Here is a 288,358-nt window from a genome sequence, read left to right as displayed (position 1 = left end):
AGTCTATCAAATATTTAACAATTTTCGTTTCATGTATCTTTTTGTTTTATTTATTTATTTTTAGCCATTTAAGTTCTTTTAATAGTTCTTTTTTTTTAACATCTTTATCGTGGTATGGTGCCTGTAGAGTAAACTACATATATTTCAGATATACAATTTGATGAATTTTGGCAGATGTATACACCAGTGAAACCACCACTACAATCAAGGTAGCTAACATTTCCATCTCTCACAAACGAACTTATCTACAAAACAGAAACAGACTCACGGACAGAGAGCAAACATGATTACCAGCAGTTCAAGGGGGTGGGAAGAGATAAATTGGGAATTCAAAAATTGCGCCTTATTTATCCTTTTAAAACATACTTGTTGAAAGTATCCACTCTCCAGTAAGGCACAATCTGAATCTATTTATGTAATTTTTATTAAGTGTATCACAGTTTATTAAGTGTTTTCAAGGAAAATACAGAGCCTGACAAATCAGATACTTGATTTTCAGTTTCATAAGGGAAAACAGATTTTATTCAGCAAATCACCATTAAAGGCACCTCAAATGACTGCAAATTTTAAATTAAAAAAGCTTGACTGTTGTCATAGATTATCAGCTTATGGGACTGCAAGTATCCTGCCAAGGGTTAGGAGGGGTGACATAATTTATGATGAAAACATAAGGGAAAATTATAAAGGCGAGGGGAATTTTACAAAGATGGAGAGATGACAGAGATGAAGGCTGCTGAATAGAGATCTTAAATACATCAATCAGCTAAGCCAAAAAGCCTTCTACAACCAGTACTGCTGGTGTGAGTTACCACTGCTAATGACAGCCGATATTCTGGTGCCAGTATTACCCAATATTAATCACCAACTGTTTGTCACTAAAGAACCAGTGAAAATCCTTAACCAACTGCATTCTGGGTAATTGGACAGAGGATGTAAACGGGTAACATGATTGAAACTTGGTGGGATTAGATAGAGATACACACAGAACACTTAGAAAAGAGCACACAGAAAAGGAGTTATTCTTTTTAAAAAAACTTTAGCAGTTTTATTGAGATATAATTGACATAGAATGAACTGTACGTATTTGAAGTGTACAAGTTGATGATTTTAGGCATTTCAGTACTTCTGAAACCATCAACAAAATCAATATAATACACATTATCACCCCAAAAAGCTTTTCTGTGCTTCTTGGTAACCTCTCCCTCTTTCTTCTCCTTAGCCACTTCTTCTGCCTTTCCACTGTTCCCAGGAAGCCGTGCTCTGCGTTCTGTCACTGTAAATTAGTTTGAACTTTCTAGAATTTCATATAGATGGAGTCATACAGCATATTCATTTCCAGCTTTGTTGTCGTTGTTGTTTTCACTCAGTGTAATTATTTTGAGATTCATATATGTTGGGTGTATCAGTAAGGCAAGGCACTATCCTAAGTTAGAGTTAAGGTAAAGAGATCAAAGGTAAAGCTTGAGTCTCAGGATAAGTGATATTTAGCCAGGTGAAAGAAAAAGATGGAAAGAGTATTTTAACCAGAAGGAACAACAAGAGCAAAGGCACAGAAGCGTGTGTGTGTGTGTGTGATGGGGGTGGGGGCATAAAGTGGTACCCAAGAGTGGCTGCAGCACTCAGTGAAGGGAGAACAGAGTAGAAGAGATCGAGAGGGCAGGATACCAGGGCAAACTGATGTCACTGATGCTGAAAACAGATGCTGTAATACAATAAAGAGGAAGAAAGTATACATTGGATTGTATGATGCTAATTAAAGTCATTCAAGTGACCTACTTTCTATTTCTGCTTAATTTTTGTCTACCCAACAAGATATGTGTATATATAATATATAATGATATAAATGATATATCATCAAATTTATATATAATCACTAAATTGGTTGATTATATATAATTATAGCTTATATAATTATACATAGGATCATTAAATTTGACAATATATAATACATGTCATTGTATATTACATACATACTATACAAAATCACTAAGTTAGTCATGTTAACTTTACTTTAAATTTGATTGGGATGCAGCATTGGCCAGTATTATTTTCTTAATTGTTCAGGTAGCACTGTTGCCTCCTCAGGCTTCGTGATGATGATTTTCTTACAGTTTAAATCCTCATGTGGACAACTGCAAGTAAGAAATGCCTTTGGTTTTGCACAATTAATCCTTTCTCAGAACCATTTAGTTTTTATGTAATTTACTCCCTTTTGGCACGCAGAGACAGTCTTCTGGCTGGGCAGTCACAGACCTGGCTCCTCAGCCATTCTCATTTTGAAAAATGTGAGCTTTGGAATGAATGTTTTCCAGGTGCCTTTCAGGAGCAGTGTAATCTGGTGGCAAGGTGATATAGGACCAGGACCCAGGACTCCTGGCTGGTGGCTCTGACTCTCCCCAGTGTGCCCTCTGACAAGTGGGTGGGATGCAGTCTTTTCATCTGTTCAATGGGAGTAACAACCCCTGCCCTGCTGGTTGTATCAGGATGTCACCTGCATGATATGAGGTGGAGCTGGAGAGTTAAGTCCTTTGCCAATGTCAGCTGGCAATGGTGCTGCCCAGCTCTAAAATTCTGCCACCAAGGACCATGGAGCTCAAGTGACTTTCTCAGAGAGTCTTTCCTTCTTCTAGTTCCTTCCTGTTCTTTTAGGTGAATGTTGTAATGTTAATATGACGTAGTCATCTGTATATATAACATACATAACAATGATGTTTAATATAGTATCATTTATCCTACAAACTCATCAGTGTGTCATGATGTTCAGTATTATCTCCAAGAAACAGAAATATCCTTTACTCACTCAGTTGTTGTGTGGTTTATGAAAAGGATAAAGCAAAACATATTTCTTTTAGTTAGCAAAATGGAAGTGCTTAGGTATGGTCTTTTGTAGTAGGAGCTACCTAAATTCAACAAATAAATAAATAGATAAATAGATAGATGAATGAAACAATGAAAGAGTGAATAGACAGATAAATAAACACATATGTAAATCAATCAATCAATCACCACTTTCAGACTAGGCATCACCATTTACCCCTGGACTGTGTGAGGAGGTGAGACTGACTCAGGAAATTAAATTAAAAAATAAATGGCAGACCCTGATCCTGTCATCATTTCTCACCAGACCCAATAAGGCTTTGAAAGGAGGACTCTGTGGAATTCATTTTAAGTTTTTGGGAAACAACACGCCATCTGCATATCTGCACATAAAAATGTTGGGGGTATGTGGGTGGGTCAGGAGATGTCAGACAGCTCTGGGATCACAACCTCGCTCCCCAGACCTTTCCCCATTAAATACGGTTTTATGTAATCAACCCTGAGGGTGACAATGCTATGATTGGAAGTTCCTGGAACTACCTATCCGGGGCGATTTTTCTTATGGAAGTGGCAAACCAAGCTTGTCAGTATTTTTCCAAATTTATTCATCTAGCAGAAGAATTATATTGCATTTGAGTTAGACTATTAGTTTAGAGACCTTCAAGTTAAAAGCTCTTCTTTTTTCAAGTACTAAGACAAGACCCAGAGAGGTGAAAGGACCTACTGGACCACCCCCCAGCCCCCACCACCACCCAATTAATAGCAGAGTAGAGACGTGAAATATCAGATGCAGCTGCTTATTTTACTCTTTCTTTTTGACTTTGCACAAATACTTATTCAGCTGCCTTATTATGGAGGGCACTTTACAAACCCTGTAGGAATACAAAGCTGAAAATAAAGTTCCTTAGGAAGCTTCCAATATAAATAAGTGTAGAAGTAAACTCCAAAGCAGAGGGAGATGAGGTAATTCTTGGTGCCTGAAGGGAAGAAAGATCACTGGCTTCATGGAAGAGACGGCATTTGAGAAGAGCCTAGAAAGATGGCAGAAGTTTGAAAGACAAATAGGGGTGGGTGGGAATTGATCAGTAAGTGTAGAAGTGCGAAAACAGTGTGGTTTTTTGTTTGTTTGTTTGTTTCTGTTTGGCCAAAAGAATGGTGGACTAGCGAGGGGAGGCTGGAAAAGCAGGTTGTGGCTTTGTTGTGGGTGGGTCTGTGCTGGGCTATGGGATATGTATTTCAGTTGGTAGCCAACAGGGGCCACTGGAGGCTTCTTCGCAGGAAGGAACTGATGGCAGGACTGCACAACTGGAAAGGGGAGGCTGGGAGTTGGGTGAGCAGGATGGAGTCTGTGGAAACTACCAAGCGGAGATCATGGGGGAATGACCGGGGGTGTTGGTAATAGGAACTGAAACTGAAAGGAAGAAAATCATTTAAAAATTATTGTGGAGATAAAGTCAGCAGGACATGGCACCTTGTTATATGACTGGGTTAAGAAAGAAGATGTGGGTTTAGGCATCAAAGATGATTGTAAGGGAACTGTGATTCACAGAAAGAAAATAATGATGAGTTTTGAATATGCTTGAAAATAGTGCAAGAAGAGGGTTCCTGGGCACAAGAGAGAGACACCATGGGAGTGAAATAGTTGGCATTTGTATTAAATTGCCTTTCCCAGTGAGATTCAGCAGCTTTTAGATGGAAATGGAGGATGGAGAGACAGGGGATTCCCTAGATAAGACAAGTCTGGACCAAGCACTATTGCAATAAGTGATTTGAAGTTTGGGCTGGATAGGGATGGAAATGAAACCAGAGGGGCTAAAGGATGAGAAGAGAAGAAAGGGGCTTACGCCGGGGGAGGCTGGGCTCGGTAGGAATAAGTAAGAAAGATGGCAGACAAAGAGACTGTGGTGTGTGAGGGGAACTCCAGAGTTGAAGATCTTGGTGATGGAGACATTTTGAGTAATGAAAAGAACGAGTGTGGAATTGGGCCATGTTGGCTGATGCAAAGACTAGGATTGTGGGTGTCAAAGAACTGGGAGGCTGTCAGCGGCGGCGAGTGAAAAGAAAGTCCCAAGATAAATATTCAAATAAAGTTTGTGGAAGGCACGTATGGAGTTTGTGGGAGGTGGGGGTTGCAGAATAAGGGAAGGCTATGGCTGTATTTATAGTCTCACATTTTTATTGCTGCCTCCTTAATTCTTTATGAATTGAGCCAACTTGGAGCTAACTCTCATTTTATACAATCCATGTGTTTTCTCATGTCTTTGAAATATGCCGGATGTAACGTCTTTTTCTTTTATTTTTCTTTGTTAATCCTGTTCCTGGGGAAACATCTACCGCAGAGTCTTCTGCCAACTTATATTTTTCTTAAATTAATCTTTGCTATCTCTGCCAAGGTTCATCTAAATACCTCACACCTGGCCTGAAAATTCCAATACACGTTTCCGTCCTCTGGCTGAAACAGCAGAGAAGGGCCGGGGAAACAAGTAGGAGAGACTTCAGGTGGGGGCAGGCTGGGGGGATTGGGCGAAGGCAGGGAAACAGATGTGAGACCATAGCGGGGGGTGCCATTATTTATGACTTTAGCATTTGAAAATTATATTAAACCCAGGATGGGTTGGGTTTTGTTTGTTTGGGTGGGTGGGTTTTTTGTTTTGTTTTGTTTTTCTCTTCCTTGTATAGTCTCAGGAGACAAAGACATAGAGTAAAGACAGAATTGTGCCTGGAAAAGGATGTGAATTGAAAGGAAAACAGATAACCCAGACTCCCTGTTTTGCTTTAATTCTGCAGTGCTGAAGGTGTACACTCACCGCGGTTGCACTAGAACCTTTCCTGATATCCACGTGTGCTGTGTCTATGGATACAAAAGACCCTTTTAGTCTCAAAATCCCTTCTGAGATGGTATCACCGCTCTGTGGGGATCTTTCCTCCCGCTTCTTGGTTTTCCCGCTGGCGGTGGAAGGAGGGAGGCGAGGAAAGCCCAAGATGGTTAGTGAGGCTAACAGACCCACTTACAGCAGCAAGCTTGCCTCACTTTGTTCCGCATCTGAGCCCTGTACCGTTTGAAACCTTTCAGGATTTCATTGCAGAAGAGGAATTAGAATGACATTTTGGTCCTGCACTCTTTCTTCCATGCTTTGTCCCAGTAGTACCAGAAAGGTGCAGCTGATTTTTTTTTTTTTTTTTTTGCAACGGACACAAAAGGAGTTTCTCCAGGGGCGGTAAAAGAATTATTGCTGGAGGAGCTGGCTGGGTGCAGCTCTCTCCCCTCCCTATGTCTGAGTCACTGGACTGAAAGCAGGAGGCAAGCAAAGGAATGAGGGACTGAAGTGGTTTCTAATGAAGAGAACTTGGCAGGAGGAAAAAGGCAGAATCTGGACCTTGGAACTTCCAGCTTTAAGCTTATACGCTGGCTTTAATTACTAAACTCTCACCTTTGAATGCATCTATTTTGTTTTTCCTCTGTAACAGTCTCCTGCAACTTTTTTTTCCTTTTTGGAGGGAAAAGGAGCATGGAAGGAGGAACAAATAACTTCTAAAACATGCAGTGGTGCATGTCTTAAGCTTCATTGTTTAAATTCTTTAAGACAATTTTCCCCTTACTGAATCGAGGGTTGGGTGAGAGATTGTTATATTTTTGTTTTCTTTTTGCTTCGTGTTAATGAAATATCTTTTTCTATTTCTCTTCCATAAGACCATGTTTCATCACTTGTAAATGGGATTTGCTTTGGTCAGATGAATTTGTGTAATTTAGCTAACCTTTGAAAGGTGGGGAGAAAGAAACTGTTTAAAAAAAAGAAAACCTGTGCTGGACTGAACTTACACATGCATGCGCGTGCGCATGCACACACGCGCGCGCACACACACACACACACACACAGGCAGGCACTACTTTTCTTTCACCTGGAGACCACCAAGATCGTGTGGATGGTGGAGAGCTGGTCTGGTTTTTGTTTGGATTGGATATTTTTATTTTTAATATTTGTCTTCTGAGTCAGAGGTGGTTATCTCTTAAAAGAAAAATTTGATGGCTTGAAAGCTGGGTGTTTGTGCTTTCCCCTCCGAAATGTTAACATTTAAGTAGCCTTCAATGTGCTTCAAAGTTAGCATCCCACCAAGATAAATTAGTGACCTTCTCTCAACCCCACCCCTGCCCCCACGCACTGGTGCAATTGCCTCCCCATTGCTGGCTGGGAGCCCCCTCTGGCCTGAAATGGGCGATTCTGTAGGAGATTCGGTCAGTCTGGGTGGCACGAATATCTTGCCAGGACAATGGTGGCTTTTCATGACAATTTAGTAATCTGAAGAATGTAGCAGCCTGTCCTTGAGAGGAACCTGCTTCTGTTGATGCGTTTATGTGGTTTCTGGAGGTGGGGAATGGGGGTGGGGGGTGGGGAGAGTCGGGGTGGGGAATGGCATGTGGATTGCCTGGAAATTTACAAGTCAGTCTCAACCTGATTTATTGAGACTTTATGAAAAGTTAAAAAAAACAGTCACCTATCCAGTTTCCTGACATGTTAGTTTAAAGATTGATGAAAACAAGGTTTTTCTGTTTCAAACTCTGACCCTGATTATTGAAAGACCCTACTCCTATCACAGCTTACGTTTCATGGTAGTTTTAAACAGCGTCTTTTTGTAAAATTCTAAACTTTATCTTTTCTATCTAGTTTGTCTGCTAATTTAGACACCTTGCTTTATCAATCTATCATCTATCTGTCTGTCTGTATCTACTGGCTATATTTGTGGCTTATACAGTCTGCACAGACACCAGCATGGTGTCAGTGGAAACAAGACTGGTACCTATTAACTATCGGAGGCAAGAGAAGTGGCTCAGTGCCACCGTGGCAGGATGAGTTATGCAGAAGTGTGTGAGTGGTCGCAGCATCCATCCCCCGCTGCTTCCTGAAAAGCAGTTCAAATCAGATGACCTCCTAAGAGAGTCTGGGTTGCTGTCTCTCTATCTGGATGGCAACCCCTGTCCTGCAGTTCTAGTATAGAGCAAATCGTCACCATTCCCACTGCCCCAAGCCTGCAGCAGAGAAATCTTTCTGTTGGAGGCTGAAGACCTCCCACCACCCCCGGGCACCTGGCGTTTGCAGTGCAGACAGCACAACTGGGTTCAAATTTCAGTTCAGCCAATCAGTTACCCTCTTTGAGCCTCAGTTGTCTTGTCTGTAAAGATGGGGCCGGTTCTGCCTCCTTCTAAAGGAAAACTAGTGATTCTCCGAGCGTAGCGTCGGTGCTGGATAAATGGCAGTGAGAGCAGTAAACTGAACAAGCGCAACTTGTGATATGTTCAAGACACAGCTTTATTTATTGCTTCCCTTGGTGCCTTTAAACTTTATTGGGGATGGTGGTGGTAATGTTCCCTTAACCCAGATGAAAAATCAGGCAGGCCTATGACTTTTACGCTCATTTCCAGGTAGGTACCAGTCTTGAGTCCCCTGAAGTCACATAGTCTTGAATCAGAAGTCAAAAAGCCTACATTCATGATAATGGATATTCTACATTTGACCTGGCAGCAGATCTCCCCTCCACCCTCGATGCCCCTCAGTGGTCCTGCGGTCATTCTAGACTCAACTGTCTTCCTTCCTCCCCTCATCAAAGACTGTTCCCCCACGCCCCCTCACTGGAGGGGCAGCATGGAGCGGGGAGGGGGATGAGATAGGGCAGAGCAGTTCCTAATCAGACTCTTGGGACTTGGTGAATGGCTGAGGCTTTCCCTCCTGGGAGACTCTGCCGGATGCTTGAGGTATCCCGGTGGGGTTCCTCTCTCTCCTTCCCCTCCCTGGACCCAGATGGCCCCAGTTCTGTTCTGACTTGGCCTTGTTGCCTTGATCAGTCCAGAGCAGCTGGCCATCCACCTCCAGCCTCCTTCATCTGAGGCCACCTGCCTCCCCTGATGAAGTCCTTCTCCCAGCAGCCCCCAGCCCAAGGCTGCTAAAGGCATCGGGAAAGACCCTCATGAGGTCCTTCCCAATCCCACTGGGAAGGTGAGGGAGAGTTCAGAACACAGGCTTCCCCAGAGGTTTCCTTCTAATATTCTCTTCTCTGTGGTCTCTGATCCCTGTTTTGTGCTCCAGGTTCTCAGAGCCATCCCTTTAAAAGTGTGTGTGTGCGTGTGTGTGTGAGATGGTGGAAGAATCTGTCTCATATCCATCTTGTTACCTTGATATTTATCATATTGACACCTCAGTCTAAATTGAAGCAGGAAATTTCCCCCTTCCCGCATAAACACATTGGACGTAATTTACCACAAGGAAACGTTGATGGATGGCAAAGATGTGGCAGAATGGGACCTTAGCAATGATTGAAAGCCAGTGCCCCAGTGCAGACAAAGCTCACATTTAGGGCAGTTGAAAATAAATTGGTATTTGATATTTCAAAATAACCCAAAGTCATGATGATGAGAAAAAAAATAGAGCTTTGTTGAGTTTAATGTATTGTTTTGTTTTGTTTTTATTTTAAATTTCATGAGGGTTGGGGGAACGGGGCATCTTAAAGCATCTGATATTCTCTTTAGGCTCTGAGGGTCTGCGAAGTTTCCAGATTTCAGGTTCTGTTGTAATGGGGGCTTGGCCCAGGCTGGGCACACCCTCTGCACATGAGCCTTCACGTGGAGTTTGCAGCCTGCCTCTGTGGGTCATTGGCCCTGCCTTGGCTGTGTTCTCTGTCCTCTAGAGCCCACCGCCGGCCCCCCAGCCTGGAGAAGCCTCTAAGTGCTGTGAGGTGCCTCTAACACCACAGAACCTGCCCTGTTTACCTGAGGCCGGGGAATGCCCTTTGGTGCAGCCAACAAGAGGCACTTTCTCCCCGAGCCCTGCCCTTGTGCAGAATGCCTGGGGCAAGAGGTCAAGGTTTGAAGGCTCGGGTAGTGCTGAAGTGACTGCCTGTGGGCTGTGACCTTGGGCACACTACCTAACCTCTCTGAAGCCTCCGTTTCCTCATCCTTAAAATGGAAAGAGGATAAAGAATATCAACCATGTGGAGTCTGCGTGAGGATGAATGCGATCAGGATTGGAAGGCAGGTAGCGCAGCACTTGGCACCGCACCCATAGTGTGTACCCGGGGAGGTTTAGCACCTCCCGGTGCCTCTGTTTCCTCATCTGTAAAATGGGGATAATAATAGTCAGGATTCAGTGGTTAATAGATGCAAGGAGCTTAAAGCAATGCCAGACACATGGTGAGTACTCAGTAAATGGTAACCATCATTAGGTCTACTTATTTTGGTCGCATTCCCTGAAGAAGTCTTATAAACTATTAACAAAAATGTGAGCCTTTTTCAAGTTTATCTTCATTAACTAGTTAATTCTTTTTTTTAAATTAAAGTATAGTTGATTTATAATGTGTTAGTTTCAGGTGTACAGCAAAGTAACTCAGATGTATATGATATATTTTCTTATATATATAAAATCTGTCTTATCTATATATTCCTTTTCATATTCTTTCCCAGTATAGGTTATTATAAAATACTGAATATAGTTCCTTGTGCTATACAGTAGGTCCTTGTTGTTTATCTATTTTAAAAATAGTAGTGTAGATAAACAAGATTACACTGTATAGCACAGGGAAATATACACAAAATGTTATGATAAATCACAGAGAAAAAAATGTGACAATGAGTGTGTATATGTCCATGAATGACTGAAAAATTGTGCTGAACACTGGAATTTGACACAACACTGTAAAATGATTATGAATCAATAAAAAATGTAAAAAAAATTAAATAAATAAATAAAATGGGAGAAAATTTATAATCAAGTTAAACTTCACTAAAAGCCCAGAGTATAGAATAAATACTTTATGATATACCAAAAAAAAAAAGTAGTAGTGTGTATTTGTTGATCCAGACTTCTAAGTTATCCGTCCCTCCCCATCTTTCCCCTTGGTAACCAAAAGTTTGTTTTCTATGTTTGTGAGTCTTTTTCTGTTGTGTAAATAAATCCACTTGTATCATTTTTTCAGATTCCACATGTAAGTGAATGCTGCAAATGGCATTATTTCATTCTTTTTATATAGTTAATTCTTAAGTAACATACAAACCACAATTCTAAATATGAACAATCTAAAATTTCTGAATTTTAATAATAATTAAACATTAAAAAGTAATAATTATAAAACAATTTAAAAAATCTAAAACAAAACAGAAAGTCCTGCTACAGGTAGCTGTCTGTTCCTAAGCTTGCTTTTCCCCTCATTTAAACTCTTTCCTGGCTTTAGTTGAAAAGTCTCTGTTTTTCTCTTTAATTTTGTAGCACCTGTAGGTTCATCTTTAGAAAAATTTTAATGTCACTTTTTAAGATTGATTTTCATGAGATGATCCAATTTAAAACATCATGTCTAAAACAGGTAATTTTTTCTTAAATTTTTTTGGCTTTTCTTTCCCACAAAAGGATCATAGAGATTATCAAAGAGACATTCACTTTAAAGAAAAACTAAACAACTTAAATACCTTGCTTTTTAAGAAGTCTTTCTGTTGTACAATCGATAAAATTCTAATAAACTCCAGAAGCAAGTTCGCCTCAATTTACAGTTAAGTTTTGTGGGTGTACTTGGGATTCACAGTGCCATTATACGTAACCATGGTGAGTATATTGATTCAGAAGGTCTTTGCACATAGCCTTGATTATTTCTTTAGGATAAATGATCAGAGGAGAATGGCTGGATTAAAAGGTGTACCCCTTATTAAGGTTTTGTTGAATGCCATCAACTTGCATTCCCCCACGTCTGAATCTGTTCTTACTCTCACCAGCAGTATATGAGAATGCTCGCGCTCTACACGCTCATACCAACCCTTGTTAATATCATTTGTCAGTCTAATAAGTTACAATGATATATTGCTCTAAACGTACAACTTTGTTTTCTTTACTAGTGTGGTTGAACACTTTAAATCTATTTATTGACCACTTATATTTCTTATTTTATGACATATATGTTCATGTCCTTTGACCATTTTTTTAGGTTGTCCTCCTTACTGGTTTATAAACCTTTGTATATATTAAATAATAATAACCTCTCAAACATACTACAATAATTTTTCTTAGTTTGTTCTTTATCTTTTAACATATTATTTTTTGGATGTATTGGAATTTTAAAACTTTTTTGCAACTTAAAATTTATGACTTTTTTCCTTTCCTTTATGATAGGTCTTACTAATCTCGAGTTTTCCATAAATATTGGTTTAAAAATATCTAATTCTTTAAGACATTAAGCATTTATTTACTTTGCTCTTCCAAATAATTGAACATTTATCCCAGTACCATGTATAAATCACACCAAGAAGAGTTCCTAATACACAGTAGGAACAACAACAACAAAATGTTGGGAATCAGTTAGTAGATAATTTAGCCATGTCCTTATTTAAGAATTAATGTGGGGGAAGGCATAGCTCAGTGGTAGAGCGTGTGCTTAACATGCTTGAGGTCCTGGGTTCAATCCCCAGTACCTCCATTAAATAAATAAACAAACCTAATTAACCCCCTCCAAAAATGTAATAGAGAATTAATGTGAGTTTAATCCAGGATTTCCTTATATTTAGACAATGAAGAATAGACTGAAATAGTCACTTATATTGCAAAAGTTCACAAACCTTGAAAGAATTAGCCTGTGTACAGGGGAACTGGCCCCTGGGTATCACGGAGTCATATCTTTTTGTGACAGGAGCCACTAGTTTTCCCATGACAAATGCTGGGAAGAACAGGAGTATTTGACAAGATGGCAGACCCTGTTGGCTGCCTGCCCAATGGCTACTCCCCACTTTTTCCTTTGTAATGGAAACTCAGATTTTATTTAGGCATGGGGTCGGCAATATGCTCAGGGAAGCTGATCCAAGGGTAAAAATTGTGAATCCTCTAACCATAGAACGGTAATCCTCATCCTTTTTTGGTCAATAATTGGTTTAAAGGTGAGCATATAACAACTCAGTTCTGGTTAGTGGACCCTGAAGGAAAGTCTAATGGGGGCCTCTAGGAAATATTTATATTCTCATAACAAAAGAAAAATGTGCAAAGGCGGTTCCCTCCCCCTACCTTCCCCAGCATACACACATGCACATGCACATGCACACAGACACAGACACATACACGTACACACAACCTTCTTCTCTCTGGATATTGTCATTTGAGCCTGAGATGTTTGGGGCTGTGGCAACCATCTTGTCAACATGAGGAGGGCAGCCTGAGCCTTAACAATGTTGACTTTCTAAAATAGCCTGTTGTTGACACTTCTTGTTATGTGAGATGATGATTTATTTATTTTATTCTTTAATTTGCTCTTTACAATGAGTATTTGTTATGGTCGTTACATTATGGTTTTTACCTTATGAGCTATAAAAGATTTGGTGAAGCAATGATACCCCATTTGAAAAACTGTTTTCAGTTTTTTTGATGGCATCCAGTATTGTTCTCTTGGGTGAGTCACTCACCTAACCTTTCTGGGCGTTAGTTACTGTGAAATAGCATGGGTGAGCTGGATGGTCATCATGTTCTTATCCAAAGGTAAAACTCACTCAATAAGAAGAAAATAAACAACCCAATCCAAAAATGGGCGGAAGACCTAAACAAGCAATTCTCCAAGGAAGACATACAAATGATCAATAGACACATGAAAAAATGCTCAGTATCAGTAATTATCAGAGAAATGCAAATCAAAACTACAATGAGGTATCACCTCACACCAGTCAGAATGGCCATCATTCAAAAGTCCACAAATGACAAATGCTGGAGAGTCTGTGGAAAAAAGGGAACCCTCCTACACTGCTGGTGGGAATGCAGTTTGGTGCAGCCACTGTGGGAAACAGTATGGAGATTCCTCAAAAGACTAGGAATAGACTTACCGTATGACCCAGGAATCCCTCTCCTGGGCTTATATCCAGAAGGAATCCTACTTCAGGATGAAACCTGCACCCCAATGTTCATAGCAGCATTATTTACAATAGCTGACTGGATAAAGAAGAGGTGGTATATTTATACAATGGAATACTACTCAGCCATAAAAACCGACAACATAACGCCATTTGCAGCAACATGGATGCTCCTGGAGAATGTCATTCTAAGTGAAGTAAGCCAGAAAGAGAAAGAAAAATACCATATGAGATTGCTCATATGTGGAATCTAAAAAAAAAAACAAAAAAACAAAGCATAAATACAGAACAGAAATAGACTCATAGACATAGAATACAGACTTGTGGTTGCCAAGGGGGTAGGGAGTGGGAAGAGAGAGACTGGGATTTCAAAATTGTAGAATAGATAAACAAGATTATACTGTATAGCACAGGGAAATATATATAAGATCTTATGGTAGCTCACAGAGAAAGAAATATGACAATGAATATATGTATGTTCATGTATAACTGAAAAATTGTGCTGTACACTGGAATTTGACACAACATTGTAAAATGATTATAAATCAATCAAAAAAGTTAAAAAAAAGTTAAAACTCTGTGATTCCAACTGATGACTGGTTGCCTCGAAGCCTCTTTTTCATCTTTATTCTAAGAGAAAGTACTTTAAATCCTGAAATACAGAGAATGGTCATTAACACCTGTAGTGTGTATTTCACATGATCTCTTGAAATCTTTATAACAACTCCAAGAAGTAGACATACCCATTTGTAGATTTTTAAAAATCGTGGCTCAGAGACATTAGTGACATGCCCAAGGTCTCTCTGCTAAGTTTGCTGAGCTGAGATTGAAACAAACCTAGCTTCTCTGGCTCCAATTCCATTCCTCCTTCCCCTGTGCCTCACAGCCGCAGGCACCATTATCTTTGGTTGGTTTATAGCAGCAAACTTCCAATGTGATTAATTTCTCCTTGCTGTCCGGATGATCACTGATCGCTCTGAAAACAACTCCATGAACAGCCGGAGAGTCCAAAAGGAATGTTACCACCCACCAATGGATTCTTTTTTTAAATGAACTTACTGGGTCAGGCTCTGATGTTTATATGAAAGAAGATAAAGTACACCTGTTCTTCTGGTAATATACTTTAAGGAAAGGAGAATATATGACTTATTTTGGATAGGATATTTATAACCTACTAATCTATAAACTAAATGATGAATTACCTAAAGCCAAAGTTCTGCGGGCCCTTGGCAGAATGCAGCTTACACCCTGATCCTGCAGTCCCAGCATGAGAGGAAGAGGAGAGAGATGGTCATGACAGGTGGGGATGGTCTCTGTACTCATCACAACTTGTTGCTGATGAGTAACTGCTGCAGAACCTGGGGACAGATACCTGCTGTCTCCATTTCCAAAGCATCTGGTCTTTATAGCAAGAGGGGGTTGACGTTATCTAGGCTTCCCATTCACATCGTAGGTGAGGAAATTGCCTTTATGGTCACATCCTGAACATCCAGCACGGAATCTGGCCCGTAACAGACACCCAATAAATATTTTCTGCATTCTGTTGTTGATGAATGAAGTTGAAGCCTAAAGAGGTGAAGTGACTAGTTCAGAGTAAAATAACTAATAAATGACAGAGCCCAGACTTCTGGTCTCCTCAGTCTCATCTGATAGATTTAACTCCAGTAAAACTGGAATTATGGACTTTGTTGGAGGTCAGAAATATCACTCTGCATGGGAAAATCATTATTTTAATTCTGTCTCAAAATGTCTGGGATCCAATGTAAATACATCACTCAGGTAAAAAGAGGCCAGATACGTCTTCCTGGATGAGTCGCAACATGGGTAGAATGACTGGGATAGCCCTGAGAGGATTTAGGTATGGGAATCTCCCTGTCTCCCAGGGCTGCTGAACTGAGGGTCCAAGGTGGTCTCTGGTCAGCCTGAGCCATCCCTTCTCTGTGGCTGGTATGACTGGTCACCCTTACAAAGACGCCCACTGGGCCACAGGCATAAATTCCTTGCCACACCTCAACCTCTAAATACGTCAATGGCTTAAATGTGGTCCCATGAACCACTTAAAGGTGAAACAAAGGTGCATACTAGAAACAGATTTTGAAGAGATTATGTCAAGGATAAAAGAAGAATTCTTCAACTTCAACTTGGTAATGAATGGAGGAGGAAAGGAGAAATGACTACCAGCTCCTTGAGGTCAGAGAATGATTTTGTTCATTGTATCAGGCACATAGCAGGCAACTATTTGTTGAGTGACTGAAAATCACAGTCTTACATGTATGCATATATTAAATATATACACATATTTATAGGTATATCATTGGTTCGATGGAGTAAACTCTATCTTCCCTGGTCTCTTACTAACTAAATCTCTGGTCATCTTCCTTATTTTGATAGTAACTCAGGATTTCCCAAACTTGGAGCCTGACGTGATCAATCCAAATGGTCCCACTTTAGGACTCTGACTGCCAGAGAGGATGGGATCTTGTTATAAAAGTAACAGGATGTTTTCTGAAGGCTACCAATGAAGAAGTTTCTTCTCTCTTCTATGGAAGCCACCTGGAGAGATTACGTCTTCCAGAGTCATTGCATTGTACAAATCCAGAGGACACTGTTGGCATTACATTTAATTCAGTTCCATGAGTGGTGCACCCTGACTTGTGCAACATGGTGGACCTGCCAGTAGACATACGTGAGGAAGCATCTATTCCCCAGAAATTGCCGGAAGCCATCTTGGGGCCAAATGGGCAGCCAGCCTTAGGGTTCAACACCACATAAAGAGGGCAGATTGGAGACAGAGGATGGAATTGGACCTTTGGTGACACTGTTGAGCTACTGGAATAACCCTCGATGAACCTTTCTTTTTCATTATCAGGTGACACCAAATTTCCTCCATTGTTTAAATCTGAACCAGGTTTTAGTATTACTTGCAACACCAAAAGGTCCAAACAGACACACGCAGAGCAATGAATATTTTAGATTTGTAGCATTAGTCTCATCAGTGTAGGCACCCAGGTTAGATCACTTGGATCTCAGATGATTTTGTCCGGAGTGTCCAATTTCATACCCTATTTATAGTCACCAGATAATTACCAAGTGTCTGTTTCAGCTTGGAATGGACATGAGAGCATCTATACACATTCAACAATTCTCTGCAACAAACTTTAGCAAAACTTCCTTAAGACCAGGCGCTGTGCTGAGTGCAAGGTCATAAAATAGAAATTTAAAATATTAAATGTGTTTAAAACAGGAAAAGACAAGAACCCAGCCTTTAGGAGCTTACATTTTCCTAAACATTAGAGGGTTGTAGGGGAGGTAGGAGAAAGAAGGAGGTCACAAATGCCTCCTGTCATGTAAGGCACAGTCGTTAAATGTGAAAAGTGAAGGGCAAATACATGCCCTGGAGGCAGAAACTGATTCCAAGTTGGGGCATCAGTAAAGGGGTCAAGAAGAAGTTTGCTGTGAGCTGGACTTGAAGAATTCACAGAATTTCCATAGCCAGCAGTAAGGAGAAGGGCATCCCAGGCAACAAAGGGTAAGGAAAGGCCAGGAGGCAGGAAATGACGATGAATAATCCAGTGTGGCCAAGGCTGGTGTGTGGGAGTTCGGAAGTGAAGGATCAGCGAGAAGATAGGCAGGGCTCAGAGTGTAGGGGGTCCTGGAAGGCTCTCGAAGGAGCTGGACTTCATTTAGTAATAGAGTAGTACTCATACAGATGATAGTAACAAATACATATGTATACAGTGCTGTTTTTGTGTCAGGAGTTGGCCTAAGAAGTTTAGAGAAACTAACTTAATCCTTATGACAACTTGAGAAAGTCAGTTCCAGAATTATTATTCTTATTTCACAGGTGAGGAAACTAAAGCACAGAGAAGTTAAGTAACTTGTCCGGGGTCACACTGTTAGAAAGTGGTGGAGGTGGGAGTGAAACTCCAGCAGATCGGCTCCAAGGTCTGAGGACTCCAGGGTCCTGAGAAGGGTAGAGAGGTGGCTCTGACTCAGGCACTGGTGTGGGGGACAAATGACAGTCAGGCTGTGCCTGTAGCTCAGGGAAGAAACAACACGGGTCTCACTAGAGAGGGTCTGGCAGAGCGAAGGAGGGAGAGGAGATGGAGTGGGAAAATACATGCAAAGGAAGGAGACTCCATACTGGGGCATCGGCCTCACAGTCTGGCCTGCAGTGTTTTACAGATTGAGCTTTGAAAGCTTTTTAACGGGGGTTGATTGTTTGTAACCCCATAGTCACCCCCAGACTCTTCCCATCTTTCTCTCTCCAGCCTGACACTTACGAACCCTATTCCATAGAATCTGATGTTAGGGATAAATGAATGAGTCAGAGATGCATCAGAGGTGTCTAGCTTGGGAGCAGCATGGGTGTCACATCATTGATGTGACATTGCACAGGGAGAAGCCAGAAGGAGAGAACTGACTGGCCTGTCTAGAATATGTGGAGGTAAGAGATCTATGGGGCAGACTTGTGGATGGCCAGTAGGTATGGAAATGTAGCCTGGAGCTGGGGACCTGGAGATGGTTTCTCTTTAAGCAGAGAAACTAAAGTCATGGAGGAAGTGTAGGATGACGCGTGAGGTGTAGGTTTGTATACGTGAAATGGACAGATAACTCATTTCATCGGTTTCCATCATTCAGTTAGATCCCATCACACACAACAGGCTTTAACCATACAGATTTAACCCAAATGAACCAGTGGTCCTGGATGCTGGCTTTACATTAAAGTCACCTGGGGAGTTTTAAATATGCTGACTCCCGGCTTCCTCTCTCCCCACCCATGAGTTAAATTAGAATCATCTAGGCATGGGTATAATTTTTAAGCCCCCCATGTCCTAATGGGAAATCTGACAGGTAAGCAACACCTGGAAAGCTTACCGATGAGTCATAAACTTTGTGGTAAAAAGGAAGTGGAAGAGGCATGCCAAGCCCCAGTCCTAGAAAGGCTGTGGTACTGTGTCCATCGCCTTGCTGGGGGCAAAAGAGAGAGTCAGCTGTTTGGTTAGTCAGGGCAAAGCAAATTACTGGACCCCTGTAATGTCTGTAATGGATGATAGCAAGGCTTAATGCTTAGACCCTAAATGTCATATGGAGCCTTGTTCAACCCTTTCTTCTAAAGCCAGGATTGGCCCCCATGACAGAAGTGGGACTAAGCCTACTGGTGGCAGACAGGTGGCCCAACTTGAAAGGAGATGAGATCAAGATGCCAGGATCCTGATGGAATATTAATGCTTTTTAATGAGCACATGGAGAACGTGGCTCATCTTTGACTGTAGAAAAGTAAATACAATAAAATAATAAGCAGACTGACAAATAGATAAAATGCTCTAGGTGACTTTAATGTGAAGCTAGGTGGATGCCAGTGCCCCGAACCGCATTTCATTCACTGCAGATGAATGCAGGTAAAACAGGGTTCACCTGATTCTAATTATTTAAAACAAGATATATTTTTTCAACTAGAAAAGTAATAGATAGTCATTGTTGAAAGTTTGGAAATTGAAAAAGAATGAAAGAACACTAAACCCACTCAAAATATTACTACTGTGGATAACTGTTTTGTTGTATTTCTGTTTATTTTAAAGTGCATGCACATACAACATGTGGTTGGCATCATGCTCTATTTATAATTTTATTTTTCTTCTGACATTATGCCATAAGCATTTCTCCATGTCATTAAAATGTCTTTGGGAGCATAGTTCTACATGGCTTCATAATTTTTAATTTCTGTGATTGAAATACAATTTACCAATCATTTCCCAACCTTTGAGCAATTAGATATTTTTACTTTTTCATATTAGAAATGATCCTAGTATTCTTCATGTCCAAGTTTCAGGTTAAATTTTTAGGCCAGATTCCTAAAAGTAGAAACACCAGGTCAGAGAGAATGAATATTTTTAAGGTATAGCAACTCTGGCTAGTCGTGCGAAAGTAGGATTATTGGAAGGAGGTAAGAGGAGCCCTGGAATTTGAAGAACATGACAGATAACCTGGAATGAGAAAGGTGGGACCTAGAGGGTTCTTCAGGCTTGGTCTCCCTGCTCCCCACTGCCAGAGACTCACTGGCTCAAGTCGAATGTTGGATCAATCAGCATTTAAGTCACACACACACACACACACACGCCTGCCACCAGAGGAGGCATTGTGAGCACAGCATCCACCTCAACTTGTGTCTACTACATGAAGATCCTAGAAATGAAATTCCTGGGTCAAAAACTATGCATATATTAAAAGTTCTTAACAGAAATGGCCAACTTTCTTACCAGGAATGTACCAATTTATACCCTCATGAGGTCTGTGTTTGTGTCACAATCCTGTATCTGGCATCTGTCTGTCTGTCTATCTATCATCAGTCATCTATCTATATATTTATTTCCTCCAAAATTTGATAGATGTAAACCTGTATCTCATTTTGTCATTTTCTTTTTCTTTTTCTAACTTGCAAGGATTCTGAACATATTGGGGATCAGAAATCTGTATTTCCTCTTCTGTGAATTGAACCTTTGTTTCTATAAGTCATTTATTGATTGGGATCTTGGCTATGTGAATGATTCAAAAGCACCGCTCTACAGACTGTCACACCACAACTCCTCACGTGGTTCTGAAATAGCTATGTTGTTAAGTAAAAGCATTTGTTTCCTTGAATAATGCAAATGGCTTCAGTTTATACTTCATGTGCCTCTTAGTGTGTCAAAGATTTGACTCTTAATCCAAAAGAATGCTAAAAAAACCACCACAAAAGCTCCATGTAAAAGTTTAAAATTCCCTTCATTAAACGTGATTTAAAAGCCTTTGATTTGTAAACTATTTAAAAAATCCCTTTGGCTTGTGTGGGAGTTGGGGACACTGTCTTTCATTAGCTGCTGGTTGATTAGTACTTGGAGAAGAAAAAAACTTACCTTGTGTAGACAGAGGAATAAACCTATCAAAGATTAGTTATCAGAGTGCACAGTCTGGGTCATTTATGGGTAAGTCACGGAAGACATCAAAATTATGGGGTTTTTAATTATCATTAAATAATTCTTGATGTGCCAAGTCAGGAGGTCCTTGGTTTTATGTTTCTAAAGAAAAATTACTTGAGGCTAAAGCAGTTCTTGGCCCCTCAAAACTCTAGATCATCACCTTAATCAAAAGAAGAAATCTTTTGGTTTTTTTTTTTTAAAGAACCTTACTATTAATGATTATTTCGTTATGTAAGCAAAAGAATGCATTAAGGATCAAATGAAAACAAGATCAAAATCTCTTTCTGGATACCCTGTCCACGTTCTCCTCCACCCTTGCCATTCTGTAAGTTTATACAGCCAGATGGTTCCAATTCGTAGTGCTTATCACAAATGTCCCTTTTGCAATGGGTTCGATAAGTCCAAAAAAAGACTCAATTTGTTAAGTCTGAGGTCCCAAAACATTCCCAGTGATTTCATTAGTGCTTAGAATCATGATGAGCTTGTAAAACAGCTGACTTCGTTGGGAACATCATAGAGATAGTCTCTGCTTTAATTCATGTCTGTCCTGTCCTAAGGTTCTATCTTCCAGCTTTACAGGGTGAAGGAGGGAAGGGAGCAGAAAGAGAGAAGAGCTTACCTTCATCAGCCTGGCCCACCTGGGCCGCCCTTTAAAGGTGTAGAGCAGGGTGACAGCAACATTATGGATATTTGCATTTAATTGACATATGTATTTTTCTTGCATCAAAAAGTTCAAAAAAAAAAAGTGCTCCAAGGTAAGTTTCCACATTCCAAATGGCTCTCTACCATCCTCTGTGAACTACACTTCCCTCAAGGCCACAAGATGGCTGCAGGGCCTCCAAAATCACATTCTTCACATGACAGCTATCCAAAGAGAAAGGGAGGGAAGAGATCAAAAAGCTTTCCTTCTAACAAAAAAGAGAACTGTCATATGACTCAGCAATTCAGCTCCTGGGTATTTATCCAAAAAATAAAGGAAAACAATAATTTGAAAAGATACATGCACCCCAATGTTCATAGCAGCATTATTATAATTGCCAAGGCATGGAAGCAACCTAAATATCCCTCAACAGGTGAGTGCATAAAAAAATATGTGGTATACATATACAATGGAATTCTTTTCAGCCACAAAAATGAATGAAATCTTGCCATTTGCAACAATGTGGATGGACTTGGAGGGTATTATGCTAAGTGAAATAAATCAGACAGAGAAAGACAAATACTGTATGACATCACCTATATGGAGAATCTAAAAAATACAACAAACTAGTGAATATAACAAAATAGAAACAGACTCACAGACATGAAGAACAAACCAGGGGTGCCAGTGGGGAGAGGGAAGCCAGGAGGGGCAAAACACAGGCAGAGGATTAAGAGGTACAGACTATTATGCATAATAGAAATAAGCTACAGGGATATATTTTACAACACAGGGAATATAGCCAATATCTCATTTCTTTTAATTTTAATTTTATTTATTTTTTACCCAATATTTTATAATAACTATAAATGGAATATAACCTTTAAAATTATGAATCACTATATTGTACCCCTGAAATTTGTATAATATTATAATCAGCTATACCTCAATTTAAAAAAACGGGAGGGGGGAGCTTTCCTTTTGTGCCTGGTTGCTTTCTGTCAGGAAAAATAATCTTTTCCAGAAACCTCTAGCCAACTTCTTTTTGTAGCTCATTGGATCACCTGACTCAGAACTGGGTCATCTGACTGACACTGGCTTCACAGGGAAAGTTGAAGAGGCCTTTTGTGGTTGGTTTAGACCAGAAGGGTTCATCTCTGAGGGCTGAGCACATTGCTCCCTGGACAAAACTGGGGCTCTGCCGCCGAGGATGGTGAAGCGCTGGCTGCTGAGTGGCAACCTCCAGGGACTGTCCCCGTGGAGTTCATAGCACCTTCCACTGGCAAATCACTTTACAAAAAGTACCCTTCGGTCTGCAGCATGGCTTCAGACTGCATAATTAAAAAGGAGGAACCAGGAAAGAAAAAACGTGTGTGTGGTGGTGGTGAGGGTGGGGTGATGGTAAGAGAAGGGAAAATCATGTGGACCAGCTCAAAGCAAAGAAACATCTTTCCTAGTACCTCTGGAGTGCCTGACAGTGCTAGGTTATTGTTAGAGTCAAAAGCCCCACAGATGTGTGCATTATCTGCAAGGGAATTACAAGCTATTTTGGCCCCAATGAGAGAACAGTAGGAATCAGAACATTACTAAAGGCCAAACTGTAAGATTGAGAAAATAATGGCTAGAGGAAATCAGGAGGAGGCGACATCATTGCAGTTTGGAGTCTGGAGAGGACTTCAAGGAAGAGGTGTGTTTCAGGGCTGGGTGGGATCGAGATGAGCAGAGAGGACACTGGAGGTAGGAGAACACTGCAGATCTGGGGGAAGAGCACATTCAAGACTGAAGCAAGAGTGCACATGTGTTTGTGGGTGGCGGTGTTGTCAGGACATGTGAGCTTGGAGCACACTTGGAAAGCCACTGCTTGAGTTCTTGGAATGGTAACATTCAAAAGTGCGCCTCTGAGAGTAAAATGGTGACTTTTTGCTTCACAGATTTTCCTGGAGGAACATTGTTGTCGTTGGAAGCACAGTCTTGCCCCTAAGGCTTACAGATATGAAACTCTCAGTCCATTGGTTGAAAACATTACTGACGGGGGTGGGGCTGGGGCGCCGCCTTCTAGAGACAAATAACCATTTGTTGTGTACGGAGATTGATCGCACGAAATCAGACATTTCACGTTGCCCTGTCTTTACTTACACAGCGTTGCCTTCAAAGAAACAACTCCTTTTCCTCTCCTTGAGGACTGTCATCCAATTTATCATAGATTTTTTAGGGGTGCCTGATAACCTCTGTAGACATCCTGCCCTTATCCCAAAGATTTCCCCTCACTGCAGCTGCTGAAACCTCTTCCTCTGGCTCCCCCAAAACAACGTGCTCCTCCGACTGACTCCTTTTTCATCCACATCACAGCTTCCTCAAAGCCTGCATCCTCTCTCTGTGTGCACAGAGCCTCAATTACTGACTTGACTCAAGAAACCTACCCAGGAAAGAGGAGTCCGGAGCTGATCTGATGGGACTGACTGCAGGGGTTAGGGGGATGGGTGACTTATACATAAATCCACTTTATCTCTATCCATATTGATCCATCAATCTACAGACTTAGAAGTTGTTTTATTGTGGTAAACCATAATAACATTTGCCATTTTGACTGTTTTTAAATGTACAAGTCAGTGGCATTAATTATATTCACAGTGCCATGCAACCGTCACCACTGCCTATTTCTAAAACTTTGGATCATCCTAAACAGAAACTTTATACCTACTAAGCAATAACCCCCCACCCCCATTCCTCCCTCCCTCCAGCCTCTGGTACCCCCTGATCTACATTCTGTCTCTCTGAAGTTTCTTATTCTAGATATTTCGTGTAAGTAGAATTATACATTATTTGTCCTTTTATATCTTCTTTCACTTAGCACAATGTTTTTAAGGTTCATCCATGCTGTAGCATATCAGAACTTTGTTTCTTTTGATGGCTGCACAATATTCCACTGTATGTATATACCACATTTTGTTTATCCATTCGTCTGTTGATGGAGATGGGTTATTTCCACCTTTTGGCTATTGTGAATAATGCTGCTATGAACATTGACATACAAGGATCTGAGTCTCCTTTTTAATTTTCTTTGGGTGTGTACCCAGGAGAAGATTTGCTGCATCATATGGTAATTCTATGTTTAATTTTTTGAAGAAACATCAAACTGTTTTCCACAGTGATTGCACCATTTTACATTCCCACCAGCAATGTACAAGGGTTCCAGTTTCTCCACATTCTCACAAACACTTATTTCTTTTTTTTAAATTATAGTCATCCAAGTACATGTGAAGTGGTGTCTCACTGTGGGTTTGACTTGCATTTCCTTAAGGACTAATGATGTTAAAGATTCTTTTCATGTGCTTATTGGCCATTTGTGTATCTTGTTTAGGAAAATGCCTATTCAAGTTCTTGTCTATTTTTAAATTGGACTTTTTGTTGAATTGTAGGAGTTCTCCATATGTTATAGATATTAATCCCTTACCATATATATGATTTGCCAATATTTTCTTCCATTATTTGAGTTGTATTTTCACTCTTTTAACAGCATCCTTTAATGTACGAAAGTTTATAATTTTAACAAAAGCAATTTATCTGTTCTTTCTTTTGTTGCCTGTGCTTTGATGTCATATTAAAGAAACCACTGTGAAATCCAAAGTAATGAAGATTTTTCTATGTTTCTTCTAAAAGTTTTATAGTTTTAGCTTTTCAGTTCAGGTCTTGGACTCAGTGTGAGTTAATTCTTGCATATAATATGAGGTAAGAGTCTAGCTTCATTGGTTTGCATGCCGATATCCAGTTTTTGTAGCAGCATTTGTCGAAAAGAGTGTCTTTTCCTCATTGAATATTCTTAGCACCCTTGTTGAAAATCACTTGACCATAAACATAAGGATTTATTTCTGGGCTGCCAGTCCTATTCCATTGATCTGTGTGTCTGTCCTTATGTCAGTATCACACAATTTTGATTATTGTAGCTTTGTAGTAAGTTGAAATCAGGAACCTACAGAGTTGATGATGCAAAGAAGTCCTCCTCCATTTTGAGGTCATACCTTCTCTACTTCCTAGGAGTTATTCCTGTTTTGAATACACATATCCCTGCCAGCCGTGAGTCTCTCTTCTTGTTTCAAGATTGGCTCTAGTTTGGGTCACAGTAGGGCGGGGGGAAGCCCATTATTTTTAGCAGGGGCAGGACTAAGTAAAAGCCTGGAATAAATGCTCTGAGGTCTTTCCACAGGGCCTACGTTATTATTTTTTTTGCACCCCACCCCCCAAGTACAGGTGAGGAATGGAGGATTCATAGCAAGGCCAAATAAGGCAGCAAATGTTAATGAGAGGCTATGAGTATCTGTCAGGTTTTAACCAGGAATATGGAGACCACTTCAGATATTACCATGGAGAGAACTGAATTCAGGGAACAGTTACAAAGGGATGGAGAAATGGTGAAATTAAACAAAGAGTAGAGGTAACTCAAAAGACGAGGAAGAGCCAGAACCACTGCCACTTTCTAAGCATTACGTGCGAAGGGAAGAAGCAGTGTTCTCTCAACATAGGAATCAGTATTGCCCTGTGGAAGCTGTGGGTTGTCAGGCAGGAGGTGGGGCTACAGGGGAGATGCCGCCTCTGGGAAAAACCAAGGCCAAACAGGAAGGGGAGAGATACCTTGGCTCCTCCCACCTAGCACTACGCCACCACTAGCTGAACCTAGTCAGAAGTCACCTGTCCTGGGAGCCTGAGGAATGCAGTCTGCAGGGGCCCTGCCTGTTCCCTCTGACTGTCCCCTCCCCCAGCCCCCACCAGTGATGGAGAGCAGAGCAGAGAAGGATGCTGCAGACTGCATCTGAGGAAATATATATATATATATTATATCCCTCTGAGGTGCACACAAGGCAAACGTCCCATTATTCGAGTGCAGGGATCTGATATGAGATGTGCTGTTAAAAATAATAAATTCAGTAATGATAACAGTTATACAATTACTGAATATGAGATATGAGGGAAGGAGACTACTAGGCTCTTTGCATGTTATGTAGTTTAAATACATGCAAAGGCCCAGTGATGTCACTATGATTGGGTAGTTTTAAAGACAGGGAGAATGAAGCTCAGTCAAGTGGCTTGTCCAAGCTTGTAACTGGCAGAGCCTGAACTGGCCTCTGGGTTCGTCTCCCCTCTCCAAGTCTGGGCTTCTGACTGTGAGGTTTGAGGCTTCTCAGTGAAGAAAAGCGAGGCTACCAGTTCTGGGATACTGAAAAGCGTTCCCGCGCTGCTGCTACTGTTTCTCATCGGGCTGACTGAGACCCCAGAAAGCCATAGAAATGTGAGTTACCCCCAACCAATGTGTCACAGAGAAGATGGGAGGAAAGGGTTGGTACCTGGAAAAGGAAATATGAAAAATATTCTGCCCTCTGGGTCCACTTGCTATTCCTTCCAGAAGTAATTTTGCCTCCTCTCCAAAATGAAGAATGAATGAGTAATCCTGTTGAAATTTCCTGCCATTCCTCAGAAGCAAGGGGCAAGAGGCTCAGCTGGGTGGCATGGAGGCCAAAAACAGTCCTGGGGAGGCCCACAGACAGTCTGGCTTGGCACTAGGCTGCAAAAAAAAAAAAAGGTTGAAGATTTGGGGGGGTTCTGTGCTGCCTCATATGGTGTTTGACCCATATGTGTGGCTTCTCCATGCCCCCATCTTTTTGTAATTAGTTCCCTAGATAATATTCTCCTTGTGGCAGGTGACTTCAGGAGTCCTTAAACAATAAGATCAGCTGATCCACCAACGTGCATCCAGGGGGAGGGGAAATGGTCTCATCTAGTGAGTTCATCAGGTATGGGTCCAACAGGATCTGCCCCCACACCCATCCCTCTTCACCTTTCTGATTTTCTAACTTCATTTTCTAATACCCTCTCCCTGGCTCCTTTGCTCCAGCTACACTGACCTCTTTGCTCTTTCTTGGATATGTCAAGCATGATCTTGCCACAGGACCTTTGCACTTGCCATTCCATCTGCCTAGAGTACTTTTTACTTGTATAGCTGCTTTATTCTTTTCCTTATCTCCTTTTGGTGTTCTGGTCAAAAGTCATCCGTATCAGTGAGGCCTTCCCTAATTATTCTGTTTAAATCAACAAGTCCTTCTCCACTGCATTCGACTCCCCTGCTTTTTCTCCATAGCACTTATCACCTATACCAAAAGTTCTCAAAATCTAGCAGGTATGAGAATCACCCAGGTTGAGGTGGGGAAGCATATTAAAATCCAGATTCCTGGCCCCACTCCCAGGCTCTGATTCAGTAGGTTTGGGGAAGGCCCTGAGAATTTGCCTTTTTCAGATGTTCCCAGGTAGGGACACTGATACTGATCCTGGGACCACATTTTGAGAAACACTGCCATATAACTATTCACCCATCTATCTTTCTGTATAGCTATCCACTAATACAAATACTTTATGTTGATTGCCTTTGCATTGCTTATTATATTTAATAATTTTAAAAATGGATATTTCTGTAGTTATGAACTTTTTTCTCTTTATAATATTTGCAATTCCCCCATTTAATCAGTCATATGAGTTTCGCACAAAACCAGCTTTAATTTTCATATTCCTTATTCTCTCTCTGTCTCTCTCACTGTTTACACTTTTCTTATTTTCTTCTTGTTTCTTTTTGTATGCTCTGCTACTCTTTACCTTCCTGAGTTGACTCCCCGGCTCATTTTCCATCTTTCTTGTTTTTTTTTTACATGTATTTAAAGCTCTCCCTAGCTCTCAAAGCACTGCTTTAGCTGCATCTCACTGATGTTGAAATGTAATGCTTTCCTTGCTGCCAAGCTCCATATTTTTAATAACTTTTCTATCTGATTTGCTCTTACATCCGAATATTCTTTAGTGGTATCTTTTCTTTGGTTTGCAGATATACGGAATTTTTAAAAAGACTATCATTTTATGGATTTTTAATTTTCTTGCACTGGATCAGAGAAGTTAAGTCTGCGTGACACTGATGCTTTGAAACGTCTTTTTTTTTGTTGTTGTTGTTACAACTAAGAACATGTTCAATTTTGGGGAAGTTTCAATGTGAGCTTGAAACAATGTTTTTTTGGGAAACGAAGGTATACATGTATGTATGTTAGTGCTATGTTATTGGATAGATACACAATAGTAGTTATATTAGGATATATTAGCGCTTCTTAATCATGTTGTTAAAATCTCCTGAACACATGCTTATTTGTGGTCTGCTAGGCCCACTATTCCCCTCCCTCTGTTTACTCTCCTTTTTCCTTCTGAGATTCCGATTAGAAAGATGTTGACATCTCTGTTTACCTTTCATATCTCTTAACTCTCCTCTCATTCTTCTCACCTCTTCTGGCTTTCTTGATGCCACTGGGGTAATTCTTCAATCTGCACATCCAGCTTGCAGATTCTGACTTTGTATCTGCTGTTTCCTGACCCACAGTGAAAATGGGGATAGGAATCATGCCAGGGAATGTGGACGAGAGAAAATGACACAAATGAAAGCTCTCTCCTGAAGGCTGGCTGGTCCTTCAGCTGTGCCCCAGGCCTAGCTAGCATAAGGCCATCATCATTACCATCCCCATCCCCGACCTCTAGCTAACTGGGTCCCAGTCAAAATTCTCTCTGAGTGTTTCTCAAGATGTGTGTGCTCTTTGGTGAGCACAGTTGAGATCCATCAGACTTCCCAGCTCTTCTGTAGCATCTACAACCCTGGGATCCATATGGAAGCCAGCAGTCCGTGAATAGTCATTTCATATCCATCCTGGCTTAACTGTGGGTCCCAGTTCCCTGTCTTTACAGCCACTGCTTGTCTTCATTTTATTCTTTTTAAAATAATACAAGAAGGAAAATACCAAGAAGGTTGGGATCATTTTATTAGCAACAAATGTCTGTCAATATTAATTTATCCCATGTGTGATATAGGAGTGAGTTAAGTGCCAAACTATTAAATTCAACTTAAATAACAGGAACAGTGAAGAATGAACTGAAATTCTTGGCTAGTAGAGTAGCCACATTTTTCCAGTAGACTTGACCTGCTGGAGTTCAGAGGTCTGGCATAAAAAACTGTAACAGAGTTTCAGACAAGTACCAAATCTGGGAGGACAAATTTCTCAGGAAAAGTTCCCCAGGATTTTATTAGAGTGATTTCTCCATAGAGTTGCCAGACTTTGCAGATAAAAATTTAGAGCACCCAATTCAATTTGAAAAATAGCTTTGACTCCCAAATTTTTGCAAATTATTCCAAAAATAGCTGAACACCGGACATTTAAGGATTTCTGACAAAGTCAATATATGACACAGGACAAAATCATTAAATACAGAACGTATCCTGTGTATGCAGGTCAACTGGCAACGCTATTACCCCATCCACTGGCATTACTAGACATCCACAGGCCTACTGGTTGCTCATGGTCATGGCGGGAAAGGCTTTCCTTCCACAAGTTTGATCCATGACCACCATGGGAGAGAATATTTGAAATCAGGACCATTTGGGAAATTCCAAGACACGTACTGCATAACAATAGCTTCGCTTTACAGCAGAAATCCTCCACCTTGGATGTATGGTAGCATCACTTGGGGGTTGGGTTACCAGAAAAACCAAGATGCCCAGTAAGATTTAAATTTCAGGTAAACACGAAGAATGTCTTACTATATGCCTGTCCCAAATATTGTATAGGAAACACTTATGGTTAAAAAAAATTGTTGTTTCTCCAAAATTCAATTTTAACTAGGTACTCTGTATTTTTATTTGCCAAATCTGGCAACCTTGCCTGGGGAGATTTGGAGACGTACCTTTGCCTGGGCCATGCCCTAGACGAATCATGTCAAAATCTAATGGTGGGACCCATCTCTTGGTCCAGTCAAGAATCTCTCCAGGCAGTTCTAGTGTGCTGCCAGGGTTGATGCTGGTCCTTCCTCTGGAGTCTAGAGCAGAGCTTCTCAAGCTGAAATTTTATGTGAATCACCTGGGATTTGTTCACATGCTGAGTCTGTCTTCAGCGGTGAGGACTTGAGATTCTGCATTTCTAACAATACTCCAGGAGTCCCACCGGTCATGGAATTTCGTTGTTGAAGAGACATTCAGGAGCACCTGTTGGTTAGATGATTCTTGATGGGGCTGAGGTAAGAGCTTACAGCTGCTGAGAGAGTACCAGCTCCCCCTCACCGTCCCAACTGTCTACAGGAGTTTGGTGCATTTTCCAGGCCTTCGTGCTGGCACTGCTGTCATACCAGGTAAGAGGAGTGGTCCAACTTGTCTTAATGAGCTCCTTATGGTTCTTTGCTGAGTATAGGATGTACCTGGGTGCAGGGAGTGAACGCTAGTGTGCGTATTTGGAGGTGAGCATGGGGTGGGGAGGGCAGTGGCTGACGCAGTCCTTGTCCCCCAAGGAGGAACACTCTCACCCCACCTGACTTGGCAGCCTCTCTTTGCCCAACTGAAGCTGGAGTTTGATCCTCAGAAATAATCAGCCACAGAAAGGGTTTTAGGCCCCTTAGAGCAGCCACTATAGCCCTGCAGAAAATCATGGGATTTTTGCAGAGGTGCATGTATGGGAAACAGATGGTGTCGATGGATGTAGATACAAGCATGGCAGGGAAATAGGTCAAGTGGGGACTATGGCGCTGGTGCAGGGTTGGGAGGAGGTCAGACTTCAGGTTTATCATGGTACTGAGTGGAGTTCCTGAAGCCTTTGCTCCTTCAATCACCCAAACCCTCTCCGCCCCACATTGCTTCATGTTCATTGCACACACCACCCCCGCAACACACACTTTCTCTTTTCAACTCTTAGGGAGAGTCTAACAGTCTAGGTTAGCGTTATGATCACCAGGAGAACGGGTGCATGTTCCTCTGGGGTTATCTAGCCCAGGCTGCAAACTTTAAAGGAGAACATGCAACAGGGAGCATAGTGAATGCTGTCAAACGAGGAAACTGAAAAAATCATTCTGAAAGCTACCACGTATCACCATTCACCAGAACTGCTCTCAGGATACTGCAGGGAAATGGGACCAGCTGGGTCCCTGTTCTTGTCCCTCCAAAGAGATGGGGGAAGAACAATTGGAAAAGCAATGTTGCTTGGAGAGGAAGATTTGATTCCCATCTCCAATGTGCCACCTAACAGGACTTTAGGCAAGACCATTGGCTGGCCTGAATCAGTTTTCTGCTCTAAAAATGGGGCTAGAAGCACCTGGGAGTGCTGCTGGAGGGCTAATGAGAGATGACGGGACAGAGTCTAGCACAGTGCCTGGCATGGGGAGATGGCTGATCAGCCAGCTCTGCGAGTGGAGGGGGGAGATTCTGTTTCCATGACAACTTCATGACCTTTGCATCTCCAGTTCTTATTCCCACACACGTGCTGTGAGGGAAGAAGGCAGTAGAAGGCAGCAGAAAGCAGCAAAAGCTGCCGTTCAGAGAGGACTGCAAAGCCGTGTATCAGCAGCCCAGCTCATGTTTATAGAGAATGGCATTTACAGCTGAGCACGTGCCAGGGTAGCGCACTTCAATAACACAAAACAAATCACACAAAAATACCAGCACACACACACCCCCTTTAAAAAAGTATTTACTGTTAATTTTACGAGAAGTTGACTGAACTGTTGAAAGAATGTTGAAATGAAAAGCCACTTCTGAAACATCTCTCCTTGCCTAGAAACATTTTGGTATTACCAGCAGTATTCTTTTTAATCTGGAGGCTCTTTACCTCCCACGCCTGCGTGACTGAATGAGGAAATTCTCCACTGGGATGAGCAGGAATATTGCTGGTTATCTCCTCGGCAAATATTTGTCGATTCCAAATGAATCATCACTTCGCCCGAATATCGAGAGATGCAGTTTACCTGTTAGACCCAACAGAATTGTACTCAGTGAACTAATTATTTGTCAAAATGTGCCAATGAAGCAGAGGGAAATTTGTTTTGAAGGCTGAGGAGGCCCCAATTTTCTCTCCAAATTGTGATTGAATAAATGAATTTGCCTCCTCGTTTCTAAATGCTGCACGGTGAGTAAACAGAGGAGGGAATTCAGCCTGATCAGTGTGGCCACACGTAGATTGTGTTGTTTTTGAGAATAATGAACAAACTCACATAGTCCAGCGTAAGTGCATTTTGCTGTGTGTCTACACATATATGTGCATATAGTAGAATGTAAATATCAATGACATATAGACATAGTGTTGCTAAATGCTTGGTGCTATAAATATACAAAATTTTTTCTGTGTTTATTTGATTACTGTACCACCTCTAAAAATTAAGTGCTTAAGGAATATTTGATGATAAGGGGAGATAGCAAAACAGGAAGGTGAAAACGGTGATAAAATTGTTAGCGTATGATCTGGGCTTTGTAAAAATTACACACACACATACGGAAAACAGACATAAGCAAAAATTAGGCTACAGAACCACACGTGACCCGTGGTTATGTCCGGGTAGTTGGGTTACTGATGATTTTGTTTTCTTCGGGCTTTTCTGTGGTTATTTTGCATCTTCTTCAGTGAGCTGCTTGGTCCCTTTGGTTTTGTGGCTGAAACCTCCCGGTTTCCTTGCTGGCCTGGCAGGGGCCGAGGGGCGATGCCTCCAGCAAGGAAGCAGAGGCCCAAAATCTTCCTTCGAGCAGTGCTGCTTCCTCCAACAAAGAAACAGAGGCCTGACCACCCTTTGGCTTCGTACCTAAAGTTAAAAAAGGTTACAGTGACCCCTGAAGCCACCGAAGCCTGTAAAGTGCCCCGCACTAGGGGGGATGTTCTTTCATCACCATTGTTGACATTCTTACTAGTTTTTGAACAGAACCCCGCACTTTGATTTCACCCTGGGCCCTGCAAATTGTGTAGCTGGTTCTGCCTGAAACTCTGACCTCTCAAAAGCGAGCTCCAAGATTATAAAAGAAAAACAATACAACAGCAGCTTCATTTTTCCACTACTTCAAATCTCTGATCTCCAAGAGCACCTCCCAGGTTGTGGTGGTGGTTTTTTTAAATGGAAGTATCACTGATTCACAATGTTGTGTTGGTTTCTGGTGTACAGCAGAGTGGTTCAGTTATACACATATATTCTCTTTCATTATAGGATATTACAGGGTATTGAATGTAGGTCCCTGGGCTCCAGAGTAGGGCCTTGCCATTGAGCTCCCCCAGGTGGAGTGTCCTTGGAACACTGTATTTCCTCCACAGCATTCACACTATTTCTGCCATTGCAAACACATAGGAAACCACCTCAACAACGTTGGAGGCTGATGGTGACTGGCACTCAGCTTGCAGATCAGTTTTTTCTCCTCCTCCAGTTACATGGCTCTCCTGGAGTGTGGCTGTGCAGGGGGACGTTCCTACCAAGTGCCCCCTGATGGGGTTGTGGGGGCATGTGTGTGCCCCTTCTCTCAGAGATTGCAGAGCGACCCCGTGTTGTCAGATCCTGGGAAAGACTGCCCTGCTCTCCACTTCCTAGGCCCTGTGCCCTTCAGACTTGTGCTCCACTGCATCGCTCTTTTCTTTCTTTTTTTAAGTGATTTCATTCAACTCCAAAAAATGCCATCAATAAAATTCACCTGCTTTGTTGGGTTGGCATGCTCTTTAAAAGAAAAACAAATGAAAAGTTTGCATTGTATTCTGAATTACTTTTAAGGAAACAGCATTGAAAACGGAAGACACACAACAGGCTTGTTTCTTGACTTAATCTTTTGCAAGAAAGAGGCAGAAAACCCTTCTGATATTTTGGGCTTGCAAAATCTTTAGAGCTGCATTCACAACGTTTTTACTGAATAATGCACCAGCCTGCAGCGTGCACCTTATGACACTCTTCGCCCTCTGCTGCTGGGGTGAGGCTGTCTCCCAGCCTGGGGGGCCGTGGGGTCTGCAGTCACCCCCACCCCCACCCCCTGCATTCCCTGCTGAGCCGGGGCGTGTCATATCCGCGTGGGTTCACCAGCTCCGGAGCGCTGGCCCCGGCCACCGCCTGCCCTGATTAGTCTTGGTCTGACTCGACCCTGTCCCAGGAATGGCTTCTCTTATTACAAAGTATCATCCTACCTCAGCTGTTGAAACCTGGTCATTTCGCACCTGCTTCGATGAATTCGGAGTGACTTGTGTTTTTGATGAGCTGCTCACTTCATAAATTCACCCCTCTCCAGTTATCAGCACTCGCTCACCACTCAAGTGTGTCCCCGCTCAGCCTTCTCTGCAGCACCAGAAGGAGGCCGCTTTGAAGCCTCTGTTCACACGAAGATTCCAAGTAATGATTTTAAGTCGGCCTGAAAACTTGAAACGGTGTCGCTGACAGAGGATCAAACCTGGACCCACGGCCTGACCTGAGGGACCTGCCATTGTACTCCCAAGTCCTAGAGGGCCAGCCGGAGCAGGCGGAATGCAGAACTGAAATTTTTCTAAAATTAAAGTAGAACTCTAGCTCACCTTCTCACCCCGGCTGGGGGTGGTTTGTTTGTTTGTTCTCCCGTTGTGAAATCCCCGCCTGGGTTCTTTTTCCCCCTCCAAGATTTTTCAGCACCACTAATTGCTGGAAATACCAAAATGCTGGGAGCTCCAGGGCGTTTCTGGCGTTTTGGGGCCGGCTCAGGCCAGGAACTACTTCAGGTTGGGTGAGGGAGCCTGATCCCTGGGGGTCTCCAGCCCGGGCAGGCTCACTGTCCCACCTTGTAGCAGCCTTGCTGAGGACCCTCTGTCTCTCGGCTGAAAAACAACTTTCTCTTCAGTCAGATTCAGACAGATCGGCATTGACTGTTTTCTAGATTCGCTAGAGCAGCATTTGTAATCTTTGTGGTCTGTGGTATCTGATTATGGGTGTGTGGGTGGCTGGATGTCTGCGTCTGTGTGTGTGTGTGTGTGTGTGTGTGTGTGTGTCTGTGCGCACGTGTGAGAGGAAGAATCTTCCAAATAAACTCATCGGTTCACATACACGACCCCAGTGGGGAATTCAAAGATAAACAGTCGGTTGCTTAGCTCTGGACTTCTACTGACTGACAACCCCTGCACTTAGCAGTTTGAGAACTTTTTTCCTGCTCCTCAAGTGTCTTTTTCCAGCCCCTTCCAGAAAGACCCAGAAAGACTCAGGCTCAGGCTCACTCCTTCAGTGGATTATGCCAGGCCTGATGTCTCTCCCCCCACGTCAGGACTCAGCAGGGACCAGCTCCAGGAATCACAGGGAACAGAAGTGCCCAGTGTCCCTGTGCTTCTCCCCTGGCTCTGTGTCCTCACCTGCCAGGGGATAAAGGAAACCACACCTTGACGATGCTCCCAGTTGTCACCCAGGATTGACCTCATCTGTTTCAATTCAGGCTTCATCTGCCTTCTGACTCTGTTCATTTAGGATCGCACATCAGCCCTTTGAGGACTTGACCTAATTTCGTCATGGTCCCTGGGTGGGATTTTAGCTCAGGTTCATTTAACTGGCTCCTCCTGCCTTGGACCAGCCCTTGGGACTCAGAACCCACCCTTGGCCACAGCTGCTGGGGTGGGCTTTTGGTCGCTTGTTGGGGCTCAGAGGGGGAGGTGTGTTCCTTCTCCAGCCTGGGGAGGAGCGATTCTCTTCTGATTTTCGCTGCTGCCACCACTGGCAGCTACAGGCTCTGAGGACCTTCTGGTAACAGCTGCCCTCTGCCCTGACCATGGCCCTTCCCAGAGTTCGCTCTACCAGGAGCTGCGAACTAGTTGTCGCCGTGTCTGCTGTCAGTGGGGAAGTACACTTTGGAGCCATGGCCGTGGCTCAGCATGTGTGACTCTTCTGGCCGCTGCAGCTACTGCCACTCTTGAAATCCCCTGTCTACTGGGGATTCGCCACACCAGGGGTTGTCCGTGTGGCTCTCCCTGAGGAGCTGAGTCGGCAGACCCACCCTCATAGTTCTTCCCAGCATCTCACATCTTCTCCACCCAGGTCCTGGATCTCACTGGTGGATCTTTCATTTCTACTCACCAAGAAAGCCACAACTCAAGTCCTATTGAAGGAGTTCAGCTCATTGTGATGGATACAACAGTCCCAAACCTGGAAATATGTATGTGTGTATGCCCTGACTCCTTAAATAAGTTAGAGGGTCTTGCCTCTGAGATTCTCCTTAGTAAGAGAGCGGCTGCCTGTGTGCTACAGAATTATTGCTTCTTCCTTGGTTAGGTTCAGCCTCCCCACTCCTCTGGTTGGGGGATATGTACATGCAGACAACCCCTGGGGTGTATGGTCCTGAGCGCTTTCACTCTTTCCTCCAGAGCATGGCCAGGCTCAGACACATACTCCCAGCTTGACAGCAGAGATTCTCAAATGTTAGGGCACACCAGACTCAACTCTTCTCACCTCTTGTAAGTGCATATTCCTTTACTCCATTTCTAGAGATTGCAGTAGGGTAGCGTGGGAGTGGAGCAGGGCATCTGATAACTAGCAAGCCACCCCTCCTTCCAGGTGATTCTCATGCAGGTGGCTTGCAGACATCGTTTTGAGAAATGATGCTCTACAGTCTTTGGATTACATCCTTATTTTAAAAATGTAAATCCAAGGTAGTACTAGTATTAAATCTCAAAATAATAATTAGTGGTTGTAGTGTGAGTTTCTGAGTTAACTGCAGCTCTGGAGAAGTCTGAAACTCTTCTTTTGGCTGAATGATCTGCTCTCTTCCCTGTACTTAGACCACTGGGTTATGGGACCCTAGAGAGAAGGTCAAAAAGACACTAAATGGCTAAACCCTAACTATATCAATAAAATCAAATACCGTTATTACAAGCAAAAATGATAGAGACTGTTATCAGTTATGTTTGGGGTAGTCTGACTGGAGTATACAAAACAGGTATCCTCAAAGAGATGGACAGTCATTTTTGAGAAGCACCAAAACTACAATGAAGATCCAAGTTGGAGAGACATGCCATTTGTGTTAAGACATGATGGAATCATGGACAACACAGTGACAAGTGTTGGCAAGGATGTGGAGAAATCAGAACACTCACACACCACTGGTGGGGATTATAAAGTGGTGAAGGCGCTGTGGAAAACAGTTCAGCAGGTCCTCAGTGCTAATCATAGAGTTACCATATAATGCAGCAAGTCCACTCCTAGTTATCCACCCAAGATACATAGAAAGATATTTTTGCACAAGGCGTTGTATGTGAGTGTTCCGAGCAGCATTATTTATAATAGCCCCAAAATGGAAACAACCCAAATGTCCATTAAGTGATGAATGGATAAACATAATATGATATAGTGTGGAATATTACTCAGCCACAAAAAGGAATGAAGTACTGATGCATGTTGCAATGTGAATGACCCTGAAAGACATTATGCTACTTAAAGAAGCCAGTTATTAAGAATGTATATTGAATAGGCAGCTCTACAGAAACAGAGATCCACAGAGTAGATTTGCAGTTGCTTATGGCTGGGGTTGGACAGGCTGGAGAGTGATTGCTAATGGGTCTGAGGTTTCTTTGGGAGATGAGGAAGATGTCCTAACATTAGATATGATGATGGTTGCACAACTCTGAACATACTAAAAACCATCATACCTTTTAAATGGATGAATTTTATAATATGCAAATTGTATCTCAGTAAAGCTAATTTTTTTTCTTAAAAGACACTCTGGACAGAAAAAGTTATTTCAGTTGTAAGCTCATAATAAAAAAATCACAAGGGCAGACCCCCCAAATTGCAAATACTGATTGAGACAGAGCTGTGTGATTTGGTCTAGGGTTTTTATTTTGTGGTGATTAAAGATTCTACCAAGAAATGCCAAGTTCCCAACTGGTCCAAGAGAGTAAGTTATCTAGTGACAGGCTTTCTGAACCAAGAGGCTCAACGTCCCGGAGTTCTTGGGCCCCTGTGCCCCAGAGGGTAAGCACCCACTGCAGCTTAAGCACACACTTGAGGGCGGAATTTCAGCAGTCCCGTGCTGAGCTTAGAGTGCTTTGCCTCTGACCCATTAGCTAAATCTGGCCCAGGCAACAAGCCATGACCCAAAGAGGATCTTTGTGAAACCTGCATCACTTGTATAAAAACCTTTCCATTTTGAAAAATTGCTCCAGGCCCACCTGCATTTGTAACTTTATTTGGGCCATTTGGCTGGAAAAATGGATGGAATTTTTCAATATGATCATTTTACAGCTTGAAAGATAAATTTTTTTTTTTTGGTTCTACATCAAAATATTCCACTTGTTGCTAAGATCCTGCCAATGAAAGTTGTGCTTTCACCCTGAGGATTATTTACGCTGTCTTCTCTGATTCACTCTGGGTATTGTCATAACCTTAGAAATGGAACCTTTTATTCAGCAACTTCAAACTCTTTGAGTTGTAACATCCTATATCTGCTTGGTCTTGTGAAATTTCCCTACTCCTCATCAAAGAACCAGGATGTGAGTCTGAATTCTAAGCCTCAGCCTTATGACAAAACTATGCATTCTGTTTAGAAAAATCCTAAATAAAAGTTAAATAGGGCTGCGTAGGACTTCAGGGAAAACCTTGCTTAGCTTAACCTTTTCATTCTGCGGATCAGGCAGATCATCCTTGGAAGGTTGTGACCACTTTAAAATGGGATGGATAATATTTTCTCTTCATTGTTATCATTGCTTCATTCATAGAATTGTAAGGATAAAGAAAGATCACCTACATAGATGTGTTTTGAATAAACTTTAGAAAAACTAAATAGATAGTATTTTTAATAAACACACGCAAACTCAAGTGAATTTTATTCCGGGGAAATTGTCTCTACTTAGACAGTCTGAGACCCTGGATGTGGTCACATCACCTATTGCTCTTGCCTGATAGACACTGGCTGGTGAGAATAGGAAAAGTTAAGTCAGTTTCTCATGCCCAGGAGGGGAGCTGTATTTAATGAACTGTATTTGCACATATATATATTAAATATTCATCAGCTTTGTAATTTTTCACTGAGAGTTGTTTGTAAGAATTGGAGCAATGAGGGAAAAGCTTTGACATGATTTCCTAAATAAGAAGAAGAAGGCTCAAAGTGAAACTGAGCCACCACGTTGCCAGGGTGAGAGTTACCATGAAGCAACCACAGGAACGGCTTTGGGACAAGGCAAAGAGTTGGCGCCAGGAAACGATATTGGAAATTTTGAAATAGATATAAATTGTTGATCTGAATATAGGAAGATGAGACCATTTAGACTTCTTGGTTTTAATTTGAATTGAGGGAATGTTTCTGAGGATCGTATTATGTTACAGTTGCAGTGACAGATTTCTAAGGCAGTGTAATCATGTAAGTTGTGTCAGAGGTACCCATAACCAAGTGAGGAGATGTGATGTGTCTTAGGAGAACAATCAGGCTGAAGGGCTACAGAAATACACAAAGAAACTCCCAGGTGGAAAGTTTTTAAATGAAGCTCAGATTGCATGGGAATTCACACTTCTTAATATGTCCTTAAGAAGTTAAATGCTTCTGTCATGGTCAGTGAAGCTGGTTTGCCTTAGAGGACCAGGGAAGAATGAATTGCAACTTTCCTTCCAGCTAAGAGAGATAAAGACATTTGTTTTGGTAGATTTTATGCAAAGTAGAGTGAGGTTTAGAATTAGGCTGTTGTCTTTACACAAAAGCCCTTAACTAAAAACGTTTTCTGTTGTGTTCAAGTGAAGAAAAAATTTGGAGGTGTCTGCCCAATCCATGTCCCCCATCTCTGAGAACCCCTCCTGCCGCCGTCTGGAGGGCTGGGATCCTATGGCATAAATTTATTGTGCAATCCCTCCTTCATTGCCAGAGCTGATTGGACCAGTGAGGGACATCCAATCTAGACTGAACCAGTCAAATCTTTTCCCAGAAACTGAAATTAGAATTCTAAGGTGCTGGCCAGATTCAGCAGAACTTTGGAGCCAGACTGTGACGCAAAGTTTGGTCTCAGGCAGAAGTACAGAAGGCTGGTTTGCAGAAAGGGAAAAACAGAATGAGGCAGATTTGTGGACAAAAGCAAAACAAAAGACCACGTGGCCCCAGAGAGGTGGAGAAACTAACTCTGGTTCTGACAGTTTTACAATTTCTGGTCTAATTCCTTATAAGGCCCAGCTACCTACCCTTCACTCCTAGGATGCATAAATTTGCTTAAGCAAGTTTCAGCAGGTTTATGTTATTTTCCATTTAATAAGCCTTAACCAAAATCTTGGAAGTTTGTAGACAAGAAAAAGATTGGATGGTCCTCATTTATTGTAAAATATCCTTCTTGATCCCTAAAATAATTTTTCTTGCATATTTTGTTTTAGGAAACCTTAAACAATAACACATTTCAAAAATGTCGTATGAACATCATTCACATTATTACATACAAATGCCAGTTTAGCCAGGGAAGGCACGATACTTAAATTCCAGCATAATACAGCCTCGCTGAGTATTTGTTGAATGAATGAATCTTTGTCTGACAACTATTTACTAAGCCCTATTCCAGTATTGAGCTAAGTCATGTATTAATCCTGTATTTCCAAAATCAATGATTAATGTTCTTAGAAGATTGTTGTGCCTTTCATCAAAACATAAATGAAACATTTTTATGGATCCACTAGAACACATGGCCTACATATGCCATGTAGTTATATTGCATTATTTCCATATAAGAGATTTATTATCTCATACTAGCAATTAGGAAGGGGGAAGTGGTGTCAGGCCTTTGAAGATGTAGTCTATAGAAAGAACTAGCAGTTGCATTTTCTACGTGGGAAAAATTTAGTGTAGAGTTTATTCATTTCCATTACCAAGATACTTTGTAGACACCTAAATGTAACGTTGAAATGATTTCCCTTCATTTTGGAGTTAGAGCTGGAATCAAACCCCATTCGGTGTCTGGCCAGATGAATTTAGTGCTTCTCTAAATTGTATGACGTTGTTTCAAAAATTACCTTGAAATTGCTTGTGAACATTATCTCAGCTGCCCAGGAGAAGGGAAAAAAATTCATCTCTACTGGGTACCTTTATATTAACGAGTGACCCCACCTGAGGTTGATTTACAGGGTTCATTAACCCCAGCTGACCTTCAGATTGATAGAATCCAGCCATTGAATGGGGTAAGTGGTGGTCTCTGGTTATTCCCACATTAGCTACACAGCTTTTTGACTTAGAAACTTTCTGAAAGTTAGTTTGGTAGGAGATATTTCCTGGAATGTTCAACTACAGCTGCCCATTTTGAGCCCCCAATGAACAATGAAATAATTCCTATTGTATGATTTTATTAGGATAGGTGCATGTAGCACCTATATATTTTCTAGAGCTGTGGGCCACTTGAATGTTTTCTTGTGCCCGGTTTTATTTAAGAAATTAATGTGATTTTTATTAGCCATTTTATTTCTGTTACATAAAATTTAAATAATAATCTGACTAATGAGAGTAATAACTTTAAAGACAAGGAAGGCAAATCACAAAGACAGGTTTTTTGTTTGTTTTTTTCTCTAACATGCAGAATCAAATTTTCATCGGGTTCAATGTATTTCTAGGGAGATGTATAGGTCTGTATTTATCACCAGTCATGGCAGCAAAGCTGTTTATGGGAAAGCAAAGATGTTTATTTCCGGATATCCATAACAGGGCATGTGTCCTGCTACAAATAACACCTCCCACGCCCACGAACAGTGTCTGGTACAAACTAGGGGTTTTATTTTCCTCACCTTTCAAAAAGTCCGGAAGTAAGTGGTTAGTGTCTTTGGTTCAGTGGCTTCAAGACACCAAAGCCAAGGTATCTGGGAAGATCTGGGAGGAACACAGAGGTACGCGGCGCAAGCCCACAGGTACGTTCTTCGTAAGCCCCATCCTTGAGGCTTCTGCTCACACTTCCTGCGCTAGAACTCGGTCTGCAAGAGGCACTGGGAGGTGTGGAGTTTTAGCTGGGAGCATGGCACCTCCCAACAAAATGAATGTTTATGAAGAAGAGGGGCAGTGACTAGGAAATCGGCTCCACTATCACTTCAAGGTAAAAGTAAGGAAAGCATTCTAAACATCCCTCAAAATTAACGCCTCACTATGGATGTATAGTCCTGACTATATCTAGAACTTGCTTAATTCTGTTTCTACTTTCAACCAATCTACTTTCTAAAAAAATGTTTAATTGAAGAATATGCAGTTTACAATGTTGTGTTAATTTCTGGTTACAGCATGATGTTTCAAGTATACATATATATATTCCTTTTCATGTTTTTTTCCATTATGGTTTATTACAAGACAATGAATGTAACTCCCTGTGCTATACAGCAGAACCTTGTTGTTTATCTGTTTTATATAGAGTAGTTCATACCAGCAAATCCTGAACTCCCAATTTATCTCTCCAACCTCCCTCTTTCCCCCCGGTAACCCTAAGTTTGTTTTCTGTGTCTGTGAGTCTGTTTCTATTTTGTAGGTAAGTTCATTTGTGTTTTTCTTTTTAGATTCCACATTTAGGTGATATCATATGGTACTTGTCTTTCTCTTTCTGGCTTCACTTAGTATGACTGTCTCCAGGGCCATCCATGTTGCTGCAAATGGCATTGTTTTGCTTTTTTATGGTTGAGTAGTATTGCATTATGTATATATGTATGTACGTGTGTGTGTGTGTGTGTGTGTGTGTGTATGTATATGCCATAACTTCTTTATCCAGTCATCTTTTGATAGACATTTAGGTTTCTTCCATGTCTTGACTGTTGTAAATAGCAGTGTTAGAACATTGGGGTGCATGTATCTTTTTGAATTAGAGTTCCCTCTGGATATATGCCCAGGAGTGGGATTGTTGGATCATAGGGTTAGTCAGTTTTTTAAGGAATCTCCATACTGTTTTCCATAGTGGCTGCGCCAAACTACATTCCCACCAACAGTGTAGGAGGGCTCCCTTTTCTCCACAACCTTTTCAGCATTTATCATTTGTGGACTTTTAAATGATGGCCATTTCTGACTTCTGCCAATCTACTTTTTGAGGGAAAAGTCAACAATGCTAGAAACAAACTCAAAATTGGTCGTTTCCAAGTTAGTTTTTGTTTGTTTGTTTTTTGTTTTTATTTTTGTTTGCAAAGATAAGGAAGAGCACAGTTGGCAGCCAGTTTCAAAACTTCACTGTTTTCGTGGTCCTCACTCACTTCCTACAGAACAATCTGGGAATCATTAACACTTGGAGAGACTCCCCTCCTGCCATTCCTGCTCCTCATCCCTCCACATGCAGACATGTGCTCAAACCTTTCCTGCAAACAAACTTCCACCCCTCTACTGTGTGCCTGACTCTGTCCTTGAGCCCCTTGGTGGTCCAAGTTTTGACTCTTCTCAAAGGTTCAGGATATACAACGCTTTGTGATTCGAACTGAAGCAAGAAGTTAAACCCTACATATGCATGTATGGATTAGTCTCCAGTGTTTCTCAGAGTTTTGCTCAGTGACCACCTGCATCAAAGCATTTGGGGGTGTTTGTTAGAAATGCAAATTCTAGGAACACATTTGAAATCCAGATCTCTGCAAGAGAGCTGAGGCAATCTGCTAGGGTCATGCAAGACCCAGAAAGGCAGGAATTCTCTGTTTTCCCTTCACTGCTCTATCTCCACTGTCTGGCACGGTGCCTGTCATGAGGTTGGCACTCAACAAGTATTTGTTGGAGATGAGTAAACACTTATAATGCTTCCTATGTACTGGGCCCTGTTCTAAGGACTTTTTTGTCCTAATAAAATGAATCCTTTGTAAGGACTCATTTAATCCATGTAAAACCCCTTTGAGATAGGCACTGTTCTAATCCCCATGGGACGGATGAGGAAACTGAAGCACAAAGAGATGAGATGACTTGCCCAAGGTCTCATTTGTAGGTGATGGAACTGAGGTTCGAACTCAAGCTGTCTGAATAGAATTAATAATTGACATTGAACCTAAAAATATTAGGTTGGATAGTTTAAAAAGAAAAAATGAATAAAAATCTAGAGATTTTTGACAGTCTCAGAATGCATTTCTCAAGATTATCAGGAAATGATCACAGTGGACACTGGAGACACAAAGATGAATAAATAGGAGGAGACAGACAAGTTATCAGGGAAATGATAAAACTGGATGACATGTGCTGTGAGAGGTGCTGGCTCAGCGTGTGCAGGGAGTTCTTGTGAAGCCAAAAGAAGGAGGGGGACAGGCAGCTGGTGGGGCTGTGGTGAGAGCTGAGCCTGGAAGTTGATGAAGGGAGTTGTTTGCCTTGATGAGGACACTCAGGAAGCAGCAGAGAGTGATCCAGAGCAGAGATGGGCTGCTCTGGGCACAAGGAGCAGAATTAGAAAGTGGACGAGCTCAGGAGCAGGCATCCATCCAATATCCGGGCATCCCCATGAGCACTAACAGGGCCAGTAGTCTCTGAGCATCTACTATTATAGTGAGGAACAGTGCTCTACGCATGTGCTCTTATCTCATCCTTGATACAGTCCCATGAAGTTGTTAGTATTCCTGTTTCACAAATCTGAAAAAATAAAAAACAGCAGAACAATTGACTTAGCCATTCGCAGGAAGAAGCCAAATAGTTCATAAAATAGTGTTGAACCTTCAACATAGCAGAAAGAAAATGTCCAGAGAATGTAAAAATAAATGGTATGCCAAATCTGATGAAGTCATCCTTTCAATACGATTCACTTTCCTCCTTAATGTACATATTTGTCAGTGCCATTCTACTGAAGTTGAAGAATGTCAACTTCATGAGTGTTTCATGTTTCAGGCACTTCTAAACACTTCTCCAAAGCTGAATATTTCTTTTATGAATGGGACAACTTTCCCTTCAGTGAAGTTTGTTCATCATAGATGAAGTGAAAAAATTTTCTTTTGTCAAATGGACAAACCAAGACTGTATGAACCTAAATGTGAAGTGTACTTGTGGGTCTGGGGTGTCCCTGTGGCCACAAGTGTCTGTTTTCTTCAGTACTCCCAGGGGGCTGGGTCTTGGTGCGTGTAGGGTACATATGTAAGGATATTCCTTGTCACAGGTTCTCAATTCCCACCCATGACTCTAAACTTTTATTTCTCTGTGATTTTAGGAAAGGCTGTAGACATAAAATTGAACATTTTGGGAGGGAGGGAAGTACTTTATTTATAGAATCTTTGAAATTCATTATATATTCAACACTAGCAAGAACAAGAAGAAATTGCCATACCTCCAAACAAAGTGAACTTTAAAAGGCTTCAGCAAAATGGAAATTGGTATATCTTCATAAGTAATTATTAGAAACAAGTTTTAAGAAAATAGATAAATTAGCAAATTACTAAATGGATGAATGGCTATTATAGAAATTGGTTTTGGAAGAACTGACCTAGAATTTTTCCTACATGTATCAGTTAGAATTACGTTGGATAGCTTATAACAAAATACGCAAATGATGGAGGCTTAAGATAGAGGTTTATTTTTCTCTTCTGTAAAAGGGGTAGGAGGTCTTCTTAACAGGGCTGTGATGGATGCCTGTAAGATCATCACTGCTCCAGACTCCTGCTGTCTTTCTTCTTACCATCCTTAGTGCTTGCCTTCCATCCTCAGGGTCACCTCATGGTCCAAGATGGTTGCTAAAGCTCCAGCCCTCACTTCTAGGTTTTAGACAAGAAGAAGGAAAAAAGGAGAAGGAAAGAAAGGACAAAAGGGCATATACCGGCTGCCTGTCTCTCTTTAAGGAGTTTCTCTTGAAGTCCCATCTGACAAATGCCACTTACATTTCAGAGGCCACTCCTAATGTTAATGGAGGCTGAGAAATGTAGTCTTTCTGCTGGGTATATTGTTTTCTGGAATAAAATTAGGGCTAGTTTGGTAATAGGGAAAGAAGTAATGGGTAGACAGCTTCAGCTGCATTACTGCACCAGAATCCTGAACTGTTTCTATACATTGGGGCTCAAACTTCAAGTAAGGAGAAACCTAATGCCATCCTTTGGGCATGAGTTCTCATGTCACTGGCCTGAAAAAGACACATTGGTGACCCGGCAGACAGCTGTAAAGTCACAGAAGACTTTCTACTTTGGGTGAATAGTGTGAAACCAGCAGCAGAGATTTCTTTGGCCTTCAAGCTAGTACCTGTCTGAGAATCACCAGACACACCCCAATCCCACGTGATAATGACGAAGGATGACGGAAGAGGGAGCTGAAGACAGTAGATTACTATTATCTCCAAGACTTCCAGGATAACCATGAAAATATCTTTTTTTTCCCATTTATCCTTGCTGAGATTTAGCTCACAAGTGGAATTATTTGAGATGCAGTGTAAACAGTTGTATCTAGTTACAGCATAAACTGTTGGATCATTTGAGCTCTCAGTTGAGTCGCCGGTGGTTTGGGTTGAGGAGATGGGTTTTTTTCACATAAAGCCTCGACTTCTTCATCATGGAAAGCATCCTGCGAGTGGCAAGTGCTCAGCGCACAGGAAGAGCTTCCTGCCTAAGGAGTAGCTCTTCTAGGACATGATGCTGCTGTCCCGTCCTGGCCGAGGCATGCGTTTGGTGCTACACCTGTAGTAATGGTGTAGTATTTCCACTCTGACATGCATAGTCACATTTGAAAATCAATTTGGGATCTGCCACAGCTGTGAGCATCCTGAAATCAGGTAGGCTGAACTTGTGGTGGCAGCACTGCCAGGGACAGTCCCCTGCAATCTGTAGCATGTAGTTACTTTACAGAGATAGGACACAGTTGATTGACAGCTACTCCTTCCTTCCTGAAGTCTTTAGATTGTATGTGCTCTACCTCCTTCCTCTTTCTCTCTCCCTTTTCCTTCCACCTAGAGCCTTCAGTTATTCTGATCTCTGCTGCCAAGTCACCAACAGGTCACAGTACCCTAAACATACTCTAGACCAGGGCAGTGCTTCCTTTGATGTATTGTGTTCTCTGAGTTGTAGAAGATTTTTTATGGTTTGCCCAAAACTATGCTGAAAGTACCTATGATCAAAAAAAAAAAAAAAGATGAATTCTTGAAAAGGGGGAGAGAAGACTGTGACAGGGTGCTGTGGGAAAGACAAAAAACTCCATTGTGCCAGGGCCCCTGGGGCTGGAGTGGGGAGAGTCAGGAGAACTGCAAGACAGAGAGCTGGCTGTCACCTTGGTCACAGATTCTACAGGGCGGGGTCCGAGGACCGCCTTTCCTGATGACTCCTGTGTGTCGGTCATCAACCTGCATTCCCCCAAACTAGAAGCTGCTAGATGTGTTGCCTGCCTCCAAAAGGAAACTTCACACATCCACATTGCTGCTGAAGGATTTATAATTACGTCAGGACTCGAAGTTGGGGCTGAGAGTTCGGGGGGGTGGTTGTGGTGGAGACCGTGGAGGGGATGGGATGCTCATCCGCCCCCTCTCAGGAAGATGGGGAGCAGCACCGTGTCACAGAAATAGAACATAAGCCACCTATGTCATTTGAATTTTTCTGGTAGTCACATGAAAAATGTAAAAAGACACAGATGAAATTAATTTTAATAATAATGTATTTTATTTAAACTTCTATGCCTCAAATATTATCATTTCAAAATGCAAGCAATGTCAAGTATTAATAAGATACTTTGCAATCTTATTTTTTTTTTGCATGAAACCTATAAAATCTGGTATTTTCTGCTTACAGCACATTGCATTCAGACAAGCTGCATTTCAAGTGCTTAACAGCCGCACGTGCTACGTATTGGTCAGCACAGCTGTAGGAAGATGTATTGCTTCAAGGTATCAGAGCTACTTTCATGTGTCTTCCCTGTGTCCTCTCTCTGGTCATTTCCAAAACTTTCCCTTCTTCCTACTTGCCCCCTTTCCCTAACTTCTTTTCCAATATTCTTCACTCTTTCCCTCCTTTTCTTCCTACTGCATAAATCACTTCCGGACTCATTAGAAATGAGAAGAGGGTCAGGACTAGGTTCAGGAAGAAAGAAACAAAAAGAGCCTAATTTTGTAGTGTAATATAAGGAATATAGGACGAATGAGATGCAGTTCTAGCCCAAACCATACTACATAAGCTCCAGGAAGAAATAATATTTCTAAGTGAATTTTGTATGGAAAGGAGTTCATTAAATTAATTTCATTTATAATAAATAAGAAATACTAACTCTCCTCTGTGATATAATTACTCCCTGCACATGTGAGTTAAAATTTCCAATAGTAACCATACTGGTTTTCTTTATCAAAACTGAATTTCTTTTAGTTGCATAGAATCTATTTAATTGCTCAATCTCTGTCTTTAGGAACTAACATCCAAGATCACACAGAAGGTGTCAGAAGCTTTCTCAGGTGCTACTCTCCTCTTTATCACCTGAAGACTCCAAACTCATTTCCCTGTTTCTTAGAAAACAGGAATGAGGAAACAGTTTCTTTTCTTCCCTCCTCCTTCTTCCTCTTTGAGGTTCAAGGACAACTGAGCAGAGCCTGGGAAGGTCACATAATGAGGTGGTTGGCTCAGAACGGTGAGATGTGGGTTTTAATGGGACTGAAAGCTATTATTCAAAGGCTTGAATATACAGGAAGCCCAGCTTGGGCTCCAGGAGACATTAGGCTTTCCCCCAGTTTCCTGATTTCCCTCTGCTCCTACAGCACTCACTGCTGCCTGTTAAGCCCATCAAAGATCATTTTTGGCTGATCCTGAGCATCCTTCTTAATTATCCCAACTCTTCCTTGCCATTGGAATGCACTGCAGATGTAAAGATCTTTTCCAAAGTTTGGATTAGGGGCCTTGTTGACACACTGCCTCAAGCTGTCAACCCACTGAGTTAAAATAAATCAAATCCACTGTTCAGCTTCTGAAATAGAAATCAATTGGTTGGTTGTATATTTTGACAGCTCATTCCTGATTTAGATACAATTTTGGTTAGATTGTCTTTTCCCACCATGTGCTGGTTCGACATTAAAACTCTACCCACTTTAGCTTTAGCCTCACTGGCTCTGCTGAGCCAAAGCTTTTGTTGTTTTCTGTCTAGCTTACCCACCACCCACTTCATTTGACCTTATAAACATGTTTAAATAGATTTCTCGGATAATGACCATTTTAGCTGGCAACTTCCCGTTTAAATATTACAGCAGGCACAGTGCAAATTAGAGGGCAGAGCAAAAAGCACTAAGAATCATGAGACCCTGGATAAATATAGTAGGACCACTCAGCCCCGGCAGGACAAGGCTGGGTTCTGATCCCAGTTTACCCACTGACTCAGTGAGTGACTCCGGGGATGCAGAGTGAAACAATCATTGATTTCATCCACTGGTGACTCAGTCCTGTTGATCTCGATAATGGGGGCTGAAGAAGGAGTTTACTGTCACGAAGATACCTCATTTCCATCCTGACTGTTTCACTGTTTCCTGGGCTTGCCTCTGAGTCCACGCTGAGCAAAACAAAGATGCCCTTTGTGCACTGCACACTGGGCAGTTATCAGGGTGACTGGGCTTATCAGCGATGAGAAGAATCTTTCTAGAGGTTAGCTGATGGGCACATTGGTCAATCTGATATTAAAAGGTAGACTTGAAAATGTGGCTTTGTTCAGTTTGGTTATCTTGACAGGATATGCTTCACCACTCTGTGATTTTGGTTATAGCCCAGGTCCACAAATGATTCAGACATTCAGCAGGAAGCCTGGTGGTGTTCTGCTCAGCACAGCACAGCATTTGGCACATACTAGATGCTCCATGAATGTTAAGCAACTGAGTGGATGGATAAAGAACTGAAGAATCAGGTGTGATTGAATCAACATCTCTGACAGCACCACTTGTTGACTTGATTTTCCCAAGTGTTAGAATGGTCAAATCTGAACTTCTTCAACTTTTTTTTTTTCTGATTTGTAGGGTAAGGGTTTTTTTTTTTAATTGAATTATAATTGACATACAATGTTATATTGGTTTCAAGTGTACAACATAGTGATTCAATATTTTTGTACAGCAAGCATTTTCAGTTACTTGCTGGCCATCTGATGGGTCTTTTATAGTCAGTTATTTGCAGGAGATCATGGTTTTGTGACCTAGATGGGAAATATTTTGGATAACTTTTCACTAGTTCTTATTAAATAAACAGAATATTCCCCTTCTCATTCCACGGAAATATATTTCCATATTTTCTGAGCTGGAACAAGGGAATGAGAAAGTATAATACATAAAACTATGCAGCAGTTTGGTGAACAACTAGATTGATTTTTTTTCAAAAAAAAAATCAAACTTGCAAACTTAAAAAAGCGACTTGCAAAACAAATTACTAAAGAAGTTAATCAGTTCATATTTTTTACTTTAGAGAAAGTAGCAACTTCAAATGGATGAATGATGTTATTATTTACTAGTTAATAAACACATCACCATATATGATATATAGTTCTTTCACATTCTGACCCCAAATGTGTTTATGTCCTCATAAAAATTGCCTGAGGCAAATGGGACAAGTGTAATGTGCTACTTGAGCAAAGGAGGTAACTGAGCTTTGCCTTCAAGGATCTTGTAGTCTATTTGGGAAATTAGAGGTGTATGTAAAAGTGAATAACATGGGGCAGATTCTGAGTGCCCATTAAATGGCAGAAATTCAAACCATTGTTTGACCACCTCACTGAGGGAAGCCTTTCCGTTGAAGGATGTGTTTATGAATTTAAAGGATTAGTGAAGCTAAAGCAAGTGGAGAAAACTGACTTTGGCAGATGAGGGATGTGGAGAAAGAGGTAAAACCAAATACCAACAAATCTAATGGTTTTCAAGAGTCCTTAAATTGTTTGGGCCAAGTCAGTTTCCAGGTGCACACTGTAACTTATGCTATGTGTGTACTGATTGTGTTGAGTTTGGGTCCTGGTGTGACTCTCACAAAACCAGATTCCAATAGGTTCCTGAGACAGCACTGAAAGCTACAGAACAACTGTTGGCTAAAGGGTCCAGCATGTCTGACCAGGAGTGTGGGAGACACTGCCCTGCTTTACTCAGGTCCTCTCTGATCCATATTTCCATACGATGTGCCCTTCCTTCCCCTGGCTTCTGCATGATTTTGTTTCTTAGTTCACACTTGTGACACTCTCAGAAGGCTGGCCCTTTGCTTTCGAGCTTGAAAGCCAGAAGCACCTGAGGGCTTATACCTCCCCATGCAGCCCTACCTGACAAAGGAGAGTGAACGCCCAGCTCCATTGCCTCAACCTGGGATAAACTTGGGGGTATAATTCACACTCCAGAGTTCTGTTGCAAGATTAGGCTCAAAACCCTTTGTGAAATTTTCCCCTAAATTCATAGCCCTACTTGGATTTTCCCCTTTCTCTACCCACCATCCATCTTCCTCTATTCCCTTACGAAACAAATCTTCATTTCAGGATCTGCATCAAGAAAAAAGTGCCTAAAATAAGAAAACACACTTATATTCCAATGTGGCTTAAAGATCTGTAGAAGAAAGCCAAGAGGGCATGGAGGATGATGCAGCTAAAGCAGAAATTAATCTCACTATTTTCCGAGCACCGGAAGACTCTAGTTTGCATCCTTTCTTCCTCCATTGTCCTTTCTTCTGTCTCATTTTAGAGTCCCTCAAGGCACAGTCAAATACCACCTTTGGAAATGGTAAGCTCTGATAACCATTTCCTGAACAGAAAAGAAGTCGTCTTTCCCTCCATCCCCAACATCCCAAATACAATCTCTGTCCATTATGTGCAATTTGGAAAGGATGCTGATCAAGAGCATAATCATAGTCATGGCCCTGGCTCACCACTCTGTACCCACACATCCTCTTGCTCACCCATTGATGTTGACCAGGAGGCAGCTTGCCAGAAAGGAAATCAACCGTGGGAGCTGCACAATTCCAGGAGCCAATCCATCAAGAAGACATCTGTGACTTTTGGGCGTGGGGGCGAAGTGGAACAAAAGTAGTGTCTGTTCACTTGCATCATGGGAACAGCATTGGGAGAAATCACTGCTGACCAACCCAGTGCCAGTTGGTGGAGCCCAGACTTTTAAGACCAACTAGTTGCCCATCAGGAAGGATACCCAAGGGGTGAATCCACCATCATGACTCCTTCCTTCTGTTTGATTTTTTTTCAGAAGGAGTGCCAATCCGTGATAGGCTGTACTCATGTGATGATTACTCTATTGTGAATCCGCTGACACTAATGATGTACAGATCTTCCAAAATTCAACTCTTTCATAATATCCCCAGATAAATATCAAGAGCATTTCTGGGAAGAGGAAGGGAGCTACGGTGACATATGGACCAAATCTAATGATCCGTCTGAAACTGATCAGCTGAATTTTTACCTCCTTTGTCCCCTTCTAATCCTTTAAGAAATGGGAATCAATGTCACATGGTCTAACTATTCCAAAGCAAGAAATAATCAATATGCTTACACTTACAAGAGGCTTTCTCTGATGACCTTAAACTTTGTCACACAGAATAGGACATCTTAAAATCACTAGAAAGTAAGCTTGTGTCTCATGAATTTTGACTTATTGGAAGTCCAATCTTAACAGTTATTCTAATTGTAAATTAATGACTGAATTCTAGAATATGTTGTACAAAAATTCATATTGAAAGAAATGTCACCCTAAAAGATGTTTCAAATGCCTTGAAAAAAATTAGGTATACTATCAGCAGCACTGCCTTCATCTACCAATCCAGGAGAAAGCTTTTTTTTAAACAACAAAAAAAATTATTTTGACACAATTTGGTCTTAGTGATTCTCTATGATTCCTTGGGGCTGGGGTTTTATAATCAAAGCTGAAGGGGGCTTATCAATGCTTGATTAAATGAATGAGTGAACAAAACTTAATATCACCGATCCATCTAGTCACTTATTTAGTACCTCTCTGTTTAACTATGCTTCTTAAAATGTGACTTACACTGTGAATTGGTTTTATAAAATTCTTTTAAAGCAAAGGCAAAATTCAGTTCAGTTACTGTCTTATTAAAAATACCAAATTAGTAAAGTCTAAATTTATGAGATCTGACAACTTTATCTATAGAACAGATAATCCAGACTTTCACAGGATCTGTATGACATCTATAAGGTGTCCAACGGAAGAGAGGCTGCCTTCCCATGTATTGTTTTGAATCCGTGAGAAAGCCTTCTCAGAAACCAACCCCCCCAAGAAAGTTCTTATGTATTATTGTCCAAGGTTGGATCCCTGCTCCTTTCTGACCCAATAATTGATGAAGGAGATGAAATTATAATGGTTAAGGTTAATCAAGACTTGCTCTCTGAGTCACGTAAAGGAAAGGTGAAGACCTGAACAAAAGCAAAGGAAGGGAGGCATGGATGATGGCCATGAGACCAAAAACATCTGCCCCAGCTGCCTTGCTGGAACCCTGCTTCTTCTGCCACTACAGTCACGGAAGATGAATTCCAGGCCTTTGAAGTAACTTCTTAGAAGGGTGGCTTATAAGTAAAAGTATGGGCTCCTAAGGTGTGACTAATGGGTGAACATGCTTACCTGCCCAAAATGTCTCATTGACGAGTTTTCTGAAAACTCTTACCTTATTCCTTTGGGTTAAATTATTTTACCCAGAATAAAAGTGCCCAATAATATGCATGCATAATTTCAGAGTGGTATATAACACAGTAAACTTTTAAAAATTGTTTAATACTTATTTAGCAACTCTTGGTTTAAGTACCTAATAACAAGGCAGTATGCTCAGTGCCATGGAGGTGCAAGACTGCATCATAAATAGTCCTCCATACTGACAGTCTGGTAGTTTGAGGGAGCTATGTGCACAGAAAACAGGGTAGAAAGTGATGCCATAGAGATGTACTGGCTATTGGAGGTTAGAGGTAGGAACTGTAACTTTGGAATGGGATGGAGGATGGAGGGAGAGTGGTGGAGAGAGTGGTATTTGAATGTGTGTGGAGGGACACCAAAATGGCAACGGGAAGGACGAGTGACACGTGAGGGTTTCATGGTGAGAAGCACGGGAGGCATACAATACAAGAGGAAAAAGAGATCTCTGTTTCTTGGAGGAAAGAAGTTGGCAACCCATGGATATTGTTTGATGCCAGACTAAGGAGTTTGTTATTTATGACAAATGCAGAGAATATCTATTAATGGCACTGAAAAGAGATAACTTATAAAAAAATAGAATTTAGTTTTAGAGCAGTTTTTGGCTCACAGCAAAATTGAGCAGAAAGTACAGTGAGTTCCTATCTCTCCTTGCCCCCACGCACGCACATCCCACACCGGAGTGGTACAAAGTGTTACAACCTACGTTGACACATCACTCAAAGTTCCATAGTTCCTGTTAGAGTTCAGTTAGTATTGCACATCCTATGGGTTGTGACAAACATATAGTGACATGTAGCCACCATTATAGTATCATACAGGATGGTTTCGCTGCCCTAAAACTCCTTGGTGCACTGCCTATTCAAACCCTGGAAACCACTGGTCTTTTTATTGTCTCCACAGTTTTGCCTTTTCCAGAATGTCATACAATTGGAATCATGCAATATGTAGCCTTTATAGATTGGCTTCTTTTACTTAGTAATATGAATTTGTTCCCTCCATGTTTTTTCAGGACATGCCTCTTAATCAGAGCTTTAAGTGAAATTGTTACAGTTTGGATTGGTGAATAAATTGATGGGGGGATGATAAAAGATGGTAACAGTAGTCAAGGCAGTTGTTTTTTATCCATTAATTATTTGAAAGAACCTTGCTGGAATCAAGAAATATTTATCAAATACTTCCTGTGTGCTAGGCTTACAAAAAATAGAAGCAAGCACAAGCCTTACTTTTTAAAGAGCTTCGAACTTTGGAGGCAAAGCACATACACAAATAACTAAAATTTGTCCATTCACCCATCATCCGCTGGGAGGAATAGACTTGCTTGTGCCTTTTGGATAAAATGCTTTGCTCACAGCCTAGAGCGTATCTTGGCACCCTTCTGTGCTTTGCTTACAGCGTGCCCTTAACCCACAGGGCATGTCCCAGAAACAATGATTAAGCCATTTTCGCTGGAGCTGAGGGAGTGTATCTTCCTTCTGACAGGATGGGTAGACAGCCCAAACGTTTGTTGTACTCAGGAACACTTGGCAGACTAATGACCTACTCAGGGATCTCGTGTCCCTCCTGCTGTACCGTCCTCTCCAGATTTGGGGAGCTGGAGTACCCAGGAGCTAGGCAGGATTAAAGCTTAAGCTAAGCTTCCCTTTGACGTTTCACTACTACTGCTTAACACTATCCAGGCTTTCTAAGTGGTCGCCCAGAATAGTATTTTATCAGCTTGGAGGAAAGCTCCATCATGGGGAGACGTCTTTACCACATGTGTAATTTCACTGTCAGTTTCTTAGACGTGGTTCCATTTGGAAATGCTTTAGTTCTAGCTCATTTACATGATCTTGAAGAAATAGTTCCAATCTTCCAGTCTCATTATGTTCTTAATCCTCTTTAATGTCAGAGCTAGGCTGGGTTATTCCAGTTTCTTGTCATCAGTGCTTCAACAAATGCCTTTTAATAGTCCTTTTAGAACAAGATGTCTACAGACCTCAAAAAAGCAAAGAAATTGTTGTAAGATTCAAATAAAATGGTTCAGGACCAGTAAGACAGTGAGAGTGGGATGGAAGGATTCTCTTCCCCTGCTGCCTCTCTATATTCCTCAGCACCCTCCACCTTCTTGGTTATGGGTGAATTAAGATCAAAAACTTACTTTCAGATCTCCTTGTTCCAGCTCAAATTCTAAGACACAATTATTTCTTATATTTTCCTCCTAGAATTACAAATATTTAAGCTGAAATAAACAAAGAAAAAAATTAGAAAAGATGATAAATGAATTTCCAAATCAATTCTTTGAAAATATTTACAGAATAGAAGAAGGAAAAAAAAAACTTGCAAGCCTGATTAAGGTAAAAAGAAAGAGTAAAAATGTTAGTAGTGAAAATGGAAACATAATAGAAATTCCAATGAAATTAAAGGAATATCGAGACAAGTCCCCAATGGCAACAAAGCTGAAAACCTAAAGTAAACGTATAGACTGGTTCTGCTTACAGTATGAACAAGTAAGCCCCTACCAGACCAACCATAAACTATAGACCAAATAAGTACAACTCCTTGAAGGCACTGGAAAGGTAGATTCTGGGGGCATATTTTGGATCGACACTTGGAAGAAGAAAACAGCATGGGGTGAGTCCACTTCTCTTTTTTTCTGAAGCCTGATTTCAATCTAAACATATGGCAGAGACTCTGAAAGAAACTCTCAATCTTAATGGCTTGTAGAACCAGAGGATTCAGGGCAAGCACAGCCACAAGACAGTAAAGAGATTCCTGGAGGGAGCCAGAAGGAGGGAGCTCCAAACTCTTGCTCTGGCTGGCTCCTGACCTATTACAGAGCAGACTCGGAGGCCCATCTAAGGCTAAAACACTGGAACTGAGATTTGAAGGGCTACCTGAGAGAGAGTTTGAAGCTTGAATCCAACCATCTTAATTGCTGCCAAAACAAAGAAGTTAAATGCAGAGTGTCTACAACTTAACATGCAATAATCAAGCAACAAAGATACTTGTTATATAAAAAATAGGGAAACGGGATCTATTTTTTGAGAAAGGAATCCTAAGTTAGCTTAGATGTTGGCGTTAGCAGACAAACATTTAAAGCAGAGATTATAAATATGTTCAGTGTTATGAAGAAAAATTTGTTCAAAGTTGATGAAAAGATAGGACATTTCAGCAGGAAATAGAAGCTAGGAAAAATAATAATAAAAAAAAAAAAACTACAGAACCCGAACTCTTAGAAGCTTACTGAATGGTATTCAAAGCAGATTGGAGATGACAGGAAATAACCAGTGAACTTAAAGATAGATAGGTAGGTAGGTAGGTAGATAGATACATACACAGATAGACACATAGATAGGTAATGATCCAATCTGGAGAATGAAGAGAAAAAAACACTGAGCAGAAAATGAACAGAGCCTCAAGGACCTATGGGACAGAAAGGTTAACATGTATATAATTGGAATCTCAGGAAGAAAGAAGGAGAGAATGGGGCTGAAAAAACTATCTGAAAGAACAATGACTAAGGCTTTCCCAAATTTGACGAAAGTCTAAAATTTCCAAATTCAGAAAACTCAGATAACCCCAAGTAGGACAAATGCCATAAAACCATGCCTAATCATATCAAACTTCTGAAAACTAAAGATAAAGAGAAACTCTTGAAAACAGCCCGAGGAAAATGACACATACAGGGGAACATTACTGTTACGTTGCAACTGTATAAGACAGCCCCCCTCCCCCGCCCGCCACCCTGGCCTGGACCCTCCAGTTGTTACGTATTTGATGTTATGTATGTTGTATACCCCCAAGACAGTGTTAAAATGTTAAAACTTTTGCTTTCAACAGTTATATGTTTTTTAAAGAAAGTAAGAGAAGAAACCCTTCTTTCATGTTTATCCAGACCTTTACCATTTCTGAACTCGCTGCTGGAGCTCCACATTTGCCTCTGGTACCACGGCTCTTTAGTCTAATAAGCTTCCTTTAGTTCACTCCTGTAGTGCAGGTCTGCTGGGGACAAATTCCCTTAGCTTTCTTTGGCTTGAAAAAAATATTTATTTTGCTTTCATTCTTGAAAGTTATTTCCTTGGATATACATTTCTGGCTGGACAGGTCTTTTTGTTTATTTGCTTGCTTGCTTGGTTTTGTTTTTCTTTCAGCATTTTAAAGATGTGTCCTTGTCGTCTTGGCTCCATCGTTTCTGATGAGGGCATAAATCATTTGCATCTTCAGCTACAGAGCAACCATTAAAAAGCTATCATAATGCAAATCGGCATAGCTTAGAAGCCTGTAGATCAACTGAGATAGAATTCTAGAAAAATACGAAGTATCCAAAATAATCCATGACTAAATGAAAAACCTGTGTGGAAAGTTTACTATGAGGACGTTAGGAAAGTGATTAAAATTTTCTATTAAAATGGTTTTACAATTGAGCCTATAAAAAAGGAGCTAATCCCAAAGTTATTTGCACTATTCCAGACCCTCAAATAAGAAGGGCGTCTCCCCCGTGTTTTCTAAAGTCAGCATAACTGCCTCGTGGTTATTTCAGGGTTTGGCCATCAACGTTCCGGGGCTGATTTTAACGGACATGGCCTTTCTTATCTGGTCCTTTCCTTTCTTGCATTTTTGAAGAGTCATGCACCCACCTCCCCCTAACATTCCCACAACAGCTAGCATTTGGAAATGCAGTCATCATTAATCTGATTTCTCATTTTTAAAAATTTGTTCCTTGGAGTAATGACTAACCTTGTTTGCCAGGAAGGGAGGGAGGGGAGGAGGGGGAGAGGAGGGAACGGACACGCATCCATCACCTACTATGTGCTGGCAAGTTCACCTGGTATCCTGCACCATCCCTAGGAGATCTAACCGGTACTCCTGCTTTTACAGATGGAGAAACTGTATTTTTAGAAATACAGAAAAAACAAAAAAGCCCACCTCCTTCTGTGAGGTCATGCAGTTAGTAAGTGGGAGGGGTGAGGTGTGAAGCCAGAGCTCTCAGACTCCAGACCACGTAGTTTTCTGTTTCCTCCAGCTGCCAGAGGGATATTTTTTTTTGAAATATGTAATTGAAAAATGTGTTACTCTCTTACTTCTAGAAACCTGAAGAAACATGTCTTCTCTGTCCCACTGTCTGCCCCTCCTTCCAAGGGACCTGTCCTTTCCTGTTAGAAGTATCCTTAGACTAACAAGCAGCTGTGTTTTCTTAGAAGTGTGACTTGTTCTTCTGTAATTTCCTAGAGTTTATTTCTCCTTTCTGTGCCTTTTAGTCCCTTGTCCCTCCCTTCATCTGTGGCTTTCACTAAAGGAGAATTTAGAGTCATCGACATCTTTTTGAATCAGTAACAACAGTAAACTTGTAGGTTAACTGTCTTTGTGCCAAGTGCAGTGACAAGTTTTGAGGACACCAGGCTGTATTCTTTGGTCGCCTGGTGTTTACATCCTGGTGGAGTAAAATAATTTAATGCAGGGGTTCTCAACTCTGGCTACACATCAGGCAACTTAGAAACACTTGGCAAGTATTTTTTAAATCCTGGGCCTCTCCCAGAGATTCTAATTTGGAGGACCTGGGATGAGGCCCAAGCATCAGCATTTATTAAAAACTCCCCAGACAATTCCAAGGGGCAGCTGGTGTTGGGAGCCACCAATTTAATGGGTTACCCATCAAAATCATTAAGTAAAAGATGTTTGAGGCAATTGTCAAAGGAATATATCCTGAATGTGAAATTTCAGACATTGTGGCTTTTGCATAAAGGAGATAGTTTGGAGTTTGGAACTGAAAAGTCCTTTTAACACCCCTCAATTCACACAGTGTAGCAAGTGAAAGTTTTGTTGATGGCTAAGGTGAACTTGGCCCCAAAGTTTTCTGATCAAAACTCCCCCTGTATCCTGACTGCAGATTATACTGTAGCATGAGTTGCCATTGCTAAGTGCTACTGGCGTGTTATCATACTGAATTCTCATAACGATCTTGGGAGCTAAGCATTATGATTTTCATATCACAAATGAAGAAACAGAGAGGGTAAGTGACCTGCTGGAGGCCACAGAGCTTGGAAGGGAGAAAGCCAGTCCTTACATCCCACTAGCTGAGAGGGTGGTGCTGAGCAGAATGGTTTGAGGAAAGGGACCGGGAGGAATAGCTCCCAGACCCACTCAGCCTGGGGGCTTTGCAGACCCAGGCCCAGGCTGCAGCCTAAGCAGGGTCCCTGCCCCTGTGTCTTGCATTGTGTTACTTTAAATCCAAAATCAGTCCTCTCTTCCTTCCCAACAGCACTGCTCCTGGAATACTAGCAGTGCTCCCATCTTCCACTCCCTTCTCAGGACTGAGAGTTGAAGAAGGACATTGTTTTTCACACCTCATTCCCGCCTTTCACTGGCCCTGTGAAGACCGCCAGAGATATCCAGGGCTGGGCAAAATCAGAAAGTGACTGGTCACCATCCCTTTTTCTGTCCTTTCTTTCTTTCCCTGGGTAGAATCTAGATCCTTTGGGCTTTTTAAGCAAAAGTTTCTCTCAGGAAAGGGTAGGACCAGTTCATTACATGACAGTGTGAATGACCGAGAGGGTCCCACATGCCTCCTTTCCCAGGGACAGTCACATTTTAGCAGGGGACAAAGAGTTCAGTTTGGGAGTCTGAGACACGTGAACTTGAATCTTCGGCTGCTTACTGGTTATGTAATGTTTGGCAAGTAACCTAACCTGTCTTAGTTTCAATTTCCTCATCTCTATAAAGGGAATGAGACCTCAGAGGATTGTGATGAGGATTAAAAAGATCTGAGAATGCGCCTAGCACGGTGCCTGGCACGCAGTAGGTGCCTGTTAAAGGTTTGGCCCCTTTTCCTTCCACCCCAGTGGCAGAATGGACACCTCTCTGGGCCTGAGTAAGAGTTCTTTGGGCCCTGGTGTTTTGGAGATCCCTCAACAGATGATGTCCTGTGACGTCCTCTACACTATGGGCAACACAAGGCGTTGTCCAGGATCACATTGGAAACCCAGTGAGTCACATCACACACACATACTCACATCCCACTGCCGTGGGACACAGGTGAGTTCACACAGGAAGCCTGGGGCTATAGTTCACATCCACCTTCTCATCAGCTCTTCTTTCAACCCCACAGCCTCCCTTGAAACCTGGACGTGAAGGTTCATAGCTCACCTCTGACGCACTAAGTGTTTGGAGACATTTTGGACTAAACAGTTACCTCTTGGTCTTTCTTTCTCCAGAGGTTGAAATGCAGTTCATTTGAGTGAAAGGCTTGAGGCTGTATTCACACCAAACGTGGCTGAAATGCAAATAAGCTTTGGAGTTTGTGCCTTGATGGCAACGCATTAAAAAGGTGACTTATTAAAGAACAATGCAAAGCTGTTAATTACCAAGCTTTCAAGGAAGCTTTGTGCACAAGCTTGACTTTCATTATCTGTCCCTGTCATCCTTGTAAAACAGCCCATTAGACTTTCTATGAAGGCAGTCTTAGAGAACTAGCTGACAATGGAAAGTGTGTTGTTGAACTGCCATTACCTTTGCAAGTTTGAAGTGCTTTCTTTTTTCATAATTGTTTCCAGGAAAAGAAGCCTGGGTTTGAGGACCCACTTAGGTGAGCTAAGGATTGAGATGGAGCTGACTGCTGCTGCATCAAAATTCTTCTGATACTGCAGATCCTGCCCAGTTCCAGTAGGATTCTGACCTCACGTTGACTGGGGGTACAGACCCGAGCTCGAAGCCACAGTATTCGGGTTCAAGGCCCAGCTAGGCCACTTAGAGTCTGGTAGACCTTGGCAAGTCACGTAATCACGCCATGCATCAACTACCTTAGTAAAATCAGCAGAATGACGGCACTCCAAGGGTTTCTGTGAAGGGAAACAGAGTTTATGTAAGGTGCCATCACATCCAGAGGAGAGTCAGCAGAGGCTGGTGCCCTTTCTCCTCTCCACGCACCCAGTCGTAGTTGGTCCAGAGCAGTTATATTTGGTGAAATCCAGTGCAGCGGGCATGCTGGGTAGAGCTGGAAGAAGAGAGAAGTCACAGAGGGGAAATATCCTCGGGGGGGGGGGTGTGTGTGTAAGACCCAGTTTTTGAAACTCAAAAGTGTAAACTATAAAAATTCCAATACGTCTGAATAGCTGCCTCATGGCAAAGAGCACAAGAACCGCGACACTGTGACACGAAAGAGGTACCGCTTCCCCAGCCGGGCGACGTAAGCTCCCTTCACATGTCGTGCTCGGAGCACAGGGTTTGATGCGTCAATTCACACCAAGTCAAGGCATTTAGACACCTTGTAGAATAAATAACAATGGGTCACGCATTTCTGAGACATGTGTTCTGGGCTTTTTTTTTTTTTTTTTCAACCAAAGCATCTTTCCTGGCTCCTGAACACAAGCCGTCCTCATCTATTTCCTAAGATAATCCATTATAAATTATGACAGGCTCCTAAGGGCCTGGAGGTCAGCGTGGCCTCATCTGCTGTCCGGGTCTCACTTTTCTGTCCTGGTCATCTCCAACAAGTTCCATGCGTGACTGGTCAGGAGACGGCTAATTCTAGTCCACACATTTTTCACATGAGCCTCATTTTATTTTTAATTTCCCCACAAATGCCCGCCAGGCGCAGATTTCGTCAGTTACAGACATAGCTCTCTAATCTGTGCCGCCCTTCCGTAGCTCAGACTACCAAATGAATTAAGGTCCAGTTACATATAAAAGTGATTATGATCAGCGAAATGTCTGCCCAGAGTGGCCCTCCCTGCAAAGGGCCAAGATTCAAGACTCCGACACTCCCCTTTGGCCCTCTTGGGGCCATACACTGTACAATAATAGTGACCCCATTGACAACCTTCTAAAACCTACACCCCTTTCAGATTTTACAGCTCAGTGGCCTCTGACCACCATGGAGCAGAGAAATAAATTGTTTTCTCGTGTTGGGTGAAATTATTTGTTTTCTGTCTTCATCCAACAAGGGAGAACCGACCTGATCCTTTGGAAGATTTCCTGTTCCACTTCCACGGGCATCTGCTTTCACTTCGACGCAGAGATCTTCTTCCAAATCCTGACAGTGGAGGGGCAGGACTCATCGGCAGTTTAGGATTCTTGTTAGGCTCATCTGGGCATTTCTCAGGGCAGTTCCGGGCTATTTTCCCCTCAGATCGTCAGGGGCCAGGAGCAAACGAAGTAAGTACTGCGCAGAGTGTAAAGATTGAACCAGGACTAGGGAGCGAAGGAATGAAGGCCAGCTCCGTCTGCGCACACAGCGTTTGTGGTCTACTTCAGGGAAGAGGATGCATCTGCTTCTCAGACTTTATCATCTCATCTCGATAAGTTAATGGGTTATGTACAAGACTGAGAGAACACGGGACAGTGAAGCAGGAAGAGCTTTCCAGACCAAGAGGCTGAGTTCTGCCACCAAAGAAGTATGTGATCTTGTATACATCTACTTCAGTGCTTCTCTCTGGACGGTGGTTCCAACAAATGTAAAATCTCTCATATTCCGGGCTTCTGTGACATGTGGTGACAGAGCAAGCCTTCCTCACTGGAGTTTCCAGAACAATGATCACAGAAGCATGACCAGGTTGATCCTTTGGGGATCTCAGGAGCACCGCCCCCCCCCCCCCCATCAAGCCGCTTCTTGTAGATTTTTCGAACTTGCTGTGCAGACACCAAAGTGGATGAGGCAGAGTTTGCTCCCACCATTCGCCACAGTTCTTGTTGGGGTGAAATCAAGTTGATAGAAGTTTCAACAGATCCAAACCCTGAACAGAGCCTGAGGTGTGCCGGTCAAGGCAGAGGAAAGGCTGCCCCCACCGGGCAGAAGCGCGCATTACACCCGCTCCCGCACGCCCGCCAGACCGGGGCCCAACTGCCCTATGGGACAAGCCAACCTTGGTCGTCACCCAACTTGAGAATCTTTTGAGCTCTTCCTGTCGCCATGCCCCACCCCATCCCATTCCACCCTCGCCTCTTTTTTCTCCTCCTGGCAGCCACCCTGTTTTCAAATGTTTACCCTGAGTTAGAACCTCAGTGGCCGGCATGTGGCCTGGGGGAGGAAGGAGGGGAGAGCGTCCAGAAGGAGGCTTCCTCTGCGAGGCATGGAGGGCGCATCCGACGGGTGCGATGCCTGCTCTCGGTGTCTGGCAGGTGGTGCGGGTGCGTGTGTGTGCGTGTGCGCGCACCGGGGAGCGTTTTCACTGGTTGACGGTGGTCTGTCGCTCTGGCTTGCCATGTCCTTAATCCTAGATTAGCCCAAGTCGGAAGCCTGTTTTGGAAGCACTGGTGCTCCGAATGCCCCATGTCAGTGGTCTCGATTGGATCAGGACGTCCGGATTTTGTAACATCACTTTATAACCCTTCCCCCAACCCCGATTCCATCCTTCAGAGCTCTGAGGACATGTAACTGGAAGCCACTCCAGTTACGCTCCCCCTCTGCGGTGGACCCGTGTCACCTGCCGCCCTGGCATCATCACCCAGGCATGCACTGTCACACTCCCAACCGGAATGTCAGCTTGCTGTTTGAGATTCACACCGACACTGGGTCCCCGGAGGGCTCCTCCTGGAGCCAGAGCGGCCTGCGCTTGGGAACACATAAAAGCACAGGAGTCCCCTGGCTGTTTGGCAGCACTTCAAGCACTGGCCCAATGAAGAGCTCTTGACAGCATACTTGTGAGCTCCACAGGCCCCGAGGGCTCAAACACCACGATATTTATGCTCGCGGGCTGGGCAGCCAAAATAGTTGGGTTGTTATGCAGACGTGGGTCTCTTAGTCAGGGCCAGCATTTCTGACACCTGTTAATTGGCATTTGAAAGAACTGAGTTGAAGGGGGCCAGGGAGGGGGGCCCCTGGAGCTGCGGCCAACCTGTACCTGCACAGCGGGCCCACCCAGTGCGGACAAGGTTCCCTGGGGGAGATGAGCCAGTGAGTCTCGGGGTTGCCAGAAAGGATCATCGGAGAAGTAAGAAAATAGAAAGGAGGGTGAGAAGAAAAGAGACCAAGAGGGAAAGAAAAAACTAGTGAGGGTGGGTATTTTTAGATTTGCTAGCACAGAGCTTTGTGCTTGTAGCACCCTGGGCCCTGTTTCTGCAGCAACAGTTCTCCTGGGCCAGGCTGGGACAAGCACTCTGTGCTCCCTTCCCTCCAGAGGCTGTAGACCCAGGGTCAGCTGCAGGACCACCTACTTCAGCGAGTTGCCTCTAAAAACCCCCCGGCCTGGCTCTCTCCTCCTCCGGGTCTCTCCTCCTAACAAGCAGCTTAGCACGTCCTGTTCTCCTGCGCATCTCGGGCTCCTCCCCCCCAGCTCCCCACAACCCCGAGGCTCCTTCCTTAGCATCATAATGGAGACCGTGTCTGGCCCATGCTGCCCAGCACAGTGCTGGACTCACAGTAGGTTCTCGGTATCTACAGCTAGATTGCCCTTCTCCTACTGGCTGTCCTTTTCTCTGTTTTCAGTTCCAGGCCATTGCCTCAACGTCCAACTCAGCAAAGCCCCTGCTCTGTTCCCCCATAGCTTCCAGCTGACCGCAGGGCTCTGTGAGTCGTCTTCCCTGGACCTATCTCAAGGTTTGGATGGTCCTCAGCTCGATCTGAGGTGAGACTAGGTTTAAATGACTTAGTGAAAAACCATTTCTGTATTCCATTATTAGCATACACAAAAATGTCCAGAAAGTCCATATTTGTGAACTGACTTATGTTCCAAAAGTCAGCTTATACATTAGTTGTTTGAATCTGGAAGTCGGTAGAAACAATGTTATAAATGCATTTGTTCATTCATTCATTCATTCATTCAACAAATCCATCTGGAGCAACACTAAAAGGCAGGCAGTATTCTAGGTGCTGGCAAACCTGCAGGAATAAAGCCTTTGTTCCCAGGGAGGGTATACCATGGTCAGGGGAGACAGATAACCCACAAATAAACGAATAAGATACATATGTGCATAGAAAGGAACAAAACAGGGAAGAGGAATAGGAACACTGGAATGGGACTGGGACTATAAAAAGGGTGGCCTGGGAAGGCTGTCTGAGAAAGACCTGAAGGAGAGAAAAGTCCAGACTCAAGGCAAAAGTGAAGTTGGTCTATTCAGAGACCAACAAGTAGGCCAGCATAGCTAGAGCAACTGGAGAACAAACTTCTCTCCTCAGAGGGAATAAGCTCTCCCTGTTTACAGCAGAAGGATGGTCTTGAAAGGCAAAGGTGATCACAAGTCATTATGACCCGTTTCCATTTCTTTAAAACCCTCGGGTGAGGCCATCTAACGTAAGCGCATAAAGTGCCAACCATTATTAGCCCCTTTCAAAACAGTGTGTGAAGTTGTCTGCTGAAAAGACCACGTGTTCTTGATTCCAAGCTTTTGAAATCTCAGCTTTATCACTTACTAGCTGTGTGATGCTGGGGTGGCTTCTTAACCCTCTGAGAGTCAACTTTTTTACTAATGGGATAATGATTTTACATTACTGTAAGTGAGGATTTAGTGAGACAATGCATATAAAGGGCACAGAGTAAGCATTCAGTAATTGGGTGCCCTTTCCTTTGATTGGGTGTCGTGGATGAGGAAGGAAGAGGTGAAAAGAATGAAAGGGATTGTTAAGAATGTAGGAGATGGTTAAGGACTTTTGCAAAAGAACTTAAAGCCACTTTGGCCATTAGCAATTGATGGACTCTAGTGGTAAATATTGGTCACCTCCAACAGTTGGGGGTGGGTGAAACTCTGTGTGTTCTTCCTCCACATCCTAGCTTCCAGGGTGGTAAGCAACAATAAAAGCAAGTCTCAGACCCCATTCTACCACATTCTGATATTAACCAGCACTCGGGTCCCCAGACAACCATGCAAGCTGATCCGTCCCCACTCTTGGTCCTCTGAGGCAATCTGACAAGCACATTGCATCAGACTTACCCAAGCAAGCGAGGCGAACATATCAAACATTCTGACAGCAGAATCAGCACACACATCTTCCACCAAGTCTGGGGGACAGGGGACAAATGAAATTCCAAGTCAAGAACAGCCCTACCAAGAAGGTGGTTGATCAGCAGATTTAGGCAAGGACGGAAATGCCTTTACACATTTTCTAGGCGATCACTTAACTTGAACACCATTTACTTCACCAATGAACACCTACTTTACCATCCTTCATGCTAATTAACCAACTCTCAGCTACAGGTGTAGATCGGGAGAGCCGAAGTGTTTTTTTCTGTTCTTCCTCGGTGGTGTTCACTCCAGAGTACTTGTCTTCCAACATTCATGAATGGAGCGTGTAGTTAACTTGCACTCACACATGCACATCATGCTGTCTACATCGAAGTATTCTGAGGGGAATTACAGGCACTATCACAAGGAGAGTTCGGCCAAAGGCTTGGAAAGGCCTATAGCCTTCAAGTAAAAGCTAAAGATAGGAAATTGCAGGCACCCGTTCAGACGCAGGGACAAACAGCACTCTCTTTCTTAAATCTGAATGATTTCCATCCCATGGTTTGTTTATCATAATCCCTCTTTGGGGCAGAAAATGACTCCGTTCCCACTCAGATTTGCTCATTCCACCACCATCCCACACAGTCTTCAAGAGATATTTTTGATACAAGATTTTCGTAAGACTTGAAGCTTCAGTGCTAGGATAGCAGGAATCTATGAAGACATGGATCATTATATGTCTTCCACCTTAGGTAATGCTTTCCCCAGCCCCTAACCTCTGTCCAACTTTCCCCATTTGTTTGGCTGAAAGACACTGGACTTCATCTACTGGCAGATTTCGATCAAAGCATGGGGGTGTCGGGATTCAGGAAGCCAGCACACACACACAGTGGCCTTTGAGCCTAACCAAAGGTTATCGGGACACTAGCAGGGTGTACTTGCCACTCTCCCTTCATGGGATACCAAACACTCTCCATTGTATCACTTCGTTTTTCTGCTTGATGTGAAGACCACACTGGGTTAAGAGTCAAACGTCTGGATGCAAGCTCCAGTTCTGTCATATGCCAGCTGGGTGTGTTTGGGTTAAGCCATCAGATGCTTCTCAAGCCCAATTTCCTAATCTGTCAAAGGGGGCTGATGAGTACACTCTGACTCACAGGGTGGTCATTAGATCCAACGCAGATTGTGCAGACTTAGCTTCGTAAATTATAAAGTGTTTAATGAGTGCAGAGAAATGTTTGTATCAATGAAGGACACACACTTGATTGTTTCTTGTGACCGTACCTTATCTGTCCAAGTAGACTTTATGATTCTAGAAAGGGAAGGCTACAAACTGTATCTTTGCAGTACCTAACAGTGCCACACACCTGCTGGCACTTAATGGGTAAAAAGAATGAGATTCCGTTAGTAGGGAAAGAAGACAAGGACTCGAATATACCTAGGAAAAGTATTCAATATCACTTATTCAACAAAACGTTATGGAAGACCGACCCTGTTCAGAGTTTTGTGTAAGGCTTTGAACATAAGATGAGTGGCTTCTGCCTTTGGGAAATTAAGTGCAATGAAGTGCCAAAAGGGCTAGGAGGAGAGTCTGTACTGGACACAATGGGAACACAAGCAAGAGGCTGCCCATTCCTACCCTATGGAGGGTGGACGGTAGAAATGAGAAGAGGAAGGAAGAGCTTTGTACAGAAACTGATGCATGAACCAAGTCTTGAAAGATGAGTGGGCACGCAACACCTGAGGACTCAGAAGGCCAAACACTGTGTTCAAGAGGAACAGTGTGAGCAGAACCAGGAACAGAGTAGGGCCAAAGGCTTACAAGTGGTTGGTAGGGCCAGAGAGTAGGGAGCAAGGGAGGAGTGGTTGGAAAAAGGAAATCTTTCCCACTCTTGATTTCTGAGAAAGGGGATGTTTTCTACACATGCCCCTGAGGTCTGTCCACCCTTGGGGAGGTGCAGTGACTTCTCTGACTGGCAAATTGGGGAAGGATACAGAGCAGGTTCTGCTCAGCCCTATCCTTCTTCTTCCCCTTAGAATCCAGAATGTCTGCTTTATGGAAACCTCTCCTCCGTGGGTCAATACATGCCAGGAGCTGTGTGTGGGAATCTGCCTAATCGGGGGTCAGCTGGCAGGCCCCTGGGCTTGCATACTAAGCTATGTCCTCCATTTCAGCCTTTATCCATAATAAAGGTGATATTCTGGCTGCATTTGCACCCTTTGATTTTGCAGTTTGTCCAGCACCCACGTGGGAAAGAGGGAGGCTTTGTGGGAGGTGCCCTTCCAGGTAGAAAAGGGCCAGATTGTGAAGAGCTTAGAATGTTCTACCTACACATTTGCAATCACGAGGACCAAAGCATCTCTACTACAGTGAGCATGGGATGAGAGGGCCTGTAGAGGGAAACACTAAATGCAAACCTGGTAGGAAGAGCATGGACCTGGGAGTCAGGAGAACTGGGAGCCACCGCAGCCCTGCCACTAACCATCTGGATGACTTTGGCAAGTCACTTAAACTTTCCAGGTCAGTTTCCTCATATGTAGAATGAGTTGGTTTATAACAATCTCTAATGTCCCTCTCAACTTACCTACACTTAAAAAAGGGAGGATTTCCTAAACTAGAGAGAGTTTTGAACCACCCCTCCCCCCAGAGCAGGTTGACCACTGTGGCAGGTTGTGGAATATCTTTCCCTCGAGACCTTGAAGAAGCAGCTGGTTTAGCATCCAATTTAAATGAGCAATTTAACTTGTATCCACCCAGGTACTCTCTCAAAGCGTTATGTTAAAGTCTCATTTAATCCTCATGCCAACCTATGAAATAGATACTGTTATCATTCCTCATTTACCTTCAAGGAACTGAGACTCAGAAGAGTTAAATAACTTTCCCAGGAACTTACAAGTAGTAGGTGCCAGTGCTGGGCTTTGAACTTGGCGGTCTGGCACCACAGCTGCACTCTCCAGCCCTCCGCTGCATCACCTCTGTGCTAAGAGGCAGCTCTGCGTCCTTTCCCCAAAGCCCATCATGATCCATGGTGTCTCTGGAGGGACCCAGTTTGCAGCCTCTCAGACACGTGCAAAAGGCAGGTGCTTGGCTAGTGAGAGAAACCAAACTCTTTTGGCTCCTTCTTAGCTCTGTGCCCTCGGTTGTGACATTCACGGGTGAGAAGCACTTGTCTGGCAATTAATAATGAACTGCCTTGTCACATCTCTTCTTTGATGTCTTTATTGTTGTTCAGTTTCTATGTGCTTATGATTTTTCTCCTTTCTTAATATTGATTGCATAATTAATACACGTCCAGCACTGTTCTTCATGCTTCAGATATGATATTTCATTGATACTCATAACAATCCTTTAAGGTAGGTACTATTATTACCCCCAACTTACAGCTGAGAAAACTGAGGCACAAAGGGAAAGCTATTTTACATCGCCAGTAAGACACAGACATTGACATCATATAGCAGCTCCTAAACAAATGTTTGCAAATGTACTGATTAGTTCATTAATTTCAAAGAGACCCTTGTCCCAGGTCCTTCCATAATCTTCTGGTTGGTCTCTACTTAGCTCCATCTTTTCTATATTTCTTTTATTGGCTGTCTAAGATGCTGATTGAAAACTGAAACAGCCACACAAGTGTGGGATATTTCTGAATACCCATTCTAGGGGGCCCTGGGAAGCCACAGGGGCCTTCGCATCCAGAATGCACACACCTCACAATCAATAATTGTGCATTGATTGACTAACATATTGATGGTATGTCAGTTTGCTTCACGATCTGCTGGTAAACATGTTTGTTCATTTTATGAATTTCAGGTCTGAGAGTTAGAATTTTTTTGCTTTTTTTGTTGTTGTTCTGCATGCATCTGACTTTTGGCTTAGAAGTAGAAATAGGAGAAAGTAAAATCAGCAGAATGAGGGCTATGTGGAGTAGATACGCTTTTCTGAACTGGTGTGTGTGTGTGTGTGTGTACATATTTTGGAAGGGGGCTAGGAACTGGGCCGGGGGGAGCCTGTCCTCTCTGCCTCCTGAATGCCCCGTGCACTGTCTCATTTCAGAGCCACAATTTCTGTTTTTACTCTGGGCTCTGACAATGGGAGTTTACTCTTCTCCAGTGGCAACGTACCCACTTTGGACACGCTGTCTACACTAGTGTTACACTCTGCAAACCAGCCCAGCCTGACTGCAGCTGGGACAACGATCCGCAGTGGCAGCAGCAGCAGTAACTCCCATAAACTCGAGGCCGATTTATCCTCTGTGCCCACCGCCATCCTGACTTGCTTAAACCCCTTGTGGGCAAAATTCATTTTCTGTGAGAAGAGTTAAACAAGAATGAACCCAAGAGGCTCTTTGCCTTTTCAATCCTGACCCTTCTTTGGTGAACACTCTGCTCCAAAACTGCGGTTAGAGAAATCTCAAATTCAACTGTGGGCATGTTTCTTTTGGCTTCACTTGTGACACATCTCTAGATAAATGTTAGTATTTTGCAGCTTTGAAAAATACCAGGAATACACATTTCTCCATAAAACCCAGGAAATTCTCAGTATGAGAGCATGAGCCATAACTCCATGACTCTTGACTGGAAAGTGAGTGTGCCCGGCCTCCCTCCCGTGCGTGCTCAGGGCTCTCCAGATGGGGTGGGGCAGGTGGCCATCTGGATAGAATCAGCAGCAGCTCTGCAGTAAGCGCTGTGAAGACTCCAAGTTTCAATTTTCTAACAGGAGACTTGCATTCTCCACCTGAACTGGCTGGTGTGAAGAAGAAAATGTGGATACACTGAATGCACCTAAGGAAAGATGATGCTCGTTCACACATCCTTGTGGTACAAGTGGAAGCAATGTTATAAATTCCCCAAGAATGCAGTTCACAATAGTGAGATCTGGTCCGGCAAGCTATGACTTTCCCAGGATAGGTAGTGAACAAAATTCATCTGTGTTAAAAATCAAAGGTAGCAAAAAAAAAAAAAAAAAAAAAGAAGAGGCAATTCACAAAGGAGGAAACTTAAATGGCTTTTAAACATGTGACAACATGAACTTTTGCAGTGGTCATCAGGGAAATGCAAGGGAAAACTACACCAGGCTACCATTTTATGCCATTAGATTGGGTACAGAAATGTTTTGATATTCAAAGTGATGGTACGGATGTTGAACAACGAGAAATCCTATGCCCTGCTGGTAGGGGTATACATTAGTTCCATTACTTTAGAGAAAATGTTGGCATTACTTAGACAAGGTGAAGATGTGCATTCCCTTTGCCCCAGGTAGTCCACTAGTAAGGCAAGTCTCACACGAGTGCAAAGGAGATCTGAACGTGTGTGTCTCGAGTAAGATTACTGGTTAAAACAAAACAATGGGAACAACCTAACGTCCATCCACAGTGCATAAATAAACTGTGGTACCTTCATATAATCAAGTACTAGATAAGGGTAAAAATGAACAAGAGCTACATGGATGAAAGTCACAAACAAAAATTTAAGAGAACAAAAGCTACTCGTAGACTAATAAATATTGTATGATACTCCTGATATAAAGCTAAAGGCAGGCAAAATACCACGTATTTCTCAGGGATCCATACATATGCACATAATAAAAGGATAAAGAAATGCATGAAAATGAAAAACACAAAATTCAGGATGGTGAGATCTCCTAGGTTGGAGAAGGAGCCCAAATCTCAGGGGAAGGATACACAGAAAGTTATCTACTCTTCTGGTAACTTTTATTTCTTAAGCTGAGTGCATATTCATTGTACTCTTCTTTATATCATTTTGTAGGTCTTGAATATTTTATAACATGCTTTTAAATGTTCCTTTAAGATGCCAAAGAATTTCAGAGCTACAGAGGCCTTAGAAAGCATCTAATTCAACAATCTCTCTTTAAACATGATGACACACAACTAAAAGCAGAAGTAGAAGAGGATTACAACTGATGGCACAGAAAAGGAATATGAGGCTACCATGAACAATTATATGCCAACAAATTGGATAACCTACAAGGACATATTCCTAGAAATACACAAACTACCAAGAATAAATCATGGAGAGATTAAAAAATCTGAACACAACTATAGCTACCAAGGAGATTGAATCAGTAGTCAAAAACCTCTCAACAAAGAAAAGTCCCAGATGAGATGGCTTCACCAAGAATTCTACCAAACATTTAAAGAAGAATTACCATCAGTCCTCCTCAAACTCTTCCAGAAAATTGAAGGAGAACACTTCCAAACTCCTTTTATAAGGACAGTGCTATTCTGATACCAAAGCCAGATAAAGATACTACAAGAAAAGAAAACTGCAGACCAATATCCCTGATGAATTACTGATGCAAAAAATCCTCAACAAAATATTAGCAAACCAAATTCAAGAGCACAGTGAGAGGATTATATACCATAACCAAGTAGGATCTATCCCTTGGATTTAAAGATGGATCAACATACAAAAATCAATGAATTGCAATACACCACATTAACAGAATAAAGGACAAAATTCACACGATAATTTCAATTGATGCAGAAAAAGCACTTGACACAACTTAAAATCACTTTATGATAAAAACACTGAACAGAGTAGGAATAGAGGGAAATTAACTTGACATAATAAAGGTCATCTATTAAAAGCACACAGCTAATCTCATACTTAAAAGTGAAAAAAATGAAAGCTTCTCCTCTAAGATAGAAACAAGACAGAGATGCCCACCCTCACCATTTTTATTCAACATAGTACTGGAAGTCTCAGCCAGAGCAGTTAGGCAAGATAAAAGAAGTAGAAGGCATTCAAATTGGAAAGGAAGAAGTAAAATTATCTGTTTACAGATGACATGATCTTACATGTAGAAGGCCCTAAAGATTCTACAAAAAAGAAACCGCTAGAACTAATACACTAATTCAGCAAAGTTGCAGCATGCAAAACCAGCACTCAAAAATCAGTTGCATTTCAATGCACTAGTAGTGAACAGTCCAAAAAGGAAATTAAGAAAACAATCCCATTTACAATAGCATTGAAAAGAATAAAATACTCTGGAATAAAGTTAACCAAGGAGTTAAAATTTGTACACTGAAAACTATAAAACACTGGTGAAAGAAATCAAAGAAGACACAAATAAATGGAAAGAGATCTCATGTTCATGGAATGGAACTTAATATCATTTAAATGTCCACATGACCCAAAGCCATATATAGATTCAGTGCGATCTCTATCAAAATCCCAATGGCATTTTTTGAAGAAAGAGAAAAAAAATCATAAAATTCATATAGCATCTCAAAGGATCCCAAATAGCCAAAACAGTCTTGAGAAAGAAGAACAAAACTGGAGGTGTTCTGATTTCAAACATATTACAAAGCTATAGTAATCAAAACAGTATGGTTCTGGCATAAAACAGACATTTAGACCAGTGGAACTAAATAGCCCCAAAATAAACCTTTACGTTTATGGTCAAGTGATCTTTGACAAGGATATTAAGGCTACACAATGGGAAAAAGATAGTCTCTTCAATAAATGGTGTTGGGAAAACGGAATATCCACATGCAAAAGAATGAAGATAGATCTTTATCTTACACTGTATACAAAAATAACGACCTAAATGTAAGAGCTGAAACTATAAAACTCCTAGAAGAAAACACACAGAAAGATTTCACAATGTTGGAATAAGCAGTGATTTCTTGGATATAATACCAAATGCATAGACAGCAAAAGCAAAAACAGACAAGTGGGACTACATCAAATGTTAAAACTTCTGCACAGCAAAGGAAACAATTAACAGAATAAAAAGCAACCTACAGAACGGGAGAAAATATTTGCAAACCTTATATTGAATAAGAGATTAATCTCCGGAATAAGCAAAGAATTCCTACAACCCAATAACAAAAAAACAAATAACCTGGTTAAAACTTGGCAAAGGACTTGAACAGTTATTTCTCTAAAGGAGATATGCAAATGGCCAACAAGCATACGCAAGATGCTCAGTATCACTAGTCATCAGGAAAATGCAAATAAAAACATGAGATATCACCTGATACCTTTTTAGATGGCCACTATCCAAACAAAACAAAATAAAACCTCAGAAAATAACAAGTGCTGGATGTGAAGAAATTGGAACTTTTGTGCACTGTTGGTGGGATTATAAAATGGTACAGCCATTATGAAAAACAATATGAGGGTTTCTCAAAAAATTAAAAATAGAAGTAATCCAGCAATACTATGTCTGGATACATATCCAAAAGAATTGAAAATAGGATCCTGAAGAGATAGGTGCACACCCACATTCACAGCAACATTATTCACCATAGCCAAGATCTGGAAGCATCCTAAATGTCTATTGATGGATGAATGGATAAAGAAAATGTGTATATATATGCAATGGAATATTAATCAGCCTTAATAAAGAAGGAAATCCTGGCATGGCTACAGCATAGATAAAACTTGAGGACACTAAGCTAAATAAGCTAGTCACAAAAGGACAAATACTGCATGATTCCACTTACAAGAAGCATCTAAAGTAATCCAGTTCATAGAAACAGAAAGTAGGATGGTGGCTGCCAGAAGTTCCGAGGAGGAGAAAATGAGAAGTTGTTTTTCAGTGGATATAGAGTTTTAGTAATATTCTAGGATGAAAATGTCCTAGAAATCTGTCGTATAGTTAGCAATGCTGTACTGTGCACTTAAAAATTATTAAGACGGTAAATTTATGTTTGTGTGTGTGTGGGGGGTGTTATCACAACTAAAAAACAAAACAAAACAAAAACATGATGCAAGCAAGGGCCAGAATGATGAAATGACTTTCCCAAGATCACAAACCTACTTAGTGCCGGGGCTAGAACTGGGGCTGGCCAAGTCCGGATCACTGGCCTTTTTTCTACCCCTTGCCCTCTCTCCTTGTCCTGATTTCTGTTGTATCTGTAGCACACCATTTCAGAGGCATGGGAGAATCCACTCTTTGTTGAACAGTGATGTCTCTACTTTATACATTGCCTTCTGTCTTTGTGAGGGTCGCCCATCAAGCTTCTGTAATGGAGTTCCTCGTTTTACTGCAGGCGATTGCACATTAGTATCGCCTCCGCTTTTTTAGGTCTTCTGCCCATTTTTGGATTGTTTGTTGGTTTTTTTCTTATTAAGTCGTATGAGCTGCTTATATATTCTGGAGATCAAGCCTTTGTCGGTTTCATCATTTGCAAAAATTTTCTCCCATTCCATAGGTTGTCGTTTTGTTTTACTTATGGTTTCCTTTGCTGTGCAGAAGCTTGTAAGTTTAATTAGGTCCCTTTCAATTGTGGAGCTCAAGGCCCTTCAGAGACAGTTAAGATTCACGATTTGCTTACTGGATGAAATGACAGCTATATTATAGAGAGAAAAATGCAAGGCCTCGAAAGGTTAAAGGGCCTATTTAATATTACAATGCCATCCTTGAGGGGAACAAGGCTTTATTTTAAGGTTAACTTTATTTAAAACTTCTCCACCCTCTCCCTCACCTCGGAGGACAATTGTCTGCCTTATTCTCTAGCAGTGGAGAGTGATTAAAATGTAGAAGTAGAGAAGTTTTCCAGGAGTACCTTTTGCCCTTGGAAATGACCTCCTCGCCACTAGCCTCCATGAGAAAAGTATAAAGCATTTCCTTGATTCTAAGGACGACTTTCTGCAAATTTTCATAATTTGAGGTGACTGAGCCCCAAAGGTGAGAGGGAGCATGGGAAACACTCCCATGAACGGGATGTGGGCGTGTTAAAAATAAGCAGCCCCTGCAAAGGGAAGTTAACAGCCAACGGCGTCCCGAGTCATAATTCAATCTGCGCCGTGGCAGCCCTAAGTCATGGTTTCCTGAACACGCCAGAGGTTCCTGGGGGTAATGAGGGCTGCTTTCTCAGGGCCCCACTTGCCCAAAACGGGGATCAGTTGGACAGACAGTCCCCCACTCTGGGGATTGAGGCTGGGCACCTGGTCAGCTGGCCTGGTTCAGCTCAGGTTCTCCGTTTAGGAACCCAGAGCTGCCAGTCTTCCCTGATGGTTCGCTTCCTTTCGGTGAACTTGCCTAAGCTGGCTTCCGGGAAGGATGCCATGCGCGCCACAAGACACAGAGAGGCAGCAGCGCACGGGGTCCCCGAGTGCCGGCTTCTCCAGGAGCCTGCTGCCCCCGCGTATAAGCAGTGTGGACCCCCAAGCCCCCGCCTCCTCTGGGGGGCGTCTGCTGGTGGCCCAGGGCCCAAGAGTTTTTGGGGATCCCTGCGCCCTGCCGGCCTGGATCTCCCGCCTTGCGTTCCTCACCCTGGGGCGGGCACGCTGATCCCCGTCCAGGCCTCCAGCCTGACCTCTGGGTCCTGATGTTGGCACGGATTTATGACCCTGAGCTGCTTTTTATCTCTTCGGGAAGTAAACGTTTTGGTTGGGAAGTTTCTCAATTTCCTCCTGGCCTGGACCAAACCGCTCAGATTTCCAAGGGCGAGATTCCCCGCTCCTCCTGAGTCCTTGGTGCACTGAAGTGTAATCAGGAGGCTCGCTCCACCTGCAGACAGGCCTCTGCAAACGCTCTGAGGGTGGAGCTGACAGAAAGCCCCCTCCCTGGCCGGCCTCCTCCTTTCAAAGTGTGAATGAGGGACAGGGGCATAATGCTGGCCATTGATCAGCCCTCCCTAAGTGTCCTCTCTGAGTCAATCACAAATGTCCCTAAGCCAAAGTCTCCCAGGACAGGGCGGGAAACCCATGCCTTCCCCCTAGTGGCCTCGGTCCTCCTAATAGACCCCAAAGCTCTAGCCCCACTGCTGTAGGCACTGTACAGGAGACAGAACAGGGTAAAGTGAATCTTAGTCTTCTTGGAGATTTTAATCCTCCTGAAACCCTATGGCAACGTACATGAGAAAAAGATAAACCCGGGACAGCCCAGCAATGCCATACGTCGGGCTTCTCACCAACAACATTGCTCCTTTTTTTTTTCCCAAGAAGTTTTCATCCAATTACACACATCCTTTTTTCTTTTTTCCTCCATTAGATCCCCTCCTTCTGACCCCCGTACTCACCCTCCCACGCAGCTTTCCCTCTTAGCCTGGTGCCCGACACGACGTCATTTGAAAGTCAGGGAAAGCAGTAAAGTCGGAACACCCCTTTTATATCTTCGCGAATATCTTCCGTTTTGATGGGGCCTTTTATCCTGAAACGCTTCACCCACTTTATATCCCAGGATAACTTCACCCACCACTGAAGTACCGCCAGCCGGCTCAGGAGGGTAAAGTGGCAGCTGTTGCTCTGTTTAGGGCAGGAAGTGAAGAAGAACATGATATTCAATTAAAACGGCAGGGGGAATGCAGCGAGACAGCAGGGTCTAATGGAGACTGATGGCCCCGGCAGGTCTGCCGGTCTGAGTTCTATTCCCATCTCTGCCACCAGCTCGTGGGGGTGACCTTGGGCCTGTCGCTAAAACGTTGTGGGCCTTCGTTTCATCTGAAAAGTGGTGGTGATGATACCTGCATCCTCACAGGGATAGTTACGAGGATTAGGGAGATTAGGAAAATACACAGGGCTCTTTTGATCCCTTTCAAAGTCAGCAGCAAAGGATGGATGGAGGCAGAAAGCCGTCTTAGGCTGAGTGGAATCGGCTGCCAATTACAGGATGTAATTTGAGGTGTAATGAAGAGGTGGCCAGTGCAGAGCTACCTCCCAGACCAGCCCTCAGTGTTGCCCTGAAATCCCACTGCTGGAACAGCCTGCAGAGAGCCAGGTTAAAATATAGATGTGAGCTGCAGGAACAACAGCACAGCCCTGGCCCTCTCGTGAGTTGGCTGGAGCAGTTTGCCAGTTTCCCAGAAGAAAAAGGATCCCAAGGGAATGAGGCACTTGACCAGATCCCTGTATTTGGAGGAGAATTTAGTACAAAGAATACGAGAATCTGGCGTCAGGATGATGGTGCTTAGGGACTTGGTGGGGAGGGAAGCAGTATTACAGAAGCCGGTTTTCAGCAACACTATAATCCATGTTAGGTTATTGATAACAGTAAGACAGCCCACCCGAGGCCGTGTTGTCTGAGGTCTGTCCTCTCTGTAAGACTGCATGCATCTTTTCTTGCCAATTTTCCTCTTCACGTATAGCGATGCTGTACACATATGTTCAGGACACCAAGGAAAGGAGTCGTTCTCTGAAAGCACGGTGATGATGATGAGTGCGGTTGTGCTGGCCAGTATCACCAAGTCCATGGACACGTTTGTAAGGTGTCAGCATCACCCTAGGGATGTCTAGGGAGTCTGGGGGCCTGAGTTGGATTCCCAGCTCTATTGCTTTGCTCTGGGACCCCAAATAATATGTGAGCTTCCTGAAACCCAGTTTCACTATTTGTCAAATTGGGTTAACAGATCTGCTTCATAGCTCTTGCCAGAGGATCAGATCATGAGGTGCAATGTGAAAAAGGCACGTGTCTATGGCAGAGGGTGAGACAAAGGAGAGTTAGCTGGTGTCTCAGTCAGGCTAGGCTGGGTCACGCTGCAGTAACAAATAGCCAACAACCACAATATTCTATGGCTTAAAGCAACAAAGACTGATTTCTTACTCCCGCTACAGGTGTACCACGCGTCTGCCTAAAAGGTACTCTCATCATCGTACTCACAGTGGGACACAGGTTGACGGAATAGCCATCAACTGCTGAGTCAGAGGGAAAAAGAACTACATTGGCTCTTAAAGCTTCTGCTTCTAGTGCCTTAGCCCAAGTCACACAGCCACATGGGCTTCAAGCAGGTGGGGAAGTGCTATCCTACTACGTGTCAGAAAGCGAGAGATCTGGCGTATCTGTTCACAGCCCTATGGCAGGCCCAGTTGCTGCTCTACAAGGCTGGATTCAAGAGGGCCCCTGCCCTCAAGGAGCTCACCCAGAACTCACCTCCAGATCACGTCCCAGAGGCTCCAGAAACAGCTCCAGAAGAGTACATGCGCCTTCTGCCCGGGATTCCCCCCCTCCCCTCCGTGGGCAGGGCAGCGCTCACTTCCATCTCAGGAACGCTTTTGCTAAAGGCCGCTGGAACACCCACCTGTTTCCTTGACCTCTGCCACACTGGTTTTGTAAAATAACCCCAAGGTCTCTCTTTCAGCGCTGGTGTCCTGCCTTTGTCCTTCACCCAGACTGGGAGGAGCAGTGCCCCAGGCTGCAGGCACCTTGGCAGGCACCACAGGACGACCTCCCCTGGCTGCAGTAATTGCACCGGGCTTGACTGCTGCTGGGAGGCACAGCTCTTCACTTGCCTCCAGCCTTTCCTGTGCTTGACACCTGCTGACCTTCCCTTAGCCCATGCTTGGGTCTGTCATTCTGCCTTTAAGGAAGAGCAGACTTAGGTCAGGCTTTGCGGCTCCCACCCTCCCTTGGAACCGTTTTCCTGCTCTCCTACCAGATTGCAGACATCTTCGATGCCCCTTCTCCATCATCCAGAGATTCCTCGTATGGCCTGAGTCATGTCCCTTCTCCCTGGACACTTCAGTTGGGACATTAAAAAGGGTTTATTGTAGTATTCGTAGTAATAACAGTAAATATGATAGCTTACCACGTACCAGGCTCTGAATACATAACAAATGCCAGCTCATTAAATGTTCACAGCAAGCTAAGGAAATAGGGATTATCAATAGTCTCCTCTTAGAAATGAGGAAACAGGCCCAGAGAGATGAAGTAAATTGTCCAAGGTCACACGGCGAGTAAGTGGCACAGCTGGGATTTAACCCAGGCAGTTTAACTGCAGAGCACATGCAGATCGTTTTCCATCGTGGTAGTTATTTGTACAGTAGTTGAGAGAGGTGCTTGAAGTTATAGACTGCAAGAGCCATTCTCTCCCGGATGCTCACTTTATGGAAGGAGAGCGCGCCTTCTAGAGGTATTAGGAGGCCGTGGCTGCCCTCTGGTGGTCATTAGTGAGCACTGCCACTCTGAGTGCACCCAGCCAAACCCGCCGGCAAAGCGCTTCACAGAATTCAGAATGAACTGGCAAATAAACGTGCAACTTACGTGCGGCAGTGTCATTTTGACTGTTTCTTTCCCTCTGGATTGGTGTGTTTTACATTTGTTTTTTCCCTCTAAAAAAAAAAGAAGGGAGAACAAAAAGCACACAGACAGCTCTCCACCTCTGTGAAAATAAGCAGAAAACCACAATTATGCAACTATCAAAAAACAAGTCTATGTGTTTATTGTCATGGAAATTGTGATGGAATGTGGATGCCCATGAAATGTCATCCTAAACAGACACAAAAGCACATTTTCAATCATTTATAACTAAGTTAGGGTGAAACGCTTGCCTTAATTAGTCAGGGGGTTCTTCCACTATAGAACATTGCATGCAAGAAGTTTCTTATTTTTCAAGTTCAGCCGTTTTGGATTATCTGTGTTCAAATAGAAATCTGAGGTCATTTTTTGGTTTGAAGTAGAAAGAGGAAGGTGGTGGTATCTGACGCGGTGGTAATTGGACAGCTTGGCCTGGGAAGTAGGGTTTCATTAGCAACTACTCTCCGGGGGTAACCTGGCTTCTTATTAAGCCCCAGCCGAGAGGACCCCTCAGACTAGGTGACCCAGTAAGTCTTCATGGGGAGGGGGAGAGGGAGGGAAAGAAGGATCCCAGCCCAAATGCCTGATCCTGGAGGTCATGCCCTGGAATTTCCCAAATGAAGCCCCAAGTGACAGGTGGGGTACCTGAGGAGGCGTGGCTTCCGGAGGTTGGGTTTTCAGCCCCCAGATGAAGAATCATCGGTGTTGGCCGCTCTTAACTTGACTATTTAAAGTTTCCCTCCTTGAGAAGATCAAGCAAGTTCTGAATGCACAGGACATAAGACACTAGGTAATCTTTCTCATCCCTGCCTACACCTTCAAGTCATCGTCTTGATACGAGCCTCTTGCCAATCCATTTCCTTACTGCTGCCTCTGTCCTGGGGTCCCAACTTGCATCCGACTGCCCAATGGCAAGTTCCATCCAGTTGTTGTTCCCCAGGACCCCCACTCAGCATGTCTAAAGTGGACCCACACATCTTGTCCCTGGAAGTGCTTCCTTTGACGTCTCGATTTCTTTTACCAGCGTCATCACTCTTCCTGTGATTCTAAGCCAAAACCTGAAACTCCTGGACTTTGCCGCTTGCTCCTGTCCCACCCAGTGGACTGAGTCACTTGCCAGTATCTCTTACATCTGTCCTCTTCTTACTGCTGCCCACCCTCACCACCCTTGATGGCATGATGTAGTTACAGTTTCAGAGTCAGACATGGGTTCAAATTCCAGCTCTGTTGTTTATTACATGTATGAATGTGGACTTTTTACTTAATTCATTCAAGCCGCACCTGTGAGATGGAAGACTGATCGTGAGTTCAAAGGGATAATATAGGTTAAATGTCTGGCATGCGGTGGATGCTCAGTGTATGTTATTTCTCTTTCCTTCCATTCAGGCCTGCTTGTTCCTTACCAGGGCTAACTTAATAGCCTCCTAGTTAGTCCTTGCTCCTTTGCTCTCAGTCACAAGTATGAATTGAATACCCACTATTTGCCAGGCACTAGGTTGATCACTAGGAAGAGAAGCATTTAACAATTTCACAGAGCCCTCTCCTCACGAAGCTTACAGTCCAAAAGACGAAGTTAAATGCTCTCCTTCCAGTGATTTATTTTCACTCTTCTGCCCAATGAAGCACAAATCACATCATGTGATTTCCCTACTCAAGACTGTCAGTGGCTCCCACACCCCACATACCCTCCTTTCTGTCCAAGCAGAACTTCTTGCCAGTTCCACAATAGAGTAGATGATTGTCTTTTTAAAAATTACTGATTATTGTAATGTCTCTCCTGTTGGGGGAAATCTCCATGACCTGGTGTGATGCAGGGCTCTCTTCACGCAGGAGTGCGAGGACACAGTTCTTCCCACCCTGTGGATCCTGGGACGTAGGCAAATGAATGGCCAAGGCTCGGGCAGTCTGAAACCCTTCCCAGGGTTCTGAATTCTGAGGACGCTACATGGTATCAGATGAAACACCTGACAGCTTAATCTGAAAAGATCTTAATGAAGAGACTACTTACAGAGGTAGGGGCAGGGTTAAGGAGGTTAAGAAAACCAACAAGAGATGAAGTGCTCCCACTCCCAGGAGTAGCAATGTCCTTGGGTTGTGCATATAAAGACCAGTCTAGATAAAAGTTTATACCGCTCTCCCCCCACTTTAAAAAATGTGGCATTCGTCTAATTTTATCAGCAAAAATGTGAAGAATCACAAAAGAATGTATTCTCAGCTTGTCTGACCAAGGAGGGAAGGGCATAATTTTAGCCTGTAACTTTAGTTCAGACATCTGGAACTGATCCTGGTTGTTAGCTTGGTTAATAGACTGAAGCCACTAAACAACATCAAGATGAGATACAATTCTTAGTTCGATGTAGAAAAAGAATACAAAGGGCCTGGAGACATGGGACTGGCGGACTGGCTTTGGCATGTGTGACCAGCACCTATCCTCTGTGTTTCTGGAGAAGACCCAGTTCCCATGCTCTTCACCAAGGCCTTGGGAAATAAGAGAGGAGACCCGCCATCTCTGAAGAGTTCATGTGGGCTGGATTTGCTAGTGGAAGTTGAGACTGGAGACCTATAAACACTGAAGTGGTACCATGTCCTGCTGATTCGCACTTTACCTGTTTAGAATGGAGTCATGCTCCTCATACATAGCAAGGACTTGGGCCTGGGAAGATGTCACTTCCTTCAGATTCAACCCGCCAGATCTCAAAGAATTATAGCGTAAGAGGATTTACTGTAGAGGTCTCTTTACTATTGATGAAAAAAGAACTTCCTGACAGCTTACAATGGACGACCCTCCTGTTGGGAGAGGCGTGAAAGAGACACTATGCTTGGGTATGTGTCCCAGTCCACTGACAATGTGCTGAGTCGGTCGTGTTGGATCCCCGATGGGAGAGCAAAGGATACCCGACTCAGCGAAAAACTTGAAGTATTTCGATAAACTAAACTGAAAACTTCTTTCTTAGGTTGTGATGCCTAATTGAAAAGTTATCAATAAAAATCATTGAACATAATGAAATAACGAACCTCCAGATCCTGTGATCTCGTGTCTGACTTGAGCTAAGCCACCTTGGCAGAAAGTAACAACAGGCAGAACTTCACGTGGAGAAGCTGGGTACCACCATCAGGAAGGGCACAGTGTGACTCCTCTTCCAGTTTTCCAAGGATCCCTGAAGACCCTTTGCCAGGGTAGCTGGGTACTGGGGAAAGATCATATTTTGACACTGACTCGAAGCTAACATACTTTTAGTGATTACAGAGGGGATTTATGGAGGCCAAATGATGACTGATATTTTGTCCAAATCTACCTCAAATGCAGCTTAGTGAGACCCCAAGCGTATCCTGGTATATAGTTAAAAGTCAATATTTTAACAGTTAGAAGAATCCCTACCTGTGGAGTAAGGTATTTCATGGGAGGAAGGATGCAAAGAAGACCCAAAGAGCCCCACCAAAATGAAAAACAAAAAAAGTAATACAGCATTCCTGGGTTGGGGGAGGAAGGTATTCATATAAATTAGTGCTACTTGAAAGATGCAGGGGTGGTGGGTGATTCTCCAAAATAAGGATAATAATATTATTTACCTCATAGAGATATTGTCATCATTAAGTGAGTTACTACATGTGCATGGCAAATTATAATCACTTGATAAAACTTAGCTACTAGTTGCACAATTATTAATAACTGTAAATCCTACTGAAGTCTGCATGGGGGTAAGCAGAAGACAAACGATCTTGAGGAATTACTGTAGGTTGTTTTAAGTGTGATCAGGTCGTGGCAGGACCTGGGGAGTAGAAATTAACAAGGACTCTAGAGTTTAGGTAAGAGAATTGTTGACTGAAAAAAAAAGCACAACCTAAAAGTTGAGAGTTATATGTCTTATTCGGCCAACTTCCTGAGGACTTCAAGCCTGAGAGGCAGCCTCTCAGATCACCTCTAAGGAGCTGCTCCAAAGAGGCAGGGGAGGAGCCAGGATATACAGGAGTTTTTGCAACAAAGACCAGGTAGTTGGAACATTAAAAGATTACTGTTAATTAAAAAACACCAGATGCCTCAAGTTAAGGAATTCAACGCTTTTCTATTTATGGGAAGATATAAAAGTCTAGGTTCACTGAAGTCATTCCTTTAATACACACCTAGCTATCTAGGGCCGGTATCCTGTTCTTTTTCATCCTGAGCCCCCTCGGGGGCACCCTTGGGGGCAGCGGCAGTGGCTGAGGGCTGCAATGTCCTTTTATTCCCTCTTTGACAAGTGCCCCATCACCCAGAAGCAGAATGATCCGTGGCATGCTAAGATGGCTTAGGCAATACTCAATTACAGTGCACATCGATTGATATGCTTTCCTTTAGGCAGATAATAAAGTCAAAACCAATGAATATATTATGCTCTTTTCCCCATAACATGATTAGAGAACTGAGGAGTGGATGTAGAACCTAGCCACAAAATTCTGTCTTTCTTTTCTTGTAGCTACAGCTTGTTTGTCGCAGAGGTTGTCATAAAGCAGGAGAAGCGTACGACCCCCAGAGAAACAAACAATGGCTACGTTGAATTGGAGCCTGAGTTTGCCACCTGGCCATTGGTGGCTCCACATGCCACTGAATGAACCCGCAGAAGAACCTCCGTTTCCTAGACTCTTTTGTTGTTGCTGTGGATTTCAGATCAGGTTCTTTCTTTCTTTCTTTTTTTTAATTGCAGGATAGTTGATTTACAGTGTTGTGTTAGTTTCTGGTGTGCTGCAAAGTGATTCAGTTATACACACACATATTCTTTCTCATATTCTTTTTTATTAAAGGTTACTACCAGTTACTGAATATAGTTCCCTGTATTATACAGTAGGACCTTGTTGTTTATTTTGTACATAGTAGTTTGTTTCTGCTAATCTCAAACTCCTAATGTATCCTTCTCCCCCCGCCCCTTTGGTAACCACAAGTTCATTTTCTCTATCTGTGAGTCTGTTTCTGTTTTATCCATAAGTTCATACGTATCATTTTTTTAGATTCCACATACAAATGATATCAAATTGTCTTTCTCTTTCTGTCTTACATCACTTAGAATGACAGTCTCCAGGTCCATCCGTGTTGCTGCAAATGGCGTTCTTTCATTATTATTTATGGCTGAGTAGCATTCTATTGTACATATACCACATCTTCTTTATCCAGTCATCTTTTAGGTTGCTTCCATATCTTGACTATTGTAAATAATGCTGCTATGAACAAAGGGTAGTATGAATCTTTTCCAATTGGAATTTCCTCCAGGAATTCAACAGTGGGATTGTTGGATCATGCAGTAACTCTAGTTTTAGATCCTTGCCAGCTGTTGCCTGGTTGGGTCGGACAACCGTTACTGCTTCTAGTTGCTGGAGGCGTCTTTCCAGCAGGTGGTAATAGACACCTCTGTGCTCTGGTGTCCTTTGACAGGTGCAGCACTGCAGCATGGAGGCGATTTCCTGGTCCCTCTCAACAGCCCCAACACCAGCCACACATGTCCCCTTGGCACACCAGTGTTTTCACGCGGTGCTTCCCATCAGGGATGTCCCGGCACCAGCTGTGGGGCCTCCGTGTTCCAGAACCATCCCAGGTAGCAGCCCCTCTGCCCCAGTCCCAGTGGCCAGGAGGCACCCTGGTGTGCAGGAGCGTGAGCTCCTGGCTGTGGGTGAAACCACCTCCTCTTTGTGTCTGCAGCGGTAGGGATGGAGACTTCCTCCAGTTATCCTCTGAATTGACTGGACTTCCTGTTTTTGCTTTCTTGATCCATTCAGTGTTTTTGCAAACAATCCCCTGAATTAAATCCTCTAGGTTAGAAATGTTTAGCTTGGTACCAGTTTTCTGGGTTGGATCAGGAAATATACTCAATCCATTTTCCAGAGCACATCCTGAATGCCTTCTCCTTCCTGAAGCCCTATATGATCTCCCATCCAGAGGTAGTCTATTAACTACTGCAATGATTTAATGCTTTTTGAACATCTTTTGATGTTTATAATTTTCCATCCTGTATAAAATTCACTTATTTTATCCCGCCCGATTTCCATTAGAGTGTAAGCCCATTGAAAGCAGTCCCTGATTTGCAACCACTGTTTTCTTTCCTACAGCAGTGAACTCACTACCATGAACTCAGTTGATGTTCTGAGAAAATATGGCTTGATTTGAATTGCTATTACAAATGCTGACCCTAAGATCTCACAGTATTGTCCATCATCGAGATTCCATTGCCTTCCATATGCTGTAAAAATCGTACTCATAGCAATGGGTAAATCTGAGGTTTAAAGATAACTATAAAAGAATACGAAAAAGAATATATTCATGTATATACATATATATAATATGTATAACCGAGTCACTTTGCTATACACCAGAAACTGACACAACATTGTAAATCAACTATACTTGAATTTAAAAAAAAACCACTGTGGTTAAATTAAAAAAAAAATGTGTGTATGTGTGTATATGTGAGTGTGTGTGTGTATGTGTATATATATATATATATATATATATATATATATATATATACATATATGTATACATATATATATATTTTCTATCTATAATTCCCCAAACTGAAATGAAAGTATTTGTACACCCTATTTGCTGCTTTACACTCACTCATTCACACACTTAAAACTGCTTTCCACAAACATTATCTTGTTTAAACCTCATGTTGGCGATGAGACACGGGAGTTGAGACCCTTACTCACACACAAGTACTAAAAGGCAGAGTCTGGGCTCCTAACCCAGACCTTCCAATGCCAAAGTCCAGTACTCGTCCTTGCCTTCTGTTTGAAGTTGGGGTCCTGGTAAGCCAAGCATCAGATTTCTCCAAGTCTTTTCTCCCTGCTAACAAATGCCATTAGACACCCAGACGTCCGTGTTTTATATAAAGGTACAAAATAACAGATGATTTGTGATTGCTTTTTCATATGAAATAAAGGGGAAAATGGCCATTTTATTCCTTTGGCTCAGAGAATGTGAACAATCATGTTCTCAATTTCACAGCTCATCGCGCGTGCATTTATTAGATTAGCGCTGGTTTAGAAACGCACCACGGAACGTCCCAATAGCTTGGCAGTCGCTTTTTGATTGCTTTTCGGAATTGTACTGCCTGTTTTCCCAAGACTCCAACCAAGGTTTAGTGAGTTAAAACTGAAATGCTGCAGGCAGAAATTGAATCCAGTCCAGGCAAGGCTCAAGTTATTACTTCCCCCCAACCTGTTTATTATTTGGTTTTTCACTGGGGCCACTCTTTGTCTCAGGGGCTGATGTTACAGAGGCAGACCTTTCTCAGAGCAGCATGTGTGCCCTGGGACAGAGGGGAGTCCCCTTCCATCACCGGCGCTGCATTGGTCCCCAGCCACCGGAAACCATAGCCCCAGTGAGCTCATCTTGCGTTTTGGCTGGGGATGAACTATTCTGCGGCCAGGTATATGAGGTGCTATTGGAGGGGTCCTGGGAGAGTCCAGGCATGAGTGTCATTCTCCACAGCACACCTCCTGTCTTACGTTGTAGTGGATGCCTGAACTCCACCAACAGTAAGTCATTTTTCCCTCTCCATCCGGTTTTTGAACCTGTATTCCTGAGAAATTTGACGTGCTGATTCTACTTATCTGATCCTACCAATCTCCCATGTGATCAGACGGTTTGGATTCCAGAGCCTGAGCGACTCTCAACCACCAGCTTGATGACTTGATGTGGACAAAGTATTTAAAATACTGCCTGGTGGGCAGCAGGTCCTCAAACAGTGGTAGTTATTACTGTCATTATTATTATTACTGTTATCAGATTTGTTTTGTTGCCCGTAATCATGCTGGCTAACATTTACTGAGCAATACTACTCTGTGTGTTATTCTAGACACTTACTCTGCTATGGAATCATTACAACCACCCAATGAAATAGGTACTATGATTTACCTCTTTCTAAGGATGAGGAAATGAAGACAGGGACTTACAGCACTTTTCCCAAAGCTAAAGGGGTAGAAATTGGCAAAACCAAACTTCGACTGTGGGACCCAGTTGAAGGAATCGTGGGGAAATTAAAGGGAGGAGCTGCAAGTAGGTTCTAACGGGGCACAGACTTTTCTGAGGATTGGGAGCCAGAGTCTACCTGAAAAAGAGTTCAGGGAATTTGTCTAGATAAAAGGAAAAATTCAAAAGCTTGTGCTATTGAAAAATAGCATGGGCCTTCTTTGTCTCCCAAACTTTTCAGAGTGAGGCACATAATAATAATGTAGTTGTTTTGCTGTAGTGCACACTTTGTCAGAATGAGTGTGCGTCTCTGTTAGCACTATGTAGCCCAGGTTGGGGGCACCCCCTGCACTCCGCTCCCATCCCCAGCTCCCTGGATTTTCCTGTGAGAAATCGCTGTCCCTTCCCCTTCCTTTCCAGCCTTCCCATCTCCCTCCCTCTCTTATTACCGCCCTGTCCCCCCTTTCTTTCCATTGTCCCTTCCCTCTCCTCCTACCCTCACCTTGTTGTTCCTCAACATCTCATCTCTCTTTTAAAACTAGTCCGTGAAGGCAAATGACAATAACAAACCAGAAATCGGACAAAAAGTGACTCCCTCCATCTCCTAACTTTTTTCCCCCGGAGAGTTGGAATATGCATGTAAGCATTTTTTTTCCCCACAAGGCTGGTACATTTTTAGTTGGCAACGGTTCCATGCCATGGCAAAGCTTTGATAAGCAGAAGCTATTAACTGGGTTCATCCATTATCTGTACGTTTTGCGGCACCCTATTTTCCAGGGAAAGGCAAATGACAAGAAAGCAAGCATCGTGCCTGTTGAAAGGATACTTCTGCAGAGTAACCACTTGCCACATAAATGATGTATAGCGAATAACTGCAAAACTCAGAACAATGAATAATCATTTAATTTGCTCACCCAGCTGCAGGTCAGCGGCAGGGGAGGCTGACCCAGGCTGGGCTGTACGCTGCAGGCTGGTTGCAGCTCTGTTCTATGAGTCTCTCCTCGTGTTTGGGTCAGTGGGGTTCTGGGATCATATTCTTCTCATAGAAAGGACAGAAGTCTAACTGGCCAAGCCCAATCCAAGCTTCTGTTTGTGTATCTTCTAACATCCCCCTGGGCAAAACACGTCCCTTGGCCAAGCCCAGTTTTAAGGGGTTAGGAAGAATACTTTGTTTCTAGTTGGAGGAACAGAAAAGTCACAAGATAAAGGGTGTGACGATGGGGAGGAATTTATGAACTCCAACTCACACACTTTAGAAATTTAATATTTTTAAGATTTGTTGCTTTAATTAGCTTACCTAATACAACAGCATTGTGCATAGGTGAGAACTGTAGTACATTTGGTTGTCTCTAGATTTCTTTAAATGTTTTCTTGCTTTTGGCCACGAGATGGCGCCCAAGGCCGACAAGCTCTAACAAGCAGCCCCTGTTTGTTCCTAAGGAACTTTCTGGCACAACTTTGCCAGAGATTCTGGCACTTTCACAATAGGCGTCACACCTTGCTCACACCAGGGGGCACGAGCTGGAAGAACTGATCAGCATCCATTGGGTTCCAGACAGCTGGACACCTAGGCCAACATTGGGACTATATTTGGAATTTTTTCCCAAAGATTTGTTAACATTTTCCCAAACCAAATAAATTTACCTTGGAAACTTCAGTTTAGACGCTTCAGAGGCTCTCAACCCAGAAATGACACACCAGAAATAATATATCTGGCCAAGATATATTATTGCAAATGTTATCATTGAATGCAATAAAATAGATATTTATTGTAACTTAAACTTTATAACTTTAAGGTCATTATTACATTAAAAATCCCACTATATTACTCAAGCATGGCCCACGGTGCAGCAGTGTGGGCAAAACCTGGGAGCTTACTAGAAATGCAGAATTTCAGGATCTGCATTTGAATAAGATTCCCCAGGTGATTTGTGGAATCATGTTCCCGTTTGAGAAACACTAGCCCATATGTGGTCTTCCTATAAATTACACACAAAAAGAAAGTGCCTCCCCACAGGCAGATGCAGCCATAAACTTCTGAGCACAGCAGGATTTCAGCACCATGTGTGGCGAGGAGCTCTTTAATCTGCACATTACACACTGACCTTGATGATTGATTTATTGATAGTCATATTCTCTTCTCTCTCTCTCTCCTTTCTCCCTCTCTCCCTCCCACCTCCCAATCCCCTCTCTCTATATGGTATACATACCAAAGATCCACCACCGTATACATATATCATATCTGTTCCACCAGAACACAACAGCTTATCTTGCAAAGGTGACGGTGAAAAGCAGCTTTCAGTTTTCAGCTCTGTGGAATAGTGATGTTGCATCCATTGGCCCTGGCAATCAAGAGTTGGTTATATTCTGAATCCTGGGATAAACATACCCCCATTTACAAACTCACATTGCAAAAGGATGAAAAGGGGACGAGGCGGTTATAGCTCAGTAGTCAAGCACATGATGGGTTCAATTCCTGGTACCTCCGTTTAAAAAAAGAAAAGAAAAAACAAAGACAGAAAGGATTGATTATGCATTGGTCTCTTTGCTACCGCATTCATATCAACCCAATACAACTTGCATAATTCTTTACATGCTTTGAGATCTTGTTTAAAAAAATAACAAAACATTCTTAATGGTCTGTTTTAATTTTCATCTTCTCCTTCCTAAGCCTTTTCTGTCTGATGCCCAGCATCTGAGGATTAAGGTAAATCCTCCCAGACAGCCCTGGGCCAACCTTCTCCTTGGATCATTCTAGAGACAGTGACCTCCTTGATTTCATGGGCCATCAACAGAGCTAAGTATTACTTGAAAGAAGACGAGCTACAGAAAAGTACAAAAGGATCCAGAGGAGCACAGGTGCAGAGGCACAGGAAGGAAGTAGAAGGTAGGAGGAAGGGAGGGTGAAGAAAAGCTGAGGAAAAGAGAGCTATGATGCAATGTCATAATAATTGCAACGAATAAGAATCCTATTCCCCGTCTCCTGCAGAATTAAAACCAAGGCCCATAACCTGTCCTCTTCACATTTCCCCAAACTCTTAATTTTATCTCCCACCTTTACCCATGAATTCCCACACAGCTACGGCCATGCCCGCCTCACCCCAAGAATTCCCACAGCCGCAGCCACGCGCACCTCACCTCTGGGAGCTCTGCCAACAGGCTCTCCCTTCAGGGGTTTTACATTGGTCTTACTTGTGTTGAAACACGCTCCCCCTGCGTTTCTACCTGGCTCACTTCCTCCCTCTTCTTGAAGTTTTCTGCTCAAAATCTCTCCTCAAGCTCAGCCTACCTAAAACTGCACACTCCCCCGACCTTAATCCTGCTTTCATTTCCTTTTCAGCCTCCTGACAGTTTACATATTTCTATTTGTTTCTTTCTCCGACTTGTCAGCTGGACCCGAATATGAGTTCCGGGGAAGCAGGGACTTTGTTTTGTTCAGGGCGGAACCTCCGGCACCGGGACAGCGGCTGCTGCTCAGTCAGGGCCAGCAAACCCCCGAGCCGGCCAGGTCCTCTTCGACGTGCGCTGCGCTTACTAACCTGCTTAGTCTTCACAATCACCGTCAGGTAGGTTTTGCACTGAAGGGGGATCCAAGTCCCAGACAGGCGCGGTGCCCTAGGGTCCTTTGTTCGTGTTCTTCCCTGGCTTTGCGTTGACCAGTCTTTCGGCAGTAAGGAACGAGGGAAGCTCGCGGCCCAAATCCAGCCTGCCTGGTAAAAAGGAAGTTCCAGCAGAATGCAACCGTTCCCACTTTTTATGTGTTAGTCTGTGGCTGCTTTTGTGCTGGAATGAAAGAGTGGAGTGGTGTGACAGAGAACGTGTAGCCTGCAACAGATTTACTATCTGATTTTTACAGAAAAAAAAAGTATGCGGGCCTTTGTTCTTGAAGCTAACCCATCACGAAAACACAAACTCCTGGTCATCTAGTTGAATGTGGTGGTTTAATAATTGTGTTTGATCACATTTTTTTAGACTTTCAAATGAATGGAGGAAAAGAACTCCAAAGCGGGATTTAATAAATATGTGTTTTCATCTCTGTTCTGTTCCTAATTAGCTCTGTGACCCTAGGAAATCACTTCATGTTCCTGGATCTGTTTTCCCATAGCTAACAACAGTAACAGTGATAATGATAATAATAGTTCCTGTTAAATGCCAATGTTCTTGACATTTTACTATAAAATAACAGTGTTTGCTACTCTGAGTTAATGGTTGGGAGTTTTGTAAACATTCCAATGCTGCCTTTCCAGGCACATGGTGGAAGTGAGCTTCTACACCCCCTAGGAAGTAAGTGTGACCATGGACTTGCTTTGGTGAATGAAGTGTTAGAGGAAGTGGTTCAGACAACTTCGAACCAAACTTGAATAGCCTGTGCACACATTTCTTCATTCTCTTTCCTCATCTTTCTCTCTACCATGGCAACCAGAAATGTTTCAAGAAGTGGACAGTCTGTCAGTGGGTTCTCAGAGTGTGGGCAATGCAGAGCAGAAACCGTGGTTGTCCCTCAAGGAGCACAGGAGTGTTTTTTTAAGCCGCTGAGATTCAGAGTGTTTGTTACTGAAGCATCAGCTAGCCTATCCTGACTAATAATACAGCCATTAAGATTCTCTTCAGGTCAAATGCTAGAGTCTTAAAAATAGAACTCCTTCCTCTTCAGGAGCAGGATTGTCACTGTGCTTGTCATGGGGAGGTGACTTCTCCCTGTGCTGTGGTGAAAGAGTGATGGAGGACACAGGGGAGCGAACAGGAGAGGGACAAGATTCTCTTTGAATGAAGACGGTAGCAATCCAGATTGCCCTGTTGACATTTTAGTTACCGTTTTAGGCGATCTTATCCCCAGATATCTGCTCCAGGGGCTGTTTAGAAATTCTGTCGCTGTTCATTTCTTGGGAAAGAGAGTAAAAGCTCTTATCAGAATGTGCATGCAGGCAATGTAGGCAGGTGCGTTGTTTTAGGAAGGGTAGAGCATTAAGTCATTAGCAATCACAAATAAAAACCGATGCATCAAGTTTTATTCTCTGAAAGGTAAATGAATGAGGCCTAAGAGACGTACATTTTGAAAAGGAATGCAGGGAAAGGTTTACACAAGGACATTTTCTGAGAACAGGGAACCCAGAGCAGCCAGGGTTCAAGGTCCCTGGGGTTGAGCAGGGACTGAAAGAGAAAGGAGGATGAGGAGGGAAAGACACAAATGTTAGTCAGTTTAACACAATTTTAAATGTCAGTGAGATCCAGGATTGCCATGAGTTTTAAGTTTACGAAAGTGAAAGAGGTTGAACCTTTTGTTACTTTTGTCAATTCAATTTTAAAAAGGTTTAACTTGGCACAAAAAAAGTTGAGAGAGCAACAGAAATTATTTGAATTGCAAGCATGATGTGTGGTCTCCATAAGCCATTTATTTTTTTCCCTTCCCATTCTTCATCAGAGGACTTTCAGGCTTCATGCTTCAGTTTACAGTGCAGGACATCTGATGGATGCCGCATTTTCTGGTTCACGTTGGTAAATTTCACCACATTTGGGTGGAGTTACTTTATAGTTTGGAGGGGTTCTGCACTGTTCTAGTATGGATACCTTGTGTCTGTTTTAAGATAAGCCATGGGCCATGTAAAGGTGTGGGTGCCCTTTTGTGTTACCAGCAAAGAGAAAGCCAAATGGCAGCAACATTAGAGGGCATGGGGTCTGAGCAGTGAATGAGCCACGTGACTTTGTAAGCTATTACCCCAGCCCCTGACAACAACAGCAAATGTGCATGCCCATAATCCTCCTCCGAGAATTCTGCCCACCATGATGCACAGCTCTGGAGGAACCATCCACCCTGTCAAGGGCTGCATGGATGCTCTTCAGACAGAATGCAGGGTGAGTGTGCTCCGGGAGTTCTACAGAGTGCTGACCTTCACCATTCCTTTCCTCTAGTGAGCATCTCACCTCTTAGATGCCACAGAGATTGACACGCTTTTATAAACCACGGTCCAAGTTTCCAAGGCCAACTCTTCTGGGGTCAAGGCAGGAGGGAGTGGGGTCTCTCAAGAAGCTGAGCAGGTGGGAGGAAATAGAGTGCGACCTTGAACTCATGTTGGGTAGAGGAGACAAAGGAGAGCTTTAGGGCTAGCACAGGATGAGGAGCTGTGGAAAGTGCAGGAACTCTCTCCTTCTTAAGCAAAGACAAAGAGGACGGGTCCCTCCTGGGAAAAATCTCAAGAGTCAGGACACTATATTTCAAGGTGCCCAAATGAACAGCACATAGGGTTAACCCATTTCAAGAATTTAGAGGATGAGAAGGCTTTGTGGGCTAAATGATGTTATTTCTTCCAATGCTCTTTAATTTCTTTTTTTTCGGTTTGAGTATGTATTGTTTCTATAATCAGAGACGGCAATAGCTATTTCTTTTTGACAAAATTAACATAAATGTGTTAGAAAAAGAGGTGGCAACATAATACACACCATTAATTTCTTATTAATTATTTACATTGATTTATAATGATGACAATAAAATCACACATCTATAATTATATAGTAATTGTGATTTTTAAATAATTTACACTAATTATTGACCATGCTAAGAATGAACGAATACTAGCCATGGTGTGAGATGTGTTGTTCTCTTTCCAGATGTGTGTCTGACTAAGGGTGGAAGGTATTTCTGGCATCTGGACCATCAGGACATGTGAACATCTTGCTTCCAAAAGTTGATCATGTCATGTTAACATCTGTGCTTGGTATATCCAACCCCTTAGTAGTTGTTAACTGAACCGAAAAGCACAGTTTTGACATCCAGTAAACCTCCGGTTTGAGGCAAGTTCTTTATTATGGAAATATGTTTCCCAGTCCTACCAGTGTCACTTTGATGTGTTCTGATTTGAGATTCAGAGACCTAATTGCTACCCAAGTTTCTAAGCTGACGATCTTTGGAACGTCCAGTATATCCATTTGAAAACGTGAACTTTCAAATTAGTAAGATTTTACCTTCGTTGTTTGACTCATAGTGCATCTACTCCTTCTCCTGTCTCAAGCCCTGGGAAGGTGAGATTTTTAGCTCACGTTATTCTCTAGTTGGGGCAGGATTTCTTTATATATAGCATGAAAAAATGGGGGGTGGGGGAGAATCTGCATTTCATGTCATTACTTCCTTGCATTTTCCCCAACCTCCTTTATCCTCTGTTTCTCTAATTCCATAATTACAGATGCTCTATAAGGTGCTTAGAGATAAGGTTTATAGGAAAGATGTCATAGAAAATGAAGTGGCCATGCATGCAGCTCTACTGTCTCAATGCAAAGCACGTTGAATGTGAGGAGCACAGACTTTTCAACAGCAAAGGAAAGTGAAACAAGTGAAATGTTTTTGATTCATTTTGATGACACTGGCCAGTGATTTCCTGTAGCACCACGAGGTGAGAAAACCATGCTTAGTTTCCTCTACAAGATGATCCAAAATGTAAAAAGGAATAGTAGGTCTGAAATGGCAGTGACTTCTAAGTTTGGAGCTAAAAGGAAACTTGATTTCATTCAACGTATTCATAGATGAGTAACTTGATACCTACAGAAGTCAGAAGTTTTGCCCCAGATCATCCAAGCAGTGAAGGAGTCAAGCTCAGAACCCTGGTCTCTCCATTCCCAGCCAAGTATCTGTTTCAGTGGATCACACTGCCTTGCTTTGCCTCCAGCAAGGGTTTGAGTTCATACAACTTCTGTCTTCCACTAAGATGTGCTTCACTGTAGCATCAGAATTTGGGGACCATCTTGACATAAACCTTAGCAGACACAGTTGGAAAACTTTTTTATACGTTGTATAAAGAGCATTGGAAAAAGAAATGCCATTCTGCTGGCTAAACCCACGTGATGGAAAAAAATGAGGAAGAATTATGAAAAAATGAAGACCTTGGGTTTTAAGAAGCACTGATATCAGAGCTCTGATTTATCCTCATGAACATTTCCAAGCAAATTTTTCCTGTTCTCAATTCTACCTCTTCACAGACTGAAATGTTCACCAGTTGGATTCCATTTCAAAGTGAAAATTCCAATTCGGTGAAGTTGAGCTGAGGCTCTGAGTTGACTCTTGTGTTAGTATGACCTAAGTTTCCTATCCATGCCAACTTTCTCATTTTTTCTCTTTTGTGCATTAATGATGGCTTCTTTCCCCTTGAAGTTTAACTCCATAAAATATCCTCTTGAAGTGTCTACTTGCCACAGTCTAAACAATTCTCCAATCAAATAGTCCTGCCTAGCACAATACCTCCTCTCAGAAAGTCAAAAAAATAGACATGGAGCAAACAAAGTGCAGCTGTGTTGAAATTGTTTAACAGCCCACCAGTGTACAGCCCACCAATGGGGCGGTGGGGGACAGAGGACGGGGGCGGGGTGGAGAGACAGGCACAGACAGCCAAAGAGAGAGCAACAATTCTGATTTCAGAAACAAAGTTAAAGAGCATCTTTTTTTCAAAAGATACTTGGGATAAGAATGCAAAGTGTAATCTAATGTTATAGACTCCAGCATCAGCACTGCCCAGGGAGAAAAAAACTGTCTTGTCTGGAAAAGTTCAACGATGGATGGCTATTGCCATGGAGATTGTCAGCAGCCTTGGAGGAAGCTCTCGGGGAGTCTCTGTGACATTCTGGGGTGTCTATTAAGTAGGTGAGGGAGTCTTACAGCCCTATAAGACCCAAGGAATCAATCCCATTAGCATGACCAGAGATCTGAATATCCTGCAAATAGTTACACATCATAAGGAATTTAATTCTCTAGTGGTCACGAAAAAGAAAGGAATCTTGGTTGGGGGCAGGGGAATATGGAGTCGGTTGGTAAAAATGGCCCGAAGCTAAGGAAGAGAGTATTTTACAATAAGCCATTGATGATGAAGAATTTCAGAGATGAGGCCGAGAAGATATTAATGGGAACCCAGCATGGGTTGTGAGACAAAGCAGAATGGGATTAATATCAAGTGCCCCCGATACAAATAGCGCTCTGGCTTTTCATCTTTAGGCTTCCGTGGAAATGTATGCTTCCCGACTCGCATGTGCAAATCCGCCAAATGTCACGGAAAGAGATGTGTCCTCTCTCTTATTGAGTTCTGTGAAGCACTACACAGAGCGACTTTTTGAAGTCAAACTGCAACTTTTCTTTGGGTAAGATTCACTTGCTGAAAATGACAAAAGCCTTAGAATATTGCTGAATAAGGTTTCAAGGGTAAAAACTGAATTCTTAGAGGTTTAATTAGTCACTTGTGTTCTAGTTTTAGGAAACTTTCATCTTTATTTTTCCTTCACCACTAGAGTGTGTTTACACTTTGTTTGATGAGCTTTGTCCAGGTGACTCACAAATATTCATGACCCTTTTGCTGGCTTCGTATTTCTGAGCCAGGCTCAATTTTATAAACCAGTTAGTTTCACCCTCTGTCTCAGCAGTTCTCCAATACTGAAGTGTGTGCATTCCCAATGAAAGCCTGTTAAATTGTGAATTCTTGGGACCCACTACTAGAGATTGTAATTCAGAAGGCATGGCCACCAAGAACCTGCATTGTGACAAGTGCTCTAGGTGGTTCTGATTCTGATGCAGTTGGTCCACTGGCGGCACTTTGAGAAACTCTGCTTTGCCTCCTCTCACCCCCTTCTAGCTGCTTTCCTCTTCGGCACGTCCTGCCCTCCCTCCATTTCCCACTGCCAAACAGAGCACAGACAGAGCCAGGATCCACATCAAGGGGAAACCCAGGGGCCCCAAACTTTCTCCAAGTCCATCACACATGTCATCAGCACCCAACTACTTGCCCAATCATTCCAACTCCAAATCTCCCATCCTTTGGAATCAGTCTCTAATTCCACCTGCTCTAGAATGTCCCCTAGAATCAGGCAAAGTGAGAAAGAGATTAGTAATAGCTTTTCTTTAGGCAAATCTCAATCATCTCCTTAGTGTTTGGTCTTTCAGCTACAAAATGAAACAGTTGGACAAGATCAGTGGTTCTCATACTTGCTTGGGAGGCGGGGCACCTAAGAGTCTTTGTGGAATGCTATAGAATATAGAACTATTTACTTAATTCCAGAAACAAACTTACTAAATGAAAACTTGGCCATGCAATATGAAATCACAACCATGACCACACAAACAGCAGATTGTCTTTCCCAAAGATGGCCACACCCAACTATATACCCCTTCTGGTATATTCTTCTTATTATGGGACCGACACTTCTTTCACTGAGAGATGGGCTTTATGTTACCTCCCCTTGAATCTGGGCAGGATTTTGTGACTGTCGTAATGTGCAGAGTATGGCGGAAATGATACTTTGTGAGCTCCAAGTCTAAGTCATAAAGAGAATACACTTCTTGGGGAAAGTATAGCTCAGTGGTAGAGTGTGTGCTTAGCATGTGCAAGGGCCTGGATTCAATCCCCAGTACCTCTGTTAAAAAATAAATAAACTAAATTTACCCCTCCTCCCAAAAAAAACTAATTAAAAAAAATACACTTCTACCTGGCACCCCCACCTCCCAGTATGCTTGTCCTTGTAACCCAGCCTCCATGTTGTAAGGAAGCTCAATTATGACATGAGGCAATCACTCTGCTGTGAAGGAAGCAATGTCACCCAGGTGTAATGGCTGGATTAAGGGATGGAGAATTTTTGCTCTGACAGTATTAGGACAATCTTTTGTTACCTATATCTGTACTGCTGAGCTTAGGAGTTTTCCAATTATGTCCATTTAGGGGTTTTCTGTGGCATTCCTGGTCATCATAATAAGGAATTTTGATTTTATTCTAATTGCAGTGGAAAAGTGTTGCAGGGTTTTAAGAGAAGAAAAGCCATGACATTATTTATATTATAAAAAGATAATTCTGACAGGTTCATGAAGAATGGGTTGTGCAGACAAACATGGAATCTGGGAGAGGTTATTTTCGGGAAAAAAATTATGGTAGTGTGGACAAAAGTGGCAACAAGCAATCAAGATAAGTGGGTGGATTTGGATTTGGGATGTGCTTTGGAAGGAGAGTTGACATCCTTGTCCCAGTGGACTTGTCATGGGAGATGATGAAAAAATAAGGGTTCTCTTAACTTTTTGACTTGATTACCTGGTTGGAAAATAAAGCCATTTACCGAGATGTTTAAGATGGAGGGAGGAGTAACTTTGTGTTGGGCAGATTAGAAATCAATAGTCCTCTTCTGAGATGCTATTAGTCATCCACCAGATATAGCAGGTGTGGAGCTGAAGAGGCTAGAAATGTAAATAAAGGCATTTAGCACACTGATGCAATTTAAAGCCATGGGGCTGGATGAGATTGGGGAGAGAAGGGTAGTTAGGACAATAAAGAGGGTAGAGGCAAAGCCCTGGACCATCTCTGTTTGGAGAACTGGTAGAGGAGATGGAGCTGGCAAAGGAGGCGGAGAAGGAGATGCCACTGACCTAGGAGAACCAGGAGGGGTCAGCATATTCACATGTGCTTACAGCAGGCCGAGGGGAATAGATGAATAGAGGAGAAGAGGGGCAGAGGAGGAAAGAAATATCCACAGAAGCAAAGTCCTTGAGAAGGTGAGGGAGGAGAGGTTCAGAGGACGAATGGGGGTTTGTCTTTCACAGGAATAGGGAATCCTTTGGGACCGACCAGAGTGAGGACATGCTGTGCAGGCACAGAGGCTGCAGGCTGGTAGATCTGATGTGGGAAGATGAGAGAGTTTGGCTGGAGTCACTAGCTCTGAACCCACTTGCTTGTTTATTTGATAATCCTATGAAAACCTGTTTGTAAAGGTCAGCTGGTCCGGAAGGGTCATAAGTTCCATTTGGCATCGCTGAAGGTGTTTGTATTGCAGAGTTAATGAACTCAGAGCTAAGATTGGCCTTGGGCAAATGGTGAGGTAGATAATGCTTATCTTTAGAAATCCTCCCTCCCCCTCATCCATTTCTTCCACCCCCTCAACCCTTTGTTCCATGTTCTCAAAGTGCTTTGGTAACTCAGGTCAAAAATAAAGCAGCAGACAAACTTCTTTATACCAAGCTGCAGGGGCTTACGTGTCACCCTTCCCGGGACCGTTTGCCTCTTTAAACAGAGTTCTGGGAAAAGAGAAGACAGTTCCCAATACAAATTCCCAGTGGAGGAAATGCAGGTGAGGGGAGGTGGTTTTCCACCCTCAAGTCCCAGTGGGGACAACGATCGTAAACAATTACAGGACTGAGAAACAGCATCGACCAAAGCACTGCGTACAAATCGGATTAGTACTCACAGATGCCTTCTGTCTTATCTTTCAAGGTATTTAACTGTGACATACTGTGAACCATCATGGTGGGAGATAAGACAAGAAGGGAAAGAGGAGGAAGAAGAGGGAGAAGGAGGGGAGGAAAGAGGAGGGAGGGAAAATACATATGTTATTTGGCGTAGTTGACGGCTATGTAATAATAACTCTCTAACAATCCATTTGTATGTTTAGCAGCAAATCTAGTTGGAGTGGAGGATTGTATCTCAGGTCTACATCTGAGTATTTCCCAGGCTCTCCATAGACGGTGAATGCTATAGAATGAAAATAGCTTAAGGCCAACCTGCCGTTACTGCAGAAAGTCATCACTCAGCATAAACCCATGCCTGGCCCCCTCGCTGCTAAGCCAGCGCTGAGGGCTACGCTATTCGGCGTGGGGAGGCTCTGGTGGACAGATGTCAACAGGGTCTGAGTCCCACCAAGCCTGCATTTGGATTTCATCTCTGACATTTATTAGCTGTGTAGTCTTGAGCAAGTTCCTTGTTCTCTCTGATGCTGAATTTCCATATTAGTAAAGTAAGGAAACCATGGTCTTCTTGTGAGGATCAAATCAGAGAGTGTATATGAGCATACATACTTTGGAAGTGAAAAAGGGACATTGAAACCAGCAGTGAGAAAGGTGGGGGGTGGGGTGGGAGAAAGAAGGAGGGGGAGGAGAAAGGGAAGGAGGAGAGAGAAAGAAAGTGCTTTGAAGATGGGAAATTGCTTTGTGCATATGGGAAACATTTGTTTACTGGCTGTAACGATGAGCCAATTTCAATGAAAATAATCACAATAAATGGCTAACAGTTCTCTCTCTCTCTCCTTCATCCCCCAAATTTTCCAATACCTACCCCAACAAAACTTTTGTGAAGAGGTAAAATTGCAGGATATACCCTCACCTTCTTGGGACAATCCTAATGAGGGGGAAAGAAAACAGTACGGAGGTTTTGGATAATTGAAAAGCTGAACAATCAGCCCCTGAATAATTGAGGGCTGGCTGCTTCTGCAGCATTGCTTCACTCTAGTTAGAGAGCCGGCCAGGCTAGTGGACACAGAGCGCGGCATTGTACACCCCCGGCCCTTGCCTGGCCCGAAGCACAGGCACAAGTATTTGACCTTGACCTAAACTCCACCACGTCCAGCACAGTCTGAGGTGCATTTGGTGCAGCACACTCTGCGCATGCTCACTGTGTACACGTCACTCGTGTTGAACGTATAGCTCTGCCACCCTTTCTAATGACTGCAGGGAAACTCAGGCTACCTGTCTGCAAACGTCACCTACCTGAAGCAGAGTTAAGAAAATATTTCTACTTGATTTCCTGCAAAAGTTGTCAGTGCAATGATTTTTAGGCTATGAGTTTAGTAACAGGCAATGGTATAATTATTAAGTGAAATCTATAACATATATTGCATATATATTATAAATCTATTTAATTGTAAATTAAATATATGATAAATCTAATTATAACTTAATACATATTATAGATAAAGAAAATAAAGATATATATCATTAAGTGAAATCCATTTAAATTTTACTGGAGTTTGTTTTGCCATCTTGAATTCTGTACAAACTGGTATTTAAACTCCCATAAGAACCAGGGGAAAAAAGAAAAACTCTTCAATGCCTGTATTATTCTGGACACTGCTGCAATGGAATAAATAATCCTATCAATCAGTGCTTCTGCTATGAAGGCTGTGATTTCTTTTCCTCTGCAGCACAGACCACATGTCAGGGGGCTCATTAGTACAGGGCAGATGCCGATAAAGCTTCAGAAGAGCGTGGGCACGGAGAACTTGACGCTTTCTGAGAATACGTGGGTCAGCAGCCACCACATACGTTTCTAAAACTTTGCCCTTTTCCCTTCATCTGGGTGTGGAATAAGGTGGTTTCTCCCAGAGGTCACCTTCCTCAACCCACAGGAGGTGAGGACTCAGCCCTGGGCTGGAGGTGAAGCTGGGAACAGGCACTTGAATGGCTCCAAATATCAGTGTGAGGCTGAGGGCTGACGATTTCCAGTGGATCCAGCCCACTTCGGGGAAGGCTCCGTCACTGCCCTGCTCCTTGTAAATTCTATTCATTTATGGTCTGTCAGGTTTACAGAAGAGGCGCCACCTTTGGAAATAGTCAAAACAAACACTTGGCTTGATGTGCTGGGGCTACCTTTGGGCACACATGGGGACCGGGATAACTGCTGGGGGCGAAGAAGGGACAGGACGCAAGGTCTGTCTATTTGAAATGGAGCAGGTGTGTTTGCTGTGGAATGAAGTCCCCGGTGTTTTGATGCTGGCTCAACAGAGGCTGAAATCCTAATGCCCGGAGCAGATATGCCTTCTTGGCCCTGCTGCATCCACAGATTTTTCTGAGATCAGAATCGCACTCTGTCCATGACTTAGCCTACAGAGAATAACTAAGCATTCAAAATTGAAAAGAAAGAGTCAGTGACCAAAAACATACATGTTGTCTCATTGTGAGAATGAGAAGGGAGACCTTCAGATTCAGTCTTCAGAACAGCTAAACACCAGCTCACTCTGTTGTGACCCTCAAGGGTCACTTCTTTGAAACCATCAGGTCTTGCAGAAATGCAGGGCGGGGCGGGAGCATCAAAGGGAGACGTCAGCAGCATGAGGCGGCCAAGGACAGCCTCGAAGGAGAACTGATCAGAAGGCTGAAGCTTCTTCCCAGGGTTCAGATTCACAGAGATGGTTGCTTGGTATCTAAATTACCAAATTTGGATAAATTCTTTTTAAAAACAGTTCATTCATATAAAATCATTATCCTTAAAATCAGATTATCTAGAAAAGAGGCCTGTTGCTTATAGAAGAATGTTTCCTTTCGGAAGTGTCCAGTAAGCACCACTTCAGGACTTAATGCCACTCTCTTGAATCTCAAAGTCTCCTGTGGCAGAGACTGTGTGCTCTTCCACCAAACCACCTCCACTTTCCTCCCCGGCACTGAGTAGAGGGTATGTCCCAGCTTCCCCTGCAGCTAGGTGCTACCACGAAACTGATCTCAGTGCAACACGGGCAATAAGTGATGTTTGCCACTGCCACCCCCAAGCTTGGTCCAGAAAAGCTCTTTGCAGTCTTCTGGGCTCCCTCTTTTCCTGGTCACTGTCTGGAAGCAGAGGAGCCAGGGGAAGAGAGGAGGTTTCAACCTGAGGTCTTCAGATGCCCAAAGAGGCCTGTGGACATAATTCAGGAGACCTGAGTAATTGAACTGGGAAAAAAAATACACCTTTATTTTCTCCAGCTAACTAAAATTTAATATTTTCTTCAATTATGAATGAAAGCAACAAACCACAGTAAAATTAACAGAATCTGTGATTTTGTCACCAATAGAAATGGCAGGTGTTTTCAGATCACTTTACAGTCGTTGATGAAACCCCGAAGTGCTGTGTGACATCACCACTGTGACATTATGGTAGTTCTTATTATAACAAGTGCTGATATCACCTTTTCTTAAATATTTTGATAACTGTATTTCAGTGTTTTAAAAATAGTATTCTGGGATTGGTCCTTAAGCTTCACCCGACTGCCAGGTGGGTCCATGACAGAAAAAAGTTTGAGTTCCTGCCTTGGAGGTGTGGGGCAACGAGAAAGAAGGATCCTGGGGTCCTGAATGACTGCCTGGGGCAGACCCCGCCCCTTCCTCCCCTTCCTCAGGCATTCTCCTACCAATTCATGTTCAGCTGTAATAGGAGAGGGAAATAAACAATTGTTTCAGCAGTTTCAGCAGCGTCTATGGCTGATTCACTCCCGCAGGAATGTAAGTAGGAAGGAGGTTAACATGCGTGTTGATGTTAACATTCTGAAACTCAGTTTGCCAAGTCTCACTCGCAGGCGTCCCTCTGCCGGCCTTTCACCTTTGGGGTGCTCAGCCAGGGCTCCCTGTGATTCAGCAGAATGAAAGCGCCTCCTTCCCCAACATTCTTAGACAGAGTCACCCCCCAGCCCCCATCCAAGTTCAGCTTGGGAAAGGGCACAATGGAGCTGGTGTGATTGTTCATAAAAGTGCCAGGAAATAGCATCTGCCCATATGCACCACAGTAGTATAAAAACAAAAAGGGGAAAAAAAAAAAAAAAGAAAACCAGCTAACCAGCTCTTTAACCAGGAGACTTAAAGCAGTGAGCCAGGGAGCACTGCATAGTGCTTTGTTATTTTCCTTTCAAAATTAGTATTTCTTTTCCTGCAGAAGTCATTACTTCTAAAAAATATGCATTTATTTTTAAGACAGTTTTAAAACAAAAAAATGCTGATGTGGTCATCAAATTTGGTAATTAAATGAGTTAGGAGATTGTGACCAGTGGCCAAGCATATGCTTCTTATTATAAGTTTAACTGAAAATGGCCTTTCTTTCCTTTTCATTTCCTGATTTGTTTAACAGAATATTTTTCCACGATTCTACGTTAATGGACTCCTAATGATGTTCTAAGTATTCTTGTACATTACTGGAGAGCAATGGGTTTATAAGCTTAATGAGGCTGATAGTTATAGAAATTCAAACCAAAATCACATGCGTAACATATGCGATTCTTTTTCAACCTCAATATACTTGTCAGTAGTTAATACGTCAATTTCCTTTAAGACTTTTACATAAGCATAGGGGCAAACAAAATACTGTAACTATATTCCTAGGTTCCCAAGCTTCAAGAAGCATCTGACACACGTAAAATTGGCTTTGTAATTTAATTTATTACTTGAGTATGTAATATAATGGATACAATATCCAAACAACATAGATCATCCAGTGAAAAAGCAAGTTCTTCTCTCTCCCTTACCTTCTAAAAACCCAATTTCCTTCTCTGAAAACTACCACTATTACCCATTTCTTACATGTCTTTTCAAAAATATACTATGTATATTTAAATAAACAGATATATAATCATTTCTTTTCACACAAATATGATATTATACTCAACTGCTTTTTTGGAATCTTTCTTTTTTATCCTGACAGTATGATCTAGAAGAGCTTTCCACATCAATACATAAATAACTTTTTTCCTTTCTGTATAGTATTCCATTTTAGGGATGTACCATGCTTTGTTTAACCAGTTTCTATTAATGGACACTTATGTAGTTTCCAATCTTTTGCTGTTATAATATTGCAATGATGAAAAGGAATGTATGTATGTATATGTATGACTGAAACATTAAGCTGTACACCATAAATTGATGCAACATTATAAACAGACTATAAAAAAATAATGTTGCCATGAGTATATTTGCCCAATAATGTCACTTTGCACGTATGAGAGTGCCTGTCTATTAACCAAATACCAAGGAGTGGAAGATATGAGCACTTTTATTCTGAGAGATACCATAAAGGACTACAATTGTACAATAATCTCTTTAAAATGACCAATGTTGGACACTTCCACTAGGGAGGAAATCTTCCAAAGAATTCCCATGATGCAAGGAGCCAGCCACCTGCTTGGCCCCTCTGGGCCTAGCTGAAGGGCTAAGAAGACGCAGGAGCCTAGGCCTAACCATGGGGAGCAGAAGCAAATCTGCAAGACGCAGAGATGGCAGGGGCTTGGGGTGAGGGAGCAAGAGAGGAGTGAGAGGGGTGGACCAATGACGTTTAGAATCAAGACCACCTGGCTGAAGGTGGCAGGAAGGTGGCACGGGTTAGGGAAGGGTGGCTCCCTGGGAAAGATCATTGTGCAGTTGTGATGAAGGGGAGAGAGACAGAGACAGAGAATGAACACAGAGCCTGGCATTAGAAGACCTAGCTTTGAATTCTGGCTCCATTACTTTTACTAGAGCTGCGTGACCTTGGACCAATTAAGAGAGCAGTGCTTACTCCACAAGGTTATTGTGGGAGATACAGAAAGGGCACAAGTGAGAATGCCTGGCAAACAGTATGAACCACTAACAGCTGTCAGTGTAATCTGAATGAATTTAGGTTTCAGCACGTTTAGGTACAGAGGAATCCTAACTTCAGAAAGTCCACCAGGACATCAGCTCTGTAAGAGCCGGGCTGTGTCTGGCATGTTCATTGCTGTAACCCAGAATTGTGGCTGGCACTGAACAGGAGCCCAATGCATAGTCACTGGATGAATGAAGTTCAGGCCACCTCTGCCTTATGAGGGAGGAAATGAAAATGCAAAGAGATAGCCTGGTTAAGACCAGAGACAGAATCTTCAGGGGTATACACTTAGAATTATGAGTCCTAATCATTCTTTATAAGGAAAACCTGACAACATAGATATTTTATGAAAATTTGTTGATTGAATAAATGAGTAAATGAATGGACTTTTCAGAGTGCTTTCAGAAAATATTTCATGAAGCGGATGGGTTCCCTCAACCCTAGAGGAAGGAAAGGATAATTTTTATATGAAGTATTTATATTACAGTGACTTGAACTGCTAACAAAGTTAGTTCATATCTTACTTTTTGGTATTTTAAACTATTTTTTTGACCTACATTTTGCTTGGAATAAATTAACGCATTCTAGTCCCCGTTGTTGGCCAACTATTTCTAAAGCCTGCTGTACTTGTTAATGTGATTTATGTCTCCTTATGGAAATATATGATAAGGAGGAAATTTATCAAACTTCCTCACTGATCAGGAATCAAGTTTTCAAAATTAAGTGAGAAAATTGAGGTAGATGATCTGGAATGCCCCTTTCTGGCCTAAAATTGTAGAATTTTATGAATAAAAGCACAAGGGAGGTGCAGAGTTTAAAAAAACCCAAGGATCCATGTGAGACAGAAGCCGCGTTATACTTGGGAGATGATAATAAACACTTCACATTTACAGAGTGTTGCCTCAGAGCCAGGCTCTACTTTCCTTGTTTCACTTGATCCTCACAATCCCTATAAAAAGGGTGCTGGAAATGCTGCCTGGTGTCCAGCAGCTGGAAAGGAGGAGATCGTTCTAAGCACAGACCACGATTCAAAGCAGCAAAGTTGCCAACAATAACAAGCTTTGTAAAAGTAACTGCTGCCCCAAGTCAAAGAACTGTTCCCCCCGCCCCTTCTCCCCCCCCCCCCCGCTGAAAGGGCTATTAAGTCCGGGGGTGGTCTGTCCAGCTACAGAGACACTCAGAGATAATGTCAGCTTTGACTCTGAAGGACAGGATGCTGTGCGGTTATGACTTCACAGAGCAGGGCTTTTTTGCTTGCTTTTCCCTTTCTCCAGAATCAGCGTGTCTTTCCTGGACTGGTGATGCTTTCTCCTTCTAGTTTCTTTTTCTGTTGGGAACTGGCCTAAGCCAACGAGGCAGCATAGAGTTCTCAGGGTCTTTTCATTCTTACTGAGTGTATATCCACAGCCAGAGGTAGATGAGGACAGCAGATCTCCGAGCCCGCCGTCACACTACAGGTAATGAAAGCAAGACTCACACAAATTCTGTTTATCGGCAATCAGGCATCAAAGCATGCGACTCGGTGACTTCAGGTTCTTGCCCTTTTGGATGCTCCAATCACTCCCTGTTTAAGTGGCACATTTGGGGCAAATGCCATAACACCTAGAGCACAGTTCTGTTAACCCTGTAGTTGCCAGCAGGTAACCAGGATCCTCCAAGCCAGCAGTGGACTTGGGACTATTGTGGAATTCAATCTTAGGAACCATTTTAATGTGTGAAGAGATTCAAATTCTTAAATCCTGTCCACTCAAGGACAGGCAGTGTTTCTAAATCATTCTAGCCTAGCTGCTGGCCAGCTTGGTGCAAAGTCCAAATCTGGTCTGTGTCTGTTTTTGTAAATAATGTTTTATTGGAACACAGCCATGCCAATTCATTTCCATATTGTCTGTGGTTGATTTTGTGCTACAGTGGCAGAGTTGAGTGATTGTGACAGAGATTGTTTACCTACAAAGCACAAAATAATTTACCATCTGACCCTTTCCAAAAAAAAAAAAAGTTGTCTAACCCTTGCACTCACCATTCCTCCTGTATTAAGGCTACCATAGTCAGCAGTGAAAACCCATTGCTAATACCTGTTTTGCTAACCAGCAAAAGCTTTGGTGTGGATCAGAGATAGAGTTGAAGTGCTTACAGCAGCTGCCTCTGGAGTGTGGCCTTTTTATTAAATATTAGATGAAACCCTTAAAATGTGCATGTTCTACTAGGGCAATAGCAGACTCAGAGTCTTATTAAAACTAACCCACATTTATAGAACATTGTCAATTTTGAAGTGTTAAAAGTAAGTTGCAGTCATCATAAGACTTTCTTTTATTGCTTCCCAAAGCTCATTTTTGCTAATGATTATGATTAAACCTTCAGAAACTCTCATATCAATAACAATTTTAAGCCCAGAATTTGAAAAGTCTGTTATCCAATGCATTAGCTAGGATAGAGCAGATTTATTATTATCCTACTTTACAAAATAAAAAACCTAACCTTCTGAAAGTATACCGACTTTTCTCGCAGTTACAGAACTGGCGAGTGGTGGATGGGGCTTGAATCTAATCTTTTCTTTTCCCAGATCTTATAGTCTCTTCTCTACACCATGATAACTTTCCAATAACAACTATCAATTGATTATTTTCTTTCTTTCTTTTTTTTTTTTTTAGCAGGGGGAGCAAACTGCGTATTCCAGCTTTAGCCAATAGAAATAGATTCCATCTTGAGGAAAAATAAATAAATAGCATTCTTAGGAACTTCTTGATATTCTGCAAACTGACATTACCTCCTTTCTTCCCATTTCTTATTCTTGAGGTTGTAGAGTAACCATTGAGTTGCAGGAGTTAATAGGGGGAGAGGAGAGATTTCCCAGAGGAATCAAAGGAATGAAGGTGAATGTTTGAAAATGGATCTGTTTCATCAACTGTATAAAATGAGACCCTACAGAGTCAAAGCAGTCTTTGAAGGCCCACCCTGACTTGGAAGTCTGTAACTGTAGCACAGTGAAATGAGGCTCCAGTGCTGGTCATAGGCGCATAACGTGAGGAGAGGAAGAAGCTCATTATTAGGTCGGCAGGTTCACCCCACCTCGCCCTTACAATGCCGGGTTGGTCTCTCGGCTGTGTTGCTCCGCATGGGAAGCTCATTTTTAATTGATTTGCCAGGAGTTGTGAGAGCTGGTGTGGAGTCTCCTCAGCCTTTTCTCAGACACTCTTCCCTGTGACTCTGACCCTCAGTTCCCCATAATCTATTCCTTCTCATCCTATGGAGTCATCTTGGTTGGATTTGCACCTGTAACTGGTGCTGGTGCATTTTGCTTCTTTCACCTGCATATTCGGAGTTGGAGACAGAAGAGCCTTTCCTCCAAGATGGTCCCTTCATATTCATGGGCTCCAGTGGGCTTCTGCCAGGACCATAACTTCTGGGAAAGGAGAAAAAGGCGGAGGTTTTATATTCGGGATTAAGAATGTTAAGATATGAGCCCAAGAAGGAAGCTAGAGGGCGCCTTTGCAGACTCTCGTGTGGTTGTCTGCCAGGGACTTGGATGACAAGTCATAACCTTGTGGATTCTAATATACCAATGAGTGCCCCCATTGGAGACTTTAAAAAACAACTTTGAAGCCACAAGTCAGCAGTGTAAAGAGACAAAATGAGTTCAGGTGTGAGTCCACCAGATGGTACAAGAGTAGTAATTTTAAGGAGAAGTCCCTGTGTGTATGTGTTGAGAAGACTCGAATCTCTTAAAGATAAGAGTCTCATTTCTGAACATCTGGGAATCTTCCTTGTGATTCTTCCAGTTTACTTTTGATGATGCATGGAAATGGTAATGCCAATGTTGGGAATAAGACAAGATTTTCTTGAGTTTGAGATTAAATATTTATGACCCAGCCTAAACAGAAAAGAGGTGGTGGTGGGGGGAACAATGAAATCTTGAATATTGATTTTAGGGGGGAAGACTTATTCCTCTTTTAAAGATAACTTACTTTTCACATAATAGCAATTTTAGGACTATGCAGTGAATTATTCAGGATGGGTTACAGGTTATCTTGTGGTAACATACAACCTCAAAATCTCAGTGGCTTAAAACAACCAAGGTCTATTTTTCATCCATGGCACATACCCTCTGTGAGTGCTGATTTCGCTCTGGAACCCACGATTACAGAATGGCTGCTCTGTGGATCATGGCTGGTCATAGTGACAGAGAGAATAGGAGCTTCAGAAGGGCTTGAACAAGCAATTAAGTGCTCCATTCCAGAGTCACGTTTGCTCACAACTCACTGGCTGGCACTGGTCATGTGCCCCACCCACTCATATGGGCCCAGGAAGTATAATCCTACCAAGGAAAGTTGAAAGACCACGGAAAACATTTGTCAAATAGTGCTGATGACTTCCACATGTCATTGAGATTGACAAGGCAAAATCTGATCTGGAGTACGTTCAAAATCATGTATGTCAAATGCTTCTGGTAATGCTGACTTTTAAAAAGCGAGCACTCACCATAGTAAGAGTCTCTGTCCAGTAGTTCTTTGAACTTGGAGGGGGAACACTGGGATCTCCTGGAAAGTTTGAAAAACACTGATATCTGGGTCCCACTCCAGAGAGTCTAACTTAATTAGTTAGAAGTGCAGCTTGGGCATCAGGATAATTTTAAAGCTCCCTGAAGTGGTGCTAAGACATCCAGAGCAGAAGGTCATTGGTCCAGTCGAAGAGTCAGGGTTTTATGGTGGTTTTCAACTCCAATAACAATGTTGTCCATCTATGTGGTCTTAAGTCAATTAACCTCTCTGGGTCTCTGTTTTATTATCTGTGAAATTAGGGGTGGAACACAATGAGTTCCGCAGATCCTTCCAGCCTTAAAAATCTCTCCGAGACCACTGACTTCTCTTTATAGAGTTTCAGAGCTTAAGTTATTGGATGAAGTGCAGTCAAATTACTCCTGAAGTTCATCTGGTTAAACTCCTCTACCTTCAGTAATGGAATAAGAGCAATAATTGGCAGGAGTCTTTACCAGGTAAGTAGCTGTGTTTCTCCATCAAACTAGGAAGCCTGGCCAGGCTTGGGGTCAAGTCATATTATATATATATATAATATATATATATATATATTGATCTCTTGCTTGTATGTGGACTGAGGGTGAACTTTCTGATCCAAAATGAAAAAAAAAATTGTATGACCTGAGGCTGTTCAGATAAAAATAAATTTTAAAAAACCACTTCCCTCAATTCTTCTTGCTGAAAATGAAAAAATTACAGGTTTCACAATATCTTCACCATGTAATCCTATCTCAGTGCTGTCAGTGTCTTAATAGTGTATTGATTGGCTCACACTCTGGCTATCTTTAAAGAAGCATTATTACTCTGTTGGGCCAAACATAAAAAACTACTTTTAAAGACCTCTTTAAGAGGCTTCTTGATTTTTCAAAAGCTTCTCGGGGGCCTATTGAGCTTCACCAGCAGCTGGAATTAACTGTACAATGCTCTTACTCTATTTCTGACGCAGTGAATTCATCTGAAGCCGACAAGTTATCAACGACTCACAGGAGGGAGAAGATAAGGGGGCCCTAGAGATAAATTAATGTGGTAACTAGTTACACAGACACCCGTATTCTGAGGCTGTTTCTAAGTGCTATCGCTGCATTGGAAACTCGTGATAATTACCAATAGCCACCTTGAATAAGTAAAGTTGACTAGTATTAAGGGGTAGAAAGTGAGGAGAGGAGAAGATGGATTGCAAAAATTAAAACCGCTAGTGTGTAAAATAACATTAAAGTGTTTTTCAATTATCAAAATGCCCGGCAAGCTGAAATAAGACAACAATCTTCATTTCTAGCTCTCCTATGTTTATTCAATGTCTGCATCTATCTTCTTCAAGAGATGTATCAGAATAGTCTTTATTGAATGCTTAGAAAAATACGTGATGATAATACACCAAAATGTTGTCACTTTGGACGATGGTATTGTGGGTGGGTCTTTTTCTTCCTTTGGGAATTTTTGTGTTTCACTACTTCTGTCCGTTCAGCATAACTTTTTTTTTTGAACTGGCTTCACTCCTTCACTGTATTTTGGGGAAAATTATTTAACCATCCTGAGCCTCATTCTCCATCTCAAATGACGATAATAATAGTATCTACTTCAAAAACTTATAGTAAATATTAGATTAAATCCTGTGAAATGGCTGATACTTGACCATCTTTTGGCCGAAGAACATGGCAAGTTGAAACGGTTCAATATAATACTAAACACTTAGCATTGTGCCTGGCAAATACTAAGCATGCAGGAAATATTTGCTCTGAAAGAAGGTAAAGGAAATACAGAGAGAACAGATTTAAAAATAGAAAGGATGTAATATGCAATTTTAAAAGTTAGGTTTATGGAGGTGTCATTTACATAGAATATGCAGTTCTAGAAAAGCTGACAATCACATACAATTGGGTAACCACAATTAAGTTACACAGTGGTTCTATCATCTCCCCAAAATGCATTGTGCCTCCTGTGGCCAACCCCTCCCCCACCATGGCCCCTGGCAAGTGCTGATATTTTTCTGTCCCTACAGTTTTTGCCTCTAATATGAATTTCCCCCCTTCCTTTAATTACCTAAATATGTCCATTTGCCTCCTTCCTAGGTCAACAAACACTTTCCAAGGTAGAAGGGAGGTCCCATCCCTCTGGCCAGCTGCTAATGACTGGGAAGGCCCCTTTTAACGTGCTCTGCAGAGTGAAGGATGCTGAGGTTCAGGGTGTGGAGGCGGCAGGGACAGGTATTCGCTGGGGCTCTACTTCCGTGAGTAGAGTTTCATTCCTTGTGGAAAAAAGGCAAGAATGTGCTCGGGGAGCCCATTTTGGCTATTGTTCCTGGGATGCAACTTGGTTTTGGACTCTGTTTTCCTGTTGATTAAAACATGTACACATGCCTGTCGGAGGTCTCATGACCTAAGGATCAATTTAAATTCCATATCTCCAGATAGAGTTTATCCAAGGGCCCTCCTCAGTTCGGTTCTTCTTTTAGAAAAGTGCCCAACCTGTAGATATAGGTGAAGGATGCTGGAGCACTTTTAGCAGGATCAAGCTCATGGTCATGCCCTTTTAGATGTTTTTTTCTTGCCTTCTTAGCATCTGTCCACCACGATGTCACTTGGCTGAATATAACTTGCCTTAGCATCCAGTCGACTGAGTCTTTATAATCTTGCAAATAAAATGTCACTCCACTATTACAAGTCTGTAGTGCTCCCCCGTGGCTCAATGGATGAATTCTGGATTCCTCTGCCTGGCAAATAAACCCTTCCTGATCTCACCCCATCTGGATTGGAATCATTTTGGTTTTTTTGAGGCCTATAGAACCCAGCACCCACAAATAGAGAATCTGGAACAGTTGCAAGCATAGGTCACTTATTAGCTATAAAACAAATTACAACACATTTAAAAATGTTGGTATCATGGATGGAGGCTGCTTATGCTTCATGTCTTGGAAAACGTGGGAGCCCACCTGCCTTTCTCTGAATCCTGCCCACTCCTCCTACTAGCTTGGCGACCTTGGGCCAGTGACTTGACTTTTCTCCCCAGTTTCCTCATCTGTGAAACTCCAAGGCTTGTGATGAGTGAAATGGTAATTCCTCAGTCTCCTCACACTCTCCCGGGATTCTCTGCCTTTGCACTTGCTGTTACTGCCTTAGAGCTTACCTTCTCCATGCATGTCCGTCTGGAAACTTCCCTCATCCTTGGAGTTTCAGAATAAAATCCTTGACTTCCTTGGATAAACCCTGGGCTCCCTCTGCCTTTTGAATGTACAGAGAATCCATTTGGCAGCTTTACTGTATGGAAGTTGCTGGGATCCTTGTTTTCCCACTGATCTGTACCCTCCCTGAAGTAGGACTAGAAACCAGAACTTAATGAGTATTCACTGAGTACTCAGTATTTACTGAGTGCTTTTTACAGACAAGGCACTGTTCACCTTTTACATATATTCACTTATCTCCGTAAAAACTCTCTGGGCTGGGCATTATTATTTTCCCCACTTTACAGATGAGGAAACTGAGGCACAAAGAGGCTATGTGATTTGCCTAACTTCACCTTGCTCGAGAGAGGTTAAGATGAAAGTCAAAGAGTCCACATTTATAGTCATTGTGCTGTATGGAGATTAGGGCCAACTGAAAAACTGAAAGCTATAGTTCAGCGCTTCTCAACTAATTGTGCCCATGAGTCACCAGGTTCTTGAAGAACATGCAGATAGGTCTGAAGTGGCACCAAGAATCTGCATTTCCAACAGGCTCCCAGCCAATGCTGCCCACGCTTTGAGAGAAACAAGGCCCTAGGCTAGTGTTTATTATTCTTACTGTTTTGTCTCAGAACACTTTTACACTATTAAATATTATTGAGGACACCAAGAACCCTTACATGGGTTCTATCAGTCAATATTTACTGTAATAAAAATTAAAACTGAACAACTGAAAAAATATTTTTAAAATGTTTAAGTAAGCCCATTACATGTTAATATAAATAACACGTTTTAATGAAAAATACCTATATTTTTCAAAATAAGAAATTAGTGAGGAGAATGGCCTTGCTTCACATTTCTGCAAATCTCTTTAATGTCCAGCTTAGTAAAAGATGGCTGCTCGCTCACACCTGCTTCTGTAGTCAGTCTGTGATGATATGACGTAATATGCAGCCTCTGAAAACCCCCACCGTATCCTCATGAGAAAATGCAAGTCAAAAAAAGCAAATTTTACTTGTATCTTAATATTACTATAGGAATAGTTTTAACCTTACAGACCCCACCCGAGTCTCCAGACACCAAACTACTGCTTTAGGCCACTTTCTTAAGGAATCCTAGAAAACTCAAGAGCCGCTACATTCATTGTGGAGTTGGGCTTTTGGTGTTTTGTAAAATTGCTGACTTCAAAAATTTTGCCAGGCTACTCTTTCTGAATCTAGATTTTGTTTCTATTTCAGTTGCAATTTACGTCCTCATCTTCATCCTACAATGGTACCCAACTGTAGTCTCAGCACAGATAAGAATCTCTTCAGAAAACCACCAGCCAAAAAGCTAGCACTGACTCTAGATAGACTATTTGATAAGGAAGAATGTTAAATGGAAAACATATTTTATTGAATTCCTTAAAGATTTTTAAAGTTTGCTTTAGAATAGGGGGTGGGGTATAGCTCAGCGGTAGAGCGCATGCTTAGCATGCATCAGGTCCTGGGTTCAGTCCCCAGTTCCTCCATTTAAAAAAAAGAGAAACTAATTTCCTTAATACAAAAAAAAAAATACTTTAGAATAGATCATCCTACAGTAATGTTTAGATGACTTAAAGCTAATACGATTTTTTGTTATATGCATTTACTGTATTTATCTTTGTTTTTTTGTTCAAATATAGTTTCACAATTTTTAAAATACAAAACATAAATTCAAATCATTTGATATGCTTAAATATCATATATCCATTTCTTGTCCCAATTTTTAGTAGCTTACTCTTATGCCTGGGTTTCCAAGTTTATACCAGGTCTTCTCAGGGGAGCATTTGAGTAGGCTCCTGGGTTCTTGATCTGAACTCCCTTTTGAGCTCTGAACTGTTTCCTTAGCACATTTGCTTCTCCTCTGAGTCTGTATCAACCTGGCCTCTCTAACTGAATGTCAAAGGAATTATGCTCATTGGCAAATTTGTTCATCATCATGGCAGGGCTAAGGAAATTGGACCCTGTGAGTTCAAGCCTTCAGCCTCTCTCTGGAAGAATATCTCTGCAAGCCTTGATGCTCTCAGTTCAGAGAATCATAGACTGTTAGGTTGAGGAGGAATCTTTGAGGTCATTTAGTCCCTTGCCCCTCACGTGTGGCCTTTAGGTCAGCAGCACAGGCACCACCTGGGAACTAGTTTGAAATGCAGGCTCTCAGGAGCCACTCAGACCTATTGAATCAGAATCTTCAGTCTAACAAGATCCCAAGAGATGACTGTGCACAGCAATGTGTGAGAAGTGCAGGTCCAGACCAGCACCCCTGTGTGATGGAGAAATCCTATCTGTCATGTCTTCCCTCTGACTGCCCCCCAGTGCTCACAAGTCTTCACCTTTGGGCTTCAGGACACAGATCAGTGATTCTAGATCAATGACTCCCCAGTTTGGCTGCACATTAAAACCACTTGGGGAGCTTTTAAAAATAGTGCTGAGGCCTCACCCCTGCCTACTAAAACCTGGGCGTCCGGCATTGGTGTTTTATGAAGATCCCCACCACATCCTAATGTGTAACCGAGTATGAACCACTGATCAAGAGCTATCCATTAGGCCATGTACTTCATTTCTTGCTTTGATTTTCTGTGAAAATGCAAATATTCCCTCAGAAAAGCAAAATTGTTGTCTCTCATTTACACTTTGCCTGGAAATAGGTTTAGTTTATCAGCATCAATAATTTATAGCAAACTCTTTCATATGATACACTAGTAGGCTTGACAATTCACACAGCAGTATTCTGGGATGAAGGAACCAGGGCTTAGGGAAGGAGAAGAAAGTATAGAATGTAAGTTAGGATGCGGAGAGGCAGACTTCATGCCTCGTGGTGACCAGTTCTTGGTCAGCTAGGCTGCCTTGGGCCCTAAGAGGCTGGGACAGGCCCCAAACGGGAAGTTCTCCTTTGGCCAGCCCACTTCAGGTATCCCGTCCATCCTCTTGCTTCCCGATTCATGGTCCTCTGGGGTAAGGGAAGTGTAAGGAAGCAAAAAGCTCTGCAGCTGCCAGGGTAGTGGGCTCCATCGGTGGAGCATGCGGTCCCCAGTCCAATCCTTGGCCTGCTAAGTCTAAGAGAAATTCTGCTAATGTCATACGTTGCTGACCTCAAAAGCGGCTGGTTGTTTTTCTTCACTCAGTAGTCCTCTTGAGTAATCAGCCCCTTTGTTTGTGACATGACTATTTTTAGGAAATACTGAAATCTATATTTTTTGGCAAGATTTAGGGGAGAATGACTGTGTTGACATTTATTAGCTTTTAAACTATCTAGTTTTATTTTGATAGTGCTGCATTAGGCTAATCGTTGCTTGAAAATGTATAAATCATGCTAACGGTAATTCTGAACAGACATGATCAAGCCAAAAATTCGGAGAGGAGGGAGAGAGTGTTATTTTAAAAGGAAATTCAAATTACTACCCATAGTCATATTAATTTACTATTAATAAACATATAACACAAAGTAAACTCTAAATAATAAATTTGAAAGCTCTAACAGTCTAGATTCTACTGAGTATCATTCACATATTAAAATAAAATTTAGAAACTGTACAGCTTACAACCTTTCCTTTATACAAATTTGTCTTGAAAGCTAAATAACAATCTAATGAATTTGGATGTCTGAGGATAAAATGCCAGCACATCCTCTTCTCCCTCCCAACCCTGCTTGCCTAACCTTCAAATCTGGATAAATGTAATTCAAGAGTTGTTTAGTCATGAATCTGACACATTAAACAGGTTTATAGATGCATTAGGGATTTAAAAATCTGATTCTCAGTTCTTTAAACATCCTAATAAGCTATCTTAAAAGATATTAAAGTTTACTCTGTAGACTAAGGAAGTATTGTAGATTGTGTTTTGGGTGCCTGAAAGATACAGAGAGTTTTAGAGCATTTCTGTTCTCCATTAAGGAACATGTGGTTTGTTTTCCTGAGAAGATGTGAGAGAGGATGATGGAGAACGTTGTAAGAAGGAGATTTTTTTTCTAAGTATAATTCTTCTCTTCTATTAATACAATATTTGTATTTAAAATTTTTTAAATGAAATCTTAATGTTGGTGCATATACTCTTTTTTACCGGCTTACATTTTCATTCCAATAATGCTCTTATATTTGAATACATATAAATTGACATTGAAGCTAACCCTTTAGCTTAATTGTCTATGCTACTCTCAATTAAAACATTTGGGGAAGTCTCACAGTAGTGACTACTTTCTAAATTTTTTTAAAAATTGTGAAAAAAAAAATCCCAAACATCCCCAAATGAATCTTTTACATATATTCAGATTTCTTAAAGAAGGGCACACCTGTAAAGAGTCACCTATATGAACTAGCAGTTTTGTTTATCTACTTGACTTGTTAAAATGCTAAACTTTGAAACTGTGCTATCAAACTTGAGAGCTAATTCTGTGGACTTTTTGGAACATAGTTGAGGATGTTCTTCCTGGTCTCTGTGTCTTCCACTTCTGTCCCTTCCTCCACTACCAATTTGTTTCCTTAACTTCTGGGTTTCTGCTTTGTCCTGATTTCCTTCCATATAGCTCTCTACTGTTCGAGAAAGCCCAGGTGTGCACCTGCCTGGGTGGGGGTCTACAGGGACGCTTTCTTACATATTCAAAATAAAGTCAGTACATAGCTACAGTCTGCCCTTCACCCCAGTGAAAGCAAATAGCTTGAACCGTGTGTTACTATTGGCATTTTGTTTCAATTAAACCCATGATTATAATAGAGCAATTAAAGCCATCCCTCTCTGTTCACCACACAAAGACTTCCGGGACTGCCTTCTTCATGCAAGTCAACATCGCCACATTCTCTGTCTGTTTCTTGGGTTTTTTCATCATCTGGACTCAGCAACCACTTTGGTCTACTCCTTCAGCTCGGACAGCAGAGGCATGGTAGCATTTCACAGGATAAGCCGTTGGGGTCTGGATCTAATTGAGGAGGATGTGCCTGGGGCCACCATGCCCAAACATGGATACAAGAAAGATCTTGTGTTCTATCCAGTTTGACCCAGGAAACTGATGTCAGGGAAGCCATGTGATTCATTCAGAGACCTATAAAAAGTAATAAGCAAAGAAGAAAACAGGGAACATGGAAAGCACACAGACTGAATCAGTTAAGAGGCACTAAATCTGAAGGAAAATATGAATGGGGCTAGATTTTCCCCAGAGCAGTGCAGACTATTGGCATCCTACCAGTGGTAGGTGTACCGTGGGAGTATCTCTATTTATTTTGGTGGCTCAGCCATTATTCCTCCCTGGGAGAATCCCTTTCTAGTATATCATCATCTTTTGAGAGATATCTTTCATTGTCCCAAGATACAAACCTTGATTTTCCGTTATTTCCAGTTCACACTGAAAGTGTCTGGATCAAAACTTTATCTTTGTCTTCAAGTCTTTTTTGTCGTCCTAGCAATAATCCACTAGTGCTTCTGGAATTTAACTCTGGAGAGGACTTATGTGATAAACACTGACAGTGATGGAATGAAATAAAGGCAACATTCAGTGAATATCAAGGGAATGGCACGCACGATGCACTGGGTTATCTCATCTGACGGGCACTGCCTTCAAAGGAGGTGATACATCCCATTATAGAGGGGAGGAAGCCAAGGCTAATTCCTCCCTCATCCTTCACCATTGATCTTTATTACTGACAACTAGCTTAAAAACCTGGATCTTGGGATCTAAGCCATGCCCTCTTACTGTTTTGGCTGAAGCTGTCCCAATCCTCTGTCCCCCACTGGCACTGCCATCCTGGTATGCCCCACAGCTTCTTCTCCTGCTTAACCCTCTTCCTCTCACACCTCTCCTGCCCTGGAGGCTGGATATAGACCAGGTCTCCCCTTACTCAGCTATTTTTCCCCTCCTTAACACCTCCCACCAGACTGTACCTTCAAATCTTCCAGTCCCCTCCTCCTCATTTCCTCCCTTAAGAAACACCCAAACATGAATATAATCAAACTCAGATGGAAAAACTCGCCATTTGCTTCTTTCCGCAGGTTTTCTCTTGGCATCAGAAAACCTGCATTTATTTGCACTGTCACTAAATAACCCAGAAACTGAGCCAGAATTCCTCTGCCTCCTACGCCCACCTCCCCACCCTGGTCTCCTCTGCCCCTCCCTTCTCACACCTCCCCATTTCCTCCGTCTGGACGGACTGGATATGGCCTGTTTGGAAACTGTGAGTCTGCATCCTACAGCCCTCTCAGAGGCTTTTATCCTGCCATCTGTGTGTGTGTGTGTGTGTGTGTGTGTGTGTATCAAATGTTGCATTTTATTTTGTTGTCTTTTTTTTCCTTTGGCAAGAGATGGTTGCTTTCCAACTTCAAAGTTTTTTTTTTTTTTGAAAATAAACTTCTTACAAGAGTTCTTGTTGTTTTTAAGTAGTGAGATCTGTCTGTGCTGGGGCCAGTAAAGAGGTTCTTTTGTGGAAGCTGGGATTGTGAGCCCTAGGACAAGCTGAGACATCATCTCATCCAAACATCCTCATTTGACAGAGGAGAAAAATAAAGTGTAAAGACATCGATTGAATCACTAAAGTCCCACTGACTGTTGAAGACAGGGCTAGAGCCAGAGGGCAGGTCTCCTGACCTCTCATCCACCAAGATTTTGTTGGGATTGTGTCATTTCACAAACAAGCCCTGCATTTTGAAGTTGCATGCTGGCTCTCAAAATAGATGCCTGTTACTATGCTGAGCAGTTGCCCATGGCCACTGTGGGGCTCCTGCATTCTGTTGTGTTGGTTGTGTGTGGTTCACAGGTCGCTGGCAACCACCTGGCCCTGGACATCCCTGACACCTTGAACGTGCTACAGGGTCTCCCTGCATTTCCAGGAAGAAGGTGCCTCTTGCTCTTTCTTGCACATTAAATCTGGCAGCACCAGACAGAATCACATGATTTGTAAGGGCCTCCTTTCATGGCCCCCTCCCCTTTGGGACTGCCTGTCTCAAACTTCTCCTTCTTTCCTTCTGACGTTTGGGACCTATATCTCTTCTTTTGGTTTCTTAGTCCCTACCATTCCTCCCGTCTCACCGGGTACTCCACCTAGGCTGCCCTATATTCTTTTAAAATGTATTCATACTTTCTTTTTAAACCAGATAATTTTCCTATGATTAAAAATATAAGCAGTAAAAACAATAATAATGCTAATTTCCTCCCATTCACCCCAGACCCCAAGTCCCCTTCCCACCCTCAGTTAACACCTGCACTCTGTTCTGCATCTTGCTCTGTCTACTTTGTTCCTTTTTAGCACATCCAGCTCTGATTATTTTTGAGATAGCTATAGTGCTCCATTATATTCCGTAATGTATTTTACCGGTTTCTGGACGTGTTTATTGCTTCCAGGGTTTTGCTGTTACAAACAAGCCATAGCCCACATTCTGAACCTCACCCACCACCAATTCTCCCTTCCCAAGTCAGCTATCAAACTTGTATATTCTATCCGTTTTAGATCTGGGAGCGGATGTCCTAGGTAACAGCTAAATTAGCTAATAAAATTAGTCCTTACAGGCAGAGTATCAGTGAGCTCCTCCTTCCTCTCAGGGTAGAATACATCCATTTTAAGGGAGATCACTTGCATAAAAGTTCTTAAAACAGCTCTCTTCCATCTCTCTTCAGTGCTCTTTGGAACAGAAAGGATATAAGTCACGAACAAGTCATACTTTTCACCCCAAACCAGGCAAAATTAATCCAGACATTGAATATCAGAAAACACTTTTCCCAGTTAGTTTGTGGGGTGGGTTATCACTGGTAGGAGCAATAAAGAAGGCTTTTAGGATCTGAGATTGTTCTATTTCATGACCTGCGGGCTTGCCTCAGGGATATATTCACTTTGTGACAATCCACTGAATTACACACTTAGGTTTTGTGCGTTTTTGTGCTTCACTAAAAACTTTACATTAAAATATAAGGCTGAAGAATCATCAGGTTGCCCAACGTAACTATAATTCCCCCGTCCTTTTTAAGTGATGCTGCTAGAAATGTATGCAGAAAGGACAGATTTGGGAATATCAAGTGATATACCCTGGTAATTCCAATTCTGTCCCTGGTGAATCCTATTGTGTGCACAAGCACGATTTAAACCCCCGTGGTGCTGACAGCTGTATTTTATAGTATATGATTACCTAGCTTATCGTGTCTGATACAATGTCTTCCTCTCCCAACACACCGACAGCAGGTTGCTTGCACTCTTGCATATTGCTTCCTTTGTTCTGCTTTGTGGAACAGTTGACTGTGCAGCTGTTTTCTCTCAACAAAAGTGCGGGCTTCTTGAGGGCAGAAGACACTGTTTTTTCTTTCCTGTAGTCATTCTGTCTCAGCATGGAGCTGTTCACCTGATGGGATCACGTCTCAATTAATGCTCGGTTCATACTGAGGATAGGGAGTGTTTGCATTCTTTGCGGATCTATTTTTATGTGTGTATTTTAATTAAAAGTGAATGGGAGGTTTGAACTCTTCTCATTCGTCTTCAAAAATATATACATCTAGGGAGGAAGCACGAGGAGGGCATTCCTGGGGGTTCTAGTCAGGTTGCAGTTCTTGAACTGGGCAGTAGTTACACAAGTGTGCTCACTCTGCTATAACTCATCCATTGGCACACTTCTTAACTGTGTACTTCTCTCTATATGTTGTACATCTATGGAAACATGTCATCTGTATGTATATAAGATATAGTTCTTCTTTGATAAGACTGTTGGTGAGAGTTTGTGGAAAAAGGCTCATGTATGACTTGTGGGAAGACTGCACACAAGCATTGTACAATCTCCTTGGGAGGAAATGTGGCCAAATGTATCAAAATGAAAAGCTATTTACCCTTTGGCTGAGCAATGGCTGGTCTAGAAATGTACCTTACAGTATTGTAACATGTGCAAACTGTTATCCATTCAAGGTCATTCACTACAATATTTCCTATAATAATAAAATTGGAAACAGCAGAAGAAAGAACAAATAGATTGTTGTACATCCTACAATGGAATATTATTCAGCAGTTAGTAAGAGGGAGGCGGATCTGTACCTGATGATTTGGAAGGATTTTCAGGTTAAAAAGCGTGTACAAGATGGTCCTTGTTTGTGTTAAGCATATGTGTATATATCTTGGCTCGTATGGTCATAGATTACCTCTAGAAGGATACACAAGAAACTGGTAATAGTGGTTACTTCTGAGACAGGAAGGGGTAAAAGGAAACATTTTTCACTCTACATCCTGCTTGATGTACATTTCAAATTTTGTATGTACATTCAAATCTATTCAAAAATTAATTAAATCCAAAGCTGCTTATTTGAAGCTGTCTTTTTCTCACCCTCATTTAGGGACTCCCTAAACATTCTAAAATTGGTAAGTTTGCCTTTACTTTAACAGCCTCCAGATCCCTTCCGTGGAGCACAGGTCATACTCTTCCATGATACTGAGCAAAGCAGGCAGGTCACTCTTCTAATGGTGACCTTTACTAATTGAGTTCAGACCTCAAGGGAATCTGAACAGATTTTTTTATAATGAAACATTCAAAGCCTCTTTGCCCTCTTTAGTTCCCCTCCTCCCACAGAGCAAGAAGAGAGTGAAAGACAAGTATTCCATTTGTCTTTAATCAGATTTACAAGTGCAGTAAACTGGTTGTCAAACCGGAAGAAGAGAGAACCATGGGGGATGTGATTTGACTGGAGAGGGAAGGGAGTAAGTCTGGTCTAATGTGTGCCCTAGATTTGTAACAAGCAAATTTCAAGAAGTAAGGTCTTATCTCAATGGCCTGAGGACCCAGGGCCTTTGGAGGCACTCAAAAGTAAAACAGAACAATATAATCAAAGATAATCCTTGCAGAGAAGAAACAGAGTCTCTGAAGAAACCAAGCCAGCTTCCCAGTTGCCGAAGGCCATCTGCAGAAGATGGAAGGGAGTCCTGGGGCCAGGGGTGAGGTGGTATGGGCTCAAGTTGAGAATGTCAGCAAGAAGGCTGAAACTCAGGCTTGCAAAATTTGCAGTGAACAGTTTGTACAGGTGTCTCAAAAGGCATATTTGGAGCAAAAATGGCTTGGATTAGATAGTGCTGTTTTATTAGATAATAAAGGGAAAGTAAACCCTGGAACTTACCAATGACTTCATCAAGCCCCTTCATTTTTGCCAAGACACTCTATAGGCAGAGCCCAGTATTAAACACCCTGATCTCATGATTCTTGGTCCACTGCTGTGCCTGCTCTCCACCTGTCATCTCCAAAGTCTGGATTCTGGAACCAGACCACCTGGATTCAATCAAGCTCTATCTCTTGGGAGCTGCATGACTTGGGGCAGATTACTTAACTCTTCATGCTTCAGTTTCCCCATCTGTCAAACGGGGATAATACTAATAAAAGTAACTACCTGGTATGGTTGTTACTGGGATTATAAAGCCCTTCAGAGAGGGTCTGGTGTTATATAACTGCTAGCCATAAATGAATAATGGTTATTATTACTTCCAGTTTCTACATCAGGGAAGATCATAGTGGGAAACAGCAGAACCAACAAGGAAGATATCTTAAAGGTAACAGTTGCTTGGTTCTGGGTGCCACCTTAGGTCTGATATAAGAAATCCCTTTCTCATAAAGAGTTATCCAGCAACTTCTGGGCTGGTGGTGAGGTAGACCTCTCTGCTACAGGTGGAGTTCAAGCCAAGGATGAGGAAGGCAGATTGCCGCATGGAATGGAGGCAGGGTCTAGATGACCCCCAGGTGCTCTGACAATCACTCCTAAGGGTCTATGATTCTGCTGCCTTTGAGACTATCAACCTTGGGGGCGGCCACATTGCATGACTTCCAGACATGGGTTTTGTTATCACCGTGGAAGTGCCCAAATTTTCTCCTTCAGCTCCGTGTGCAGGGGCAAGCTCTTGTCACATCTAAGACTTATAGAGACTCAGGTCGGAGTGGACTTTCAATTTGTTTCTGGACAGTTGCACACCTGAGAACACAACACAAAAGGGAACGTATTCTCAGCTTTGCTAACAAACCAGATCCGGCTCATTACAAACCCTCTAGCCAGGAGATACTTCATTCCCAAAACAGGAGTAGAAATCTTTAGGGGGCGTGGGGTGGAGGGAACTACATTGGTCGACATTGTTTCCTCTCGCTCTCCCAAATCCAGGTTAACAACGAAGGGCCACGATGCCAGGAGCTTCATTCGCTCTGCAAGGTCTGGCGGCCCAGCGCGCGAAGTGCTCCCCCAGCCAGGGACCGCAGCTCGCCGCTCTGCAGGGTACTTCCTAGGGCCTTTGATCTTTCCCTAGGAACTGGCGTGGGCTGCATTTCCCTCTAGTTTTATTCCCTCTTGGTTTATTTATTGTGTCTGCTTTCTCTCCTCTCTGGCTTGAAGATCAGCACGGCCGTGTGCAACGGGACTTGAGTCCCCGGGTCTCCCCTCTCGCAGCGACACCTGGAAACCTGGCAACAGGAGCATTTTACTGAACCCTCGGGCAGCAAATCCGGAGGAGAAGGGGTCTTTTCCCGGCCACGGAGCCAATCTAGGAACCCTGGTCCCGGGATCAGGGGCCAGGAACCCCGTCGGCCTCCAGACCCAGCCCGGCCGGCGCGCGCCCCCTCAGCCGGATCTTCCCAGGCCGCTAGCCCGCTAGAGCGCCTATCCGTCCCCCGACGCCAGGTTTAACCTAGAGCTTCATCTCCTCCCCTGGAGGGTCTCAAGTTGCCTTCCTCTGCCGACAGGGCACCTGGCTCCCCGTGCCGGGTTCTAATCTCCACCCGGCGTTTCCAACAGAGTGGCCGGCTTCAGCTCTCCATCTGCGCGCCTTAAATCCCATTTATCTTCTTAGCGCCTTGGTCCCGGCTGGCCCCGCCCCCTCTTCTTCCTTACTTCCCCCACTTGCAAATCGCATACCCTCCTTCCTCCCCCTATTACCCGCCTTCTCCCAAGTGTGGTGGACTTCTGGAGGTGCTGGGGAAAGTCCCCAAGCAGGGTGGAAGCGACCTAGAGGGGCGCGGCCCGAGGAGAGTATAGCTAGGGGAGGGGGAGGGGGATGCGCCGCAAGATTTCAGGATTAGGACCAAGGCAGAGGGTCCTGCCCTGCACCCCTAGTGGTTGAAGTCGGCCCCTCCTAGCGCCCTGATCTAGGTCACCAGTCAGGAAGGGCTGCGCTGGGGGTCGCTATCGGGGTGATGGGCTGGCTGTCCCCAGAGGTGAGCGAAGAGTAAATTGTCTCAGGGCCTCCCCTCTCACTTGCACTCGATTGTAATTCCATCCCCGGGCCGGTCGAGCCTCCCTCCCTTGCGTGGCCAGCCGGTCCCTCCCCGTCGGCTTCCTTCGCCGCCCCCGCCCCCCCGCCCGAAAAGCCCTGCAGCTCGCAGCCGGCTTCACTCCCGCACGCCGACCTCCTGGCTGCTGTCCTGCCTCCTTGGACTCCTCCGTCGTTCTCGGGCCAGCTCCCTCAGCCCTTCGCCTCCTCACCCTGGTCAGGGGATCCGCGGGGGCTGCGTCCCCCCACGTCCCCCAGGAGACGCCCTTTCCCTGTGCGCCCAGGACTTCGTGAAACTTTGGAGGCGCCCGCGGTGAAATGGATTTAATCCGAGGCGTCTTGCTCCGGCTCTTGCTCCTAGCTTCCAGCCTCGGACCTGGAGTTGTGCCGCTCAGAGCAGCTCTCAGAAAACCAGGTAATGCGCTGAGTGCTCCCGGGGGCACCACGCCCGGAGCGCCCAGGTCCCAGTCCCAAGCGAGGACGCAAAGCGGGCAACGCACTGCCTCTCTCACCCCAGTTAAGCAGCACTTAACTGGATTCGTCTCTGCCCAGAGCTGAGAACAGACGCGAACCTCGCCCTTCCCCTCCCCGCCTCCCCAGCCCGGGCCGTTCCAGGGATACTTGTTTGTTAAACGGGTGATCTATTTACCAGACACAGTAGAGGTGGAGGGCTCTGTGTTTAACCACAGAGAACTGAGATTGGGGGCAGCGATCATGCTGTCTCAATTACAGAGGATTGCAACTGTGCAAGAGAAGTCAAGCAGCTCCTCCTGTGTCTCTAAACATCTTATTGAATTCATATTGTCCAGAGCTCAGCCATTTCCTGTTATGTGTCTGAAAATTTGCCTCGTGTACCCTATGCCCGTCTCCAGTCCTTCCCATGCACTAGGTAGGGATGTGGCCTCTTCTGCTGGTTCCCCTTCCACTCTGGGGCCGTTTTCTTAGAAAAGAGCGCCCAACGAGTCAATTCTTACCATGTTTTTGAGCTGCAGTCTTTGCTCTGAGATTTAAACAAAGATGTATGGCATTGCAGGCTATTGCAATGAACTGCAGAGAACTTGAAACACAGTTACTTGCATTTCCTTTAGTTGTACAGGTAGAAAGTCTTCGTGTGTTTTCTTCTACTTGGCGGTTTGGCCTGTGCTGTGAGATTATTCAAAGTAGACCTTCCTAAGCAAGAAAGTTCTAAACATTGTCTCTCGAATAATGATTTTTATTCTTCTTTGGGGAGACTATATTTAGAATTCTGAAAAATCTGTTTTTTCTTAGTTTACTTTGTAAGCGAGGTTGTCTTATGGGATTAATTATATATTATGAACAATGGAAAACAATATAACTTTATTTGAATGCAGACTGCAAAACTTTGCAGAAAGCGCAGTTTGTCTTCACAAATAATGTTCCTATACGAAAGAGACAAACCAGGGAAAATTTATCAGAAGGCAAAGAAAATAATCTTGGCAGGTTCCCATATGGCTGCTTAAATATTTTCGCTGCTCAAGGATCTCTCCATTTGGAAATATGACTTGTTGCCTCTCAGCTCTGGCAGAGCCTTTACCCTTCAAGCTGTATCTGTTACACCTGTGCCTTGCTACCTGCCTTGAAATTTATGGTCATTATTATAATCTGAGTCACACTTAAATTATGAGCTGTCCTGTTCCCACTGATAATTCATTTTGGGGAAAATAGCAGCAGTTCAAGATGATATTATATAAAATTGTTTCTTTTCCTACTTGTACACAAACACTCATCTTCAAGGATTTCAACGAAGGGCTTCTTTCTAAGATAGCTACATCACATTGCATTGTGTGGGTTTATGCACATAGAACCATCTAGTCACAATTTTCAACAATGAATAGGTACCTCTGTAGTTCTTAAGTGTGAGCAGTGTATGTCATGTTCTTTTAAGGACAGATTTCAATTCATTTAAGCAGAATTTTTTAATAAGTATTTCACAAAAGCCTGCTGTGTAAAACTGCTCATATGGTTTACCATATTTCCTTTCTTATTTTTCGTAGTTCCTCTCCTAAAAATATTTCCTACCTGGTTCATCCAGGGTCTGAGTCTGTTATTTATGCCATGAATATGCCATGTTGGTCTCTTTGGTTTTATTTGAAGCATAGATAGCGTTTTGATAGTGGGAGCTCTACATTTTAAGTATTTTGGCACATTAAATATATCAAATTTGAGGTGGAAGGAGTGTTTGGACTAGGTTCAGCCTAGAAGAGTTTTTCATTACTTTATAATTTTATCCAGACACTGGCTTTCAGGTTGGAAAGCTGCTCAGATTAAAATGACAGCTACTTCATAAACTTCGGGGGAAAATTTCCTCCTGGGCTCATTTACATCCCTTGGAAAGACTAGTTTTTGATCTGGAAAATTGGTCCAGATTAAAAACCGAATGTGCTTCACTTGGCTCAGATGTGAACAGCAACCAGCTAATTTATAATCTTCCCCAGATACCAGCAAATCCTGCTAGTATCCATGTGGGAGTTTCTCTGTACCTTGTTTCCTCAATTGGCGTGTGTGCAGTACTTTGAAGGTAGCATGACTACCAGCTAAGCTGTCCTGGAACAGTCCTGTTTTATTTGGATGACCCTGTCTTTCTCCTCACACTCCTAAATCTACATTTGACCAGTACAGCCTTGCTGGCAAAGTCTTGGATTCAAAATCTACCTGAAAATTGCCCATCCCCACTGCTTCTGGTGAGAAAAAATCAAGTAGCTGCTTCAATTATGAGTCTCATTTGGATCTGATATAGGCAACTTTCCCTCCACCCCAGGTTGCTATTCTTCTGTCACTGAGCATTAATAAAGAAACCTCTGCATTTGCTGAGACTCACAGGAAAATGACAGTTTTCAAATTAAGTCAAATTAAATAATAGACATTTAAATGAACTTATTTACAAAATAGAAATAGACTTACAGACATAAAAGCCTAACTTATGGTTTCCAAAGGGGAAAGGAAGCAGGGAGGGATAAATTAGGAGTTTAAGATTAACAGATATACACTATTATATATAAAATAGATAAACAATAAGGACCTATTGTATAGCACAGAGAACTATATTCAATATCTTATAATAACCAATAATGGAAAAGAATTTGAAAAAGAATATATATATATATAATATGTATATATATTCATATATATATATCTGAATCACTTAGCTGTACACCTGAAACTAACATTGTAAATCAACTACACTTCAATAAAAAAAATAATAATAATAAACACTAATTAAGTGCATACTAAACTGTTCTAAGAACTGGACACATACTGATTTATTTAATCAACCCAACAGTTCTGCGAGATGAGTACCGTTATTACTCCTGTTTAACTGAAGAGGAAATTGCGGCTTAGAGAGATAAAATATCTCACCCAGGGCCACACAACTAGCAAGTGGGAGAATGGGCATTCAGGCTCTGATATTCAAGACCGAAAAGGAGTCCTTTGCGGCCTGATGGCCAAACTGTAGCCTGTCAGTGGGTGCATCTTCCTCCTGGATGAACGGGGCGGGGGTGGGGGGGCGGTTCCATGGGGCACCCGAGTTCAAATCATAGACCTGGAAGGAAGTGAAAGCCCTTGTTTTGCAGCTGTGCTGAGTGTGCCTGAGTTAACATCGGAAGCTGAGCTGGGACTAGTACCCAGACCGTCTTGAGTGGTTTCTGGCACTTTCCTTACCCAGAGTCTCACCAGGAAGTGCAGGGAGGATGGTGGTGCCACTTATGTGGAGCCAGAGGAAGGGAAAAGGGAATCCAGACACATCCGCCTGAACCAGCATGCAACAAGCCACACACGGCCCCTGAGGCAGACTGGTAGCTCATGGAGTTAGCTTAACTCTTCTGCTCCAGGAGGGGCTGGAGGGCTGCATGTGGGCCCGGTCTTTCCTCTGCCTGCCAGCTGCCTTCCAGCTATCCCAGGGTCAGTGGGACAAGGTCAGGTCAGGATTCAGAAGTCAAGGTTTTCCTTGGGGACTGGAGGTCCACAGTTATTTTAGGGGAGATACAGGTTGCTAGTCTTTTTTCCTTTCCACTTTTCCCTCAGCATTTCTCTACCTGAAAAGGTGGACTAAACCGAAGGTCCAGGGAAAGGCGGAAAGAAAAATCAAACGCCTGGAGGAGCAGAGCAGAGTTAGCTCAGGGGCAGTGTGCCTCATTGGTTGATGGTGGGGAATACGTACACCTCTAGGCGGTTTCTGCTGCTACTAGTGTGAAACTGAATGGTTGAAGGGTCAGGGGTCAGGGGTCATCCTGTTCTACCTCCGCCACCCACCTGGAAGTTGTCTTGCTTTCCAGGGAAAACTGGGGCTCACCAAGGCCACCAGGGAGATGCATATATCTCCCCACCACACAGCCACGGGTGTGCCCGCAGCCCAGGCACTGTAGCGGAAATTCTTCCCTCTGATCCTTCCTTCCATCCGCCCTCTCACCCTCCCGTTTGTTTCCAGATCGTACCAAATCCTTATAAAGAAGCCCCTGCCTCTCTTTCTCTGTCTCTTTCCTTTGATTCTCTATGAGATAAAGGGACAGAGAGGTCAAGGTCAGGAGTAATTGTGTGTAACACGAAGCACTACTTTTTCTCTCAGAATACTTTCTCATGGAAGAGTGACTTGGCCAGAAGGAACTGAATGGTGGTTTTTTTGGAGTTGTTGTTGTTTTTGCTTTTTGTTTCTTACCCTGAGCCCAGGGCTTTAGTAATCTTAGAATTCTTTTGGGAGTAGTTGTACCTCTGTTCATAGCTCAAAAGTGGTCCAGTGACCCAGAGCTAAATTTCTGGAAAACTGGGACTCAGGTGTCTGAGGCAGAGGTGGGACTTCAGCTCCTGCAGGGTTATCCTGGGGAAATTCTGTCTTCTTCTGCCTCACCCACTCGGCAAGTGAGACTGTGATTTCTCTCAACGGACTAAATGAGTGATGTGATGTCTTAATTGCAACAGAGAATCTTTTGGGCTGGTCAAGACCCCTACCACTTGTTTTGGTCACAGCATGTCAAGCTGCAGGTATTGGAAGTGCACCTGCTATTTCAGGGGAAGAAAAAGGGGAAAGGTGAGGAGATACTGCAGAGTCTAAATGGCAGTTTGTAGGCGAAATCCCCCAAACCCATCTTGGATTCCATCGGTTGTGAAGCTCCATTTTGAAGGACCCCAAAGTGTGGCTTCAGCCTCCTGAAGTGAGCTGGAAAGCATTTGCCTCCTTGAAGAACCCCTGATCTCTTGGGATGGGGGAAGGGGCCTGGAGGCAGGGAGAGACTCAGGTGGAAGTCAAATCAAATTGCTACCAGCAGAGGGCGCACTTTCCAGAGCTGGCTCAGAGCCCATCTCAGACCTCTGACCCAGGCAAGTCATTCCTGAACTTCAGTGAGGATAAGAATTCTTGGAGAGCATCCCAGACATCTGCTTTTTAAATAAGAACCTCGGGTCACTTGGTGCATGTGGTTCACAGGCCACACTTAGAGACATGAGCGAGGAGAAGTTGGGCTCCTCCCACTGCCTCGCGTCCCTCGGTACCTCGACTCCAGGTACTTTCTAGTGCCACTCGACAATCTCCACTTCCACATCATGCATCTGTATTTTAACCACAACAACCCGGGTGTTTAGACTCTTTGCAGGGTTTCCTAAGTTTGGCTTCGGGACTTGAGGTCTTCTGAAGGTCCCTGAAGGACGTCTCTTCTGAGGAAGTCCTCCTGCTCCTCACCCTCTTCCCCTAACCCGGTCATTGAGACATGGCTGCACACAGGAGGAACCCTGCATTAATAAGAAGCCGTTCTGAGCTGTGTACAACCAGCCCCTCCGCCTGCAATTCCCCCATACCCACTGCACCCCGACCTCCACGCAGCTCCTTTTCAGGCTGGTTTCTCCCGGCTGAGCAGGAGAGCTTGGGTGAAAGCACAGGCTTTGCTATTTGACAAATTTGGGTTCAAGTTCTGATACTTATTTTTTTATTAGTTACTTGGTGACACAGGGCAAGTTATATTAGCTCTGTAACCCTGGGTTTCCTTGTCTGAAAAATAGGGTAAGGAGGGGACCTGCCATTTAAGGATTAAATGAGGTAAAATAAAGGAGGTACCAAGGCATTGAAAAGGGTTAAAAGCCTGAAACTTGGAGGCAGTGTGTGTGAAATTGGGACTGTTTGATCTGGATGGGGTTAGGGAGGGTGGGGAGAGGAAAGAAAATGTGTATTTCCAGGCATCAGAATAATTAACACAGACACTTACGATTTCATATACTTGTATCCTTTCTCATACATGTTAATGTATGATTGATAACATGATTTAATTTGCACTGAGTTGTACAATTTTCTTTTTTTTGGATAAATTGACAAATCAGAAAGACTCTGGTCAACCACATGCCTTGATTTGGGGTTTGGAAATATGGCTTCCACTTTTGTGGTCTTGCTTGGGTGGATTCTTTTGAAAAAGAGTAACCCCAAGGGTGATGGATGATTTTTGCCTGGTAATTGTCATGTGGAGGTTTTACAGGGTTATGGAGGGGGGGGGGAGCCGCTGCTCCTGAAAGAAAATTGTCCAGACTGTCATGTGACTGGGAGTCTGGGACAATCCTGTGAAGCTGGAGAGCTAAGAAATGGTTGGGGTTTGCTCATTGATCAGTAGATTGGAGTAATTAATGAGCCACTACCCGTGACATAGAAAGACAGAGAAGAGACCACCTGACTTCCTTGCCCCTTCCTTTCCCTATTTAATGATTCTTGCATTTCCACAGCTGTTAAAAAAAAAAAAAAGGTACCCCAGGTAACCCAGCCAGCTTATTTTAAGAATCAAAGGAAATAAAGCAGACTAGTGCTTTGAAAGAACTGAAGTGCTGCACAAAGACAGGATATTATTATCTGACAATGCTCACAGTAATTATTATTACCTTAACCAACCCAACCAACCAAGGGTACATGTGCTGAAGCCTTGATCTCTTTTCCAGTCTCTTCCTCCCCACTCCCCTAAAGACACTTGAAGATTCTTTCTTTGTCTGACTTTGCAAATCCTGAGCAATTTAAACCTTAACACTTGTGTTTGCTGACAGGGCACCCAAAATCCCAAATCAGATTTAAAGCAATGTTAATGCTATTTATTTTTCTTGGTGCAACAAGTTTATATTAGCCAGTCAATGGTTTATACTGTGCAAAAGGAGTTGTATCAGCAGGCACTTTTCTGTAACATCTGGGCAGTTGGAAACATAATACTTAAAAACAACCTGAGTTTAAAGCCTTCCTTGGACAGATGGCTAATTTTATTGATCTAGTCTTACACTTAGGAACAGGTCCCATGATCCTTTGCTGGTAATTCTTAGAGTGAGTAGAGACATAAATAAACCAGATGATGGCTGTGAATTAGATGCCTGTTTGTGTGTAATTTATTTTTTTAAATACTTCAGTATAAACAGTCGTGGTGTGAATTACTTTAATCTCTACCCTAAGGGTGCTTAATTAACATTGTAAGTAATCCAGGATAGAAGGTACCGCTCCAGCATGAGAGTTTCCATCTATTTTAATCTCTTGGTGACTGTGTACTAGGGAAGAGCAAATCTGACTCCATATTAGATCTGCTCCTTTAGCTCTAACCCTGTGCTCTGTGTCCTGTGCTTAGTCTGACTGGTTCTGTACCTTTTGTTAAAGATTGTTGCCTGTAGCCTGAAATGTAAGGACAGCCCACTCTCAAGGCTCTGACTTTTAAGGATAGAACACTTTTCCATTTATATAGAGATAAAAAGTTGCAGAACAGAGAATAACATTTGTCTTGTTGGAGGTTTATGAGAACATCATGACCTGACCTACATGGACAGCGGCAGGAACAAAGATTCTGACACCAAGAAGTTTGCAGCAACCAACCACTCCCCCTCCCCTTTTTAGTATGAAAGGAGCCTGAGTTCTGACTTGGGTAAGATGATTCTCTAGGACATTGGTCCCCCATCCTCTCAGTCTGCTGGCTTTCTGAATAAAGTTGTTATTCCTTGCCGCAACACATCAGCTCCCGATTTATTGGCCTGTTGTAAGGCTAGCAAAACGAGTTTGGACCTGGTACCAGTTGTGCTGTACCAGTGGTTAAATATTTTGAACTTCACCTCTTTGCTGGCTGGTTAATTACCACTCGAAGAACTTTACTATGAAGTCCACTCTCAAAGGTCACTGGGAAAATACGTCAAGTGATGTTATCAAAAATCCAAGCTAGAGGATTTGTTAATAAGCATAAATTATGTTAGAGATAATGTTTTCCTTGCTGAAATATGTGATTGGCTAAAAAGATTGTACATGTCCCTCTATCTTTGCATGGACAAAGAGTAACAATCCAGCAAGCCCAACAGTCAGGCTGCTCTGGCGTTGGGCCAGAGCTCCATTCAATCTTGTATCTTCCTCACTTCACAGTAGACTCATTTGCCTGGTCCCCCTAGATGATTTGCTGATCCTGCCATTAGAATACTGATGTATCTGCCTCAGCAAGGTGCTTGCTGCATAACAAACAACTCCAAATCTCCGTGGCTTGACATAAAATTTATTTTTCACTTACTCCAAGTCCAAAGTGAATGTTCCTTGTTGGGTGGCTCTCTTGGGCTGCCCTCCTCCAAACCGTGACCTGAATACCTTGAGTCATGTATCTTTAATACCTCCATCTTGTAATGTCACCATCTTTAAAACAGGCCTCCCAGGTGTCATGAAAGGTAAAGGGAAAGGAGGCTTGTGTGAGAGACGTGTATGTGCCAGGCCAGAACACTGTCACAGGCCCCCAACCCAACTGTAAGGAGACCGGGAAATGTAGTTCAGATGTGGTGCACTGGCGCTGACATAGTCCTTTGGCATTCCTAAAAGGACAATCAGGGATGTAAGAAGAGTAAGTTATTTGAGAATTTTTGTGACTTCTTGGCCATGAGTATGTGTATATGGGGCAGAATTTGGCCTGGAATTTGCTTTCAGTGTCATGTCCAACCTGGTAGAAGAGCAGAGAGTATCTTTACTTGTTACAGGCTACTATGATTTAATAAAAGATCCTAAAAGCAAAGTAGTCAGACTGACTTAGATCAGTTTGCAGTAGCATCCAAAAACAGGTTGACGTGCCTATATGCTATTTGTTGCTATGTATTTCCTACGTTTTACAAAAAGTAAAATTAATCCCTTTTAGAAAGTAAAGTCACTACTCAGTGTGTTAAATTGAGTGAGTTTTTAAGGCACATCAACTAGAACTCCAGTTTGTTTTTGCCACAGTTTTCTAGAGGCTCCTTCTATTTGTGTCCCATAACAAAAAGGACTATTCATGGTAGAATAATTTATTCAGTGAGAGTTGCATCTTAAAATATAAAAATCATTTTTTAGACACCACAGCCTGCTTTGATGGGGATGAAGATGGTGTGGACTGACTCCCAACAAAAATCAGTCGATACATTTTGTTGAACCACTGCACTTTTTCAGGCACCTGATCTCATTAGATCTTGAAACCATTGCTGCACTGGGAAGTCAAGAGCAGATGACTTAGCAAAGAGGAAACAGGCACAGCCAGGGCATGAACCCAGGTGGACAACCCCTAGCCCTTGATGCTTCCCATGAACCAGAGGTGTTCCTGCAGCTCATGGACACCAACATGATCACTGTGATGTGCCTGAGTCCAGCTCTGCAGTCAGGAGGGACCTTGCCAACAAAGCTCTCCACCCTTTACCTGCAGAGGCTCCATTCATGTCATGGGACACTCTGTACAATGAACTGGTACTGCTTTCAGTCATATTCCTGACTGGTTGGTGTGTATTTTGCAAAACATGTGATGACTGAGGGGCTGTCTGTAGATGAGAAGCAGCTGTAGTGGCTGGAGGATAGCTCCAAAATCCTCCCGGTGTCTCCCATAGAGGATCTTTTTGGTATTTCGGGGACGCCCAGGAGACTCAGCCTGGCTTTGTCATTCTTCCACATTCCTCCAAGTTTTCCATTCCTCTACTGTTTAGCCATCTCCTTACTGGCAAATGGTATTTGCTAGACCTTCAGTGTGGTGTACTTCAAGGTTTAGCATTCAAGGCTTTCTGTGAGTTTCTTACGCATCTCTTTGATGTTCTAGGAGCTCTTAATGGGTGTAGTTAAACAAGTAAAAAACAAGTAAACTGTTAGGTCAGCAAAAGAAGCTTTCCTTTGATAGATGTTTTGCAGTAATTGATGGGCTTTGGCCACAACCTACACACATAACACACATCCCTTCAGCTTGGAGGAATTGTAACGAGAATCCAATCAAAGAGACCTGGGTTCGAATCCTAGCTTTGAAATTGATGGCTGTCTGATCCCAGATAGAGTCCTTAATCTCTTTAAGCCTTCGATTTCCACTTGAAATTTAAGGCTCATACTACCTACCACCAGGGTTTTATCTGATAAATCAATGAGATAATATGATGACTGGAAATGTACCTAGGAGGGTACTTAAATATTTGGTACATAATGGGCACTTCAAAGTTAGCCCATATTAATTAAGTTCATTGTGTTTTATAGAGTTTATATAGTGGTAGAGATGGTACTTTTTCCATATTTGCTATAACCCCAAATATTGACAACATTGACACAAATGTATAATTGAGCTCAGGCTCCTAGGAAAAATGGAATTGAAAGGAATTTCATATTCTAGATTTTTGGTGTTTATGTCATCAAATCATGACTTTTGGTGTCTAGATCAGTCATAAAGTTTATGTTATTGATGAAAGATCTAGAATCAGCTTAGAGCTTAATAAAAATAGCTAACATTCATTTTGGATTCTGTATAAAACCAAGAAGAAAGAATCAAGATCATGCATCAAGATTATATACAGCTACTGCAGTAGCGTTAGATTTCATGTAGCGGCTGTCTGGTTCCTTACCCCCAAAAGAGGTTATTTGCAGTTAGAATATAAAAAAAGTTTCCTTAACTACCTTCTTCACTGTGGTATTCAGAGAATAAATATAAAAGTTGCTATTTCTATGGTGTCTCCTCTCTCCCTATTTGAGTCAGCCGTATTCTCTGCCAGAATAATCTTTCTAAAATACAGTTCTAATCCTGTCACTCTTGTATTTAATAATTTTTTCTGACTCCCTACTGCCTTCCAAACTCTAAATCTGAGCATCCAAGGTCTATCACAGGATAGCCCCCACTTACTTTTCCTGTCTTCTCACTGAATATACAATCTGTATTCCAACCAAGCTCGGTTATTTGCTATTCGGTAGACCTCCTCGTTGCTTCCTAGGGCTGAACCTGTCCACATGTTGATCTGCCCCCATGGAATGTCCTTCCCTCATCTCTGCCCAAGGGAATGCAGTGACATTTCCAAGCACATTGTCCCTGTTCTCTGTGGTCTTCATGGACCCTTCTAGCCAGAAATCCTCTCTCCTTTCTCCCATTCTTCCTTGTATTATGTTTTTGGAATACCTGACACATGCCTTCTATTAGATGTGTAATTTTGTCAAAGAAGCACTGTTGTCCCCACTTCTGTGTCCCCTCCATCGCCTGGTGGAGCATCTTGCATGCGGGTGGCCTTTCCCAGATAGCTGTGCAGTGGAAAACGATGGCCTCATTTTGGGCAAATACATTTTAACGTTGCATGATTAATTTGATCGTGTTCCCAGCTCCCGAATTCATTTCCTTTCTCCATCACAATGCAGAAAGGTGTCACTTCTATGTGCCAACATTTTTCCTCAACCTGGGTAGACATTTGAAAACCCACACTGCAGTATGATTTAGAGAAGGAAACAGCCCAGGAGTCAGTCTGCAGCAGTATGTAATTTAAATCCCATCTCTGTGCTGCCAGAAGCTATCCGAATTGTGGGTTTTTAAGGAGGGTCTGATTGAGTCCATACAATGAAATATGTCATTTTTGATACCCAGAGAAGAGATGGAGTTTGAAGTAACATGTGGGGCTGTCTCAGACCTGCTTTTTATCATGTTTTGGGAGGTTAGGAGGCAAAGGCAATAATACTGTTTACTCATACATCAAAAGATAGTGAGGGAGGAGGAGTTAAAACAGTCCAGTGTTCAGTTCCCCTCCATCCTCCATCTGTCTTTGAAACCAAAGGAAAACGAGACTTGTGTGGGAATGGCATTGGTGGTGTGATTGAAAAGGTCAGGTTGCAGAAGGGATAAAGCCTGTCCGTCTCTCGTAAGGAGATCTGTCTGTGAGGTCAGGAGGAAAACCTACTCAAGTTCTTCAGCAGTCTTCTTCAGTTTTATTGTGCTGACCCTGGCTTGCTTGCGAAGATCAATTCTGTGATCCCTGGAAAGTAAAGCAGCCAAAAGTAGAGTGTTTGCACAGGTTTTTCTGGTCTTTGTTTTGTAAGGACTATCATGCCTGATAAAATGCATGCCCCTGGGTGGCCCAGTTGAAAGCAGCCGATTGACTGACCCATTTCATCAACTGATTTCTTGATATATACATATATACATAAATACTATATATATAAAGTAGAACTGGAAAATACGCAGTGTTGTAGTAGCAATTAAAAATGAACAAAGTCAATGGCATAATGCTGAAGTATTTAAGGAGAAGTGTACTGATGTCTGAAATTTACTTTGAGATACATCAAAAATCAGCTTCATTGATGGAGACAGGGAAAGATTGTTGACACATGTGTGATAAAGCAAGTACAGTGTAATGTTTCTGGCAGAAAGCATGGGGTGATTATCCACGTGTTCACTCTAAGACTCTCACTTTTCTGTAATGGGTAATTATTTTCATAGCAAAGTGAGAGTAGAGATGAACCTGAGTTTTAAGGAAACAAATGAAATGACCACAAAGTTTTTACCATAAAGAGTGAGGTTCCAACATATTCTGCTCTGTGCCTAAATAATGGCTGCAGGTTTTCTACTTTTGTGCTCCTCCTCCACTCCTCACTCTGCTCTGCTCTGCCCTGCTCCTTGCTGCCTGGGGCTGGCCTTACTGCATCACCCAGACTGCTTTGCCCTTTGGCTTTTTTGGGGTCCAGCTCATGGGAGGCATCAGAAGGAGATCAGAGAAGGGCAAGGGAGACTCTGGTGTGCTTCTCCCCCGATTCCTTCCTGCTTTGGTGCCGCTTTGCCGGCAGCAGCTGCATTTCCCGAAAACCACATCTCCTGACCCTCCGACGCTTCCGTCTCTGGCTGGCTTGCTCTGGGAGCAGCATTGTTTTCACTTGTGCTTTCTGACTTGGGGGTACCGGCAGCATCTCCTGGCTGCTGGCCTCTGGGTGCATCAGTACCCCTAGCTGTTCCTCAGAGCTGTTCATGCCTCTGTAAGTAGTCTTCTATTGAAATCTTTGTAAATTAAGTAAATTCTTCTTCCTGCTGGGACCCTGACTGATACTTTTGGTACCACTGCTTTGTGCTATGTGCCCTATTTCTACTGTTTTCCTCCTTAGATGTAACCATAAGGTTTTGATTTGTGTTTAGCTTGTATTCAGAACTCTCTGAGGATCAGGTCTGAGTTAGCTTAAGGATGCCTGCTGTAAATTCATGGAGTAACTCCAAGAGCAATAGAAACCTTGATCTTTTGAGAATGAGCTTGTCCTCTGGGCCCAAATCTGCTGGTTGCTTGGATAAGAGCACATTGAGACTGACCTATCCATTGCTGTGTGGTGTTGAGAAATGATCGCAGTGATGTCCAGGGCTCTCAGTAGAAATTCTAGGAACTCAGAGGTTTCTGGAACACATATGAAATAATTCTCCATCTCTTGAGAACGTCACCATGAACCCAGACTAACCTCTTATCACTCTAAGTGAATTTGACCTAAAGGGAACGACCACAGAAACGTGGGCTTTCCTTCTATGTCTCTTAGGTTTGTTGCTGATTTTTATGCTCATATTTTTTCAATTCTGTTCTGACTTCTTGGCTATAAATCTCTTGTACCTGATATTCCACTGATTAGTAGAGTTGAAAATGCTCATTATTCAAACTTTAGAGAATTAATTATGTTACACCCATTGTCTTCATTTGGATTCCCCAGCAACAGACCATAGGATAAAGACTTGAATCAAAATAGTTTATTTGAATGTAAAACAAAACAAAACAGAACAACAACAACAACAACAACAACAACAACAAAAAAAACAGGAGCGTGGGGATGTGAGATAAGGAGAAGGCAGTTGGGTGAAGGATTCCTCATCAGGCGAGTTACACTGTGGGCGAGGTCAGCTTAGACTCATGGGAAAATGGTATAGACCATGTGGCTCAGTTATCCTGCCTGAAGGTGAGAGAGCCGGGGTATTCACATCAATTCCATCCATCCCCGGGGAAGGTTCTGCTGAAGGGTGAATGTTAATTCTCCAACACTTATGCCTGCCAGACTTATGGACAGAGCAGTTTTCTGTGTCTTCTGAGAAAACTCTCAGGCAAAATTTACCGAGATAGGTAACTGAAAGTGAGTTTGTCAGCTCTGAGGTGGCAAGGCTTGAGAGTTTTCAGTTCTTTTACACCCGTAATCGACTAATTTTATTTGGAAACTCAAGACTGAATGTCATTTACCATTTTGTTGGACAACCCCACTCCACTCTCCAAGGGGGTTATATGTTATGAAAAGAAGGCAAAAGATGTTTGGATGCTCTGAAGCTGAATCCTAGTTCTGAGTCCCAACCCATGTCAAGATTTTCAGAGGGGAAAGATTTATATTACAGTATAAAATAAAGACTTAACTGCACCAGATCTCTAGTTGGAGATATTCAGGAAGGATGACCACTTGGATTTTAGATCCAAGAACTACCACCACCATCCCCTTGCCTGCATAAAAAGCTTTATTCATTTGTGCTAATGGAAAAGGCCAGTAGAAATTCGAGTCTTCATCGCGTATGGTTATGCTGTAGTTTAGAAATTAAGTTTAGGTTGTTGATTGTTACAATAGGAAAGTACCCATGTTTACATTTAAAGGCATGCATTGTGCCTTCACAAAGTAGTAATGATGGCTGACATGTATATAGTGCTTGCTATATGTGAGGCATACATAGTAACAGCACAGCCTCCTAAGGCATTATAGAATCCTAGAACTTTAGCACTAGAAGGGACCTTAGGGTAACTGTCTAAACCTGTGTGGTCCAGTGAAGATAAGTCACATGCCTAAGGTCATGCATTTAGTTAGTAGCAGAATCAGCACTAGGACCCACGTCTTCTGATTCCTGACCTAGAGCTGTGTCTGCCAGACCCACCACCTCTGTGACCGTTCTGTTTTCATTGACTGTCTTTTTCCTTTCGAATTTGGTCTTTCTTGTATGCTTAGAGGTAATGAACCCTCCCCCCAGGCTCCGAGGACAGTACCATGCTTGGAGAAACAATCTGTGAAAAGGTAACCCAGGCAAACTTGTCAGCTCTCGTGGTTTGCTCCAAAATACAAAGTCTGTGAGAAGCATCACCTTCTAAACCACAGATACTTGCAGGTAGACAGACAGGGGTATCAGGAGAGAGAAAACAGTACATTTGTACAGAATGAAAATTCCCATCTGAAATGATCTCCACAGCATGCTTTTAAGTGAATCCTTCAAGGGGAAATTGAGGGGAAATTTGTGTCATAAGACAGAGTCAGTGGCTTAGTTAATCACTTGGCTTGCTTCTCCTTGTTGGGGATAACCTTGAAGACTTAATCCACTATGGCAAAATTCCAAAGCATTTTTAAAAAACACAATTACAGTCGTACCTTGGAGAGTACCGCCTTGTATGGAATTGATCCATTAGAGCCAAGGTTAATAATTTTTTTCTGTAAAGGGCCAGATAGTAAATATTTTATTTATTGGGTTTGCATTGCAACTACTCAGGTCTGCCACTGTAGAGCAAAAATAGCCATAGACAATATGTAAAGAAATTTACATGTATTTTAGTAAGACTGTTTCAATAAAACTTTATTTACAAAACAGGCTGAGGGCCACATTTTGCTGGAACCCTAATCGGACTAAGCCTTCAGATAATACACATCCTCAGGTCTGTTACTTTCTTTTGTTTGCTCCCTCTGTGGTGACTGTATTCATTATTACCATCCTTGACGTCCTCTTTTCCAGCTGAACGTTTCTCCTTTCCTGGCAGATAGCTTGATTCAATTCTTGAATGCCAACAAAGATGGGGATATTAGAGCAAGTCCAAGGGAGTTAGCCTTAGATAGATATGAGGGTCTTGCTCTATTGTAAATAACCCTGAGATAATCAAGTTATCACTCAATAAGCTCTCCATTTGATGTAGATAATGGACCGTATATGACTATGTCCAAAATACACACACATAGAAACATTAGGGGCCCGACCCATATCCTAGAACCTCCATTCTGCTCATATTTCAAAATAATGACAATAGCTCTGTTTTAAAGGAAAAATAAGACTCAGTTGTTATCAAGAGTAACTATTCTTACATTATTACAGTAGAAACTCTCCTGTCCACTCCAATTTGGATTGGTCAGTTGATAAAAAGAGTCGGTTAAGGGGACAATTTAAATATAGATACAATTTATTTTCAGTTGAGAGAGAGCAATGGGTGATTTATTTGACAACATTTGGACATAGGGATAATGTTGTTGCTGCTTCTTCTCTTTTTTATTTTTTAACACGGACCCACTGATTGGAGCTCTTGGTCATTCTTCAAGCACGACTTGCAACAGTAGGGCATTATCTGGGTGCAGAAAATGCCCGGAATTTTCAGTCTTTTAGAGTTGCTGCAATTGTTGCTTAGAAAACACCTTTATTGTGTTATCCCAAAGCAGTCAACCTCGTTTTTATAGAAACAGCTTTTTCTTATTGTATTTGTATTTCATCCATTTGCAGAGTGAAAGGTCATGTAATTAAAGTAACAACTGGGAACAATGCAAGTGACTCTCGGTAAGCACACCGCTCAGCTGTAGGAGAAGTGGATGCACGAGGACCCTACAGAGAGTGGAGCCTTCCCAGCCCCAGCCTTCCAGGGGCGTTGGCTGCCGTCAGCATCAGTGCACTTTACAGACAGAAGGCTGTTGGTTAATACAGGAAGTAACCTAGGTAGACTTTCTTTTGCTCACAGTGCTTTAAAAAGTTGTTTCATTTTGTTTGGTCAAAACAGATTTCCTGCCTTCTTGTTCAAACTCATATTTTGCACAGGTAATTTCTTCACAGTAGGCTGTACACAAGCTTCTGCTAAACCCTGATGAAACTGCCAACTAACTTTGCCTTGATGGAGTTCAAATCAGTGAAATTCTTTTCAGTGAGTTGAATACCCTCTCAGTTGTCCATGAACCTGTGTCTTCTGTAATGACACATGTATGTAAAAAATACAATGAGTAGTAAGCTATTTCAGAATTTAAAAAATTTTTTGAACATTCATATAGCTTTACTGCATGCCAAGTATTATTTCAGGTACTTAGAAATTATGTACTTTTATTCCTTTTAACATCCCTTTGATGCAAGTCTTATCCCATGATCATTTTTCAGATGAAAAGACTGAGGCAGAAAGAAGTTGAAGGGCACAGCTGGGCTTTGAGCAAGGCAATCTGAGCTTTCTTCTTAGCCATTTTTCCTTGCCTCTCCAGGGCTGAAGTTGTCCTGCAGATGATGGGTTGGAAACTTGATCCAAAAGAGTACTCTGACACTCAAATCTTTTACATCTTACAGTTCACTCCAGTAAGCACAAATGATGGGTTCTCAGCAAAGTGTATTATGAAGTGTCAGCCTGGGAGGTGTAGGGCAAGGACAGCTTCCCAAATCTCTAGTTCCTTAAGGAAGACACACTTGATGGCCATGGTAGACTTCCAGTCCAGAGGACATCCTGCCAGGGTGTGAGAAGCCCAAAGTAGAAGTTTACCAAGCTTCTTTAATTCTCAGCCATGGACCCTGAAACTCCAGCATATTTAGATTTTTATGGATATAAAATTGCCATTAGAAAGCCGTATGGCTGGACTGAATATCCGAGCGCAGGGCGCTATGCCACCAGTGTCAACATGCTACACTTTATACAAATTATAAAATCGTGGGAGATGTAACTCCAGAATAGTGACTTGGCACCTATGAAACATGACAAGTGTATGAACATGCTCAGTCAGTCATGTCTGATCTAAACAGACCGAGAAAGGGTTAAACACAGGAGGTCTGGCTAGAGCCAAACTCAGAGATCTGGCAAAGTGAGGACTCCACCAATGTATTAATTAAGCGTTTTTTGTTGCCTTCAGACAAGAAGTATCTATGAAGGCGAAGACAGAAATATGGGAGACTGATATTGTGACGATGGTAGTACATACGTAGATGGGGCTTCAGAGTTGGCAAATTTATCTCTATCACTAGTATTGCTCCTGGTGATAGATTTTGGAGTCAGAGCTGTTTTACAGTGCTGCCTCTTAGATTTGAGACTTTGATCAAGTTCCTTAATTTTTCTGAACCTCAGGGGTTTTTTTTAACATGTAAAATAGGGATAAATCTTTTACCATTTGGAGTTCCATGAGTTAAATCTTATAATGTCTATGATGTGCCAAGCACAGGTCTAGTTTATAGTAGGTTCAATGACGAACACATCTCTTGACACAGAAAGAATCACAGCAGTGGCAGAACCTGACCCTACATCTTTTGACTCTTAGATCAGTCGTCTTTGCATTTTATCACACATTCTCTGGAGGCTGGCACATTTCGATTTCATAAACTATAAGACAAAGGAACCATCCAGTCAGAATGGACACCCATCCGATCAGAAAAAAATGGGGTCAGTGCTCTGAGCTGAGATGCAGAGGTGAGTATCGCAGGGGAGTAGGGAGCAGTGACAAATGAACGTGCTTTTGCTAGTCATTTATTTATGATTATATATTCATTCATTTATTCAGCAGTAGTTTCTTTAGCAAGGACCATATGCCAGGTATTGTGCTAACTGCTGGGAATAAAGTGAAGAAGAAATATAATCATTTCTCTAAAACTCATTAGCGCTTTGCAAAATTCCAGAGATATAATGATTCCGGTTGGAAATAGAAATTACTTAGCTTGTAATTTAACTATATTAGACTTAAATCATCTGATTACAGATTACAGAACTAATTATAAAGCTGAAAGGTACATAATGAACTGCTCTTCCAGTATAATTTCTTAATATAGACCTTTATTAATGTATTTTTATATAAATGGAAATTCAGTGCACAGGTTAGATGGTCTGAAGATTTAAAAAGAAACTGTTAAAGGTAAAACAGCTTAAATAAATGGTAGGGCTGTTTTATTATATTACTCAATTTTCTTGACATCTTCAAGCACTTTTAATATAATTAGTAAAATAGCTAAAACTTCTGGGGTTTTGAAAGGAAGATGGTCATTCTGAAAACTGGAAAATGAAAAAAACATGGCTAGGAAAGAAAAAACCTTCACTTTAATATGATTTATTATGCAAATTATTTTCATCTTCTGGTCAAATAGAAAGCCCTCATTTCACAATTGTATGTTAACTAGAAAAACTAAGTAATTCTGTAAAATTTTATGATAACAAAGAGTCTGATTAAGCAGTCCACATTGAAGTTTGCAAGTGGAATTTTGAGTTCCTGAGACTTTCGTCCACAAGCTGAGAAAATATAGGGCTTTTATCAATTCTTAGAGAAAAGTGGTGTTTTTTGGTTGCATAAGCTTAGGACAACCTAAATGCTAAATTTTCTTGTGGTAAAACGTTCTCAGACTATAAGAAGGAAAAAGATGACAAGTTTTTGCTTTATGTTCCTTACAAGTTACATAACTCTATTGTCTAGACAATAGCAAATTAACCACATTGTTGAGCAACCCCTCCTTTGGTTGTGTAGACCAGATGTGTTATTTCTTCAATATTGGGGCAGTTCTGAGTCATAGGAAGAGCACTGAGTTATAAGGCAAGAACCCTGAGTACAAGCCATCCCATCATCATGTCCTATATTTGGGTCCATGATCAGCACACATTGTGATGCAGGAAATACTAGGGAACCCCTTTATGGCTCATCCCACTATTAACTCTGGTTCCTGCCCTCTGTGGGGATGGGACAGAGGAAGGATTCTTTTGATGGTGTGAAGTAGAACCTCTTTAAATTCATGTCTCATACAAACCAGCCTCTCCAAGATCCACTCTTCCTTAGACTTGTTTTTTTCTTTTATGATACCATCTTCCTTCCAGCTTCCTAAGCTTGAATCCCTGGAGTCATCTTCAAGTCCTTTTCTCTTCTCTCTTCCTTGCTGATTCTTCTTCCTTGGAAATTACTCTTTTATTTCCCTCCCCCTACATTCCAGTTTCTAGATCTTATTTCAAACTGTTTTTACTCAAGGCTTGCAGTAGACTCGTAACTAACCTGCCTTCAGTCTTTGTGCCTCCTTCCCAACTGCATTAGTCAGGGTGAGCTAGGTTATGCTACAGTAACAAACAATCAGAAAATCTCAGTGGCTTAAAATAAGATTTACCTGTGATTTATGTTACATGGTCATCATAGATTCTAGGGGTTGATTCCCATAGCACTTCCCCTCAGTGATCCAAGCTCCACTTTTTAGAATTTCATCAGTTTTCCAAGGAGAAGGGGGAGCTGGATGACCTCACTGAAAATTAAATATTCTGTCCCAGCAATGACACACTAACTTCTGCTCACAGTCACTGGCCAGAACTAGTCACGTGGCAGAAATGTGGGGTCCTCTCATGTGCTTGCAACAAGTGGAGAAATGGTTATTGGGGAGCACTAGGGTGTGCACTGTTCCATCCTACAATGAAGTCCAGAATCTTCCGCTGAAGACCAGGTCCTCCAGTGAAGGCCATTGGAGTCTCCTCAAAGCATTCCTTTACTTAAAACCTTTCAGCAATTCCTACTCTTTATCAGACGGCCAAGAATTCATGGATCTCTAAAGTGTATTGAATAACCAGTATTTCTCAAGCACTTACTATGTCAGGTACCCTGCTCCATTCTTTAATCCATTATCTTACCTATTTTTTACAACAATTATTCAAGGAAGGCATTATTATCTCCATATGACAGATGAAGAAACTGAGCATTAAAGAATGTCCTAGTTTGAGTTTCTCCAAAATCAGACCACATGGCAAGGACTTGGTTACCAGGAAGCCCAGTGGGGGTGTGAGGTTGTGATAACAGCAAGAGAGGAATGTCAGTAATGGTGTAATGAGTGGGTTTGTCTCTAAGAGACTGCAGGACAGAGCGTTACACTGCGGGCCAAGGAACTGGGCTAGTTTTCCACCACCTCCTATAGGTCATTGCTTGAGCGTTGCTCTTGAGATAAGTCCCCAGCCCCTTCGCCCTGCCCTGCCCACAAGCCAAGCCCATTCTGCCAGCCACAGTGTACCCTTCTGCAGAGGCAAGCAGGCTGTCAGTGTTCTGGAACAGTGTTGATTACCGAGGGGATATAGGCATTGGCAGCTCCTGCTACAGAGAGGTGGAGTTACTTGCCCAAGGAACACAGTGAATAAGATTTAAACTCAAATACTCTTGTTTGCGAACCCATTGTACACACTGACCTCTCACTACACGACTGACCCTGCAGGTAGATCCGGGCTCCAGTCAAAGCGGATCACTAACCGCTCTCCAGACCATCTCGTCCTCTTCTTTCTATCTCTTTGTTCTTACCATTTCTTCCACTGGGAGTTCCCTTTTTTCATGCCTCCTACTTAAATTCTATCCATGTGCTCTGCTCAGCTCAGACATCGCCTTCTCCATGAAGCCATATTTGATTCTCCCAAACACCGCCTCTCCCCTGTAAACCCTGCGGTAGTCAGAGGTGCTCTTCAGCACGTCCCCTGTCCTGTCTTGCATGGCAGGGAGGCACTTACAGGTCTTTCTCTGGATTCGACGCTACGCTCCTTGAGGGCATGAGCCATATTTCATTCAGCTGCTTTGAATGCTCAGTGAATAAGGCAGGTAAATAGGACTGTATGTGTGGGCATGCATGTCCATTTGCACTTTTATGTCACGATCAGTCTGTGTGGACTGACCCCTCCAAAGCTCACACTGGTCTGGATTTCAGGAGGAGGGGGTTTTCTGCTTAACGTGCCCATCAGCTTCTCCACTCACCTGGCTTCTGGTATCTGTGCGGCCACCGACTGTTTCCAGTCCTGAGAGGGACAGGTGAAGGAGCTGACTGATGGGGGCGGGGGAGTCCTCAGCAGCGTGTGGCAGATTCCCCTGAGGTGTCATGTCTGGGAGATGCATTCTTGTCATTTTTCGCATTTGAAATGGCAGCAGAATGAAGATGGTTTGCCTAGTTCAGGCAACATGACCAGGAGGATGCAATGAACCTTCAGGTGACACACCCTCTTACCCCAAACCATATGCCAAGGATTTCTAGTGCTTAGGAGGCAACACAAACCTTCAGCTCTGGGTGGCTCAGAACTGGGAAAGGAAGTAACTCTAAGTACTTTTACCTGCGCTCTTAGGGGTGCGGACTGAAGAAGAAGATTCCTCCTGGCTCTCCCTCGCTGCCAAAGAGACACTCTCAGCCTTCCGAAGATCAGCCTTCAGATTCACACACCAGAGCCCAGGACAAGAGTAGATGGCCCTGGGCTCATCCACAGGGCAGCTGTTCTTAGTTGTACGCCGGGAGGTTTTCTCACAGGGTAGCCCCAGCCCTCCTTGTGCATATTGCCATGTAGTTTTGAAATGCTGCGCCCAAGGAGGAACTTTGGCCACAAGTAGTAATTCATTCTGGACAAAGATAGGTGACCTTTCTCCTCTTTCCCCCCGCCCCAACAAGTGTAGAAACAGATTATATTCTCAGTCAAATCTTTTTTGAAAAAAAAAAAACAAACTATATCTAATACCTTGCCTTAATAATTTCCTGCACAGCAAATTTTTAAGTTAATGATGTTGTGGACCAAAAAAAAAAAATAACAATAAAATAGAACGCATTTTCTTTTATCGTTTTAAATGGGCTGCCTTTCGATTTCATTGAATGCTCTTTTGTTCTTCGGTGGCTGAGAGTTTGTTTGGAGAATGGCTTTGTCATGTTTCATGTGGCCTAAATCGAAAGTCTACAAGAAAAATGTTGAAAACATCAGCTTCTCAGTTCTGAGTCTCTTGCAAGAGCAGGCACCCTAAAGGTTTGCTTTTACCGTTCAGATTCTGAAGTCCATCCCATTTATAAACCACTCATGTTCCCCTCATTTACTGTTCTACACTAACCAAGTACCCACAGTTGACGAGTTACTAATTATTCCTGTATCAAAATCACATAAAAATTCCAGATACATAGTGCTCACGTGTGCATGTGTAGGCAATTTAAGTTCACTTTGCAAAAGTACATGTTGATATTAGGAGAATTTTGTATATACATTTTTAAGCAGGTTGGCCAGGGCTGGGATAGTGGGCAGTGATAAAACAAAAAGAACTTGCTGGAAAAAAAAAAAAAAGAACTTTCTGGAAGAGATGAATTCTGTGCCAGTGTTAGGGAAGGACATAATTCTATAGCGAGTCAGATGAACATTTACTATTATTATACTTAGTGAAATCGTTGGTATTTCTGCAGAGAACCATTAACAATTGTTAAAAATAAATCAATTCCTGCTCTCCATCTCTTCCTCTCTCTACGGGACACACAACAGAGATTTGTCCTTGTGAGAAACCGCTCTGTTGGAAAGCTCCTTTCCTGTGTTTTGTTTATTTTTAGGTTGCAGCTTTTATATCTGCCTTGAAGCCTCTGACTCCACGTGTTTTTCATTTCCACTCAGAGGGATTTGAACTGCTGTTGACTGTGAACTTCCAGTCTAATAATAAGGCTTTTGATTTTTGACCTTTTAATTTGTCTAGTGTTTCAAACTATGAAGACCCTTTGCTTTCGAATCCAGGCTGTGTGGAAGTTATCCTCATATGTGGTGTGGTGGGAAGAACTTGGGATGGGAAAGCAAACCTGGGTTTGAGCCCCAGTCTTAGCTGTGTGACTTCAGACAAGGCCTTCAACTTCTCTGAACTTCTGTTTCCGTGTTTGCAAAATAACTTAAATAGGGCGATCAATACTTATTTCCTGCAGAATGGTAGTAAGGATTACATTTAGTCATGTGCATTATATAAATTTTAAATGTGTTACTTGAAATGATCAGTGCTATCACTGTACAGGCACTGACCGGAGACCTGGCTGCCAAGAATTTCCCTTTTAAGGTCTTGTTCCATTCCTGAAATACTTTCATTGTAAACAGTTAACCAAACAGAGAGCACATTTTCCCTTAGCCGTTGCCCTTCACCGGTCCCCAAAAGTGTCTTCATACATGGGGCCTCAAGATAGAAAAAGTGGAGTTACAGGTTTTGTGGGGTTATTTCCTAACAGTAGTGCATTATATCAAAATGGCCCAAGAAGTCAACATTATTCTTGAAAGTCTTTATTATTATTATTGTTTATAAAGTATAGGGTATATGCTTTGATGTCTACACATGTGACTCTCACTTAGAGGGTCATGTGCAGGAAAAGGATTTCTCTTTAAACAATCTGTGGGGCGGATACTCACACTGGGAGACGCGTGTGGGAATGGATACCTATGGAGGAAAAGTAGATTCACGGCTCCCATCTCACACTCGCTCATTAAGCACCCTTTATATTGATGTTTCTTTCTTTTCCTTTTTCTTTATGACTCAGTCTGTCAGCTATTACTGGCTGGCAAACCACTTCCAGACTCAGTGGCTTATACGCGCTATCATTTATTCTCACTCATGTGTCTGCAGGTTGGCTGGGGTCGGACTGGACCCAGCTGAGCACTGCTGTTTTAAGGCCTGAGTTCTTCTGGGCTTGACTCCTTGTGGCAGGTTAGGCTCAGGTCTGCCCCACACATGTCTTATGTCTATGCTGGGACCCGGGCTGAAGGGGCTGTCGAGGCAATGGCAGAGGCCAGAGCAAGTCCAAGTGCACGTGGACAGATCAAACCTCTTACGGCATCATGTCTGCTAACATCTCTTTGGTCAAAGTAAGTAATATTGCTGAGTTTAAAGACAAAGAGTGGGGAAATATAAAAACCCTGCTTACCATGAAGCCAAAGCAAAACATGGCCACGCCCAGTGTCAAAAGGGTAGGGGAACTATACCCTTTATATGTTAGGGCATAGGGAGATTAAATATTTTTGGTCAGTAATCTAACCCATTCCTATTGCCAAGTGCATAAGATGAATTCCTATAAATAAAATATTTATGTATGGTGCAACTCTGTAGTATAAACATGGAAAGCCCAGTGCCCCTGTACAGTGGCCATCCTGAAATGACACAGAGAGGATGTGTCATACAGAACCATTTCCAGTGCTAAAAAAAGATATGGAAAGCTATAGGTTTTACGAGTTTGTCTTGGGTCTAGCTGTAATTCTACCATTCCATTCCCTTTCAAGAAAGTATATCAACCGTGACTTCTTTTGAAAAAGCAAATCACTCTTAAACTTTGGCACTTTAGGTATGGTTAGTAATTAAGTGCTTGCAGTAGAGCTCACACTGATGGTAGCATGCCATGACTAAGAACCACAAGTAAATTCCACCAACCACTAACCAGAGTGCCTGGATAGTTGATTACAAAATGAAGTCCATGGACCATTGTAGTGATCTGGGCTTTTTTGATGAACTGTTTATCAGTTTTGATTTGAAAAAGAAAGCATGCTTGTGGTAGCAGTCAGGACAGAGAGAGGACCATATTTGATCATTGAATGAGTAGGTGTTTTAATTAAATATCTGAAAACTTAAAATATATATTGCTGATGAATAAGGTATAGATGGACAAACTGCTTAATGGGGATGAGCAAATAGGACATCCCTTCTCTTCTTCCAGGTGTGTGTCAGAGAGTTCCAATATTTCACCACATGGAAAAGGTTAGAAAATAATCAATTACAAATAAGAATTTGATTTTTTTAAAATTTAGGCTGGAACCGAGAGGGAGATCCTAATTTGAACTTTATAACTGATGTAACTGTATAGTTTTTCACATACCCAAAAGGCACCCAAACAATAAGTAAGATTATGATGATGGTTATTAGACAATTAGTAAAAGCTTCTTCTTGTAGAAAAAAATGCCTACGTCAAGCAGAATGTATTCCACTGGTAAGCAAACCTCATTTTTCAATTGATAGTGAGTTGAGATACCATAGTTTGATACTACCTATGTTGTGAAGGCAAGTATCACAGTATAGGCAATACCAGTGGCAATTCTGAACTGTAGTGGAATACCTGTTATATATTTAGGGTTATTGCTATTTAAACTACAAAATACAGCCAGAAGCAAACTCAAGAATAATTGTTAAGACATTTTGGGGAGTTTAACACATCTACTTCTGGTTACATCGAACCACTCCTAGACATGCAGTTCTTTAAAAATGATATATGGGCAAGAAAGTAGTGTCTATGGAGTACTGAATGGATCAAGTTAGAAAGAAGGGTCGTCTCCATCCAGTTTCTTTACAGGAGAACCCCAGGCAGAAAGATAGAAAGCAAATCTCTTGACCCTTATTGCTTTAACTATTCTAAGCCAAGTTAAGAATTGTTCTACAGAAGGCAAGTATTATTTTTGATGATGATGGTGGTGATAGAATCAACTTACTGGCTAGGTACCCTTGAACACAAAGGGTAAATTGAATAGTTTCAGTTCCAACAGAGGTCAGTTTAACTCTGAAGTTCATTTCATCTAGATTCAGTGGCCTTGCAGTGTACTTGTCTGCCTCTTACTTAAAAAGAGTGGTATCTTCTTTACAGAAGAATTCTAATAAATGTCAAAGGAGTGAGGGAAGTAGAAAATCACCGTTAGTCAAATGCTGCAGTAATAGTGAATACAGGCAGGCTGCATGCGTGGATGCTTCAAACGTTTGAAGAGAAGCAGGATAACCCCTAACAACAAAGCATCTCCCCACCCAAAGATATTTATCAATTGCAAAGGGAAACACAGTAACTTTGCAGTGGAAAAAGTTGGCAGACACCACTGTATCCAAACGACCAAGGTTAACATCACCAGTAATAAGACATATTGACATTGAGTACGTCTTGATATGATGTGTTAAGAAGGGCATCACGTCTGTGCTATTCTTGCCCAAAATGTATAACCTCAATCTAATTATGAAAAAAGCATCACAAAGCCAGACTGAGGAATATTCTACAAAATAACTGACCAGTATTCTTCAAATGGGTCAAAGTCATTAAAGACAAGGAAAGATTTAGGAATTGTTGCAGATTGGAGGAGATTAAGGAGACATGACAATTTAATGCAATATAGGATCCTGGATTGGATCCTAAAACAGAGAAAAGACATTAGTGGAAAAATGGACATTTGAGTAAGGACCATAGTTTGGCTACTAGTATTGAGCCAACATTAATTTCCTGGGTTTTATCCTTGTGCTAAGGTTATGTGAAGTGTTGACATTAGGGGAAGCTTGCCAAAGGGTATGCAAGACTCTCTCTACTCTTTTTACAAATTTTCTGTAAGTCTGAAATTAAATAAATAAACACAAAGTTTAGAAAACTAAAGATAATGTTATAAGTAACATTAATAGAGTCCAGGGATCTTATTGTATTACTGATGAATCATCCTTTTACCAAATAAAGACCTTTATCATCTATTATTTACTTATTCAGAAACAGAAATTCCAAGGATTTCTAAATTATCTAATCTCTCGGCAGTGAACTTCAAATTACACAACTTTGTTTTAGCATTAAACTGCCAGTTGGATATTTTATTCCTTTTGATTTTGCCCTTTGGATTTTGGACTCCTCGAGACGAGACTGTATGAGCAATAAATCACATCAGAAATGGAAGGAAACCTTTTAGAAAACGCCTGCATTTGCTGGACTCTCTGAGCCTGTCCCAACTCTGTAGTAATTACCTGTTGTTTAAAGTCACACTTCTCAGTCAAAAAAAGCTGGCAAAAGCCATTCATTAAGAAGTGTGGTTAATACCAAAGGACTACGCTTACTGTTCCTCGGCTCACTATCCAAATAACAGCAACAGGAATTGTTCCAATAACATCTGTGCTCTGAAAATCCCCCAATAAAGATTCAGAGCGATTTCTGGGCACCCCCGGTCCCTGGGTGTCTGGCAGAGCAAGGAGGAGACAGCCTGAAGCTGGGATCTGCTCTCCATCAGCATCCAAAGACAATGTTTTTTGTCCAGTGCATTTCAGTCAGGCAGTGCCATTCAGCCCAAAGCCACACTGCGGGTTGACATCACCACTGCAAGAATGACTTCTGGAAAACTGAAGTCTTCCAGGACTTACCAAGACTTGCACGGAAAACATCTTGAGAAGCCAGGTTAATAGAGGAGGCCTAGTTGCTGAGAGAAGGAGGCGGATGATTTTCCTACTTGCTCTCCTTAAGAAACTTTACTGGTGGTGTGTCTCTGATGTTTTCTTCTTTTTCTTCTGTACAGCACTCAGCATTGTTCAAAGGTTTCATTTTTAATTGACTGTGGCTCCCGCTGTATCTAGGCAATGTCTGATTTATCTTTGGAGATAATTTCCCAACTACCCTCTCATGGGGCTCTCTAATTAGGAGGAATGTCAAACATCCTCTGTTTTACACCTCTCTTGTACCTTCTCTGTTGCTCCCCTGTAACATGGCACCCTGCAGATGGCTCACTTGCTCAGTCCTGATGAGCCCACACCTTCACAAGCCCCTGTCTTTGAACCATCATGGGGCTATAAAACTTCTAGAAGCTCATGTGTTGGGATTTTATGTACTTTAAGGCATCAAGTACTTTTTTATATAACTATTTGGTTGCCTATGAATATGAAAGATAAGGCTTCCATGAAATGATGCAAATAAATACAAATTAAAATATCTAAATATATTCTACAAAATAATAGACAAAAGTATTGTACATTTTTATTATATGTTAATAAACTATTAATGTTGATTATATACTATGTTTATTATATTTTGTTTATTATATATTAAGCATTGTTTTAAGTATTTTGCACTAGCTAATTTATCCTTATATGAGACTGGATATTGGTACAACTATTATCCTCATTTGATGGTTAAGAAAATTCCCCTTAGTAGATACAGCTTGTGAGTGGTAGAGGCTGGTCGTGAACCCAGGCGATATGGTCCAGGGATTGTGCTCTGGGTCCTAACGTGTGCCACCTTTGGGCTCTGGCTTGTACTTTGCAGCACAGAGGATGGGTGTGGGCCAGACTATGCTTCCTCAGGTGCTCATCACTGTGAAGAAAAAATTATTTTTCCATAGCGTTCCCTTGTCCACTTGTTATTCTTTACTTATAAAGCAACCAAGCAACCAAGCAACCATGTAGCGTACCTCAGGAAGCTTACCTAAACTCCAATGAGATGGAATGGAAGTCAGGACACTATGGCAAGACATTTAAGGCACATAAGGCTTGGCTCTGGCCAGGCTCCTAGCCAGGTGTTGGACAGGAGTCACTTGACATGTATTTTTTTTAACATTTTTTATTGATTTACAATCATTCCACAATGTTGTGTCAAACTCCAGTGTTCAGCACAATTTTTCAGTCATTCATGGACACATACACACTCATTGTCACATTTTTTTCTCTGTGATTTGTCATAACATTTTGTGTATATTTCCCTGTGCTATCCAGTGTAATCTTGCCCATCTATTCTACAACCTTGAAATCCCAGTCCATCCCTTCCCACACTTGACATGTATTTATTGAGCATTTCTTATGTTCTAGACACTGATTAAGGTGCAGGAGATGCGTTAATGAACGACGACAGACACAGATCTCTGCTGTCATAGAGCTTCTCTTCTAGAGGGAAGAAAGAGAGGCAACAAACAATAGCCTGAAAATGACTACGTAAGTGGATATTAGCTACGCCATAGAAAAGCTAGAAACACTGCAGAGTCAGGAGGATGAGAGATGCTGGCAGGGACAGTTGTGGGCTGCGATTTTAAATAAGAGTGATCAGGTCAGTAGCACTGAGAAGACCAGAAGAATCCAAGGAGGCGAGGGAGTTAGCAATACAAAGAACAGCCAGTAAGTGTCCTAAGGTGGGAGTGTGCCCGACAGATTCCTGCAGCATCAGAGAGGCCAGGGCGTCTGGAGCTGGGTGGTGGGAGGTGAGAGAGCCGAGCTGTAGTCAGGGGTCAGAGCCGGCAGGATCTCCAAGGCCAGATTTATGCTGAGTAAGTCAGGAACACTGCAGGGTTTTGAGCAGAGGAATAACCTGGTTGGATTCTCTTTTTAAAGTAACACTCTGGTTGCTGTGTGGCGACTAGATGTGTAGGAGATGAAACATAGAAGCCGCGAAACCTGTTAGGAGGTCATTGCAGTAATCCAGGAGGGAGAAGGTGGTGACTCAGCCCAGGGTGTAGCAGTGGGGGTGGTGAGAAGTGCTTGAGTTGAGGCTTTATTTTGAAGATAAAGCCAACAGGATTTTCTGCTGCATTGTAAGTGGGAGTGAGTAAAAGAGAGGAGGCAGGAATGATGCCAAGATTTTTGGCCTGAGCAACTAGAAGGAAGAACTTTCTGTCAATTTGGATGAAGGAGACGATGGGTGAAGCCGGGTTTGATGAGTGCTATTTTGGGTGTGTTACATTTGAGATGCTTGCGAGACAACCACGTGTATGCGAGTCAGGAGTTCAGAAGAGAGGTCGAGGGTGAAACAATGATATCTAAAGAATTGGCCATTGGACTTGGCAGAGGGAGAGGACATTGGTGATTTTGAAGAGAGGCATCTCAGTGACATGGTGAGGGTAAATCCTGACTGAGGTGGGTTTTAGGGAAAATGAGATGAGAGGAGACAGCTCTTTGGGGGAAGTATCGCTACCAAGGGGAGGGAAAAATGGGCAGTGGTTACTAGAAAAAGTAGCGTCAGGAGGATTTTTTCTAAGATGGGGAAATAATGGTAGGTTTAATTGACTTTTAGTTCAAGTTCTTTAAATAACATTATGACATCTTTCTGTGCTAGAGTTCACATTAGAAAACCTGATAACATGTTACTGCTGGTGTCATGTGGGGATTGGAAGTGGAGGAAGGTGGAACAAGAGAAAAATGATATGGGAAGGAAGAGAGAGAGAAATCTGAGGATTGACATTTGTTAAATTCTGTGAGTTTGGGTTATCAGCCAGATCAACCCAGCATCTTGTGCCAGGCAAGTTGTCCAGTGCCTGGTATGCAATTGGCATCAATCTCCCCCCCCCCCGCCCCCGCAACAGTCCCAAAGGTCCAGCACAATCCTGTGATAGAAAGAGATCAGTCTTAAGTAGATGTGTAGACCTCATAATATGGGTGGGAGATCCAAAGCCAGGATTCCTCTGAGATAATAGTGATTGACCTGGCATGGACTTGGGAGTCCAGCAAGTTGACATTCTGGTCTTAGCTTAGCCCCTCTCCTGCTGTGTGAATTTGGGCATATCTCTGACACTTCATTTTCTTATCTGCACTATGGGAAGAATAATAATGACTACCTAATAAGGTTGTTATAAAAATTCAGTGAAAGAATAAATAATAACCATAAATGTTGGCACACAAAAAAAGAGCCAATAAATTAATTTTCCACCACCTTCTAAAACAGAAAATAGTTGTATTCCCTTACGTTAGGTTCATTTTCTTCCAGCAGTTTAGAGGCACTTCTCCATTCAGGCTCTTGAGATCTCAGACTCTGTTTCTTTAAGAGATTTGTTTTTGAATTGTCTGAGAATCAAAAAGGAGCACCTGTAAAAAAAAAAAAGTATGTATATTTTCTTTGTATGTTCAAATAACTGTAAAATGGACTGCATAGGTTTTTCTAAAGCTTCCCTCACACCTGGTAAGAGACAAAGCCTTAGTTACTTCAGCTCCAGGGTAATCTTCTGAACAGGCTGGGAATGACTAGAGTCAGGATTTCATGAGTTACCTCTACTCTTGCTACTTCCTAGCCGTCCTCGTGCCCTAATAGCCCAGATTCAACAATGAGCTCATTCTGGGCTCTTAGAATCCCAGGACTTAGCAGGTGTCCTCTAACTCAGAATGCACAGCTGCTCTGAGGAAAGATCAGGGGAGGGTTTTCATTCCCGTTTCCCAGGGGAAGTAAGAAAAGCATTAGCAAGCTGTGGAATTGCAGAAAATACACCCATTGTCCATGAGATTTACCCAGAACACTTCCGGGATAACTTTAAAGAACTTCCTTAAAGAGAAAAACGTTTCACAAGTCTAACTGCTCTTCTCAATCTACTGTAGTATTTTCATTAATCCTCAATCAGTGAGGAATTAAAATATCGTAAGGAAGCTAAAATATCGTAAGGAAGTAAAAATTTCTCTGGAAATATAAGATGAAGACAATTGTAGCTACCAGAACACCTCTCATAGAGAGTACCAAACCCTCAAGGGAAATTCTTGCTAACGAAAGAATTTCTGAAATGCCCTGTAAGGATATGAGTCCAGTTATCCACAGGGCTTCTAAGTCTTGCTGAGCAAACTATGCAAGTTTGGGGTGAGAGCTGAATTGCTAGGCAAGACAGCTGAAGCCTGTGTATCACTTACCCTTCTTCATCGTCCCCCAGGCAGTGAGCAACCGGTTCTTAAATAAGCATTGGTCATATATGTAAAGAAAGTTGATTTGAATTTCTGCTTAGATGTTGGGGGCAGTGGGTGGAGGTTAAGCACACATGGCTACTTTTACTCCTACTCAAAGCCCCACTAAAATGATTGCAAAGGTTTTTTTTTTTTTTTAACAAGAGGATCAACAGAATTGGAATAAGGACAACATCTATAAAATTCTTGAAACTGAAAAGTATATGGAAAAGTAATAAATGACTCAATAGACTTAAGAAACTAGAATCCTAAGCTGGCAGTAAGGACAGCTGAGAGTCTAGCAGATTTACACCTTGAAATCTCCAAAATTCCCAGAGATTGGTAGCACCAGATACTTCTGGAACCAGGAGCTAAAGGAGAAGCTAAGATAAAGAAAACTGGTTGAAAGTATGATTAAGAAGTGGCCATAGTCCAAGATCTCCTTAACATCTGCATAGCTGGGCAATTCCTCCCCTCTCCCTTCCCAAAAGTCTGGTAAAGCAAAAGTCCTGTGAACTGGGGGTGCTCATCACAGTTAAGGAAATGGGTACCATACTGAAAAGTCTATGTACACAGGATACCGAGACCTCAATGTCTTCTTCCTTACTCAGCTCCAATATTTTTGGCAGACAGACTTTCCCCTTTTGGTAGGATATTGGAAGATCCTTCTTTGGGATTTGTCTTGCCTATGAGGAGAGACTTAATGATACTGATATTGAAAACTCTTGAAGAAGTTACAGTAAAGTTCATAGTTGGCAATGAGCTTTTAATTCCTGAACATCTAAATATGAGCATGTAATCAAGGCATCTCAGGCATCTAAAGAATGCCTCTGACATGAAAGGTAGAAACCAAAATTATAAAAATGAAATAAGCAATTTGGAAGAAATAGAGACTGTGAGAAGAAAAGAAAATGTAAAAAAAACCCCCAAAAAACTCATCAAAAAATTATGAACTCAGATCCCTAGTGAGATGAGATGTTGCAACCGTGAAACATGTGCCTGCTAGTGTATAAAAGAAAATAATAACAAGAGGGCAAAAAGAGCTCTGGGATTTTAATAATATGTTATCAGAAATCAAAAACTCACTATAAGGATTAAAAAGAGAACTCTTTTGGAAAATAGCAGATGACAAAAAGGAAAGAAAAGATAAGAAAATCAGTGCCCTGTCCAGGACATCAAATGTATAAATAATGGCCACTCTGCAAAGGAAAAACAGGAAAAAAAAAAAAAAACAGAGGAGATGTCACCAATGAAATAGTTCAGAGATATTTCCCAGAACTGAAGGACATGAATGTATAGATCAAAAAGGCACATACACAATGGGTAAAAACAGACCCAAACTAGGAGATGAAGAGAAAATGCTACCAAAAAATTCCAGACTGTAAACACAAAAGCATAGAAAAAGTCAAAAATAAAAATGGATTTGGACTTCCACAATACTGACAGCTAGAAGACTGTGGGGCAATTACTTCAAATTCTGAAGGAAAATGATTTCTAATTCAGAATTCCATACCCAGCCAAGCTGTCAGTCAAGGGTGAGGATATAAAATAAAGCTCTTGATGCATTTACCTCTCTTGTGCCTTTTCTCAGGAAGCTGCTGGGAAATGACGCCACCAGAACAAGGAGGGTAAATTAGAAAGGACACAAGATGCAGGAAAAAGGAGATTCAACCCAGGATGATAATTATTTAGTAAATGAAGAAGGCAACCCATCCAGACTGGAACATGTCAGGAGGCTCTGAATGACAGTTCTTCAGCAAAATAAAACTGATAAAATATCTGACATGTCTTAGATGTCTTGAGAGGAAATTTAAAAGACTGGCAAGTTATGAAAGTACACACACACACACACACTACTAACAGTAAACATTGTGTATTACTCCAGGGAATGCAGATTAGGGATACAGAAACACCGGGATGGATTTGTTATGGAAGACCTGCACACTGTGACCCCAGAAAGGCTCCGAGGACACTTCCTTCACCAAGGCAGTGAGGAAAACGTCCATTAGGTGAGCCCTGGCGTTGCTGACGAGCTCATCTGTGTAGGTCAGAAAATGACAGTGGGAAATGTTGTCACCAAGCTGAGCTCCCTGAATTCAGCGGGGATGATAGGATTTCAGGGCTACAGGGGCCAAGAAGCAGCACTTAATCACCAGAGACTTGGTGGGGGTGGTCATCACACCTGGCAGCAGGTGGAGCCCTCTGCTTCTGACATGCAGAGACTTTTGGTGTCAGCTGGTGCATCGCTGGTGCATCGCTTGTGCATCGCGCTGATAGGTGAGAGCTTACTAAATGACTACTTGGTTTGTAAAGTCTGGGCCTAGTGAGCAGACATCTTATTTGAATCACCACAGCTTTCTCTTTTTCTTTTTAAGGCGGTATTGCTTTGAAGGGGCACCACATCATTAGTCAACCCCCAAATCTAAGTTCCACGTTTAGTCACTTGGTAATAGCTGTTCTGAGACAAAGGGACCCAGCAGAGCATACATTTTGGGTCCAGTGGCTACTTGGCTCAGGCTGAAGTCTGGCCTGTTTGTGGCTTAGCCTCCAGGCTCACAGGGAAGCTGCAACCCCGCCCCAGCGTCAGCTGTTAAAGTTCAGCATCTAATGTTCTGCACTGAACTGCAGTTGCTACTGCTGGTGCTATTCTATAACTTATTTTCTGTTTACTTTCACGTAACTCTCATTTTATTTATTCTGTTTATATATATACACTGATGTGATGCTGCTGAGTATACGCTGTTTCTCAGACTAGTGAGAACAATCTGTCGCAGTGCCGATCCCCAGGGAAACACGCCTCCCTGTGGGTATTCATGCACTTCCACAGCCCTCTCCTGGAATCTGGGCTGGTCCTGTGATTTGCTTTAACCAACAGAATGCAGAAAATGTGACGCTGTGCCAATCTTGAGTCTTGGCCTTAAGGAGTCTTGAAGCTCCCAGTTTTTTGCACTTTGGGGAAGGCTGCTGCCCACAGGAAGTCTAGCTGCCCTAGGCGCACCATGTCGTGGGGAAGCCCAGTGTAAGTGCCACATAAGAGGCCACAAGTAGGAGAATCAATAAGCCCAGCTGAGAGCAAGAGCCAAGAACCAAAACTCTCGGGAACCAACCCCAGCTGAGTTCCCAGCCAATAGCGGGACCCATGAGCTGCCATGTGAGTGAGCCGTCTTGGAAGCGGATCCTCCAGCCTCCAGCTGGGAGGCCAAGCCACTTGCCCCTGTGGAACAGAGACAAGCTGTTTTCACCAAGCCCGTCCAGGCTGAAGGACCGTGAACAAATAACTAATAAGAAAGATTATTTTAAGCTGTTAAGTTGTTATTCAGTACTAGATAGCCATATTACTATTTTTGTTTGGCACCTGGTGTAGCCCGCAGATCTGTGTTGGGCTCCATTTTCTGAGGCAGCTATGAAAAAATTGCTGATTATAGTTCTTTTTGTTGCTGTTTGCATATAATTCTCTTGGCAAAGGTTTCTTTCTTTGGGTAGTTATCCAACTAAAGAAATATTTCAGGCTGCTTAGACATTCAAGGGACCATATGCCTAAGAGTCTATGAGTTTACTAGTCAGAATTTTCTAGTGTTTTTGACCAGAGTTACGCTGAGCTCCAGCCTTGCAGCCCAGTCTGGACTGAGGGCTGGAAATGGCCTCCCCTGACATTGACTGCTCTCTTGACATTTCTCTGATCTGCTTATACCCTTGGTCTCAGTTTGTTCTCTCCTTCTGGGGAAGGCCTGCTTATTCCATCTCGGTAGTTTCGTGTGGGAAAGAGTAGTTTCCCAGAAAAAAAATGTTAGAAAGATGACCCCTTAGGAATAAACAGACTTCTTCCTCTACGTTCTTTTCAAGTAGTCCTTTTTTAAAAAAAAACTGAAGTATAGTTGATTTACAGTGTTGTGTTAGTTTCTGGTGTACAGCATAGTGATTCAGATATATATATATTCATTTTTAGATTCGTTTTCTTTATAGGTTACTACAAGATATTGAATATAGTTTCATGTGCTATACAGTAGGACCTTGTTGTTTATCTGTTTTGTATACAGTAGTTTGTATCTGCTAATCCCAAACTCCTAATTTATCCTTCCCCTCCTTACCCTTTTGTAATTGTAAGTTTGTTTTCTGTGTCTGTGAATCTGTTTCTGCTTTATAAATAAGTTTGTTATTGTCTTTTTTTAGATTCTACATGTAGGTGATACCATATGATGTTTGTCTTTGTCTGACTTATTTCACTTAGTATGATGATCTCTAGGTCCATTCATGTTGCTGCAAATGGCATTACTTCCTTATTTTTTATGGACGAGTACTAGTCCATTGTATATATGTACCAGCTCTTCTTCATCCAATCATCTGTTGATGGACATTTAAGTTGTTTCCATGTCTTGGCTATTGTAAATAGTGCTGCTATGAACATTGGGGTGCATGTATCTTTTCAAATTAGTTTTCTCCAGATGTATACCCAGGAATGGTATTGCTGGATCATGTGGTAATTCTTATTTTAAGTTTTTTAAGGAATCTCCATACTGTTTTCCATAGTGGCTGTACCAAATTATATTCCCACCAACAGTGTAGGTGGGTTCCCTTTTCTCCACACCCTCTTTAGCATTTATCGTTTGTGGACTTTTTACCAATGGGCAATCTGACCAGTGTGAGGTGATACCTCATTGGAGCTCACAGTGTGGTAGTTATACTTAAACAGATAATCACTAACACTAGTAAAAAAGAAGAAGAAAGAAGGAAGAAGGAGGAGGAGAAGAAGGAGAAGAAGAAGAAGAGAAACTAAGGAGAGAAAGGCAAGGAGATTTTGCCCTATTCCAGCAGCTTGAGGTGTAGACTGCTCTGCCCTCTCGTTACTTCTCTGTGTTTATTTGAGCCCAGTGTACCCTGACACCGACAAGCCCATATGTGTGTGTTCAGCAGCAGTGGAGGAACCTCTTGGGAAATGTCACTGGAGCCTTGAGTCAAGCACACTGTATTTGTACCATAAAGCGCAGGTGAAGGTTGCCACTGAGCTTGCCTGGCTGATGGTCTGGGAATATCTCTGTCTTGCTCCATGGTGGTGGCCCTTCCTTCATTCCTCTCGCTGCTCTGGTACAACATGGAAAGGGAACAGACAGTCCACTTCAGGACAGTAACTTTGATTCTTTGGAGCAGGTAAAGTCCCACTTGCCTATCACCTTAATGAATGATGATAACCCAGCACTACACAAAGACACAAAACGCCACCACCGTAACACCAGGGGCAGTGACAGAAACAGCTTAAATAAGCCATGATGGGGAATCCCAAGTCGCTAATGTGGTTCTGAGCCCCTGGGGGTGCTGATTGCTTAAGGAACACACAAAGCACTGGCACTAGATGGCATTTTATCCCTAGGACAAAAGTTGATTCTTACCTTTTAAAGCACTTAAACAGATTTGGATGAACCATTCACCTCTGCTTTTCCAGCTCTTATTTCTCCAGATCCCCAAACAGTCTAATTGTTCCTTCTCTCCATTTATTTAAGTCACTGGTTTGCTCTGAGGTTGCTTCCTTTAGGTTAGCAGAGTGGTTAACAGCTCTGGGTTCTGGGATCGGACAGTGGAGTTCAAATCCTTTTCTCACTCATTAGCTGTACAACGTTGTACCACAGTTTCCTCATCTGTGAAATGGGGATGATAATAACACTGTGCCTGCTTCTGCCTTGATTTTGTAAAGTACCCCGCCTGGCACCTGACACAGTCAACGCTCGGTTATTACCATTTCATTATTAAGATGCTTATTTTTCTCTCGTAAAAGGAATATATGCTTTTTAGAGGAAATTTAAATAGATGGGAAAGTAGAAAGAAAAATTAATCACTTTGGGTCAGTCACAGTGAACTTTCGATGCTTTTTTTAATCAGGATTTTGCTCTGCATAATTTTGTATGTGCATATATTTCCTGGACTGCCTTATTTACATGACATTGTAACAGAAGCATTTCCTCATGTTCCTATAAACATTGTTTTTATGATAGGCCATCAGGTACATACCTGTTACTATAATTCACTTAGACATCCTTGCCTGAATTCATGTTGTTTAAGCTTTTTCAACATTATAAATACATTGAGAAGAACATGCTTGTGCCTAAAACATTTATTTCCCATATCTGAGATTTATTTCTTTAGGATAGATTATGAGAAGTATGAATACAAGGTTACATTTGTGTATATTTAAGAGTCTTCAGACATTGCCTACTTACTTAAGATAAGAGTTATACCAAGTAAAACTACAGTGAAAATGTTCAAAAACATGTTTTTGTAGAACTAGGTTTTATCGTTGAAAAAAACGTGTTTCAGTGTATAAGTAAGCTGTGGCTCTCAGGGCTGCGATAGGTTTTCCTTCTTTAATTATTCATGTGTTTTGAATATTTTTCTGTATGTGTGTGTTTTAACCTTTGTCTGTTTTTAGTAACTTGCCTTTTTCATATCGTTTGCCCATTTTTCTCTATGAACCATAAAATGTGACTGTTGTATTTTATGTATTAAATAATATTAATCTTTTTTTCTGTCTGTAAATATTTGTCTCTAGGCTGTATTTAACCTTGATTGTTGTTTTGACAGGAAGAAATGTTTAAAAAAATTTGTTGCATAATCTGTTTATTTTGTGTATGATTTCTTCTAGGAACAAAAACTTTAAAGTAAATATGCTGGGGGTAAACGGGGGTGAATAGGGATAATCTTGTTTTAGGGCTTTGCAAATGTAAATTTCTCTTAATTCTTTAATCCATCCGGAATTAAAGTTATGTTTGTGTGTAGTATGAATTAAGGCTAGAAATTGATTTTCTCTTCTCATTTGCTAACCAACTGTCCTAGTGTCATCTGCTGAATAATTCTTCCATTCCCCATTGATCCGAGATGCCTTTCTTATCATAAATTAAGTTTCTATACATTCTAGGGATATCTGTTCTGTTCCATTGATCTGCCTGTCCATTTCTATGCCAACACCATGGTGTTTTATTATGGTTGAAGGGTATTTTAAGTCCACTACTTTAAGAGAGAGAGAGGCCAGAACAATTATGTGACTGTGAGGATATGGGCAGTAGATACTTATAAATGCCTAACAGTTTTGTTCTTCTTGCTCTCTTGGGGTTTGAACAGGTTGCAGAGGGATTGGCTGTTTGTTGAAAGGAGATACTCACGGATGTAGACATGTTATTAGAAAGCCTTCCAGGCATTCACCCCACCTGGACAGGGCCTTGGCAGGTAGCACTGTCGTTTGCCTTTCTGACTCTGGTTCCATATGAACCCCTACTCCCCCACTAAGGGTTAGCATCTTTCTCCACATCTTGGTAGAAAGCTACTGTTCACCTGTGACCTGTTGGACTTAGGTGGGGCCATGTGATTGGCTGTGGTCAATGAAGGTGAGTGGTAGTGACATGTATCACTACTAAGAAGAAGCTTACGAGTCAGCACATGGTTCACCAGCTCCAGATAGAAGCTACTCCTTTAGCCTGGGCTGCACAGTGGGGACAGTGTGGAGGAGAGCTACAGCCAACCCATGGTGATTTTGCAGAATGAATGATAAATAAATCCTTCTTGTAAACCACTGTGTTTTGGGGGTCATTTATTATAGCAGCATGACCTAGCCTATCCTGACTGATTGCAGGAGACAAAATAATTAACAAATGGTATGACAGGAGCCTTGACTAATCAAAACGGATACCAGGCAGGGCACCACGGAGGTGCACACAGCATGATCATTAGTTAGCCTTGTATTTTATTCAAGTCTTATCGGCTCATCTCTTTAAGGTGACTTTGCATATCTCAAATCTCATTTACTGGGTATTGATTTTCTAACTTAGGTTTTATTGTCCTTAGTGATTCCAGCCCCTCTTCTCTGTTACCTATGACATGATTTGCTGTGCTGGACAGTGGACTGTTCTTCATATTTTATTGCTTCAGTTATGTTTATCTTCTCTTCTCATTCAGATCATAAGTCCTGATAGGCATGATCAATGTTTAGGCAACTTCTGTCCCTTCACAGGTTATAGGGCCATCCTGGACCTCCCTTCATTCATTTCACAAATATGTATTCTGTGTGTTTGTGTTTCCAAAGTCTATGTGTGAGATGCTCCCTGGTACACCTTTTAAACTAATCATAAGACCTTATTGCCCCTAACCAAACAGACCTGCAAAGATGGTCCGGAACTGGAAGTCTTAGATGGGGAGAAGGACATGGACATCGTCTCCAACAAGAGGGATTACTGTAAAGCCTAGTGATTGAAAGGTTTCTGGAGTCCAGCTGACTTGGATTCCTAGCTGCCACTTATGAGGTGTGTGATTGGGGCAAGTTATTTTATCTCTCTCAGCCTCAGTTTCCTCATCTGTAAAAGGGGGTTCCATGTGAAGATTAGATGGGAAAAATATGTGTAAAGTGCTTAAGCACAAAACCTGGCCCTTAAAGCAGTTATTTTTATTTTTATTTGTTTTTATTACTAGCGTAGCCCAGATGTCTTTGCCCACCCCCACCCCCGTTCCTTCGTTGGTCGGTTAAATTTGGCACCAAGCTCCATGTGTTACTCCCCAAGGCTCTGGAGTTGTCCTCGGCTCCTGGTCTATCTCCATCACTTTGGAATAGCTACTTAACCTCGCACTTTCTCAATTTCCTCACCCCTAAAACAGGACGGTACTAGTGCCTACCTCACAGAGTTGCTATGAGGACTCATGAATTAATACATCCAAAGCCTCTAAAACTGTACCTGACGTGTAGTAAGTGGTCATCACAGTTCCGCTGTTGTTATTCTCCTCTTCCACATTTGTGTAAGTTTGGCAATGTTTATTGATGATTCCGCATCCCCTCCATCTTGCAGGCTCAGTTCTTTACATCCTGCAGCCTGCCAAAGCCCGTGTTCTTGCACGACCCTCCTTTCCCCATGAACCTCCCTGAGGCATGAGGTCCAATTCTGCTGCTCCCATTATTTCTCTTTTGGGGAGTAACTTTGCCAGATCAGTTTGCCCCCAACCCCAAATCTGGGGAAATAAAATGTCCCTATTTTCTTATGTTACCTTTTAAGATGCGACTAAGAAAGAGTGGAGGGCAAGGGAAGACGCTGCTTTGGTCCAAAGGCAAAGAAAGCAGGATATGATTTTTGCCAGCAATTACTGCCCATGTAGTTAGTAAATCTCACTTCATTCCCATCAACATTCCAGTGGTTCTTCCATCACAGGATCCTGGAAGTAACTGAAAACATCCACTTTGGAATCAGAAAGGCCTGAGGTCAAATCCTGGTGACTTCACTTTCTATGATCTTGAACATGTCCATTAACAGTCCTCAGTGTCCTCGTTTGAAAAATGGATGTAATGACCTTTATCTTGCAGAGCTGTTGAAAGAATTCAAAAGAGTAACTTACATAATGTTGGGCCAATTCTTTGTAGCCAAGAGTAGCAGAGATCTGGAATCCAGTTTGGGATTACCTAGTTAATCCATCAGTGGCTGAGGATGTAACTGCCTGGGGACGGAAATGCCATCCCCTCTCCAGGCCTTGTGCCTGGCCTGGGAGTCTGTCTGCTCAGAGGCGGAATCTTTATCCTTGTAGTTTAAACGCATCCTGTGGGCTTGGGGTGGTAGAAGGGACTCTGTAAAATGCTGAGGAGTTCAGGCTTAGAGATGGCGGTCAGTAAATAAAGCCATTATCATCCTTAGCAAATTCATATACCCAAGCTATGAACCTGTCGTCTTTACATTTTCCATCATTTTGGGAAAAGGGAGGTGGTTGGTTTCATTTCCATTTGTCAACTGAAAAAAAAGCATAACCTAAAAATTGAGAATTCTGTTTTATTCAGTGAACATTTCTGAGGACTTAACTCTGGGATGCAGCCTTTCAGATAGCTCTAAGAGACTGCTCTGAAGAGGTAAAGGAGGAACCAGGATATATATGAGTTTTTGAGAAAAAAAAAAAAGGCCAGGTAGTCAGAACATTAAAAGATTACTGTTAATTAACGAAAGCCAGATAGCTCAAGTTAGGGAATTTATGTATGGGCATGTGCAAAGGCTGGGCTCATTGAAATCATTTCTTTAATATGCATCTAGCTATCTAGGGCCAGTATCCTGTTCTTTTTCTATTGGGAGTTGCCTCAGGCTCATCATCCAGGGGCGGGGGTGAGGGTGGAAGGCAGGGTGGGGGAGGGGCAGTAGTGGTTGATGACTCGATGGCCTTAGCATCCTTTGTTTACTGATATGGCAGGCAATATTTTTCATCACACATTTTAAAATGACTATTAATCTCTGTTTCCTGAAGGACAAGAAATTTTAAACCTCTTGTGATCACCTACAAGCTAATGCAGTGTATTGATCATTAAGCTTCATTTCTGCTATTCCAGAGGCTTTACCAGGAAGAAGGCTCCAGTGAAGTTTTGGCAAAATGCTTCTTGCCACCACCCTGAACATTGCAGAAGCCAGGTTCTGGCCCAGCACAAGGGAACAGGGAAGCAGCTTCCTCAGGCAGGTGCAGCCTGGACATCCCTGGCAGATGTGCTGCCATATGGTGCGGGGCCAGTGCTGGCAGGAGGGAACAGGAGAGGAACCCGGTGGTGAGGAAGAGCTGCTCTCCCCAGAGTTGCGGCGGCTGCGCAGGGTCTGCGAGTGGGCAGGGAGGGAGGGCTGCTGTCGCTGATTCTCAGGGCTGGGGGTAGCTGTGCTCTAGGAGCAAGATAGCCTTGCCTGGGAAGGGTCCCCTGCCGGAGAAAATAAGGTTCTCCTTTCTGGTATTATAGTGAAAAAGGAAGGATCCACATTCTTTCTTCAGTAGTCTTTTTGGGGATTAAGTTTAGATTTACAGAAGAGTTGTGGCAATAGTGTAGAGTTTCCGTATGTCTTTCACACAGCTGCCCCTGGTGTGAGCATCTTACCTGGCCGTGGCAGCAAAGCTGAGATATTGACGTTGGGACAGTGCTATTAGCTAACGTGCAACCCTTACTCAAATTTTATCAGTTTTCCACTAATGTCGTTTTCTCTGTTCCAGGAACTTACCTGGGGTACCACATTGCATTTTGTTATCATGTCTCCTTAGTTTCATTCAGTTGGTGGCAGATTCTCAGTCTTTCCTTGTCTTCCATGACCTTGACGCTTTTGAAGAGCACTGATTAATTATTTTGCAGTGTGTCATTCGATTTGGGTTTGTCTAATGTTTTCTAATGATTAGACCGGGGCTGTGCACCTTCGTCAGGGATATCAGAGAAGTGAATTATCCTCTATATCTCATCAAATTGAGGCTCAGAGGATGTCAGCATGGTTGCTCACTGGTGATGTTAACCTCGATCACTTGGTTAAAGTGGTGTCTGCCAGGTTCCTCCACCGTAAAGCAAATTGGTCGACACACGTTAAAACCACCGTGGCAATTGATAGATACTTTTGATGGGATACTTTGAGACTATGTGTTCTCTTTATCCAAGCTTCTGCCACTAAAGTTTGCATTTTGCCTGCAGCAATGCTCACTGTGGTGTTCTAATGGTGATTCTTTCTTTTCTCACAAGGACCTTTATTGTAGTCACAGCAACCCAGAAATCCCGTTCATCTAGCAGTGAAGCAGAGGAGTTACAGGGAGGACTCCCTTCTGTGAGCACCGGTCGCTTTCTCTGAGGTCATCCGAGAGAACTTCGTAAGAGGCTGATTGTAGACATCATTGTCCCTAGCCTTTACAAGGACCCCCTACAGGGCTGTGGCTTCAGGCCTCTGGGGCAAATTAATAATAAAAACAAATACCACCTCAGCCCTCCCCCAGTGTCCCTTCCATGCCCTTTTTGAAAAGGTGACCCTGTTTCCTGCAGCAGACCCCCGCTGCTTAGGGGTCTCTGGAATGAGGCATTCTCTCTGGACCTCAGACTGAGCATGACATGCAGGTCTCAGCCGTTCTCAAACCTGGAGCAAATGGCCTCTGGTCTCAACCAAGGCACAGTTCTCGTGCTGGGGAGAAGTGACCCACTCTTGCCCTGCATGACTTCTTTTTTCTAGTGATCTTTGTGGTACCCTGGGTACCCGGGAGTGCAAATTCAGGTCTGTGGCTAATTTGGGGATATTGGCACAGTTTGCTGGGAGGCTGAACTAAGGTCCTGGCAGTAGTGCTAGAAGGAGGATGTGGACTTACCCAGTCAGTCGTTTAGTCAGTCAGACAGCAAATATTTATGGAATGCTTGTTGCATTCTAGAAACTGTTTTAGGTGCCAAGGATAAAGGGTGACCACAGAACGCTTGGCCCTCATGGAGGCCATTACATTCTAGGGGCCATTGGGGGCAGCATGGGGGGATGCATTTGGAACATGAGAGAGAGGGAAGAGTTAAGGATGCTTCCAGACTTTTGGAGGATGGGGAATATGGGACAGGAGATTTGAAGACTGAAGATACTTTCAATCGAGAACATTTGGAGTTTGGGAAATTTGTGAGCCATCAAGGCTGAGATGCCCAGTTAGATACGCAGGGCTTACTTGAAAAGATACATTGGGTAGGTGCTTGGGGACACTATGGAAATGCGTGAGACCACCTGGAAGAACGCAGCTCCCAGTGGGGCTCAGCTAGAGGCAGGTGTGCATTAGGACCACTTGGGGGCTTCTTCAGACTCCATGCAACAGTATCCTTGACCCAGACATTTAGAGATTTTGAAATACCCTTAGGAGCATCCTCCCTAAGCTAACGCCATTGAGATGTCCTCTAGGGGGAATGTGATTGTGCTGCGGCAACAAAAAGGGCTAAGGGTGACTGGTCTAACCCGAGAGGAGGCCGGCGTCAAACTGAAAGCCACTAGAGCTTCAAGAAATTTGGAGGTGCAAGGTCTTCATGTGAGTTCTTCGCTAGCTGTTGAGATCTCACATGACACTTAGCCTTTCTGAGTTTTAGTTTCCCCATCATTAAAATCAGAGGTTAGCACAAACCAGTGGTTCTCACACTGTGGAACCAGCAGTATCAGCACCTCCTGGGAGCATGTTAGAAATGCAGGTTCTTGGGCCCCATCCCTCACCGACTGAATCAGAAACTCCAGGTGAGGCCAGCAATCTGTTATTCCAGCCTGTCAGGTGATTTTGATGCTGCTGAACATTTGAGAATGGCTGGATTTGATGAATTTGGAACTCCCTTCTAGCTTAAAACTTCTTTTCTATATTCTTGTCCAGATGCCTTTGTCAAGTTTCTTTGTCTTCCCTGGGTTAAATGATCTAAGCATTTAATCATTGTTAATAATGAATCATTGTTAAGTGACTTCTGCTTGGGTTAGGGACGCTGTGCATGTGTGTGTGGCAACAGGAGGTTGGAGTGGAGACTCAGAGCCTTCCTCTTGCTTTCTTGGATGATGTGGTCAGAAATGAGCTTCTGCCAATGAAAGCAAAAGGTCACAAGTGTGACTGAGAACAGCAGGCACGCAAAAGCTGCCTTGTGCCTTAGCTTTCTCTAACACAACTGGAGTTAGGATAGAGCTGGGCCCAGAAGTCTGTCATCTAACTATTACTCTAGTAGGTCGCCAACTCTGTGGTGCTGTCTCCGGACGTCTCTCGTCATTTCTGGCACCTGTGGTCCATTCGACTTACTGACTGATTCTTAACAGAAACTGTTCTGATAGGCTCTCAGCCAAGATTTCCCTCTGCCGAAGTCACCAGCTGGGCCTCCTCCCACCCCAGCTGAGCCCAGTTTATGAAACAGTGTGATGCTGGGAGGTGAGCCTGCCACTCAAGCTAGTGCATCAGGTAAAAGAGTTCAAATGGACACCTACATACCATCTGCAAAAACTCACAATTCATTCCCCAAACAATTAGATACATTATTTTCTCTCCTTCTGCCCTAACAAATATACTTTCATAATGACCTGGAAGACCAGATTTAAATTTAGATTTCTCTGACTCCTTGAATTTGCACTTTGAAAGAGACAGTGTGGACAGAACTGGCCCCTGAGCGCTGGTCTGCTGCTCCTCGTGCTTTGTCCCTCCCTGAAGGGCGCTCCTGTGCATACATGTGGAGAGTTCGACCAACAGCTCAATTCTGTCCACCGCCCATCCTGGCAAACAATGCCCCATGGGCCACTATCTCACTGACGGTGCACACACCAGCAGCACGGGCCACTCTCAGAAGGACAGACCCAGGGAAGAGGCCACTGAGGACCTGGAAACAGGCCCAGGACTAGCTAGATAGGGAATCCAGGGTCTTATGTGCTCAGGGAGTGGTCCATGAGTAGAGAGGCCTCAGTCTCTTATAGACATGTCCTCTTGGCCTGGGACACCACAGTCCAGCCATGGGGCATGGTGTGGCCAAAGGAGGATCTAAACTGGTCCTTCTAAAACACAGCCCACCTTTGTCTGGGTCTAATCGTGCTGGGGACCTCTGAGTGATTCTCTTCCCTCTCACCCAGAATGTTCTGTGGATGCTCCCCCATGTAGTATTTAGGAGAGTAGGAGGGACGTTAAAAATCATCTCATCCAGCCTATTGGTTAGCAGATGAGTAAACCGAGGCCTTCTGCAATGGTGGGTTACATTCTGGAATGACACGCTGGGATGGTGGATTTCAGAGAGAAGCATGATTGTGATGTGGACTGTAAGCCCCCCAACAAAGAGAAGCCGGAGGGCTCTAGAAAACACTTCATGCTGCTCCAAAGTGCCGAATTCCCAGGGAACTAGAACAAAGATCACCCTGCGTCTTAAACCCACATTTTTACCGCTGCCTTGAAGGCATCACCTTGAAAGTGGCTCTAGTGGCAGATTCTGGTTACATATTCATAGCACTACTTTAGTAATAATAGTTGGAGCAAGTTCAAAAAGATGGAAATAAGGTTTTCTTCTTATTCAGAATTTCCTGATTATTTTTGGTTGGTCTGGGCACTTCCCATTGCATCAGTGAATATAACTTGGCTCCTTCCGTGAAAATCAAATAACTAAAAAGCTAGCAATGTATTTCTGTCACAGATGATATTTTTGTTTGCGTTTTGGAGTGTTTTCGTGAATTGGATTAGAAAACTAATTGAATCAGAGATGAATTTTACTCAGGAAGTTGAAGTAGTTTATGAAATAAAATTAGCATAAGAAATGGACCTGATCATTCAGAAGTTTCCAAGGCACAAAATCTAACACGGTTTTGAAAGCCTCCAAAAAGGAAAGCCCCAAAAATACAGCTCCCTCATGGCAAAGAAACACACTTTTTGTTTATTTATCTCTTAAGAAGTATAGTTTTTAGCTTACGAGAACACAGCTTCAGGGTATAGTGTAGAAATGCATTATACAAGTTTTAAAGGCTACAGTTTTCCAAAACAGTTTTCTGTTGAGTGATATATAATACAATATGTTAACCATTGTTGATTAAATATGAGTGTTATTTTTGTATTTAACTGCTTAAATATTGTGTAGTCCACATATAAGTGACCTACCACTTTGATTTTTTTTTTAATATTGAGGAAGCACTAGTATGTTTTTATATCATTATAGATAAAATCCCAGGAGATCTCAGTGTTATAATCATTATCAAACCTTTTTTGCCTCATTAAGAGTTTTTGGAGAGAGTAGCTGGGGCTGGACCTGCCCCATCCAAAGACTGTACTTTCTCCTGATGCCTCAGAGGTTGTAGAGACGGAAGGAAAGTCTCTCTGGTTTCACTCCCAGTCCTTCACTCCCCTAGCTGGAAGAGATTTAGAGAAATATTTTGATTGGCTCATTCCAGTTTGGACCACACTCCAACCTCTCCTTATCTCCACAGCTGATACCCAGGCCAGGCCTCAAGACTTGCCCGCTGGCTGGTTTCTCTGGCCTTTCCATGGCTGCCACCACCCACCTGGAGCCTGTCTCCAGCCCAGAGGTGGCGGTACTGGGTGGCTCACTCCTGTCTTCAGCCTGGCCCCTCCATGGATACTCCGATAATGGTACAATCTCTGTATGAATAATGTGCTTACTCTGCAAATACAGCTTCAGACGGCCCCCAGCTGGAGACCTGCCCTTGCTTCAAGGATGCTTCATACAAACACACAGAGAGAAAAATACTGTGCTCGCCATGCTAATGGGCCTTAAGACAAGGCCTCTGATGCTTCCTTCCAACCAGATGGCCCTTCATACCCACCTCCTACTCGTAAGTTTTAGAGTCAGGAATCCTATGGCCTTCAACTGCTTTGCAGAAAAAAGCAAAACAAACAAACAAAAGCATTTAGTTAACATGCATTCTTTGGAGGAGGGTGCAAGCTATGGGAGCTGTGGGAGGGAAATTATATCCCTCAGGATCCAGAAAGTGCAGAGAAACCTTGGGGGGAGTCTTGACAAATGGTAAATAATTTCTGTTGCAGGCACAGCTCTGCACAGCTGGTAGTGCTGCTCCAGGCACCGGTTAAGGAGGATTCTGAGGCCTCCATGAATAGAAGAGAATGGACATTGTGTGATCAATTTGATGCCAAGAGTGACTTCCAGGTTTCTGGATGTTACGGTGAATGGTGATACCATTTCCCAGAACAAGGATTACTGGAGGGGCTCAGGTTAAAGAGAAAGATGACGAGTTCAGTTTTAACCTGTTGAATTTGAAAGGCCCGCATGACATCTGGGTCCACTTGGCAGTTGGGCTTGTAGACCTGCCCTCTAGGAGAGAAGGTTGGGCTGGGGGAATGGATTGGGAGCCATCAGCATATATGTGATAATGTCTGGCAGGGGTGAAAGCACCCAGGAAGAGAGTGTGGTTAGGCTGAGAAGAGGAGGTTGGGCAGAATCACTGAGAACACAGACTTTAAGGGGGGGAGATCATCTCTTCTTTGTTACTCACGGTCTCTGTCTCCTGCCCCACTGATAAGATCTTACATCAACAGACTCTAGACCTCAGTTTCTTCATCTGGAAAGCGGGAATAATGTCTTCGTCCTCTATTCTGTGCTATTATGAGGATCAATTAATTTCTTGTGAAATGTGGTGGTTGAACAAATGTATTAACTACTGGCCCTTCCCAAATCCCACTAAAATGCCTATAAATTGGGGCAAAGAGCATTAACCAGCAGGACAAAAGGAAACATACAGAAGACGGTAGTGATGAAATTTTGGAAACTGAAATGCACTTGGATAAGTGGCAATGGATTTAGAAACCAAAACACAGTTGCTAGGTCAGCAGTGAGGAGATTGGAAGCTGGCTAATATTTGAGTCGTGTTTTAACATAAACAGAGTTTTCTTATGCATCTCTCTCTCTACTCAGATAGATCTCTCTTTTAAATTTTCTTTTCTTCTTCTTTTTTTAGTGGAGGTCCTGGGGATTGAACCCAGGACCTTGTGCATGTTAAGCACACACTCTACGACTGAGCTATAGCCACCTCACCCCGATCTCTTTTTAAAAAAATAGATGTTCAAATGGGACAGATACTGGTATGTTGTATGAATAACCCAGTTTATCCATTCTTTTATAAATGGACAGTTAGGTTGTTTCCAGTAAAAATAAATTAAAGAAATGTGCAGATAAGATCAAAGTACACAAACTCACAAAGGGATAAGATATGTAACACCAAATGGTTGTTACCTCTGGAAGAGAGAACTGAAGAATGGAGTTTTAGCTGTATTTTATTCCCTATGCACCAACATACATCCATTTATTCATTTATTCCCAGCTTTATTGAGGTACAATTGATGCATAACATTGTATACATTTAAGATGTACAATGTGAGGATTTGATATATGCATTTGATATTTACATTGAGGAATGATTACTACAATAAGATTCATTGACATCCATCATTCACAGTTAACACTTTTGTGTGTCTGTGGTGAGAACTTTCAGGATACACTCTTAGCAACTTTCAAGTACTGTTAACTAGTCATCATGCTGTACATTATGTCTCCAGAGCTTAGTTATTTGTCTTATAATTGGAACTTTGACTAGTATGCTTTGACTACCACCACTCACTCTCCCCCTGCCCCCACCCCATCTTCCCCAACCCCTAACATCCACCAGTCTACTCTGTTTCTGTTATGAGTTTTTTTTTAATATTTCACATATAAATGAGATAACATGGTATTTGTTTCTCTCTGTCTGAGTTATTTCACTTAGTATAAGGCCCTTAAGGCTCATCCATGTTGTCGCAAATGGCAGGAATTCCTTCGTTCTTTATGGTTGAATAGTATATTCCCTTGTGGTATGGATATATGGTACACCATATATTCTTATTCATCCATCAATAAACACTAGTTGTTCCCATGTCTTGGCTATTGTAAATAACGCTGCAGTGAATGTTGAAGGGGTTGATATATCTTTGAGATCCTGTTTTCATTTCCTTCAGATAACTGCCCAGAAGTGAGATTCCTGGATCATATAGTGGTTATATTTTAAATTATTTGAGTAATTTCCATATTGTTTTCCACAGTGGCTTCACCAATAGACATTCCCACCAACAGTGCACAGGGGTTCCCTTTTCTCCACATCCTTGCCAATCCTTGTTATTTCTTGTCTTTTTGGTAACAGCCATTCTAGCAGGTGTGAGGTGGCATCTCCTTGTGGTTTTGATTTGCATTTCCCTGATGATCAGTGATGTTGAGCACCTTTTCGTGTACCTGTTGGCTATTTATTGGTACATCTTCTTTGGGATAAATGTCTATTCATGTTCTTTGACCCTTTTTTATTCATATGATTGTTTTTTTGCTATTGAGTTGTGTGAGTTTCTTATTTATTTTGGATATTAACCTCTTATCAAAATATGGTTTGCAAATATTTTGTCTCATTTTATTTCTTTTTTAAAAAGATTTGAAAATTAAAATAATAATAATAATTGTAGCATTATATGTTAGTTACTTTGAGAGAGAAAACAAATCTTCTTTGTTCTGGGAAATGGTATCACATACACTGAGTGAGTGTATGTGAAGGCAGTGTAGTCGGAGCACTGGGCTGCCCCACTCGCTCTAGTTTAGAATGTTCAGGAAGATGTGAGACCAGGGCCACGGCCCATTTCTCCTCCCCTGCACATTGTGAGATCTGGCTGGGCCATCCTGTAGGCCTTCATATCCTGTGATGCCCTGTGTTGATGCCCCCTTGGACACAATTGTGAGACATAACTTAGAATATTAATAACATATTAACATATTCATAATCGTGAGACATCATTATAAGACATAATTTGGAATCAGAATTATCCTAGAGAATCCAGGGTATAGACAGCAAAAAACTGGGGGAAATCTTGTTCTAGATTCCGGCCAGCCACCAAAGAAGGGTGGAGCAAGAGAGTGCCTGTTCTGTGTCCTTTACAAGATCAGGTCACCCCATTGGTGCTTCAGTCACTGTTGAGTGACGATTCTGTGCAGCATTGTTTACAGCAGCAATAGCCTTTCTGGACACCTTCGTTTCAGTGTGATAGTTGACTTGTGATACGGCAGGTACATTACCTTTGGTTAAGAGCTAGTAAACCTGCTTCATTAACTGCAAACTACTTTTAGCCTTACCATTAAACTGAGAGGCAGACAGCAAACCTGAGACAACACAGCCTGCTCTAATGAAGCGTTTGTTAGTTTGTGGATTTCCTTTAGTTACAAGGGAGCCTGGTCACATCCACACCCATGCCACATTTGGTCTTTGAATATAAAGAAACTTTTCAAAGTAATTATTTCAAATGATGAAAAACAATAATGTCCTGTAAATACCAAATAGAAGAAAACAGGGGGGAAAAGTCATCCTTAATCTCAGCAACCCTAATGCAACAATTAGCCTTTTCCTCTTGCCTTCCAATTATCTTACAAATGAGCATTTCACATGGCTCTAATAATTGTATCCACGGCCACTAGGTATACTTTGTATTTAACACTCCATCTTAATTGTTGCCGTAGAGTGATTCAAACCTCGTTTTAAAAGTAAGCTTAATTTTGAAATTAATTTAGATTTATAGAGGGTTGTGAATTCTGTCTATCTTTCACCCAGTTTCTCCTACTGTTAACATCTTATATCACCATGGTGCATTTGTCAACTCTAAAAAACTAACTAGTGTTAATACTAACTACTAGTAGTCCAATAGTATCAACTAAACTAAACTACAGACTATTTGGAGTTCACTGGTTTTCCCATTAATCTCCTGTTCCTGTTCCAGATCCAATCCTAGATACCACAGTGTGTTTACTCAAATCTCATTTTTAATGTTTGTATGACAGCCCATCCAGGGAATGCACCGTGACTGAACTGCCCATTGCCCTGTTCCTAAGTATTGAGAATGTTTATGGTTTTTCTGTATCACAAGTGATCCCCTGAAGAACATCGTCATATGAGCAGACTTCTCTTCTTTTAAGATTCTTTCCTCATGACAGACCGCAATCCCACTTCTGAGACTCCGGGGAAAGGAACGCACTGGCGGCTCTGGATAATACTGCACTTTGCCAGATTGTCTTTCCAAATTCCTGTGCTCATTTACTCTGCCATAAGTAATATTTGGAGAGTAGCATATTCATGTACCCTTGTCAGCATTAGTTACTATCACTTAAGCATTTTGGCTAATTTAATGGGTCAAAATGACACCTCAATTCTTAGAAGTTGTATTTATTTGATAACTAGCAAATTTGAATAGTTTGCCATGTGTGTTTACCAGCTGTACTTCCTCTTTTATGAGTTGTCTCTTCGTATTTTATTTATTTGGGTCTGAGTATGTTTTTTCTCAATAGGCAGGAGTTTTATAATAAAGATATCCCTTGGCCTGTCATTTTGCTGTGATTATATACCCTTTTGATCTTTTGTTTTGATTTATTTCTTTTGTAATTTTTGAAGAGCATAATGAAGGTTTTATGATGTGGAATCCATCACTTTTCTTTTGATTTATTTTCTTTACCTCTTTTGAGCTTAGAAAGGTTTATCTTAAAAATGATCTGATTTTAAACTTCTATTCTTTTCCATATTTTGATTGCCTATCTTTAACCATTTGATTCATCTTGGATAGTTTTGGTATTTGGCCCAAATACCTCACCTGGCCACCTCTCACTCACCGGCTGTAGAGGACCACACATCAGTCCCTAAATGAGTAGGTGGCATCTACCACCTCCCCTGTGTTGCCCAAGGCTGTATCCTTGGAACTCTCCTTCCTCTCGTTCACCAACCACCTCCACTCAACCGCAGTGCCCTACTGGTGCTATTATGCGGCTCTTCCCTTGACTCTTTGAGGATGAGTATTTGCTGCACCTTCTGCTTGGGTCACTTTTCCACCCCTGCTTTACCTCATTCCTACCAGTCTGTCAGGTGGAGTCAGGTGTGTCCTTGCTACGTGACGCTAAAGAGCCCCATGCTTCCTTTAGTCACCTCACACCCAACTGTAATGTCCTGCTAATCTCTTTGTGGTGCCCTGTCTCTCCTCATCATTAATGTAGCCTCCCTGACTAAGCCAGTGCCTGATACATATAGGGGCTCAATAAATATTTGTTAGGTGTGTGAAAGATTGAATAAATGAATGAATAAAATACCAATAAAAGAGAAGTCATGTGTAGATGTGTCCCAACAGGGCTTGGTTTGAATACTTTCCTAGAAAATATGAAAGTAAAGGGGACAGTATACTGGAATTCATGATTTTTATGGTACCAGGATGTCACGGCTACTGTCAATTGGCTTGTTCAACAGCATCCATTTTACCCTTCTTCTAAGTGCCATTACTGTAATGCAAAGGCTGGAGAAATAAAAACTACATTTCCCAGACTGCCTTGCAGCCAGTATTCTGGATGTAAATCTGGACCCACCAATTTTCTGTTTTCTTTACTGAACCATTGCTTACTGATTATCCTATGGTTTTGTGAGGGTTTGGTAAATCATTTCCATTATCTTTCCCCCTATTCCCAGCTTCTTTTGAGGTTCTGTTAGCATAAACCCCAACTCGGCAGTAAAGCTAGCCAGTAATAGATAACTATGCAGCTGGACCCAGGAAAAAAACTACACAAGAAAAAATATACGTAAATGATTCAGATCTTTTTAACACATTAAGAGCTCTTTTAAATCAGTGAGAAAACAATTAACCCAATTGAAAAATGTACAAAATACATGAATGGAGGAAGAAAACTAGCCAAAGAAGATATTAAAATACTCATCTTTTTTTCTTATCAAATTAGCAAAGATTTTAAAGTAATACTCAGATCTGGTGAAGATGTGGTACTAATACTGGGCATTCTCATACACCTCCAAAAAGTCTAAATTTCTAGATACAAGTTTGGTTACACTTTTTAAAGTCTTTAAAATATTCATTCTCTTCGCTCAACAGTTTTCAGCTGGAGTCAGTTTTGTCCCCCCAGGGGACATTTGGCAGTATCTGGAGATGTTTTTGGTTTTCATAACTATGGTTGGGGGGTGCTGCTGGCATCTGATGGGTAGAGACCGGAGATGCTTCTCAAGACCCCACAATGCACAAGATGGCCTGCATGAAAAGCTGTCCAGCCAAAATGTCGACAGAGTGGAGGCTGATAAATTCTGTCTTAGACACAGGAATTCTACGCTAAGAATTTACCCAAATGAAAAAATTGAATGTACTTCAAGCTTCATTTATTTAATCCTTTTTGGAGAGCAACAGATTGGTAGCTATTAAAAATTAAAATGCATATCCTCAAAATTTTCATAATTTTTAATAGGTATCCACCCCACAAATGCTTGGACATGTGCACAAAAAGGTACACACACATAGATATTCTTCTAAGCACTATTTTTAACAGTGAAGTGTTGGAAACCACCTCAATATCAATCACTGGAGTCATAGTTAAGGTACACACGTGCCCTGTCTAGCAGAGTTTTTGGCCATCCTACCTCCCTCTACTCTCTTCCTGTGATCTGTCCTCCTTTAGGGAGACTCCTGTACAGTGGGCAGGCTTAGCAGAAGAACTATTAACAGGACTCTGTTCATCCTGTCAGTTCCCAGTTTGGAAACCATAAAAAACTGATCTTTCCTCACTGATACCTTGGTCACATGACTTAAGTTTGTCACATGATAAAAGTTTGGCCAATCAGATGGGACTTTAAATCTTGACCCAAGGCAGAGCCTGAGGACTGTTGAAAGCCAAATCACTGAGTGGCTGCAGTGGTCGCAGTAGGGGGTGTCTATGTCTATGGCAGTTCTTGCCAGGGACAGCACTGAGCCTCCTTTACTTGGCCCACCAGAAATGCCCTGGGCTCTGATACTGAAAATATTAGTGGAAGCCCTAAGTGGTAGTTCAAGAAATCGACACATTAGATCTCTGTGAATTGCAAGCGAAGTACCCCAGGTGATATGCTGGAGAGTTACATGCAGTCCTTAAAAAGAAATCATCAGGACATGTTAGGAGTTGGAAAATCAAACTGAAGGACATTCATTCTCTCGAGGAAGGTTTATTGAGCTCTTCTGCCTATTAATCTCTGTGCTCTAAACAGGACGCCTAGTTCCTGCCCTCATGGTGTACTACTTAAAATAGCAAAATGCCAGAAATTAACTGTGTCTAACAATACTGGAATGAGATAGACTATAAATTATGACACATGCATTATATGGAAAAGGTAACAGCCATTAAAAATTAAAATAATTACTTTTATTAATAAATGCAGATGATCAGTTTATATATATTTATATATATACTAAGTCAAATAAAATATATATGAATCTATGTTGAATATATATAATGTGGATATATGAATATTATGTATAATAAACAAAACAAAGAAAAATTAAAATTATATATACATTATATAGATAAAATATATACATATATGAGTGCATATATATATATATCTTTAAGAAAATTACATGTAACCAAGAGGAGGTATACTATATTAAAATGTTGGCAGGACTCATTTCTGAATGGTGTAATTTTTTGTGTGTGTTTTCTAAAATCTGAAATCTGCATATGTTGTTTTTATAAACATAAAATATATTATTATTATTTTAAGGGTTTTTTTTTTAAATGGAGGTACTGGGGATAGAACCCAGGACCTCGTGCATGCTAAGCATGCTCTCTACCACTGAGCTATTACCCTCCCCTAAGGATACAGTAAAACATTTGAAAATTCCTGATCCCATTTTACACTAAACCGTATTTTTGAAATGTTCAGCAATAAGAATATATGAGCTCTATAAACAGATGTATCTATATTCATGTCTATAAAATGTTGCTGAGTTAAAAAAAATCACGATTTTGCTTTATTTCAAGCTCCTAGAGTCAAGCCAGAGTGTTTGGTCTGTGGTACCCCGAATTTCCCTTCACTCGTACTTGAGGTATTATAAGCTACAGAAGGGACTGTGGGCAGTAGCTGGGCTGATTTCCTTCCGATTGTGAAGCGGGGAGGAGCTAGCAGAGTGCTGGGGAAGTCAGCCGACACAGGTGTGGCGTACTGGAGAGGCGCCTGCAGAATCATTTCTAAGTATGCTCTCCGTCTGTAAGCACACTCTCTTACATCCTGTGTAAGTGTACTCAAGGCAGCATGCACAGAGCTTCTAACATAATCTCTTTTACTTTGGGACAGGCAAGGTGGGGCCGCCTCTTGACATCACGCTGGATGCATTGAACTGTACAGCTTTCAGCATCCAGTGGAAAATGCCAAGGCATCCTGGGAGCCCCATCATTGGGTATACTGTGAGTACTCGGGCATGGGGATTTCTGTAGTGGGTGTGTTGAGGTACCTGGACCTCCTTCCCATCCTTGCTCGCCCTGTATACGGCTTCCTGGTAGCAGCCCTCCCATGTTGGGCCTCATTCTTCTTCCATGAAACCAGAGGAGCTGTTCCTGTTTTAAGGGCATTTGTAAGTGCCCTGAAAGTCAGTTGGGTCTACTGAGTCCTTACTCTGTTCAGGCGTGAAAACATACAAACTCAGTAGAAGACGTGGTTCCTGCTCTCTAATTGCCTGCAGTCAAATTTGGAGACAAAAGCAGAAACACGGGAAATAATCAGGAGTCACTGAGGAAGGCTGTCAATAAGCACAAAATCATGTGACATCTGAATCCAAGTGAAGGGGCGCGCAGGCAAAGTGGGGGAGGGAACGCAGGGCGCGCCCCCACCCCTCAGAGGTTGCAAACTGGCTTGACTTCAGTTCACCAAAATGTTTTCCTTGCATAGTGGTTTTTAAAATGAGTCAACTTTTAGAAATTAGAAGATTTCAGATAAAGTTGGAGTCTTGAAATATCTAGGAATATTCCGGGCCCACCTTCCTATGAGGGGGCGCCAGGCCCATTGGCGCTGAGCTGTCCCCTGGGATGTAAACCCCCCCATAACACCCAGAGCCACCACGCCCTCTTGTCCCCCCATCACCCAGGGAGAGTAGCCATCTGTCATGGCCCTTGTTCTGTGTCATCTTAAAGTAGAGAGATGTATTTCTGGACTCAAGTTCTATCAAAAGTGGGAAAATAAAAGATTACCTGAAAGAGTCATGGTTTAGGGGAGAAGTAACGGGAGTTGGGTTCAGCCCTCTCCATTCCCACTCTGCTGTGTATCCTCCTCCTGGCCTCTGCAGACATAGGTTTGCGACTCCGGCTGGGTATGTCTGATGGTTGCGGACAAGGAGCTAGGGTGCAGGAGGTACGGCAGCTCCCCTCAGGACCCACTGCGATCGTCAGTGAAATTCAAACCCGGTCCTCGGTCAGGTGGAGAAATGTTGGCCCCTCTCTCACCCTGGATGTCTGCATCTCTTCCAGGTCTTTTACTCTGAGGTCGGTGTAGATAAATCCCTGCAGGAGCGGTCCCACCGCGTGCCGCTCAGCCCGGATACCCCGACCACCGTGAGTATTTCCGACCTGGCGGTCCCTCCCAAAAGCACACCCCTGATTGGCATTTCATGGATATTCAGAAGGATTTCTAACTTGGTGTGTATGTATGCTACTGTATATAATAATAATAACTAATGTCAGTATAGTCCTTGGGGACTGAGAATGTCTTTCGCGGAGGCCGGAACCTCACCACGCGCCCATCTGTGTCTTCAGGAAGGCAGCCCTGTGGAGGGTTCTGGCATAAGCACTTCCCTCCTGAACTCAGCCCACCCCGTTTATCCTGGGAGAAAACAACCACCTTACAGCTGTTTTTTCCCCTTCTTTTCTCCATAAAATTCAAATCTGATTTTTTTTGAAATCCCAATAAAGCTTTATAAATAAATATGACACATTTGTATCTTCTCAACTGCCTGGAGACACAATGTAGAAGCAAATGAAGTAATTGGAAATGTATATTCAGACGGTGCCAGTTGTTTATTTTTCTTCTCCAGCCGGCATCCTGTCCTTCCACTAACCCATTGTTGGCTCTCCATCTATTTCTTTTCTGTTTCCTGTCAAGGTCTCTCGGGGTGAATTTTTCTGCCTTAGAAACGTTCTGTTTTCTTTTCTTTCACTGTCCTCTTCCTTCCCCTCTCTACTGTGGTTATTCCATAGGCTCGAGCCTTTTTACTTTCTCTCAAGAAGTTAGCACCAGTGCCCGGAACACTGCAGCTGTAACAGTGGTGGAGGTGGTGGTGGTGGTGATGTCTGTAACTTGACTTAGTAAGTGCCTGCAAGGCATGGTATCCGGGGTCCTAGTTGCCATCATGACAAGTAGCTATCACTTATTAAGAGTCTGTTACCTGCCAGGCACTCACCCTCATGCTTTACGTTTGTTTTTCCATTTAATCTTCACAACTATCCTATGACCTCGTTTTACTGACAAAGATGCTGATACTCAGAGAAGTGAAGGGACGTTCTTCAGATTGTACATTAGCAAGTAACAGATTCGATGGTAGACCCGGGGCGGACTGAATTCTGAGCCCTGCTCTGGCTATTTTTACCAAAGCCCTCACGACTCATAAAGAAGAGATGCACGTCTTCAGCTGGCTTGTGTTTTGCATGCTGTGCTTTTATTCTCAGATGCTCCCATAAGCGCCCCTCTGTGACTTCAGGAGCCCTCAGCCCCACCCTCTGCGGTTTACCCTATCCTAAGAGGGGAAGACTGGGTTGGCCCCACCTAGGCTACCATTGGCTGAGGTTCCATCTCCCCTTGACAGCACTGAAACTTTCACCCTGGACCCCACCAAGGGGTTGGCATCATCCCTAGCAGTGTCCCCAGCCACCCAGTCTCCTGCCCTGCAGTGAGGGTGGCTCTCTGCTCAGACTAGAGCATAATCTGGGTAGAGAGGACACAGTGCTGGTGACGGGTATCTTGGAGTCTACTTGGTGCCTCTTAAATCCAGATCCTGCCCCGTCACATGAACCCAAGCCCAGCACGCTGGCATCTCTGGGAAAATCACTGATGGGCTAACAAAACAGAGGCCCAGGAAGGAGACAGGTACCCTGGGCTTCTGACCCCCTTCCTGCATGTTACAGGTTGGATAACTTTGGCCAAAGCTACTTTAACTGTCTAAGCCTTAACTTTCTCCCATGAAAGGGGTATAGTAATTACACTTGAGTGAGTATCAAATAAAATTGTGCACGTAAAAGCCTTTGGTAAAATGTAAAGGGACCATATAAAGGTTAGCTGTTATTCCTGGTGACCACTGCCTGCCTTTATGCTAAATATATCCTCTCCTTTAATCACACCTGGGTATTCTAGAATATGCTATCAAATTATAGCATGTAATTACCTGGCTGATTTCATCAAACTTTCATAATTGCTACTGTTTGCCCAGCACCAAAAAACACACAGGTGCTGTTCTTGGGCAGCTTTTGGTCTTACTGGGAAAACTACATTCACACTGATAAAGCAATTAGAGAGCAACCTGAGACCAGATGTCACTTACATGCCACTTAATAGGCAGACTGAGGTTTTGAAGAGGGAGAGATTAGCGTAGGGATAAGTGGTCAAGAGGTAAAATCTGGAGCTGAGAACTGAAATGGGCAGTTTCTGGAAAGACAGGAGAGGGAGGGGTGCTCAAATAATTTGAACTAAGGGAATGAACACACATGTACACGTGCTTGTGTGTTTGGGAGAGGGGACGGGGAGGTGCAGAACACACAGAATGGAGCGAGGAAATGATGACTGGACATGAGGCAGTGAGTCAGGAAGAGGGGAGGGGGGCGGTCTAGTCTAGTGGAGTGGGCTCTGGCTTCAGATGACTTGCATTCAGATTCCTGTATCTGGGTCTTAGTATTCTCATCGACAAAACAGGGATTCGAATAAGATCTATATGAGGGGTATATCTGTGCTTCCCAGTCTGTGTGCTGTGGTGCCCCAGGGCTCTGCAGCAAGCCCACAGGGGCCTCGTGCAATATTGAACTTTTCACCGGAAACAGCAACATCTGTGTAAACTGCTACTACCAAGTCATTTGGGGATAACTCTTGAATAAATGGAGCTGTGTGTGAGGTGAGGGAGTTAGAGGTGCTGTAAAAAGACTGAGATACTAACGGAGCCACGATCAGAGAAAGTCCGGGAACCTCTGTGCTCTATCGCATCATTCTACAGCATAAGGATGTTGTGGGCATTAAATGAGGTCTTGGTTCTACAGTCCTCGGGCAACAAGTTTCTACCATATAGCACAGGGAACTATAATCAATATTTTGTAATAACCTGTAGTAAAAAAGAATATGATAAGGAATACATGTATGTGCATGTAAGACTGAAACATTATGCTGTACATCAGAAATTGACACAATATTGTAAATTGAATATACTTTAATTAAAAAGAAAAACCAAGCCTGGCACAGAGAAGAACTGAGTGAGCCGTCAGGAGAATTCCCGTCGTCAAGATGCGTGTTTGGCTGTACGTAGCGGGAGGGTAGCTATTCTACGGGTTCGTTTTCGTCCTGCAAGTTTTTCTTACCTTTCCTTTTCACATTGTTTTGTTTTTTTTCTCCTCTCCAGGAACGAGTGGATCATCAGATGGTTTTTGTAAGTATGCTTTAGAAAAGTTCAACCCTTGCCCCAAACCAGGATTCAGAGGGTCTCTTTTCACCACAGTGTTGCTTTTTGCTGTATCTCCCTCATGCTGATTAAGGCCCACAGGGAATGCTTGGTTTTTGTTGTGAGCAGGATGGCGGTGCATACCAGGTGAACTGTTAATCATTTAGAAAGATGCTGCATTTACCTCACATGGCAGAGTAAGGTTAAAAGTGACATTTTAAAAAGTTGGAGCAATTTAAGCTCTGTTCCAAGACCAAGTGAAAAAGGCTGGAAAGGAGAGAAAATATGTAAACTAGTGGGCATCACTGTGGGGAGCTCCCCCACCCCCTTCACCCTCTTCTCTCATTTCCTCTGACAATTCCAGGCCTTCTCAGTGAGACAGGACCAGCTACCTAAAACTGACTGACTTTCTGGACTGTATACCAAACAGAAGATTGGGTTGACAAATGGTTAGTCTGATTCAAACGAAGAAATGACCAGAATAACCTGGTGGATTATGTGGAATTCTGACGCATTCTTTGATAATCTGCCTGTATAAGGGCTTCTGATTTGGTTAACATTTGATTCTTACCCTTTTCTTAGAAGAACAACCTGCAGGTTTCATCCTGAAAAAATAAATAGTAAAACAAATCAGGACAACTTGGTCATTTTTTTAGAGTTAGAGATAGAAATGGATGTTTAAATTGGTGGTCTCCACACTTTTTGATCATTCATGCCATCAGTTAAAAAATATTTGAACATGTAACAATATATGTATATTTATGTATTTGTACATATGCCACTCTACCAATATATTATGTACATTATGAAATCCCACAGAGTTTTTGAAGGAGGATATAAAATAGAAATAAAAAGATCTTATGTTTTCATCTGACATCTCAGTAGATTATCTTGCTCACCCAGGAAAATGTTCCACCACCCAATTTTGGAGTCCAGTGGCTTGGCTGACCCAGAATAGTGATTCTGTTTGGATCTTATCCAAGGTTAGGGAGAGAAACAGCCAGGGATTACAAAACTTGCATCGAGACCCAGCTCTGTCACTAGAGCAAGGATAACTGTGGGCAAGGTCACTGAACCCCTGTGAACCTCTCTTTGACTCCTTGAAGGGGCTGATTCATCATGGTTCCCAAATGGGGCTTTCTTTGTTCCCTCTGGGCCTATGGAAATATGTGTGGGCATTTTGGTGAACAAGCTTCAGGGATATGGACTCTCCTGTAATACCCAGGGTAGATTTGTACAAGGAAGACTTTTGTCCAGGCCCAGAGCCAATGCTGCCTTTCCTGTAAAACCCTGGAAAGTACTCTCTAACTTTCTGTGACCTCTCAGGGAATGGAAATCCCTCCAACTCCTCCCTCCACTCCTCTTAACTTCTTCTGGGGCAACCGCAGCCCAGCTGTGACTGGTAGAGCCAACTGTGAAGCTGAACTTAAGGTGACCAGCTGCCAGTGACGGTTGTTTTAGAAGAATTGTAGAATTTCCCTGTTGAAAGTTTGGCTCAGAGAAGTTAAGTGCCCCCCTTCAAACCGCACAGCTGTTTGGCCCCAGAACCTGGGTCTCCTGGCTTCTTGTCCAGTGCTCTCCCTCTTCATGCCTCCTTTCAGCTGAGCACCCTGGAGGCCCTCCCAGCCTAGGGGCTACATGTCAGGACTGGTGAACCAGATAATACCCAGCTTCATTCTTGGAAACAGTGGGGCTGGGTTTCCAGCAGCAGGAGAGAAGTGTAGCATGGAAGGGAGTAAAGGTGAGGCCTCATTCAGAGTCAGAGATTTAAGTTCAGAACCATTCAACACGGTTTCATCATTGCAAAGTGAACAGATGTTTAGTTAGGAATATCCCCGTCTTTCCAGAGGCTCCTCTTGTACAGCTATCCAGGTTGTTTCTGTGCGTTGGGTCAAGTATTATTTAAGATGAATGTCTAGCAGTCCCCAAACCCAAAATAACTGTGATCCTAACAATTCACATTTCCCTCGTGTAACCGCCTGGATATAACCAGTTTAGGGCTCTTCTAGTGGCTTCCCTGTGCCAGGATTCTTCCATCTCATTGCTTTGCCAATCCTCCTGGCCTGCCTCCTCATGGTCCAGAATATCTTACTGCCACATCCACATTCTAGCCATAGATGAGGAAAAGAAGAAAGGGAACACACACACACCTTACTATTAAAGGATAATTCAGAAATTGCCCTCTGCATTTTTGCTCACATCCTATTGGACATAATTTAGTCACATGCAAGGGAGGCTGGGAAATGTAGTCTTTGAGTGGCCATGGTCCAAATGAAATATACAGGAGCTCTATTGCAAGAAAGGAGAGAATGGATACTAGGGGATGACGAGTCATTACTATTACCAACGGTGAGTTGGGGGATGGGTCTGGCACAGTAGGAGTGGACATCGGAAAAACAAAGTGCTAGCCGGAGAATTGGTTGTGCTGTCTGGGAATCAGGTGACTGGAAGCATGTTAAGTGGTGCATTTTATAAGGGAAACTAGACCAGCTTTCTTCTTGATATCAATGAACTGACTAACTAGCCTTGCTTTTCTCTTCTGTAGATATAAATTCTCTGATCACATGATAGCCACTGGAGGTGTTAAAAGATGAGGCAACTTTTGGAAGGGACTTCGTATTTCGGAAAGGGCTTGACAAACACAAAGCAGGGTTATTTTGCTGCAATGCACCCAACTTTGCTCCCCTGACCAAAAAAAAAGTATGGGAGGGGCCAGAGGAGACTGTTGAGTTCACTCTGGCCTCTTCATCAAGAAAGCAATTTCTCTCACTTTGTTTCTCACCATCTTTGTGCAGAAAGAGGTCTGAGAGAGATAAGTATTTTGACTTGTTTTTAAACCTCCGCAAGGCAACAAAACACTGTTTTTCTACACTGAAAAGGGGATAGTTAGCATCTTATCTAGTTTGATGCAAGGCTAAACCAGGGACCATAGAACTTTTAAGGACTGAAATAGAAAGATTTATAGAATTTTGCAGCATTTTACTAAAGAATTCAAGGGTTATCATGAGTCACACTATTCTGAGGGATTCCGTTTGGGAGGAGTGATGACAGAGGAAGAAGTGACAGTTAAATCATTGAATCCACCCCCTTTTTTTTTATGACTCTGATCACTCAGTGCCCTTGACACTCACTCCCTTATGCTAACCTACCAGCCTATCAGCTCAGGAAAAGACACCAGGAAAGACTGGAAATAGTTAGCTTCTGGGAAGGTGAACCTCCCCCTCTCAAAATATACTTGGGTTAAAGGTAGCACCAATCTTCCATATTTACCAAAAAGTTTAGGTGTTTTTTAACCCACATTAAGAACTTCTACAGGGAGGTGGATATAGCTCAGTGGTAGAGCACATGCTTAGCATGTACGAGGTCCTGCGTTCAATCCCCAGAGCCTCCATCGAGGGGGAAAAAGGAAACCTTTTACAAGGGAAATTTCCCTTGTTTTTCATAGATCCCTTTTTAAATTTCTGATACATAGACTTCCAGGTTTAGAGATAAAATACCAATCTAGCCTTCAGTGTTTAAAAGTTTTTTTTTGTTGATTTAAATATTATTTCACATTTTTCTTATGTGTCTTGGTCTCTAGAATCAAGCAAAGCAAGATTCAGATCCCCACTTTGCCACTTAATAAATATACAGCTTTGAGCAAATCATTCACTTTTCAGAGATTCTGTTTTTTGCTCTGTAAATGAAAACAAGAGTGATACCTACCTCATCGGGCTGAAGGAAGAATTGAACCAGGCTGTATGTGTTCCTGGAACAGAGAAAACACTCAATAAATGGTTACTAATGTTAGCTGTATATGGTATCAGCTCATAGCTAATATCTACAATAAGCTATGAAACCACGTCAGCACCCCCGTGCTTCATACAGCATGATGATTTCACAGGAGAAAGGATCCTACAGCAAAAGCCTGCGAGAGCAATGAGTTGCTTTGAAAGCGTATCTCTGCTTCTAGGGGAAAAGCCTGGAAGTGGCAGCTGGGAGAGGAGTGAGACCAGGAGGCTTGTATACAACAGCTACCTCCAGCCTCTTAACCACCAACTTGACATGAAACCAGGAGACAGATGGTGGAATTAGGATGCACAGATGCAGAGAATTAGAGCAGGGGTTGGCCAGGGTCGGGGTTGGGGGAGGACAGGGTGCTGTGAAAGCAGGTCCATATGTTCAGCAAAGACCCCTAATGCAGTTACACATAGGATAGAGTTGGGGGAGGGAGAAGAAAGGGAAGACTAGAGACAGACACCCTCTTGGAGGCTGTAGAAATGGCCCAGGTAAGGATTCAAGGGAAGTGGAAGAAGGGAACAGGTCTGAAAGGCAGGTGGAGGTGCCTTGGGAGAGTGAGCAAGAGGAAGTCAGCCTTATCTCTGAGATGACTAACTCTGGGGTCTGGGCAGAGATACAGATGCTGTTAATCATGTTGGAGGGGTCAGTCAGAGAAGCTAGTTCTTGATGAGGTGATCTATTTATATTGGGCATCTTGGTTTGATTTCTTTCTTTCATTCACTCACTAGTTCATTTATTCATTCATCAAAAAGCATTGCTTGAGCATTTGCTACATGTCTGATCATGCTGTGCTAAACTTTGGGATGCCAGAGGAATGAGAACTTGCTTCCTGCCCTCAAGTGGGTGGGGAGAAGGTGATCAATAAACAGACAGTTACAATATAAGGTGAGTGTTGCGTCGATTGAGGTACGCCAAGGACACCAGGGAAGCACAGAGGAGGGACGCCTAACCAGACTGGAGGCTGGGGGTCAGAGAAATGAGGTAATGTCTCAGCAGAACTGAGTCATGAAGGATGAGCAGGGTGAGCCAGGCAAGAGTGGGGAGAAGGGCGTTTCATGTAGAGAGAGCAGCAGGTTCAAAGGCCCAGAGGCAAGGAACTGAATGGCATAAATTTGAGCCCTGCCAAGTTCTTAAGTATGACCAGAATGTAGAATATCAGGAAGGGAGGTAGTACAAGATGATGCTGGTAAGATAAACAGAGGGACGGAAAGATGCTAAAGACCCTGCTATAAATGGGAAGTGACACAATCAGATTTGGAGTTTGGGAAGATCACTCTAGCAGTGTAGAGTCCAAATTGGATGTGTAGGAAGCTTTGGTGGCAGGGAGAGCCAGAGACATTGTCATCATTACAAGGACTTGGACTTAAATAGCTGTGAGGGAAAAATGCCATCAACAGAGTCAAGTGATAAGGAAGAGTGTTGGTAATTGATTGAGTGGTAGTTAGGGAGGAGGAGTGAACAGAGAGAGGCAAGTGTTGAGAATTTCTGGTCTGGGTAATGAGAGAGAACACAAAAGGTGAGTTTTTTTGGGTTTGTTTTTGGTAGTCGGAGGAGGAATGATTAGTTGTGCTTGGGTTATGCAGAACTTGAGTTGCAGTGTAGTTGTTGAGTAGAGAAGTTCAAGAAGCAGTCACAACCACACGTCTGGAGCTGCAGAGGCAGGCTACAGCTGGAGACAGTGGGAGGTGTCATACTAAGGTGCACAAAGCCAAGGAGTGGTAGAGGAGCTGACCTAAGCGTGGCTACAGAGTGAGAGGAGAAGATGGTGAGGGGGTGCTTCTGGGAGGGTCCACACCTAAGGGGCCAGCAGGGAACGGGGAGTGAGTGGTGGATATTGTGAAGGAGCAACAAGAGAAGTAGCAGAAGACCAAGGAGGGGCAGTCATGGTGTCCAAGGGGACCAAGTCGTTTAAGGAGCAAGGGTGGCAACAGTGTTGAAAGCTGCAAAAAGTCAAGTAAACATAGAGACATTGCCATTGAGTTGACTGCAGAGTTGTGGTGGTGACTTTAAGAACATCTCAATTGTTTGTGGTGAGGCGAGGTCAGATGGGAGCAAGCTGAAGAGTGAATAGGAGGTGAGGAAGTGGAGACAACTTCTTCAAGAAGGTTGCTTCTGTGGAGAGGAGGGAGGGGTGCACGTGTGGTGGTGGTGGGGTAATTGATTGTTTTTAGGATGAGAGTGACTTGAGTACAGGAAGTAGTTACAGAAGGATCAGGTGGATAGGGGAGAGGTGGGAGATACAGGAGGAAGCGGGGAGGGGGTACAGATGGAATTCAGAGGCCAGGAGGTGAGCCAAGCCCTAGACCAGTGGTTCACAAACCTGGCTGCCCATGTTAGAATCTCCTGGAGAGCTTTAAACAAACTAGCACCTAGGCCCTGCCCACCAGAGATTCTGATATAAGTGGTCTGGAGTGGAGTCTAAGCATTGGTATCTTTTAGCTCCTCCAGTGGTTCTAATGTGCTTTTGGGGTTAAGAACTACTGTGGTTAAGTATTCGATTATTTGTTGAATCCTTTAAAAAAGTTTTGTTGATCAGTTGATTAGTTTTCCTTAGCAGCAATGAACGTTTAATCATGTTGCGAAGAAATACAGGACAGGATCCCTGCTCTCCAGTGGTTTGCAGTCCTATAGGAGAAAGAGTAATAATTTGTGACACATGTAAGTGCTCATTAAATGGCACAGCACTTGGTAGGGTGATAGCAAGTCTGTGTGGTCAGGTGTCGAGGGGAAGATTTGGGCCTCAAAGCAGTGGTGGAACCTAGGTGAGCAGAGAAGAGGAGGGTTTTCAAGTACCCAAGACAATAATCATTACAACTCTGTTTCTTGAGGACATCCCTGGTACCAGCTACTTTCCATACACTATCCCAAATATTGTAACTGGGCGAGATAGTTATATATCATCCCTATTTTACAGAGGAAGAAACTGAGCATCAGGGAATTTATTATCAAGGCCATAGCTAGCAATAAGTGGCAGAGTCAAGATTCACACCCAGGACTGATTAATTCCAAAGCCAGTGTTCTTTCCACCATGAAGTGCTGAGATCAGTGGGACCCAGGCTGCCACTTACTATTTATCACTGTAGCCTGAAATACATGTCACTTTTGTCAAAAACCATGGAGGAACAAGTCCTCTTCAGCTGGGGCTTTTTGGCTGTGGCCATTTGTGCTAAGTTCACAGGGTGAAGTTCACAGACACATCCATCATCAGTCCTAGTGGTTCTCAGTGTGGGGTCCGTGGACCACCAGCATCACTTGGGAACTTTTAAGGAATGCAAGTTCTTGGGCCCCTTCTCAGATTTACTGAATCAGAAATGTTGGGTGCAGGCTCAGCAATTTGTTTTAAGAAGACTTCCTGTTGATTTGATGCAGTTTAAAATTTGGGAACCAAAGTTTGAGTCCCTGCTTTACGGGTATACATCAAGACCTCAGTTTTCTGTTGTGGCTAGTCCCTGAGCATCTGTGATGTGCAAATGGGAAGAAAGGACTGTGGGATTTCAACCCTGGAAAAGATTGTTACCTGAATTCCAGCAGCCTAGTACTCTTGAGCGAAGAACTCAGATGTTAAAAGCAACATCTGACAGGGTGAATGAGTTCCACTTCTAGGACGGTGTATAGATTTCAATAAATGGTAGTTCTCTGGTCTTGGGAAATATGTCATGGTGTTTTCCTCTGCAAATTAAAAATCTTGGCCAGTCCCAGGGAAAGCAAAACAGCCTCTCTCCCAAGCAATTTCACAGGGGCCTCGAGATGCAGCCCTCATGGAAATTATCTAGTTTCTAGTGTCTTTTGTCCTCAAAAGAGCTTCTGATCATTGACACATTTCCTGTTTGGTCATCGGCAGGAGGAAGTGGTCGGAGATTTGAAACCAGCCACTGAGTACCGAGTGAGCGTAGCAGCTTACAGCCAGACTGGCAAAGGGCGGCTTAGCTCCCCTCGGCATGTTACCACTTTACTCCAAGGTAAAACTGCTTGGATTCATTAATAGTAGTAAAGTGATGGGTGCTGTTCATTCATTCCGTCATTCAGTGTATATCAGTGGGGACCTACTCCGTGCCAGGCACAGTGCCAGGTTTTGGGAATTCAGAGGTAAACAAAAAACCCTAGCCCTCTTAGAACTTAGTGGGGTGGGTCAAGGCATTATCTAATCAATGTGTAGCCACAGATAGGGATAGTGCTTTCAGAGCGCTGTAAGAACGTGCAAAGGAGAATCAATGTAGGCGGTAAGGATTCCCTGAGGTGAGGACGAGTGGAGATCTGATTAAGTAAGTGGGAATTAAGAGGAAGGGGAATGGGAGAAAAGATCTCACAGGCCAAGGGAATCCAGCAAAGGCTCACTGAGGTGATACCGTGCCGGGCACTGGGGGACTTGAAAACATCATTGCTCACCAGAGCTCACTGAGGAGGGAGAAGCAAATGGTAAGCAGGTAGCTCCAAGGTCTGCCCAGCTGGCTCTGGACAGTTAAAGGGAGCACTTCCTCCACCCCGAGGCTCGGTGGGTGGGGGTGGGGGGAGTTCAGAAAGAACCATGTCTTTGGCTCAGACTTTGGAACCTGCATAGGATTTTTGCTAGGAAACGAAAACAGGAAAAATGTTTCTGGTCAAAGTAACAGTGTAAAGAAAGGCTGGGAGATGTGAGTAAGTCTGAATATGAAAACAGTAAGAGCGGTTACCTCGGGTGGTAGGATCATCCTGCATCTTCACACAGGAGGGCAGCTCCCAAATGTCCTACCACTGGTCTGTATTCTCATGATCTGGGGGAAAAGACACACAAACACAAAAATTAAAAGGAGGTGGCAGTAACACTAAGCATTTAATTTCCTTGTTGGTCCGTACCAATTTCAACACGCAGACAGAGATGACAGGTTGTTAGGAGGCAGGAGTGTGATGGAAGGTTTTAAAGGGTACGCAGCACTGTGTGTCCCAGGGTCAACAGTCTGGACATAATTTAGTAGGATTTCCACCCCAGAGTCCTGGGGAAGGGAAGACCAGCGCTTATGGACTCAAACCTTACATGAATCCAGTTGCGATGATTTTTTGTGTTTACTTGGTTGGGATTTTGAGGCCGTTTATTTTATGTATGTGTGTATATATATATATATGTGTGTGTGTGTGTGTATTATATAAGCTCTCCAGTAGCAAAGATTACAGCCAACTCTATTTGTTTGCTGTCTGTCCTGCCTAGATTCCTGCCTGCCTCCAGCTGCACCCCAGCAGCCGCACGTCACTGTGGTTTCTGATTCGGAAGTGGCCCTATCTTGGAAGCCTGGGGAGGGCGACGGAAGCTCCCCTATTCAGTTCTATTCTGTGGAATTCATCAGGTGAGTTTGTGTGTCACATTCAGAAGCCAAATGTGCATTGACGGCAGGTATTACGAGCGTGATGGGAGACTCCACTGCATTTGTATTCAAGAGGTGCCAAGGCTTGGGGCCTAGATTTACACTCCAACCCTTAGCCAGCTCCTATACCCTCTTCGGTGGTGGGTCGTCTGGTAGACCCATTTGTTCACACCTTTTCTCCATCTCCACATCAGACTGTCCTCGGCTTTGGAAACTCCTGAAGTACCACTGCTGACAAGCCTGCCTGCATTGCAGTCTTGAAACTTGCCTCCGTGGCTTTGAAACATTATATTTGAAGTGTATATTTGATGGTGACTTTTCTCCAGGGGAGGGGGGTGGCTTACAACAACAAGTACAATTCATTGTTTGCTTTGCATATGTATTGCCATGGGGCAGGTTTCCTGGTTTGGTTTTTTCGACTCTTCTCTGCCTCTCCAGTTCTCCTATTCAGATTATCAGAGGGTAGAAGAGTGATTAGAAGTTCTTTTAAGAACTGACAGATGTAAAAACACGGATTCTCAAAGCTGCGATCTAAATTTAAGCGAAAATGACAACAACAACAACAAAAAAAAAAACCCCAACCAACCAAACAACGAGCAAAAGTAATTCCCAATCTAAGGCCCTTCCTCTGAACTCTAGTTAGAGCTGAATTTGAATTGAAGCACCGAGCCGATGAACAGTGTTCTCTGCATTAAATGTGATGGGTCTGTCTGAGGCCAGCTGCTTCATGGATTCATAAAAAGAATAACTCAGCACCTCATTCCTGAGGCTGTCTGAAGCTGGGATGAAGGGTTCTGCCAAGATCTGATTAGCTCTGCTTGTTTCTTGACTTCCTAGCCTATTCTCTGGTAGTAGGAAACGGGTATTTGTTTCTTCAGAGAAGTACTGCACCGACTCTCTTTTACCGCTTGAGCACGGAGCTTGTTTCAGGCAGGACTTACTGAGTTGCAGGTGGCAGAGGCTTGAAAGAAGATGAGGCAGTAATATCGGCCCCTGTGACTGTCAAGTCTGGTGGCAAATCTAAATTCAAGGAGGACCATCTCTGTGTCACATCAGCAGTCTGTCTCCATTCATCTCTGTCCTATGTGTCCCCCTCCATTGGCTTCATTTTCAAGCCATTTTCAAGGCTCTTATATGGTGGCAAGGTGGCCACCAAGCATGGCAGGCTCGCTGTCTACTAGCTTAGCTCCCCCCTGGAAAAGAGTGGCACTTTCTCAGCGGACTTAAGAGTCTCAATATTCATTCTAATTGGCCAGGCTTAAATCCCTCTTCATTCTCTGAGCCAATCTCTGGCCAAGGAGAAGAGGACACTAACTGGCCAGGCACTTGTCATATTCTGAGCTCTAGAACTAAGGACTGGTGGGTGATTCAGACCTGAAGTACATGAATTGAGAGTTCAGGAGGGTTTGGTTTCTTAAAGGAAGGTTGTGGTGCGATTAATTGGAAAAAGGAGGAACAGATGCTGGGAAATTTTTAAAAATTAATAAATAAAAGATGCCCACTGCAAAGCTCCAGACCAGTGCCCTTCACTGAGGATAATCTACAGTCCTGCCGTTGAACAAGATTTGGTGGCAAAGCCCAGAATGTGCTAGAGTAGGAAAGATTCAAAGCCCAGTTCCAAAAGTAGTTAAATGTGAACCAATGGAAAGTCCTAAAACCTCAGCTTTCTCATCTGTAAAACTTGGAGTGAAACTTAACATTTTTAATTCACTTGTCTAACACCAGCAAAGCAAAATGTAATACTTTAAAATTTTGAAAAATGCAACGTTTTTTATAGTAGCCCAGCAGATCATCCGTGTAACCCCCAGCTAAGATGATGGTTGTCATTTACTATTAATTCTGTGCCAAAATATGTATTTTTCCAACATAAGTCTGGTGTATTGGTAAAAGGTAGAAACTGCAGTTTCTTAACCTGCCTGTATAACTGAAAGAGAAGATGAAAGAGATTCATTGGACTTAGAACCAGAACTGGAAGAGTGCTGCCTCTTCTACTGCCAGCAGGGAGCACAGTGCAAATCACTTCCCCTCCTGAAGACTCAGGATCTCTCATAGTTTGGGATCACCCAAAAGAAAGCATTTTACAAGGACTTGGGTGCAAGTAGCTTATTTTATTTGGAGGCAGGAATGAGAAAGTTGGGAGGGGGATGGAGGACATGTGACTGTGTGTTACTGAAGTCACTTCTGCAGGCCGTGAGGCTCCACTAACGGCTGGATTCCCCTGAGATCTCTCTGGGGCATACAGAATTCCTCTTGAGACTGTGCAGCACAGGGAGCTATATTCAGTATCTTGCAATAACCTATAATGAAAAGGAATATATATATGTATAACTGAAACATTATGCTGTACACTTGAAATTAATGCAATAGTGTAAACCGACTATACTTAAATTTTTTTTAAAAAATCATGTTACGCATTAAAAAAAACAAAGACAAGAGCCATTTACTCACTGGCTTCTGTCCTCTTTTTATTGACTGAAGATTTCCCCTTGGGGTATAACTTTCCAGCCGTCTGGGCTCTGCTGGCCTGTGGATTAAGGTAGCAGGTCTAGGGATAAAAGGAGTGATATGAGCACAGCATGTGCTTGCGGTTTGATGCTGACCTCGTGAGGCAAGTTGGCCTCACATGAAACTCTCCACATCCGCACGGCTGCTGAGATCAGAAGTAGGACAAGGGGAGGTGGGTGACCCGTGCCCCAAAAACATTGACTACAAGATCCTTATCTGAAAAATATGAGTGATAACTTCTTCTTTTTAAATTTTTAATTTCCTATTTTCCCATTACCTTTATTTGGGGTGGGGGGTAGGTAATTAGGTTTATTTATTTATTTATTTATTCTTAGCAAAAGGGATTGAACCCAGGACCTCATGCATGCTTAGCTCTACCGCTTGAACTATTACCATCCCCAAAATATGAGTGATAACTTCTTCTAGCATTGTAGTTCGTCAGTATGAGGATCAAGTGAAATCACATATGAGAAAGAGCTTTGTGGACGTCAAAAACCTATACCAGTGTAAGGTATATGTGGGTGTTATGTACCTGTGTTTAATAATTATAATTCTTTTCCATCAAAAATGCATCTTAAGATTCAGAACTTTCTCTTAACATTTGAGGAGCTCTGGCCCCAAATTCCTATGTATAAATATTTTAAAAGTATATACCATTCTAACAAACTGCTGAATATTTTAGAAATCTCTTTATCTTAATAAATATACCTTTACAATGTCCTGGTAAGCTAGCTTCAAATTTAGAACTCTTGGATATCTCGGTGTTCCAAATGGAATATGGTAGAATAGGGAAAACCAGCTCCTGGTTCCAGCACCTATGCTAGGAATTCTGCTTCTTTTATCTCTTCCAGAATATGTAAACTTGGGCAAGTTATTTTATCTCAGGACCTCCATTACCTTGTCTATAATATCAAGCTAAAGTGACCCTCATTGCAGAGTTGTTGTTTACAGTCTTCTTAGAGTGTTTGTACATAGTAGACATATAATTGTTTCCTTCCCCCTCAACCCTGTACCATTATTTCCCTTTTACAAAGAAAGAAACTAGGACTCCATTGCTGAAGTTGCTTTGTCAAGGTAAAATGACTCGTTAGGGACAATTAAAATTAGAACCGATGTCTCCTGACATCCAGTCCAAGGCTCTTCCTACAAAACCCTATGTCTCTGTCATGGCTGTGATCCACCTTCAGCGATGGAAGTCGAGACTCAGCCTGCCCAGAGCCCTGCCGCCTGAGGAAATGGGCAGCCGTAGCTTCGGCTGCTGTTTGCTGTTATTCCCGAGAGGAAGCTTTCAAGGCTTATTGTGGCATTTAATGTTTGGCTGCAAAATAAATCCCCACATTCATTTGTATGTATTTCAGAGTCTATCCCATTTCAGTTGAGAGTCTGAGGATAAGTGGTTAGAAAGAGCTTTCCTGGGCTCTGAATCAGAAAATGCAGTTAGTGTGAAAGGTTTTGAGGGTCTTCAGTTACCTGTCTTTCCCAGACAGTTCTGTTTAATGTTTAATGTTGAATTCCTTTTGCCCAGATACCTCTTGTATACAGAAACACCTGTGACAGGTCTCCGTGTGAGCCAAAAGTTTCTTTTTATATCCAAGAAGCAGGCCTTTGACAGGCCGAGGCTAGGAAATTGTAGAAATGCAGGTATTGCCAGTAGTTATCCTCAGATTTCACTCATCTTGTTGTGAAGTTCTTGTCTGAGTCCCATCACTGGGAGATTGGGCTCCAGCTCTCTCTCTGTCTTGGTAGGTGCTTATACATCAGTTCTTCTTCTTCTTTTTTTTCTTTTCAGTTGTTCTTATTCAGTGATGATAATGATGTCAAAGGCATTGCTAGGAAATAGTCTAAAAAAACTATTAAAGAAATATTTAACTGTCTAATAAGAGATTAACCTAAGAAATGACACTAGATCAGCGTATGGGGCACTGACTGCTTATTTGCTACTTTTGGTCATATTTCAGGCGGACATTCAGTGTATTTTTTGTGCTCTCTTGGGTCATGGGTTTAGAACCAAGCAAATTTTTGTTCCTCCTCCAGCTTCTACCTCCCATAAAATAGAGGGCCCCCCAAGGTGAGCACCTTGAAGGCGTGCTCTCCGTGGCTGTATCAGAGAGGAGGCTTGGTCTCTGGCTCAGGCAGGAGGAGGTTTTAGATGAGAGTGATCTTCATAATCTTTCCCATAGTTGGCCTGCGGGCTATTCGTCAACTTCCTTATTTACACTAGATTTTAAATTTTTAATCAATGTAGAAAGATTTGAAGAGGCAAATTCTAAGTAAGCCTGCAGGCTATAACATATTTTGCAATGTTTTTTAAAACTTTTTCCTCCTGCTTTTTTTTAAAACAGAAAAACCATGCATTTGAAGTGAAGAAAAATATTTTATTTCTAAAGTGATACTGAAAATTTCTTTGTGGGCAGCAGTCTTAGTGTTCATTAAAATAAGAACCAAGCATAAATATAGCTACCTATGTTTTGAAATATTTTGGCTAAAAATATCTGAGAAACTTTTCTCTTTCTGCCTAAGAATTTCCCCAGGGTAAATCCTTTTCTCATAAGTGAAAAATATATACTATAGTGGCAATGAAAACCGAAGGCCTGAAAAAATATTCCTTACCTCTGATGGTCCAATTGGAGTGCCATATTCCACATATGCTGCCTGTTAGGTTGTTTAAAGGTGAAAAATAGTTTTCATTTAATGCATCTATAGTTCTCCTGCAGGTGTGACCTGATTAGTTAAAATTGCTTCAGAACTTTGCATTGTCGGTTTTTGGAAAGGGTAGATGAAAGCTTTCAGTGGCTCTTTTCAATAAAATGTCCACCACTGGCTAATTCTGGGTGCATAGAAAGCTCAAAATATTTCTGTATATGTTTCAGGGACACAAGTCCAGAAATGTTGATCTCTAAATCTCAGCCCAAGACAGACTAATAAATGAAAATGAGTAATGCTTCCTCTCTTTTCTCGTTCACACGTTTCTGCCTACATAATTCCCAGGTCCCTTGCAGAAATCTTCCATTAGAAGACTCGCAAAATTCATCTTCAGGCGGGGCTGCTTTTAAGCTGATTTGCAACGTCTATGTTTTGGTTTGACTTGAGAATCTCAAGGTCATGCACACCTGGGTGGGGTTTTTAAAATTATTTTACAAACGGATATTTTTGTTAAAAGTCATGTCTTTCCATCCCATCATAAACTTCCTCAGTCTACAAATAATAAATGAATTTAATGAGTTTCCTCCTAGGAAGTGACCCTACAAAGGCTGTTACTGAAATGAAGGTCAAGTCTGGGATTCAGAGTGCAAGCCGAACGGATTATGGATTTTCCTTGAAGAGTTTTAAAGGATGACGTGACTTGACTCATGGTCAAGGTCACAAGCTATGAAGGTTAAAGAAGATTTTTTCATTCAGACTTGAGATGTACAGTCCAATTCTTGGTATCATCTCTCTGGATTAAGTTTTTCCAAATGTGGAGTCTGAAGACGCAGCTCTGAGCTGGCCTCTAATCCTGGGGACAAGTGGCTTGATTCCATTTCTAAGCTTCTCTACGTAGGAAATAAGGCTGGGCTGTTTGTCCTCTAAAATCTGGTCACTCCGACAAAGGTGAGGCAGTGGGTTACTGCACAGCCTCTGGACCTAGCTCCCTGGTCCAACCCTCATCTCCACCATTTTTAAACCATAGTTGGATTATTTCATTTCTGTGTGCCTCAGACAGAAGAATGGGGTAACAGTTTACTTACCTCATAGGACTGTTGTGAGATTAAATGAGCTGATGCACACAAAATGTACCAAAAAACTCCTGGCATACAGTCTGTGCTCAGTTGATGTGAAATATTCCTATTAAGGCTTTTGTGATAGGTCTTTTCTGCTTTCCTTTATAGCCATGTTCCTCCTTGGCTAGAGGTCTTTATACTTACGATTCTCTGCCAGAATAGTTAAATGCACAACCTAAAAGTTGAGAGTTATGTTTAATTCAGCAGACATTTCTGAGGACTTGAACCCCTTCAAGCCCGGGGTTACAGCCTCTCAGATTACTCTGAGGGACTGCTCCAAAAAGGTAGGGGAGGACCCAGGATGTATAGGAGTTTTACAACAAAGACCAGGTAGTCCGAACATTAAAAGAGTATTGCTAACTAAAGAAAACCAGACATCTCAAGTTAAAGAACTTAGCCCTTTTCTGTGTATGGGAGGGAGCAAATGTCTGGGTTCATAGAAATCATTCCTTTGACAAGCACCTATCTATCTAGGGCCAGTATCTTGTCCTATCACATTCTGAGTCCTCTTAGTTGGGGGTGCTGCAGAGGCCAGGCTGCCTGCTTGTCTGCATTCTGAGTGGCAGTAGCAGCTGGTGACTTAAGTACCACTTCCTCCAGGAAGCCTTCCATGAACCCCTGCCCCCTCCTCAGACTAGGTTAGGTAAACCTGAAACATTAACTTACAACACTCAGCACCTTCATAGTTAATTACTTGTTCAAGGTCTGTCTTCCTTGCCTGGACATAGGGTAGTGTCTTGACTTCCTCCCCCTTGTAGAATATGGCACCTAGCATGGAGTAACATACCACATGTCAGATAGGAGCTGGTGAACATTTGCACACAGGCAGTCATGGGATTGAATCTAGAGAATGGTCCACAATTAGCTGCAACCTTGCACAAGATCCTTCATCTCTCTGAGCCTTACTTCCTTTGGCTGTAAAGTAGGGATGCTAATAGTGGCTACCTCAGAAGGATTATGAAGATGAAAGATGTCTGTTCAGTTCTTGGAAGAGTAGCTTATGGAAGACTTTTTTTTTTTTAATGTTGGTCCTTTTCCTTACCCTGAGCCACATGGAAATGGAAATGTATTACCATACTAGCCACAGGAGATTCAGTGAATCCTTTACCACTAATCTCTGAGGCCACAACAGTAACCAACATCCTTCCTTACCAACTGCAGAAATAAAAGCCAGACAAAACCCAACATGGATCTGCACACATGTCTCCTTGCCCTCCCCTGGACCCAAAGTTATTTATTGCTTTTGTTTTCTCATCATAAAAGGGATCTTGGTATGTAGTAAAGCTTCAAGTAATGCCTAAAGTATAAGACTAACTTGAAAGTTCCCGTTGTGATTTTATTTCATATTGAATGATAACGTGTGTTTCGGAGCTCTTCATCACGCGCAAGTGAAATGCCAACTTTTTTTGTAGGGTTTTACTAGAATTTACAGCAATAACTGGGCAAATGGCTGCACTATTTAACAGTAATGGAGCCCTGTGTTGGTTTTCCTGCCCCCGAAAGTATAAAACTTGATATATTTAAAGAATTGTTACACAGTTAATTAATTGGGGGAATAATGGGAAAAAACAAACAAAAAAATTTCCCTTTCTTTTCAAGAAAGTGTTTAGGAAGTTGTGCCATTTAAGAATGAAAAATTCCTTCTTCTTATCTTTGGTTTCCAAATTGAAAATCTCAGAACCACCTTCCAGACAGGTGCCTAGTCCCAGAAATTCTGGTAGCCATCCAGTTCCTCCACTGAGGCTCACACAGAAGGGTGATTCTGAATGTTTTTGCAGAAGTTTGACCTACAGTTCTACAAATTGATCCCTTAAAACTTCATTCCCTCTCACTATGAGCTTTCCTGATATAATCCCTGGTCAGACTGATGGGAGTTGACATAAATTGAATTCTTGTGTACCAGCGTCGGGAGCCATTTGTAAACTGTAAATGAAAGTGTTCTCTCCAGTTGCCCTGCCAGGAACAAATTGCCAGCTGAGTTTATCATTACCCCATTCTAGCCATCTGTTTGTCATTTGGTTGGGTTGAACCAATTCATAAAGAAAGAAAGAAGGCTGAAAGCTGAAGGTCAAATAATACATCTTTTTTTTTTTTTAAACTGTGACTACTTAGTGGTTTTGGACTTTCCTCTGCAATTCATTTTAGTGTAGAGCAAGCCCTGCATAAGACCAAGTGTGTAAAACTGAGAGAGAGTTGGAGGCTCCTCCTCACACGAGGTTTTCTTTCACTCCTGTCGTGTTCACCCCGGATAATCTATGGGGCCATGTCTCTTCTCTTAGGGCGAGGTGCTTCAAGGGCAGTCTGTAGATCTCCAAGGGGTTCGTGGATAAAAGTCAAAGGGTCCCTGAACTTTGGTTGGACAAAAAAGGACATTCTTAGTTTTACCAACTGAAATTTAATGTTTTCTTCAAATGTGGATGTAATTCAACAGCCCACAGGGGTATTAGCAATTCCTGTGACTTTGTCACCACTAGCATCACAGATATATTCTTATTCCATTACAATTGTTGCACATGTCCCAAAATACTGTTAATGCTTATGAGTACTATGAAATTATTGTAGTTATCAAATCCATTGCTAGGTATTATTGTTTAATGTGTTCATGAAGAAGTATATCAATTAATATATCATAATTTTTTATTGCCTTGGTAATTGTCTTCGATAGAACTGGTTTCCTTTGTGATCCTATGCATTTTATTTTGTGCATTTAAAAATACTATTCTGAGAAGGGATTCACAGGTTCCATCAGACTGTCAAAGTGGCACAAACAACATTAAAGATTGTTGTCTTAGACCAGAGACTGGCAAACTTTTTCTACAGGGTCAGGTAGTAAATAGTTTGTGCTTTGCCAGCTATGTAGTCTCCCATTTTGTAGCAAGAAAGCAACCACAGACAATACATAAACAAACGAGTGTGATTGTTTTCCAATAAAACTTTATTTATAAAAACTGGCAGCCAGCTGAAGTTTGCTGTCCCTTGGTTTAGGGCATCGTGTTATTCCTAACGTCAAATTCTGAAGCTATTTCAATTCAGTTTAGTTCACCCTTTATTGGATGCTTACTTTGTGCATATGTGCATCCAAACATGTACATATGGAGTGTCTTCTATAGACAAAGCATGTGCAAGGGATTTAGGAGGGGAATCAGCTATTGTCCCTGCTTGGACAGCCCAGTGGGGAAGGCAGACGAGCAGAGTCCAGAGTGTTGAGTGTTGCAGGCAGGGGAGGGGACCAGGGGCCTAGAGGAACCTTGGCATCTGACCCAGTTTTGAAGGAATCTGGAAAGGCCTCCTACAAGAGCTAAGGAGGACACACCAGTGATAGCCAGGCACGGGGAAGAGAGGAAGCAACATGGAAAGGCTCAGGCCAGAAGAAGCAGTGACATGGAGACAAAAAGAAAATGTTCTCAGAATTGCTTAGAAGCCCCAAGCTCAGTGTGATGAGAGATAAGACTGGGTAGATAAGCAAGAGTTGGAGCAGAAAAGGCATTAGAAAGGAGCTCATGTTTGTCCTGAAGGGAATAGGGAGCTAGGGGAGTGTCAAGCAGGAGAGGGACTGATGGAATTTGCTTTTTGAAAGATCACACAGATATTCCAAGGAGCACAGAGATGATTAAGACAATCGGCATGTTAATGAGCTAGTAAGGAAGATAAATATAAAATTACATTAGAAGGTGATATATTTAGTGTAATAGTCAGATTTCAGGGATGGGAAGATCCCGAGAAGATTCTTACCAATTTTGTTTCTGAAATGATGCTTACAAGAAATAACATAAAGGAAGATATTGAAGGAAGAAATCTCCAAATAATCGAAGGGCCTCCAGAAAACATTAAACCACGGAATGCTAGGTCTGATATCGAGGGAAGGAGGCCACGTATATCTCCGGTTGCACTGTAATTAGGCTGGCCGTCTCTTGCCCCTAGAGTGGCCTCCACTGTCAAGGCCATTCTGGATGTTCTCCTGTATCCTCTAGAGGACTGTTTTCTGCTTCAAGAAATTCCACTCTCAAAACTATTCTCCCAGCAGGATTTAACCATTGCTAGGCGAGTTTCCTAGTTAATGCCAGCAGCATGCTTGAACTGCAATCCCCACTTCAGCTCAAACTTTCTAGAGAAGGAGTTCTCAACCCATGGGTGGTGGTTCATTAGGAGGTAGTGAAATCCAGCCGAGGGGGTCCTGATCAACGTTTTGCAGAAGCAAAATGAAAGAGAAAGGAAAATATCAGAGGGTAGCACACATAATGGAAATAAGAATTATTTTGTGAAATTTGTGTTTCCATTGTGTGTGTGTGTGCATGTGTGTGAGTCTGTCTGGTGTGTACTGGGTCACAGTGTTTGATGGATGTCTTGTGGATCATTGAAAAAAGGTTGAAAACTGTGCTGTCGAGAGTGACGTATCAGAGCATCCTTGGAGTTTAACAAGGTTCATTGCCACTTTCTGAACGTTTAACTGTAAGTCATAGATTCCTCTGCATGGCTGGAAAAAAGAAGTATTCTTTATTCTTGGAGTTTTAGAGTTGAAAGTGCCATCTAAGGTATTATAGAAGAAAAACTTCTAGTCCAGTGTTTTTCAAATTATGGGTCACAACACTTCAACCAGTGATGAAATCAATTCAGTGGGTTCTTATCAGCATTTGTTAAAAAAGAAGGAAAAAAAAGAGAAAGAAGAGAAAATAGAAAAGTGAACAACTTAGTAAAGATAAATATTTTTTCCTGAAACTTTTATTTTGGCTTTGTACTCACATATATGAATAGGCATATTGGGTTGTTAAGCAAAAACATATTTCTTACTGTGCATTGTGGTCAGAGACACTGAATGAAATTCAGCCTCCTACCGGTAACCTAGCTGATTACATTTCTGATGGATGGCCACCCAGCCTCTGCTTCAGCACAGCCAGTGATGCAGAGCTCAGCCCTTTCGAGTAGTTGGCTTCATTGTTGACTATTCCTTACTGCCATCAAAGGGTTTTCCTTATAATGTGCTGCCTTTGGCTTCCCTGTAAGGAACCACTGGGCCTCCTAGTCTGATACTGAAAACCCAGAAGTCGTCTTCACCATCTTTATTTGACACAGACTATCACTTATCTAAAGACACTAGCCTAGGCTCATTATATCCTCTCCATCCCAAGCCAATCAGTACCAGCCCTTGGAACTCTGCCTCAAGTGAAGATGGGTCCTGTATGTCTTCTTTAGAAACATGTCTATTCAAGTTCTTTGCTCATTTTTTAACGGGACTGTTTGTTTGTTTTTGCTATTGAATTGTGAGCATAGAATATCTTTCCATTTATTTATATATTCTTCAGTTTCTTTCATCAGTGTCTTATATTTTTTGGTGTACATTCACTTGGTTAAATTAACTCCTGAATATTTTGTTTTTGATATTATTGTAAATGGGATTATTTCCCTAATTTCTTTTTCAGTTTATTAGTGTATAGAAACAGAACTGATTTGGTTTTGTTTGTTTGTTTGTTTTTGTATCTTGGAACTTTGCTGAATTTGTTCATTAGTTCTAAAAGTTTTGAGTGGAGTATTTAAGGTTTCCTATATATGATACCATGTCATCTGCAAACAGAGACAATTTAACTTCTTCCTTTCCAATTTGGATGGCTTTTATTTCTTTCTCTTGCTCAATTGCCCTGGTTTGGACTTCCAGTACCAGGTTTCATAGAAATGGTGAGAGTGGGTGCCTTTGAGCGCCCTTGTTCTTGGTCTTAGAAGAAGAATGTTCAGCTTTGCACTTTGAGTAAGTTGTTAGCTGTGGGCTTGTCATATATGGCCTTTATTATGTTGAGGTAAATTCCTTCTACTCCTGATTTGTTGAGAGTTTTTTTCATGAAGGGATGCAGAATTTTATCAAATGTTTTTTTCTGCATTTATTGAGATGGTCATCTGTTTTTCATCCCTCATTCTGCTAATGTGATGGATCAGATTTATTGATTTGCATATGTTGAATCATTCTTTCATCCCAGGGATAAATTCCACTTGATCATGTAAGATCATTTTAAAGTGCTGTCAAATTCGGTTTGCTAGTATTTTTTTTATTTCTGTGAAAAATGCCGTTGGAATTTTGATAGGGATTTCATTGAATATGTAGATTGCTTTGGGTAGTGGGGGCATTTTAACCACACCTGTAAGGTATCACTTACAATTTCTGCTTACAATTTTTTTCTTATTTATAAATGTGAAGTCACCTGCAAAGTTTTCTGGCTGCAACATCCCTCTAGAATTGTATCCACTCCTTCTCACTCCTTTACAGTTGTCTTGCTTTCATTTAGTTCAGAGGCAATTAAGTTTTAGTGGTTCAGCTTTAAGAAGTCATTCAAAACCATTCAACATAGCTGTCACTTTTATTTTTTACTCCTATTCACTGTTTACATAATATTGCATTAAATATCATAATTACAATAGCAAACACTAAAGTCATAAAGAAATTTGGGAATAAACACAGCTAACTTTGATAAGTCAACAGCTGAATTAGTGGGGACAAAGAAGGACCACTGGTTAACTGACAAATTGGTGAAGTAGAGGTTGGTAAGGAAAGCTTTGAGTATGTGTGATATGCGGAGAGGTGCTGGGTGTTCATTTACCTCCTTACTTACGGCTAATGTTTTTATATGTGATACTCATCTTTTATGTAGATTAATTGATCATCCCTATTAAGGACCCATATTATTTACTCTCTTTGGATATCCCACACTATATTTTGCATGCAGTGGCGCTTAATTTATTCCCATGATATATAGAGCTAACGCTGTACTCATCTCTTCTCCACCCAAAGATGCTGTATTCCTTTTCAGTTATCAAAATCCAAATATATTTGAAATCTAATTTAAGTTCTTTCCTTAGAATTCCAGTTCACTTTGACCCATTCAAATATAGCTCTTGAAATGTGCTACTTTGCACTGGCTTCCTACAGATCCTTAGATGTATTATCTGCCAATTAAATTACAAACTCCCTGAGAATGAAACTGTGCTTATAGTTCCTTGGGGCCTCCCAGAATATAGCTTCTGTGATGGATGCATGGTTGATAATCATTAATCACTTGCCAATTGAGTGGCCCAAGGCAGCCACCTACTGGGTTTGAAGTTACCAAGAAAAATGACTGTCCACTGAGGTTGAAGTTGGCAATAGGCAATGTGGTCAAAATGCCACAAGAAAAGGAATAAAATAGAAAAATATACCACCCAGTGGTTTTATGACTTTGGATAAATTATTTTTCCTTCAGTGTCCACATGGGTAAAATGCGAGGCTGGACTAGACAGGGACTCTAAAAGTTTTGGGATCATGATTATCTTTGAGAATCTGATAAGAAGTGAAGGACACTTTACCTAGGAAAATGAAATGATGTTCACACATGAAATCTGGTGTGTAATCTCTAAGAGCCCTTAGATACTTGGACTAAATGCTTTCTAAGATTCCTGATAACCAGGCTGGAGGTTAACATTGCAATGGTAGTAATGCTTCTTCCCACCAAAATGAACCAATGGGCGAGTCTTGCTTACTTGAATCAGCTAGTTGGTTTTGAATGGTCACTGCTGGCCGAATTGCATCTGCTCCACTTGAACTCCCCTGCCCACCCTCCTTCCAGAGGTGTCCTCCTGATTTCCTGAAATACAGGATGTCCAGCCCAAGTCTATCCCAGATTTTGGAAAAGTGCTTAAGTACCCGCCCTGCTAGTAAGCTGTCCATCCTTCCCTAGACAGCAGCGTTTTTGTAGTCACTTCCTCCCCTCTAGCCTTTTCCTTGTTGGGGAAATTGGCAGGCTGGTGTTGCTATGGTGATTTGACTGGCAACTTTGTAGTTAGGATAAAATGATTTCCTTTAGTGGAAAAAGATAAAGCTATTGTTTGAGGTTGATCCAAGATAGTGCTTTTGCCTGAGTATCTTTCTCTCAACTTCACCTTTGCACTTTTGTACCTCAAGAGACTCTAAAAATTTAAATGCATTTAAATGCAAAAGCCCTGACAAAATCAGAGGCAAAATGTTAGAGGTTTTGAACTGGCAATCTACATGAGCTTTCCTCTCTCATTCTATAGTATGGAATTAAATGTTCATGATGTCAGTCTCTTATTTACTGAAAATATAGCTTGCTTTCTTGCATGAAATGAATGAATACAAATAATTTCTTTTGTGTGTGTGTGTGTGGAAGTGGGTGGGGAGCTGTAATTTTTGCATGAAGATTGTTGCAGATGTTTGCAGGTAGCCCTGGGTAGACAATGGCACATTCTGAGAGCAGTTACCAGTCCTTTCCTCTATAAATGCCACAGGGGAAGCTTAGGAAAGGATAACTGGAGACCTTTATCTAAAGATCACATCTTTTCTGACTTTACTGTTAGGAATCCCCTGTGGTTTTCCTCTGTGAAGTTATTTTGTTCTAATTTGAGTTTATAAATGTGTTTCCTTCCACTCATTGCAGTTTTCTCTTTGATGACAAAGTTAGTTTACATGGAGAAGTCCATCTTTAGGGAAAGGATACCAAGAGAGAGAAATGAGCCTTGCTTCCTCCAGTGGACTTGCCCTGTGACCTCTGCTTCTCCAAACATGTGAATTCTCATGAGATACGGGCCCCATAAACTCCTTGGCACCATGGTGAGCCCACGGAAGCATCTTTTACTGGGCTTTAATTAAGGATTCCGTCTAGTTTTCAACAATTCTTGTTAATGAAAAACTAGGCAAGAACATATTAGAGGTATCTGTGTACTGTCCAGGCGTCTCCTTTTGGCAAAATTAATCTCATTTCCTTGCTTAGTAAGTTGTTCATAAAGGACAAACATCAGTCTTTTTTTGCTTCCTGCCTTCCTCTAAATATCTGTGAGCATATTTAAGAATAAAGGAACTGAGAAGTGGTTGGGGAGCAAACTAAGGGATGGAATCTAGAACCCCAACCACTATCAGCCCAGTTTTTTATTCGGCATCAAGGATCTTCTTAATCTATCCTTTCTTCATCAAACCAAGTTGGCCTCACCATTTATCAGCTGTGTGACCTCAGGCAAGTTACTTACCCATTCTGTGCCTTAGTTCCCTCTTTAAAGGAAGGGGAGATATTATAGTATCTATTGCATAGGGTAATTGTGAGAAGAAAATGAGTTAAAGTACTAGAACAGTGCTCAATACTTTGCATGAACTTGATGAATAATGGCTACGACTAGCTATTAACACAAAATCTCTACTCCAGGTAGGCCATTTACCCTGTCCCCTAGCCATGCACAAACATTCCCAAATTTCATCTTGCATTCTTGTTACCCAGAAAGCTCTCTGTTCACCCTCCAATCAGGAAGTCCGTATAGAGCAACACTGTCCAATGGAAAATGTAAGCCTATATGAGATTTTAAGTTTTTTAACAGGGCCCTTTAAAAGGTGATAAGAAACAAGTAAAATTAATTTTAATAATCGGTATATTTAACCCACTGAATCCAAAATATTATCATTTCAACATGTAATCAATATAAATATTCCTGAGATAATATAAGCTCTAAAAAGAATCCACTGTACATTTTATACTTACAGCACATCCCAGTTCAGACGAGCCGCGTTTCAAGCAGTGAGTAGCTCTATTGCATTGAACACACAGGTGTAGAGTAAGCAGGTGGCCGAGGGTTGCTACCAGCCCTGTGGGTGGGAAAGCCACATTGAATGTTTACAGTGTGATGCCAGGCACGGTGCTGGGGATACAGCGCTCATTTCTCCTCTAGGACAGCCCTCTTAGGTAGGTATTTTTATCACCCCCATTTTACAGATGAGAAACTAGAGACCTAAAGAATTGAAAGAGCAGCTAGTAAGGAGTAGAGGCGGAATTTGGACGGCTTAGTCCAGCTCCAGCATTCATTCCCTTACCCTAGGAATGTTGCCCCTCCCCACCCCAGAAGGAGGCTCTAAGTGAAGGTCTGGAGTCTCCATAGAGTTCTCGGGAAAACGTGCGAACATTTGGCAAGTCGGCACAGTTGCACAATTTTGTTGAGTGAGAACGGCCATGAACAGAATCTTCCTGGGTTTTCCCATGGCAGTTCATGCAATTAGCCACCCTATAAAATTTATATTTGTTTGTTTTGTGAACAGATTGTGACTAGATGGAATCTGTGCTCTCCTGACCTGTGGGAATGGGGACTGTCAGGGGAAGGCGTGTTTACGAAACATCTGGAAGGCAGAGTCCTTGCAAATAAACTCCTATTTGGGGATCTTTTCACCATGAAAGTGGGTGATCTTGAAGCCATGGCCCTAAAAATGATCTGCTTGTTTTTATTAGCAAGGACTTAAAAATGATGACCTATGATTTAAAATCAGAGTGACTTTTAGATAGAAGATGTTCACTCATTTTTCTAAGTATTGCTCCCAGAGTTCAAACGCTGTTACTTTACACAGCCCGCAAGCTTTCCTTTGCTCTGCTGTTCCGGAACTACTGCTTCTTGTTCTGTTTTTGTTTTTAATCAATAAAGGCCAGATTTCGACAAGAGTTGGACCTTAATCCAAGAGCAGATCCAGATGGACTCCATGGTTATCAAGGGCCTTGATCCGGATACCAACTACCAGTTTGCTGTTAGGGCCGTGAATCCCCACGGCCCCAGCCCCCGCAGCCAGCCCAGCGACACCATCCGAACCACCCGTGAGTACCACGGCCCTTCTGAAGGACAGAAGTAGCCGCGACGCTGGGGTTGTGTCCTGAGGACCCACTTGACCGAGGTTTCTTAGCGCCCCGCAGAAGGGCAGCCTTTCCTGCTGTGGTTTTCCCAGCCCTTTGGATGTTAGAGGCGCTCAACAGGGACAGGCTGTTTCTGTGTACAGGAGGTCAGCAGAAGATTTATTTTTGCATTATCCTGAGGGAGTTTGAGGTCAGTTTTCTTTCATGAGTGCAAAACAGACCACATAAGGATATGGTGTGCCTTCGCGCCACCCTCTTTTCATTTAATGGAAAAAAAAAAGGATTCATCTCAGAATCATAGAAGGAAAAAAAACTCTTCGGGAGTCAGTCTTCACCGACAAATCAAGGACGCTCAAGTAAAATCAGCCTCTCTGAAGGATGGTCAGGGAGAATCCAAGCTGCTAGCGTGCTGATATGTAGCTGGGGGTCTGGCGGATGGCTTAGGTTCCCGTGCGTCACAGCGCCCTCTCTGGGGGCTGGCGGGAACTTGGACCAGTACATCAGATCACCCGGGGATTCTGTGAAGAGTCGGATTCTGATTATGGTCTCAGGTTTCAGAAGCTCCCACATGATTCAAGAACCACATTTAGATTTCTTAGACCACCTTGCCAATCTGCCTTAGAAATCTTTGTCTTATGGAAGTAGGGAGTACATTCACATAAACCCAGGACCCTCTGTAGTGCGGAGATCTCAGAACGGAGCCATTGGCACATTTTTTGTTTGAAGACTGTAATCTTTTCAGTTTTACCGATAAATTCCGCCAGGTTCTTGTGTCTGAAGAGCCCTCCTGCCGTCCCTGGGTCCTCTTTGCCTGGGAAAGGAGCTCAGAAAAGAAGCCTGATTAGCACTGTCAGAGGCCTTCCCTTGGCCAGCACGGAGCCCTGTTTTTATTGGTTAGTTGATCTGAGTAAACTCCTCCCCTCTCCTCACACAACACCCGCAGCTGACTTTGAATGGTAGGCCTCCGTCCCTTAGATGGAATTGCTGGGAGATACGGGGATACGGCATGGTCACACCACACACACACATACCCGTACATACACAGTGACAATGGTCCCTCGGCAACTGTTTCACTGCTTTTATTTAGAATTTAGGAACTAAAACTCCCCAGTTAGGTGGCAAAGGATGGAGCTCCTCCTTTCTAGAAAAAATGGTAACAATTTGTTTCAGATTGAAAGAGGGCCTCCTTCTCCTCTAGCTGGATGAGATCCGTACGGTATTCTTTGGCTAAACTTTGTGTTGTGTGGTCAGAAATCAGGGCAGCAGTAGGGGAGGCAGTCCTCAGGGTCTGACTGTTTTTGGAAACATGCAGTTTGTCCTTTTGCTTTATAAACTCTGCAGGCAGAGTTATGTTCCCACCCACCCTTCCCCAGCATCGAGCTCCTCTGCCCCCATCCTGTGAGCTGGCCCGTGCTCACTTACCTCATATCCTTTAGGGTCTCCTCCACAGAGGCAAGAAAGTCGGAGGAGGAGCTATCACTACTCAGCTGGTCCTGGATGTGGGTGTGGAGACTGGAGTCAGGGGAGGGGGCCTCGGGAGAAGCATCTCTTGAACTTTTTCTTTTTAAAGTGAAACACTACTCTGGTCTTGGAGTTTCTGATAATTATTTCCCCATTGGTGGATGCCAGCTTTGTGAATTAAGTGGAATAAGGTATGTGAAAATTCTTAACAGATACAGAACATTTCATTGCAACAGGTCTCTTATGTGAAGTAAAATTTTACCATTTTGAAGTAATTGTGTGCAGGGGATGTGGCCAATTCAGTGAAAACTCTCAATTATGAAATGTTCTGAAATAAATACAATTTAACTGTTTTACATCCATACTGTTACTCAAATCAGGATAACAGAAACCAAATTTATTAGATGGCTGGTTTCTTAAATATATAAGCATGTGCTGTCATTGGTACTTCAATTGTAATTTTTTTTTTGTCATGATCGTTTCTAATGTTTTAGAAAACCCTGTATTCTGGCACATTTCACATTTCTTATTCTGCTATTTGTCTAGATGATTATTTTACCTCCCAAACCTGCTTTTCAATATGTAAAAATTCCTACTTATCAAATAGCCCTTATCAGAATTATAGTAAATTCTAAATATCAGAGCTACCATTGGGAAAACCTCCCATGAGTGGGCACTGCCCTGAGTGCTTACCTGGAAACCCCCATTATTAATCCTGGCAAAAACCCTGGGCTGAAGGAATAGTCTCCCACTTTATTGATTTTAAAAATTGAGTCTTTGAAAGGTTACATATTTTGCCAGGAGTAATAGTTGTAAAGGCAGGATCTGAACTCAGGTTTGGCTGACCGCTAAACCACTTCCCTGAGTGGGATTCAAATTAAAGAAGGTTCTTATTCTTCTATTGTGAAGTAGCATGTGAAAGGTAAGGTCAGCAGTTAAAGTACAGGGGGCCGTCCTTGGAGAATCCATGGGCTCAGGAAGTTCTGACAGCACAGGACAAATCTCTAATAATTTTTATTTTTCTTTTCAAACCTGTGAGGTTGTATTGTACATGGGAAAAGGCAAATAAACATACAAGGTAGACACTAAATTCTACTGGTAAACATCGGTACAGCCCTGGGAGTTTATAGCCAGCAGCCCTTGTGCTGGGTTAGACCCAAGCCAGGCCAGTTGTTAAATATTTTGAATGCTGCCCTGAAGAAATTTGTGAGGCTAGTGTTTCCACATGTTGGGTTTCCCCTCTCTCGTTGCTTCCACTCCTCCCCGCTTCCAGGCCCTTTCTACGTGGGTTCCTTGATTCATGCCCACTTTGCTTCCTGAACAGCGAACCTCATAATAGACATTCAGGTTGACAACCCATGCGCAGAGGGCCCAGTGGGAACCCTTAGAGCCCACCCTGGACACCACCAGTCACTGGGCTCCTCTGTTGCCTGTTTCAGGCCTGTATCTACCTCCTTTCATTAAAAAAAAAAAAAAAACCCATCACAAAGCATTGACTTCGCACAGACCTATTAATACAAGACTCTGTTAGCAGCTTAGTTGTTCAGTTGGGACAACTGGTTGACCTCAGGTGCTCTTGTGAGGTAGTTACTGAAAGCCAGGGCCCAGAGACCTTATCTGCTGCTGAGCCTGTGTGAGGAGGGGTGAGGGCTCAATGTCCACATCTGACCTCAGTCCCACAACATTACAACTAGAACGGGAAGGGAAAATTAAGATGTTTTAGTGTCCATGTTCCCTAATGAGAAACAGGTCATTTCAGACCTTAAATAATAAAGACATTACCAGGTATTTACTTCCATTTTCTCAGCAGGGACTTTCCATAAATATTAATGCCTGTTCTGTTCTCTAAGGAAGTATAAAGAAGACAAAGATCATGACTCCTCACTCTTTATCCTGTCCTACTGTACTTCTTTCCTTCAAGAAAGAAATACCAAAAACATTATAATTTGCCTGTTATTCTATGGCATGCTTTTCCCCCTGTGATTGATCTTATAAATTAGCCAATCAGAGCAGGGGGCTCTGTGGAGTGTCATGGACACAGGTACACGTGTGGCTTTGTAATAAGACGTGTATTTGCCCTGTCTGGTGGTCACTTCTCTGGGACCCAAGCTTAGTTTGAAGAAAGATGGAACAAGTAATAAAGGACATGAACTATAAATAATAGAAGTGGCCGAAGTCAGAAAGTCATGTGTTTTCTTTTTTCCCCCCAAAGACAAATGAAATGAAATGAAAAATCACTCATATGTGTGACCAACTCTAGGCTTATATAACCTTCCCTGGGAACCGAGCTTGGTCCTACCACCCAAAACCATTTAATTTCTCATGTTCTGTTCTCCTGATATAGGCAGAGAAAGAACCAATAAGTTTTTCACTGCAGTGAAATTGGTATCCTCAGGGCGGTCCCCAGTAGAAGGTGTCCTTTTGTTCCCAGCGAAAGTCATTTTGCTCCTTTCTGCCCTGGGGGCTTTTGCACCTTCTGTTTCCTCTGCTTGGAACTCTCTTTCTCACCAGATCTTTTCATGACCCCTTGATCACCTCCCCACTTCTTCTTTTAGACCATAGCTCAGATGTCAGTCCCCCAGACAGGCTCCCCTAAACTCCACACACTGTTTCCTCGGCCCCATTCCCTGCTTCTCTAGAGCCCTCTTACTGCTTGAAGCTATTAGTTATCTGTCTCCCCCTCCAGGATAAGCTCCATAGTGGAGTCGGAATGATTCATTCAGGGCTGCGTTCCCAACACCCTGTACAAAGCAGGCTTTCAATAAGTACTGATCAAGTGACTGAATGTGACTTCACAAGCTAAGGGCCTGTGATGACTATGGAGCCTGGGTAGCTCGCTGCTGCCACTGTCTGGGAAATTCAAAGAGAAGATGCAGTGAGAAAGCTAGTCTGGAAACCCACCAGGCAGAGAGTGGGTTTTCTACAGGCAAGATTCATAGGCAGAGTTGAACTCCCAGAATTGCAATGAGACACAAATAAGAAAAAAGTAGAGTTTCAAGGGAGGAAGGAAGGAAGGAAGGGAAGGAGGGAGAAAGCAAACCCAGAGAGTTTAAGTTCAAGGCAATAAGGATGGAAAGGAGGCCTTTGAGAGAGATTTCAGTGATCAGAAGAATACCATTTGCTGTTAAAGGAGGTGAGGAAGTGAGAGACATTTCCCATCTCTTTCAAATCAAACCCTCATTTTACTCCTGTGTTCTTTCTTGATCATTAGAATAAGCTTTAACATTTCTATGCTAAATTAGAGTACATTTTCTCCCTGGTCCTCGTAAGTCTGCTTCTGGTCTCGGGTCCTCAGAGATTGGGTATAGAGGAGTGAGAGACACTTCGTTTGGGTTTGGTGTTTGTCATGCCCTACTCCCCGCAATCCGTTTTCTTCAACAGTTTCAGAAACTTCCTCTGAGCTGAGACAACCCACTCTGGTCCCAATCAATCAAATTTCTTCAGCAAACCTGATTCCATATGTTCCTCGCCTCCCCTGCCACCCCATCTCACTTTTCTTGTCTCTACCGTCCTGCTTACTCGGACGTTGCTTTGTTCAGCTGTTGCTGGGTGCGTGTCTGTTTATGCCCTTGGTCACCCAAGTGTCTATTTGTGAATCTGGCTTTTGCTCAGTTTTGCTTTGAGATTTGGGCCCTTGTTTTTAATTGCCTGACTGTCTCCCCAGAGACCAGCTCAGCATGCTAGGGCTCCTAGGTACATGTTCTCATATATGTAGTCGCAAAATAGATTTCGTTTACCCCCAGTCACTAATAAAGTCTCCTATTTGGTAGCAGTGCCCTGAATTGGCTACAGCAGTGAGCAGAGGGGAAGCAGGTGGGAGCTGGAGGCAGTGGCATCCCTGGGGGAGAGGGCAGAAGCATTCAGGAAGGAACTGGAAGTAGCTTCTTCCAAAATCCTTCTAGCAACTCCCGTACAACCTGCTACCTCTTTTGGCAAATGCCTATAAATATAAAGTCCTCACAACCCTTGAAAGCTCCTCACTGCTCCCCAACACTGTACCTTTGGCCAGAGCAAATCTGGCAGCCATATCTGGGTCCAAGGGCCAGGAGAACTGTCCTCTTATTACATTGCTGTAAGACCTTCTTGAGAAAGTCACAATCTCTCTGGGTCTCAGTGTCCTCATCTCTAAAATGGGTACAATAATGTCTGAGACGTAGTATTTTCTACTTTTCAAGATTATTTTGAGGAAATCCCTGTGAAACAGATTATGACATCTGCCCACTTTTCAAGATGAAGGAGGTTTTAAAAAATTTTGTTGTTGTTTGTTTGTTTGGGGGGGTAATTAAGTTTATTTACTTTTCTAATGGAGTTACTGGGGATTGAACCTAGGACCTCGTGCATGCTGAGCACACACTCTACCACTGAGCTATACCCTCCCCACTGAAAGAGATGTCTACACCAGTTTCCTCCACGCATAAATCCCGAAGGATGGAGTAACTGACCTGGGTGACCACCAGCCGCTCAGTTGCTTTTTCTTTATGACTCAGTGCCCTGAGCTGTGCTCTTGGGACTCAAAGCCATTAGAATGTCAGATTTCAGAAACCAAGGGTCAGGAGCAAAAAGTTTCCAGACAGAAGTGGAAGATCAGAAGTGACCAGGGTTACTGTTTGATTAGGTTAAATAGAATCATTAGAATGGGTTTTAATTGGTTGGTTGGTTGGTTGGTTAGTTTTAAAAGACTGCAGACTTAGAAGACATCAGAGAATTAAAACTGCAAGCCACAATGAACTATGCTAACAGCAAAATTTCATCTCTCATCACTCAAGCATATTCTGAATTCAGACAAAGAGGGAAAAAAGCAAAAAAATTCCAGAAAGTTTTAGAACTATACCTCTAGTTTTTATTTGTTTGATTTTAACTTTCTAAAAGTTAAAAATTTATTTAGACAGGGTCAGCAAATTTTTCTGGAGAGGGCAAGGTAGTAAATATTTTGCGACTTTTGGGTCACCTTTGCTGTTGTAGCCTGAAAGCAGCCGTTGACAATAACTAATGTGTGTGACTGTGTTCCAATAATCCATGGACGCAGAAATTTGAATTTCATATTGTTTCTATGTATCACAAGGAATTATTCCTTTTTAAACATTTTTATCAGCCATTTAAGAATGTAAAAACCGTTTGTAACTTGTGTACTGTTAAAAACGATTAAATATGACAGTTTAGGTGATACAAACTTAACATTTCATGATGTAGGCAGTCTCCATTCTCAGAGGTCTAGAGGACTGCAAAATGGGGCGGGAGGTGGGAAGCTTTTATAGGGTAAAGCATGAAGAACAAAGAAGAGGAAAGTGAAAAATGAATGGGGGAGAAGGAAATAAGTACAGAGTTCAAGGTTGGCTTGACGTTTAGGGATTGGCTGACTGGATACAGAAAGACCTTGAAGATGTTGCTGGCTCAGTTCCAGAGCACCACAATAAAGCGAGTATCACAGTAAAGCAAGTTACAAGAGCTTTTTGCTTTCGCAGTGCTTATAAAAGTTTTGTCTGCACTATACTGTAGCCTATTAAGTATGCAAGGGCATTATCTCCTAAAAACCAATTTACTTACCTTAATTTAAAAATTTCTCATTGCTACAAACTCCTAACCATTATCCAAGTCTTCGGTGAGCCGTACTCTTTTTGCTGGTGAAGGGTCTTGTCTCAGTGTTGGTGGTTGCTGACTGATCGGGATGCTGGTTGCTGAAGGCTGAAATGGCTGTGGCAGTTTCTTTAAGAGAGCAAGGAAGTTTGCCGCTTCGATTGAGGTTTCCTTTCACAAACGATTTCTCTGCAGCATGCATTGCTGTTTGATGGCATTGTACCCACAGCAGAACTTCTTTCAAAACTGGAGCCAATCCTGTCAAGTCCTGCTCTACTTTATTGGCTAAGTTTATGTAATATTTTAAATTCTTTGTTGTCATTCCAACAATTTTGACAGCGTCTTCACCAGGAGCAGATTCCATCTCAAGAAACCACTTTCTTTGTTCATCTATAAGAAGCAACTCCTCACCTGTTCAAGTTTCATTATGAGGTTGTGGCAATTCAGCCACATCTTCAGGCTCCACTTCTAACCTCTAGCTTCTTGCTATTTCCACCGCATCTGCAATGATTCCTTTCACTGAAGTTTTGAACCCCTGAAAGTCATCCATAAGGACTGGAATCAGCTTCTTTCTAACTCCTGTGAATATTGATATTTTTACCTTGTCCCATGAATCATGAATGGCATCTCAATTGGAGAATTCTTTCCAGAAGGTTTTCAATTGACCTTGCCCAGATCCATCAGAGGAATCACGCTCGATGGCAGCTATAGCCTTACGACATGTGTTTCTTAAATAGTAAGCCTTGAAAGTCAAAATTACTCCTTGATCCATGGACTACAGATGGCTGTTGTGTTAGCAGCATGAAAACAACATGAATCTCATTGTCCAGCTCCATCAGAGCTCTTGGGTGAGCAGGTGAATTGTCAATGAGCAGTAATATTTTGAAAGGAGTCTTTTCCTGAGCAGTAGGTCTCAACAGTGGGCTTAAAATATTCAGTAAATCATGTTGTCAACAGATGTGCTGTCATCCAAGCTTTGTTGTTTCATTTCTAGAGCACAGGCAGAGTAGCTTTACCATAATTGTTAAAGGCCCTAGGATTTCTGGAATGGTAAATGAACATTGGCCTCAACTTCAAGTCACCAGCTGCATTACCCCTAACAAGGGAGTCAGCCTGTCCTGTAAAGCTTTGAGGCCACGCATTGACTTCTCCTCTCTAGCTATGAAATTCCTAGAGGACATCTTCTTCCAATAGAAGGCTGTTTCATCTACATTGGAAATCTGTTGTGTAGCGTAGTCACCTTCAGTAATTAGCTCAGCTAGATCTTCTGGAAACCTCGCTGCAGCTTCTACATCAGCACTTGCTGCTTCCCCTCACACCTTGTAGAGAAAGCTTCTTTTTCCTTAAACCTCATGAACCAAACTCTGCTGGCTTCAAAGTTTTCTTCTGCAGCTTCCTCACTTCCTGTCTTGTCCTGGATTAGGCTTTGGTTTAAGGGAAAGTTACGGCCAGTTTGATCTTCTCTCCAGACCACTAAAACTTTCTCCATATCAGTAATAAGGCTGTTTTGCTTAATCATTCATGTGTTCACGGGAGCAGCATTTTTAGTTTCCATCCTTTCCTCTGATTCACAACTTGGTGAACTGTTTGGTGCAAGAGGCCTAATTTTTGGCCTCTCTCGGCTTTCACCATGTCTTCTTCACTAAACTTAATCATTTCTAGCTTTTGACTTAAAGGGAAAGACCTGTGACTTTTCTTTCACTTGAACACTTAGAGGCCGTTGTTAGATTATTAATTGTCCTACTTTCAATACTGTTGTGTCCTAGTGAATAGGGAGGACCCAGGAGAGGGGAGAGAGATGGGGAAACAGCTGGTCAGTGGAGCAGTCAGAACACGGATGAAATTTATCAGTTCAGTTCGCTGTCTTACATGGGCGCAGTTCAAGGCGCCCCCAAACGATTAACAGTAGTAACATCAGAGATCACTGATCACCATAACAAGTATAATAATAATGAAAAGAGCTTGAAATATTGCAAGATTTACCAAAATGTGACACAGCGATTCGAAGTGGGCAAAGTGGTGCCAATACACTTGCTCGATGCAGTTTCCACAGACCTTCACTTTGTGAAAAACAACGCAGTGTCTGAGCAGGGCAGAAAAGTGAAGCCCAGGAAAACAAGGTGTGCCTGGAGATTGTATTTTTGGTCAAGCAGCACATTTTGGGGAGCATGAAAGTCATCTGAGTTTTGGTTTACTGATGTGGTCCCCTGGCAGAAGTGGCTTCATTGTGGGCCTCGAAATTTATTTCCACGGTATAAAAACAGGTGGGTCCAGATTTGGCCCATGGGACATAGTTTGCTGACCTCTGCAGTCTGTTGCTGGGGTTTTCTCCCCACATTTTAGGAGATTCTCCAGGAAGTTTGGGGACTCCTCTCTTTGATAGCAATTTGGTCCAAATTGGCAGGAATCAATTCATTGTGCAGCCTGAGGAAATTGTCCCCTTGATAGAAATCCTTGCACTTTAAATGCTCACATGAATGTTCTGAAGTAAATAAGAGACCTGGAGAGCCTGTGGCTTAACTATATTCAGACAGGTCTGTGCTGAGAGAGAGACAGACAGGCAGACAGACAGTGCTGAGAAACAGGCTTTGCTTGGCATTTGCTTCAGGAGCTTAGGATAGGGCTATACATTGGTGCATTTCGTGGATTTGTAAATCTTTTGAATGTAAGACAAAACAGCGAGCAGGAGGAAGAAGAAAGCATCTGTTTCACTCCTGGCTTAGACAAATTCTGCATTTTAAATGCGCAGCTTGTGCATAAAGATAACTTCAGGTGTGACTGTACTTTCAGGTGCCCTCCCCGGTAATCACTATATTGATCTGCTAATGCCGCGATGCGTGCATAAATCCGAGTAACACTCATTTGTGCAGCTTTATTGGTTCTAAAGGGAATGATTCACTTTGCTGTTTAAATACCTGCTACCTATTAATTGCTCTTCTGAGGCCTCTGTACATCTTACATCACCATACATTTCCTTATAATGTGTGCACCGATGTTTTACCCCCTCTGGCTAGATAGGGAAAAAAGATTAAAACAAATGATAAGAAAACATAATTTCCAAAATAAAAGGCACTCGGGGTGCTCTAGTGTCAACTGTAGCATCTCTTCAGTCAGTCTGCTGGAGTCTTGCGGCCCCAGTGGTGAACGACCAAATACTATTCATTCTGCAACGTCTCAGTGGAGTTTTAAACTTGAATATGTTGAAGTGAGTAATACCCAAATGTTCTTAACTGTCTTTCCTTTTGTTTCCTTCTATTTCCCTATCACTCGCTTTTGTTCTCTTTCCTTTATACGCATCACTTCACAGTTAATCTTTTCTGTTCTTTCCTTTGGAGCACTTCTTGCTTTTACATAGTTTTCCATTGGGATCTTAGCATCTAAATCCCTGAATCACTTAGGTGCTCTGGTGAGAGACCAGGGCCCCAGTCGTGGTTTGGCACAGAGAAGGCTGTATATGAAATCAGCTGGACCCAGTGACAGGCCTATGAGGGGACGCAGCACATGCTGGCTGAGTCTGATGGGTCTTGTCTGATTACACAACCAAATATGAAACAAATGCGTGCAAATGAGAAGCAACCAAGGGAGAAAAGATGACTTTCTAATGATCTCAAGTGTCACCAGGCTCCCAGCAGGAAACAGAAGCACATGCAATTAGGTAAATAAAGTGAGTTTAGAGAAGAGACTGTTTGCAAATTTGGGTGGTTGCAAGGAAACCAAGAGGAGGCAATTACCAGCTTCTGGAGACAGACAGGGAGGGCCATCCAGCAAGGGCTGTGTCCCATGACAGCCTCCCAGGGTGGAAGTTGGAGAACAAATACTCTGACTCCTTTCCTCCCGCCTTCACTCCCCTGTAGGTGCCTCCAATGGGCAGGACACAGCAGGAAGCCAGGCAGGTGGGCTGCCCTGGGCCCCAGGCAGAGGTAGATCAGAAGGCGGAATCTACCGTGAGAAGCCATAGTATCATCTCAGATAATGAGGATGGTGATTTTTAAATGGGTTGCAAAAATGTGGATTGTTTTTTGGTCTTTTGCTCGTAGAGAGCACAGCCTTATCTCTTCCATCTTTGACTATTTAGATTATTTTCTTGAACATAAGAGATACTCAGGCCTCATGCCCCAGATTTGTTTACTGAGAGTTTGTAAACTAGTGGAGCTGGAAATTCAGCACATGAGGAAACTGAGGCCCAGAAGGTCTCAGCAACTTTTCCCAAGTCACCTGGTGGCAGAACCTGGGCAAGAGCCCAGTTTGGTGATTACCTTGTTTTCAACTTGATACCTAATGTTAGCAGGGTTCCTGTTCTCTAAGAATCAGTGTCCCAAATTATTTTAAGACAGATCCACTTACTCTTTCAAACAAATATTTAATGCCTGCTCTGTTCCAGGCACTGTTTCAGATGCTGGAGATTCAGCAGTCAACAAACCAGGCCAAAGGAACCCCTCGCCTCACAGACCTTACATTCTGGTCAGGGCAGAAGTGAACAGGAAGGAGTATGGAGGAAAACGAAACAGGGATGGGGATGGGCAGTCAGAGAAAGCCTCCTGAGAAGGTGATGTTTCAGTAAGAAGGACAGAGTGAACTCTCTGGATATATATACCTGGATCGATTGATTTATCTATTAACGATTCTATCATCTAGCCATCTACCTGGGGGAGAGTGCCCTAGGTGAGTACTGAGGCCCTGATGCAGGAGCATCCTGGGGTGTTCATGGAAGAACTGGGGGTGCCTCTGTGCCCAGGTGATGGGGATGTGAGGGCGAAGAGGAAAAAGACATGAGGTCAGAGAGAGAAGGAGCTCATAGCTGGTGGAGGCTGATCAAGACCTGAGAGGTCATTGGAGGCCATTGGATTTTGCTTTTTCTCAGAAAGAGATGGGAAGACTGGGGAAGTTGGGGGGCGGGGTGGGCTTGACTAGAGGGGCAACAAGAATTTACTTAGTTTTCAACAAAACCACTCTCACTGGCGTGTGAAAGAAGGGTTGTAGACGGCCAAGGGCAAGAGCAGCAAGTCCAATGAAGGAAACCATTGCCATAACCCCAGAGCAGAAGTAGGTTTTTTTGCTGTTGTCTCTAAATAGTAAAAGTAATCCATAATTGTTACGAGGAAAAAAATGAACAACATAAAAAATGTAAAAAATCAAGACGAAAATGATCTCTAATCTCAGCACTCAGACAGAACCACTGTTAACATTCTGCTTTATCATCATCCATCATCATTTGGTTTAACAGAATTTCAGAAAATCCAATATGAAATCATAGTACATATACTTTTCCTATGTGACAAAATACTGAACACAGCTTTAAATATAAATAAATATAGAGCCACATCATTAATTTTAATGACCACAGTGTATTTCATTGTAAAGCTCTACCATATTTATTTAACTAATTCTTTGTTGATGGACATTTAGATTGTTTCAATATTGTGTGCAAAGCTGGGCCACTTGATACTCCCCTGACTTATCTTTTGGCTTGTCCAGGAGATAGCCTTTTGCTATCTCTGTGAAGGAGGGGTGGGTCAGGACTGTTAGTTATCTCTCTGCTGTGTTTATCGATGGATAAACTAATGTGTACAACCCATTCATGATGTGGACGACGTTTGAAGCCCAGCTGTCTTCCTGCTATTTCAACCATTAGTGAATGCTTGATGGATACTACCCATACTAAAGCAGGGTGTTCATACACACTTTTGAGACAAAAATCTTAAAACGAAACAAAACAAAAAGCCTCATCAGCTGTAAGGATGAAACTATCCATTTTTGAAGCTCAGGTCTCAGTGGAAGTTCGGGTGGTTTTGGTTTCTCATTCCCACTTGCATGGTGAGCCAAGAGTGTTGCCATCTAACCTCAACCATAGCATCTGCCATATTTAAAAATGTGTGTGTCCATTATGGCCCAGTGAAATGTTTCTGCCATCAGTAGTCTTGACCACGTGGTCATGGAGGGATTCCAGAGACCATCAGATTCTGAAGATCACAAAAATTAGGGAATAACCAACAACAGCTCCTCGGGAGGAAGGACAAAGACTGAGTCCCAGATGGCAGTAGTTCACAAGTCACCCAGCAGATGGCGGTAGTTCACAGACTTTTAGAGCCCAAAGAGCCCTTTAAAGTCAGTTTGGAGTTCCTTGCCGTGGTAGAAATGAGGACAAAACCGAGAAGTTCCATTACGTTGCCTCAGATGACTGAGTTCTCCCATGATTAACTAGTCCCACCAAAATGAGAGAGGGCAACTAATTTTAGATTTTATTTTTTGCAATCAGAAAAAAGAGTTCACAAGCAGAAATTGAGATCTTCAGTGATTTGAGATCTTAATAATATGTGACTTATAATCAATGCTGAGCCCTAATAGTAGAAAGAACTGAAGACAATAAATTTCTCTCTAAGATAAAATAAAATAAAGGGCTGTCAAATTCAGAAAGAACTGGAACAATGGAAAATAGAAGAATGAGATCAGAAAAGCTACCAACAACTTAAAGTTAAGTCAGACCTTTTTTGATTGTTTGTTTTGGTTTTGCTTCATACATCACCACTGGCAATTATTTACATTAATCTGCAAAATGTCTTGATGATGCTTAAGAAAGGAAAGAATTTATTTTCTGAGTTGAGAGTGATTATTTCATTTGTTTAAGCATTCATTTACCAATTCATTTTTGAAAATGTGTATTTAATGCCTGTAATATGCCAGGCAGTTTCTGGGTGCCGGGGACTTAGCAGTAAGTAAGACAGACAATTTCTGCCCTTGTGGAGTTTATATGTGGGAGAATCAGTCTCAGATAGATAATAAAATGAGTGTTTATAATGTTATTGTACATAAATAATGTGTCTTAAATGATAAGTGCCAAGAGGAAGAGAAGGGGTGAGAGGGTATAGAGGATGTGGGAGCTGCTGTTTGGGATAGGCTACCAAGGAAGGCTTCCCTTCAACAGAGATTTGAGCAGAGTCCCTCCTTAGGATGGGAGCAGCAAGTACAAAGGTCCTGGGGTAAGAGCAGGATTGGGATATCCTAGGAATAGTAAGGAACACAGTAAGTGAGATGAATGATGGGAAATGAGGTCAGAAATGTATCCCGAGGCCAGGGGTTAGATCGCATCCAATCTTCTAGATTCTGGTGAGGACTTTAGGTTTTATTCTAAGTTAGACGCAAAGATCTTAATGTGTTTTGAGCAGCAGAATGATCTGATCTGATCCACATTTTAAGCAGGCTTGCTATAGCTACGGTGTGGAAATCAGCAGAGAGGAAGGAAGACCAATAGAGAGGCAATTTTATATTGTGCAAAGCCAACCAAAATCATGGGATTTGAAACCAGCAGGTGGTTTAAGGACCTAGCCAAATTTCCACAATTTTCTGATAAGGAACTGAAATATCACCAGATTATGTGACTAGTTCTAGGTCACAGTTAGTCACCATAGTGTTGCTAGATTCACGGGATTCTCTGTCCAGTGCTCCTGGCATTCCCTACCCACCTCTCTGAGCAGAGACTCCACTTGCATGTGTGGTCGGACCCTTCCAGGTAAGAGCAGTCTCACTTCTTGCCACCTGACACCGTTTCGCACCCATCTCCTGGATGCTTGTAGCTCCTTTTTCGAGCAGGGGGACTGTTGCTCCATGATCCCAAGTGGGAACCTTCCCCACGAGCTTCCTGAGATGCTTCTTCTGCTGTAAGGCTCTATGTCTTTCAGCCGGAAGTGCTGGGATTCCTTCTCCTCTCTCGGTTCCTCCAAGAATATCTTCTGACCCTGAACACGTGCTGGATCCTTCTGGACTCAGCCCTCATGGAAATCCTTTGGTTAGACTGATGGCATTCTGTGAAGGCAGACAGCGGTCTGTAGGGACCTGGTTGTAAACCTGATGGAAATTAAGAAACTTTGAGGATCAGGCGTCTCAGATCTTTTGTTGCAATAGGCAACAGGATCTTTGTTTCAGACCTATTTTATGCATGTCTTAAAATCTGCCTGAATGTTCAGCATTATTTTGGGTACCACAGTGTATAGCTCTCAACTGAAGGTGACTTTTGCCCCCTATTGAAACACTTGGCAATTTCTGGAGACGTTTATTGGCTGTCACAGCCAGGGGGGAAAGTGCTACTGGTGGAGAGAGGCCAGGGATGCAGCTAAACATCCTACAGTGTGCAGAAGAACCACCTGACCCGCCCCCCGCCCCCGCAACACACACACAACACACACAACAAAAAGTGATCCAGCCCAAGTGTCAGTAGTGCCGAGGCTGAGACACTTGCACTATAAGACAAAAGTAAAATTAGAAAATCCAATCCTTGCTTAAAATAAAATGGCAGTCAGGCTGGAAAATTCAATGGCATTCAAAAAATTAACTAAAGTGAAGAATTTTTATCAAACGTTTTTGGAATGCAGCCCACAGTAAGAGTCTACCATTTGCACAGCAGCCCAGTGCACACACACGTCTAGAAATACACGTGTGAATGTACAAATGCCTCACAAAGCAGTACTCAGCTGTGCTAAATGCAGAGCTTTGTATTTTTTACATCATTTGGTTCCATTTTTTAAAAAGGTAGTCAGGCCCTAGTGAGTTGTTTTTAGTCTCTGCTAATGGGTTTGAAAGATGTGGCTTGAATAATACTGAATCAAATACATAAGGAAATTGAATACAGTTTCATATAGACTACATATGAGCACTGAAAGGCGTAGCGTGAGGGAGTATTCTTTAGAGAAGTCACCAAAAGGATGACTTAGTTTCACAAATAGTTCTTCTGGCCACAGCCTTCTCGAAGAGAATTGAGCCAGTCTTTGCCTGCTGGGGTCCAGGATCCAGTCCAGTGAACAGACAGTGATATGCAGCACACAGAGGTGCCCTGCAGCATGGAGAAGGGGAAGGGTTGATTTTGTGGATCAGGGAGCTGGGAGCTGGATTGGCAGAGGTTCCATAATGAGATGATGTTGGGTATGGCTGGTAAGAATTAAGTGGGGAGTTCTCCAAAGGAACAGAGGGTGAGGAACAAGATACTCCAGGCAGAAAGTTTTCTGGGTTGAGTGTTGAGAGAGCTCCTTGAGGGTGTACAGGAGGCCAAAAGATACAGGGCTGCAGAGGCAGAAAGTAGAGCCCCCTGCACCCCCTGCTGGGCTAACGTAAAACCACCTTACTCTCCTGGTAAAGAGAAAGGCCACTCTCCTTATCCCAACATCTTCCACAGCCCAGCCCCAGCCAGCCTCTCTGCCTATGGCTCTTGGCTTCAGAGCGTGAGGCCTCCACCCCAGCAGACGGATCTCAGCCCTACCCACTGCCTCCAGGAGTCCGTCCCGCTCTGCCCCAACCTCCTCTTCCCTTGCTCGGCAAATTTCAGCCAAGTGGTATTTTCTCAAGGTGCTGGTTTCCAACCACTGCAGAAATTCTCCCCTCAGAGAGCAACCCTTGGCAAGTCCACTGGATAATTCCATTCAGACAGTGAAGTCTCAGCGTTGGCGCTGCATGATTTTCTCTGTGATGGAGAAAGCTTTGTGATGCTTCAACGTTTAGAAACCCTCAGCGGCACCCCCAGCTCCTCCTCTCTCTGTGTCTTGCTTTAATCCATATGCCACAGTATCTGTTTGAAAATGAGAATGGATTACTCTTGTTTTCATTTATTTTGAAAAGGTTTGTTGGGCACAATTAATCTCATGATCCAGAGAGAGGCTGGCTTGCTCTGTGACAGACGCTCTGTGGGGTTTTCAATTGATTGTTGGGTAGGATTCAGGGTCAGAGTGAGGACCAAAGCCAGGCTCCTTTCCCCGATTTCAGATTGGCTTGACTCTCATGACAATATTCACAAAGTTGGGGATGTTTTCATCGTGACGGGCTGCGAATGGGACCCGCTCTAGCTCAATTATTCACCAATGGTCTCTTCTACAGCATGGCTTCTTCTAAAGCCCTGCAGGCTTTTCAAATGTGAATCCATTTGGGATGTTTGAATTTTTTTTTAATTTTTTCTTCCAGTTTTATTGAGATCTAGGTGACATACAGCCCTGTATACGTTTAAAGCATACTATAATGATTTGGCTTTTACACGTCATGAAAAGAGCATCACAATATGTTTAGTGAACACCCATCATCTCATATAGATACAAAACACAAAATTTTTAAAAATGGAAAAAAACGTTTTTCCTTGTGATTGAAACTCTTAAGATTTACTCTTTCAACAACTTTCATATATAAGACATTATAAACTTTCATATATAACAGCTTATGTTAATTTCATATATAATTAACATAACATGTTAATTAATTTTATTTATCATGTTGTCCACCACAACCTTAGTACATAGTTACCTTATAACTGGAAATTTGTCCCTTTTTACTACCTTCATCCAATTCCCTCTCCTCTCACGCCCCACCTCTGGTAACCACAAATCTGATGGCTTTTTCTATGTTTGTTTTCAAAGCATAATTGACCTCTAATACTGTTAGTTCCTGTTACATAAGATAGTGACTTGATATTTCTGTACATTTCAGAGTGATCACCATGCTAAGTCAAGTTATGTATGTCCCCATACAAAGATACTACGTGACCTACAGGGTACTATGCTAAGTGAAATATGTCAGAGAAAGATAAGTACTGTATAATTTCATGTATATGTGGAATCTAAAAAACAAAACAAGTGAACAAACATAACACAACAGAAACAGCATGATAGATACAGATTAGACACTTAGAGCATTGCCATTGACCAGATTAAAGCCGAGGATTTTCAACAAACATTTATTTTGCATTGACCATGTGCAGAGCATCCTGTAAGAAGATTTGGCTCTTATAGAAAACATTCATTCACTCACTGTCTTATCTAAGAAATATGTATTGAGTACCTGCTGTATACATAACACTGCTGGCCACTGTTTCAGCTGTTTAGAAATGTTTTACTTGCCTATGTAAATTTTACACCACCCACTCCACCTCCAGTCCTGAGGAACTGCCACAGAACAAGCCTGAAATTTTTAGCCGACCATGATGAAAACATGGCCTTGGGTGGTCCTGCTGTGTTCACAGCTGCCTCTCGTGTTATACTTTACCTGTGTATCTCCTCCATCAGCAGGTAGTAGAGAAGCAGGTGCCTGATACCTTGGTTTCTGGCCATCTGCTTTACTCTCCACAGCCCCATTATCTTTAGAAAGGGAGGTTCCAAGGGAGGAAGACAGAGTGGGTTGTGCTTGGTTGACTGGTTTATGTTCTTCTTCAGTACTCTGCAGGGGTGATGCACAGTTGGCGCTCCCTCTGCATGTGCAGACATAAAGATGCAGGAGTCAGAGAAGCTTTGAGATGAGTCACCTAGTTCCTGGGGTGCCATCCTTGGCTATGGTCAGATAAGAGTTTCGCGAAACGTGATGAGCAGAAAAGAGCAACCGTATATCTACCTGTAACTGTTCCTGTAGAGCTGCGCTCTCCCAACAGTCCCACCCCTTCCACCACAGAGACGTACCCCGGGATTAGTTAGGTTCATTCAGGTTGGAGGAAGAGAATCAGGTGGACTATTTGTGGGAAAGAGAGAAGCAAAGGACCCCTTTGGCATCCTTGCAGACCCCCTGCAGCCCTCTGTTGCCAAGGCTGATGTTGGGGTTTTGAGGATGCCCAATTCATGATACCTTCTCTCTTTCTCCATTTTCTGAACCAGTTGGGAAATAAGACAACATGCTCAAAAGATAAAGAATCAAATGCCATTCTTATTTCTGATAAAGGCTGGGTCAGAGAACATAGCTTACGCTAAGTTACAGGCTCCCTTTTGCCCAATCCAGACTGTGGAACCCACCTGAAGGAAAGTTTGGGTTTGCAGAGAAATCGCACCTGCTAGGTTGCTGCTTACCACTTGTCCAGGTGGAGCGGGAAGGTGGGAGGGGCCAGATTTGCTCCAAATCCCTCCTCCCTCCTCCAGGTCCTTTGATTGATTAGCTTCACTCAGTTCAGAAATACGAACCAAATGCTTCTACTCAGCATGTAATTTTCTGTCTCTACCTCTGTAGGGAGGAGAAAAGGTTGGACAAGGATGCGGCATTATTTTGGGAAACTATTCTCTGCTGAAGCTGATTGCAGCTTCAGGAGTGGAGGATAAGTGTTCCTCTCTCATCATTGCTAAGAGCTGTTAAAAGAAGGGACCTGATTCAACCTGGTCCTTATGAATTAAGATGAATTCTAATAAATGATAGGTCACATCTTCCAGGAGGCTTATAATATTGAACACAAAGCTACAATCCCCATGCTGAATGAACTCCTTTTTTCTTTTTCATCCATGTAAGTAAAATACCCGAGTTATTTTTTTTTTCAACCCTTGCTTGAAGTGACGGATGCCTGCAACATGTCTAAACCAAAAGTATAAACTTTAAGGCTGCAGAATGTTAGTGCCCTCAGGTCATCAAATCCAATCCCATTCCTTATTGGATTAGGAAACCCAAGACCTGGAGAGATTAAGTTTCTTGTTCAAGGTCACACAGTCATTTGTGTCCATCCATCTCTCAAGTTTTGGATTCCGTGACCAGTGGTATTTCCAACTATACCATATTGATATATCAGAGAAACTCTCTACTTATAGGAAACCAGTGATGCCTTTACAAAAATAAGCGTACACTTTTTTGTAAAATAAAAGTCATCCCTTGATTTATTAATAGAAATCTGTATTTTGTGTATTTGTTTTTGTCATAGTGAAATAACCCTTGAACTTGTTTTGCAGTCAGTCAGTGGCTTGACTATTCTGGTTCTAAATAAATGACTCCTTTTTAATGTTCTCTTTCCCTAATTAACAAAGTGCCAAGCAGTGCGAGATAAGTTATGGACTTCAATTACAGTAACCCCAGGCTACTGGGAGAATCCTTAGCACCGGCTTGGACTGTACATCCTGTGCTCACTTGGAAACAACATTGGTTAACTAATTCAGGTCAGCCATGGATCTGAGACCTGAAGTGGTGGAGCCAACAGGAAACAAGAGCAGTGAGCTTCATTCCAGATGTGTTCAAGTCGTACTGTGTCCGGTCCTCTCTCTGCTCGTTTCCTTCCTACTTAAAATGGGAAATGACAATTAGCCTGGATGATTACGAGAGACAAGGAGAGATGCTGCAGAGTATTGGCATGCGGCATCAGGAGTCCAGAATTCTAGATCAGCTCTACCACAAATGAGCTGTCTCTCTAGGCAAGTCACAGGGACTCTCTGAGCCTCAGTTTTCTCCTCTGTAAAATGGACTTGTGCTAGCTGATCTCCAAGGTCTTTCTACAAGTCAGAATATCTGTGATGCTAAGCCCTTGTGATTCTGTATTCTCTTCCCACGCTAATCTCACACTCTTCGCTTCCCCAAACTGAAAAGTAACCTCTGGCTTTAAGGAGATGTTATATAGTGTCAAACAAAAGCAATGAGTATAAAGACCAAAGAACTTTATCCCTTGAACAATATATGCTTTATTTCACCTGTCGAAATCAGAAGAGAATCTGAAATCATTTCCATTCTCATCATGGTGCCATTTCATAGCTGTAGCGAGGAATCTGTGGTCCTTTTCTTTAAGAGTTTCCTTCAAGGTTTCGGGGTGGGTTAAGTGGGGGTTTTGCTTTTTGTGTTAGTTAAATGGAGGGTGGAGAGGGACATTAAGAAGTCTAAAATTTGGTTTCTGCCCTCAAGGGGTTCACAGTTGAGTTGGGAAATACCAGGGCAACATTCCCAGGCCAGGAGTCCAGAAGGGGTAAATACCATCTTAAATATCCACTGACTCCATCAAACGTACGAGGTTATTCTGAGTCCATGGTTAGTGGCACCTATTTGTGGGTAGATAGCTCCATCCACGAGGAGATGAAGGAATGTCCTAAGGGTCTTGGCCACTCCATCTTTTCTGAAGTCATCATTTTTTCCCAGAAAATTCTGCTATTCACTTTTTAAAATGTCACTTGATTTTGGTATTTTGATGATACACATTCAGCTCTGTCTCCACAGAATCGTGCAACTGGAAGGCTAGGTAGACAATGTATAAAGATACGGGAGAGGGAAAAAGAAGGCAATGTGGAGAAGAGCATTGACCCAGGTGCTGGGGTAAGAAAACACAAGATGTGTTCATGAGACAACTGGTAGATGAGGTTGGCCGTTAAGACTTTGGGATGGGGAAAAAAGCCAAAACACAATTTGGAGTAAGACTATAAATGGCATGATGTAATCAAGAGAGAGACCAAGGATAAATCTAGCTCTGCTGTTTCCTGTCTGCATGCCTTTGAGCGAGTTATGTAATCTGTCTCGGTGTGTATCTCCATGTGGTAAAATGGGAGTAGTGATCTCAATTTCAGAGGATTTTGTGAGGATTAATAGAAACAATCGATGAAGAGCTCCTGGCACAGTAAAAATGATCAATAAATATTAATTTTCTAAATCCCAGGCTCTTCTTGCCTCCACAGTGGCTTCTTCTCTTACAGGCACTGAAAGAGTGGCAACCAGATAAACTTGGCTTTGAGTTAGGCTCTGCCCACCACAAAGTCTTTGATCTTGGCCAAACCGCTTAACCTCCTTGACTTCAATTGACTCATCTACAAAATGAAATTCACCACGTTTCCCTTACAGAATGATTGTAAAGTTTAGAAATGGATTATGTGAAGCACACAGCAGTACCTGTCAGTAAGGCAGAGGTAGTAGATTTCAATTTAAAAAAAATTGATGGAAAAAGAGGAGTTGTGATCACTGGAGTTCTTGAATTCTTGACCAAGGAGCCCAGACATCTATCTTGTAGGCAGTGGAGGGTCTTTGAAGGTTTTTTTTCAGATAGGGTATTATGAGATGAAATGCACAGAAGCTTGACTTTGATGAGACTAGTACAAGACTGGCTAGAATGTGCAGAGGGCAAGGGAGAACACCCTAGATGTACAGAGACCAACCTCCTGAAGCTAAAACCCAGCTCCCTTCATGCATGTGGTCCATAATTCTTTTATTACCGGAATGAATTCTTTCTCCTGAAATTCAATAATTCTGAAAATATGGGAGATCCAGAGATAGAAATGGAGAGTGAGAAAGGGAGAGACGAAAGAGACCCACAGGAAGACAGGGAGAGAGGCAGGGAGAGAGGTAGAATGATAGAAAGATACAGAGAGACAAGAGAGGGGGAAGCTGTCTCCAGGGGCTCCTGGCTTTTTGTGTGAAGACACCTGGCCCCCAGCTGTGCTGCCTGGATGCAGGTGGCTTAAGAGAATTTGCATTTAGGTTTAAATCCGGCATCGACAGGCTTGAATTTTCAGCTGATGTGTGGGCTGTTATGAATAAAACTGGGGAACTGGTGGGTGAGTTATCCCAGCTCCACCAGAGATGTGCCTGGTGCCTGAGACCAGCTCCTTCCCGCCTGCCTGCAGGTCACCTGCCGACCATGTTTCCATTTCCCTCTTCCTGGTGGTGCTGGAGGAGAGGTCTGGTCAGCAGCACACCCACTAAGCAGGCTTCCCACACTCCCTTTCTGTCATTTCCTTCAGTTTCATGTTTAATCTGCATGCTGTTTTGCTTAGAGGAAGGCGCATTTGCTCTTGTGAGAAAGATGTTTGTCTTACCTTATTTTGAAAGCAGGATTGTCTTTAAGTTCGATTTATGTTTTTAATATCATTTTTCTTCGTCTTTTTAAACAAGTCATCCCATAACTAATAGGCATCAACAACCTACAATAGTCAGTTTCTGTTGCCAAAATTGTTACAGCCATAAAGCCTGGTGCCTGGTGTGCCTGGAGTGAAGGCAGCTGGGACCTGTGCTTACTCAAACCCGCCAGGAGGAAATGGGGGCGCTATGGAGCAGCACTTTGAAAAACTCATATCCTGAGAGTAGGGCTTCCTATTCCAGCCTAAGGGAGGAGGGCTGAATAAAAATGTTAACTGACCATCTCTCAAAGAACAATACCCTGTATTGTCTGTCCCCTAGACTCTTTTCTCAGCCCTACCTTCCAGTTCTGAAAGATCCTGTTGCCCAGCTAAGATCAATGGAAATGGTTGACCCCCAAGATGGCACACGGGACCCCTTTTCTTTCTGGGTATGGGAGTGTTCGTTCTAGTGTAATGTGTCTTTCTCATTTTAAAGAACTTTTAAAAATAAAGTATTTCATACATCAAAAGGATATATATACTTTTATGTATATTGTTTTTATGTTACATAAAAACACAAAAATAATATAAACACTTACATGTAAGCACCTATATTAAGAAATAGAACATGATAGAGTACTTTCTAAGGTCCCTGTGTGTCACACCTCATTCACATCCCTCTTCTAACTTTTCTCAAGAATTTTTTTTGTCATTGTCCAACTTTTCTTAACAGCTTAAGCTATGCATACAGTCCATCCTCCATATCCAGCTGTGGTTAGTTGAATTTGCGAATACAGAACCCTCAGATACCAATGGCCGATTGTACTACACCATTTTATATAAGGAACTTGAGTGTCCACAGATTTTGATATCCACAGGGATCCTGTAACCAAAACCATCCCTCAGATACTAAGGGAAGAGTGACAACTGTATATGTATCCCTAAATAATTTATAGTTTTTCTTGCTGTAGGCGTCTATATAAATGGTATCAAACTGAATATGTTCCTTTGCAACTTACGTTTCTTGTATGAAATCATATGAGACTAAATCATGTTGATGCACTAAATGCCCATTTATTCATTTCCCCTGTTATATAGTATTCTATTATCCATTCTCTGTTGATTGATACTTGGGGTGTTACTGCTATTACAAATAGCAAGTTTGGTGGGGTTTTTTGTACTATTGCAAATTCTGATGCCACAAGTATGTTATGCACGTGTCTTCCGGTACATGTGGAAGAGTTTCTCCAGATTTTGTAAGTCGGGGTGAGACTGCTGGATCAAAAGGTATGAACGGTTTCTTCTTCATTAAATATTTCCAGTTGTTTTGCAAAGTGAACATACCAGTTTACACATCTAACATCAGTGTTTTGAGTCTCCATTGACCCCATCCTTGGTAATATTTTTTACTTCCTGAATTTTATATTTCCCAGTCTTGTCAGTATAAAATGATAGCTGTTTCTTTTATGAAATTACTTATGAAATGAAATGTTTTTCATAATTTTTCTCATTAATGCTTCCTCTCCTGCGTTGAATTCCTTGTGTGTTTCGGATACGTCTCCATCCACTCAGTACAGCTCAGTGTATGACTGAACTGGGATAGGAAAGGGAGCAAAGGCATGTGCTGACTGCCGTGTGCTGCTTTTCTCTAAAGGACCTGAGGAATCAGGAAGTGGACACTATGGGCCCCATTACATAACCGACACTGAAGTCAGTGAGGATGATGATGAATTCGAAGACGACTTAGATTTGGATATTTCCTTTGAGGAGGTAACAAAAAGTACTGCTTTTATAATCTGGGTGGTTTTGTTTTCTTGCTGAACAAGGCAATTTAATCAATAGCCCATGAACATTTTACTTAAAACTTACTTACATTGGCCCGTTTACTTTTAACACTTATTTATTTCCTCTGACTTTTAGGCTCCAGGTGATCATAAATTAACGGTGACTAAGTACCAACCACGCTGTTCTGTAGTCAGCCCTTGCCTGCTGACTTCACAGCTGGCTAAAACAAATCTAGATTTCCCACCAAGTGCAGTTTTATAAAGTGAGGTATTATAAGGAGATGAACAATTCCTTGACAAAGCAATGCATCTTTGTGATAGTGAAATAATAATAAATCATACGATATCAGCTTTACCACTGACCTTTCTGTGTAATACAGAAGAAGATAATTAAAATCCTTGAGGCTCAAGTTCTTTATCTGTAAACTGGGGGTCAATACTATTTGCCCCATCTACATCCCAGGTTTTTGAGAAATATCAAAAGTGACCATGTTTCCACAATCAACCATAATAAAAGTAGTCTAATTACTGTGCTCTGTGTTAATCCTGAACTTCTTTTTCTTGTCTGTCTTTAGGTTAAACCACTTCCTGCTATCAAAGAAGGGAATAAGAAATTCTTGGTGGAATCCAAGATGGCGCCTAGGTCAAACCCAATGACCGTTTCTAGGCTCGCCCCCCTCACCCCACCATCTCTCCCTATGACTACTGTGGCTCCCCAGCCCACTCCAGTAGAGAGGAAAGGGAAGAACAGTGTGGCTCTGATGCCCAGGCTCTTTGACATGTCTTGTGATGAAACCCTGTGCTCTGCTGACAGCTTTTGTGTTAATGACTACACCTGGGGGGGCTCTCGATGCCACTGCAACCTGGGCAAAGGTGGTGAGAGCTGCTCAGAAGGTAAGCCCTTGGTGGGGATAAGAATATGGTGGTAGGTTGGCCCCTATTGGGAGCCAGAGGGCAGCTTTGCAGTCCACAGATGGTGCCTTCAGCCCTTTTTCTAAGATAAGCCCCTTCTTCCAATTTTTAGTCATTAAATTTGCTAATTAGCTATACAGGGCAAAAGTGGGGCAAATTCCATTGCTTCTAGTTAGATAGCAGCCCTATTTCTATGTGTGCCAAACATGTAGTCCTCTAGGGGCAATTACTAATCATCCTGATGGCACCTTGGGGGTGGGCTTTATTTTGATCACAACTCTACTGACAAATGCAGCAGAACATGTGCATGAAGGTTGAGAAAGATAATAATTGAGCCAACTTACATTACACAGATGTACAGCTGGCAGTCAGGGGTCAGTGGCCTTAAAGCCACTGATTTCTTTTTAGGGTGGCATGTAACCATCTCCAAAGATTCGCTTCTCCCTAAGAATTTCAGAAGCTCAGAGTCCCCAGGAGTGAGAACCCTAGGGGTAAAGAGTGGTGAAAAGAAGATATTAAGCTAGGTTTAACAGACTCTCAGGGGTTTTCACTTAGTGACATTCAGGCAACAGTGTGTGTTGATTTTTTGCATTTGAAGAAGTGAGGAAACAGCATTCTTTTATTGTCTTTCTCTCTTTCAGATATTGTTATACAGTATCCTCAGTTCTTTGGTCATTCCTATGTAACCTTTGAACCTCTGAAGAACTCTTACCAGGCATTTCAAATTACTCTTGAATTTAGGGTAAGACGGATTAATCGTTTAATGAGTGCTAATTGGACACCTTCACACAGCAGTGTACTCCATCCAGTGGAGGAGGAGAGGGCGAGGGGAAGCAGGGAGGTGAACCTGTTCACAGGGTCTCGAGAATGATGGGCACATTTACACACTCAAGGGCGGCAGCAAGGGGAGGGTGGGTTCCATACGTTACTGAACTCTGGCAGAATGTGTGGCTCCCAGCCATGTTGTTCATGTCAACTGAAAAATAAAAATGCACGACCTACAAGTTGAGAATTATGTTTTATTCGGTGGACTTGCTGAGGACTTAAGCCCAATAGCTCTGAGGGACTGTCCCCTAGGCTTAAGTCCTCCGCCAGTCCACCAAATAAAACATAATTCTCAGCTCTTAGGTTGTACATCTTTTATTCCAATGGACACTCATAATAGTGATGCTTTCCAGGCAAGGACTTCAGAAGGCATAAATCCATTCTTTATCCCATCATCCCATTTAAAGGGAGCCCAGACAAGCTTCATTGTTACAACTGCACCTGGACAAATAGAAAAACTGCTATATCCAACCCTGCCATGCAGTGAGGACCTAGTAAATGCTCTCTGATCTGAATCAGATGCGGGTCTGAATTGAGTGCCTTCAGCTTAAAGTGATTCTTTTGGGTATCTCCGATGACGTGAGAAGGTTTGGAGATACAGAAACAAATCTCCTTTGAGGTCATGGTCAAAGTATTGAGGATCCCTTGATCTGTCCGCGTCTAGGATAGCCAAAGTGGGTGAAAAACCAAACTAGTCTATCAGTTGGGTTTTTATTGTCAGGTTCTCCTAATGGAAGGAAAGAAGCAAATTTGCATGGGAAGTAAACAAAATAAAGCAAAAAAATAGGATTCTCTTCGGTGAGACCAGAATTTGATGAGCATGAGGACAGCGTCTGTGTGACCGTGGTCTTTGTGCACATGGTTTCCCTGAGGCTCTGCTAGTGGAGCCACAGAGCCAAGTAAATAAAGAGTGGGAAAGATATGGGGCCACCTTCCTCTCGCCTCACTGCTATTCCTCACACTCTGTTTATAGCACTGCCATTTGTTTATTGAAGATGAACTGGGACTAGGTACCTTGGAATTAATTGGAGTCCACATGCTTGTAAATACGACTTCCATGGAGATGCTCAAGTTTCATATTCATAAGTGTTTCCAGGTGCCGCTTCATGGAAGAGGAGATGGTCATTGTGCGTGTGGCTTTTGTTTGTCTAATGACAGGCAGAGGCGGAGGACGGCTTACTGCTCTACTGTGGGGAGAATGAGCACGGGAGGGGCGACTTCATGTCCCTGGCGATCATCCGGCGCTCGCTCCAATTCAGGTAGTTCCTGCCAAAAACCCCTTGGATTTTTAATACTACCCTACATTATGTTTTCCTTTTTATGGTGTGAATAAAATCTCTACAGGATGGATGCCTATAAACAAAGGAACAGTGTGTTTAAGATGAGCCTGGACCAGTTTACTGAACACTGGGGTATCAGGATTGCAGGGTCACTTCTGAAACTTGAGTTTTGGAACCTTGTAACCATTGGTTCATCCAAAAGCAAATGTTTCCTGAGTCCCCACAGTGTACTTGGCACCACTGTAGAGCCTAGGAACTTGGTAGTGAGCCAAAGCAATCAAGTCCTTTCTGTCTTGGAGCTCCGGTGGATGTGATGGAAGAAAGGCTGGGATCTCCTCTTTGTCCCCATGGTAGACACGGCTGAGAGCCACGGAGAGCAGAGAGGCACCTACAGCCTCCCAAGAGTTCCCAGAAGCTCAGACCCCATCCCTGTCTTCTCTCAGGGCTGTGGTGGGCTGTTTGGCTTACCTTCTCTGCCCTGATCCCAACACACCTTGGAAGCCACCTTTGGTTTATGTGTGGTTTCCCAGAGGTAGAGTTTTGTAGAGGCATGACTGCTTTAAGCACCCGCATGAAGGTGTCCACAGCACTGGTTTGAGAACAACCAGTGGGAATCAGCCTTATGCTTCTGCGTGGTGCACTGGTTAAGGTTCTCCTGGTGCCATGCTCCTGCTGCCTGACCTTCAGTGAATGAATTAACCTATCCAAGTCTGCGGTCCTCCCAGGGTTATTGTGAGGATGAAGTGCATGACACATAAAAAGTGCTTAGAGCGGTTCCTGACCCCTAGCAAGTAGTCAGTAAGCATCAGTCATTAGTGACTTTTGATTATTTCAACACATGAATTATTTGGGGTTAAGTTGGCAAAAACTGTCAAGCATCCCCCATAGGGGAGAAAATGGTCTGACTGAGGGGAGGTTGAGGTCAGCCAGCAGGATCTGGAGCAGGGGCCCTAACCCTGTGGGCTCTGCACTTGGAGGATCTGACAGACCCTCAGTAGCCCTGGTGGTTATTCGCTGGCAGCAGCTGTCCAACTCTGCAGTCCTGCTGTGTGATTCTGACATCCCCTGCTAGGTGAGCCTGGTCTGCAGTGGGATCCTCTCAACCCCATTCCACTCCACTGAGGATCAGGAGACAACGGGAGGCCATGAGAAGTGGGCTGCCATTAATGGAAGTCCTGATAAGGACCTCACCACCGGCGATCTCAGGACTGGTGACGAGGTGGCACGGTGGCTGCTTGGAAGTTGGCCGGAAAGGGTCAGAATTCTAGATGTCAGACATAGTGACCAGTGGGCACCCCAGGCCATACAGGAAGTTGGGGGAAAAACAAAAATAATGCAACTGTCTGAGAATGTTCCTCTTCCACCCACACCCCACTCTGAGCCGGAGCCTCCTTGGAAACCACACCTGCACTGGGACCCAGCTGAACACAGATGGCGGTGCTGGCCAGCTTGCCAAAAGGAGAAGACTCTCTCTCTCTCTTTTTTTTTTTTTTAGTTAATATCGCCGAGCCTGTCATTTGGGATTTGTAGGAAGTCCCCAGAGAAATCCCTAGAAACATAATGACTCAAGCTCTAATTCTCTGCACCTTGAATTAGATTCAAATGTCTGGTAATCTCTGAGAAGGAGAGGGAGGACCCCAGCTGCCCACGAGTTTCTAAACTGCAGAGAAAATCAGGTTAAAGGAGGCCTTTATTCGTAAAGCTAACTGAACAGACTGGCTCTCGAAGAAGCCATTATCCTGGAAGTGATGTCCATGGGGTCTGAAAACATAGTGAACTGGTTGATCTAAGAGTCTTCCTTTCCTTTTCATCCCCCACAGATTTAACTGTGGAACTGGGGTTGCCATTATCATAAGTGAAACCAAAATTAAACTCGGGGGCTGGCACACAGTTACGCTCTACAGAGATGGGCTGAACGGACTGCTGCAGCTGAACAATGGTACCCCGGTGACAGGCCAATCCCAGGTGAGTGCGAGCCTCACTCCCTGCCCATCCACCCGGCACCTGCCGTAAGCACCTTGGGAGGGTCCCACAACAAGAGAGCTGGCAGATGTGGCAGAAGGGCTGTTTTTCATGGTGAACCCGTGTGCCCCTACTGGTCTTTCCACTCTAGGCGGGCTTTCCCGGCACACATCCATCCCATATCTACCGATGCAGAAGACTGAATTTGCTAGCATCGTGGCCGTGGGTGCACAAGGACATGCAGGAGGCCTTGTGCCGGGGATATGTTCTCTTTCTACAAGGACATCAAAGCCAGGGGTGGAGGAAAGCCCACACTGGAAGAATAGAAGCCATTATTAGTGCCGAACACAAAGCTTGCTTTTAAGGCAGGGGTGTTGCAATCCTGTGGCTTTAGAAAATCATCCCAAAAGGTTCACTTGGTTCAATATGCAGGAATTATCCATTCATCCACCTTTTTTGGGGGCCATGATTATAGGAAGTGGTAAAACAATTTAACTGGTGGGCTACTCAGCAAATCACCTAGGTATTCACATATTTGTCATGCTCTGAGCAATTTTAGGACTGTATTTAGAATAAACAGTTTGGATTAGCAACCTGCCAAGGAACCCAGCCTGTAATTATAATCAGGCAGGTGTCTGTATTCTCTGAGGAAAAATGTAGCAAGAAAGCCTTTGTGTATATGGGTATAAGTTCTCCTTCGCTTAGGCTCTTCACTGTTCTTTGCTGACAAGACATGTTATGTAAAGGGTTATGACTTGCTGATTTAAAGAAAAGAATAGGAAAAAAAAAATCTCATTCATTTGGATCCCACTGGTTTTGAAGGAATCCAAATAGAGTGAATGTAAATCCAAGAAGACCACTTATGCATATATGCATATATTCCTAAGGAAGGAAAAGACCAGAAAAGTGAACTGCAGAGTCACAGAAATGCCAGAACAATAGGCCTAATGTGATTAAAATTAAATTTGATAGAAATAAAGAAGCTCTGAATTTGGGTCCAAAATACTAACATGAATACAGGATGGAGAAGCTGTAACAGAAGCAACACATTTGAAAGTGTCTTATGGTTTAAAACAAGGAAATTCAATAAAGGCTAATAAATAGGGCCATGTGGTAACAACAAGCTAAAGAAATTATGGGTCACATTAATAGAGGTATAGCATCTAGAAAAAGGGAGGCAATAATCCTGTTCTATTCTAGTGTTATAATTTGCAGTGCTCTAATGGTGATGGTAACTCTAATCCTCAGAGAGGATTACATTTGGAGTCTATGATTTTAATGAATACAAGAATTAATTGTAAGCATATAATTTTATGGATACTCAGGGCAACATCTACCTCTCTACTACCAGGACTTGCTAAGCAAGTTGTATAAGCAGGACTGCCAATGTGGAATGTTTAATAAACTCTCTTGGGAGATACTCTGTTTTAAGTCAGGGTTTCCCCAAAACAGACCTGGGATAAGGAGTACTGTGCAAATGATGAATTAAGAAAATTCTCCCACAGGAAACTTGTAAGGGAGGGGATTAAGATGGAAAGGGACAGGGTGGAAGTCAGCAAGAGTAAGATCTCAGGCAAAGTTCATAGGTCTGGCTTCAGCCTGATCCCACAGGGGAGCTCTGGAATGTTAGTAGTACCTCAGAGTGATCCCAACCCAAAGTAAGGGAATTGGACTTCCACAGTTAAGCACCCAATTACAAACTGTTAAGGCCTGTGCTGGGGGAATGCAAACTCCAGGGCACCACCAGCTGTTTGCATAGACAGGCAAAGCAGGTTCCAGGGGCCCAAAGAAAACCCCCTCTTTGGAGGAAGGTAAAGGCCAGACTCAAAGACTACTGATGAGGTGTTGTGAAAGGAGCCTCAGAAGAACCACCCACCCCAACAATGCACTTGATGCTTCAGAAAAGGAGGAAAGGATTGAGCTGTCAGGCTCCTGCTGTGGTCCTGGATCAGGGAACAGGGCCAGAGGGGTGAATATGGGATCCAGAAGGAGTAAATCCTGAGGATCTTGATGAAATAAGCCAACAGGGGACTCAATTCATCTAACAAAAGCTCTATGCTGGTGGCTGGCAAATAATTAATCCTTGAAATCCGTGGTAAGTGTTTTAAAGCTGCCTAGCTCATATTTAATATACTGTTTACAAAGATTCTTATCTATTCATTAGAAAAGATAAAGCAATGGTTAGATGTTTTACTTGTTGATAACAAAAGTATAAAGGATAAAGATTACATTTCAGTGGTTTACATTCTGAAAGTTTTCTAACTTCTGGCAGCAAACCTTTTCCCAACCTCCTTCTATACCCTTTAATCCAAACAAATGAGACATTTCTGTGACACAAAAACAAATAACCAAGGGCACCTTAATTTTGTCCCATCTAATGTTCAGCTCTGTATTTTGGAACCTCAAAACCTACAATCCAGATTGTGGTTTGGTCTAAGATTGGAAATGACCCTATGTAGCTATGATAACACTTAAAAAAAAACTGTATCCATGAGCAAATTTGAAAATATTTTGCAACCTCAGTCTTGGCAATTTTCCTCTCCCTCCCAAATGCCTGTTGCGGGATATAGTATAAAGGTGACTAGGATGGTGAAAAAGGGCAACTGTTAGCCCATGTACACACAAAATTAGTATTATTATTATTCTTTGAGACACAGACTAGCCCTATGACCCATCCAAGATACACGGTAAATTGGTGTCAGGACTGGAAAGAGAACGTTTTTTTTTGGATGCCCAGCGTAATACACTGCCTGTTGGGTTGCTCTTGGCTCTGACCTACCTTCCCTTCTAAGCGTTCCAAAATCATCCTTTCTCGTAACACCACCCCCCTGAGAAGCACTCTGAGTTTCCTATAGTTAACTGTGGGTTTAATTTTCCAGTAGGGTAATGACTTAAAGATAAATATGGATGGAAGAAAACACTGGGGCTACAAACTGCATCTTAACCATGTCCCTCATGAAAATCTGTTATGTTTTAGCTTTTGACTTGGCTTAGTGAGTTGTGGTTTCCATCTTTCTTAAAGGGCCAGTACAGTAAAATTACCTTCCGGACACCTCTCTATGTCGGTGGGGCTCCCAGTGCTTACTGGTTGGTGAGAGCAACCGGGACAAATCGAGGCTTTCAAGGCTGTGTGCAGTCACTCACTGTTAACGGAAAGAGAATGGACTTGAGGCCCTGGCCACTGGGGAAAGCACTCAGCGGGGCCGACGTAGGTAAGGGGCTGCCCAGTGGGCGGGGTGCTCTTGTGGGATTGCCTTTCTGGTTTGGGCTGGGGAGGGGAGCAGCTTCATGGATGGTTAGTGCAGAGCTTCAGGAGGAAGGTGGGCTTACAGGGTGAGCTTGGTGCTCTGTAGAATGATAACCTTGAATATGAACATCAAGGCATGTAAATCATATCAGCTGTGCATCAGACCCTCGGTGGTGTCGTGCTGCCATCGTTGCCCCCTTCGTGGAACGTGGCGTGGTCTCATCTTCCAAGGCAACAGCCGTTCAGCCCTTTCCCCTGCCTCGCCCAGTCCAGTGGAGGAGCCAACACAATAATGTAAAAACATCCTTCGTACACTCTCTGCTTCTAAAAGAAATGGGCACATTCTAATTTGTGACCACTGTGCCAAATACGTCTTAAAGGCCTTCTCGTTTACTCCTCACGCTAACTCCAGGAGACAGAAATTATTATATTTATTTTATGCGTGAAGGCACTGGGGTTTGTAAAATTAAAGAACTTCTCCAAAATAGGGCAGAACAGGACTTTTTCCTATTTTCCTTTTTTTAAATTAAGACTTTAATAAGAATTTATTTTTTTGAGTAGTTTAAGGTTCACAGCAAAATTGAGGGGAAGGTACAGAGATTTCCCATATGCCCTCGGCCTCCACACCTGAAGAGGACTCCCCCCGCCCCACTATCAGCATCCCCCACCAGAGGGATTTGTTACACATTTGTTACAATTGATGAACCCATTGACACATCATCATCACTCAAAACCCAGAGTTTACATTATGGTTCATTTATAATGTTTTTTATTCTATGGGCTTGGACAAGTGTGTAATAGCATATATCCATATTATGGTATTATACAGAATACTTTCACTGCCCTAAGAATCCTCTCTGTCCTGCCTGTTCATCTCTCTTTTCACCCCATCCCAAACCCCTGGCAACCACTGATCTTTTTATATTCTTTATAGTTTTTGCCTTTTCCAGAATGTCATATAGTTAGAATCATACATTACAGAGCCTTCAAAGATTGGCTTCCTTCAGTTAGTAATATGCACCCAAGTTTCCTCCATGCCTTTTCATGCCTTGATAGCTCATTTCTTTTTAGCATTGAATAATATTTCATTACCTGGATCTACCACAGTTCACCTGCTGAAAGACACCTTGGTTGCTTCTAAGTCAATTATGAATAAAGCTGCTATAAACATCCATGTTCAGATTTTTGTGTGGACATAAGTTTTCACCTCTTTGGGGTAACTACCAGGGAGCATGATCGCTGGATCATACAGTAAGAGTATGTTTAGTTCTGTAAGAAACCCCCAAACTGTGTTCTAGAGTGACTGTACCATTTTGCATTCCCACCATGAACGAATGGGAGTTCCTATTGCTCCACATCCTTGTTAGCATTGGATGTTGTCAGTGTTCCATATTTCGGCCATTCTAATAGGTGTGTAGTGAAATCTTGCTGTAATTTGCATTTCCCTGGTGAGTAAATGATGTGAACATCTTTTCACATGCTTATTTGCCTTCTGTATGTCTTCTTTGGTGAGGTGTCTGTTAAGGTCTTTGGCCCATTTTTAAATCAGGTTGTTTGTTTTCTTACTGTTGAGTTTTAAGAGTTCTTTACACATTTTTGGGAACAGTCCTTTATCAGATGTGTCTTTTGAAAATATTTTCTCCCAGTCTATGGCTTGTCTTCTCATCCTTTTGACATTGTCTCTTACAGAGTAGAGGTTTTTCATTTTAATGAAGTCCAGCTTATCAATTATTCTCTTAAGGATCATGCCTTTGGTGTTGTATCTAAAAAATCATTGCTTTATTCAAGGTCATCTAAGTTTTCACCCATGTCATCTTCAAGGAATTTTGTAGTTTTATGTTTACATTTAAGTCTGTGATCCATTTTGAGTTAATTTTTGGGAAGGGTGTAGGGTCTGTGTCTAGATTCACTTTTTTTGTAGGATGTCCAGTTCTAGTACCATTTGTTGAAAAGACTAAGATTGTTTTTGAAGCAATACGGACATTTATTCCATCACTAAAGGCAGCAGATAGATAATTCTAACGTTGGTTAATGCAGTGTGTGTTTTAGTCAGCAAGGGCTGTCATAATAAAATACCACAGGCTGGGTGTTTTAAACAACAGAAACTTATTTCCTCACAGTTTCACAGGCTGGAAGTCCAAGATCAGGTGTTGGCAGATTTGGTTTCTCCTGAGGCCTCTCTCCTTGGCTTGCAGATGGCCGGCCACCTTCTCACTGTGTCCTCATGCAGCCTTTTATCTGTGCTTGAATCCCTGCTGTCTCTCCCTCTTCTTAGAAGGACACCAGTCAGATTAGATTAGAGCCCACTCCCATGACCTCATTTAACCTTAATTACCTCCTCAAAGTCCGTGTCTCCAATTACAGTCACGTTGAGAGTTAGGGCTTCAACCTACGCATTTTGGGAGGACACAGTTCAGCCCCTAACGGTGATGCAATGATACCAGAACCCCGGTTCGTGTCTCTGTGGTTCTCCTGCTTTTCACATGTAATTCCAAGATGGTGCCACAACTCCGAGAACATCACATCCTCATATGACATTGTTTGGGCCAGAAATGGCAGGTCCCTTCCTTGGGTCACTTTTTTCTCCATCTTCAAGGTGTTATTTTGAAAGAACACATGGTGAACACCATGTACCCACTGCCTAGATTCTACCACTAACATTTTGCCACATTTGCTTTGCCATATATGAGCCTATCCCTCCCTCTCTCCATTCCTGGATCAGAGCTAGGATTCGATACTCAAACTCCAGGTTTGTTTAATTTATTTGTTTGTTTTATACCTAATGTTAGTTGAGCACCTACTACAGTTAGCCACCATTCTAAACTGCTTTTATCTTCTCAGTATTCCTATAGAGTAGGTGCTAACCTTAGCCTTAGTGTTTGCAGATGAGAGCTGGTGATACGGAACAGTTAAGCAATTTGCCCAAGGTCACACAGCTAGTAAGTGGCAGAGCTGGTAAGCGTTGACCTCAGCCGGCTGGCTCCAGCACCTGCCCTTTTAACCACATCTACCACATCAAAGGCTCCCAAACTGCCTTTGAATTGCTTCCTTCTACCCTTCTAACTCCAAAAGGTGATATCATTGTTAGAACGACAAAAGAGAGAGTTTGCTTAAAGGAAAATGATTACTAGCCGCATATTATTCCCTACGTGGCTTTTTTCCTGAATTGATCATTTAGTCAAAGCAAACAAACAACCGTAATGACTAAAACTATTAGAAAGGCACCCAGTGTGGTAGGATAATGTCTCCAAAATCCCTCTTCTGGGAAATCTGTGATGATTCAGAACGTAAGAGCCACCGGGTCCAACAGCCATCTCCTGTGGTATTGAGGAGCCAGCACTCTGAAGGCAGACTGCCTGGATTTGGTAAATCACTTAACCTTTTAGGGACTCGGGTTCCCCATCTATAAACAGTATGCCTCACATAAGATGATTGTCTAGATGCACCGTGGTGCATGTAAAGAACTTAGAATAAAGCCTTGCACATAGCAAACGTGTTGTGAATATTTCCTACTGTTAATGTCATTAATATTGACTCCACCCATCCACAGGGGAAAAGTTGCTTCTTCTCTCTTCTTTGAACTAACAGGGAAACAGCCCTGCAGGACAGATCTGGCAGTCTTGAGGCTGCAGTAACCTCTGACAGTTAGTTAAGAAGTTACAAAGTTGAGCAAAGGCTGATTTTTTTGACAGCATTTTAAATTCTCCCTCAGTGCAATACCAACCTCTCCACTGAGCAGATGGATAAGGAGGGCCACCTTGCTGGCTCTGGGCTTCCTGGGGGCGGCAATTGGATTATTCGATTTCTATGAAACTTAATGGCAGGCATTGGTCACATGGCCTTTCTTTTATGTTTCCCTATTTCTCCCCCACGAGGTACAAGAACGGGGCTGGCTGTCCTTCCTCACCCTCCATCCTTGCTTTCCTTTCTGTGAATCTTCCTGAAATGATTTGAGTTCTTGTAAGTTAAATGTAGTCTCACCACGGGGGAGACTGAACTCTTGCAAACAGCGGTGCGTTCCTGGTGGAGATACAGGCTTCTGGAAGAGGCGTCACAACTCCTAGGTCTGATCTTGAACTTGGCATTGCGATCTTCAACTACAATTTTTTCTCTGTCCCACCTCCCCACTCTTACTAAACCTGTTTCCAAGGGGCCTTTCATTACTCACCCCGCCCACTTCATCTCCTTCACTGGACTATTTCCAGCTATTGGACTCTCTCTGAACTCACATTCTAGAATAGTCAGCAATCTCAGCGAAATTTTGCATTCTCTGGCCCAGACTTTTCTTTTATTATTTCCACCCAGACTCTCAGACCTAAACCACTACCATTCATTTTTTTCCAATCCTTCCTTGGTTCTCCACTCCCTGCTGGAGCAAATTCACAGAGTCAGCTTCCCAAGTTCTTTGAGATTCAAGAAGTCTGCAGTGGCCATGGGTCTCACTATGCCTTGTCACTCTCTTACTCATCCTTCTGCAGGAAATACTTATTTAAGATCCTATGTAGTGCTGGTCACAGTGCTGAGTGCTGGGGAGAAAGGAATGAACAAGGTAGACAGGATCCCAGGATTCCTCATGTACCTGCCACGAGGAGAGAGCAAATTAGTCAAATAATCATCACACAAATAAATGTAAAATTACAATTCAGAGTGGGAATTGATGGGGAAGTACTAGTGTATGATGGGGGGATTTATAGGCTGGGGTCAGGAAAAGCATTTCTGAGGATGTGCTGTGAGGTTGATATATGAAGCAAGAGCAGGAGTTAAAAAGCAGAGCAGAAATGGAAATGACTTCCAGGCAGAGGAAATGAGAGTATGAGGGGGAGGTGGGTCCCATGATCTAGCTGGTGTTTTGAAAAGATCCCTTTGATCATAGGCAGCTTACTGGAAGGGATCTTCATGGTGTGCACGTGGACCAGCTGGCAGGCTATGCAGTAGTCGTGATCAGAGATAATGGTGGTTTGATCCGGGGTGGTAGTGGTGGCAGATATGACAGATGTTTAGGAGAGGAAATAGATAAGCCTCGTTATTGGGCTGGATTAGGGGAGGAGGGGCAGGGAGGCTGCTCACTGTCCATGGTCTCCTTAGTGTATCCTGCTCCACGATGTTCCACCTTCTCTTCCCTCCTCGGGAGCCCGATGTCTCTTCTTCCCCTTACTTCATTATCTTGCATAAACCTACACGACAAATGGTATATAGTGGGTGTGAGTGTCAATAAAAGTTATCTTCTGTATTGATGATGCAGTCCTGCCAGACCCTTATACACATGATCTTGCACCCCCTTCCTCCTCCTCTCAGAGATGAAGGGTTTCCTCCTCCCTGGAACTAACCTGTTCATCTCTATTTGGCACCCAACCTTCCCTGTGTCCCTGGAACCTTGCTGTCGGGACTGTCTCTTCTCAGTAACTCAAGGATTCTTAACCTTTTGTGAGCCATGGACCCCTTTAGCAACTTGGTGATGCCTATAGACCTCTTCACAGGAGGCAGGTAATAATGTACATGGTAGGAAACAATTATATTGAAACAAAGCAGTACAATGATGTTTTGTTATTATAGTAACATATGTGCTTTTTCATAAAGCGTTAAAGAACAGGATTCTTTAATGGTGGGTGCAGTAACTACCATGCTTCCAAAGTAGCGATGAGCATAAATGATATTTTCATGATAAATGATAGATATCTCTGTCTGCGGCAAATGGAAAGTGATTCACGCCATTCTCAGGTCTGTTGGTCACAGTTCACAAGAATTGCTAATATTGGAGGTTTGTTGCTTCCATGCATAATTGATGGAACTACTCAAGTCCACTCAGAGATCATGGAAAATAAAGATGAATATTTTTCCCATCAAAATTCATGAATCCCCTGCTCTAGCGTATTCACGCCCACTCAGGTCCTCTCCAGCTTAAACCAGTGCCAGGTTTGTGTGGCCCTGGACCCTTCTGATTCAGGAACCCTGAGGACCTCCCTCCTCTCTTTCAAGCCCTGACTCTGGCTGGCACTCTTCCAGGCCCCCTGTCTGGACCTCCTATGATGGGTTCAGCCTTCTACCGCACTTCGAAACTGCTCTCCTGTATCTCTGAGCAGTTCCCTCTTTGCAAACCCCTCCTGAACCTCTTGGTGGTATCAGCTTGACTTCTCTCTTTGCTCCTGGTCCTCCCTGAGCCTCCAGGAGCCCGCCCTGTCTGGGTCCTCTGGGCCCTCGGTCTATTCTCCTTTTGTCCTCTCTGCTGCCCCCTCAACCTTCTTTGGCTCCCCAGGCATTCCAGGGGGCCCCTCCCTCTTGTCTTCTCTCAAGGAGCCCACCTGTTCTTTGGGTCAGCGTCACCCCCAAGTTGCCGCTGCCCCTCCAGCCCTCACCTGTGGGCAGGGTCCTTTCCTGCCTGGGGCTCAGTTTCCCCCATCACCTGATGCGCAAATCGAACAAACACCAACTCCTCTGTTCCTCAGACACCAGTTCCTGCTCACAGCCTCCCTCATGTCTTTACTCCTGCCGCTCCTTGCGGTCTTCCAAGCTAGAAACCTGGAGGTTAGGCTGGAGTCTTCCTCAGCTTCAAACTCTAGGATGAACTGGCTGTTCCTTCTTGTCCTGTGCCCCTTTGATTCTTTCTCTCCATCTCCTCTGCCCTCACCGTATCTAGCCCCGTCCCCAAAGGATTTCTCTCCTCCTTCCCACCCCCACCACTCACAGTCTATCTTGCATACCATCGCCAGCTGAATCTTGCCGCTGAGACACTGCCTCCATCAGCTAAACAACGCTGGCTTACTTCCAGCCCTGCCCCTCCACCCAACTCCCACCTATAAAAAATAGTTATAAAGCAAATATGCAAAATAATTTTAACATGTGGGTCTAAAATAACCCAAGAACCCCACTTCTTCCTGTGGGAGCAGTCCTTCTCTGAGAAAGACCCTCAGCCCACAGAAATTGGGGGAGTCTAGGGACCTGTGAGAGCTTGGCTCTCCAAATTAAAATCAGCTTTTCTGTAGAGGCTGTGAATGCTGGCAGTGTTCTCAGGGCTGAGGGGAAAAAAAAAAAGACCACCTTAGGTCACTTCTGCCTAAAATTGCAGTGGCCCCCAATGGGAATTCACAGAGGCCAGTGCACCCGGCCAGAGTGGCAAGCCACCTGGGAAGGCTTTAAATTCTGCTGTCAGTTCCTGAGGTCAGTCTCCTCTCTTGGGTACACAGTGTGCCGAGCCCTCCCCCTCCTCCCAACAAGGCTTTAGAAAAAGAAAAGCCTGGCTCAGTTCAAAAAAAGCCTGGCTCAGATGACTGTGTCATCTCACAGATGACCGGTGAGATGACACAGTCGGGCCACAAGGGGTCCACATCTCACAGCAGGGCGGCTGCTGGCTCCTGCGGGCGTCTCAGTGGAGACTTCAGGGTGCAGAGCTGGACCCCTCACGGCTCAATCGGAGGTGCCTTCCCTTTGCTCTGTCCCGAGAACAGGTGCTTTGTACTCACCTACGTAGTTCCGGGCCGGGTTGCGGCCCAGCTGTCTGGTTTGTTTCTTGTACACCAGGAGAGAAGGAAGGGCGGAGAAGGAGAAGGAAAGCAGCCCCGTTCAGGTCCGTTTGTTTTCATTCATTGGGTGATCTCCACTTGAAAATGACCGTGTATACCCTTTACGGGTCTCTCTAATACCTGTTTGGTCAAGAGAACTGACCCATCTGATACTGAACCTTTCAGCACCTTTTACTTCTGGTTGCTGTCCTGCCCCTCATAACGCTGTAGTGTTGAGCTTAGACATGGGGATTCTGGAGGCCCTGCTAAGGTACAATGGAGCCCTCCCTCCCCACTGCCAGCTGGGTTGTGACAGAGGAGTCACAACCCAGGTCTGTTAATAAGCTTAGACAAGGCTCCTAACTCCTTCTGGGCTGATCTGGCTTGCCTCAACTTTCAACCAACAAGGCGGCAGCACTTAAGGTAATTGGGGCCACACAAACGAGAACACTTTTAACATAAACACTGCTGACATTGGAGGGGTTGAAACACACTCTTGTGGGAATGACAGCAAGATGAATTACGGCAGAAATAACTCAGTCCTCCCTGTCAAGGGTCATCACATTGCCCAGTAATTTATTATTGGATTTACCATGCCCACCATGTTTTAACGAGTCTCTGTGGCTCCTCCTCAGAGGAATCAAATTAAAATGAAGGGAAGGTTCCACTCCTCCTGAAAGCTGGTTTGCAGTTGTGCAGAGACGCCAATCAACAGGAGTAGGGAGGGCACTGTATGTATTCAGGACCGTGAGCTGTTGGTGCGATCAGCTCCGTAGCCTTGGATGGGCTCCCGCGATGAATCGGCTTTGTAATTCCCGCTCTGTGTCTAGGGGAATGCAGCAGCGGGATCTGTGATGAAGCCTCGTGCATCAACGGTGGCACCTGCACAGCAAGCAAAGCCGACTCCTACATTTGCCTGTGTCCCCTGGGATTTAGAGGTCGCCACTGTGAAGATGGTGAGAAAGAAGCAAATGATGGAAATTTCTGTCTGCATTGTTAATTCACGTCGGCGTAATTTCTCATCAATGCTTTTAGCAGAGCCTCATACATTTCTATGGGATTGGTCTTTGCTCTCTCTCTTTTTTCCTTTCTTTTTTTTTAAAACCACATTGGAGTGTTTTTAAGTGTCAGAGTGTCGAACAAGCCAAAGACAAGTTCATTTGAAGATGTTCCTGGTCCAGGCTTAGGTGGGCTCTTCTTGGCCCTCAGATAACTTTGAAAAGCCTCCATTTGTGTGGTTTGTATCAGACTTTGAAGCATTCACAGCTCACGCGCCTTAGAATATCTGATAGTTTCAGAGAAAATGCTGGGAAGGGATACACAGAAACCTTAACAGTGATCATGATGTTGCTTCTGTTTTTCTTGTACTGTGCTGAATTATCCCACCTCTCAATGCTATATATATTGATTATATTAAAATACATATATATACACGTATATGTATACATATACATGTAAACACACATGCACACACAAATACACACATATAATAGTGGAAGATGTTAAATATTTAAAAGATTTTGGAAAAACCCAGCAGAGTGGAACATGTTTTAACTTTTGTACCAGCAATTCAGAGTTAGACCTAAGACACCACTCTGGGGAAAAGATTTTTAACACTGTGTAATCTCAAATCTCTTGTCATCTAGAAAAAGGTGTTGTGAGTCAGAGTCAGCCAAAGCTATTACACACCATATTCATATTTCTGCAGCCTAACATAATAAAGTTGATCCTTGCTCACATCACTGCAGGGCAGAGGTGGGAGGGGGTGGCTCTGCTCCATAGTGACACAGGGGCCTGCCTTCCAATGGCTCTGCTGGGGCCTTTGAATCCTCCATCGAGTCCTGCATCCAGCCAGCTGGTGAGGGGAGAGAGATGGGGGATGGAGGGAAGCTGTAGGGGCCAGACCTGGAGCTCTGTGTAACATTCCCACCCACCTTCCACCGGCCAGAACTCAGTTATACCAGCCAGCCACTCCCTTCAGAGCAGCCGAGAAGTATAGCTCAGCTCTATACCCAGGAGGAAAAGAACACAGCTAGCTCTGGCACGGAGGGATTTCTAACCCCATGCTTGTTTCTGCAGCTTTCACCTTGACCATACCTCAGTTCAGAGAGTCTCTGAGGTCCTACGCCGCCACACCCTGGCCACTGGAGCCCCGGCATTACCTTTCCTTCATGGAGTTTGAGATCACATTTCGGCCAGACTCGGGTGATGGTGTCCTCCTGTACAGCTATGACACGGGCAGCAAAGACTTCCTGTCCATCAACATGGCAGGGGGCCACGTGGAGTTCCGCTTTGACTGTGGCTCTGGGACTGGTGTTCTCAGGTAAGGGCTAAGACCTTCAGGGGCCGCTTCCTCCCAAAAGCCAAACAACAGCTGTTTTGCAAAAAGACAAATTTGTCATCTCCTATGTTGCACTCTTCCTGTCTTCCCTGCACAGTCCTGATGCATACAGATGGCATGCTCTCCTGCTGGCAAGGCTTCCTTTCCTCAAATAACTAGCCAGCAGGTAGCGAATCTCTGCTTTGAACTCTGGAAAATGGGCTGGCTTCGGACAGGGGTAAACCGTCTTCCTTTCCACCTGAGATCACGTGATGCAATCATCAAAAACTTGGTAAATTGTCACTAATCAGCCCCTTGCCCCGAGTGTCAAATATATGACAACTAGTGAAAAAGTGCTAATAGAAATTAAACACACAGAAACGTCCTTGGTGACCTCCCTTTACATTTTGACTTTCTTTTTGCATTATTTCTTTGATGGTAACTGGTTATTTAGCATGGCTCTTAGTGTTCTCCATAGGGGAAAACTGACAGTGAATTAGCAGCAATCGCAAAGACTCGGCCCTGACCAATGTGCCCAAGAAGCCTGTGAAATGAGTGGTTTCAACAGCACGGCAGTAACGAGGCATTTCCAAAGCACTTACTGGTGTCTGCAGACCTGGTTCTGAGTTGTTAAACTTTCCTCCTGTTATCCAGTTTGCACTATTCACTTACTTAGCAGATCGATCGTTCCCGCACCGTGTGGCAGTATCTTTGTGAACCCCTCAGAGCCTCCAGGTGGGAGGTGCAGGCGTTTTTCTTATTTGTTTATGTCTCCTGTGTGCCTCCCATGGGAGCTTTTACCTTCAAGCCAGCCGCCTGCTAATCCAAGCAGACATGATTCCTGTTCCTACATTTGTGATTTCTTCTCTTTTGAAACTCACTACCATGTTGTGTTCAGTGGTGCCCTACAGCAGGAAATCAGTCTTTGTCGCTGTTATTTTAAAGGAAATTGTGGGATGTATTCGGTCACAACTCATATTGCTAGACTGTCATTTCTAGAAAGTTTGTCGGTGAGATGTCACAATCATGCATTGCCCTTAATTGCTGACTATTTTTCATGGCTGATGGGAAATGCTGCGCTGGGTTTCAACAGCTCTTAAAAAGGACAGTTCATTTTTGTTCTTAAGGCTGAATTCCTACACATCAGTGACACCTCCCACCTTGGGGAATGGACAAACATTTTTGTACTTCTGGTTATGCAAAAACATCCTATGTCTCAAGACAACTTTGGTAGGTACTTAATTGATTCAATTTACATGTGATTATGCAAAACAATCTAAGTAATTCGCTTAGAACTATTTGTCAAGTTGAGAAAGGAAGACACCTTGAATATCACCTTGTACTTTCAAATGGCTTCTTCCTGGATAAGGAACGACCAGAAAGAGCTGGGGAGGGTCGGGGCTCCTCAGCCCTCCTCCTGCACCGTTGCCCCCTGCTCCCTGCCCCTCTGTGGAGGCAGCTCCCGCTGTGGGGTCCCAGATACCTGGAACCTTAGACATCCAGCATTTTTCTCTTTCGTAATTCTGTGTCTGTTTTTGAGAAGAGGTGTTCTCAATTTTTTTTAAACATAAGTTATTGCTTCCCTGTCAGGAAAGGTACCTGGAAAAAGAATTCTTGAGTATCAGGTGTGATGAAAAGGAGAACAGAGCTGAGTTACCAGGGAGCAGACTGTCATCTGCTCCCTCGTGCCATCCCCTCTCCAGTGTAACCAACAACACTGTTCACGGTTAGTGTGACTGACAGCCCTGACCATGGTTCATCTTCCAGGCGACCCTGTGGAGGATGAGTATTTTGAAAACCATTTCAAAGACTTCCTGCTTCATGAAGACAATTCAGTGAAAGCCTGAACTCCAGGAAGCTGTGGGATGGGCCAAAGCATTTTAACTTTAGGAAAAGGATAAGGTGGTCTAATTTATTATGAACTTGATTCAAAAATCGAGACAACTGAAATGAGCTCATGATGGCCTTGATCAATATCACCGTGCTGAGGGAGGCAGTGCATCGACAGGGAGTGACCTCTGCAGGATGAGAACGGGCGTGGGCACCGTTAGTTATTACGGAGACGGGCTGCTGCCAGAGGGCCGCTGGTTTCTTTATTGCCTATTGATTGAGCCAAGGTGATTAAATTCTAATTGCTAAGGACAAATCACAAAAGCATTTGCCAGAGCAAAAAATCAAGTGAGGAGGTGGAGACCTTTCAATAATTGTGCCCATTGGTATTCCTGACAGGTTTCTAAAGATGATCCAGGACCAAAAAATAGATCGGGAGGTTCAGTGAAGGCCAGGAACTGTACATATATCATCAGAAATACAAATGCAATAATTACCCTCTCTGCAAATTTCATTGTAAAACGTACCATGTTAAACTCCTATTGATACCATTTAAACTTCAAGTGTTTCCATCTTGAATTAATAATTGAATTTTTAAAGTACTTTTCATCCTTTTCACAATATCAGACAACATGGACTCTGTCCCCCTGCAACATTTCATTATGAAAAAATTTTAAATACAGAAAAGTTGAAAGAATTGTATGGTGTACATCCTTATACCCACCACCTGTAGTCTATGATTAACATTTTGCTGTATTTGCCTTATCTGTTCACCCTTATACTCCTCTATCCACCCATTCATCTTATTTTTTATGCATTTCAAAGGATGCTGCAGACATCAGTACACCCAGCAATCTGTTTCCCACCATAGCTCATATAATTTTCTCTTCTTCAAAGCTTGTGTGCAGCTCTGATCGCATTTTACCCTCATGTCACCCCTGATCTTGAAAACCAGGCTAATCCTACCCATATTTCAGGCTTGTTGTAAGGACTAAGTAAAATAATAAATGCAATCCTCCTACCACAAAGGAGTCCAATAAATGGAGACAGCACTGCTGTGTTTCCCAAGGAGGAACGACGGTTTTCTCTGCTGAGCAGAGTGAGGTGCACAAGGTTGGCACATTTCATCAGAACGAGGCTGATGGACATTATCCATAACGCCAGTGTTGCTAACCCATGCTCAGTTTCCTTTCTTCCGCAGGAGTGAAGAGCCCCTCACCCTGGGCCACTGGCATGAGCTGCACGTGTCTCGCACAGCGAAGAACGGCATCTTACAGGTGGATAAGCAGAAGGTGGTGGAGGGAATGGCAGAGGTAAGGAGGACATCACCTCCGGACGGGATGGCACGTGTGAGCGGGGGTCACTGTTTTCTGCGTGTCTTGGAGACAAAAGCAGCAGCATAATAGTTAAACACGCGGGCTCCGGCACCAGTCCGCCTGGCTAAACCCCAAGCTCCCCACGGGGCCAGTTACTTTGCCATTCATCACCTATGGTTAGGGAGGCTACTAGTAGAGGCCCCACATGGTGGTTGTCAGGATTAAGTGAGCCAACACAAGTGTAGCACTTGGAAAACTGCCTGCCACCCCCACGCCTCCCTGCCAACCCCCTGCCTTTGTCCACGTTGGTGTGTAACGTGGTGCTTAGCACACAGGCTCCTAGGCGGGGCCGGTGATGTGGGGGTCACACGTCTGACTAGAACACAGACTCTGAAACCAGACTCCTGGCTTCCCAGGGTTCAAAATCCAGCTCCATTATCTACCAGCAGTGTGAACTCAGACCAGTCACCTGACCTCCCAGGTTCATGATAATGACAGTGTTGCTTCCTAGAGCTGTGAGAATTACAATAGCTGTAGTTATAAAACACAGCAGAACCTGGCGCATGGGTGGCGCTCTGTGGCCTTACTTATTATTATCGCTAATAGTGTGCTGTCGTGACCTCAAGAGCTCAGAATTTCTACTCAAGTCTATAACTTTCATCCATGATTTTATTTCCAAGGTCATATCCAAAGGAAAATGACATTTTTAAAGAGAGATAAGATTTGCTTTAAACTATAACCTACTAGGATTCTGCACACACACACAATTTACAGACCCTTAAAAACAAAAGGGACTTTAGATTTGCCAGTATTTTAACTCTCCACAGTCTTCATTATGTGCATCACAAGACTGAAGGAGGGTGTGATTGAAGGAGAGCGTGGATGAATGCGGGGGTTCTGATAAGAAAATGAATTGGTAGAAGAAAAGGAAGGAAAGGGGACTTTTGATGGGGAAAGAGGTATTTGGTTGAGGAAGGTAGAAGAAAGAGGGACACACAGGTTGGGAGGCCAGGTTCAGGGCCAGCAGCGGTGAGAGGTCCTGTCAGAACCAGACCTCCTAGGGAGTTAGAAGAATCCCAAACTGAGTTCTGCTTCAGGAAGGGAGCGCCCTTAGAAAATGCCCCATGTGTATCTGTGGAAGGAAGGAAGGAAGGAAGGAAGGAAGGAAGGAAGGAAGGAAGGAAGGAAGGAAGGAAGGAAGGAAGGATGAGAGGAAGGAAGCAAGGGAGGAAGGAAGGAAGGAAAATGGATAAAGGAAAATAGATTTTAAAGGGAGAATGGGTATCACTTCTGGTACAGTCCAGAAATGGTGTCACTTCCTATACAACAGCTGACTTTAGTCCAAGACAGGATTAGAGGCTCGCAAGTGTAGACCTGCCTGTGTGTTGACTTAAATTCAAAAAAGCATCGTATCTCTCTAGGCCTTAGCTACAAACATCTGTAAAACAGTAACAAACACTAAGGATGGGGGTGTCTGTCAATAGCAGGGGAAAGGCCTTTGATAATAAGTAAGGAGCTCCTCAGGACGCAGCAGGTGCCACTGGGAACCTGCGGTGACGCGGCAGCACAAAGGCGAAAGGCACACCACAACAGGAGGTGTTCTGTTAACTACCTCTCCAGTGAGTGAGAATCAGCCAGTATCGTAGAACCAGTGTCCTGTCTCTTTATTGGCCTTTGGAACAGATGGAGCTGAGTGGAGGGCTGCCCACTGCAAAGCAGGGTAAACAGGTGGAGGGAAGGCGGGGCTGTTCCGTGGGCGTTTGAGGGCGGTTCCCGTGAGGCCGCCCTAGTTTAGACACGAGTGGGAAGGCCCCCTGCCTGATCTCGGTGAGTTGAGCCTCCATCAGATCTCCCGCCAGGGGGTTCTGCTCCCCAGCTGTCCACGCCATGTTCAAAGGCGAGGCTGACCGGGGCAGTGGTCTTGGAGCTTAGAGACCGTGGGGGCAGGGATTAGAGGGCCCCGCTGGGGTTTTCTCCAACCCAGCCCCTAAGCGTCCCGACCACACAGACTGGGACTGCTCTGCTGGCTACATGGAGAAATACCAACAGCCCAAGTTGAGCTGAGCTCTCTCTGTGGGACTCAGAGGAGAGGCGGTGCTTCCCAGAGCCTCAGGAAACCCCAAGCAGGGGCTTTACTCAGGTTTTCCAACCACTTCCAGCGGAACGGAGGTGGCACATCTGGTCACGTAGCCTGAGTCCAGAGCAGCCCATGTTGGTGGGGTCTGTTGGCTTCTCTCCTGCAGCCCCGTGTGGGTGAGGCAGCTGCAGCCCTGCCTCTGGGCCACGGGAAGGTGGCGGGGGAGGATTCTGATGAGCTGCCGAAAGGGCTCTCACCCCACAAGACCCCGCCCCCTTCACTGGATACCACCAAGTAACTCCAGGTTTTTTCAAAACAGCTTGCTTCTCTGAAATCTCTTTGACCCTGCAACCTTCCTCCTTTTCTCATAGTATTTTAGTTTCAGGACAGGATTGAGATGGGTGCCTGTGGGTGTGTGCTGACAGCTCCTGCCTGGTTCCATATTCCCTCTGGCCGCAAGAATTGCTGAAAGCTCTTATTTGATGACCTCCCCACTTCCCCCACTAGTTAAGTAAGAAGCCTCAAGGCTGCCCAAAGGCCACTGATGAAAGGCAATTTGGTCTGCCTAATCCCAAACCTCTCTGCTGCTACCTGGCTGGACTGGGCCACCGTGAGCTCCCCTAGATGGGGCATCCTCCTCTCTGCTCTGCCTGTCTCCCCTTCTCCATCTCCACTGGACCCCAGATCCATTCTCCTCCTTCTGGCCAGTGATGTTAAAACACAGATCTGACTACTCTCTCTCCTGCTTAAAACGCATTGCTTTTGGGGTGAATTGCAAATTTCTATCCATGTGTGACCTGGTCCCTCCTTACCTCTGCCCTGAGCCTACATTCCTTCCAAGCCCTGGCTTCGTCCAGTTTCAATACTTCTAGCTCTTCCAAATCTACCTCCCTGCTCCCTGTGTCTAGGGTAGCGTGTAGGACACCTCCTCTCTGCCAGATGCACCCATGGTCACCTGGCAGTCCTCACAGGGCTGATCCCCCTGCTCACTTACTTGCCTGTACTCCCCTCAGTGTAAGCCTCTGGAGGGCAGGGACCTGGTCTTTATTATTAACTGTGGTTTGTGCAGCACGTAGTACCTGGGAGACGGTAGGTACCCAATAACATTTGGGTTAATTAATAAATAATTAAATGCTGCTACTATTTGTATTTCTGTTGACCATAAATCAAAGGAGACAATCACTTACATTACCCAAAGCATGTAGATCCCCAGAGACCTCAAATTTTAATTTATTTCTGTATGTTATCTTAGAATATTTTAACGTTTTGCTTAAAACTCATGTTGAAGGAGGTTGGATATTAAATATGACACATGGCATGTTATCTGGCCCAGCCACTGGAGTTTAGGCTGCTGAAATGACCGGAAGCAAGGGAAGTCCTTGGGGATTGACAATTGGGGAATTCTCTGAGAATCTGAAAAAAGCTTCTCTGCCCTTTGTATTTGATAACAAGGAATGCCTGCCCCCACCCCCATGCTTTCCCTTTCTCTTGGCCTAAGGAGGTTCTATCTTTACCCTTAGTGAATACAGTAATAGCTGCTACCCTGGAGTGCTGATTTTGCGTCCAGCTCTGGGCAGGGTTAAATCAGTGGGATCTCAGCTGCCAGGACAGGCTGGACTGTGCTCTCGTTGGGCACACACGAGCCCAAAATATCAACAGCTTATAATAAGAGCTTATGTCTTACTCGTGTTACATGTCCATCAATGGTCAGCTGCAGCTTTGATCTGAGACCCAGGCTGAAGGAACAGGGGGCGGGGGAAGAGGGCATGGCGAACCACTCCTGGCTCTGACAGCCTCTGCCCAGAAGCGATTGATTTCTCTTCTTCTCATGTTTTATTGACCAAAGCAAGTTACATGGCCCCACCTGAGATGGACAGGTTGGAGGCAGTCTTCCTGCAGGGAGGGGTCCTGCTGATGGAGCAGTCCACCGCGTTCGTCACCACACATCTGTGAGGTGTGACGTGATGACTCCCATTTCCTAGCTGATGAAACTGAGTCTCAGAAATGTCCATTAATTTACACACATTCAAACAGGTGGTAAGTAGCAATGCAAAACAATGCAAAGATCAAGCCAGACTGTCTTTATCGTGAGTTCCCTAACAGGGAACCAAAAGCACATTTGGTAATCTTAACCATCTTTTCTGAAGTTATACCGTGTTTTGTTCTGACTCTGTTGGCAGGGAGGCTTCACCCAGATTAAGTGCAACTCAGACATTTTCATTGGTGGGGTCCCCAATTACGATGACGTGAAGAAAAACTCGGGCATCCTCAGGCCATTCAGTGGGAGCATCCAGAAGGTACCGGTTTCCCTTCCTCATCGTATTGTGTGACCTTGACTGCAGGCAGTGGAATTGAGAACTGTGATCAGTGCACCCAAAAAAGAAGCTTGGAGAAAGTTTTAACATTTTTAAGACTGTGTTTTTTAATGCTCAGAGCATAGCTTTCCAACCCTGCTTTCTTATAGCATCTGCTCCTGGGTCTGTGCCCAGCAGGCATTCCACAAACTCATTGAGGATGAATTTTTACAATGAATCCACTAAAATATCCGCGGAGTATTGAGGAGGCACCCAGCATCAGATCGCTGCAGATATTTCTATGAAAGGGAAGGAAGCGAATGGAGTCTCATGGCAACCATTGCTTCACATGAGAAACTCTTTAAAGTTACTGATGACTGGACTCCACCCACAGAGACTGTGATTCAGTTGAACTGGGTGGGGCTTGGGCATTACTACATTTCTTAACCCGTCCCCCTCCCCATGATTCTAATATGCAGATTTAGAACCCGAATTTTGTGGTGACTGGGACTTCTCTGAGACCTCCCTGAGTGGCCAGGTCTTCCCCAAGCAGAGGAAGGTGCTTGTGCAGTCTTGTAAATGATGCAGATTCTCCCAAGTGCCAGATGTAACCACTTCGGTTCCTGTATCATTTACAAGACTATGAAAGCAGCTACTGGACTTGCTCTCTCTTTTTTAAAGCTCCTTCACTAGGCATAGTTCAGCTGGTGCTTGGAGGGAAACTGGAGAAGATCGCAAGGATGTTTTCTGAATTCCTGAATTTCTTTACATTTTCTCTCCTAAGATCATCCTGAATGACCGGACCATCCATGTGAAGCATGACTTCACTTGGGGCGTGAATGTGGAGAATGCAGCCCACCCCTGCGTGGGGGCCCCCTGCACCCATGGGGGCAGCTGCCGGCCCAGGAAGGAGGGCTATGAGTGTGACTGCCCCCTGGGCTTCGAGGGGCTGCACTGCCAGAAAGGTACATGGGGGTCTCAGGCACTGCTTCCGGGAGCAGAGGGAATGGACAGACCATTTGGGGGACTGCCACTCTTAAAAGATGAGTTGATAACCCCGAGACATCCATACGGGTTATCTTGTCAATGATGTCAGTAACACATTAGATAATTAATTACATGTAAATAACAGTAATTATTTAATAACAATTAAAATGCGGAAACATTTCTGTGAACAGTAATTAAGACCCCTACTCCCTGGCTCCTTCTCTGAGAATCGCCTCATGATTGAACAACTAAAAGTTTAACTCATAAATGTGGGGGTTTCCAGGACCCTTGCTTCTCAGCTACTCCTAGAACCTGTCCTGAAAGGTAGATGCCTGGGTGTTATAGGCTGATCAATATTTTGACTAAATATTTTTGACTCCTACCTGTGAATGCTATAAAGAGAAATCGCCAAATTTGGAAAAGTACAAATTGTATATTAATTGCTTCCAAACTTAAAGTACGAATAACTTTCTGTAGACTGCTGTTTTCCAGGCTATATAAGTTGTGCCTCAGTTTTCTCATCTATAGAATGGGAATGGTGGTAGCAGTATTACCTAACAGAGAGAATGGTAGTGTAGATTAAATGAAGCAATGTGTAGTCCTTAGAAGAGGAACGAGGCAGTCCATATTCCTCAGAAGAGGGCCTGGTAAGTACTCCACCAATACTGATCATTATTATTCTTGGTGAGAAAAATAAAACCCATCAGCAGGTGCTGTGAGCTACTCAGCTTCCAACTTGCCTTGGTCTGAAGGCAGAGCAGGTCCCAGCCCACAGGCCCTGCTGGACTGAGCTGTCCACACCTGCTCACGGGAGGCAGAGGCCGCCGCGGGGTGAAGAGGCCTGCATCACATAGCGGCAGCACATGGAGCCGTATGGACCTTCTTGTTAGACTGTCAGGATGGCCTCAGCTGTCCTTTAAAAAAAAAAAGGTAGACAGGCCTGAAGGAAATAAGGCAGCGATCCTAAGTGAAGGCATGTGGTCTCTCTCTTTCGTGTTTAAGTTCCTAATTTTTATCAAAAGTAGGGCTTAGAGGAAAACTGTAAACTACAGGTAGATATTTTGGTACGTGGAATGATAGATGTCTTGGAAAATAGGAAAGATGCCAATTTGCCAGTTGGAAGACGAAGCAGCATTTTATCGACATGAATTTTGAAACCTTCACGGCAAGTCATATGAAATATGTTTATTAACATCACTCACCCTAGTGATGAACCCTCAGACCAGAGGAACTGATCCATCTGTGAATGCTCCTGATTATAATTCGAATGAGCAAATCACAGGTTAACTAGTAACATGTACTTGGAGAGATTCAGTTCAGGTGTGGCCCAGCCATTCAGAAAATTGCCTCTAGATTTCACATATCAGTGTTTGAATCTCCTAGGTCTCCAGTTTTGCTGCAAGCAATTCAAACACCCTCCTGCCTTACACGTTAACACCAATGGTCAAGATAGAAAATCCAGGCTTAAATGAACATTTAGCTTTGGAATTAAAGGAGGAAGGAAAGGATAATTTGTGATCTTGTTAACCCTCATTTCCTGTTACAGAACGTTAGCCAGATGGATGTTAAGTGGTCACATGTATAGCTTCGTAATGACAGGTTCAGGTTCAGTGAGAAATCTTACCAGAATGAAGAGTCAGGTTGCTGGGGAGGACCTGGGCTTCCTGGCAAGAAGATCCAAGGGAGCGGACGGTGGCAGGGGGCATCTAAGGGGCATTTAGGCCTCTTTTTCTGCAACATCCTAGGCTAGAGTCAAGCTTAAAAGCCAGGCAGAACATGAGCTGCCATAGTGTTGTATCAGTATTTCCTTGTGCTTGGAAACAGAGTGCTTCTGGCGTAACAGCAGCTGATGCCAATCCCAGGAAGATTCATAGACAGGAGGCATGGCCTGTATCACATAATTTCCTCTCCTGTGACATGGCTTGAGAAGATTAATGGGACTCCAGGTGCAGGTTTGGACTGTTAAGCACAGGTTTTCCAGGCCCCAGCAGGTACTCAGTGATGCACAGTCACTGTCCAGATGGCTGTGATTTTGCAGTGAGCTTCTAGTCCTGGTTAAGGACTGAAAAGAAAGGGAAGAGAGATGGCTAACCACACCATTCTGTCGAGATGCACGAGCACAGTCTAAACGTTTAGGTTGATTCTTAGTGGGAAAGACCGAGAGTGGGTAGAAGCCATCCTTGGTTGTCAGAGAGCATCCTGTCTAATCCAGCAAGGTGATTCCTAGCCTCATATATTTAAAGATTTGTTTTTCTCACTCCCTGGTTAATATGTCATACTTCAGAAGCAAGTAGCTGTTCCTAGTATCCCGTGCAGAAGTTAAAGCAGTCCTTGTACTTTGAGCAGCATGCTGTAGAAACCCTCGGCACCAGGCCCCGCTCAGTCCATCCCAACGGGCACCTCCCCAACAGGAAATGAGTTTGGAGGATCCTCAGTGAGTCTGGTTCTCTCTCACCTTGTCAGAGAGAGTTTGTGACAGGCAGGCAGATCCCACTGGGGCCCGAGTCAGGAGACTGGATGCTTGTCCTGACCTCTTGGGCCAGGAGGGCTGAGGCCAGAAACTTAGACAAATCCTGGAGGGCTTCCAGGCACCCAGACCATCAGACCATCGTGGTGGTTTCTGGACCCTCACCCTGCCCTTGATCTCTGTGAAATGAGAGGCAGGAGCAGAGCCTGAGCCCAGACCAGGCATGGGGCTCCCCCTGAGCTGTAGAAAAGGGAGCCTCTTTTCCCAACCTGGGGTAGGAAGAGCCAGAGGTTCTTCTAACTCCCAGCCACAGCTTCAGGCACCAACAAAAACCACAAGGCTTGGTGGTCTTGTCACCTTCTGTTTGGGGGCTCTCACTCTTAGGTGCCTCCTTCCACCTCAAACCTCAACACCCCATGCCACACCCCAGTACCGAGGCCCCTTTCTCATCTCACCAGAGGGATGTCAAAAGGCCTCCCTCTTCAAAAAGATATTCCTCAACCTTAGAAATTTCTTTCCTTTTTCTCTCTACTCTCGTCCAAATTTACCCACCTCGTGACCCAGTCCCTCAGAGCTCTTGTATCGAAGTAACTTACTAACAAGTTAAAGCAGAGTATCTCGAAGCCATGGGGAAAAATGAAGTTCAAAGAAATATCAACAGCTGTTTTGCACACACACAGAGACAGACAATATACATTATACACAATATACACGAAATACGAGGGGTGTCCTGGAGTCAAATCAACAGGGTAATCCTGCGTAAAGACAGTTAAATGCTCTCTCTTCTGCCATCCTTCTCAGAGCTTTTGCTATGCTCTGAGTGTCTAAGACCAGGGTACAGGATGCAGCTGTTTCCTTCTGGGGTTCCCCCAGCCAACAGCAACCTGGCCACTTGGGAAAGAACTCTGAGCCCCCGTCCTTTCTTCCCTCCGCCTGCAATTCCGCAAAGTCCAGGCTCAGACCGTGCAGGACCCTGCAGGCCACTAGATGGGGGTGTTTCTCTGCAGCAGGTGAGCCGCTCCACATTCACTCCTGACAACAAAAGCTACCAAGCTTAAAGGGTCACACATTTGTAGGGGATGTACAGTCCTCAAAGATTGGAACCTGCCTGATCTCCCCTGATCTACGAGATGCACAGCATTCTGGACATTTTACATTGCATTTAGTACATTCACATCTTATTGCTGGGTCTGATTTGGGTGATTTTTTTTCAGGGGTGGGGCATCCCAGTGCATAAAAAGAATAGCTTCAGTAAATATGGGCTGGGATTTAAGCAAACTCAGTATGAAAAAACATATAAGTTGTGCAGACTACAGGGAATTTCTTTTCTTGGGATAGGGTATCATTAAACAATGAAAAATTGGGGGATGTTCAGCTGAGATGTTGATCTTTAGAGAGTTGAAGGCTGGTGATGTAGAAAGAGTTTTTTTGTTTTTTTTTTTTTTTTTGCTGTTGTTTACTTTGTGGCTGCAGAGTCAGCTGCATGGAACCAAGACTTCTGTACCAAGCAGAGCTGTCCAGCATGGGAGGGTGCTGCCCTGTGTGCGAGTGGCTGCCCATCATGGAAACTGTTCCCTGGGGCTGGATGGCCATCCCTCAGGATGTTGTTGGGAGGAGTCCTGGTTGCTGGGAAAGCTAGATTACAACACCCCGGGTCCTTCCTTCACTGATCCTGGGACTGTATGAAAGAGCCAGCACTCCCTTCTACTCTTAATAGTCCGCTGGGAATTTCAGGTCCCTCCAGTGGAAAATTCGCTTTGCCTGGCTTATACACTGCTGTTCATCAGGATAATATTTGTGTCACCAGATGGCCCAAGCTTTTAGGTCTAAACGTGAGGAAGCACCAAAACCACTTTCAACTAGTGCTTTTGCATCAGAAAAAGAGACAATATAGAAAAAATTAGATACAAAGTGTTCGGATACAATATAATTGGGTTTACAGTATTTAAACAAATCACAAAGGTCCAGAAAGGGCTAGATGGTCACTTCTAGCTGTAAAGTTTTAGGGCAGAATTAATATTTATCCACATATACTGATGATACTGAGTATATTCTCACCATTTTTGTGTTCAGTGGTGTCATTTCTGGAGCCCCTGTTCTTTGTTAATCACAGAATAACCAGGGCTCTGGAATCTTGCAGAGAGGGGTGGGGTGAGAATGAGGGTGAGATTTTTCCACTCCAGAGAGAAAAGAGGCAGCTGGCTGGCTTATCATTCCTGTTTCACATGCAGCCTAGAGCTGTGAAAAGTAATGGTTATTGGCAAGGTAAGTAAGATTTAGTGGGGATTGTCTGTTCAAGGTCGGGGAGCCTCAGAGGTGTCAGACACATGATACACAGGGCCACCACCACCCACACCCCCACTGTGAGGCCAGGACTGGGGAGGTGTGTTGGGTGACTTGGTGCTCAGCATGCTGAGAAAAGATTTCCAGTGGTTCCTGTTGGGAATCAGGGTCATGTTCCCCAAGAGGCATGTGAATTCCTGCAGGGCACCGTGCGGGCCATAAGGCTGGTTTCCAGGGATCTGTAAACCAAAGTAATTGGGATTTTACAGTGACTGAAATTCTGACTTTCCCTGTTGTGTTTCATGCTGGCACCTGGCAGAGTGTGGGAACCACTGCCTCAATAGTAAGTACCGTGAGCTCTCTGGGAACCCACAATGGTGCTCAGAGCTCATGCCAGGGCAGGCTCTGGCCAGGCTGCAGGCACCGGGCAGGCCAGCCACCTGCAGAAGGGGACCCGGGTAAGTGGTGTGGTACTCAGACACTCTGGCCAGGCCGGTGGGCATCCTCCCTCCAAAACAGCGGCCCTAAGAACACACTTGTCCCCCAGCTGGACCTCAGGAAGCGCCTGACCTCCTGAGCTGGGGGGCTTACCAGACAGCTGGACAGGGTGCCCACAGGCCCTTTGAGGCTCCGTGTGCAGAGCACATCCTGACCATTTCCAGGAGTCCAGGGGAACCATGACTGTTGGCCACAGGCCTATATCCATGGGTCCATGGCCAATAAGAGTGGGTACAGGCCCTGCCTGGGGCTGAGGCAAACCCAGTAAGGGTGCCGGGGTGGCACTCAGCTCTGGGAAGGGTAGTCTCAGCGCTGGCAGCCTGCAGCTGGGGGCCTGCCCGCCCAGCCAGCTCCCTGGCCTGCCTGGGCTTTTGCCCTCTTACTTTTCACCCTCCCTTCTCGCCCTCCCATTTCTGTCTCTGTTCCTCCGGGTCCTCTCCCCTAGCGTCACCTTCACCAACCCCCTCTCCTTTCCCCGCCCCGGGAAGGCCATCCACCTGGCTCTTCCTTCTTGTCTCGTCTTCTCCCCTTTGGCTTCCATAGCCTTCTCTCCCCTCCCCTCCTTTCCTCCTCTCCCCATCATCTTTCTACTCACTCCTGCCATTTTGCTCTTTTTTTCTTCTCTCCTCCTTTTCTTCCTTCTTCTCCTACTCACTTGAACCAGAGGGAGCCGGGCCGGTGGCCTGGGCCAGAATTTAAGAGACAAGGCCTGTCATTTCCGTCTCTAATAGGCCCCTGCGGGTGGGTCCGCAAGCCCTCGTCCTGGGCTGGGCTGCCTCAGAGGACAATGAAGCAATTTCTTGGATAGTTACCTCGGAAATTATCTTTTAAATTTTTATATCTCTTCCTCTGCTTTTCTTTTTTTTCCTCTTTTTTCCCTTTTGTTTTCTATGAAGAATTTGGAAGCATGCTGTGGGTGAACTGCCAACACAGGAACTTACATTTGGGGGCCCAAAGTCATTGGGTTTGTGGTTGGCTGTATCTCTGTTCTTTCCTGCTTGCTTCTTCTTAGAAGTTCAGTTGAAACTCTCCTATCACCCACAGTGTCAGTAATAACACATTTTCTCTCCTGGGCGTGGAGTCTTTGGTTCAGTGTCTTCTTTGCCCCAACCGCATATTTTTGTGAAACTATAATTCATTTTATCAGCTGGTTTATTCTCTCTCATTTTGCACATTTCTTTGAACATGAGATTCAGTCTACCTTAATTTCTTTAAACCACCATTTCTGGATTTTTCTAAAGAGGAAAGAGATAATGTTATTATCTCTTTGGAAGAAATCCCCTAAATTATCCCTAATTCAAGTCACCAAACATGACTACTTAATCTTTTTTTTTTTTTTTTACTGTGTGGAAGAAGGCGATTGCTCAAGAAAATAAAGTGATGAGATGTTGGGAGGAAGGAAACACGCTTCTAAAATATTAGAAAATAAAAAGAAGTGGGCTGAGGGCCAGAATTGAAGAGAGACACTCTGGTCCATGGTCTGTTGCTCTCTCAGCTGCATGATCTTGGGCAAAACCTAGATGACTTTGTGCCTCATTTTTCCTCGTCTATTAATTGGGAATAACCAACCCTCCCCTCCCCCCTTACTCCCTGCTACCTCATGTGATTGTGGTGAAAATCTTGGGAAATGCAGCACTGGAAGGTGATCAGCAGCAAACAGTCAGAGCCTCCTGTCTTCTCCTTCACCAGTATCTGAGGTCGTGGCTGGAGGGGTTCTCGGCCAGACTGGCTTCAAATAAAGAAATCCTGGTGGGTTTTGTTGGGGGACTGTTTCCTCTGCCTCCCTTGGAGAACATCTCTGGTCACCCCCAGCTGCTCCCCACATGGCCCAAGACCTGCTCTCTGACTTCCAAGAATAACTGGGCACGTTCATAGTGCAAAGGCTTCTTGGTAGTGCTGAGGCTGATAACGGTGACAGCTGGCCCCGGGGAGGGGAGACAGGGAGGCGCCAACTCCAGGCCATCAGGCCGGGCAGCCTCAAACCTGGCCAAGTGCATGTGCAGCCAAGAGGAAGAGGCTGACAAGTTGATAAATGTCCTATTTCCAGGAGCTGGCTCTCTTTGTATCTTCCTGCCACATGGTTGAGTGCTGGGGTCAAGAGAGCCACATCCCGCGTAACCTCCATTTTCTGTTCTGTCTCAGCCATCACAGAAGCCATTGAGATCCCGCAATTTATCGGCCGCAGTTACCTGACGTATGACCATCCGGATATCCTCAAGAGGTAATAAGCTTCCTCAGGAACCTTCCTTATATCTTTTGGGGATCATTTCTCAGTATCTTCCCCAGAGATTTTCCTTATCTTGCATGCCAAGAGATAATTCTCAAAGAAGACATGCGAAGTTAGCCATAGCCCCAAGGGAGAAAACATACCAAATAAACATAGAAACTAGAACAAAACAAAACAAAAAAAAAACAAACTAAAAAATGCAGGCTTTCAAACAACCCCATTACAGACAACCCAGACCCTTTCTGGTCAAAGGGCCTGGAGAGAGGGACACGCCCAGCCCCTGGATCTCTAATATTCAAGCTTGGACAGCAGTGAGAACTTGGTGCTCCCAAAGGCAGGGTTACATGTGTGTGACTCCCCAGCACAGCAGTCAGCTTCCTGCTGCTCCGTGGCCAAGGTCTGCCCGGAGCCAGCAGTGCAAGGGTTCTGGTGCGCCCTCAACCAGATAAACAGCTCCAAGTCCTTGTCCTACTTTGCATCTTCATCAAGGAGGTCCACTGTCCTCTTCAGGCTATTTCCAATTCAGTTAGAGGCTCCTCAGCTCTCTTCATGTGGATACAAGAGTGTGGCCCAAGGAGATGCCCAAATCACAGCTGTGGCTTTTAATCATAGATGGCAGAAGCCCCAGCCCTGCTCAGGAGTCCAAGCTCCAAGTCTGGAATAGCCTCCTTACACAACAAGGGGAAAATTGGCTCCAGGCAGAGCCTTCAATCGAATGAAGCTCATCTTTGACACCTTCAGTTGGCCCTCTTCTCTTTCTTTTCCTTCCCTAGCTCTCTGTAGTTTCTGGTGTGCCACCCCCACCCCACCCCCAGCACAGTCATTCTAGATTCTGTCTGTTCTCTTCAGGTTGATCGCATCTTCACAGACTCAGGCAAAGCTTTAAGCCAAAGGTATCCAGTTCTTAGGGTGGAATTGGGTGGCTTTTCAAGGAACAAAAGTGGTTGAGAGACATTTTCCTGGGGCACTGGGTATCCCTAGTGACTCTGAACACACACCCGACAGACATGGCTTTGTTTTCTCTAATCCTGTGTTGTATTTATCAAGGTTGTCTTGCATGGGCCTTAGGGAAAGCGGATTCCCAGCCAAGAAATCCTCTTCCTTCTTCAGCCGTTTCTCTCCAGAGATGGCATTCAGTCCCCAGAAAGTGGGAGCGTGTGAACAGGGCCCAAGTCTCCAGCCCGCTGGTTCTTAGTGAGAGGCACTGGATGGTTTAGGAGAGCAGAGGGCTTTGGTGAAAAAGTAGGAGGTGCAGGGCCCCAAAGCAGAGCAGTTCAATGGCACTTGTGTGCATATATGTAGGTGCGTGTGCATGTGCATGTGTGTGAAGCTGTATGTAAAAGTCAAGTTCAGGGCCTGTTTCAATTAGATGGCTTTGGGTATAAGTAACAGAAAACTCAGCTCAAAATGTCTTAAACATGAAGAGTATTTATTATTTCATATAACAAGCTGTCCAGATTTAGACTGGATCCTGGGTTGATTAATTCAGAGAATCAATTGCATCATCAAAGACCCATCTTTCTGCTTCAGTATATTTTCCAGAGGCCATACCTTTTGTGGTTACAAGACAGCTGTTTATAAGATGCTCATTAAATGGCTATAAATCATGGCAATATCCAGTTTTAAAAAATATGACTCTTTTTAAAAGGAAAGGAATCTTTCCTAGAATCCTCCTGATAAATTTCCTCTAGCGCATTGGACCATAGTGGGTCACATGCCCACCCCTAAACCAATCACTGCAAGATAAATGGAACCATTGTGATTGGCTAGTATAAATCAGTGTATGCAAGGCAAATGAGGGACGGAAGGAACCTGGAAGGAAAGATTGGGAAAAACAGATCTCTACGGAATGGCCCAGGGCAGAACTGCTCTGCACCTGGCCTGGCGGAGAAGTCAGCATTATGGACCCAGCTCCTTGCTCACCATTCTGAGACCCTCCATGCGGAGGGCAAACTTGAACTCTTCCTGTTGAGATCAGGCTCTGGGAAGCCTTTGACAAAAGTCCCCTCCACTGTTCACTACTGAATGCACTCTACGGCTCCAGGCCAGGTTTGTGAGACAGATGAAGGGTGGTACACATGACAGGAAAATGGAGAAAGGGACTTTTCCAGAAGTGCCATCTTGGTAGCAATATTAAATTATGTTTCCTCTTACCTCACCTTCTATTTAAAGACTTTATGGTTGCTTTTCTGCCTATATCAGAAGAAATACTGGTCACTCTAGTGAGACTGGATCTCTGAACTGGTCTGTTCCCAAGAATTGACAAGAACACCCCTAGAACTGACAGAAACACACAAGCACGTGACCCTGCTCCCAGCCAGGACCTGACCTGCCTCAGCTCCCCTTCCTTCCTCTCGGCTTCCTTTTCCTCTCCACCCAGCCTCTGTTCCAAAGCCTCTTGAGGCCATTACCCCATCAAGGCGCCTTCCTTATTTGACACTTTGTCCCCTCTCAGTCACTCCTCCTCTGTCCTCAAGGACAGTCACCTCCAGAGATGGCCATCCACAGCCATGATCATAGCCCAGAGCAGCTGCCAACTTGAATTACTCTTGAATTAAGGAAACCACTTCCTTTTGGGGAATAAGGAACACTTTCTCTTGGACCCTTGAGTGGGAGGCAGGAAAGAGGGGAGACTGAGGTGTGTATTGGGAGTGCAGGCTGTGCCTGTGGCACTGGCCAGAGTCTAGCTAATCTGTGACTCATCAGATGCTCTCCTGTGGGGTTTCACCACACTTGGGAAGAGATACACTCCTGCAGAGTGAGTGGCTCACTTTCAGGCCCGTGGCATGACTCGTGGTGGTGACGCCTTTTCTAATCTCTTGGTAGTAAGTCTCAGAAATGTCTGATTTTCCTTATAACTAGCTTCTCAAGGCCGGCAGGCAGAACTGGGATTACTTAGAAGTGGATGTTGGTGGAGACTGGTTGTTTAGGTGCAATTATTTGTGTATTCCTTCCAGGGTGTCAGGATCACGATCAAATGCATTCATGAGGTTTAAGACAACTGCCAAAGACGGCCTGCTGATGTGGAGGGGAGACAGCCCCATGAGACCCAACAGTGACTTCATTTCCTTGGGCCTTCGGGATGGAGCCCTGGTGTTCAGGTAACCCCTTCACCAGCTGCCTTCAGCATCACCTTGCAGTTTTTTTCAGACAGTGCAGATCATGTCAAACAGAGGGCTGCAGAGGGAGCCAGAACCCAGTCTGCTAGAGTGAACTGTTGCCTGAAGCTCTGGGTTTATATGAGGCTCCTGGTCTTTCTTTCCAGGATCCATCTCTAGAGCAGCAATTGGCCAACTACAGCCTGGCGGCCTCATGTGGCCCACCATGAATTTTTGTAAACGAAGTTTTATTGGAATACTGCCTTCCTCATTCATTTATATATTGTCTATGACTGCTTTCATGCTACGGTGGTACACTTGAGTAGTTTCAATAGGGAATGTATGGCAAAGCCTAAGACATTTATTATCAGGGCCATTTAGAGAACAATTTTGTGACCCCTATTCTAGTATGTTACTGTCATATACTCCCCACTTACAAATTAGGAAGGAGAAGAAAGAGGACTTTGATACAGCTGAGCATGGACAGGAGTCCTCGGCCCAGTGCTCACCAGCTCAGGCAGATCTGAGGATCTAAAGTCAGGAGACCTGGCTTTATACTCTGGCTCTGCTCCCCGTTTGGAGCCTTAGGAAGGAGAATGCCTGCTTTCCCGTCTCCCACTGCAAAGCACAGAGTCACACCTCAATAGAGCAGCCCAACATTTGGATTTTTGTAAATGTCTCTTGGTTGATAACTGATAAGACAGTTTCAAAAATTCTAACATCTTTTAAGTGAATTTAGACTGTTCTCATATTTGTCAAATGGGTAGCTATGAAGCAGTTAAAGGATTACCTGGACTTCTCCTCCCTACCAGAAGCTGGATGGGAGACGGGTGGGAGCTGGATTCCCAAGGGGCAGGGACCAGCTATTTAACATGAAAAAGCTCCTCTAGAGATTGTGATGACACAGCTTCACCTGAGGTTAAAAATAACTTACCTAGACCAGTGGTTCTTGGAGTGTGGTCCCTGGACCAGCAGCACCAGCATCACCTGGGAACTTAAAAGCACAAACTTTCAGGCCACACCTCTGACTTACTGAACCAAAAATATATATATATATATATATATCTCTAGGGGTGGGACCCAGCAATCTGCTGTTTCTCCAGGTGATTCTGATGCCTGCTGAGGTTTGAAAATCCTTCTCACTTTCTAGACCATTTGCTCTATGGGGGCAGGAAATTCTCTAGCTTTTCCTTCTTAAATCCCCATCCCTGCCAGCACAAGCGTTCACTCAATGATAAGGAATTAACTGGAACTGAAATAGACAAAGGCAGGTAACAACTACAGAGAAGACGACTTAATTCTGGAGCTTGGGGAGGGGGGGTCATGCACTGGGATTGCCGACAGCCAGGATTGTATAATGTACGTCTTTTCAATTTGAATAAAAGGCATTTTGAGAGGAAATGTCACTCATCCAGCATCGCGCTTGCCCCACAGAGCACTGTGTGCTCGTGACGCGATCCTATGGTGGTTGGGGACTTCGGAGAGCCGCGTGTGGTTGAAAGCTAGAGGCTGCCGGGGAGAGAGCAGCCCTCAGCATCTCCACCCCTTTCCCCCTGGCCCCGAGGTCAGATGCTAAGCTCTTCACACCCCAGTTTCAGGCTGGCTGCCGCAAAGCCATTTTCTTGTGGTTTTCCTGTGGTTAACCTCGCCAAGGCCTCAAGTACTTGATTGTGCCCAGAAAAGGGAACTGAAACAGTAGCTCAGCCGTGGGTAGGAGGCCCAACTTCCCCCCTAAACCGCCCATGAAAACCTATTCACCAGCCGCCCCAGCCGGACAGGGAAACTCGAGCTGCGCTGGGCCCCGCAGCTCCCACCGGCTCTTACTCCTGGCCCTGGCCAGACCTCACGCCCCCTGGGCATCCTTCTTAAAACTTCCCTCCATCCTGACCTGTTTCTTTTGTTACCGTTTCGTTCTCAGATTTCTGAAAATTGGCCCCGGGTTTTTCTCCTCAGCCTGGCGTTCTGGCTGTGTTCTGTGTCAAGGGCGCATGGCTTAGCCCGGCGGAGGCAGACCTCTGCGCTCATTCCTGGGCTGGGAGCCCGGCATCGCTGCTTTGCTGAGTTTCTTTCCTCTGGGCGCTTATTCCCACACATCATTCCCCAACACAGAAGTACAGAGGCGCTGCGGGAGGCTGGGCACCGAGAGGAATTCGAGTGTGGCCCGTGGTTTGAATTTGGCAGCGCAAAGAGAGTCATCAGCGGGGCTTGTATCGGAGGTCGGTTCCTGGCCCACTCACCCCCGAGATTCCGGTGGCGTTGGTCCCAGTGGGCGCCAGAATCTGATTGGAAGCGATCAGGAACCACGCCCTGAGAAACAGGGTCTGAAGTGATCAGAAGCCTGTGGGCTGGACAGTCAGACATGCTTGGTTCCCACGACCCTGGGATCCCCTGCAAGTTACCGGAGCTGGTGAAAGTAAAGTGTGAGTTGTGAGGCCTGAAAGAGTTCATTCATGTAAAGGGCTCCGTGCAGGGCCTGGTGTATCTAGTTACTAGTGATAATGATTATCAAAATGACTATCCTTGATCAAGTGTGTTCTGTGTTCTGAAAACTCAGATGCTAACATATGTAAGGGAGTTGGCACAATGTACCGACTATATAAAATTTAGCTATTGTTATTGTAATTGTCAAGAGTTATTTTAAATAAGGCCCGGCTCTTAAGCCACTGACATCAGTGGAACATAGAGAGTGAACTGGTCTACTGGGTGGACAAACCATTTTGGAGGTTTTGGTGTTTGATTTAGGTCCAAAGCAAGCAATAGGAAAACTAAGATGAAACAATGTAGTCTCAACTTGCTTGGCTTTCTTACTGCTCAAAGCACTTCTGCCAGAGCATAAGGAAGGGCAATGGAATTCTTAAAAACAAAAAACCTGATTTGGGTACAAGATGAAGTAAGAGAAAGGGAATCAAAATACTCAGCTGAGAGTGTGGGGTTTTGTTGTTTGCTTTGTTTCATTTTGTTTCATGATTAAATATGGGTCATAAAACCAGGTGTGTAGAAATTCTCCTGGAGATCTTTCCCACTAATGTTCCGTGTGATCTTGGTGACATTTTCATGCCGCAGAGAAAGGGAAGCAATCTGACACTAGCAAATGTCAGGCTTTACAGGAGGCACGACAAAGTGTAAGTGAGGATAAGTGCCACCACCTGGAGGCAGGCAAGTGGCTTCCAAAAGCCTCGCCTGATGACATTTCCTGGTGGCCCAGCCTGGTGCTCAGCCTCCTTCCTGGTTCTTCGTACTCACCGAGTTGAGTAGGTAAATGCGGACCAGGATAGCCAGATTCATAGGACATTGATAGAGAAACCAGACATGCATTTATTTATTCATTTATTCATGCATTCATGTATCTTTTTTTTAAAAAAAATTGAAGCATAACTAAATGAAGTAAATCAGAGAAAGACAAATATTATATCATACCATTTATATATGGAATCTTAAAAAATGGTACAAATGAACTTATTTACAAAACAGAAATAGACTCACAGACATAGATATCAAACTTATGTTTACCAAAGAGAAAAAGTGGGGCAGAAGAATAAATTAGGAGTTTAGGATTAACAGATACACCTTCTATATATAAATAAATAAACAACAAAGTCCTACTGTATAGCACAGGGAACTGTATTCGATATCTTGTAATAATCTATAAAGGAAACGAATCTGAAAAAGAATATATATATCTAACTGAATATTTATATATATTTGCTGTACACCTGAAACTAACAGAACATTGTAAATCAGTATGCTTCAATTAAAAAAAAGAAACCTGAGGCGTAATTTACATAAAGTGCACACAGATTAGGTATACAACTCAATACATTTTTAAACATGCCCTCTCCCGATGAAGGCATGGTTGCCTTCTTGGTTACTTATTATTATTTAGAAGAAAGAAATTCCAGGGTGAAGTATCAGGTGTCTGGGGAGGGAGGGTGGGTGTTATCTGGAAGGTCTGAAATCAGAGATGGGGGATTGGGGAATCGGGCCCTAGACGTGCCACCTGGGCCACACCCGCACCTGCAGTGATGGCTGGACTCCTGTCTGCTGGATTCAGTGTTGCTCCCTTGTGTACAGTCTAACTCTCTGCATGGAGAGTGTGTTGTCAGGCGGGAGAACAGGAGGAGAAAGCCCATCCTGTATCTAAACACAACTGAAAATTTCCCATTCACTGGATTACAATCACAGTCCAGTCGAGCCTCGCTGTACCTCGGCCCAAGTCACTCTGATTCTGAGACCTGGGTGTTCCTGAACTTTTTGGTTACATATTTGCAGCCTGTGGTTCACTCTCACACTTGACTACTCTTCCAGCAGAGGCTGACCCCTTTCACTCCTGGCAGCGACTTTCTCCTGTTGCTCGTTCCTCCGGATGTGTTGTCACTGCTGACTGTGAGCGGCCTGCAGTAGTGCATGTACTTGGGGTGGTGGGATCATTTGTTTGGCTCCTACTTAGCGTGTGCCTTGCTCTTTACATATGTTATCTTATCAAATCTTCCCTACGGTCCTTCAGGGATCTTATTACTCCCATTTCACAGGTGGGAAAATTTAGGCTCAGAGAAATGAAAGCAGATTGCCCAAGGCCACAGAGCTAGTAATCAGCAAGTCTAGAAATCGGGGCAGATTAGGCTGATCTAAGTGCCCAGGCTTGTTCTGTCACCCCGCGCTGCCTCTCATAAAAGCCACACGTAGTAATTCAGCTAAGTGTCTGCCAACCAGCTCTCAGCTCTGCTTTATCTTCATTCATTTCTTCCACAAGCATTTGGCTACTGAATAATGAAATCTGAAAATTCCACCTCCAGGCTGCTTTATACAAGGAGACACTTGCTGTGGGAAAATTCATTAGAAACAGTGAGTCTTTCTGAGTCAGAGTGACAGCTTTGTCGCCTAGTTTTTCAAGTCACTCGAGTTCTATTCTTGGTTCAGTGTCTAAGGGCTGGGTGACTTCTCTGAGCCCCCGTTGTTAAAGAAAGGACCCACAGTGCTCTCCCTGGGGAGAGCCAGAGCTTTCTCTGCTTGCTCTTTTCTCAGACTGAGTGCATGCAAGAGGTCAGTGATTAATCCGGGTTTCCTCTCCATGTGCCTATTTCTTGGCCAGTGAGCTAAAGGAGACACATGTCCTCTTGCAAGATGAGGAGAGAGTTGTCCGGGGGAAACACATTTGCCTTCAAAAGCATGATTACACAGGCTTTATTGTATTATCAAGGGGAGATCTAGGCAGTTGGCCCAGTGCCCAGCCTAGAACTCACTAAATATTTGTTGTATTGAATTAAATTAGAATAATTGAATGAACACTGGACTAGGAGGGATATTTCTCTCTGGTAAACAACATATGCGTGTCTTCTGATACCCTTAGGATATCAGGGTATCTGGAAACTGAAATAGAAAACAGAAAACTGCTGAGTGGATCTGCTATCTGAGTAAACTGTGGTGGGGTGATGGGGGTGGGGCAGGCAGGACACCAAGTCCTATACATTAGCTTTGGGATTTTAGGCAAATTCCCTTCATCCTTTGGGGCTCAGCCGACTCTGCAATGTTTTGTCCTGTTTTGTTTTTTTGAAAAGTGAAAACACACATATTAGTTTCAGAGGGCTGCCATAACAAATCATAGCAAACTGGAGAGTTTAAAATGATAGAAATTAATTTTCTCCCAATTCTGGAGACTAGAAGTCCAACCTGGAGGTGTTGGCAGGGTAGGTCCCTTCTGGCGTCTTTGGAGGAGAATCTGTTCTGTGGCCTCTCCTAGGTGCCGGTGGCAGCTGGCGAGCCTCAGTGCGCCTTGGCTTATAGACGTACCGTTCCAGTCCCTGCCCCCGTCTTCATAGGGCATTCTTCTCTGAACCTCTCTGCCTCCGTGTCCAAAATTCCTTTTTATAAGGACACCAGTCATACTGGATTTAAGACCTCCCTAACCCCGTATGACTTCATCTTAACTAATGACATATGCAAAGACCCAGTTTCCAAATCAGGCTACATTTTGAGGTTGTGGGTGGACATTAATTCTGGTGGGACACTGTTCAACCCAGTAAAACACATCACAAATGATAAAGCCCGTCTCATTCTTTACACTATAATACTGTGCATGAGGCCCGAAATAAATCAACCCTGAGGACATTATGCTAAGTGAAAAACACCAGTCACAAAGAGACAGACACCATATGACCCTACTTATACAAGGTACCTAGGGTGGTCAAATTCATAGAAACAGAAAGGAGAGCGGCGGTTGCCAAGGGCTGAGGGAAGGGGGAATAGAGCGTTGTTATTTAAGGGGTACAGAGTTTTGGCTTTGCAAGGTGAAGAGTTCTGGAGATTGTTTGCACAACAGTATGAAAGTACTTAATACTGCTGAACTGTACAGTTAAAAATGGTTAAGACTGTAAATTTTACCACAATCAAAAATAAAATCCAGATTTGGGGAGTAGGATATAGCTCAGTGGTAGAGTGCATGCTTAGCATGTATGATGTCCTGGGTTCAATCCCCAGTACCTCCATTAAAATTTTTTTTTAATTAAAAAAATTAAAAACCAGTTTTGATCACTCATGGCCTAATCTGGGAAGCCAGTGTCTTTATAACATTGATTTGTGTTGTGTGAAGAAAGCTACATCCTGAGTTCCAAAGAACTTTCGCCCTGAGAATCATTTGTGAGTGAGCGTCTACCTGTGCCTCAGTGCCTCACTCTGTTCTCTGTCTTGTTCTCCTCCGACGCCTTTAGCTACAACCTAGGCAGTGGTGTGGCATCCATCATGGTGAACGGCTCCTTCCACGATGGTCGGTGGCACCGAGTCAAGGCTGTGAGGTGAGTCCCTGCCATAGGCGAGACAGTTAACTTTGGCCCCATGTCCTGTTCTCCACCCATGCCTAGTGTCCCCGCCTGACCCAGGCCATTCAGGCATCTTGCTACCAACTCCCCCACTGTGCCCTTCATTGATGACAGGCCAGAGAGGCTAAGCTCCCAGCTCGTCACTCAACAGAGAGCTTCTGGAGAAAGCGCTTTTTGATGGCTAAACTGGACGGGGACCTCGCCATCTAGTGAGACCTAGATTATCTCTCACAAGAGAAGATTCCATGGCAGGTGACTTTGAGGAACGCTTCAAACCCCATTATGTGGACAACTGCCCCGCTCCTTGTTTTTGGACCTTACATTACCTGAACCTTAGAAGCCGTGTGTACCCGGCCCCAGTTACACGCCTGCCCCCTGCCAGAGCTCACTCCCCCGACTTCTGATTAGTGTAAGGTGGAGCATTCCCTTTCAACTACAGTTTTACTATCTATGTTCATACCCCTAACCATATATTTTAAGAAACGGACTATTAGGCCCAAATTGAACTATTTAAAAAAATGTCAATCCTGCCACGTTTGGTGAAGATTCCAGGAGATGAGGTGAACAGTCTTTGGCTTGGATTCCTTGAGAATTTATCATAGCACTTTCTGAGGGGCGGTCAGTGGTTGAGGCTGTGAACAAGACTTGGGAAACATAGAGCTACCATGATCAATTTCCTCAGCTCACATATAGGGTGTGGTGGGAGCCTTGCTAGACCCCATTCTCTTGTCCACTCTGCCTCCTTTGGTACCCAGGATACAGGAGTCAGGATACCGAGGCAGCTCTGTGCCCATCATCTGCCCAGGTGGCCTTGAAAGCCCTTGAGAAACAGTGATTTTGGTGAAGCCCCAGCTCTGACTTGCTAAAAAATGTCTTCCCATGGTGGATATTTACAGGCATGATTTCAAATATATTCTAGAATATAAGTTAAAATGCTCATAATCCAATTCAATTCCAGGATTCTTCATACTATGTGGTTCTAAGTTCTTCATTTCTGTCTTACTCATCTATGAAAGGGCTCATACAGAAACATCCAAAGGAGTATGAAATGTTTGACCATACTTGATTCTTATAACTCTCTTCCTGGGAACATCAGGGAATACCTGCTTTCAATTTCCTTGAATAGAAAAGGTCTATAGAACACGCGGACATTGTAGGAAGATTTTTAAACCCCCCAAATTGCTGCAGTTTGATTTATATGCATCAAGATCCACCCTGATGGGGATTCCAGGCACTTCCGAGACATCTAAGGAAACAGATGTTAAGTGACTTTCCCAAGACTGTACAACTGTTTGTGGGCAGAGCCAAGATTAGAATCCTAGATCACCCCAGCTGGGATTTCCAATGTTCTATTTTATTTTTTTTAATTTATATTTTTTAGAAGCTACTTTATTCCCATCACATATGTATTATTTACATTCCAGTCTTTTTTTTAAAGTTTTAAAACATTTGTAGAGGGTAGTTAGGTTTATTTATTTATTTTTCAATGGAGGTACTGGGGATTGAACCCAGGACCTCATACATGCTAAACATGTGCTCTACCACTGAGCTGCACACTCCCCTCAGATGTTTTAAATGGATAAGGCAGGGAATGTTCCACCAGAAGAACTTCAGATGTCAGAGCATCAAGCTTGGCACCGTGAAGATGGTTTCGTAGACTTGGCTCTTACCATTGTTGTCATTAATATCTCTCCTAGTGGGTCTTTTGGTTGCAGTAAGGGCTGAACAGAAGCAACTGAGACCAAGAGCTGGATAGATGGGAGGATCCCAGCAGATACTGTGAATTGTGTTCCAGAGGAGCAGACGACCTGGAAGGGATGGTACAACAGATTCTAAGCAGGAACTGGCTCAAAGCCCTGGACGTAACTATGGCAGGAAGCTTTGGATGGATCCCTTAATTCTCTGCAGCAGGCTCCAGGGTCTGAGACAGAGAAACTGATGAAGAGGAAACCTCCAAGGGGAGCCTTGCTTTGTACATTGCCTTGCTCTGAGTAATCCCAGTCTTGCAGGCACCAATCCTAGCAGAAAGGAGAAAGCAAATCCTCATTTATTAAGCATCTTCAGGATGCTGGGTATCTTACATACTTTATCTCAGTAAATATGCACAGGAACCCGGGTTTTATAATCTTTATTTTATGGATGAGAATGGTGATGACACTGGTAACAGTAACAATGCACTCTTCTACCACTCTGTATGGAGCAGGTGTGTGTGTGAGACGCCATGCTCTGTGCTCTGCACGCCTAGTCTCTGATCTCCACAACAGCCTTGGAAGATGAGCATAGGTATTTCCATTTCAGGTGAGGATGCTGAAGTTCCACAGATTCACGTGTTTATACTATTCCAGGCACATGAGCTACACACCTATTGAGTAATACCAGAATCCTTGCCTTGATGGTCTTGGATTCTAGTGAGAGACCACAGACAAGAAATAATGAACATGATGAAGAAGTATGTTACTTATTATGTTAGAAGGTTATACCATGTTTTTTCCAACTCTGAGATGCCATGATTGTAAGACGTAGCCTCATTTAAGAAATAAAAAAAAATCTTGAGAATTGATGAAATAAAGTGGGAAGAAATGGAATTTTTTAGGGTAATGGGGGAAAAAGTCAGAGCAGACAAGGCATTGCCCATCACAGCCTTTAGGTATGAGATTCTGAAAAAGCATATCCGAAATGGGGAGGCAGTGCGGTCTCAAGGGTGACGACAGAGCAGGAGAGATACCTCTAAAACCCGTTGCGAGAAGACTTACTATCATCAAGAAGTGAGGTTTGAGCAACAAAATTTATATCATCACCCCTCTCCCCCCAGAAAAGGGGTAGAGCCAAAAACCTCTGGAAGGTGAATGAGGGGCTAAAAGCAGAATGATTGGCTTAAAATTTTACTGAAGTTTACTTGAGGAGTCAGACCCCAAGCCCCTTCTCTACTTCATGTAGCTGCCACACTGCCCTTTCTCTACCCGTGGGAAAGTAGCCAAAGTCAGCTCTCTGGAGAAAGTGAAGTAAGTGTCTCGGGAACGGGCGACACTGGGTATAACTAAACACTGGACGACGCTGTCTACGCTATCTCAGTTGATGCTGGGAACTACGGGAAAGGTCCTGTGTTGAATATTAAGAACCCCATAATTCTTCCCCCATGGAGATTCCAGAGTGCGGGAAGCCAGGTCTATACCCCACAGTAAGAAGAGGAGACACTCTGGGTATCCCCCAAGGACGGGATTGAGCGAATCCCAGCACAGACCACAAAAGCCACCCTGCACACAGAGCTTCCAGACTGCTGCTTCTGCTCAACCCTTAGCCATGAAGTGGCAGCCAGGGATCACTAGGTGCTTGAAAAAGTCTTCAGTATAATAGATGGATATTGGGACAATAGATGAAACAAAGCATCTTGGAGGAAACAGAATCTATGAGTGAAAAAAAGGATTAAGACTATTCATATCATTGGAGAGGTCACAGAGGCTAGTAACCCAAGAAACAAGAACTGTTTGCTATTAAAAAGAAAAAAAGGAACATTAAGTAACCAGTAAAGAACTCTTAAAAAAAAAATAAGAAGGAGAAGAAGAAGCAGCCTGTCTGGTTTTTGGAAACCACCTTAAAAAATGGCAAAGTCCTTGCCACAGATGAGCACCTCCACCCTGCTGTCCTCAGAGTCAGTTCTGGGTGATTCTGTGGGTCCTTTAGAAACTTCTAAGTCATTCCTTGACCTCCCCTAGAGTAACCATCTGCCTGCAAAGACTGCTGCATTGGCTTCCCATTGTGCTTAGAATGACATCCAAACTCCCCAGGTGTTACCAGGTCACCACCACTCCTCCCCTTAAGTTGTTTCCCGGTTCCCTCTCACCTTCAAGACAAATTCTAATTAAACTCTTTCTGCCCTTCACCAGCGGCTTCCAGCTTCCTCTTTTACTCTGTTTCCACCTCCAGAACGCTCTCTGCTCAGTCTGTACCAAGCCCCTTGTGTCTTCTCTCTTTGTCGTTGCCACTTCTTGTTTGCATTAGCCTCCTACTCACCTGACCTACCTACCCAGCCTTCAAAACACATCTCAGACGGTCTTTTTTTCAAAGCTTTCCCTGGGCGTCTCTCTGCAATGTAATTCCTCTGCCCTCCCGGGCATTCTGCTGCCAGAAAGTGGTGACAACTGTTGTCATTTACAGTTTGATTTTTTGGTTTGCCTCAGGAATTCGGGTGAGGTTTTTGTTTTGTCTTGTTTTGTTGGTTTGTTCGTTTTGCAGCTCTATCTTTTAGTATAGTGCCTGGTGCTTAGTGAGGACTTGAATACATTTTAATTGAAATGAGTGATTGATTGAATGACGCTCCAAAAATGGTGGTTTTTACAGGGATGGCCAATCAGGAAAGATAACCGTGGATGACTACGGGGCCAGAACAGGCAAGTCACCTGGCATGATGAGGCAGCTCAACATCAACGGGGCTCTGTATGTGGGTAAGTGACCTTGACCTTGGAGCAAACCGAAGTTACTCCAAGGCTTTTTCTTGTTGGTCTTCCCTTTGTCATGCTGGGGCTTCCCAAAGCTCTGCGCCTCACTGGATCAGGCAGATACTTGGAAATCAGGAAGCTCTCCACATACTCTGTTCTTCCATTTGCTGAACTTCTGACTCATGGCTGAGGGGTCAGGAAGCACTTAGATGCTTTTGTGCTGTGGACTGATCCACCAGGAAAACCCTGCTTTCCTTGTTTATAGAACAGGAGCCTGCTAAATATAGCTTCTCAAATTCTCCCTGAGGAAGGAGCATCTGTCTCTCCAAACCCTGTCGGAATTCGAATAAGTGGTACTTTCGTAAATAGCTTAGAACCCACTTGTGTAGACATGTAAACATGAAAAGATACCTCTCTCCATATGCTACTTCCTAAAAGTGAACTTCATTGAAAGCGTTCAACAGCATCACTGTATTTTCTTTTGGTTTAAGATGACCCTACCTTTAACTACCTACTACATTTTGTTGACCTTACACAACATTTCAGAATTTACCAGGTACTATTTGGTTTGAAGTAGTCAAAGAGGTCAGAAATCACATAGGAGGCGGATATTTATAGGCTCTGGTTATGTATCAAATTGCTCCAAGTCAACATTTTCCTTCAAGAATAATTATAGATCAGATGTGATGTACTGAGTTCTGGGTACCACAGCCTTATTTATCCTGTCAGCCAAGGAACGCCTTGGTCAGTAGACATTTTAGTGTCCTAGAGAGACATCCTCCCCTCTGGCTCACCCCAACTCCCTCTTGCTTCCTGGCAGGTGGGATGAAGGAAATTGCTCTGCACACTAACAGGCAGTACATGCGAGGCCTCGTGGGCTGCATCTCTCATTTCACCCTGTCCACCGATTACCACATTTCCCTCGTGGAAGACGCCGTGGATGGGAAAAACATCAACACTTGTGGAGCCAAGTAACACCAGCTGGCCTTGCCCGAGGGACAGAGCCTTCTATCCTGAGCATCCCGGGGGCCCCAGGACCCTGCCTGATGCCACACACAGAGGCTCAGGGACCAGGTGTGCTTCCTCTCATCCAGGAGCAAGTACACCCTGATGCGAAACTAGGACCAAGACAGGAGTCCCTGTGTGGTCTTTCCTGCTGATACTCCGCGGGCCAAACCCAACGGAATACTCTGTAGGAAGCATCGGATTTTGTCCATTGAATACATAGTGGCTGCCAGAGATCACTCATCGAGGCGAGTTTCCGAGCCTGTCTGCTGTAGCTCAATGACTGTGTTGTGATTCATAGTTCGGAAAAAAAAAAAAAGAGAGAGAGACCCAAATGGCAGTATTAAAGACCTTCTCTTCTCTCCTGACTCATGACACTCTTCCTGCCAGCAGAATGACTGTAAGACCTTGAACCTTGAATTTCTCACCTTGGCCCATGAATTATTAGGATTAACCCCTTCCCTTCCTCACTGGCTGATTCAATGTGCTCTGACTATTCTGTGAAATAAGGATGAAAGGAGACTAGAGATAGAATCACAATTATCAACCTGCCCCCTAAAGCTGACCTTTAATGACAAACCCCTACTTTTTATAATGTACGTCTAACAAAGTGGGCACCATGATTTTCTAGCTGTCCTTTTGTATGTGTATATTTTTATAGCCACAGATTGTCCACACGGTATAGTTTTTGCAAGTTTGGGTGGATGGGCCTGAATTCTTTGCACACTTCCTAGGAATTTTCTCCCAGAGGAGACTGGTTTGGGGCCCTTTGGGGTGTCAGTGGAGCTGAGGAGGTAACTTGGGGTGGGCACCTTGGGGAGCTGACCGTTCTCCCTTGGTTGTTGATGGCTCAGGGAGGTGAATATAAAGCTTCCAAAATAAGCCGATGAAAAGGCACATGTGTTACCAAAGTGGGTTTTAAGAGAGGGGGGATGTCTGTAGTAAACTTGAATAAAGGAGTTGAAGAAGGTTACAGCGCACTCAGGAAGTCATTCGCCACGTCCAGAAATGGACCGAATACAGTCCGTGTTTTTCAGGCTGTGCTGGGGGTGCCCTCAGCCTGGATTGAGCATCTGGGCAAGAACTAGAGAAACGGGGCTGCTTCCTTCTGAGCCATCGGCTGTGCCCCTTTGCCAGTCATGCACATGAACCTAGGGACAGCTGGCCTGTTGGCAGATCCCCACGACAGGACTTGGAAAGGGAAGGGTGAGATGAACGCAGCCACCAAAGAGGAGGGAAACAGGATCCAGCTCACACAAGAGCCTATAATTAGTTCCGTCCTGACTCTCCTCTTGTGTGTGCAGCAGGTGTTCAGAGAAGACTTGGAGCTCTGTGCC

At 43.2% G+C, this 288,358-nt stretch overlaps 1 protein-coding gene across 1 annotated transcript; it reads left to right on the top strand.

Annotated features, from left to right (window-relative positions):
• Nucleotides 1-126,396: 126,396 nt before the first annotated feature.
• EGFLAM (EGF like, fibronectin type III and laminin G domains) lies at nt 126,397-287,994 on the top strand. The gene is made up of 23 exons (XM_006207672.4): nt 126,397-126,717; nt 182,970-183,079; nt 184,136-184,219; nt 187,261-187,287; nt 194,921-195,038; nt 196,262-196,397; nt 213,113-213,279; nt 237,520-237,635; nt 238,225-238,543; nt 239,203-239,303; nt 240,545-240,645; nt 242,487-242,631; nt 245,651-245,840; nt 254,202-254,327; nt 255,451-255,694; nt 258,723-258,834; nt 263,095-263,211; nt 263,993-264,173; nt 271,586-271,664; nt 274,628-274,771; nt 281,473-281,556; nt 285,919-286,022; nt 286,837-287,994. Exons 1-23 carry the CDS (start codon nt 126,621-126,623, stop codon nt 286,989-286,991), a joined length of 3,057 nt encoding a protein of 1,018 aa, XP_006207734.2. The 5' UTR covers nt 126,397-126,620; the 3' UTR covers nt 286,992-287,994.
• Nucleotides 287,995-288,358: the final 364 nt, after the last annotated feature.

This window comes from Vicugna pacos, chromosome 3 (genome assembly GCF_048564905.1).
Source record: "Vicugna pacos chromosome 3, VicPac4, whole genome shotgun sequence".
NCBI lineage: Eukaryota > Metazoa > Chordata > Mammalia > Artiodactyla > Camelidae > Vicugna > Vicugna pacos.
Note: the sequence above shows the minus strand (reverse complement) of the source record. Positions and strands in the feature narration are given on the sequence as shown.

Bases quoted from the DNA above. Each gene is read 5' to 3' on its own strand.
- EGFLAM (XM_006207672.4), top strand. From the start codon at position 126,621: ATGGATTTAATCCGAGGCGTCTTGCTCCGGCTCTTGCTCCTAGCTTCC. The intron at 187,288-194,920 runs GTAAGTATGCTT...GGTCATCGGCAG, and splicing joins TGGATCATCAGATGGTTTTT to GAGGAAGTGGTCGGAGATTT. The intron at 245,841-254,201 runs GTAAGGGGCTGC...CTCTGTGTCTAG, and splicing joins ACTCAGCGGGGCCGACGTAG to GGGAATGCAGCAGCGGGATC.